Source organism: Plasmodium vinckei (assembly GCF_900681995.1).
Source record: "Plasmodium vinckei vinckei genome assembly, chromosome: PVVCY_01".
Taxonomy (NCBI): domain Eukaryota; phylum Apicomplexa; class Aconoidasida; order Haemosporida; family Plasmodiidae; genus Plasmodium; species Plasmodium vinckei.
In genome coordinates this window covers 35-288,392 of record NC_051293.1, presented here as the reverse complement: position 1 = coordinate 288,392, position 288,358 = coordinate 35, and the positions used below count along the sequence as shown (strand labels likewise).

At 22.9% G+C, this 288,358-nt stretch overlaps 76 protein-coding genes across 76 annotated transcripts in view; 40 read left to right on the top strand and 36 right to left on the bottom strand.

The window, feature by feature from the left end:
• Positions 1-4,502, bottom strand: part of PVVCY_0100760 (conserved Plasmodium protein, unknown function) — a gene marked incomplete at both ends in the record, with an annotated part of 6,267 nt that extends 1,765 nt beyond the window's left edge. The window contains one exon of the mRNA XM_008628461.2: positions 1-4,502. This exon is cut by the window's left edge and continues 1,765 nt beyond it. Coding sequence (XP_008626683.2) covers positions 1-4,502 — 4,502 coding nt within the window.
• Positions 4,503-8,975: 4,473 nt separating this feature from the next.
• Positions 8,976-11,691, top strand: PVVCY_0100750 (spindle assembly abnormal protein 6, putative; the record flags this gene model as incomplete). The annotated part of the gene is made up of 5 exons (XM_008628460.2): positions 8,976-10,902; positions 10,991-11,086; positions 11,177-11,291; positions 11,429-11,475; positions 11,639-11,691. The coding sequence occupies 5 exons, from the start codon at positions 8,976-8,978 to the stop codon at positions 11,689-11,691; spliced, it is 2,238 nt and encodes a 745-aa protein (XP_008626682.2).
• A 320-nt stretch (positions 11,692-12,011) lies between these two features.
• Positions 12,012-13,439, bottom strand: PVVCY_0100740 (para-hydroxybenzoate--polyprenyltransferase, putative; the record flags this gene model as incomplete). The annotated part of the gene is made up of 1 exon (XM_008628459.2): positions 12,012-13,439. One exon carries the CDS (start codon positions 13,437-13,439, stop codon positions 12,012-12,014), a length of 1,428 nt encoding a protein of 475 aa, XP_008626681.2.
• Positions 13,440-14,538: 1,099 nt separating this feature from the next.
• On the top strand, positions 14,539-17,780 carry PVVCY_0100730 (G-protein associated signal transduction protein, putative; the record flags this gene model as incomplete). The annotated part of the gene is made up of 13 exons (XM_008628458.2): positions 14,539-15,123; positions 15,252-15,577; positions 15,665-15,931; positions 16,068-16,175; positions 16,271-16,308; positions 16,414-16,486; positions 16,601-16,690; positions 16,837-16,971; positions 17,109-17,169; positions 17,258-17,314; positions 17,433-17,495; positions 17,580-17,645; positions 17,748-17,780. The coding sequence occupies 13 exons, from the start codon at positions 14,539-14,541 to the stop codon at positions 17,778-17,780; spliced, it is 1,902 nt and encodes a 633-aa protein (XP_008626680.2).
• Positions 17,781-18,268: 488 nt separating this feature from the next.
• On the bottom strand, positions 18,269-19,639 carry PVVCY_0100720 (uroporphyrinogen III decarboxylase, putative; the record flags this gene model as incomplete). Its single annotated transcript, XM_008628457.2, has 2 exons — positions 18,269-19,362; positions 19,471-19,639. 2 exons carry the CDS (start codon positions 19,637-19,639, stop codon positions 18,269-18,271), a joined length of 1,263 nt encoding a protein of 420 aa, XP_008626679.2.
• Positions 19,640-20,641: 1,002 nt separating this feature from the next.
• On the top strand, positions 20,642-21,920 carry PVVCY_0100710 (RING zinc finger protein, putative; the record flags this gene model as incomplete). Its single annotated transcript, XM_008628456.2, has 2 exons — positions 20,642-20,675; positions 20,803-21,920. 2 exons carry the CDS (start codon positions 20,642-20,644, stop codon positions 21,918-21,920), a joined length of 1,152 nt encoding a protein of 383 aa, XP_008626678.2.
• Positions 21,921-22,426: 506 nt separating this feature from the next.
• On the bottom strand, positions 22,427-25,454 carry PVVCY_0100700 (MYND finger protein, putative; the record flags this gene model as incomplete). Its single annotated transcript, XM_008628455.2, has 16 exons — positions 22,427-22,474; positions 22,565-22,621; positions 22,800-22,903; positions 23,003-23,156; positions 23,243-23,305; positions 23,394-23,465; positions 23,594-23,633; positions 23,731-23,780; positions 23,889-23,934; positions 24,054-24,129; positions 24,220-24,358; positions 24,441-24,492; positions 24,602-24,735; positions 24,878-25,042; positions 25,143-25,251; positions 25,375-25,454. The coding sequence occupies 16 exons, from the start codon at positions 25,452-25,454 to the stop codon at positions 22,427-22,429; spliced, it is 1,389 nt and encodes a 462-aa protein (XP_008626677.2).
• An 848-nt stretch (positions 25,455-26,302) lies between these two features.
• PVVCY_0100690 (translation initiation factor IF-2, putative) lies at positions 26,303-29,104 on the bottom strand (the record flags this gene model as incomplete). The annotated part of the gene is made up of 1 exon (XM_008628454.2): positions 26,303-29,104. One exon carries the CDS (start codon positions 29,102-29,104, stop codon positions 26,303-26,305), a length of 2,802 nt encoding a protein of 933 aa, XP_008626676.2.
• Positions 29,105-31,393: 2,289 nt separating this feature from the next.
• Positions 31,394-32,044, top strand: PVVCY_0100680 (glutaredoxin-like protein; the record flags this gene model as incomplete). Its single annotated transcript, XM_008628452.1, has 1 exon — positions 31,394-32,044. The coding sequence occupies one exon, from the start codon at positions 31,394-31,396 to the stop codon at positions 32,042-32,044; it is 651 nt and encodes a 216-aa protein (XP_008626674.1).
• An 887-nt stretch (positions 32,045-32,931) lies between these two features.
• Positions 32,932-37,456, bottom strand: PVVCY_0100670 (coatomer alpha subunit, putative; the record flags this gene model as incomplete). The annotated part of the gene is made up of 4 exons (XM_008628451.1): positions 32,932-32,967; positions 33,092-33,237; positions 33,330-33,471; positions 33,620-37,456. 4 exons carry the CDS (start codon positions 37,454-37,456, stop codon positions 32,932-32,934), a joined length of 4,161 nt encoding a protein of 1,386 aa, XP_008626673.1.
• A 2,619-nt stretch (positions 37,457-40,075) lies between these two features.
• PVVCY_0100660 (conserved Plasmodium protein, unknown function) lies at positions 40,076-45,527 on the top strand (the record flags this gene model as incomplete). The annotated part of the gene is made up of 2 exons (XM_008628450.2): positions 40,076-45,324; positions 45,470-45,527. 2 exons carry the CDS (start codon positions 40,076-40,078, stop codon positions 45,525-45,527), a joined length of 5,307 nt encoding a protein of 1,768 aa, XP_008626672.2.
• A 1,874-nt stretch (positions 45,528-47,401) lies between these two features.
• Positions 47,402-49,788, top strand: PVVCY_0100650 (polypyrimidine tract-binding protein, putative; the record flags this gene model as incomplete). The annotated part of the gene is made up of 5 exons (XM_008628449.1): positions 47,402-48,674; positions 48,763-48,899; positions 49,007-49,264; positions 49,376-49,579; positions 49,702-49,788. The coding sequence occupies 5 exons, from the start codon at positions 47,402-47,404 to the stop codon at positions 49,786-49,788; spliced, it is 1,959 nt and encodes a 652-aa protein (XP_008626671.1).
• A 983-nt stretch (positions 49,789-50,771) lies between these two features.
• Positions 50,772-51,555, top strand: PVVCY_0100640 (conserved Plasmodium protein, unknown function; the record flags this gene model as incomplete). Its single annotated transcript, XM_037634967.1, has 5 exons — positions 50,772-50,824; positions 50,914-50,962; positions 51,066-51,204; positions 51,305-51,366; positions 51,484-51,555. 5 exons carry the CDS (start codon positions 50,772-50,774, stop codon positions 51,553-51,555), a joined length of 375 nt encoding a protein of 124 aa, XP_037490009.1.
• Positions 51,556-53,149: 1,594 nt separating this feature from the next.
• PVVCY_0100630 (ubiquitin-conjugating enzyme E2, putative) lies at positions 53,150-54,194 on the top strand (the record flags this gene model as incomplete). Its single annotated transcript, XM_008628447.1, has 5 exons — positions 53,150-53,226; positions 53,398-53,458; positions 53,554-53,662; positions 53,908-54,033; positions 54,118-54,194. 5 exons carry the CDS (start codon positions 53,150-53,152, stop codon positions 54,192-54,194), a joined length of 450 nt encoding a protein of 149 aa, XP_008626669.1.
• Positions 54,195-55,202: 1,008 nt separating this feature from the next.
• Positions 55,203-57,298, bottom strand: PVVCY_0100620 (RNA-binding protein, putative; the record flags this gene model as incomplete). The annotated part of the gene is made up of 4 exons (XM_008628446.1): positions 55,203-56,312; positions 56,437-56,580; positions 56,722-56,941; positions 57,174-57,298. 4 exons carry the CDS (start codon positions 57,296-57,298, stop codon positions 55,203-55,205), a joined length of 1,599 nt encoding a protein of 532 aa, XP_008626668.1.
• A 2,383-nt stretch (positions 57,299-59,681) lies between these two features.
• PVVCY_0100610 (conserved Plasmodium protein, unknown function) lies at positions 59,682-62,378 on the top strand (the record flags this gene model as incomplete). The annotated part of the gene is made up of 1 exon (XM_008628445.2): positions 59,682-62,378. One exon carries the CDS (start codon positions 59,682-59,684, stop codon positions 62,376-62,378), a length of 2,697 nt encoding a protein of 898 aa, XP_008626667.1.
• Positions 62,379-63,013: 635 nt separating this feature from the next.
• On the bottom strand, positions 63,014-64,491 carry PVVCY_0100600 (long chain polyunsaturated fatty acid elongation enzyme, putative; the record flags this gene model as incomplete). The annotated part of the gene is made up of 5 exons (XM_037634953.1): positions 63,014-63,181; positions 63,283-63,388; positions 63,578-63,742; positions 63,845-63,972; positions 64,192-64,491. The coding sequence occupies 5 exons, from the start codon at positions 64,489-64,491 to the stop codon at positions 63,014-63,016; spliced, it is 867 nt and encodes a 288-aa protein (XP_037490008.1).
• Positions 64,492-67,121: 2,630 nt separating this feature from the next.
• On the top strand, positions 67,122-72,632 carry PVVCY_0100590 (DNA repair protein RAD50, putative; the record flags this gene model as incomplete). The annotated part of the gene is made up of 1 exon (XM_008628443.1): positions 67,122-72,632. The coding sequence occupies one exon, from the start codon at positions 67,122-67,124 to the stop codon at positions 72,630-72,632; it is 5,511 nt and encodes a 1,836-aa protein (XP_008626665.1).
• A 494-nt stretch (positions 72,633-73,126) lies between these two features.
• PVVCY_0100580 (conserved Plasmodium protein, unknown function) lies at positions 73,127-73,900 on the bottom strand (the record flags this gene model as incomplete). The annotated part of the gene is made up of 1 exon (XM_008628442.1): positions 73,127-73,900. The coding sequence occupies one exon, from the start codon at positions 73,898-73,900 to the stop codon at positions 73,127-73,129; it is 774 nt and encodes a 257-aa protein (XP_008626664.1).
• Positions 73,901-75,749: 1,849 nt separating this feature from the next.
• PVVCY_0100570 (nucleoside diphosphate kinase, putative) lies at positions 75,750-81,588 on the top strand (the record flags this gene model as incomplete). The annotated part of the gene is made up of 7 exons (XM_008628441.1): positions 75,750-75,806; positions 75,945-76,019; positions 76,226-76,416; positions 76,519-76,798; positions 76,897-76,945; positions 77,053-77,195; positions 77,308-81,588. 7 exons carry the CDS (start codon positions 75,750-75,752, stop codon positions 81,586-81,588), a joined length of 5,076 nt encoding a protein of 1,691 aa, XP_008626663.1.
• A 531-nt stretch (positions 81,589-82,119) lies between these two features.
• On the top strand, positions 82,120-84,063 carry PVVCY_0100560 (cyclin dependent kinase binding protein, putative; the record flags this gene model as incomplete). Its single annotated transcript, XM_008628440.1, has 2 exons — positions 82,120-83,802; positions 83,983-84,063. The coding sequence occupies 2 exons, from the start codon at positions 82,120-82,122 to the stop codon at positions 84,061-84,063; spliced, it is 1,764 nt and encodes a 587-aa protein (XP_008626662.1).
• A 210-nt stretch (positions 84,064-84,273) lies between these two features.
• On the top strand, positions 84,274-84,747 carry PVVCY_0100550 (calcium-binding protein, putative; the record flags this gene model as incomplete). Its single annotated transcript, XM_008628439.1, has 1 exon — positions 84,274-84,747. The coding sequence occupies one exon, from the start codon at positions 84,274-84,276 to the stop codon at positions 84,745-84,747; it is 474 nt and encodes a 157-aa protein (XP_008626661.1).
• Positions 84,748-85,370: 623 nt separating this feature from the next.
• On the bottom strand, positions 85,371-86,846 carry PVVCY_0100540 (serine/threonine protein kinase, putative; the record flags this gene model as incomplete). The annotated part of the gene is made up of 4 exons (XM_008628438.1): positions 85,371-86,151; positions 86,240-86,311; positions 86,457-86,551; positions 86,733-86,846. 4 exons carry the CDS (start codon positions 86,844-86,846, stop codon positions 85,371-85,373), a joined length of 1,062 nt encoding a protein of 353 aa, XP_008626660.1.
• Positions 86,847-87,694: 848 nt separating this feature from the next.
• On the top strand, positions 87,695-89,046 carry PVVCY_0100530 (conserved Plasmodium protein, unknown function; the record flags this gene model as incomplete). Its single annotated transcript, XM_008628437.2, has 6 exons — positions 87,695-87,871; positions 88,047-88,173; positions 88,266-88,363; positions 88,497-88,624; positions 88,829-88,889; positions 89,002-89,046. The coding sequence occupies 6 exons, from the start codon at positions 87,695-87,697 to the stop codon at positions 89,044-89,046; spliced, it is 636 nt and encodes a 211-aa protein (XP_008626659.2).
• A 992-nt stretch (positions 89,047-90,038) lies between these two features.
• Positions 90,039-92,216, bottom strand: PVVCY_0100520 (RNA-binding protein, putative; the record flags this gene model as incomplete). The annotated part of the gene is made up of 1 exon (XM_008628436.1): positions 90,039-92,216. The coding sequence occupies one exon, from the start codon at positions 92,214-92,216 to the stop codon at positions 90,039-90,041; it is 2,178 nt and encodes a 725-aa protein (XP_008626658.1).
• A 3,267-nt stretch (positions 92,217-95,483) lies between these two features.
• Positions 95,484-96,068, bottom strand: PVVCY_0100510 (50S ribosomal protein L24, putative; the record flags this gene model as incomplete). Its single annotated transcript, XM_008628435.1, has 1 exon — positions 95,484-96,068. One exon carries the CDS (start codon positions 96,066-96,068, stop codon positions 95,484-95,486), a length of 585 nt encoding a protein of 194 aa, XP_008626657.1.
• Positions 96,069-96,727: 659 nt separating this feature from the next.
• On the top strand, positions 96,728-97,361 carry PVVCY_0100500 (conserved Plasmodium protein, unknown function; the record flags this gene model as incomplete). Its single annotated transcript, XM_008628434.1, has 3 exons — positions 96,728-96,778; positions 96,914-97,092; positions 97,304-97,361. The coding sequence occupies 3 exons, from the start codon at positions 96,728-96,730 to the stop codon at positions 97,359-97,361; spliced, it is 288 nt and encodes a 95-aa protein (XP_008626656.1).
• An 825-nt stretch (positions 97,362-98,186) lies between these two features.
• On the top strand, positions 98,187-102,251 carry PVVCY_0100490 (RAP protein, putative; the record flags this gene model as incomplete). Its single annotated transcript, XM_008628433.1, has 1 exon — positions 98,187-102,251. The coding sequence occupies one exon, from the start codon at positions 98,187-98,189 to the stop codon at positions 102,249-102,251; it is 4,065 nt and encodes a 1,354-aa protein (XP_008626655.1).
• A 769-nt stretch (positions 102,252-103,020) lies between these two features.
• Positions 103,021-104,464, top strand: PVVCY_0100480 (glyoxalase I, putative; the record flags this gene model as incomplete). The annotated part of the gene is made up of 6 exons (XM_008628432.1): positions 103,021-103,359; positions 103,442-103,570; positions 103,686-103,784; positions 103,881-103,946; positions 104,074-104,205; positions 104,300-104,464. The coding sequence occupies 6 exons, from the start codon at positions 103,021-103,023 to the stop codon at positions 104,462-104,464; spliced, it is 930 nt and encodes a 309-aa protein (XP_008626654.1).
• A 607-nt stretch (positions 104,465-105,071) lies between these two features.
• Positions 105,072-111,403, bottom strand: PVVCY_0100470 (conserved Plasmodium protein, unknown function; the record flags this gene model as incomplete). The annotated part of the gene is made up of 4 exons (XM_008628431.1): positions 105,072-105,215; positions 105,351-105,424; positions 105,524-105,571; positions 105,688-111,403. The coding sequence occupies 4 exons, from the start codon at positions 111,401-111,403 to the stop codon at positions 105,072-105,074; spliced, it is 5,982 nt and encodes a 1,993-aa protein (XP_008626653.1).
• Positions 111,404-114,146: 2,743 nt separating this feature from the next.
• PVVCY_0100460 (conserved Plasmodium protein, unknown function) lies at positions 114,147-115,179 on the bottom strand (the record flags this gene model as incomplete). The annotated part of the gene is made up of 4 exons (XM_008628430.2): positions 114,147-114,196; positions 114,436-114,501; positions 114,601-114,677; positions 114,791-115,179. 4 exons carry the CDS (start codon positions 115,177-115,179, stop codon positions 114,147-114,149), a joined length of 582 nt encoding a protein of 193 aa, XP_008626652.2.
• A 749-nt stretch (positions 115,180-115,928) lies between these two features.
• On the bottom strand, positions 115,929-117,896 carry PVVCY_0100450 (conserved Plasmodium protein, unknown function; the record flags this gene model as incomplete). Its single annotated transcript, XM_008628429.1, has 1 exon — positions 115,929-117,896. One exon carries the CDS (start codon positions 117,894-117,896, stop codon positions 115,929-115,931), a length of 1,968 nt encoding a protein of 655 aa, XP_008626651.1.
• Positions 117,897-118,678: 782 nt separating this feature from the next.
• Positions 118,679-119,390, bottom strand: PVVCY_0100440 (mitochondrial ribosomal protein L41, putative; the record flags this gene model as incomplete). Its single annotated transcript, XM_008628428.1, has 3 exons — positions 118,679-118,759; positions 118,928-118,992; positions 119,255-119,390. 3 exons carry the CDS (start codon positions 119,388-119,390, stop codon positions 118,679-118,681), a joined length of 282 nt encoding a protein of 93 aa, XP_008626650.1.
• A 3,665-nt stretch (positions 119,391-123,055) lies between these two features.
• Positions 123,056-127,984, top strand: PVVCY_0100430 (transcription factor with AP2 domain(s), putative SPE2-interacting protein, putative; the record flags this gene model as incomplete). Its single annotated transcript, XM_008628427.1, has 1 exon — positions 123,056-127,984. The coding sequence occupies one exon, from the start codon at positions 123,056-123,058 to the stop codon at positions 127,982-127,984; it is 4,929 nt and encodes a 1,642-aa protein (XP_008626649.1).
• Positions 127,985-128,970: 986 nt separating this feature from the next.
• PVVCY_0100420 (conserved Plasmodium protein, unknown function) lies at positions 128,971-133,155 on the top strand (the record flags this gene model as incomplete). The annotated part of the gene is made up of 1 exon (XM_008628426.1): positions 128,971-133,155. The coding sequence occupies one exon, from the start codon at positions 128,971-128,973 to the stop codon at positions 133,153-133,155; it is 4,185 nt and encodes a 1,394-aa protein (XP_008626648.1).
• Positions 133,156-134,424: 1,269 nt separating this feature from the next.
• Positions 134,425-135,507, top strand: PVVCY_0100410 (conserved Plasmodium protein, unknown function; the record flags this gene model as incomplete). Its single annotated transcript, XM_008628425.1, has 1 exon — positions 134,425-135,507. The coding sequence occupies one exon, from the start codon at positions 134,425-134,427 to the stop codon at positions 135,505-135,507; it is 1,083 nt and encodes a 360-aa protein (XP_008626647.1).
• A 762-nt stretch (positions 135,508-136,269) lies between these two features.
• On the top strand, positions 136,270-143,902 carry PVVCY_0100400 (centrosomal protein CEP76, putative; the record flags this gene model as incomplete). Its single annotated transcript, XM_037634759.1, has 20 exons — positions 136,270-136,557; positions 136,693-136,827; positions 136,922-137,061; positions 137,169-137,263; positions 137,380-137,603; positions 137,724-137,975; positions 138,066-138,163; positions 138,247-138,438; positions 138,566-138,917; positions 139,027-139,162; positions 139,288-139,465; positions 139,585-139,656; positions 139,782-139,879; positions 140,010-140,183; positions 140,273-141,002; positions 141,096-142,893; positions 143,021-143,293; positions 143,389-143,479; positions 143,585-143,748; positions 143,840-143,902. 20 exons carry the CDS (start codon positions 136,270-136,272, stop codon positions 143,900-143,902), a joined length of 5,553 nt encoding a protein of 1,850 aa, XP_037490007.1.
• Positions 143,903-143,992: 90 nt separating this feature from the next.
• Positions 143,993-145,417, bottom strand: PVVCY_0100390 (phenylalanine--tRNA ligase, putative; the record flags this gene model as incomplete). Its single annotated transcript, XM_008628423.1, has 1 exon — positions 143,993-145,417. One exon carries the CDS (start codon positions 145,415-145,417, stop codon positions 143,993-143,995), a length of 1,425 nt encoding a protein of 474 aa, XP_008626645.1.
• A 1,724-nt stretch (positions 145,418-147,141) lies between these two features.
• PVVCY_0100380 (conserved Plasmodium protein, unknown function) lies at positions 147,142-153,041 on the top strand (the record flags this gene model as incomplete). The annotated part of the gene is made up of 3 exons (XM_008628422.1): positions 147,142-149,238; positions 149,421-152,807; positions 152,892-153,041. The coding sequence occupies 3 exons, from the start codon at positions 147,142-147,144 to the stop codon at positions 153,039-153,041; spliced, it is 5,634 nt and encodes a 1,877-aa protein (XP_008626644.1).
• Positions 153,042-153,803: 762 nt separating this feature from the next.
• On the bottom strand, positions 153,804-155,126 carry PVVCY_0100370 (cation/H+ antiporter, putative; the record flags this gene model as incomplete). Its single annotated transcript, XM_008628421.1, has 1 exon — positions 153,804-155,126. The coding sequence occupies one exon, from the start codon at positions 155,124-155,126 to the stop codon at positions 153,804-153,806; it is 1,323 nt and encodes a 440-aa protein (XP_008626643.1).
• A 3,159-nt stretch (positions 155,127-158,285) lies between these two features.
• Positions 158,286-160,931, top strand: PVVCY_0100360 (trophozoite exported protein 1, putative; the record flags this gene model as incomplete). Its single annotated transcript, XM_008628420.1, has 1 exon — positions 158,286-160,931. One exon carries the CDS (start codon positions 158,286-158,288, stop codon positions 160,929-160,931), a length of 2,646 nt encoding a protein of 881 aa, XP_008626642.1.
• A 1,263-nt stretch (positions 160,932-162,194) lies between these two features.
• PVVCY_0100350 (dihydroorotate dehydrogenase, putative) lies at positions 162,195-163,736 on the top strand (the record flags this gene model as incomplete). Its single annotated transcript, XM_008628419.1, has 1 exon — positions 162,195-163,736. One exon carries the CDS (start codon positions 162,195-162,197, stop codon positions 163,734-163,736), a length of 1,542 nt encoding a protein of 513 aa, XP_008626641.1.
• Positions 163,737-164,324: 588 nt separating this feature from the next.
• Positions 164,325-165,749, bottom strand: PVVCY_0100340 (mitochondrial chaperone BCS1, putative; the record flags this gene model as incomplete). Its single annotated transcript, XM_008628418.1, has 1 exon — positions 164,325-165,749. One exon carries the CDS (start codon positions 165,747-165,749, stop codon positions 164,325-164,327), a length of 1,425 nt encoding a protein of 474 aa, XP_008626640.1.
• A 2,266-nt stretch (positions 165,750-168,015) lies between these two features.
• PVVCY_0100330 (RNA-binding protein, putative) lies at positions 168,016-169,425 on the top strand (the record flags this gene model as incomplete). Its single annotated transcript, XM_008628417.1, has 1 exon — positions 168,016-169,425. One exon carries the CDS (start codon positions 168,016-168,018, stop codon positions 169,423-169,425), a length of 1,410 nt encoding a protein of 469 aa, XP_008626639.1.
• A 1,204-nt stretch (positions 169,426-170,629) lies between these two features.
• On the bottom strand, positions 170,630-172,114 carry PVVCY_0100320 (conserved Plasmodium protein, unknown function; the record flags this gene model as incomplete). Its single annotated transcript, XM_008628416.1, has 1 exon — positions 170,630-172,114. The coding sequence occupies one exon, from the start codon at positions 172,112-172,114 to the stop codon at positions 170,630-170,632; it is 1,485 nt and encodes a 494-aa protein (XP_008626638.1).
• A 1,837-nt stretch (positions 172,115-173,951) lies between these two features.
• Positions 173,952-175,359, top strand: PVVCY_0100310 (conserved Plasmodium protein, unknown function; the record flags this gene model as incomplete). The annotated part of the gene is made up of 2 exons (XM_008628415.1): positions 173,952-174,835; positions 174,957-175,359. The coding sequence occupies 2 exons, from the start codon at positions 173,952-173,954 to the stop codon at positions 175,357-175,359; spliced, it is 1,287 nt and encodes a 428-aa protein (XP_008626637.1).
• Positions 175,360-175,707: 348 nt separating this feature from the next.
• Positions 175,708-177,717, bottom strand: PVVCY_0100300 (conserved Plasmodium protein, unknown function; the record flags this gene model as incomplete). Its single annotated transcript, XM_008628414.1, has 1 exon — positions 175,708-177,717. One exon carries the CDS (start codon positions 177,715-177,717, stop codon positions 175,708-175,710), a length of 2,010 nt encoding a protein of 669 aa, XP_008626636.1.
• A 672-nt stretch (positions 177,718-178,389) lies between these two features.
• On the top strand, positions 178,390-179,796 carry PVVCY_0100290 (conserved Plasmodium protein, unknown function; the record flags this gene model as incomplete). The annotated part of the gene is made up of 1 exon (XM_008628413.1): positions 178,390-179,796. The coding sequence occupies one exon, from the start codon at positions 178,390-178,392 to the stop codon at positions 179,794-179,796; it is 1,407 nt and encodes a 468-aa protein (XP_008626635.1).
• Positions 179,797-182,274: 2,478 nt separating this feature from the next.
• On the top strand, positions 182,275-186,473 carry PVVCY_0100280 (conserved Plasmodium protein, unknown function; the record flags this gene model as incomplete). Its single annotated transcript, XM_008628412.1, has 5 exons — positions 182,275-184,393; positions 184,582-184,928; positions 185,079-185,342; positions 185,585-186,060; positions 186,284-186,473. 5 exons carry the CDS (start codon positions 182,275-182,277, stop codon positions 186,471-186,473), a joined length of 3,396 nt encoding a protein of 1,131 aa, XP_008626634.1.
• A 405-nt stretch (positions 186,474-186,878) lies between these two features.
• PVVCY_0100270 (geranylgeranyltransferase, putative) lies at positions 186,879-187,991 on the bottom strand (the record flags this gene model as incomplete). The annotated part of the gene is made up of 1 exon (XM_008628411.1): positions 186,879-187,991. One exon carries the CDS (start codon positions 187,989-187,991, stop codon positions 186,879-186,881), a length of 1,113 nt encoding a protein of 370 aa, XP_008626633.1.
• Positions 187,992-188,694: 703 nt separating this feature from the next.
• PVVCY_0100260 (elongation factor G, putative) lies at positions 188,695-191,828 on the top strand (the record flags this gene model as incomplete). The annotated part of the gene is made up of 4 exons (XM_037634472.1): positions 188,695-191,208; positions 191,303-191,390; positions 191,556-191,648; positions 191,749-191,828. 4 exons carry the CDS (start codon positions 188,695-188,697, stop codon positions 191,826-191,828), a joined length of 2,775 nt encoding a protein of 924 aa, XP_037490006.1.
• A 574-nt stretch (positions 191,829-192,402) lies between these two features.
• On the bottom strand, positions 192,403-193,356 carry PVVCY_0100250 (liver merozoite formation protein, putative; the record flags this gene model as incomplete). Its single annotated transcript, XM_008628409.1, has 1 exon — positions 192,403-193,356. One exon carries the CDS (start codon positions 193,354-193,356, stop codon positions 192,403-192,405), a length of 954 nt encoding a protein of 317 aa, XP_008626631.1.
• A 980-nt stretch (positions 193,357-194,336) lies between these two features.
• Positions 194,337-195,580, bottom strand: PVVCY_0100240 (MYND finger protein, putative; the record flags this gene model as incomplete). The annotated part of the gene is made up of 3 exons (XM_037634434.1): positions 194,337-194,441; positions 194,710-194,827; positions 195,018-195,580. The coding sequence occupies 3 exons, from the start codon at positions 195,578-195,580 to the stop codon at positions 194,337-194,339; spliced, it is 786 nt and encodes a 261-aa protein (XP_037490005.1).
• Positions 195,581-196,723: 1,143 nt separating this feature from the next.
• On the bottom strand, positions 196,724-200,730 carry PVVCY_0100230 (ATP-dependent RNA helicase, putative; the record flags this gene model as incomplete). The annotated part of the gene is made up of 2 exons (XM_008628407.1): positions 196,724-196,859; positions 196,979-200,730. The coding sequence occupies 2 exons, from the start codon at positions 200,728-200,730 to the stop codon at positions 196,724-196,726; spliced, it is 3,888 nt and encodes a 1,295-aa protein (XP_008626629.1).
• Positions 200,731-205,224: 4,494 nt separating this feature from the next.
• PVVCY_0100220 (conserved Plasmodium protein, unknown function) lies at positions 205,225-209,340 on the top strand (the record flags this gene model as incomplete). The annotated part of the gene is made up of 1 exon (XM_008628406.1): positions 205,225-209,340. The coding sequence occupies one exon, from the start codon at positions 205,225-205,227 to the stop codon at positions 209,338-209,340; it is 4,116 nt and encodes a 1,371-aa protein (XP_008626628.1).
• Positions 209,341-210,443: 1,103 nt separating this feature from the next.
• Positions 210,444-211,904, bottom strand: PVVCY_0100210 (Plasmodium exported protein, unknown function; the record flags this gene model as incomplete). Its single annotated transcript, XM_008628405.1, has 2 exons — positions 210,444-211,583; positions 211,785-211,904. The coding sequence occupies 2 exons, from the start codon at positions 211,902-211,904 to the stop codon at positions 210,444-210,446; spliced, it is 1,260 nt and encodes a 419-aa protein (XP_008626627.1).
• Positions 211,905-214,019: 2,115 nt separating this feature from the next.
• On the bottom strand, positions 214,020-214,502 carry PVVCY_0100200 (schizont membrane associated cytoadherence protein, putative; the record flags this gene model as incomplete). The annotated part of the gene is made up of 1 exon (XM_008628404.1): positions 214,020-214,502. One exon carries the CDS (start codon positions 214,500-214,502, stop codon positions 214,020-214,022), a length of 483 nt encoding a protein of 160 aa, XP_008626626.1.
• Positions 214,503-215,891: 1,389 nt separating this feature from the next.
• Positions 215,892-217,327, top strand: PVVCY_0100190 (PIR protein CIR protein; the record flags this gene model as incomplete). Its single annotated transcript, XM_008628403.1, has 3 exons — positions 215,892-215,900; positions 216,102-217,073; positions 217,253-217,327. The coding sequence occupies 3 exons, from the start codon at positions 215,892-215,894 to the stop codon at positions 217,325-217,327; spliced, it is 1,056 nt and encodes a 351-aa protein (XP_008626625.1).
• A 1,276-nt stretch (positions 217,328-218,603) lies between these two features.
• PVVCY_0100180 (reticulocyte binding protein, putative) lies at positions 218,604-220,561 on the bottom strand (the record flags this gene model as incomplete). Its single annotated transcript, XM_008628402.2, has 2 exons — positions 218,604-220,405; positions 220,507-220,561. The coding sequence occupies 2 exons, from the start codon at positions 220,559-220,561 to the stop codon at positions 218,604-218,606; spliced, it is 1,857 nt and encodes a 618-aa protein (XP_008626624.2).
• Positions 220,562-223,041: 2,480 nt separating this feature from the next.
• On the bottom strand, positions 223,042-224,379 carry PVVCY_0100170 (lysophospholipase, putative; the record flags this gene model as incomplete). The annotated part of the gene is made up of 1 exon (XM_008628401.2): positions 223,042-224,379. The coding sequence occupies one exon, from the start codon at positions 224,377-224,379 to the stop codon at positions 223,042-223,044; it is 1,338 nt and encodes a 445-aa protein (XP_008626623.2).
• Positions 224,380-227,044: 2,665 nt separating this feature from the next.
• On the bottom strand, positions 227,045-228,238 carry PVVCY_0100160 (Plasmodium exported protein, unknown function; the record flags this gene model as incomplete). The annotated part of the gene is made up of 2 exons (XM_037634238.1): positions 227,045-227,980; positions 228,152-228,238. The coding sequence occupies 2 exons, from the start codon at positions 228,236-228,238 to the stop codon at positions 227,045-227,047; spliced, it is 1,023 nt and encodes a 340-aa protein (XP_037490004.1).
• Positions 228,239-229,594: 1,356 nt separating this feature from the next.
• Positions 229,595-230,783, bottom strand: PVVCY_0100150 (fam-a protein; the record flags this gene model as incomplete). The annotated part of the gene is made up of 5 exons (XM_037634214.1): positions 229,595-229,660; positions 229,852-230,085; positions 230,191-230,300; positions 230,472-230,541; positions 230,625-230,783. The coding sequence occupies 5 exons, from the start codon at positions 230,781-230,783 to the stop codon at positions 229,595-229,597; spliced, it is 639 nt and encodes a 212-aa protein (XP_037490003.1).
• Positions 230,784-232,657: 1,874 nt separating this feature from the next.
• On the top strand, positions 232,658-233,098 carry PVVCY_0100140 (CIR protein, fragment; the record flags this gene model as incomplete). Its single annotated transcript, XM_008628397.1, has 1 exon — positions 232,658-233,098. The coding sequence occupies one exon, from the start codon at positions 232,658-232,660 to the stop codon at positions 233,096-233,098; it is 441 nt and encodes a 146-aa protein (XP_008626619.1).
• A 1,769-nt stretch (positions 233,099-234,867) lies between these two features.
• On the top strand, positions 234,868-235,587 carry PVVCY_0100130 (fam-c protein; the record flags this gene model as incomplete). The annotated part of the gene is made up of 2 exons (XM_008628396.2): positions 234,868-234,948; positions 235,114-235,587. 2 exons carry the CDS (start codon positions 234,868-234,870, stop codon positions 235,585-235,587), a joined length of 555 nt encoding a protein of 184 aa, XP_008626618.2.
• A 1,348-nt stretch (positions 235,588-236,935) lies between these two features.
• On the bottom strand, positions 236,936-237,646 carry PVVCY_0100120 (conserved rodent malaria protein, unknown function; the record flags this gene model as incomplete). The annotated part of the gene is made up of 2 exons (XM_008628395.1): positions 236,936-237,198; positions 237,457-237,646. The coding sequence occupies 2 exons, from the start codon at positions 237,644-237,646 to the stop codon at positions 236,936-236,938; spliced, it is 453 nt and encodes a 150-aa protein (XP_008626617.1).
• A 4,072-nt stretch (positions 237,647-241,718) lies between these two features.
• On the bottom strand, positions 241,719-245,525 carry PVVCY_0100110 (conserved rodent malaria protein, unknown function; the record flags this gene model as incomplete). The annotated part of the gene is made up of 1 exon (XM_008628624.2): positions 241,719-245,525. The coding sequence occupies one exon, from the start codon at positions 245,523-245,525 to the stop codon at positions 241,719-241,721; it is 3,807 nt and encodes a 1,268-aa protein (XP_008626846.2).
• Positions 245,526-251,845: 6,320 nt separating this feature from the next.
• PVVCY_0100100 (fam-b protein) lies at positions 251,846-252,876 on the top strand (the record flags this gene model as incomplete). Its single annotated transcript, XM_037634099.1, has 2 exons — positions 251,846-251,989; positions 252,166-252,876. 2 exons carry the CDS (start codon positions 251,846-251,848, stop codon positions 252,874-252,876), a joined length of 855 nt encoding a protein of 284 aa, XP_037490002.1.
• Positions 252,877-254,896: 2,020 nt separating this feature from the next.
• PVVCY_0100090 (fam-a protein) lies at positions 254,897-256,342 on the bottom strand (the record flags this gene model as incomplete). The annotated part of the gene is made up of 6 exons (XM_008628592.2): positions 254,897-254,920; positions 255,074-255,304; positions 255,398-255,501; positions 255,672-255,741; positions 255,831-256,068; positions 256,212-256,342. The coding sequence occupies 6 exons, from the start codon at positions 256,340-256,342 to the stop codon at positions 254,897-254,899; spliced, it is 798 nt and encodes a 265-aa protein (XP_008626814.2).
• Positions 256,343-261,340: 4,998 nt separating this feature from the next.
• Positions 261,341-263,599, top strand: PVVCY_0100080 (CIR protein PIR protein; the record flags this gene model as incomplete). The annotated part of the gene is made up of 3 exons (XM_037635014.1): positions 261,341-261,400; positions 261,532-263,241; positions 263,324-263,599. The coding sequence occupies 3 exons, from the start codon at positions 261,341-261,343 to the stop codon at positions 263,597-263,599; spliced, it is 2,046 nt and encodes a 681-aa protein (XP_037490001.1).
• A 1,089-nt stretch (positions 263,600-264,688) lies between these two features.
• Positions 264,689-265,591, top strand: PVVCY_0100070 (fam-b protein; the record flags this gene model as incomplete). The annotated part of the gene is made up of 2 exons (XM_008628385.2): positions 264,689-264,757; positions 264,914-265,591. 2 exons carry the CDS (start codon positions 264,689-264,691, stop codon positions 265,589-265,591), a joined length of 747 nt encoding a protein of 248 aa, XP_008626607.2.
• Positions 265,592-266,295: 704 nt separating this feature from the next.
• Positions 266,296-267,964, bottom strand: PVVCY_0100060 (fam-a protein; the record flags this gene model as incomplete). The annotated part of the gene is made up of 6 exons (XM_037634952.1): positions 266,296-266,370; positions 266,527-266,757; positions 266,848-266,951; positions 267,121-267,190; positions 267,285-267,522; positions 267,666-267,964. The coding sequence occupies 6 exons, from the start codon at positions 267,962-267,964 to the stop codon at positions 266,296-266,298; spliced, it is 1,017 nt and encodes a 338-aa protein (XP_037490000.1).
• Positions 267,965-271,802: 3,838 nt separating this feature from the next.
• Positions 271,803-274,175, top strand: PVVCY_0100050 (CIR protein PIR protein; the record flags this gene model as incomplete). Its single annotated transcript, XM_037634921.1, has 3 exons — positions 271,803-271,823; positions 271,933-273,819; positions 273,903-274,175. 3 exons carry the CDS (start codon positions 271,803-271,805, stop codon positions 274,173-274,175), a joined length of 2,181 nt encoding a protein of 726 aa, XP_037489999.1.
• A 2,411-nt stretch (positions 274,176-276,586) lies between these two features.
• Positions 276,587-278,177, top strand: PVVCY_0100040 (PIR protein CIR protein; the record flags this gene model as incomplete). The annotated part of the gene is made up of 2 exons (XM_037634758.1): positions 276,587-276,604; positions 276,735-278,177. The coding sequence occupies 2 exons, from the start codon at positions 276,587-276,589 to the stop codon at positions 278,175-278,177; spliced, it is 1,461 nt and encodes a 486-aa protein (XP_037489998.1).
• Positions 278,178-280,257: 2,080 nt separating this feature from the next.
• Positions 280,258-281,453, top strand: PVVCY_0100030 (PIR protein CIR protein; the record flags this gene model as incomplete). Its single annotated transcript, XM_037634550.1, has 3 exons — positions 280,258-280,290; positions 280,428-281,255; positions 281,361-281,453. The coding sequence occupies 3 exons, from the start codon at positions 280,258-280,260 to the stop codon at positions 281,451-281,453; spliced, it is 954 nt and encodes a 317-aa protein (XP_037489997.1).
• A 1,634-nt stretch (positions 281,454-283,087) lies between these two features.
• PVVCY_0100020 (PIR protein CIR protein) lies at positions 283,088-284,263 on the top strand (the record flags this gene model as incomplete). Its single annotated transcript, XM_037634335.1, has 3 exons — positions 283,088-283,120; positions 283,258-284,073; positions 284,171-284,263. The coding sequence occupies 3 exons, from the start codon at positions 283,088-283,090 to the stop codon at positions 284,261-284,263; spliced, it is 942 nt and encodes a 313-aa protein (XP_037489996.1).
• Positions 284,264-285,221: 958 nt separating this feature from the next.
• PVVCY_0100010 (fam-a protein) lies at positions 285,222-286,725 on the bottom strand (the record flags this gene model as incomplete). The annotated part of the gene is made up of 6 exons (XM_037634098.1): positions 285,222-285,356; positions 285,501-285,722; positions 285,825-285,934; positions 286,052-286,121; positions 286,307-286,427; positions 286,595-286,725. 6 exons carry the CDS (start codon positions 286,723-286,725, stop codon positions 285,222-285,224), a joined length of 789 nt encoding a protein of 262 aa, XP_037489995.1.
• Between the last annotated feature and the right edge of the window lie 1,633 nt (positions 286,726-288,358).

Here is a 288,358-nt window from a genome sequence, read left to right as displayed (position 1 = left end):
TCATTATTATTATCTGTTGATGCAGTAGTAAACTGAGTATTCTCAATATTTATATCATCTATATATTTTTGACTACTTTCAGCATAAAGGGTTTCATTGATTTTTTTTTTTATTTTATATTTTTTAATCAATGAATAAATATTCAAAAGCGGAGAAACATAAAATGTGTTATTTATCTCTAAATAATCATTTGTTTTTTTATTATAAAAAAAGTTCCATATATTATATTTAGCATCATTCCATTTTTCTTCTACACCTTCATCTTTGCAACCATAATTACTCTTGTCAATGTCATCATCAGTTTCCTTATTTGGATAGGAAGTATTAAATATTTTTTTTATTTTTTTAAACAAAATTATATATGCATTATTATTTTCTGTATCAAAATCTATATGATATAAATAGTTAACTAAATTATTTCTCTTATTAATATTATTATCTGTTATATTATTTTCTTCCTTTGGTTTATCATCATTGTCTTTGTTTTCTTCCTGTTTTATTTTATTTATGGAAACCCCGATTAACCGCATATCTTCATTTAGTTCATTTTCTTTCTCACTATTTCCCATTCCATTAAACTCAAATATAGTTCTTATACTTTCTTGTATAAAAAATGGTAACTTATTTATATTTTTGTATTTTAGCTCAATTTTTACATTTCTTTTTTTCTTTTTTTTGTTCGAAATTAAGCTATTCTTGTCTGCTCCAGCCATATCGCTCCTTTCTTCTTTTTCTTTCATTTCTACATTTTCCGCTTCTTCCAATTCTCTCTCGTCTTGGTCATCAAAATCGGAAGACCCTGAATAATAATGATAATAAAAATCGGTGTCTTCAATAAGTTTAAGATGCGGGAAAAGGTCATCAGATTCTTTTTTAAATATTTTGCAATTCTCAGGGGTTTGAAATTTTCGATGCTGAATATGAGTTCGATGTAAATTCGCATTAGGAATATAAAGCTTGTAATATCTATTAAAAGGATCAGACAATAGTAGGTTCTGTAATTTTTTATATCCAAAGTGTAAACTATTTAATTCTTTTTTATATTGAAGAATAAATTGTTGTTTTAATTGGGCAAGTACTAAACCATTTGGTCTATGATCAACTAATAAAGAAATAATATTCATAACTTCTTTTAAAGTTTTACAAATTTCATAATTATAACTTTTTATTTTTGGATATAATTCATCAGCACTTTTTTCACATGCAGATACTGGTAATAAAATACGTTGAGAATATACAAAAATCCCTTTATGTATTGCCAGCTGAACTAAATGTATAATATCTCCTAACCTTTTAAATTTAAATTCATTTATTTTTTCTTTCAATTTAGCAGCAAATGCATATCGACCACCATTAAACATGTAGGACTTCATTTTCTTATTAGATGAAGAACAAAATATACATCTACTCGTTTCTACACAATCATTTTTATCTGCTGTAGCGATGTATGTCGAATTGTTGCCCACTTGATCATTACCAGATGTGGAAGTAGAAGTTGGTTTAGCATCTGTTTCTGGATTTTCCTTAAACTGTAAAATGGGCTTAGATGTATCATCATTTTCTTTGCTATTTTCATCACAAATCAATTGATTTAAATCGGGACTAAAAACAGATTCAAGATCTTTTTCTAACTCTTCTAAACATAATATTTCTGAAATTCCATTTTGTGAATTCATATTTTTATTGGATGGACAATTACAATTTTCATTAGATTCTTCGCTAGATTGATATCTCATCATTTGGATTGCAAATTCATTTAACAACATCCAATCCCTTTTAGTAAATATATTATTCAAAGTATGACTATCAATAAATCCCTTAAAATTTGGAGGTTCTTCATTTAGATATATTACACATCCAATTTCCCCTTTTATTCTTACTTCTATTTTTAGATTACATATTTTTGTTAGTTGTAATAAAATATAAGCTATTTCAGAAGCAGACCAGAAATTATATTTAATATAAATTTTCATTTGATTTGCTACATCCCCTAAATATGCTTTAATACCTTCTTGATATAAAAAAATAACAGATTTATAAAAATAATATTTCAATTTAAATACAAATGCATCTAAATCTAGCGATTCCTTCTTAATTATTAATAGAACCCGTTTTAACCATGTATTCTCTATAAGGGGTTCTATTATATATTTATCATTATAAAATATATTATCTTTTATTAAATCTGTATATGGAAAATCTATTTCATTACTAACATTTAAATTACTATTGTTATTTTCTTTATCCTTCTCTAATTTATCATAATTTATTGTTGTATGTTTTGAATTTTTTAAACGAATTCCAACATTTTCAGAACTATTTTCAACACTAGAAATATCATTAGATTGAGACACTAAATTATTATTACTACTATTATCATTTTGTAAATTCAAATCATTTGGATATACTACCCATGTTAATCCTCCTTTTCTAAAATTCTCTAAAGAATTCATATTTTTAAAAATATAAGAATTTAAAATATCATTTGTTTTTAGCTCAGATATTATTTTACTATTTTCCTCTGACAAATTTATGTCTCTATCAATTATTTCTTTAATCTGTTTAATATAAACATCATCATCAACATTTAGACATGCATTACATAAATTTGTACTATAATGTTTATTTGCATTTTTCTTTTTACTAACATTTCCACTATCATTATTATTTGTCTTATCAATATTATTAATACTATTGTTATTGTTCTTCTTGTTGGCTGTTTCTGTTGCTAGTCCTTCTTCCTTCTTTGTGTTTTTGGAACTATTGTCATTACTATTCTTGTTATTATTTTGGCTCTTTCCTGGTTTATTTTTTTTTGTTTTTTTTTTTAAATTAAAAGATTGATTTAAATTTTCAGCCGATTTTGTACTTGTAGTAATATTAATAAATTTATTGTTCTGATTTTTTATGTTATTTTTTTCCTGTCTATCCTTTCCATCAAAGGATCGAAATAAATTATAATTATTATTCGTCGACCCATAATTATTATAATTGTTAATCATTTTCTTGTATATATCATTATGTTTATATCCTCCATTATTGTTAGAATTATTTATATTTTCATTATATATACTAGTATATCCTGTCCCAACTCCAGAAAAATTCTTCGAGACATTTCCTTTTTGTATTGGAATTGAACTAATGAATCTATTTTCATTATATTTTCTACTTATATAATTTTGTCCCTTATATTTTTTAGAATCCATTTTTATTGTTTCATTTTTTTGGAGTTTGCTATTTATTTGTTGTTTGTGAAGTAAATGAGTCCCATCTTCTTCATTCTCTGAATTTACCATCGTTGGCATTTTATGCATACTACTAATATTATTGGGATCATTATTTGAATAAGCTATATTTTCTTTATTCATATTATTATTCATACTATTATAAATATTATTTTTATAATTTTTTTTCTTTTTAAGATTTTCATAATTTATTTTTCGAAGTTCAGATCCTGATACCATTTGATTTCTACTACTGTAATCATCGTAATTATGCTCTTTATAAATATTTTTTATTTTGGTATTTTTATTATTATTTATATCGTTTTCATTATTTATGTTATTATTATGGACACTAAGGGAAGTACTATAATTATTTTCATACTTACTCAAGCTAGTGCTAGTGCTAGGTCCCTTCTCATTCGTTTCATGATATGTTTTGGCAGTAACACATTCTTTTTTCATTTCTTTGGTTTTATTTATAGAATTATTCTGCATAGTTGAATATATAGCATTTGTAAATATTTCACTCAATGGATTCATGGAACGATATGTCTTTTTATTTATATGTTTATATTTATCAGACGGTCCAATATTAGTATGGGCTTCTTTATTTGTACTATTATTTATGTAACAATTTCTCGAACCATTATTCATGTTAGTGATATTTTTTTCATAAGACGATTTAGCTATCTCTTTTGGTGTTCGGTTTTCTAAATTATTATCAGAATTTCGATTAGGTAATTCACTAACTAGTATACATTGTTTTTTGTTTTTATTTTGGTTTATATTTGTATGATTCATATTTGTATAATTCATATTTTCGTTTTGTTTATTCTCAATTTGATGCCCATTTTGTGCTATTATTATGTCACTGTTAATTATATTTTTATCTTTTTGTGAGATATCATAACAATTTGTTTTATTATTATTATTGTTATATTTATAAGGAATGCCATTTTTATTCTCAATTTCATTTCGTAATAAGTATGATCCTTTCTTACTAGTTTCAAATTCATTTTTTTTATCTAAATTTCCATTATAATTATTATGTACATTAAACTTTTGATAACTATTCCCAATAATTGATGTCCCTTTTTTATTATTAAATTTGTTTGCTGCCATATGCATGTTATCACAGCTATTTATATCAGTATCATTAAATCGAGACAACTTCTTATATTTATTATAATTATCAATTATATATGAGCCTTCATTATTTTCGTTGTATTGTATGAGATATTTATCACATGATTCTTTTTGATTCACTTTGTAATCCATGTCTTTATTCTTTAATCTTGTGTTCTGACAAAAAATTTTTTTTTTTTTTTTATTTCAATATGCAACAATTATATATAAATATATTGCACTAGATATGTATAATATATATATATATATTTTTTTTGTTTATTTTTATTTTTTTACATCGATACAAAAACAATATAAAAATATGAAAAAGGTTGCTTTTATAGCAATGTATATAAATACATAACATATACAATTATATATATGATATGCTAGTGAATTTATAAGAATTTTGCATATACTTATATGCTAATTCATTTAGAATACAAAAAAAAAAATATAAAAATAAGTTAGACGTTACTAAAAACAACTGTATATATCTTGATGATCATTTCCACCAATCGGTGTGTGTTAATTCGGTCTAAAACAATATTACATAAATGTAGTAACAATATAAAACATAAAACATGCGAGATAAAAAATAAAATGATGCAGCATATATATATTCACACATTTATGTATGAAACATAAAATGCTAGCATATATATATATATATGTATAAATGCTAACGGAATGTTGCCAAAATTTTAGCATATAGCGTTTAACAATTATGAAAATATAAATAAGATGTTTATAAAAAATAAAAATGTAAGAGACAACACAAAAACAATTTAATATTCTCTTAAAAATTAAATTATTTAGATAAGCATGTTTATATATAGGTAATATTTTCTCTTTGAATTTTTTTCAGTTTTTTTTTTGCATTATTATTCATTAATATTATATTAAAGTAATGCACACAAATACTCGTTAATAATAGTGAACATAGTAAAAATATATACAACATATAATATGTTCTCGGTTTTTTTTAAATATATGCAAGTATAAATATGTAGCAAAAACATGCTAATTTTTTTATACATATTTATATATGGGTAATAAATAGCTATCTACGAAACAAACAATAGAGTATATAAAATATAAATAAAATAATGACATTAAAATGTTATATGTTATAGTTTTCATTTTTAATACACACTTTAAATTTTATATAAAAAACACGTGAAAAGGAAAAGTCTTACTAAAACAAGACAAAAAAAACGATAAAAAAATATTATGCTTTTTGCACACTTATAAGAATAGATATATATATATAATATTTAGATCTAGTTTTATTTTTATAGTCATTTTTATGAATTTTCTCTTTATTGTATATGAATACACATAAGCAACATGATAAGTAATAAAGGTCTTTTGCTTTTTAATTAAAACGGATTAAATATATGTAAATATGAATAAATAAGCATATATATGTACATTCAGCACAGTATATATATGTATATAAGCATAATTATGTATAAATATATTTATATATGCAGGCGCATATTCACATTTCATTACATTGCAATTTAAAACAATATAAAGTTAATGCATTGAACTGTTTTAATCAGTTCTTTTATATGCATGCTACGATAAATTATTAATATAATATTAGTATTTTCTAATATTATATAGATTTTTTCATTAAAAAAAAAAAAGTTAATATATGAAAATAAGGTCATAAATGCATATATACATATATACCTACACAACTAGCAATTCCAATATGGATAACTAAAAGCCGTGGTCATAATTAACTGGTGTCTAAGTTGATAAAAATATACAAAAAAAATGAATCAACATAGAAAAAAATATACGAAAAAAATAAAAAAGACATAAACATTAAAAGGGTATATATTAAGCCAATGTATCAAGATGCAATATACAAAAAAAAATAATGATAAGCATCAAGATATTAAAAATGGATATATAAATAACATGCATATTTATGTGTATATCTACGTATAAATACTATTAAATAAGTATATGTATGCGTATATGCATGCATAATAAAAGATATATACGTATGGTTATGAAAAATACAAAAAAAAAATAGTATAATAAAATATTTGGGAATAAGAATGCTTATTTCCCAAATTGTATGCAACAAAAATACAAAAACAAGCTAAAGCAACAAATGCAAGTATTACAAATTTTATCAACAAAAGACCACATATTTAATTAACACGAGAAATTAGGACATATATATTATATATATGTAAATTTCCATGGTTGTTAATCATTTCAAGCAATGGAATACGGAAAATGAAACAATAGTATAGTCTTAGTGCAAAATAAGAATACAGATATGTATCTTATTATAATTATACGCACAGGTTTGCATATGTAAAGCTTAGCAAAAATGTACTTATTTCTCGTATACCATATATTATATATGGGTCATGATATATGTTTAAAACAATATAATATTCCGATAAAAGATATGTGTACATAATATTTACATATAACACTAGTAAATAAATAGTCACATGAATTATTTAATAAAAAATAAATAAATGTGTATATAATTAAATGGATAATAAGTAATTTGGGAATATATAATGTAATATAATTAAATGAATTATGTGTGTATTCTCCTTGTATTTGTGTTTCATTTTTATTATATATATATATATATATATTATATATATATTTGTTACAATTGTGTGATCAAAAATAAAAGAATCGGGGCATAAATTATATTTAAATGTAGTTGCATATGTATTTATTCAAGAAAATTAAATCTATATATCCCTTATACACAAATATTGCAAAACTTAAATAATTGCACAAAAAAAAAAATATATGAAATAACTAAAGAAAATATGCATAATATTTTTTTTTTATTCTATATTCATAAATAGCTTTTTATTAAACGTTTTTTTTTTTTTTTCGCATGTTCATATTTTTTATTTTTAGCTATATATTTTTGATTTATTTCATATTTTTTACACACACCACTGAATAAAAAATGGAGAAAACACTCTCTGTTATTTTCTTACCACATAAGCAATATTATATTGTGAGTTATCTCTTATCTGTTATTATAAAGTGGGCAAAATTAAACGGTTATTTTTTCAATTAGCCAATTTTATTCCCTTTAATTTTTTTTATTTAAATAGAATAAAAAAATACACTTTTAAATGACATTGCACATTATAGGTTATTTAGCTAGCCCAAATTTTTAATGCCAATAAAAAAAAATGTGTTAATATAAAAAAATATCCTGCACATACATATACACACCAAATAATAAATCACTTTTTACATTAACAAGGAATATTTTTTTATTTCGATAACCCCTTAAATTTAATATATATAACATAATTTGATTAGCAACCTTTTAATGTGCATAGGATATCATAATGTGTATTATCCATATATATTAGCATATAAACCTTATTAATAACTTTGGCCAATATTACACATATTCTATAATTAATATCGAAAAAGTTATTATATTTTTAAAACCATTAAGAGAAAAAAATAAACTTTAGTACAAAACTTATAATTTTCTTCAATCTTTAAAACGAAAAAAATGTGTATACATAAATATACCCATTTTTAAGGTATTTATTGTATATTTTGGCTTTTTTCCGATTCTTATTCTTTGTACTATGAATATTTTGTTATAAAGAATTTCTACACATATATTAATTTATGTGTGTCTCTCTATATATGAAGGTTATATCCATTTTTCAAGTCAAATATTTTTGAAATCTTATATGCTTTCTAATTAAAATCTTTTTAAAAAAGGAGAAAAAAAAATATATACGTTATATTATATCACATACATCAATATGTATATATATGCAAAATGCACACTTTTATGGCTACTCCTGATTTATATATACGACTAAGACGCAATTTCATATATAATGTGTATATGTGCGTGTTCCAAAGGTACTATATAAGCGTGATACGTTTGTTTGTGAATATTTCTTTTTTTCTCTCTTCAATTTTATATGCTTCCATAGAACGGGATAATTAATTTATTTTTCGTAAATCCAGTTATACACTCTTTCTAATTATTGAAAATTGTAAATACTCATAAAATATACAAAAGTAATACAAAAATAATACAAAAATAACACAAAAATAATACAAAAAATTTGTGTGCAATTTGATGTTCACTCTATAAATATATATTTTTTTTTTATGTACCGACTCATAAGCCCATTGCATGAAACGCAGTTGGCCATGGTATAAATTAATATTTGTTGATATAACTCTTTTAATTTATTGTTAATTTTTTCTCTCATTTTGAAGAGGATAAATTGAACGGTATATAAAGACGCCAAAGTGGTAGCGTAGGCATGTAAACACGCAAATGAGCAAGTACATAAATAAGTAAATATATGCACGCGTAAGTATAGCAAAGCATATGTAATGCATTTTCTCACCAGTTTGAGTGCTGGCATAAACCGTAAGAATGAAGATATCTACATGTGTTGCACTCCAAACTAAACGAAAACTTTTATAAAAAACGTTATTAGCTATATAATTTTAATAAATTTATATATAGAATAAGTTAAATAGTAATTAGAAAAGAAGGCCATATATGCCGATATAATATTCGCGTAAAATAGACGGAATAATGAAAGAGATAATAATAATTTGAGCAAAATAATGAATTCGACGCATAATTATATCGAATACTCTTTTTCAAATGTTGACAATTTGGATATGAACAAATGTGTTGCAAGTAATTGTATAGAAAGTATATACAACTATGGAGACAGTAATGAAAAAAGAGATTGCTTCATAAATAAACCAAAAAATATTATCGACAGTAATAGTAGTAGTGTAATTAAGCCCCTTTATACTGGAAATATAAATGTTGTGGAAATTGATTATGTACAGGGTATGGTGAAAAATAACTATGACGATATAAATGTCGGGGAAAAAAATGGAATAATAAATCGAACTAGAAATTCAGATGATGTATTAACAATTGTTGAATGTAATAAGGGAGGGAATATAAATCAAAGCCGAAATATTTGTCTAAATCAAAATATATCAAATTTAAAATTATGTAATAGTCTAGACATGAGTTATATTTACAATACTTATGATAAAAATGGATTATTATATTGTAAAAAATTAAAATTTCATATAAAAGGAGATACTATTAATGATTATATAACAACTTTAGTTGTAAAAATTAATACTTTAAAAAATAATATGGGAAAACAATATATGAGATTAGAATTAAGTGATGAAAAAAATGAATCTTTTTTTTATTATTTAGATTTGTTTGAAGAAAATTATGAAAATATAAAAAAAGAACAAAAATTAGTTATCAATTTTAATTTATTTCCATTTAAATTTATAGATTTATTAGAAGAATGTGTATTAGAAAATGAACAATGTGATGATATAGAAGATCAGCGTTTAAATGCAGTCTTTATAATCGAAAATAATATAAAGGAGGTTAGTACAAAAGGATATGGACGAGATGGCTATATTTCCAGCTATATTAACAATCATAATGATAATAAATTTAGTGGTAATACATCTAATGAGGGTACATATGAAAAAGGTGTACTGAACCTAGTAGAAATAAATCAGTTCAAAGAATTAACACATCTATCATTAGTTTTAAAAAAAGCAGACAATGAAAATATTATAAAATATTTGTGTAATAATATAAAGTATATAAAAGAATATAGTGATCATGTAATTAAAAAATTAAATGAAGAAATAATTAATAATAATAATAGTTGTATAGAAATAAAAGCGTTAGAAAAAACTATAGAAAATATGGATATGAAAATAAAAAATATCAAATGCAATTTTAATCATACCTTAAATAGTGAAATACAAAATTTAAAAGAAGAACATCAAAAAATTATTGAGAGAAAAGATGAGATGTTTATTCTAGAAAAAAATGAACTAAAAATGGATCTTGAAAGTTTAAAAAAAAAATGTAATGAATATAGTGAGGTTAATAAAAATAATGAAGATAATATAATCCATTTAAATAGTAAAGTAAATAAATTAATAAATGAAATAAAAGATAAAAATGATTATCTATCAAAATTAAAAAAAGAAAAAGAAAGTATAGAATGTGAAAAATGTAAACTTGAAAAAGACAAAAATTATTTTACTATCGAATTAAATAATTTAAAAACAAAATATGAAAAAGAATGTGAAAATAATATATCAAATAATTCAAGTTATGAAAGTATAAAAATAAATAATAACAATCTTGAATTAGAGTTAAAAAAATATAAAGATAGAAATGGAAAATTAGAAAAAGAAATAAATATAGCTATTGATGAAATTAATAAAGGTAATGATATTATTACAAAATTACAAACACAATTAAAAAAAATTAAAGATAAGTTAAAAAATAAAACTACAGAATATAATAATCTTGAAAAAAATCATTCTCAAAATATGATCGAAATAGCTAAAATTCAGGCTCAGCTAGCCGAAACACAAATTAAATTATCAGAAAAAGAAACATCAGAAGATAACCTACGAAGGGAAGTAGACACTTTACAAAGAAAGAATGATGAATTAGTTAAAGATTTAAACATATCTCGTGAAGGTAACCATCTAAATGGATATCCTTCCTCTGGTTCTTACTCTTTTCACTATCATATTTCTTTCTCTCTCTTTTTCAACTTCGTTTTCAGTTAATTTAAGACTAAATAAAGAAGTTGCAAATAATAACCTGGATATATATTCAGTAAAAATGAATAACATCGGTGGGACCCCTACTATTTCGACAGGTACTGCTACCTCACAAATATCTCATTTTCACCAAACTTTATCAATGACATACTTTATTTCATTAATTTATTTCACTTCTAAATACGCAGGCTCAAACTTTCAAGTAGATACAAACCTTCTAGACAAGGACTTATTTACAAAATTAAAAGCAAATTTAAAGAATTCCTCAGGAATGGGTTACACACCAGCATACACTCCGGACAGGTAAAAAAATGCAGTAATGATAATGAACTTATTTTATATCATGCCTATATTATTCTAGCCGTAATAAAAGTACCGCCATACATTGCTAACATTATAATATTGTGATATTATTTTTCACTTATCATATATGCACACAGCAATATAACCAACTTAAATTTAATAACCGGAAAAATCGATGCCCTTGGTAAGTATATTAAAAAAAGAATTAGCTAGCTGTTGTAAAAAATAGTTAATTAAAAAAAAGTATATCAATTAATTAAAGAAGCAAACAAATTAATTTAAAAAAATAGTTAATTATAAAAAAGTACAAATTTATAGAATATTCATTTTTTATGAAAACTTTACAGACATTAATGATAGATATAATAAACCTGTGAAATTCATTCCCCCCGGAATTTAATTTCAAAGTCAATTTTCTCTCTTTTTTTTTTTTTAAATTTACATATATTGTTAGTGTGTTTATTATATTTGCATTGGCTTATCCTCGTTTTATTTCAAAAACATTTTACTTTCCTTCTTTTTCCTCCCTTTTATTTGTTTTTGTTTTAAACTTATTCAAAAATTTGATAATATTATTCAAGCTCGCCAAGTATATACTGAAAATGTTCGGTTTTCTTCGGGCTACTTTCGACTAGCCATTTCGACTGTTGTCTACACACACAAAAGGAATATACATTACTACTTTGGATTTTGCACTTTGCACTATTAAAATAATAATGCTCATTCTGTATTTTTGTTTTCGATTTCAGTTGAGCCCCCTTTATCATTATTCTTTTTCTCTAAAGCTTCAAACATTTTTGCAGTTAAAGAAGCTAGAAAAAATAAGAATAAAATATTTTTCGATTTTTTGAAAAAATTCATACATGTTTCTTTATCATCTAATGATACACCATTAATTAAATAATATAAATAAGCAACATTAAATGTTGTAAATGCATAATAAGAATAATGCATATCAAATAGATATGCTGATATATAAAGTAAATAAATCATATTAATAATTAATATTTTAGAATATTTTATAGTATTTTTATCCCATTTTATAGCTAGCGATTTTAATTTTAATTTAATATCATCTGTTTTATCTTGATGTGCATATATTGTATCATAAATAATTGTCAAATAGCATAATGGAATAAAGCTTATAATTAATGGTCCTATATTTTCTAATATATTTATATTCACACTTGATGTTATAAAAAAACCTAGATTAAATGTAAAAGATAAATATACTTGTGCATAATATGTTATTCTTTTTAATAATGGATATGTCATAATAAAGAAAGAAGAAAATAAACCTGTATATATTGTTTCATTACTAAATTGAAATAGTGTCATAAGCGATAAAGATGAATGTATAAACATGTAAATTAAAGCTTGAGGAGTAGATATTGATCCATCTGCTAATGGACGATTCCTTGTTCTCTCAACATGCTTATCATATTTTTTATCTAAAAAATCGTTAATCATACATCCAATTGTTCTACTATTATATGCTCCAAAAATAAATAAAGAAACATTTTTAATAATATTTTTTATTTCATTTATATTTGTCTCATTGTTTACTAAAAATAGCTTGCTAACATCGTATGTCAATAAATACCCCCACAAAGCTGAATATAATGTCAAATAGGTACCAGTTGGAATATGCATTCGTGAAAAAATAATATAACTATTAATATTTTTTTTAATTATTTCTTTAATCTTGTTTTTATCACTTTTTTTCTCTTCATTATGAGCATTCAAACTTGATGAATAGTGAAATTTCCCTAAATGTAATGACTTCAAATTGGATTCGTTTATTTTACTTGTTAATGCATTTCCAACACTGAGCTTGGTCGCATTGCTGCTAGCATTTTCTATTTTTTTCAAAATATGTTTAGAACAGTTTTGCAAATTTTCATTTTTCTCACTAAGTTCAAATTGTAGAGGATATGCCACCTTATTTTTTATTTTCCCCAATTTTGTAAAAATCTTAATCTGCTTAAAATTGGTTTGAGAGATGGTCTGACTATTCTTTATTCCATTTTTATAACTAGCGAAAAAACAATTGGGCATATAGAAATTTGATTGTTTTTCATTTTGTTTATATCCCTTTATTTGCTTGTCCACGTATTTATAATTACTTAAATTAATATATCGTTTCATTAATATTGTCTTTAAATTTGTGTTACTTATCTGTTGGTGTATGCTGGTGTATGCTTGTGTATTTTATTTTGCTCACTCCTTTTACGAGCCTTCAGAAGAAACGACCCATGGCTTATTGTTATGTTCTAATGTGGAGGTCGATTTTATGAATTTTTTTAAACCCAAGGAAAGTTTACTTTAAATTGTATTAACCATCTAAAATTGGATATCCTGGTAAATACATTTTCTTATGTGATTTTGGAAATACACTTATCGATTTTTCCTATTTAAATCTTCAAAATTAATAAACAAATAATGAAATATAAAAATGTGCATACTTATATTTGCATTTGCAACAATCTTTATAGTGTGGTAATAAAACGGAATAACTTTATTTTTTTTTTTTTACAAAATATATTGTGATTTTCCGTTTTTTTATTAATATTTTCAATATATTTTTACATAAATATTAATATGATATATTTTTAACTTTTTATTTCTTCTATTAAATTGAGGAAAAAATAATTCCCACCATTTCTATGGTATGTGCATAGCTTATATATGCGGGTCAAATAATTCACATAAATCCAGTATAAATTATTTCCTTTTGTTACATCGTTTTTTTTTTTTACATATTTTTTTTTTACATTTTTCTTTGACATTTTGTCATTTTGTTTTATTCTTGCTCTCTTATTTTTATAATTTTTTGTTCAAAATTTGGAATATTTCCATGTTTTATATATTTTTTTTATTTTTATATATTTATTTTATTTTCACTTTCTTTGCAATTCCCTTTCATCAGTCTTATTTTTTTTGCTTACCCTTTTATCACAATTCTTATTTTTTCCATAATTTTTAAATAAGTTAAGGAAAAAAAAATATACAATTTTTTCCGTAATATTTATGAGTTGTGTTTTTTTTTTTTTTTTTTTGAAAACAAATATATAGCTACTAGAAGAAAATCGAGTATCCCTAAACCTTGTAATAAATAATACACATCAATCAGCATGCCGAGATATAAATAAGCATACAAAGGTGATTAAATAATATTTAGCTGTTTTGGGCATTCGTTAATCTATCCCATAATTCACATGTTTTGTTGTTGTTTTTTTTAAAAACAATGAAGTTCGCCGAAAAACTTAAGCACCTAAAGGTGAAATCTTGGGATAACAAATATATTAATTATAAATTTTTAAAAAAACTAATAAAAAAAAAAATAAATCCAGAAATAAAAGCTTTATATGATAGGATTGATAAAAATGATGAACAAATACTTGAAGTTTGTAAACTCGTGAATTTAGACAATTCACTAACTAACCAAAAAGATAAAAAACAAAAAAATGAAGCAGAAAATGAAGAAATAGATTACACATATTTATTTTTTTATGTTTTGCAAAATTATATTAACATGGTTAAAGAACATTATGAAAATGAATACAAATATTTAAATGAAAAAATAGATGAAATTGTATTGTTTTTGGAATCAGATAAAGTCAATTTAAAAGATATGGAAAGTTTAAAAAATAAATGCTTAAATATATATAATCTATTTGATATACTAACAAATTATTTAAATATTAATGTATTGTCTGTATATAAAATTTTAAAAAAAAAAACAAAAAAAGAAAAGCTATCTACTTCTCTAGATCTATATCAAAAATATTGTAACAACCTACATCAAATCAGTCGAGAAGAAAAATTCAACGTAAGAACACACAAGAAGAAAGAAATACATATCCATACCAATTGCATCTCTACATAAATAATGCTACGTATTTCATATGTAGACTGTACATATATTATTTTCCTTTTTTTTTTTTTTACAATTTTTAGGAAAAAATAAAATCCACGTTTTTGTTAATACAAAAAAAAATAGGAGATAATTGTGACAAATTAAATTTTTTAAATTTTAAGATCTATTTAAAAACCAAAATAGAAAATCTTGGTCAATATAGAGGGACCATATTTGTTTTGTGTGCAATCTTAATTACTTTAATAATTAATACAATCATCTTATTATATATTAACATAAATAAAATTAACATTAACGTAATATTATCAATACTACCCATATACAGATTAATATATGTTTTGAATTTTTTCTTTCTATTCATTTTTGGCTCCTTTCTTTTCATGCAAGTATATGGCGTCAATTTTACGTAAGTTACCTTCATTGGAAAAAAAATAAAAAATAAAAAGTAAAAAATAATAATAATAATGTAACACCATTTCTTTCCCCTCAACAGGTATATCCTCGATCTGAACAAAAAAATAGTGGATGAATATTACTACTTAATAAATTATGTCATATTTTTGCTGTTTTTAACAACAGTCTCGTTATTAATATTTTTGTTAGACGTTTTATTTAGTCTTAACATATTTTCTAACATTATAATACATGTTGTTATTTTGTGTATATTATTAGTGTGTACTACCATTTTTCCTTTTAATTTTTATAAATATAAGGAAAATAATTTTTTATTTTCCTCCCTTTTACGTGTCCTTATGAGTGGGTAAGAATAAATACCTGTCCTGTACATATAATTATTACTATTTTGTATGACCAAAATCTACATGTGCTAACTATCAAGATAGCTATCTACATTTCGAGACATTCATTTTTTGTTTTATTCTTTTTTCCATTTTCAGGGTTTTCCTAGTAAATAGTGTAAACCTCCTCGACAATATTATGGGGGATATACTTACAAGTTTATCAAAAACATTTTCAGATGTTCAATATATTTTATGTTTTTTTTTGTAAGGATAAAAAAAAAATTGAAAAAAAAATTGGAAAAAAAAAATAATTTGGGTTAGCTTATATGTACATATTAATTTAATTTTTTTTTTTTTAGGAGTGGAATGGATACTACTGTTCCTGCAAAATGTCCAAGTAAGCTAATCATATAAAAATAATTATTATTAAATATAATAAAAATATTTTTGTGATATTATTTATTTTTACAATTATCTTAATTATTATTTATTTTAATTTCAGTAATCGAGTCTTATATTAATCCTATACTTGTTGGTTTACCATTTTATTTAAGATTTTGTCAATGCTTAATCAGGTAAAAATTATACTAACTCCACATTCATATCTATTTGTACAGACAATCAGCATGAACATTGCAATTATTTTTATTTACACATGCATACTTACATTTTTTGACATTAACATACAGATACCATAATGAAAAGCAGCCGATACACATATATAACATGCTCAAGTATACATCTGGAATTATTATTGTCCTATGTAATTCATTTAATTGGTATGGAAAATAAAAATAATTTATTTTATAGTGAATACTGCACCTCGGCACCGATCCTAAAAAATGGAGTTTCAAATGAGAAACCCTATCCCATATATACATACGTATGCATACATGATTACACAATATTTTCTGTCAATTTTTAGGGAATATTTTGGGGTGGACATATATACAAGCAAAATAATTTTAATTTGTGCTTATGTTATTGGTTCTACATATATGTACATATGGGATGTGTACTGTGATTGGGGACTTTTGAAGGAATACAATTATTTGTTAAGGTAAAAAGTTGAACGATAAATATTGTGAGTCTTTATAATACCATGCCTATATAATTCATTTTAATAAAAAAACAAAAATGAAATTATTCATTTTCTCATATTGGCATGCCCATTATATTTTTTATAAATTTTTATAGGAAAAATGGCAATTTGATGTACCCTCCACAATATTACTACTTTGCAGGGTTTTTTAATTTAGTAAGAAAAAATAAACAAAAAAAAAAATGCTTTACTACCTCAAACTTAAACTTCCATACCTTCTCTACATATTCATTAATCTTTTCAGATTTTCAGACTAACATGGGCTGTTACAATTATGCCTATCAATATATTTCCAAATAAGGTAAATAAAGCAATTAGCTTCAAATTTGCTTTATAGCTATTTTCCCATAATTTATGACTTGTTCATATTATTAAAATAAACAAATAAATATATGCTAACCTTTTTAATCACATTGCAGGAAATAAACTTTTTTTTAATTACATTTTTTCTGATGTTTATTGAAGTTTTAAGGAGATCAATAGTAATAGCCCATTCCTTTTTTTTTTTCATTTACATCCCTATATTTTGAAAATTATTTAATGTATATTGTCTTTTTTGTTTTCAGTGGATATGCTTTCGATTGGAAAATGAGCATGTTACCAACGCGTCACGATATCGAGCTATTTTATGGGTAAGTGCAATAAAGCAATAATAATTGAAAAAATAAAATAAATTGGAAAACAAGCACTAATCCTACATTCCACTTCCATTTTATTTTCACTTTTAACCCCAGGTCCCTAGAATGACAAAAGCAAAGGAGTATTAAAGATCCCCACTTTCATTCAATTAAATTATTACATTTATATATATTCCTTTTACTTTGTTATTATTTTTTTTTTTTTTGTGACGCTATATTTTTATTAAATTATGCTACATTTTAGCTAGTTGGTTATTTGGCTAGCTGGATTTAAAAAATATGTCTACAAACAAATTGAACGTTTCGAAACGTTTATAGTGTTTTATAATTAAACTTATTAAATATGTTTAAAAAATTAATATATATAAAGAATATTTATCATAAAAAAAGAGCAAATTAAAAAATTATAATTACAAATTTAATATTGATAAGACAAATAAAAAAAAGTAGCGATTAAATGGCTAGGTAGCCAAATAGCCAAAAAAAAAATGAAAACCGCTACATTCCCAACCATTACTAGGGTGTACAAAAACAACCGTACACACTTATTTATAATGTGATATTTTTTGGTGAAATGATACAAAAATGTTAAAAGAAAAACATATGTTTTGTGTTATTTATTTCATCGATTTAACTGTTTGAATAAATGCATGAACATTTTCAATTTTCGAATTGGGAAGTATACCATGTCCCAAACTAGCTATATATTTATTTTTGTAAGAAATTTGTTGTATCATTTGTGAGGTATATTTTTTAACAGTTTCTTTATTGTCTAATAGTAATATATGTGGGTCTAAAGCCCCTTGTAAAATAATTTTATTTTTAAATAAATTATAATAATAATTTGAGCCATTATTAATTAGCTGTTTATGAGTAATTGATAATATTTCTATATCAAGGTTTTTAATATCTTCATGAAAATTATCCTTAACAAATAAAATAATATAAGTATTAGGTCTATATACTTTAATAGTTTTAATAATTTTATTTATATAATATAAACTAAATTCTTTAAAGATATTTTTATCAACTATTTCAGCATTACTGTCAAAAATCTGAATTATATTAGCCCCACTATCTATTTGATTTAATAAATGGCTAATACATATATTACATAGAATGTTTAAAATTGTGTGTGTATCTTTACTATTCTCATATATTAATTTTAAACTTTTTTCATAAGGCATTAATTTTGATACATTATTTTTTGTTAAGTATGTAAATAAAGTAAATGGAGAACCACAAAAACCAAGAACAGGTACTGCATTGTTAATTTTTTTTTTTGTCAAATTAATCGAATCATAAACAAAATGTAAATTATTTATTATTTCTTTTAAATTTAAATTTAATTTTGTAAAATCTTCCAAATTATTTATTTCTTTATTAAATATAGGCCCAACATTCTCAACAAATTTTATATCTATACCCATAGCTATAAATATTATTAATATGTCAGAAAAAATAACAACCATATCACATGAAAATCTTTTATATGGCATTATTGTGATATTTGATGATAATTCTGGATTAAAACATAAATCAAAAAAATCATAATTTTTTTTTAGTTCTCTATATTCTGGTAAATATCTTCCTGCTTGTCTCATAATCCAAAAAGGAATTTCTTTTTTTTTTTCTTTATCTTTTTCATCAATTTCGTTGTCTTTGTTTTCGATTACTCTCAATATGAGATCATTTGATGGTCTACCGAATTCTACAAATTGGAAAAACAAAAACGACAATCAATAGTCATGCATATCTACATACTTTTGTAGGCAGACGAGCATATTGCTTTTATGTGGATAACAATTTTTGTGATTACTTTCATATTTAGAACTTTCCGGTCGAATATATATTTCGTCTTTCAAATGGGGTGAAGAAGATGCATTTATTTTTAGCATTTTCAATTTTATTTTTTTTATTTTAAAAAAACATAAAACATTACATAACAAACAAATAAGAAATATAAAGTAAACAATATTTTTTAGCATTATTTTGTTTGGTCATATAATATGGGGAAGCAAAAATGAAGTGTAAATAAAGGTAAGAAATGCTTTAAAAAAAGTTAGCAAAATTAAAAAAATAAACAAAATGAGTGTCGTGGGGAATGACAATAATTTTGTGTAGCATCAATGGAAAGTTAAGTGGTTGTTCTACAAATAAAATCTTATATATGGTTGTGAACTTTTTTAATTTTATTCACATATTGTATGTTATTTGGTGTAAGTCTTTATAGGAATTATTTTTTTTTTTTTTAAAATAAAGACTTTCCTTATTTCTTTAAAAAAAAAAAAGTAGAATTTCATAAAAATTAACATAATAAAGTGTCAATGATTTATTATTATTGATAAGATAATTTGTTTGATATTGCGCAAATTTTAAGTGTATAATAAATGTGTTTGACCGACACACAATTGTTTATGCCCTTCATTTTTGGAACTACATAAATAGAATATAAAAGAAATGAAAAAAAAATAATAAATCAACAAAAGAATTCGCAAAAATAAGTCATACGAAATTTTAAAATAATTTAAAAAATTGCGATGAATGAATGAAAACATAAGGTAATTAAAAAAAAAAAAAAAAAAAAAAAATGAAAATGTGAATTAATTTTTCTATGCAAAATCATATTTCTCATATACATTTTAACATATTATAATTATTCTTAATTCATTGAAAAGTTAAGACCTATTATTGCATATTTTGGAAATAATAAATGCAAGCCTGTTTTATTGCAAGGTATAAATAGCATGACATTATTTTTTTTTATACTTTTTTATTTGACAAAATATATGAAGAAATAACAACTTAAGTATTCTACACTTTATAGCTAACCATAAATTTGTAATTATACATATAGAGAGAAATGTTTTTAGGTATAAAAAAAAATGCATAGATTGTGCTTTTTGATAATGGCCTAAATAATTCTCTTTAATTTAATGTCCTAATTTTATTATTTTGATAGAATAACATAAAACAAGCTAAAATAAAAAATGAACGAATATATCAATGAAGTAAATAACGATGGTAAGAAAAGCTTTTACATTATTGTGCATGTACATGATTAAAAAATGGTTTTATGTTTGTTTGGAAAAATGTGCTTACTACATAAGTAGAGAGATATGCATGACAATTTTTTCTACCCCAATTGCAGATAGCTATATAGAAATGAGTAGCACGGAAGATATCCTATTTCAATACTTTGCTAAGATATTATATTTGTTAATATTTGGTTGTATAGGATGCCTACTATTAATTATAGGTTACTATTTTAAGGTCCCTTGTAAAGAATGTGATTTTATGAATAGGATACTAGTTATATGCATATTCATTAAAAGTATTGGGCATTTAAATTTAAGTCTGGTTCGAATAAAAAGGAGGGAAGAAATTGAAAATTCAGAAGAATTAAAATATATTATAAAGAAATTGTTGAGACTATTTAATTTGTTGACAATTATATTAGTAATATCTTCTTTATATTTATTACACTTTTATAAAAATGTATGTCCAAAAAATACAATATCAATGCAAATAATAAGAACATATTATTATTTTACTATAGCACTTTATTTCTTACCATTATTATTTTATATATGTCTAGGATTATTTTTATCAATCATTATATGCATTATGATATATTTTTCGGTTGATGAGCATGATAGAATTCCAACTCCAAAAAATATAATTAATAAATTGAAAGTTGTCAAATATAAAGATATAGATTATATTCATAAAAAAAACAAAAAAGAAAAAAAAAAAACATTTATTAAAAACCCATCCTTTGAATTAATATTTGACAAAGTAACAAATGCTATTAGGAGTAAAGGAAATACAACCAAACCAAAATCAAATACTCAAACCAGTTTCCCCAATACTATTGATAATAATCTAAGAGAGGGTAACAGCTCTTGTTATTCTGATCCTCACATTCAAGAAGTACTTAAGCCTCTTAAAAATAATCCAAAAAATGATAACAACTTAGATGATATATACAACCAAGACGATCATATTAAATCTACAAATGACGATATACCACCAGATAATAATGAAAATATTAGCAAGGTTGATAAACAAACTAATGATAATGAAGATATGTGTTCTATATGTATGATGGATTATATGGGGAATGATAATATTATGATCATGCCATGTGATAAACGCCATTTTTTTCATTCTAATTGTTTATCAAAATGGCTAAATAAAAGTCAAGTTTGTCCTATTTGTAGAACAAATATTGTTAGTTGTATTAATTCAAAATCAGATATAGTTTAACATGAAATTGCAACCATTTTTTTTTATAAAAATAACAGCTTATCATTATTTTATTGTTTTAAGCGATGTATATAAATTCATTTTTTGTCTTTAATTAAATAAAGGGGGTATGCAAATATTGTTTTTTTTTTTTTAATTTGTTTCAATATTAGTTTATATAATTTTAAAGTGACATAAAATGTGTAAAGATATATCGTTACATATGTACACATTTTTTTGTCATTGTTTTATCGATTTATATTTGTTATTTTTTTCATGTTTTTTTTTATATTTATTCCGTTTTTTGTTTGAATTGTTTTTGAAAAAAAAAAAAATTATAATAAAAATAGCATGTATTTGTGCTTTACCCTCATTATTTGTGAACAAAATATTTTAACATATATTTTTTTTCATTACAACATCCATTTAAAAAAAAAAGTTAAACAATTGTAGACTTAAAAAGTAAACCATATTCTATCAAAAATTATAAGCTATATTTCACTATGTTTTAAAAAATGGAAATAATTTCATGTATAGCTTGAGCAGACTTCTCTATGGCTAAACCAGTCTTTCATCTGAAACACAAAAAAGTATTTTATTAAATTAAGTTTTTTTTTAACACAAATTTGGTGTATATATATGAATGCTATTTTGGCATGCCATACTTGACATTCTTTCGAGCAATAGTATGCTTGTTTGCATTGTGAGCATTGTAGTTCAGCCTAAAAAAAAATATTTTAAATACGTAGGATAAAGGTTTTCCGATTGCTATTTCTCATAATATTCCCTCAAAATATGAAGCTTTTAATTGATAATTATATTGTCTTGGTAATGTAAGCAGTAATATATATATATATATATATATTTATTTATTTATTTATTTATTTATTTTTCCCTTACCATTTCTTTGCAATTGTTGCAAGTGTACTGATTATCGCCAGCCTTTTCTTTCTCATCTTTATTTGTATTAACAGAATTATTTTCTTTCACCTTTTTTTTTGACTCTGAACAAGTGGAAAAAGAAATAGTAAGTTTTGTTCGAATTCATTATGCATAATAAATTTCATTAAAATTATGTACAGTCATAAATTTTTTTTCAATACTTTTATTTTGGTGATCAAATTCATAGACAGAAAGATAAACCTCTGAAATACTTCCTAACACTTCTTTTGAGATTGTAATATTATTTAACATGGATAATACTTGTTTTTTATTTTTTAGTATATCATTTTTTATTTCATCAAATATTTCTGGAACCTAGGAAAAATACAGCCATTTTATTTGTTTTAAAGTGTGTGCATGTACCTGAACATACATACATTTTTGTTCATAAATTTTATTACCACATCAATGATTAGGTAGGAATTTTTATTTTCAGGAAAAACACTTTTTGATATATATAAATGCTAAAAATGTAGTAAAATACAAATTAAGATAATGTCAATATACAAAGGAATATATGTTTTATTATTTATTATAATTTTGTTTATATACCTCTATATATGTATGGAGAGTTTTCATGGGAGGTAGCTGTTCATATAAGTGTTCGTTCATATATTTCCTGAGCTGTTCAGAAAAAAAAAGTATTAATTATACATTACTAAATAAAAATAAATAATTTACAAATGACTGAACAATGTATAGACATATCTACAGATAGACTGATTAAATATTATTTTATTTTTTTAAAACACCTTCAAAATGTTATTCCTTCTATAATTGGTCATTTCATACCTATTAATGAGAGAAAAAATGTAGGGAATTTAAAATTGTATGAATTTTACATAATTTAGTCATTTTCTATAAATTTGAAAACTTAATATATATTTACTTTTCTTGACAAATCCTATTAAGTATTAATGTATACAAAATAATCCACAACTAAAAGGGAACAAATTATTGAATGTCCAAAATCAATAATATTTACAAAAAAAATATATTATTTTATTTATAGACATTTTTTGTAAAAGCATTTCTCAGTAATCATACTTGTTTTTCAACAGTTGCTAATTCGTTATCCTCATTCTTTATCCACCTATATTGAATTATATATTATGTATATATAAATAATATATATTTATATAACATACAATAAGACTGCCTTTTAAAAAAAGACAAAAAAGTATAATTGCAAGGATAGACTAATATTATTACTCATTTTGCTCAAAAATATAATCATCATGCTTCCAAGGTTTTTTCTCAATAAGGGGAATTAATATTAGCAAAATGTCTAAAAAAATATATTTTTTTTATGAACTGTGCATGTATTATATATATTAATATGGAATATAATTATGAACTAGTCATATTTTTATTTTACCATAATCCACAATTTTATTAACAACAGTGTTGTTTAATAAATGGATTCTATCAATAATGTTTCGTAATGTGCTGATTACATTTATGTATATTTTCAGTCTATCGATATTATGTGTTTTATCGTTTTCCTCCTTTAATATCTTCAATTAAAAAAAAATATATATTATGAGCAGTGTCAGAATATATATGTATATTATGAATAATTAGGCACGTTTTAATAACTTCAGATATGGGTAATTCTGTGATTGGTTTGACAAAATAATCATCAGAGCTCCTAAATTAGTAAAAATAGAACATATAATATATATTTTTATAAATAAGACAATAATTTTTTTTTGATATATAGTCTAAAATTTATTATAATTATTTATAAAAAAGTTTACGTCTTAAGGAATGATACTAAATTAGAGTAAATATATGCAAAGAGATTAATTATATATGAGTCTATTTGTTCATATATATGGTCAGAAAGTAAAATTAACTCAAAGGTGTTTAAAACAGCCATTTCATGATAAAGCTGAATAAGATAAAATAAAAAAAATGTACAACCTTATAGTATATGTATATATGCTAAATTTTAATGTAAAGGAATAAAATAATAGGCTTTGTTAAATTAGTTTGCATCACTCTATATATAAATTTTTATTGTCTTAGTATACTGATATGTAATCATAAATATGGTTATGGGAATTTTCTTTATCTATATTATTATTTTTTAATTCATTCATTTTCAGCATTTTTTTATTATTTTTTTTAATTTGTTCTTCGAAATTTAGGAACCGTATAAAATAAGTAGTAATTAATTCTCTGAGTAATACTTCAAACTATAGATAAAAAATAAAGTACCATATAAAATGTAAATCTAGCTAATATACATTTTTTTTTTAATTCATGTTGTGTTAAAATTCTTTTTGCTTTGTCTACCTTTTTCAAAATATGGCTCATCCTATCATCACCGACAACATCTATTAATTCATTATTATTATGTAAGTATACATTAATAAAAACTACATTTTTATGATATTCAAACCATCTTAAAAAATAATAAAAAGAAAAATACATGAAATGTTTTATATAGTAGCTATATGGATTCTCTTCAACTTATCCTAACATTTTTAACCCTCTACTATATGCATTTTTTTTATTTATTTATTACTTGGTAGAAAACATATCCAGCAATTCTACATTCTTTAAATTATTTACATATTCGAAAAATTCTATATCCTTTATGTCCATCTTAAATGTGTATAAATTATTTTATTTTTTTATGTACTTATATACAAAAATAAGCTACTAAATATGACCAAATTTTTTAGCTATACTTAAAAAAAGTGTCTATATAAAATGGAGAGTAAATAATGACTAGTATGAAAACGTAGAAATCGTGTTTAAAACACATGCATATGTATAGTAAAAAGATGAATGGATCTATCTTTGTTTTACTTTTAGAATATATTTATTTTTTCTGACCAATTCATAAAAAAAATGTACTTGTGTACGCTTGTTTGTTCAGAATATTTATGGAGAGGAAAAATAAATTTCCGACATCATTTTATAAATACATGTGTACTAATTAGATAAATTTATTTTATAAATATTATTTAGTTTTTTTTTCAAGGTTTTCTTTGTTTTTTTTAATTTAAACATTAAATTATCCAAAGGTTATATGGATAAAATTAATGTATGAAAATTTTCAAATATTTGCACATATATACATATATAAATATGTATCATTTTTTTTTAAAGAAATAAAACTAAATCATGTAGATATACATGTATTTATGTGCATATAAAAATTTAAAAAAATAGTAAATTTGTATAAAGAAAAATATAAATACCATATTTTTATAATTTCATAAATTGTAATGAATAAGTAAATATGCTTAAGAGCAATTGTAAATATCCACATACTTTTTTCCACTTCTTCATATCTTTATATATTTAATTGATGACTAGAAATGAGTATATTAACAAATTAGTGATATATACCACTTTGTTTATTCTCGTTTAATGTAATTGGCTTGGTAAGTAGTGTCTGCTTGGTTTTGCTCGTGAATTTTTTAAGTGGGATGTTCATAAAAGACCTATAAAATGTTCAGGATCTTTTTAAGCTGCACAACTAAACGCCAGTCGTCCATTGTAAGTTCGTTCCTGAAGTACTGCTTTAAAACATCAATACTTTCTCTTGTAATTTTACTGTATATTTTTTGATTAAAATCAAAATGACGGCCATATGTCACATTTGGTTCTCCAGCTATTTTTACACAAACTTCTTCTCCTTTCTTTGCTTTACTACAACTTTTTTTATTAGATTCAATACTTACAACATTCCCGATTTTTAGATTTTTTTCTGGTATATATAAAGGAGTACCTATTTTTAGAATACCAGCTTCAATTTTAACACCAACAACAATAGGATCTTTTTTATTAAACACACAATCACTTATAATAGATACTTCACAAGGGAAAATAGCATCAGCCATTTTACTTTGTTTTTTTTCATCTTCAATTTTTTTTAAATATGCAGTAAATGCATCAAATAAATGATATATAATATCTTTTTGCATAATTTCTACTCCTAATATTTGTGCTTCTTTTTCTGCTTCTGGATCGATCTTAACATCAAATGCTAAAATAACTGAATATTCAGGTTTTCCTTTTTCTCTCATAATGCTAGCTTTTTTTACATCTTTTTTTTGAACTGTACCTATATTTACTGAAAAAACTGGAATTTTTGAATCATTTAAAAATATAAGTAAAGCTTCTAAAGAACCTAATGTGCTAGCCATAACATATAAACCAACACCAGACTTATCAACATGATTAAAAACATCTGATACATCTGTCATAACTTTTTTTTTATATTCTTCAATCTCGTCATTATTATTAGCTACAAATAATGATGTACCACATAAAACTTCTTCCAAACCATTTGCTGATATTTTAACACCAATACATGCTTTAATAGTTTTGTGATGAATATATTCATTTTTTATTCTTAATTCTTTTAAAGGTTGAGGAGTTAGTAATGCTCTAGCTACAGTAACTATAGGGCCATTCATGCCACATAAAACAAGTGTATCTGATTCTTTTAAAACACCATTAGTTAGTATTACATCTATTGTTGTACCTAACCCTTCAATATTTTTAACTTCTAAAACTGTACATTCTAACTTCTTATTATATTCAATATTTTTTAACATAAAACTTTGAGTTAATTTGACTAAAACCATAATTAGATCTGCTATTCCTTCACCTGTTATTGCACTTGTCGGAACAATAGATACATATTTCCTTGGATTTTTATTCTCCCAATATAATTGGCAATTTAATCCTTGTTCAGACAATTCATTTAGTATAGTTTGTAATCTATTATTAAATTCTTCTTTAACATATTCTTTCTGTTTTTTAAATGTATTATTAAATGGTTCCCAAGCACTTTGCTCCCACATATATAATCTATCTATTTTATTTAATGCAATGACAAAAGGACAATTTCTTTGTTTCAATATTTGAATAGATTCTTTTGTTTGTTGTTCTAATCCATGCATTAAATCAATAACTAAAATTGCTATATCACATAAAGATGATCCTCTTTTTCTTAGATTATAAAATGATTCATGTCCTGGTGTATCAATAATCATAATACCCTTTGATAAACATTTAATTGTACCATCTATTTTTTTTATTTCTTTATCTAATATATCTTTAGGGAAAAATGTTGCTCCAATTTGTTGAGTAATACCTCCTGCTTCATTATCCTGTACATTTGTATGTCTCAATTTGTCTAATAATTTTGTTTTTCCTGTATCTACATGACCAAGAATACAAACAATAGATGATCTATACATGTCTTCTTCATCATCTGTTTTATCATTATCTTTATCTTCATTATGCTCACTATTTTTATTATTTTTTTGTTTTTTTCCTTTTTTATCAGTTGCAGATCCCTTTTTCACAATTTGGTTTTGCTTATTTTCCTTTGATTTTGGGTCAGTATTATTTTTTTCATTTTTTTTCTTATCGTCATCATCCATATTTAGAAAATCTTCCCAATCATCTAAAACAACTTCTTTTTCTTCTTCTTTTTCTGCATTATCACTTTCTTTATCTTTATTTTCTTTTTCTTTAACTTCTTTATTTTTGTCATCAGCATTAGCATTATTTCCACCTCCTGAAGCTTGTTTATTTTTTTTTTTTTTTAATAATAATTTTGCTTTATTTAAATCTAGATTTATAATTTCTGCTTTTACTTTTTCTTTAGGTTCTATTAACATTCCAGATTCTTTTAATGTTTGTAAATATAATTCTCTTTTTTTTTTTTCTTCTTTAGCTTTTGCACTTAATAATTTCCCTTCTTTTTTTAATTGCATTTTTTTTTCTAATCTAGCTAATCTTTTTTTTTCTTTTTCTTCTTCTTCTTTTCGAATTCTTTCTTCCTCTTCTTCCCTTTTTCTTCGTTCTTCTTCTTTTTGTTTTTCTTCATACTCCTTTAAAAGTCTTAATCTTTCAGCAGCTGCTTTTGCTGCAGCTGATATACCAGTCTCTGGTTTTGTTTCTTTATCTTTTTTTTTTTTTTTTTTTTTTTTAGCTTTACTTGCTTCATTATTTTCTCCTTCTTCACCATCTTTTTCTTCACCCTTTGGTTCTTCTTTAACAACTTCAGGTTCTGCTACCCCTGCATCATTTTCTTTTAATTTACTTTGTTCTTTTTTTTGTTTCAACTTTTCTTTTCTTTTTTTGGATTTCGATATTTGTGCATTTTCTTCTTCCCCTTGTTTTCCTTCATTTTCTTGAACTTGATCTTCTCTTTTTTCTTCAATCCCTAATTCTGCTAAAATAGCATCTAAGTCTTCCTTCTTTTTCCCTTTTTTATTTTTACTCATTATTTAAGATTCTCTTTTTCTTCGATAAAGTTTTTCTTATCCTTTTTATAGTCACTACTTTGTGATAATTTAGCAATTGGCTATGAGTTTAACACAGTTGATATAAGTATGTGTATATACATAGGCTTATTATATATATATATTCCTTTTTTTTTTTTTTTATATTCTATATAAAAAATGCCTTTCCTTACGACTGGAATAATTGCTTAAGTTTGTTTTATAGTATAATATAAAATTGGCATGACGAAAAAAAAAAATATTATGTTGTATTTTTTATATGCATATTTATACTATGTTCTGAGCTATGTTCTTTTTTATTTACTCGAAGTTTTTTTTACGTTCTTATAAACTTTCATTGCAAGGCAAACAAAACGAAGAGGTACTATAGCAATGCTGATAAAACATCAGTTTTGTTTATATATATTACAAAGAATGCCAGGGTTTGGATTTTCAAATAATATATGTAATCAGCCTATTATTATAAAATTGCAAAGCCATAAATAAATATATATATACAATCATATAGTTGTATATATATAAATGTAGTTTAAACTTTCGTTGATAATTTATATTCATTATATTGAAGGTTTATAATCACTATTCTTATTCTTATTTTGTCACAATTTTTTATTTCAAAAATCTTATTTTTCTTTTATATATGATATGTAGAAATTTTTATATTTTCTTTGATACTCTTAAATATATAGCTGAATTAATTATCCCTTTTTTAATTTTCTTATTACTTTATAATAAATTTTAAGGAGATAAAATTGTTTAGGTGAAAATATATAAACATTCAATATGCTCTTAAAGTATTAATTTATAAACTTTTTTTTTTTTTTTTTAAATCCGTATTTTTTTTTTATTTTTAAGTCCGTAGTAAAACACCTGTTATTTTACAATACCACTATATTTAATTATTTTTTTATTCTTTTTTTATAGCACATACTTTATTATATACTATGTACAACTATTACGTATTATCATTTAAAATATTTTCCATAAAATATATGTTATACTTTTTTATTTTTGTAACTTCATTGATACTAGCTCATAAAAAATTATTTTCCATTAGCCAATGAAAATTTGCCCAAGATTAAAATGGGTATGTAAATTTTTACAATATTTACTTTTTTTTTCAACTTTTTTCAACTTTTTTAATAAGCCATCTAACGCATGGCAAACTAAATGGGAATAGGCCTAATCAGGTTTTATGGAAATTCATTTGAGAAAATCAAATTAAATGTATGTTATAAAATGGGGAACTTATATATAGTCACAAGGTCAATAGGAAATAACACAAAAAAAAAATAATTAAATATTATAGTGGTATTGTATATGCATTTCATATACACACTAGTAAAACTGTTTTGTTTGATCATAAAAAAAAGTCATTTTAAAAGTCGTTTTTTGCATGCTTGAAAAAGTATATTGTCTCATATTTTTCAGGGTACACCCTTTTTGATATAAAAAAGGAACTTTATTTTTTTTTTATGAATTATTTATATCATTGTATATAAAGCATACTATATTTAAAAGGGGAAAAGAATGTAGAACATAACCAAGCATACATTATTTTATTTCATTTTAATTGTAGAAAAAGTATACCAAATTTAATAGTTGATATATTTGTAAAAAAACCTGTATAGAATGATATTCATGTAAAATGAAAATAAGTAAGACCTAGCTTTATACAAGATTGGTGTTGCCTATCTTAGGTTTTTTCATTACCTTATATATACATATACATATATACCCTTTTCGTATGCACATGTATTATTTGATAAAGTATGTCCTCTTTGAGGTTAGCTTTTTTTAATTTAAAAATTATTACAGTCAGTTTAGAGGAAAATTATGTTAATCGGTCATAAAAAATAACTAATTTTAGTTTAATACCACTAAAAATTTGATACATATATATGTTCATTTTATTTATATATTTTCTTTACATTTTTAAATAAGTAAAAAAAAAATATTTAAGTTTACTAATACCCTTTTTGGTGCATTTATATTGGTATAAAAAATTTGCCTATATATACATACTATTTTGTATGTCATTATTTAGCTGATTATATGAACTAATATTATTTTAAAACACGGAAATTATAAACTTACAACAATTATATATATTTTTTAAAATACTATATACAGACTGATTTATATTTAATTTTAATTACTATTTAAGTTGCAGTACTTTCTATATATAAAACCTGCGCTTTTCTAGCCAATATATATACATATTATATATAATTTTTTTTCTTTATTGTTTTTTTTCTTTTTGTTGACATTATGAACTTTATAACGGAAGCAGAACGAGAGAATTTGGAAAAGTCCGAGGGACTAAAATTATTCTACACAAATTCAAGTCAAAATAAAGAATATGAATCCCACATAAATGTTTTGAAAGAAATAGCTGAAGATTATGAAGAAATAAAAATTTATGTCATTAAAATAGATAGTAATAATAGTAGTTATGGATTTGAATTTTATCAAGATACTAAATTATTAAAAGGTTTTACAAATTGCCATATAGGAACCATAACGACATTTTTAAGAAAATATATGTCATCATGTAGCTATGGAAATGAAGAAATGGAAAATGATAATGAAAATGAAGAAGAAAAAATAAATAAAAAAATTGAAAACTTATTAAAAAGTAATAAAATTATACTCTTTATGAAAGGAAGTAAAACATTTCCACAATGTAAATTTAGTAATGCTGTTGTTTTTATGTTAAATAGCTTAAAAATTAAATATAATACATATGATATTTTACAAGATGAAGATATACGAAGCCAATTAAAAATTTATTCAAATTGGCCTACATATCCACAATTATATATTAATACAGAACTAATAGGTGGCCATGATATTATTAAAAGCATGTATGATACAAATGAATTAAAAGAAATTATCCCCTCAGACTGTTTTGAAGAATAATTGCATAAACATATGTACATATTTTTTTTTTTTCAAACTCTCTTTATATAACTATATGTAATGTTAAATGTGTTTTATAAAAAATGAACATTTTTAACTATCACCTTAAAATATAATTGCAGCATTGGCAAAATAGACCCTGTGAAAGTCCCGCTTTTCACTTTTCTTTATCTTCTTAGAAACACTAATAAAGTTATAAAATATACATTTTATTAATTTCAAAAATAAAAAAAAATATGTTTAAAATAGCTAGCTAACTAACTATCTAGCTTTTTTACAACTTAATTGTACATAAAATTATGAACAGTGCATATTTTTTTATGCGAATAAATAGTTTATTATTTTTCCTTAAAGTTAATATATGTTTTTTGTTGCCTTTTCTTCCTTTTTTATAAATAAATTTAAAGGTCTATTATGTGTAAATGTTCCCATGAAAAGAAGATTTATGCAAAGCATATATATATGTGTTTGTATAAAAATTTGATAGCTATATTTTTTAAAAATAGAGAAAAAGTCTTTATAAAATTATTATAGAAATATATAAGTATTCAGGAAAATACAAAATATGTATATATGTATGCGTGTAAAATACAAGAATAATAAAAAAAATTGGGACATAGCATAGACATAAAAATCAAAAATTAATAATAATTTGTCACAGTTCTTTGCTCAGTTGTGGTTTACAACATACACCATAAATACAAGCATATTCATACATATTTATATGTACTAGACATATGCCAACTGGCTAAATGTGCACTAAGCACAGCTTGTGCTTTGGTATATTTCTATCATATTAAACCTTTAAAAAAAAATTCTCAAAAGCTAATTCAATAATTAACAAAAAAAGGGATAATAATGATAAGAAAAATTATATTAGGACGTCCTTAAATATTTTTATTTAAAAAATCAAATCCAAGAGCCTATCAAATAGAACAAAAAAGGTAAAAAAGGTAAAAAAAATGTAATTGGGAATATTTTACAATAAGAAAATTAAAAAAAAAAAAAAAAAAGATATAGCTAGCTTGCAATTTTGGCTAGTCTTACTTTTATTCCTAATTGCGCAACTACACAATTAGAACACAACTTGGATGCAAAACTTTTTTTTGCAATGGAATGACAAAAGGGGCATGTGACAATTTCCTCATTCGGATTAATTTTAGTGAGACTCATACTACATATTTTTATATTATCTATAAAGGAAAAATTTTAAAAGTTGTATGTGTGTCGACAAAATATATATATTACAAACTGAGTAGTGCACTAAATAAATTGCTTAAATTACTGTAATCATTCGGGTCGTAATCAATATTATATTGTTCTGTGCTCTTCTGTTCACAAACAAGTAATATTTTTTTTGCTTTTGTGATTTCTTCATCAGATCCTTTTATGTTTTCATAATTTCCATTTATTAATCGTTTAGCAAACTGCAATAAAATTGAAAAAAAAAAAATGTCAAATTATAAAGGAAGATTGGTAATGGACATTTTTGCATATAATCCTTTCCAACCAAAATATAAACAAGCAGATGCCAAATATGTGATAGGGATATACAAAATAAAGTAATAGACATACCGAGCCAGCAGTGACATAATTTTGTGCCTTCCAAGCTAAACCCATTCCTCTTCGAAGGACAAGATAAAGATGTGAATTTTGTAAAGAGCAACATGTAAAATATGCCATTAATTCTAAACTTCTTCGTGGATCATCATTAGCAGTAGCATTTCTTTCTTCCTCTAATCTCATAGCAAAAATATAGTTTTTACACATATCAAGATATTCATTTAATTCCTTTTCATTTTCATTTGTATTAACAAAAATCATACTATATAAAATATTTCTGAACAAAGATAAAGCTGATGAAAATTTTCCTTGAGTCACTAATTTATGTGCTTTTTTTACTTGATTAAAAAGAAAATTTTTTGTAATATATGTTGTACTTAAATTATTATTAACATGGTCAGGTAAATTATATTCATTAATATTTATTGGAATTTTTAAAGGAATAAAATTTTGAATAGGTGTTATATATGCATATGTAGAAATATAAACATTTTTTATAATTTGTTTAAATGGTTTCATATCTATAATTCCATATTTTTTTGAAATTAATTTTAAAGCAATTTGAATATTTCCTGCTTTTATATGATCACTAATTTTGCCATTTTTTTTCAAAGATTTTAATATTACATTTTCTCCTCTAACTATTTTTCCACCTTTATTATTATTCAAATTAAATAATGTATTATCATGATTTTCTGGTAAATCGATATTTATATCATCATCATTAACATCGTCTTTCCATATATCATTGTTATCACCAAGACTACTATTTTTATCGTCAAATCTTTGATCTATATGATTATTATAATATTGTGAGTTAGGATCTAGTTGATTTATTCGACTATTACTATGTGGATGGCTCATATGTAAATGATTATGTGTTGGATTTATACCACCTATTTGTTCTGCATATTTCATTTTATCTTTTTGTGCCATTTGATTTTCTTGAGCACTGTAATAATAATTTTTTGTATTCTCCATAACTTTAACGGGCCAGTTATATGAACTATTCCAATTAGGTATATTTTGTTCAGAATTTTTTTCAGAAATTTTTTCAAAACTTTGTTTTTCAACATCTTTAATTTTGATGAGAGGGATTGGGGGGGATAAATAATAAGATTTTGGAGGAAGGTAATTGCAATTTGTAATATCAAATCCAAATTCCTTTTCAGATAAGTTGATAGGAATATTATAAAGGTGAGAGCATAATAAAGCTAAATTACATTGATTTTGTTGTATAAATATATTTATTCTCTGTTCAATATCTCCAATATATAATGAATTTAAAAATGTTGAAATAAAATCTTTACGTATTAATGAAATTGATAACATTTTTTTTAATTTTTCTATGTTGCCACTAAAAAAATATAAAAATGATAATTTGTCATATGCTTTAATTTTTTGTAATGAATATTCTGCTATTTCATAATTTCCTAATAATAATGCATGGGTACTTAAAATATTCCATATATGCTTCTTATCTATTTTTTTGGCAGCTTTTAATGCATTTTCAATATGTCCTAACTGTATAGACATGTTGAAAATTATGTGATTATTATTAACAATTTGAAGAACTAAATTTGCAAATCCTTTTTTCTTAATATATCCAATTAAGTTATAACTAAAATATATACTTTTATTTCCATTATTATTTTCATTTTTATTTTGAGAATTTCTATACATTTCTAGATAGTAATAAGCCATTGCTTCATCATTATTAATTAATGCTAACTTAAACATGTATTCAATATCATTTAATGGCTCGCTAATTACATTATGTTTTCTATTTATATAATAAATTTTATTATTATATACTTTAAATAAGTATACTGGTTCTTCCATATATTTAATCAATCCTCTTTCACCATTTGTTAATAAATATTTTAAATGTGTATGTGTATTATATATAAAAACATTTTTATTTCCACAGCTATCCCAAGTACCTGTTTTTATTCTTATATTTTCATGTACTGTGCATAAATGATTTAAATCTATAGTAGTAATTACTATATTATATTTAAATACAAAAGCTATATATTCCTTAACAATTTCAACAGATATAATAATATCTGTATGATGCATTTCATTTAGTATACTTTTTAAATTTATATCATATAAATATATTTTATTTTCTGAACAAATAATAATTTTATTATTATTTAATGAATATATATGTTCAATTTTGAAAGGTACTTCTATTCTTTTATATAAATTATCATCAGGAAAATTATGTATATTTATTATATATGAACTGGTATTACTCACTCCACTATTAACATTTTTTTTTTCAACAAAAATATATTTATTTCTCGAAAAAAATGTAGCATATAAACAACTTTTATTTTTAATTACATAATTAACTGATTCAGAATTAAATGGTGTATCATTTTCGCTAGCTACTTGAGCCTTTGGTATATTATCCCGTTTAACCCATGATTTCAAAACACCTAATGGAGAATTTGAATAGGCTTGTGGAATAGTATGAGTAGGTTTATTGGGTGCACTATTTATGCCATTACAAATTATTAAGTCGTATGAAAGATTTTCTTCTTCTTTATATAAAAATATGATAGCAATATGGGTAGTACAAAAATTATTAACAAATAATTTGTAATAATTAGATGTCATTGGATTTGTATTTTTTTTTACTGGAAACATATTAATATATTCATTTGTATATATACTATACATAACAATTTGTTTATCTTTACAATAGAAGAGAGAACTATCATTTTTATCGTATGGGCATTTCTCTTTATCAAATTTAAAAATAACCATACCACTATCATGACCAGATGCAATAAAATTAGAATTAGGTTTAAATGCTAAAATCCAAAATCTATCATTTTCTCTTCTAAACGTATGTATACAAACTCTTTTTGTTATATCCCATATACGCATAGTTCTATCTTCACTATTACTTAATAATAAGTCGTCGTTATTTTTATGAAATAATAAACTTGATACATTATTAAAATGCCCTCTTAATGTATCTAATTCCCAGCATTTATTATCATTATATCTCCATAATTTTATTAACTTATCATCTGAACCAGATGCAATAATAGGTAAGTTATGGTGAAATGCACAACAATTTATTCCTTTTTCATGTCCATCTAAAATAAATTTACAAATAGCATCTGAAGCTCCAAACATATTATTATTACTACTTTGTTGATGTAAAGAAGAACCCATTAAATGGGCATTCATTCCATTATCTATATGAACACCCAATAAACTATTTGAAATATCAAGACCATATGGTTTTTCTGAAGCAGACATAATTCCAGATATTCCACCACTACCAGCACTTATACTATTACTAGAATGAATTACATTTTTTTCACGCAACAATTTAATATCCCATACTCTTATTGTTTTATCTAAACTTCCTGATACTATTAAATCATATACTGGGTGAAATTCAGCACACATTACATAGTGGTTATGACCAGTTAGTATGGCTATACATACTCTACTCTGCCAGTTCCAAATACGAATTGTTTGATCATCAGAAGCAGATAATATCCATGGATAATTTAAATGAAATTGTACTGTTCTTATATAATCTAAATGCCCAGTTAAATTAAAAACACATTTTTTTAAATGTATATTCCATACTTTTATTAAATAATCATCTGCACCACTAACAAAAAGAGGTTGAACGGAGTGAAAGCATATTCCTCTTACTGGTCCTTCATGTTCTTCAAACTTATTTATCAATATACCTATTCTATAGTCCCATAATTGTATTACTCCATTATGTAAACCAGCTAATACCAAATCAACCTTTGGATGGAATGATATACTTTTCACACGCTGACTCTTAGTTTCGCATTTTACTAACATTTTTTTGAATTTCCACAATTTGGCTAACAAACTGAGGGGGGGGGGTCAGAAAAATAAAATGCTATATCAATTTTAATAAGTAATAGAAATATACGGAGCTCAACAAATTCTATTTTTATAAATCTAGTAAAACCTTTTCAACTATATTATGGAGGCAACACCAGTAAAAAAAGTGTTATATATAAAATAATACTAATTCAATGATGGACGTGAAAAAAAAAAAAAAAAAAAAACGTCCATTAAATGTGTCACGGAAAGAAAGTAGAAGATAATGTAAAAAAATAACCCAAAAAAATAATGTAAAAAAAGAATGCAAAAAAATTGTATTTATGAAGTAGGCTTACAATATATTTATCAATAAATTTCATACTATATGTATATACCTAAAGTAAACTCCAGGTTTAAGGGTGTATTTTTTTTTTTTTTACAAAAATAGAATATTATATAAAGATATATTTATATAAAACATGAAACAGTGAATAAATAAAAAAAAAAAATTAATATATTTTTAGTGTCATAAAAAAAAACTCTCTATTTTTATATTAAAGCTGAGATCTATTCCTTCGTTCTTTGTGCCTTTTGATGTTTGTTATATTAACAGATATATAAAAATAAATAAAATTGTATAAAATATATAAATAAAATGAATAAATAAAAATATAAAATATATTAACAATGTAAATGGCCGAATAAAATTCTTTTTGCAAAATAGTGAACAAATATAAATAAAAATATTACATAAATAAATAAGCATATATATATATACACATAAAATATAAATAAATATGCACTAGTAACAAAAAAGTATAATATATATTTACAAAAAAATTATTAATTGTTGTCAAATTTTTAACTCAATGATTGTAAAAAAAAAAAACAATACATTAAATATTGTTCTTATATTTTTTTAGTTGAAGAAAATATGTTTAAAAAATGTTAAGTTTGTTAATAATCTAAAACTGTATAGATATATAGTAAGCATACATATATATAAGGTATATACTATGTAGAATGAATTTATTGATAAATCTGGTAGTTATGCTAAAAAAAAAATTTATAGCTATTTTAAAATAAATATAGTTTAACGTATATTGGTGTAGATATTGTCAGACTTTGTCATTTGGTTTATTATTTTATAATTTAAAAAATATAAAAATGTGCAAAAATATATCTACAACAAAAAAAGGGATAATATAAATTATATATTCAATGTAATTTTTTAAGTAGATATATGTAAATTCATAGTAACAAAGCTAAACTATTGTTAGTAGGTATGCATAGCATGTGTACCTATATACATACCTATACGTACTTATACATACCTATACGTACTTATACATGTGCAATGTTATGCAATATATATTGGCTGGGTGCCAACTTTTTTTGTGTGGAAATTTCCAATTTATTTAGTAGAAAACTTATTAACGGTTAATTAGTGAAAGGGTAAAATATTATAATTGTATAAGAAATTATGTATATACCCATTTTATGGAAATATACTATAAAATTATGATGCCATATGTTGAAAAATTATCCTATATTATTTACGTATAAATATTTGCACGCATATAACTATGCCTATATAATATACAGCCTTTGTAGGTATATAAAAAATATCGTTTTTTTTTTTTTTTCAAGGGGGACAAAAAAATGAGCATAAAAATTGTTGCATAATATATATAATTTATATATAATATATTTTTTTTTAATCGTTATTTAATTTTTATAATCCTATACCATTTTTTTTTATTATCCTAATATATTTTTTTTATTTTATAAGAAAATATTTTTAAGTATAACTTTTTAATTAATTTTTTTTTTTCCATAAAAAAATTTATATCATATAAAAAATGTATGCTGCTTGAATGTAAAATAAAAACATATGAAATTTGTTCATAAATATAGAGAGAGAAATTACTTGTTTTTTTTACATTTTTTACATTCTTGTGTTTTAATAAATTGTTCTAATAAAAAAAAAATAAAATGATATCGTTTATTAAATCGACGAAGCCTAATTATTTTTTAGTGGGGAATCAAAATATTATATAGTCATAAATATATACCTTCCTATAGTAAAGTAAAATATGTATATGTAAATATTTATACCTTGATAAGAATGCATAAATTAAGGACTATATATATATTATTCATGAATTAATTAACAATTAAATATTTTCATTATTTTGTATAGAAGACAAATTTTATACACACTAAAAAAAAAGTTCTACGTTTTTAGACTTTTTTTTAATTAAATATTACAACAGCTGGATAATTTATTTCTTTATTATTACTCTGTTTATATTTGTTATTTTTTTATTATTCCTTTTCGTGTACGAGCAAAACTAGCCATACATGTTGAAGGTGGCTTGTTTGTATTTATTATAAAACTCCATATTATTGTGTTATTCATTTTATTAGTTTAAAGTTTAAGATTGTAGTTAATTTTGTTTTTTGTGTTTCAATCTGTTTTAACGATCGAAACCCATGAAAAAATAAACCATACTCTACAAATACCTGTAAAAAACATATGCATGTTAATGTATGTACACAAGTATTTTAGAGAGCTAACTAAAAATTATTTTTCGACGTGAAGTTATCTTTTAAGTTGTTTTTGTGAAAATGGATGTACAAGAAATCGATGAAAAACTCGTGACAAACGGGAATTATGTTAGGCATGCTTTTAACAATCGAAACATAAAAATAAAAGTCATGGATGCTGTGGATAAAATTGAAGATTATACTATTTTTCAAAATGAAGCTAGCCAAAATGGTCAACTAGCCAAAAATAAAAATAATAAATTTTTATCCTTAAATGAAAATTTAATATCAAAAATACGAAGTGAAAGTTCAGATATAATAAAAAAAGAAGGACAAATTTTAGACGTAAATTCTAGAAATGTATGCTACTCATTAAAAAGTGGAAAATTCCGATTAATAAATCAAAATGGAATAAATACTACAAGAATAAAATTATTATATGATAGTGAAGTTTTATATGTCAGCTTTAATCAAGAAAATGGAAATTTATTATTAATTTTAGATACTAAGGGACATTTATATATATACAATATTAATGAATATCTAGTTGAACTAATTTTTTGTTTAAATTTTTCATCTGTTCAAAATGAAAACTCTTATTCTGAACAATTAAAAGAGATATTATCTTTAAATAATGTAGAGGATGAAAATAAAAATTCTGACCATGTTCATAAAGAAGACGAATTAGAAAAAAAAAAAAATATTCCAAAAATAGCTAGCTGGATACCAAAAAATGATAAATTTTTTATTACAGGTCATAATAGCTATTTATGTGTGTGGAATATTAAAAAGTTATTAAACTTTATTACAATAAATAAAACAAATTCAGAAATAAATGTAACAAATGAACTTATTTCAAGTTGTGGATTTAAAATATCATTTGAAAAATTATTTTATAAATATAGCTACTTACATAATGACACATTTTTAGCTAGCACAAACAATCAAGACCAAACTTATAATACATTTTTAAATTCCTATTGTTTTAGCTTAGATGGTAAATATCTACATGCTTTGGTTAATAATTATTATTCCCTAATATGGAAAATTCAAAAAGAAGATCAAAATATTCGCTTTGTTTTGGTTGGTTTTTGTTCTCTACAAGAGCAATTGCTTAACGTCCGAAAGTGTTTAAATTTAAATAAAAGTAAAAATGTTTCCGAAGTAGAAAAATGGAACTCTAAGAATCAAATTAACAAAATAAGCCAACACACAGATAAAGAAAAAGAAGGAGTTTCAGAAAATGTTCTTAACCAAGATAGGGATAGTGAAATATCGTCAGTTCATATAATAAATACATTTATTCAAAATAAAGAAAACGAAGGTAAATTGAGCGAATACTATTTATTAGTATTCCATAATGGATGTTGTATATCTCTTTTTTCTTTTAAAAAGTATAATGATTATTTAAGTATGAAAAATAATAGTACCACTGATGAACAGACGGATATACTAAATGAATTTATAGAGCAAAATATATTTTTCGATAAAAGTATAGCAAATATAGAAAATATAGAACTATTTTTAGATCCCTCTGAATTTTTTGTTTTCTTTAATATATCTTATAATATTTTAAGTAAAAATCAAGAATATTTAAATAAAAGTTTATTATTTGTTATAGAAATATTTAATAAAAAAAGGCTTGATTTTAATATTCATCCTAAATTTGTATTATTGGATGAAGATCAAGCAATTTTACCATTATGCTCTATAAGAATATTAACAATAAAAGAATTTATTAAATTTGCAAAAGTTTTAAATGTTTCAGTATCATCAAATTCTATTAATCTCTTTATTTTTTCTATAACATTTAATACTGCAATAAAAAATATCAATGTTAAATCGTTTTCTGTTCCAATCCCTTTACTAATGGGTGACATATGTGATAATCAAAAGGATCATGACAAAAAAGTGAATTTAGATCGTTCAAAGAGTGATAAAATTAATGAAGATACTGAACGCGATAAATTTAATCAGCTTGATAATCATTCGGTTCTTCCATCCTTTTTGGATTCTTCAGCCAATACTCCCGTTAATAAAACAGATCCTATTCATATTAAAATGGGTTCTAAAAAATCTGCATCTGACATACATGCTAGCGAACTAATTAGAAGTGGAGATGATGATACAGAATTGAGTTTGGAGAATCAAAAAAATGAAACAATTAATATTGATTCCTCATTTTTTGATACAAAGAAAGATGAAATAAATAAATCTGGTGAAGAAAAAATAAAACTTGAATCGGCTGATACAGAAGAAAATCATATAACTCATAATGATTGCACACAAATAAGTAATAACCAATTAAATAAAAATGATAATGAAATAAAATATGATAATGAAATAAAATATGATAACGAAATAAAATATGATAATGAAATAAAATATGATAACGAAATAAAATATGATAATGAAATAAAATATGATAATGAAATAAAATATGATGAAAATTTTATTGATAGCATTATTTCTAAAGTTTCATCAGTTGGGAATAAAATTAATGAAAACACATCAACCGAAATAGAGGTAGATAAAAAAAATGAGACGAATAGCATATTTAATACTTATGAAATGGCAAATAATAAAAAAGATGAAAATTCAAAAAAAAATTGGCTATTCGGTTCAGATTCTGTTGAAATAAATAAAGAAGACAATAAAAATGATACATATTTTAAAGAAACAAAACATATTGTTGATATAATATTTTCTAGTTCTTCAAATAAAAAAGATAAAGTTGATGAGAATGAGCAAGTATTACCATCATGTGAAAATGAAAATATTGAGAAGGAAGATCAAGATGAACTAGCCAATAATAGGAGTCCGATACTTGGCAATAGTAATATAGATATAATCATGTCAACACATGAAGATGTATTGAAACGATTTATGGATTTTAAAGATGATCAAAGTCGAGAAGCAGATGGAAGTGAAATTGAGAAAAATGAAAATGACGAGCAAAACGAACATATCAAATTGGGAAGTCCATTGAATAATGTTCAATTAAAAATGGAAGACCAGGAAATATATTACAAAAAAGAGGAAGAAGAAAAAGACGAAAAAATAGTGTCTGAATCTGAATTAAAGGATAAAAATATAGCTGAACATGATAATGAAAATTTACAAAATGAAACTTTAAAAAAAGAGAAAAACATAAACTCATTTTTTCATAAACTAGGATTTTTTAAAAGCAACCCATCAACCCCGACATCCAAAAAGTTACAGAATGAAAGTGACAATTTTCAAGAGGGAGAAAATGATAATGAGCTGCTGAACGAAAAAATTGAAGAAAAAATTGAAGAAGCCAATTGCGATTTTGAAAACGGTATCAATGATAAGATGCAACATGACGACAGTTATGTAGACATGAAAAAGAATGTAAAAAATAATATACATGATCAATCAAAAGAATTGAATAATTATCCAATTCATATGAATGAAGAGCTTATGAAAAATATCTGTAAAACAATATGCAAACGAATGAGTACTACAATATACAATACTGTCTATGAAGAACTAAATAAAGCATGTCCATTAAAAGATATGAACAAGACAGGTGAAAATGTTGGATATTTTATGGATGAGGGCCGAGATAAAGAATATAATGAAATATGTGCAATGTCAAATAGGTGCAATAAAAAAATAAACGAAATGAAAGAAGAAATTATAAATTTAAAAAATCAAAATAAAAATATGAATATAAAATTAGCATCAATAAATAATAGTATATCTAAAATATATGAAAATATAAAACATTATGGAAATGTTATAAAAAATCCAAAACAACAAAATATACAAGAAATAAAATTAGAAAAAATACAAACAGAAATAACTACATTAAAAAAGTCTGTTAATAATATGGTAAGTAAAAGTTCAGAAAATTTACTGACTTTTCTAGATGATTTTAAAACAAATATAGGTAAAGTCCTACGAGCAAATAATGACAATTTAAGAAAAACTATACAACAAAACTTAGTAGATAATGAAAAAAATGTTCCTAATAATAGTGCATTATATAAAGATTTAATGTATAATAAAGGAATGACAGAATTTTTAAATGATGTTCATCAAAATGCTTTAAAAAAAATAATGCCATCTGTTATATCATCTGAAATCCAAGTCCAATTTTCAAAAAGTATAGTCCCAGGTATGAGGGAAGCATATAATACTGGCTTTCAAGCCATTAAAGAACCTTTAAATGAATTATTATTGGAAAATAGAAAATGGCTAAACAATAAAGTATGTGTAATTGAAAAAGGTGCATATGAAAAGACACAGAAAAACAATGAAGAATGCTTAATCGCTATAAACCATAAAATTGATACATTAGATAAAGAGTTTAAAATGTTTACTTATAGTATTAATGAACAATTAGTATACCTTAATGAAAATATAAAAGTTCTAAATAAAATTGTTATGAATCTAAATAATAAAAAATCCGATAACCATAAAATGATGACATATAATGGAGAAATGGAGGTTGAAAAAAAGGAATACAGAGAAATCGAAGATGATGCATCAAATATAAGTAACGTAAATAATATAAGTAGTATAAAATATGCAAAACAAACATCCAACAATACGTCATATAATAATAAACATGGATCTATAGTAGATTTAAAAAATAGTTATGATATAGACGATGCTGAAGATGAAAAAAAAGAAGATGAAAAACCGAAAAAAATTGAAAAAAAAATGGACACTTCAGATATTATAATAAAGGGAAGAATTAATCAATTATTAACTGAACATGAATATAATCAAGCATTTACATTAGCTTTATCAATAGATATAGAACAAAATACAAATGCTTTTTGGGTATTACAATTATGTCATAGATTTCATGAAAAAATGTTTTTAAATGAATCATTATCTATAAGTCAACCAGCTTTATTAAGTATTTGTAAAATATTATGTGAATCATTAATAAAAACATCTAATTTATCTTTAGAGGAATCAGAATTTCGTCTCAAATGGATTCGTGCATGTATGCAACAATTAGCTTTAAATCATTCCGATCTAATGAAAACAAATGCATTTATATTTATGAAAAATATGCATAACAATATATGCACATTCAGTTATTATGTAGAAAATGAGTTAGCAAAAATGATGGGAATCAATACCAATGATAATGACGAAGATGAAGAAGATAATCGGCTACTAATGAAAAGACATCTCTTTAGAAATAAAATAGTCTTTAATCAGAAGCAAACTGCAAATGATAAAGGAGAAACAAATGGAATGAATTCCCACAATCATTATCAGTACAACAAAAATATGCTCATCGTTTTGCAGGAAGAAATATTCCGCATTAGAAAGTTGCTCAAGCGGTAAGTACACATCAGGCCCTATTAAAAAATATATATATATATATATATATATATATATATGATCATTACTCTATTCTCGTCTACCTTTTTCACTTCCACAATTTGATATGTACATACATTATTTGGTTTATTCTTTTTTATGCAGGATAATAAATAGTCTTGGAAAGAGCAGTGCAGAAATGATGGCAAGCAACCAGCATTAAACCATATTTTGTCTATCCATGCTATACGCTTTTTTAATTCAGTAGCGTTAGCAGGCATTCAAGGAAAGAAAGAAATATATAAACCGTGTTCATTCACCCCTACGCCTATATATTCACACAATATTTATGTAGCATAACATTTATTTTGTTTATGCTGGAAGCATTGAAAAATATCGAAATCCATTTTAATTTTTTAATTTCGCATATTACTTTACTTTTTTTACAACAATTCAGTTATAGATATGCATAATGAAAAAACCACTTTATGAAATGGCATATGCATGTTTATATTAAAAGTTGTTTTGGTTTTCACTAGTTTATAGTTTTAAAAAATTACCAACATCGCATATATATATATATATATATATTATATGGATACAACCCACAAAATTAGCTTAAAATATTTAAATGAATATATTAATTTTATTTGGAATTATAGAAACATTTTTTACAAAACGATAAAATATAGGACGTACCTCATTAAGTAATAAAAATAATTTAAGGAGATTATATCATTTTTTTTTTTCGTTAACAATATTTGTCTGTAAAATATTTTTCCATTTATAAACCAGACTGTTATTCATGTTACATACCCATATAGTATATATCGAGACAAATCGACAAATATACATATAATACATGCATATATTATTTGCCTGTGACGTGTGTGAGTGTATCTCTAATCGCCTGAACAGTGCATAAAAATTATTAGTATTTTCGCTTTTTATTTGTCATATTAAAAAAAAAAATGACAATTTATATATAATAATTTATGAACGTTCATAAAATTATATATTATTTTTATTTTATATTAATTTTATACTTATTATTACCATTTTTTTATATTCAATAAATACATAACTGAATAAGCTATTCATATAATTTCAAATTTGTTCAATAAAAAGAAAACTATACATATAATTAAATTTACATAATAAACTTATATAGAGTATGTACTCATGCATACTACCACCTAGTAATACTATTATACCCCATAAAATAGGTGTGGTGAATAAAGCTTTCAAATTATGACTTAAAAGTAAAAGAGAGAAATTCTACCATTGATACAGTATCCAATACAATAAATACGACTTTAAAAGGTATACATATGTAGTAGCATATGTAATGCATTCCTTATGTTTTATTTATAATACATACAAAAAAAGTAAGTATAATCAAAAATCGTTAGTAAGCATATTGATATAGGATAGGATAGGAGAACTATTAGTAGTGACATTAAAATGTTTGTACATATTTATACGTATAGAAATAAGTAAAATGGGCATTTGAAAAATGCTTACTAAATATAGATGACATTTGCTTTAACTATTATTTAATTAGTCTAAATTAATTTATTTATTATATAAATTGTGAATATTATTATTTGAATTTTTAAATAAAATTGCTATATTTTTTAATATGTTCATTAATTTTTCGTAACCGCTATTATGCATATATATATCACACTGTATATGTAGCAATAGCAAACCTGTTTGTAAAAAATGGATAAATAATAACAATAATTATAATATTATATTTTTATTTTTGACATTTTCATAATTTCCTTTTTTGAATGAAATAATTTGATATGCATAAGAAAAAAATAGGGAAAATAATATAAGAGAAACCCCTTATATATATACATATGCATGATACTACATATATATTATGACAAGTACAGATAAATAAAATTTTTACTTGCATTTCTTTATCATTTTTCACATAAATATATAACATTATTAAGCGCTTTAGTAGTACTTAGAACTTTTAAATAAAAAGTCCATTGATAAATTGGCAACAACAAACGTGAAATATTACAGCTAACACTTTCAAAATATATACATGAATATAGATAGCCAATATTAATCAATAAAATGAATAAGAGAATGCTGCCAAATGGTGAAAACGATAATGACAGCAAATCGGGAGTTAAACGATATATGATGAATCCCGAAGATCAATTAGAAAATAATAATTTACAAAATGAAAACAATAATTATAATTTAAATAATTCAGAAAATGGAATAAAAGAAGAAAACTACATTGGAGGAAATAATCATGATATTTCGAATAACATAAATTGTGATGAAAATAATAATTTAAATTTTATGATAAACAATTCAAATGACCATAATAATTATGCTGGCCTTCTTAATATTGAATCAATTGGTAATAGCAATCCAAATTACAACAACAATAATAATAATAATAATGAATATAATATAAACAGTTTTATTGGAAAACATGGGATGGATAATAATCGAAATGGACATTCATATTATACAAACGAAGGAAAGAAAAGAAAAGGAAGTAGATATGCTATGCCATTTTTAAAGAAAGAAAAAAATAATGTAAATAATATGCTCGTTTTAAAAAATGTACCATCTGATACAGATGAAGAAGATATTAAATCACTTATAAGACCATTTGTAAATAATAAAACTCCTGATATTATATTTAATGAAGAAGGTGTAATAATAAAATTATATGATGATGATTTACAAGAAAATATTTTTAACTATTTTAAGGAACATCCAACTCAAATAAAGGGATCGTTTTTTGAAATAAAATTGACAAAAATAAATGACGATATATCAAGTAAAGGAATTTTAGAAAATCACAAAAATAATAATGGAAATATGAATAGCGGATATGGAAATAATGAGTATAATAATGGCCTTTATGATATGCGTGGGTCAATGGAATATTTCGATAGAGAAAATTCTAAGGATAATTTAAATGGACATGATAAAAGAAATTCTAAATATAATAAAAATGAATGTTCAAAAGTAATTTTAGTATCTGTTGTAAATATGCAATATCCTGTTGATATAGAATTAATTTATTATTTATTTAGTAAATGTGGAGCTGTAGAAAAAATTATTACTATATCAAAAAAAACATCTATTTTTCAAGCCTTAGTACAATTAGAATCAATTGAAGTAGCTAAAGAAGCAATAAAAACATTGCATAATAGAAATATATATGATGGATGTAATACTTTACAAATCCAATATTCATTTTTAAAAGAACTTATAGTTAAAAATAATAATTCACAATCCTGGGATTATACTACATCAAATCCGCAAAGAAATAAAAACAGTTCTTCTTTTCAAAACTCTCATGGTGTCTTGCCAACTCCAACAAGTAAGTATCTATCAGTTTATCCTTGCCATGGTTATATGTAATTTTTTGGATTGGTAGTCATATTCTTTTTTTTTTCATTTGCTTGCAGGAAATATCAAGGAAACAGAATTGTACAAATTGCTAGAAAGAAAATTTAAGATTGTTGACTTTGAAACAAAAAATACATCGAAAACTCCTGTCCTAATTTGCTACAACATCCCTAAGGAGTATACTGACGTAAACAAGGTAAGATAATTCGAATGTCGACCTGTTTATTATTACTGCAATGTTTGTATAAAATATATTTTTACCACATTTATTCACATTTTTTGCTTCTTATTCTTTTTTAATAGCTGTTCAATTTGTTTAGTGTATATGGCTATGTTTCAAGAATTAAAATATTACGCGAGAAGCCAGATTCTGCTCTTATCCAATATTCGAATTATTTGTTTTCCTCATTGGCTCAAGAGTGCTTACAACATGCAAAGATTTGTCAAAATATTTTGGAACTACATTTTTCTAAAATATATGATATAAAAATTTCATATCAGGACAAAAACAGAGACTCTTATAAGGCCAAATTTTTTAGTAACCACGATCAGCGATATGGGGTTAGTTCGTTTTCATAATTTGGCATTCGGTCCATATGCTATCTATGCAGTTGGATTATGCAATTATTTTACATTAATACATTTCCTTACGTTGCTTTACACTTGTTGCAGATGTCTGATCAACTAAAATATGTTAAGGGAGCATGCAAACCCACCAAAACTCTGTTTATATCTAATGTCAGCGAAGAAGTCACAGAGGAATGCATAATAGCTTTATTCAACAAATACGATGAAATCAACAAGTTTAAATCACAGCCTATAAAAGAGGGGAAGAAAAATTTTACGGCGACTATTGAAATGAATTCAGAGGATACGGTATGTTGAAAAGGAAAGCAGCAGAAAAATTGCGAGAAAAAAATACACATAAATATGCTTACACATAAATATGCTTACACATAAATATACATTTTTTTTCAATACCTTTTCCACCTTTTTAGGCAACCAAAGCTCTAATGGATCTTCATAACTTTCAACTGAAAGATCGTTGCATGAAAGTGTCATTTACGAAAACTAAACTGCCATGATTGTAAAAAACAAAATGGTCATGCATGGCAACATATTGACAATCTTCTTTAGCCACTAAAATATCTCATCTCTATTCTTTTTAATATTACAAAAATGTATATATCATTTTTGTATTTTTTTCCTTAATTCTTTTTAAATTGATTTATTTATTAATATAATTAATATAAAGATAACATAAATAGGGAATATGCATCTCCGTGTTTTCTATATACCATTTTAATTTAAAGTATGCATGTGTGTATGTAGGACAGTGCATATACTATTTTGTATCTTTCTACAAGCTATTTCTTTATGCCGTTATACTGTATGTCTTGTTTTTTTTTTACTTTAATTTCTTTTATAAATATATCTTTATTTTCTATGCATGTATTACTACCATTATTAAAATTATTCTATTTAATTATGTATTTTGTTTTAAGACATCTTTTTCTGCAAATCCTATCCTCTTTTAAAATCCTATATTTCAATAAAATAAAAAACTAACTAAAATTCTGATTAAAACATGTCATATTATCTGGCTTTCAACTTTTTATTCTATCATATTTTCCTCTTTTCAAAGTTCTTAAAAATTTTCTAATATTCATAATTTTGTTTTAAATTTTTTGAGCTATATATTTTTCCTTTTTTCGTTTATAGCTATATGTCGTGTTAATTATAGCACTCCTTTTGATAATACATTTTTTTGAATTTATTTAAATTAATTATTTAATTAAGTGACAATTGTTTGTATTGCATATTTATGTAGATTACACACAAATTTTTATAAGCTTATATATGTAAAAATAAGCGTGTGTATGGGTAAAGCATAATAAAAAGTTATATACTCTTTTGCTTTGCTTTGTTTTGTTTTTCACATTTTAATTGTTTATTATTAATGTAATATTAACATTCCTTTTTGTTGTATATAAATATATTTTACAAACTATTTGATTGGCTGCGCCAAAAGTGTTTTTTCCTAATCTCTCCTAACTTTAAGAATATCATGGATTTTACTATTTTTAAAAATGATAAAAATTTATCATTAAATGGAGTAAAGTAAGTATCATAAGAAAATGGTGGAAAATGTGAATAATGTAAAAATAACTGGAATTATTTTAATTAAAAAAAAATTATTTTTGTTTTAGCAAAATAGTTGGTGATGTCTATAAGGACAACTTAGACTACTTGATGAGGGTGAACAAAAAAAATGAAAAAATAAATATGGCTACTACTCACTGTTTTGATAAGTATATATATACATACATATGTGTGTGTGTGTATTTTTTTATTTTTTAAGAAAAATAAGAGTGAATTAGAAAGAAGAGAAACTGATAAATTTAGTTACGAAATTGAAGTATTTTTAAATTCTTTGGATGGAGAAGAAACAAGATTATATGAAGAAAAAGATAAAATAAAGGAGTCATTTCAAACTATTGGTTTGTTTTATATACTATTTTAATTTCAAACTTGTATATGCATAAATTTTTATTTATATACAACATATACATGTATAAATTTGTGGTTTTATTCACAAAGCATTGCAGTTAAAAAATGTGAAGCGATCTATCATTAAAACGGATGAATATGTAGAGAATAAGGTTGTCTCATTATGTTCATTTATTTTGTTTTATTTTTACTTAATTTTTTATTTAATTTTATTAAAAGAATGAAAAATAAAAATTGTTAAAAATCGCACATTTATTATTGCCGTTCAGGTAAAAGGAGTCATGTTAAAAAATTCTCAAAAAATATTTGAAGCTTTTAAAAAGGATATTAATAATTTATAACTTAATATTAAATAAGTTTATAATTACATTATATTTAATTTTATTTTTTTGTTTCTTATTCACATTTTTCACTAATTGCAATTACTTGAGTAGTACTTATGGAAATGGTGGTTTTGTGTGAATTATTTATTTTCCTTTATTTTATTTTTTCGCAAAAAGGATAAACATATTAATAAAAAAAAATATAAAATAAAAAAACATAAAATAAAATATTAAAACAAAAAGACATATTTATTATAGATCATTAAAATGTCTACGTATATGCAGACACTAATTTGTTGTATACCCTTGTTCACATAAAAAATGAATTAAAATATTTAATTATATTATTTAGCCTATTTATATATAGAAATGCCTATTTTAAAAAATGAAAAATATAAAAAAAAGATGAAAATGAAAAATGGAAAAAATATATTTCCATTTTAAGGACCTACATATACCAAGAGGTACACAAATATGTACATATTATAATGTTATATTTGCTTTGAGTATATAAAGTTAAAAACTTAGTATATATCACAAACAAAATCGAAAAAATAAAATATACAAAATGAGGAAACCCTCAAACAATATACTACTAACTGCTAGGTATAACCTAATTAAGTGAAAATTTTGAGAAAGCTGACTAATTATCCTTTTTTTTTTGTTTTAATTTTAAACATGCATAGGTATATATATTATATCATTGTATAAGTTATATAACATACTTTTTTCATATATTAAACTGTTAATTTTATGATTTATAAATTTGATTTTTAATTTATTTTTTTTTTAATTAATTATCATGCATATATAATTTGTTTTGGAAATAATTATTTTCACTTTGTAGCACTTTAATTTTTTTTTTTTTATAAATCCTCATGTTTTTTTTTTTTTATTTTAAAATTTTGATATGTTTATTTAAATAACCTTTAATATTATTAAACTCATTTTATGAATTTTATCTATTTTCAGCTCTTTTATTTTTCTTTGATTAATTTTATATTTACAATATTTTCTCTTAACTTTAAAAATATCACTTTATTTTTTTCATATATATGTTTGTTATATATACTGCATATATAGGCATGTATGCATATGTTTTAAACTTGTATATTTTCAAAAAATAAAATTTATTTCCGGTCTTTTTCAAATATATTAATGCTACTTGTTTCCCATTTTGCATTGTAATATTTAGTCACCTATTTTTTACCATCACTTTCTATTGCTTACCGTTTTGTTACTGAAGAATAAAATATACAGACAATAAAATTAAGATATAAATTTTGTTACTGCTTTAACTCCTAATTCTATGTAAAAATAATTTTAAATATTACTTTATTTTTATTGTAGAAGAGATAGTTTTAAAAAAATATCACCAAAACGCAGTTTAATCAATTTTGTGTGTACAAAAGGAAGTTTTATATGAGTATAACTACATTTCGTATAAAGCCACAAAGACAAATATTAATATACAAAAAAATTTAATTGTAGATTAAAAAAGTATATTATATTTTTTCCATATTTATATATATCAAGACAGTACCCTTTTAGTTTCAACGAAAAAAAAATTATGTTTATTTATTTTTTTTTTTATTAAATATATACATATATAATGGCGAAAAATCGACTTTTAATTGAATCCCGGGAAGCTAAAAAGCAAAATGACCCTGACATTTTTTTGTCACATAGGTTTGTTTATATAAAACCCCAAAAGAATATCATTTTATTTTGTTCTACTTTAACATTATTTTATGTCTGCACACAATTTTGCATATATATCTTCATTTTGTTATGACAATTTAAGCCCCTCTAATTTACCTCATTTTAATCACTTTATTTTTACATAACCTTCTTTTGTAGTGATTACAATTTATACGAATGGGAAGCTGTAATAAGGGGCCCAAAGGACTCACCATATGAGGTAAAAAAAAAAAAAAAAAAATAAAATAAATAAATAAAAAAAAAAATATCCATACTTGGCATATTCATGTTAAAAATGTATATTTAACTGTTTAGGGAGGAAAATGGAAACTAAGTATAAAATGCAAAAACACATACCCAATAGACCCCCCTTTGATAACATTTATAACGAAAGTATTTCATCCTAATGTAAATTTTACAACAGGTAAAGACTTAATAAATATGCATAGGTACCCATTTTGGCTACATACTGTTTGCACACTAATTAAATAGCTAGTTGGGTACATAATTTTTTCATACATATTTATATAGCTAGCTGGTATTATTATTTTTCATACATATTTATATAGCTAGCTGGTATTATTTTTTTTTCACAAATATTTATATAGCTAGTTGATATTATTATATTGCCATTTTACGATATAATTATTTTATTACTTAATTTTTAAGGGGCACTGTGTATGGACATACTAAAAACGAATTGGAGCCCAGCTTGGACAATTCAATCCTTATGTCGTGCTATTCTTTTTCTTTTGAATGAGCCCAATGCTGAAAGCCCATTAAATTGTGACGCAGGTATAATTTTGTTCATATATATATGCCTATCTCTTATATATATGTGTATATTTATTACTACATTTTGAGTTATCTTTTTTTTAGGCAATTTAATACGGTCTGGGGATGTAAAGGGTTTTAAATCCATGGCAAAAATGTATACTAAGGAATATGCATCCTGATAGTGTTTTAGTAATTTGAAGATGGAAAAATAGGAAAAAAAACGTTATATTTTTTTTCCTTATTCATAATATGACGAAAACATTATCAATATGAGTTATTTATTTTTTTAATTATCTCATAAATGCATATGCATATAGCCCATTTTTTTTTGTTATAGTTTTAAGCTATTCATTGATATGTTTTTTTAATAAATTTATTTTTTTTTATTTCTATTTATTGATATTGGATTATGTTAAAATGATTATATTTCATAAATAAAGATTAACTTGTATATATACAATTTTTATAACTCTTTAAATGTGTAATAAGATTGTTTTAGATAAGCTTATTTATTTCTGTGTGCAAGTCTAACTTTGATTGGCTGCTAAACTACAACATAATATGTAGTTAATAATTTTAAGTAAGTTTAAAAAATTAAAATGTTTGCTGAAAGAATATATAAAAGGTATTTTAGGGAACCAAAAAAATTATATTATGTAAAATATAGTATGAACAAAATAGTGGCAATTGTGATTTTTTGTACTAAGACAGTTAAATAAAAATATATATATATATATATTATGAATTTACAACTTTTGAAAAAAATTACATACAAAAGATACAAAATTTTTAACAAAAAAACTTCAATTTTATAAATAAAAAAATAAGAAAATAAAATATATGCATAGACAGATATGTAATTATTTGGTTTACATATTTTTTTTTCTCCTCTTGAAATTTCTATTTCTCATAAATAATAAACATTAAAAAATAGAGAATAAATATCAAGTACTAAAAAAGATAATAATTCCATGCATAGAATTGTATATTTTTCAATTCCCTTTATTTTTAGCATTTACAAAATTGTAGTATTACAACATAATCATGTATATATGTAGGATTTTATTTTTTCTCCTTGGAATTTAAAAGGAGTATAATATACTATATATGCATAATATTTAAGGATAATCATATATGATATCCACAACATATATACAGTATATAGAGAGAGCCAAAAATAAGTTATTTTATCTTCTATCCCGATCTCTACTTCTATCTCTGTCCCTATGTCTATATCGGGATTTTTCTCTTTCTCTATGTCTATATAGCATTTCTCGTCGATATTTTTCTTTCATTCTTTTCCGCATTTCCATTTTTTCAGACTCTTGTATCCACCATGGTTTGTCACTACTCGATTTTCTATGTTTTCTTTTTGAAGAATGTGAAGAATCACTATAAGTATCAGAACTATCATACCCCCCTTTTGAATTTTTTTTTCTTTTTTTTTTATGTCTTTGATTTCGATATTTATGTCTATCAGTATGTTTTTCAGAATCATAAGAACTTGATGAATCACTTTTACTAGAATTTGAACTAGAACTTGAGCTTCGTTTTTTCATTTTCTCTCTTTTTCTACTACTACGTCTTTTATCTATATTCCTTTTTCTTCCCCCCGAACTGCTTCTACTGCTACTTCCACTTTGGGATGAACGTTCATCTGATTCTTCACTATCATGTGAAGAACGTGAATTACTACTATATTTATTATTTTTTTTTCTTTTTTTTTTTATATATTTTTTTCTTTCATCATCACTAGTATCTTCATCAGTTCTTTTATCACTATGTTTTAATCCCTTTTGACTAGTTGCTAAATCCAATTCATTTTTATCTTTTTCTTTGTTTATATTATTTGAAGTACTATCTAACGAATTTGTTAATAATAATTGATTAGCTTGTACAAGATTATTTACTAGCAATAAATTTGGATTATACATAGCACATAACTTAAGTGCTAATTTTTCTTTTAAAGCTAAAACTTTTTCTACTTTTTCATTTACATTACTTTGTTTATTTATTATATTTTGATCACTATTTAATTTTTTACTTAAATTATTATAAATAGATAATTGTGTTTTTAATGAACTATCAGTTTGATTAAGAATACTATATGCATCTTTAATTATTATTTCTTTATCTTCGATCTTTGTCCCACTTAAATTTAATGCAGCTTTTGCATTTTCTTCATTTATAAATTCAACATATGCGGTGTACATATTTATTTGTTCATTATACTGAAACTTGTAGCTTGTGGTTTTTCCGACATGCTTAAAAAATTCCACTACGTCACTCTCATTGTACTGCACAAGTTTGGAAAAGGCATGAATATGTATATGTATATGCATATAAAAATATATTTACTTACATACGGTTCGACAATTGGCTGTATCAACTGTGAAAATGCAAACGCTAGTTTGTACTTACCTTTTCAGGAATATTCTCCATATATATAATTTTAGAAAATACGTCGAATTTTTTATTTTTTTCATTTAATTCATTTTGAAAATCGACAAGTCTTTTTTTTTGATCCGAGACGGCTTGGTTTTGCAGAAGAATATTTTGCAAGTTCTGTATGTCCATTTGCAAGAAAAAAAAAATAGAAGTATGTATGGATATTTTTTATATATAGCTATGAAACATTTACATACATATATATACAAACGTATGTGTAAAAACGTGTATAAAATTGATAAGATAGACTTTTCAAACCTGGTATTGAGAACTGGTGTAATCGGTATTACTCCCATTTTTATCATGCTCGCCAATATTTGCTGTTTCACTAAAAGATTGTGATTGTAAAATGGGTTCAATAACTGTAACAGTCATAGGTAAGTTTAATAAAAGTTCGCCATTTAATCTTGAAGATTTAGTTATACCTTCTGAAGTTTTAAATTCAATTTGACAATATTTTTGGTTTGTTCCAGGGAACCTAAAAAAGGAAAAAAGAAAAGTCAATCATAAACATGTATACTTATGTATGCACATTCCTTTTTTTTTAAACTCCCATCTTTTTATTAATCTATAATTTTAATCATTTTCACTCTCCGTAATGCAAATGTAAAAATGGATAAAAGTCTCGAGCGAGTCATATTTTACTAACAAACACAATGAAGAGTTTAATAAAACTGTACATCCATGTAAACAAATGAAAAGATACTAACTTTTTAAATACAACATTAATTATTTCATCACATTCTTGAAATTTTTCCCTTATATCTTCTTCCGATACATTAGCAGAAAGATTTTTTACATATACAACATTGGCTATACTAAAATTTAAACTCATATTTTAAACGAACTTTATATATAATATAAGTTTCTTTATTTTTCCTTTTTTTTTTTTTCTTTGATATTTTAAATAAATATAACATACATATTTACATATGTAATTATATATCTATAAATCTATGGATTGGAAAAATAAATAAATCATCGCCATAAGTTAACAAATAAAAAAAAAATGAAAAAAAATATTTAAAAATTTTTAAATTAAAAAAATAAATCACGACGCTTTAAGGGGCTCACTAATTTTATACTTTTTTACAAGCGAAGCGTATGAAATAAAAAGAGAAAAGAAAAAAGAAAAGAAAAGAAAAAAAAACAGCTTGCTCGAATATTATTAAGCAAAATAAATGACTGCTCTCCCTGTGTGGATTTAAAATTTGTGTGTTTTTGATGGAGCTGTCATTATGTAGCAATGTTGTGAAAGTTCATTTGATGAATACTTAAAAATTATGAATAAATTGTAGAAAAAAATAAAATACATTTAAATTATTTTAAAAAAGTGTTAAGTAATTAGGAATATACTAACTTAGTAAGATTAATCATTTAAGTGTTTTGCCATATCTCTACAATTTACATATTGTCATATATGTAAATATTGTTGGTAGGTAAAAAAGTTTATCAAATAGTGAAGGAATATGCATATATGGTTAGTTGACTGGCATTTATTTTGTTTTTTTTTTTCAAGTGTAAATTTGTACATATTATAAAGAATGATAAGGCAAATCGGGAAAAGGTATAACAATTATAAGGGTTTTATAAGGGTTATATAAAGGTTATATAAAGGTTTTATAAGGGTTATATAAAGGTTTTATAAAGGTTTTATGAAGAAAAATAAAAGCCTTAATAATTTGATATAGACAAATAAACATATGCATGAGGAATATGTGTTCCCTTTCGATGGCTGTAGAAATATGAGCAATAAACTTTTAAAGACCTTTTATTCAAACCGTATAAAAATAATAAAAATATTAATTCCGTTTTTTTATAAAAAATGTAAATTATTTTTACTAAATAAAACATATTTTATTTCCCTTTGAAATGTCTTTATTTTTAAGCTAAAATATTTTCGAATTTTATTTATTTTTTTTTTTAAATATATTTAGAATGTTTTTATAGAAAGTAACAGAACTTTATATCTATGAAAATGTAGGATATAAAAAAAGTAAATTATGTATCACCGTCGTTTAATTTAAACAACTATAAGTAGTAACTTTTTCCATTTCAAATATTTTCATAATTGTACATATTATTATGCAAAATGTTTAGATATAATTTAAAATATATTTTATGGAACTCCAAATAAATAGTCATCATATGATGGTACCGCAAAAAAAAATACGTATCTAAAAATAGTCAGCAACAAAGAATTATTATACATATGTATATATTATATTGCTTTGTATTCGTGGAAAAATATAACAATAATAAAATAATATATATATATATGCATACAAATTTAATATTTTTTAATATATTTTTATATTTTAATTAGAAAAAATTAGAGGAAATTTTTTTAAAGATATACTTATTACAAATATACTATTTATATGAATTGCATAATTACTGCAAACTATATTTAAAAAAAAATAGTTTTTTTTAAAATTAATATATATAATTTTATTTCTACCATTTTTTATAACATATAATTAATTTTTATAATACTATATATTTAGTTATGTTTCTTTATAAAATTAATTGAAATACTTTGTATACAATATTATAGTGATTATATTATTTTATTTATTTGGAATATTTTTATAAATATTTTTTTCAAATTTGCTTTTTTTTTCGCAATTCTATTGCATATGATTAATTAATGCAATTTCTTATGTTGTTATTTTATTTTTGTTTTATTATTCATTTTTAAGTTTAAATATTATGATTGTAGAATTATTATCATATATGATCAATGAAATTTACAAGAGAAATTATTATATATATAATTTTTTTAAACATATAATTAAAGTAGTAAACAAATAGTGAGTCACATTTATTATATGTATATGTATGCCTTTGTACAGGCATTTAAAGTGTCAATATTTTTTGTGTAGAATAATTATTTATATTCAAAAAATACTTATTATATGTTTGCAAAAATATAAAACATATTTAATTTTATGTTACAAAATAAAAAGACAATAAAAATAAATAAAATTCATAATCCGCTAACACAATTCATTGCGTCCACCGAAGATATATAAAACGAAAAAAAATAGTTTTTCTTTTTTTTTTTGTAATTTTGATACATTAAAAGAGTTGCAATTTGATATCATAAGATAGGGGTAGAAACTAATTCCTCACCATTTTCAAAATTTTCAAAACTTTCAGAATTTTTTTTTGTCAAATTTGTATTTTGCTTTTTTCTGTATTAATGTAGTATAAAAATGGAAACAAATGGGACAGAGGATGAAGTAAAAAATTCCGAAGTTATATGGGAATCGTTATATAACGACTTTGAAGAAATAACAGACACAAATAAAAAACATTTTAATTATATCGAGAATAGTTTGTATAACTTTTGCAAAGGAGTGCATTCCACATCAAAATCGAATTACAATTTAAAAAATCGAACCCCTGATATATATGAAAACAATAATTCTAATACAAAAAATAATGAAAATAATAAATTAGAACAAATTGAAAATTATAATATTAATAATAATGAAGAAAATAATAATCAGCTAGCTAATTTATCAAATGATAATAAACTAGCCATAACACAAAATAATGTTAATAATTTTGATGATATAAAAAAAAAATATAATTCTTATGGTAAAATTTATAATAATGAAAATGATTATTTAAAAAATAATTATGTAGATAATGATAGTGATTATTTAAAAGCAGAGACACATATAAGTTATAACGATGTTATAAATAGTGATAAAACACGAAATTCTGATAATTTAAATGTTTCTCTTTCCCATTTAAACTCAGAATTAAAAAAAAAAACACACACATTAAATGATATGAATAATGCTAGAAAAAATCATACCCTAAATAGTAGTACAAAAAATGTAGTATCATTTATGAGTGAATGTGGAAATACAAAAAAAAATATTAACATTGATGAAATGCGAAAAGATTTTTTTCGAAAAAGAGAAGAAGATTATTCATACTTGTTAAGTAATAAAAAAATTTATGATGACGCAAAAAGTTGTGGAAGTGAAATGTTATATTCATCACGATTTAGTGCATTTGATAATTATAAAAAAAATAATATACTAAATAAATTAAAAAATAATACAAATTTTGATGTAAAAACAGAATATAATTTAAATCTTAATAATAGTGGAAGTAGTGAAAAAAATGTTTCTCTTATAGATATCCGAAATATAGCAAAAAATATGAATATAAATTTAAGTAATTTAAATTCATTGGAAAAATTAGATATGTTATTAAAAAAAAAAAATAATAATTTAGCTAGTAACTATAGTACTGGAAATCCAGATTTATCTTTTTTTTTAAATCATGAAAAAAATAATGATCGATCAAGAAAAGCTTTATCACAATGTGCCAATAATGATTATAAAATGTATTCACATATGCTAGAAAAATTAAGTATGCATTCTGGGAAATATGGTAAAAATGAAAATTCAAAAATAGCCACTATTGAAGATGCTGATCATGAAGCATTAATAAATAGATCAAAAAAATTATTAGAAATAAGTAAAAAATGTTTAAGTGAAAATAAAAATGATGAAAAAAAATATAATACAAATACTTTTAGTGATTTAAATTCAAAAAATATTAATAAAAAAAGTCAAAATTTTATATTATCAAAATTAATTAGAAATTGTCATTCCACTGGTGCTCCTTCTGTCGCTGGTATTTCAGTAGTTAGCGAAAAAACTAATCCTAATCATACTATGAAAAATATAGAATTCGAATTAAATGATAGTAAAAATGAAATAAGTTCTGTTAAACATGGTTCTATACATGGTGGTGGACATACTTATGAATATTCAGGAAAAGATTATATTAATTTTAAAAAAGGAAAAAATATAATATCAAGTGCTAGCCAAATTGATGTATTAAGTCAAGTAGATGATAAAGAAAAAGAAAAAAATGAAAAAGAATATAATAAATGTTTATATAATCTATTTGAAGCTTATGATAAAGAAAAATTAACTGATGTATATGGGGCAGAAAATGATAAAAATGATGATGGAAAAATAAATATTACAAATAATAATGAATCATATATTTCGAGTTTAAAAGGACATAATAAAACAAATATTGAAAATGGATATGATTTAAAAAGCTATGAATTTAATTTAGATTATCAAGATTCTGATGACGATTTAAAAGAAAGTAGTGAAAAAAAAATAAGTGATGAAATAAAAATATTAAAAAATAAATTAATTGAAGGAAGAATTGGTATAATTGATGATAATAATAGTGTTTGCAGTAAAAAAAATATTTCAAGTTCAAATAGTATGATACATTTATATGAACATAATAAAGATAATGGGCTTTATAATGAAAAATTAAAAAAAGGAATTATTGAATGTGGAGATTTAGAACATATATCAGATGAATTCTTTAATAAAAATTATAATGGCAATGATATAAAACTTTTATTTAAAGAAAATATGTTTTTACAAGAATTATGTGAAAAAAGAAAAGTACTTATACAAAAATATAAAAATGAAAAATCCAAATTATGTGTAGAAATGAAAACACTTTTAAGTTTTAATAATAATTTAAATTGTGCACTAAAAGAAAAAGAAGCAGAAATTAATATTTTAAAAAAAGAAAAAGAAGAATTAGAAACTAATTTAATGAAACAATTAGCTAATAATACTAATAATAAATTTGGATTTTTAAAAAATTTTCAATCACAACATAGTACAAGCAAACATGAAAAAGGCACAAGTTTCAATACTTGTAGTAGTAATGAATATAATATGTTATGTGATAAAAATGGTGTACAATCACGTTACACTAATGATAATAATAATTCATCTGTGATTAAAAGTTATGAAGACAAAATTCAAGAACTTTTAATTCAAATTAAAATGTATCAAAAAAAAAATAGCGATTTACAAGAACAATTGAAAATATTTATGAACGAGTAAGGAAAAAAAAGCAAAAAAAAAATGTAAAAAAAAAATGTAAAAAAAAAAAATAATTGGCTAGTCAAAAAAAATAAAATATTGGCTTGTTGTCCAAACCTTATACCACATTCTATTGTGGCACTATTATTTGAATTCCTTTAAATATATGATGATATGCATATATAAACATTAATTATTATCAGAATTAATAATATGCTTATTTTTGTAGCAATTTCCGTTTTTTTTTCCGCAATGTTTTTTATTTTTATGTGCATAAAAAATTTATTTATTATTTTTATAATCTCTTGTGGAGAAATGCAAATGCCCTATCATTTTACATGCCCTTATGATTTTCATATTTCATACCTCACTTATTTTTAATAACACATTGAACAACTGTTTTAATTTGTTTACGGTTTTGACATCACGAAAAAGGATGAAAAAACATTGTATCATATGTATATACATATCTACAACATTTTCAGCATGTGAATGTTGCCATAATTTTAGTTTGGGGTTTAATTGATTTTCTTATAAAAATAATAAGCATATTTTACGAATTTGTTCATAGTTAATTTATAACTTATTTTTAATTTATAAAAAAAATAATGGATGTATATATAAAAAAAGAAAAAAATAATAATAAAAAAAATTTATTATGCAACTTTTGTTTTTGGGCGTATATATGTTTTATATGAAAAATGGAAAAATAAAATTAAAAGGGTAATACAATAGTAGAAGCATAATCCTACTAACCTAATTGGATGGGGGGTTTTATATTTTAAAAAGAAAATACAAAATCCTGGTAAGATCATTGAAACAAACTGATAATAAAAATATAAAAAGAAAAAATGTGATCAATGTAACTCTCTTAGTTTAAGCAAAATAAAAAGTAATGTGATATTTTTTAAGGGGCTTAAATTACTTGTAACATTTGGATATAGGTAACACACGATTTCAAATAAACTGGTATTTTATATTTTAAACTTGCAAAGAAGTAGTAAGCATACATAATGGAATGCACAAATGAGCTGTAGAAAAATTTTGTAAAAAAATAAAGTAACAATATCATGATTGTTGTAATGAGGGTGTTATTTAATTGTGAATATATTTTTTATACACTATAATATATATAGGAATTTATATTATTTTTTGAGGCAAGCATATATTTTAATTTTTTTTTAATATAGCAAGACAATTTTCCAATGTATTGCTCTTACTTAGATACTATTATATAATAGACATCGCCATCATATCCAATGCTTGTGTTTATCCACATAATTAGAAAAATTGAAATATGGTGATAAACATGTAAAAAAGAAAATTGGTTCCAATTTTGTTTAATAGTAATTAATATTGTATCGACAAAATCAAATATTTTATTTCTGTAAATATAATGAAATCGAAAAATTATAAAAAATATGAGGCATATATATAGACATACATATTTAAAGAGGAATGGCGTGTATTCCTTTTTTGCAACTTACAAGTAAAATAGCCAGCACCAAAATGCAATATTTGTTTTTGAAAAATCTACATAATTATAAAATAGTTTAAATCCTCGTTTTCTTGCATTATAAATTGTTAAGACACATATAATAGTGCTTAATAATACCTATAAACAAAATTACGAAAAAATAAATGTGCATATATGTATTTTTGTTTGTGTTATGGATAGTAAGCTACACATATTTATATCAATTGGGATATCTTATTTTTCAGACATGGAAAATAAAAAATTATGCGTAAACAAATGTATCGATAAATGAATGTGTAGGCATATTGTGTCTAAGGTTTAATATTATTGCTAAGAAATATTTTTTGGGGGGTATACTTGTATTAAATTGTATATAGGTACTATCTTTTGAATGGCCGTATTGCTTTGAGAGTTTTTAATTTTTGAGTTTGGTTTTATTTTTGATAGCTTATCAGAATTTTGACGAGTAGCATATAAAGACTTATATATATATGCAATAAAAACAAAAATAATATATGCAAAAAAAACTATAAAAAAGTGTGTTGGATTTATCATGAACCAATCCTTAGTAACTCTTCTTCCCGGCTTTAACGACGCGTTAAAATACTGCAAAATCCTCTCTCCAAGATTATTTAAAAATAATATATTGAATGCCATTTTGGAGGATATGTTATTATATGAATAGATATTATAGGGAAATATATATTATGTGCGTGTGTGTTTACATGTTATAATAAAAAGTAATATTAAAATGTATTTATTTTTTTTTAATTATAAAGTATGTTAATTATTTTGTGTAAAGGTATAATGAATTTTAAGATTCAAATTAGCAAATATAAATGTGTATTTTTTTTGGAAATAAAATAACAAATAAAACATATAAAATTAATAAACTAAAATTGAAAAAAAAGGCAAAAAATACAAAACTTAATACTATATATAAAATACGTATACACATATACACACATAAATAATGCCTATATTATATTTATTGCGTTTTTTTTTAACGGCATGTGTTAGCAATTTATTGTGAGCGTGATAATAATTAAAAATACAAATAAATTCTTAACATAGTGCAGATTATTATATCAAACACATAATTTAATTTTCTTTTGTTAAAATCTATGCATGATTTTTATGAAATAATAATATCAAAAATACGTATTATTTGTGCATTTGCTGCTATATCGGTATCCTATTTAATAATCTACAAGCTTAAGAGAAAAGATACAATATTACAAGCTCAAAAAAAAAATATATTTTTTTGGTGTTACATTTTGGAAACTCATATTTCATATAAATCGTATAATATACAAAAATGTGAAGGAAAATACAAAAAATATATTGATGAATGTCCTAATACACATATATATATTTTTTTGTAGAGTGGCAAATATATCTGATAATAAACTATTATTTTTTGTTTTATTGTCAATTGTAATAAAAGATTTAGTATACCGGTTATATATATATATGTTCTTTACAGTTTAGAGATCTTTTGACACTTATTCCAATGTAATGTATATTTATATATAAATACACATTTTGGATACTCAAATAAGCAAAAATGGATATAATAAAGAAATAAGAGCATATTAAATAGAATTAAAAATTATTATAATGAATCGGAATTAAAAATGCTTAATGTTTTTGAATATATGTATACCATAATTTTATGATTTCCCTATGCAAACGTTGAAAATATACCATTTTACTAAAAATTTATGTGTCTATCCACGATTAAGCAAAGAAGATCCAAACAAATAAACGTTACATTAAGCCAAATTGTTTTGTTTTTCATTTATTTGCTTAGATGGTTCCTTTTTTCATATTATTAAGAATGGTCCTATTTATTGATACGAAATATTCCTATTTCTGCATTTCACCACATTATTTGGTATGCCCACATATTATACATACAATATATAATTAAAAAAAAAAAACATTTTAGCTAGTTGAGTGAAATAAAATTTATATTGCCGTTCATAAAAATATATAATATAGCTAGCTATATTGCATAAATTATGACAATGTAAAATTATGATGTTGTATGATGTGTGAAAATATAGAGAAATGTATGGTATGTAAATATGTTTTTTTTACTTCATTGTTAGTGCTTGTTTTGCTTTAAAACAACGATAGTGTTGTATATTAAATAAAACCTTTTTTTATATTGAAATATTATAATTATAAAATAGGGGAAGGAAAATGCTTATATAATCTATATATTTTTTAATAGTATTATATCTATGCACATATATACACACACACACACATAGCTAAATGTTTATAGCTTTATTATTAATAACATTGTGTCAGTATATATTTTTTTTTTTTTTTTTTTTTTTTTTGCTTTTTTTTGGCTGTATAGAAGAATTTGTTTAAACAATGCATATTCTTTTTAGCGAAATAAATAATATTAAAAAATATCATATATATTATTTGTTATATATTATAAATATATATAAATACACAGAGATGGTGTGATAAGATATATGTAGTCGACTTCATTTTTTTTCTACATTAATTTTTAGTTATTATAAATGTGGAGAACTATAATGATTTTTTTCCTTTTAGATTATTTTTCTTAATTATTTGATTTTTTTTATTGGCACTTTATACATGTTATATATATATTTCACTACATTTGAACGAATTAATTTTTGAATATGATATTTTGAGAACCCCCTCACAAAATAAAATTTTTTAATTTTTGATTTTATAGATTCGTATAATCGCCGTTTTAGTAGGTTTAGTAATAAAATTGAAAAAAAAAAATAATGTAAAAATAATTTTTAAATGTATACATGTGTTTTAAATATTACACAATTATTGTAATTTTATTCTTACATTTCTTTTTAAAAATCGAAATGGAGTCTATGGGGATTATGGCTTCATATTAATACAAAAATGTTTTTGTGTAAATTGTTGGTGAATATATATATGTATATATATTTTTTTTTGTGGTATCGTTGCTCCTTTTATTATATTGGCATGCAAAATAAAATTGTAACTTATTATGGATAGGCATATTCTTTGAAGAGCTCAAACATTATGCCTTTACAATGCAAACTTGTGTAATTGAATAGTGTAATTACGTATAATAAGCATATATGTATATGCAATAAACCGAAGGGATAAACTAATGTAGTTTATAAAAAGAAGAAGAAGCACACATAGATAGTTATATGTATGCAATACCTTTTTCTGATTTGTATTTATTTAGTAAATTGGATTGCATTTATTTTTCATAGTGTGTATTTGTTAATACTATTTTTTTTTACAAAATGACGACACTAGACAAAATAGGAATACAAGGAATAAGAAGTTATTGTGACGAATATGCACAACAACTGGAATTTTCTTCCCCTATTACAATAATATATGGAAATAATGGAAGTGGTAAATCAACTATTATTGAATGTTTGAAAGTAAATTGTACAGGAGACTTTCCGCCAAATGCTGAAAAAGGTAAATCCTTTATACATGATCCCCTAATATCTAACAAAATGAATGTTCGGGGAAAAATTGATTTATTATTAAAAAATTATAATAATAAAAAGATAGGAATATCTAGATCTTTTAGTTTATATTATTCTAAAGATAAGCAAAATAGAATAAAACATACATTTCGATCTTTGGATAATAATATTATAATTAAAAAAGACAAAGGTGATGATATTATAATAACAAATAAATGTGTTGATATAAATTGTCATATACCTAAATTAATGGGTGTATCTAAAGCCCTTTTAGAAAATGTAATTTTATGTCATCATGATGAAAGTTTATGGCCATTTAGTGAATCTACAAAAATAAAAAAAAAATTTGATGAACTTTTTGGGGATGACAATTTTTCTAAAATATTAGAAGAACTTGTAAAATGTAAAAAAAAAATGAATGAAGTGTTAAAAAAAAAAAATTATGAATTAATAAATATTAAAGATTCTTATGAAAAAAAAAAAAATATATTTTTAGAAATCGAAAAAAATCAAACCGAAATAGAAAATGAAAAAATTTTTATACAACAAGAAAAAGAAGAGTTGAAAAAAAAAACAATTTTATTAGATCAATTTAAAAATAAAAATAATATACTATACAAAATTAGTTCAGATATAGATACTTATTTTGTTTTATATGAAAGGCATCAAACAGATATAGAACAATATAAAAATATGAAAGAGATATATGAAGAAAGTTCTAGTGAGCTTGAAAATTTTTCAGATCTTTTTAAAACAGACTTAGCTAAATGTAATGAGTTAATTGAAAAAATAAATGAGGAAATAAAAAAATTAGAGGAGGAAAGTGAAAATTGTCTAAATGCATATGCTTGTGGGAATTTAAAGGAATGTAGTGAAATATCGGATTCAATATTTTGTTTGGAAAAAAAAGAAAAACAACTTTTAGATATGATGAAAAAAATATATGATTTAGATATTTGTATTTCAAACAATTTTAAAAGTAAGCATGTTAAAAATATTCTTTTAAAGGAACATAAAAAAATAACATTGCTCTCGCAAAATAGTTTTGATACATTAAATTTTATTAAAAAGGTTGATGACCCAACAAGCAGAGATGAACTATTGCCAAATAGTGACTGGAATGGAGTTAGTACTTTGGGGAAAGACAGCTCAGGGAATAATAGAAAATGTATAACAAATAGAGGGAGAATGATAAAAAAGGTAGATTTAACTTTTTTAAAGGATCTCGATTTAAAGTCTTATCAATCTGTATTTGAAGAATATAAAGAATTTGAAAAAAGACACAAAAACCGAATTAAAAAAATTTATAATTTTATAAGACAAAAAAGGATTCAAAGTCGTGAAAATCGGATGGAAAAAAATAAAAATAAAAACAATTTAAATATTAAAAAATATCAAGAAAAGTTGATAAAAATAGATAAAAAAATAGATCAAATTGAAAAGTATAAAAAACAATTGATATTATTAAAATCAAATGATAATATTTATGATAAACAATTTAAAAATTTAGAAAAAATGATTCAGCTTAAAAATATATATGATACTATAATATCGAATAGATTTGACGATTGTAATTTATCTAATGATAATAGTATATGTACTTATAAAGAACAAAATGAAAAAAATATAAAAAAAGAAAAATTAAATGAAATAATAAATTTAAAAAATAAATTAAACACAGTATTAAACTATATTACAAATGTTAACTTACTTTGTGAATATTTTTATGGCTTTGAAAAAATTCATAAAAAAATAATTTTTTTTTTCGATCGTCTTTTTTTCTATTACACTCAAATTAGAACTTTTTTAAAATTATGTAATGGACCAAAAAAAAAACAAACCTTATATGATTGTATGCACAATTTAGGGATATTAAGTTATGAGGAAAATGAGTTTGGTTGTAAGTTGGAAAATGACAACTCTCAAAGTTCTATATTTATGTCTAAAACAGATGAAGAAAAAGAGACAGATAAAGTTTTCATTCCTATGATGTATAACAATTTGAATGTAAAAAAGGAAGAAGAAAATTGGTATAACTTTGAAGAAAAAACAGTAAAGTTAGAGAATAAAATCGAAAAAAATACAAAACTAAAAAGTTTGATATCTTTAGAAAATCCATTGGAAAATATATCAGATTGTGTAAATAAAAATGAAGATATATTAGGTGGAAAATTTAGTAAGTTGGAATCGAAAAAAAGAGTAACAACCCATTTTGAGGAAGCTGAATATGGAATGAAAAAAAAGCAACGACAAAGACAAGACAAGTTGATGACACCACAAAAAATGGAAATTGTTGAAAATGGCAAAGCAAGCGAAATGAATTATGGATTAACGACTGAGTGGAGTCGGGACATGGAACTGGTAGAGAGTGCCTTACGTGAATATGAAAAAAAGTATGAGCAAAAAATTGAAGAATTTAATATAGAGATAGAAAAAATAAAAGAAAGGATTATGGCTCGATCCAATGAAACTATAGAGGCAGATAAAGAAATGAAAAATTATTTAGAGAACATAAAAACTTTTAATGAAATGCTAGAAAAGGTGGAAATATCAAATGTAAGCACCTTTTTGAGCACATTTTATCAGACTATTAAAAATATAAAAGAAGCCAAAAGAAATATAAATTGGCTAGTTCGAAAAAGGGAAGAAAAAAATATAAATCTAGAAAAAATAGATAAAACCAATTTATGCAACATATGTAATAATAATTTAGAAGAAAATGAAATGAATCAAATTAAGACAAACTTAAATAATGAAGTGAGGCAAATAGAAAATGAAATAGAGGAGGAAGAAAAAAAGTTAGATAATTTAAAAAGAAATAAAAAAACATATGTTCCCTTACTAAAATATTATTATAATTATATTCAGCCTATAAATAATAAAGTTAATAATTTATCTGAAAATGAAATAAATGAAATAAAAAATGAGGTAGCAAATCTTCAAGAAAGTTTAAACATGTATATAAATAAAATAAATAAGACTAATGAAAAATATAAGACATTACAAACAATTTTAAATATATCTCCTGATCTGATAAATTTAAAAAAACAAATTGTTAAAGATGGAAAACAACTTTTTTTATGTAAAGATAAGATAAAAAATGTATTAAACTTTTTTAAAGATAATACTAACATATTTCTTGAACAAAATGAGTTACACAATTTAAGTGATAATTTTATAAAACTGATGGAAAAAACATATGATGAAGATAATCCAAAAGAAATGACAATTTTAATAACAAAATTAAAGGAGTTTTTTGAAATGTTTATTAAAATAAGTGATAAGAAAGAAGAGTTTATATATGCTAGTAATATTATTGAAAAGGATTATAATAATATTTTATGTTCCTTTTCAATGAATAGCGGATTTTTATTTACCAACAGTGATTATAATGGTTATGCAAGGGATAGTCCCTTTTTTTTTTCTTCTAAGTTTATCAAGTTAGTGACTGTAGAGATAGAAAATGAAATAAAGGAAGAGATTGAAAAAGTTGAAACAGCCAAATCAGATGTAGAAATGGATGGACGTACCAGATTAGGCAATGTGGAACCCGATTTAAACAGTTTTGATGCACTTTCAAATGACGACAAAAGGATTAGTCTTGTAGGAAAACTTCTCTACATAGCAAAACAAAATAAAGCCATCGAAAAATTGTATACCGAATTAATAGGGCATATAAACAAAGAAGAAATAAAAACAGAAGAAGAAATACGTATGTTAAGTAAAATGGAATTTTTAATTAATGATAAAAAAATAAAAGAATTAGAAGATTTTATAAATAAAGAAAATAAAATAAAAGAGTGTATAAAAAAAACCGAAATATTTTTATCTTACTATTTAGAGAAAAAAAAAGAAATAGACAAATTTATAAATTTTAATTATGTATTAATAAAAAAATATAATAAAAAAAATAAGGATATAAAAAAAAAAATAATAAATAATAAATATGGAATACTATTTGAAAATAAAAACTTTTTTCAAAAAAGTTGTATAATCAACATAATTGGTAATCATCTTAAATTAACAAAAAGAGAAAAAGAAAAACAAGAATTTAATTTGAAAAATATTAGAGAACAAATATCTAATAATGAATTAATAAAAAATGAATCTAACGAAATAATGAATAAGATTAAAAAAAAAAAAGAACAAATGTTATGTCTTAAGGAAGAAAAAATAAATATAGAAAAAATGCATCATAATGTAGTTATGAATACTAATTTAAAAAAAATTCATGAACTATTTTTAAAACAGCAAGATCAATTTTTAGGGTCTTTATCAGAATTTCGAGAAAATATCTTGAGGAGAAAAAGAGAAGTAGACATTATAGAGGATGAGATAAGTAAGTCAGAAAATGTAGAGATGGGAATGAAAAAAAAAATAGAAACAGAAAAGAATATAATACAAAATCAGATTAATGAAATCGAGTTTATAATAAAAACATTTCAAATGAATCATCAATCGAATATAGATATTCATAAATTTTTAAGAGACACATTTGATCATCCAATGTATAAAAAAAAATTAGAAAAAATAATAAATATAGAAAAGGAAATATTAAAAAGTAAAATAGAAGAGTGTAAAAAATGTATTACTGATATTCAAATAAAAGAAGGAGAACTTCAAGGAAAGATATGCTTACGAAATGAGTATATAGAAAAATTAAAAAAAGATATAAAATCAGGATCCTATGAAAATATAGATAATGAATATAAAAAAAAATTAATAGAAATATGTGTATATAAAAATGTAATAAAAGATTTATCAAATTTTCATAACAGTTTTGATCAAGCAATTATTAAATTTCATTCTTTAAAAATGCAAGAAATTAATTTATCTATAAAAAATTTATGGAGAAGAGTATATAATAATCCTGATATAGATTATATATATATAAAATCGGATTTAGAAATAGAAAATAATGAAAAAATAAATCAAAGAAGATCTTATAATTATAGAGTTGTTATGGTAAAAGATAATTGTGAATTAGATATGAAGGGTAGATGTTCATCAGGTCAAAAAGTTTTATCTTCAATAATAATTCGTTTAGCTTTAGCAGAATCATTTTCTATTAAATGTGGAATATTAGCATTAGATGAACCTACAACAAATTTAGATAAATCAAACTCTAAAAATCTAGCTAATTTAATTGCTAATATTGTTGATCTAAGAAAAAATAGTTCATCATTTCAACTTATTCTAATTACACATGATACTTATTTTGTAGATGCTTTATCACAATATGGCTTAACAAATTGTTTCTACAAAGTTAGGAAAGACAAAAACGGATACTCTCAAATCGTTAAAGTTGAAAAGTAGCACAAACCTGTGTCTTTATTTTATCTTTTTTTTTTTTTGAAGTTTATATGTTCATATATAACATATATGTAGCTTTGCCTAGCTTTACTAACATGTTTTACTTTTATTATTGCATAAATTAAAAAAAAAACTTGTCTTATTTTTTTAAACACTTACCAATTAAAAGGTATAAAAATGTAGAGAATATAATTTGTATGTAAAGCTCACTATAGTGACGTTTAAAAAGTAGTTAAATGGTTGGGCATCCCAAAATAAAAAAACAAACAAATCAAATACACTTATTGATACATGCACACTATACAATGATGCAAAATAATTCAAAATGGAAAAGTTGAGAAAGTTTCAAACTTTAAGAATATATATGAACATAAATATGCATGTAAAAAAAATGAAAACTTATTGAGTTAATATATTTTTATTTGCTCAATTCACAATGTGAACTATGTTTAATTTTTCAATTTTTTAATTATCAATAATAATTGAACGAGTTTAAACTAATTCAATAAATTTTGTGGATCATATGGGACACCATTTTCTAATCGTTGCTTTGATGTAATTATAGGTTTTATATGTAAACTTACATTATCATATAATTGTCCATTTTCATCTAACCCCGTTGCCTCTAAATTTTTATTTTGTGCTTTTGCTAAACTTTCTAAATATTCATCTACTAAATAATAATTATAATAAGATTTAAATTTCGAGCCTGGTTCTTTATCTTGTGAACATAATTTATTTTCCATATTTTTATTAAAAATAAAATCACAACTTAAATCCATTTTTTTATCAACACTATTATTATTTTCATACTTATTATTTATTGTATTGGGGATATTTTGAGAGACTTTATTTTGATTACTAACCCAATCATCTAAAGCATCTTCAGGCAACGATATTTTTGTACTATTATAATTTTCTACAGGTAATTTTATTTTACAGGTTTCATGATAAACTGGTTGCCATTCTATAGTCTGGTCATAGTCATCTGGACTAGTCTTAACTCCATTATAATTTTTTTCATTTTTAAAAGTATTTTCATTTGATTTAAGTTTGGTTTTTTGAATATCTCTTTCATTTTTTTCATGTTGGCTTGAAAATAATCTTATAATTTTATCCTTAATGCTTGTTCCATTTTTACCCTCATTAATATTCATGCTAGAACGATTTTCAACACTTTTTTGAATAAGACTTTTTGCTCTACTTTTGTATATAATGGGACTTTTAATTTGCTTATTTTCATTTGATGATAGATTGGAAGAGTTATACATTTTATCGACTGTAAAATTAAAAAAAAAACAAAGTATAATGGTTTGGCTTAATTTTAATAAATTAAGAATTGGCTATAGATATATTGAATTGCATTAAAATTATGCTAATTAAATCGGATTTAAAAATAAATAATTAATGAACCGAATAGACAAAAGTTGTTAGAGTAACAAAATTAACAAATAGTAATATACGATGAAAACAAAAAAAAAATATTTTTTTTCTTCGAAAATGAAAAATAGACAAACAACAAAATAGTATTATTACTATGAATATGTATTTATTGTAACATTTAAAATTTTTAAACTATGTGACAGTTATATATATATATTTTGTTTTTAAAGAAATTAATATTATTTCTACTTGTATATATTGAAAAATGTGCATAAATAAAGATTAGTCTATTTATAATGAATATTATTGTGTGAGTATTATATGAATGTTAAGAATAAAATAAGACAAAAATAAGCCAAAAATAAAACAAGTGCACAAAATAAGCACACATTATTTTTTTTTTTAGAAAATTATATTGCTTGTTCATAATTTTTAAGTGGTTTTCGCTATATTTTTTTTTATTTAAAAAAAAAAAAAGCTAGAATTATAGCAAATTAATGTGAAAACATATCTAAAAAAAAAAAATAAAAATAATTAAGCTAGATTTATTTAAAAAGTTATTAACAAAATACTCTCAAATTAGAATTTATAAGAATAAGTATGTTTTAAGCTTGTTTCAAATATGATACTTTTCAGTTGTAATAAATCGGTATATAATGTTTCTATATAAAAAAATTGTGCTTAGGGGGATGTTGATTGTTTTTATGTTTTTCAGACACATTTGAAACCATCGTTTAAGACTCGTTTTTGTACACATTGAAATGTGGCTAGTGAATACCAGTTTATTACACAAAAAATGGATTTCTCCTATGCACACATATGTGTGTATTTACTTTATGAAATATTTATAAAAATTGAAAAAAAAAGAAATTCTTGTATAATTATTCTATTCGTTACAAAAGTATAGGACAAAGTATGTGGGACATTTATAGGGATTTATATAATTATGAGAGAAAAAAAAATAGGCAAACATGCCAATCATATACATTTTTAAAGGCTAGTTAGATATTCATTATTTAATCAGCCATAAATATATAGAAAAATGGATTTTATTTTCTGCAACAATTATCACTATATTTTATTAGTTTATCATTTTTAAAGAAATTTCGGCATAATAAATGTTTAACAAAATGAGGATTGTAATATTTTATGAGGAATGAAAAAAGTGAATTCTCTTATAATGCATAATAGGTAGTATATATTTGCGGATAAAGGATTATATTATATATTCTTAAATATTAATAAATATGCTTTAAATTATATACTAAATAATGTTATTTTAATAAGCGTATATATATTAATGTAGTAAAATATTAAGGTAAAAAATTATTGTCTTTTCCATTTTTAAACGTTTCAAAAGTTTAAGAGAAAAAGGTATATATTTCTATATCTAAAAATTTCGGATATGAAATATTTTAAAATCATATAAATGCAATAGAATCCCTCGCGCAATTTCATGTCCATTTTAGGATGGCGTATTATGCATTTATTAAATCTTTAGTAGTGCCTAAAACATTTCTTGATAGGTTTATTTATTTAATGTATTATCAAAATGGTAGAGAAAAAGGATTAAATATATTATTTATATTTACCATTTATATTGCATATATGTGTGTATATATATGTAATGTGAAATATGGTATTAAAAAAATATATGTATGTCTATATAGTTAGGAGAATCAAATGCGAATAGTACTTTTCTCTTAAAATTTGCATGAACATTCATACTAATTTATAATGACAGAAGAAAAATGTATTTTTATTATTCTCCCTGATGTCACTAATAATTTTAAAGTAAAAAAAAAAAATAGTTATTTCAAGACAAACTTGTATTGGTCGATCCAATGAGAGTAATGCCAATAAAGGGGGCACAATAAGTGCCCATACACATATACATAAATATAAGCCTATATATATTATCATATAATGTAGGATGATGAAGTTATAGAAAAATTAGAGGAAAAAGATTTTATAATATTAAAGAAAAAAAAAGTACACTTAACAAAGGTATAACAAAAATGATAGACATATCTACAATTTAGAAAATGTTCATATTATATTATGCGAAAAAAATTGTATAAACTAAATGAAGTTTGCTCATTTATTTTATGTAATGATATAATAAGTTGTTTTGCCAATCTTAAGGTTTATAAATATGTTATATTAAGCTCAATCTATATATTTACATTTTTTTTTTATTTACTTTTTTAAAGTTTGATGTTAGAGAAATATTTACTTACAAGCCTGAGCAATATAATAGTATAGACGCCTTTTATGAATATATAGAAAGTGGATTGTGTGTTATTTGCTTAGTAGAGAATAAAAATGGAGACACAAGAGCAAAATTAAACCATTTAATAAAGAATAAGTCGATACTCATAAAGGATGAGTCATATTTCGAATGGTTATACATGCATGAACATGTTCATGTGTTAATGTGCATCTGATTATGTACATGTAATTATGTATTTACACAATTTTATTTCCAACTTTATAACATTTACAGCTTAGAATACCAGTGCAATTTACAATACAAAGACATCCCATTTTATTTCAGCAAAAATGAATGGTACTTTATTCGAGACATAAATTATTTTTTTCCTTCCCTCGATAAAACTAATTTAGAGAGAAATTTAATAATAATAAAACCTGATGTTATAGAGCAAAACAAAATAAGCGATGTAATAAATGACATACTGAATTTTAACTTATTAATTGTTTCTGTAAAGAGAGAAACATTATCTATTGAAAAAGCAAAGGAAATTTATGAGCATTCAGTGGATAAGGTATATATTTTAAAAGGACTACTATTTACAACATAGTTATGCATTTGAAGCGGTTCATTTCTTTTGCTTTAATTTTTTTCTTACTTTTTTGATAACAGCCATACTATAGCAGTTTGATAGATTTTATGACTTCCGACAAGGGAATAGGTGGGTCATAAAAAGTGAAAATAAGCAAAGTGTGCATATTCTTACTTACTATTACTTCTTACCATTTCATACTGTTTAAATTATTTATTATTATTGTTTATTGATAGTGTGCCTTGCTGTGGAGGGAACAAACTGTGTAAGCCGTTCTCGAATACTATGTGGGCCATCCTTGTCAATGATGGGTTTTGAAAATATTCCGATTGGATGTCTAAAAAGGAAATATGGTACCGACGAAGTTAGGACCGCAGTGGTAAGTGCATTTAAAAGAGATAAATAAAAAACGTGAATAAATAAAAGTGTTTGATAGTATTTGTTCATTTTTTACAAACATATATATATGACATACTTCCTAATACGATTAGCATCTCCCTGATGAGGATAGAATAGACAAAGAGATAAACATGTTTTTTTCAAAGAGCCAATTTAAAAATGAAAATGCAATTTTAGTAATAAAAAAAAGTGTAATGAAACCTGAGAATTTAACAATACTAAGAATGTATTTAAAGGAATATGGGTTTAATATCTTAGAAGAAAAAATAGTACCTACAAATGAAAACATTTTAAATGAATTACAAAAAGAAGGAATAAATGAAATAATAAATTGGGATAAAGAAAAATTTATGATAATTATAATTTTATCTAGAATAAATTGTATTACTAGTTTATTTTATTTGATGGGTTCAAAAAGTGTAAATGAATCGAAAACAAAAAGACCAAATAGTATTAGAAGTATATTTTGTATAAATAACGATGACATAATATTAGTAAAAAATATAAATAATATAAAAATATTAACAAAAAAATATTTTAATAATGGACAATATAATAATATAATTACAGTAGATCAAATAAATAACTTTTTTTTTTATAAAAATTTTAATTATTTAAAAAATGAAGAAAATAATATAAAGTTGAAAACTATTTTGGTTGAATGTTTTCAAAATTTATGTCAAGAAAAACCAGATCCAAATATTGCAAACTTATGGATAAATCAATGGATAGACAAATACATGAATATAGACATAAGACAGTTTAATGAAAATGTAAAAAATGAGGGTGAACCTTGTGATAATATAAAGCCAAAATGGGGAAAGAAGGAAAAAAAAAATATAAAAAAAAATAAAAATTTTATAATTATACCAAATATAAATGAAGAAAATGAGATAGTAAAATATTTTGAAAAAATAAATTATATCAATTTAAATCTTAATGAGTTATGTAATAAAGAAGAAAAGAATAATTCATTGCTTGGAAAAAAAATTGAGTTTACAAAAAAAAAATATAAAAATTTAACAGTAGAATTAATAAAAAGGATTTTAAAAGAAACTTTAGAAAAAAATAAATCTTACAATAAATATATTTTAACAAACTTTTCCCATATTATTGATTTATCAAAATTAATACAAACTGATATTATTCCTGATTCGTATTGTCTACTTTCAAATTCAGAGAATGCCTTACCTATTAATGAGACTGGTTTAGGGGAGGAAGGAAAAAAAGCTAGCTCAGAAATAGATATCAATAAAAATGATGAGTATAAAAACTTTCTTTTATTTTTGAAAAACAAAGATATGAATGGGATTGGGGAGTTTAATTGTAATTCTATAGGTCACACATTTTTAAATAAAGGTAAAATATTTATATATAGAAATAAAGACAATTATTTTTACGAGTTTAAAAAGAAATTTAAAAATAATATAATAATATTTTTTGGTGTTAAAACGAAGAAGATGCAAAATATGATCAATTTCTTTATTGACAATTATAATTATATTTATATAAATCATTTGTCTTTGTTAAATAGTAAAGATAGATGTACAAAAATGAGAGGAAATAAAGAGAACCATTATGATTCTATAACTGATGACGAACAGGATCTAGATGTAGATGTAGATCCAGATGAAGATGAAGAATTTTCATCTGGTGCTTATTCTCCCGGTTTTTCGTCTCTTATTTATTCAAATATTATTGAAAAAATTATTAGATTGCAAAATAATAATTATAAAAATATTATTTTGTGTAATCCACCAATAAATGAAAAATATATTAATTTAGTTAGACAAAAAACAAACTCAAATATAACATACTTTTATTTTAAGTGTAATATGGATATACATTTTAAAGAGATATATAATAAAGAAAAAAATGATGAACAGTTTGTGGAAGAAATAAATGAAAAACCAAGCTTAGATAATAATTGTAAACTTATACAAAGTCATATATATTATCAAAATAAAATAATTGAAAATTTACAAGATAAACCATATTTTTATAAATTCAATTTAAATGAAAAAGAAAATGATACACCACAAGATTGTAATAAATATTTATATAACATTTTTGATGTTTTAAAAAAAAAAATTATATTAATATGTAATACAACAAATATAGATACAAGTTTTGTTGGATTATATTTACAATATAAATATCCAGACATAATGTTTTGCGACCTAAATAATATAAATGAAACAAATGAAATCACTAACAAAAATAATACAAGAAGAATTATTGATGAAGTATTTCACGATTTTAATAATGAGCATAAAGAATATGAAAATAAATCAGTATTAATAAATATAATAATAAATAAGATGCTTCATGTTTGCTCCCAAATAAATTCTAGTTATTTCATTTTTTCTGGATTTCCTACTAATTTAAAATTAAAAGATTTACAAAAATTGGATTTTTTTTTTGATATAAAATTGTGTATATTTATAGGAAATAATATTTCATATTTGTCATCTTTAGAGTTTTCAAAAAGTGTAAAAGAATCATTTAGTTCGATTTTTTATTACTTTCAAAGTATGGGCACACTCCTAACATTGGATTTGAATGAGAAGTTTAAAACAGATGTAGCTATACCTGTTGAAGCGGATCAAACTAATGCAGACGAGTTAAAAGTGGAGAACTGTCTAGATCAAAATCTGAGAGAAGTGACAGAAGTAAACAATAGATCCAATCCAACGGGTTCATTTTTAGATGCAAATTTTATAAACGTAGAGAGTAAGACCCAACTTAGTGATGATGTAAAGATAGAAATTTTGATGAAAATCGAAAAAAAGATAAAACCAAAATTAATTATTTATAATTGTCCAGATAAATATGATTTAACAAAATATTTGAAAGAAAAAAATAATAATAAAAATAAATTATATCAATACATATTTTATGAAGACATTTTTAAAGATGTACATACATCTATTGTAGAAAATGAATCAGAAGAATATTTATCAAAATTATTAAAACAAAAAAAAGATCAAATAAAAATTGAAGTCTATATAAAATATTTAAAACAAAAATTAAGAAATTCTACTGACTACTTATTTTCTAATATAGTTTTACTTAACCCTCCGAAAGGGGAAGAGAAAGAAGTAGAAGCAGAAGTAGAAGCAGAACCGAATGAATGGAATGGAATAGACGACATTTACAACCTGATTGAACTAAAGAAGATTGTACATTTTATTTATTTCAAAAAAGTTGAGGAATTACAAAAAGGGGAAAAAATAAGTTTATCAATTTTAAATGATTATAAAATATTAAGTCAAGATGGTTTGAAAAATGGAGCAGATACTGTACCTAACGAAATAGCTGAAGTAGATATGGATTTTAAAAACGAAGGAATAAAATTAGGAGACAGTTTAAATTTTCGTAGTTGTATAGAATATAATGAGGATAGAAACGGATTTGAAGATTTGTTAGATGGAGAGGTAACAAAATCAAGTGCAGCAGATCAGGATAATAAACAGGAAAGTGATACAGACCAGGATAATAAAGAGCAAAGTGATACAGACCAAGAAAATAAAGAGCAAAGCGATACAGAAAAAGAGGAAGAAACAAGTGTAATAGATATAAATCATGAAGAAAAAAATGATAAAAATATAAAAAGGCCAAAAGACGATGATGAATGGAAGTGTAACAAAGAGAGTGAAAATAATATAAATTCAATTTTAAGTAAATATCCAAATGTAGAATATAGTTGTATATATTTAAACAGAAATATACCAAATAATTGTGAGAATATATTTTGTCCTAAAATTATTATTTTGTTTATACCTCAAAATATTTATTTACAATTTTATATGTCATTTATGATCTGCTCAGTTTTAAAAAATATAATTTCCATTAATATGAAAAATATATATGATATAAAATATGTGAAGGAAAAAATAAAAAAAGGAATTAGAGAAGGAAGAAAGAAAAATGAAACAAATGAAATTATGAATTTTATAAATATAGAAAAGCAAGGGTTGGAAAACAGCACAATAAACAATCTCAATAATTGTGTAGAAATAAAAACAATGTTTGAAACAATAATTAATAAAATAAAAAATACAGATAATAATATATTATTAACTGGGTTTCCAATTGTTCAAAATAAATATAATATTAGTGATTATTTTTATCAATTAAATTTTTTAAAAGATTTTAAAATCGATGGAATTATTTCTCTTTATTTTGATTCTCTATACTTAGACAATTTAACTAGTCATGGAAATATTTCTCTAAATGAATATACAAAAATGACAGAATTTATTAAAAAGGAATTTACATGTAAACATAAATTATATTTTAAAACTATAAACACCCAAAATGACATAAATAATGTTCTTACAAATATTTCCCAAATGTTTCAATCTCCTTAAGCCCAACTTATTTACCTGGCCAAACCTACTTACATATGCTACATCCCATAAAGTGTTTACATTTTCTCTTTTTCATCTTAAGCATGTATGTGATTTTTATTATTTTTGAAAGAAAAAAATTGTGGCAATAATTACACACACCCAGTAGGCATTTCATAATCTGCCAATTCTATGTGTTATTTTTTTTTTTTTTTTTTTTGAAGCTATGCATAACAATTTTCAAACTTATAAGTGCGTCGAATTTATTACAAATTTATGGTTTGAAAATTTAAGAAAAATGAAACTTTCGATAAATAAAAATAATTTTTTTTGAGCTCTCTAAATAGGGTTAAAAGTTTATTACATTTTTTGTAAACCTTTAATTCTTTATACATTTTTCAAATTAATTTAAAGCTCCACAGTTTTTTTTTCCAACTAAAAGGGAAGGAAAAATAGAGTTTTAAACTATAGCTATGATATGGATATATATGAGAAAGAGGAATGGTTTAGAGGTGTTTAGGTTTTGTAATATTATGATATAGGGATAGCAAAATGAAGGATGGTGATTACTTTAATGTATATGATGAATTTTTTAAAGATGCTTATACATTTTTAAATACAATTATAGAAACCAAAAGGGATAGTATTGATATAAGTAGTAGTAGTGATTCTGATTTAGAGGAAAAAAATAAAATTAAAAAAAAAAAATATATGAGTGAAAATAGTATTAGTAAGGTTTGTGATAAAACTGGTAGTGAAATAAAACAGGAAAATAATAAATATATATACTTTCATTTAAATACATATGATAAGGATAAACATCAAAATGATAATGCTAATAGTCAATATATAAAAAAAAATAAATATATAAATAAAAGGTCTAACAGTAGAATTCCCAGTGGAATACATAATGGGGAAAGTTTTGATAGAAATAATCGAATTCCAAGTAACATAAGGATTGATGTTAGAAATTTTAATAACACTAATAGTACAAGTTTGAGTCAAACTGAATTTGATATGAGACGAAATAAATATACTGATCGTTCAATTATGAATAGAGGAATTCCAAAAATTTTAATGTCTTATAAAAATGACTATAATATATGTTTATCATATAATATGGGACCAGGTAATGTATGGAATGATATAAATGCTACAAGTTATAAAAAACGAAATAATTTATATGGTGAATCTATTAGTGATAATGAACATGGGAATTTTAAGGAAGAATATAGTATACAAAGAAAAGACCATAATAATTTTTTAAATTTTTTATATAAATGGATAGTACCAAATAATACAAAAAAAATAAAAAGTAATGAACTAATTAGTAGCCATAAAAAAAGATTACAAATTAGGCAAAGAGAAAATGAGTATAATAATGGAATTCCTGACTTCTACGAGAACAGAGATGATATGCTTGAAAATGGGAACAACAAAAATGATAATAATTTATCGTCTAATTTGTACTATTTAGATAGCTATGAGTATAACTACAATAATTTAAATCTGGATAAGACCAACTTTTATAATGATAAAAATATTGATAGAGATATATTTGAAGAAAATAAAAAAGGGAAAGAAAAAATAAGTAAAAAAAATACTTTCAATTTTAATAATACAAAAAAAAAGAAAAAAAAAAATAAAGGAATATCATATGAACATTTATTAACACCAAGTAAATATGAATATGATGCTTTTTGTTTATTTAATCCTCGTTTTAAACAAGGAAAGCATCATACTGTTTTATGTCTACAAAGTTACAATGTGTCAATTATTCCATTTGTTCAGCCAAAAAAATTAAAAGAAGAAGTGAATGAATTATTTAGTGAAATAAATCCATGGATACATAAATCATTAACCTTATCTAAATTAAGAAATTTAAAAATCGATTTATTTAATTTAATTAATCATATTCCTGAAATAGATATATCAACTATTTCATGTGCATGGGTTTTTTTTGAACGATTAGTAATGAAGGGTCATGTTCATAAAGGAAATCGAAAATTATATGCAGCTACTTGTCTTATTTTATCTTTAAAATTTTACCAACATGATGATATACATATTTTAGAAAAATTACTTGTATATATTCAAAAATTAGACAAAAAAGAAAACTTAACTCCATCATTAATTTTTTCAGTGGAATTTACTCTTTATAAATTGCTTGACTTTTCTCTTCAACACACATATGAGAATATACGACTACACATACATCAGTATTTGGAAGCGAAGGTAAAGGAAACTAGCAAAAATGACTATTAATAAATTAATTGTGGCTCGCAATAAAATTTGCAATTTCTCACAAATTAATTTACATTTTCACATTTTTTGTGTGCAACATTGTTCATATTTTTGCATATTTTTTTGCATATTTTTTGCATATATTTTTGCATATATTTTTTACCACTTCAGGAGCTCAAGTTCGAGGATGTCTATGGTACCTCCGAAGACACATACTTAGTTCAAATGCCCGATAGTAAAAATGATGAATAATATTTACTCACACATATAGGACTATTTTTTTTCTCTTTTGAGCATAACAAATAATAGAGATTATAAGAGAAGGCAAAATTTTAAAGATTTTATTTTTACTTTTTATAAATAGCTGTTTACAAGTTTTAGGACATATTTTTATTAATAAGTCATATTTTTTTAGTATTTTTTTTTTTTTTTTTGTATTAATATAAAAAATAGCTAGCTAAAATGGATGAAAATATAGACGACAAAAGAAGAGAAAGTAATTACAAATTTTTAAACTCTGATGAAATAAACAATTTAGAATATATTTTTAATAAAATAAAAAAGAATAAAAATGAAAATGTACCAATACAAAATATAGAAAAATTTCTTCTTAAAAGTCATAATGAGCAAATATGTGATGACTTAGTTAGTTATTTTCATTTATATGGTAGTACAGTAACACTAGACGATTTTATAGGGCATTTAAATTGTGATATTAATGAGTTTAAATCAAAAGAAAAAATAAAAAACTTATTTGAAATGCTTGATGAAAATAAAAAGGGATTTATAACATCGAAAGATTTCATTAATGCAGCTAAAGAATTTGACAACGAATTTAAGGAGGATGTATTAAAAAATATATTCAAAATTATAGACTTAAATAATAATAATAAAATAATTTTTGATGAATTTAAAAATGCTATATGGAATATTTAGAGATTATATATTCTCTACTAATTTAATACAGAGCGAAAAGATTAATTTATTTTTTTGTCTTTAACTATTTTTTTGAAAACTTATTCATTTTTTATTACTTCCCAAATCGAATTACCCGTTTATGATTTTTTTTTACCTGCACACGTAATATGCATATATTCGTGTATATGCATTATAGTTTGTGATAATTTTTTCAACAATATTTTAATTGCTATATATTCATTTATCTTATTTTGTGTTTTTTATTTTTCTGTAAAACTAATAACATAACTTAAAACAAAAAAAATATATATATGTATACGAATAAATATATACCAAAACGAATTCATATATGAGGTTTAATTTTTATTCCCCATTATGAGGCTATGAGACGAGGAAAGAATATATTAAAAATTTTAAAGCAGAAAAAGACCATAGTCATAAATATTATGGCCATTTTCTTTATACTTTCCAAAATATATAACATAGTATAATAAAGTAAAACAAATTTATGTTCTTATATATAGGATATACTAAAAAAAGTGAGAGAACTTAAAATGATCTAAATAACAAATAATAGTAAATAAATAAATAAATAAATATTTATATGTGTGTAGATTTTTACCCCCATAAATATTTTTTGTCTATTTATTATGAAACCAAATGGGAGTAAGAAAAGAACCATCTTGCTCATTAAACCCTTTGTGACTTAGTTTGGGGCCTTGTTTTCCTCTGGGTTGTGTAGCATAAGATTTAATACATGGTCTATTTTTATTATGAATAAAAATAAAAGGATGCTGAATTAATTCTTCAGCAGTTGGTCTTTTTTTTGGATTTTTATCTAAACATTGATTTAGAAAGCTTTTAAATTCAGGAGATAATTTATCTATTAAATCTTGTTTAACTTTTTCAGAAAATAATTGACTCCAATGATATTCTTGTATTCTGTTCATAATAACATCTTCTCTTTCTTCATTCGTTGATCCAAAAGGTGGTCTACCAAATTTTAATTCAAAAGCTAAAATACCAAGCGTCCATATATCTGTTTTTTGATCAAATTCTCCAAAGTTTTGTTTTTTTTTTTGATGTCTAGCACATTGTTCAGGAGACCAATAATCATGAGTACCTCTATAATGTGAAATTCCTTTTTTTTTATGTTTAGATCCTATATGTGCAGATAATCCAAAATCAGCAAGTTTACATTTTTCTTCATGATTTACTAAAACATTTTCTGGTTTAAGATCTAAGTGTGCTATTCTTTTATCATGACAAGTTCTTATTGCCCAAATTATTTCGAACAGCATAGTAGCAACTTTTTTTTCTGAAAATGGTCCATGCTCATTTAAGTAGGTAAACAAATCACCATTCGAGCAATACTCCATAACAAAAAACACATGGCTACTTGTGTGGAACCAGGTATACATGCTAAGAAAAGGGCAATGAATAAAATGAAGAAGCTATAACGATAAACATAGCAAACTAATTGATTTGTAAAATATCTTATTTTTATTACCATGCTATATGGGGATGTTTTAAATGAGCTTGGAGTTCAATTTCTTTTCTTAAAAGCGCTTCTTGTGTACTTCTGTCCAAAAAAAAATGAAAAAAAAATTTAGATTTATAAAAACATTTTCAAAGAACCAGACACGAGATAATAACTAGTATATGAATAATTTAAAAGACATACACAACCAACTATATTATTAATTATATAATTTTTTTGTTATTACTTGACTAGGTGTGATTTAGATATACATTTTAAAACACAGATAAAATTTGTTCGTCTTTCACATGCTAAGAATACACTTCCATGTGCCCCATCCCCCTAAAAATGAAATTATCATTTCAAAGAAAAAGTGAAATAAATAAAAGACGAAAATATTATTATGTTATAATAATTCAGCTTACTATTCATTACTTCATGTTACAAATGGATGCAAAGAAATATACATGTACCAACCTCTATGCATGTGCATGTGCATGTTTATTGCTCATTTTTATATTACCAGAAATCCAGCAATGTCAAAATCTTTGAGACTGAAGGTAAAGGAATGTAAACTACTTTTTAAGGCCATGTCTCTGCATGTCGCCTTAATTGGGCTACTAACTGACTCGTTCATTTTTTTTTTTTGAGGGATGTGTGGATATATGTAAATTTATAATAATACATGTGTACGTGTAATTTAACTGTATTCATAAAAAAATATATAACATATAATTCATAATATTATTATTTTTTTATTTTGCTAAATGTATAACTTTATATCTTCTATCATCGTAAAATAACAAATTGCCATTGTGTGTGTTTTTTTTTCGTCGTAAATAAATTTCTAGTAGCGTTTTTCAAAAAATGGATAAATGTTTTGTACAAAAAAAAAAAAATAAAAAAGACTAGCTATATGTATATTCTATTAAATCTATTAAAAATAAGTGCCATTAAAAAGGGAATGCACAATATATACATACGCATATATTTATGTAAGAGAATAAAATAAAAGAAATATAGTATATGTAAATTTGGATTTTTATATTTTATTTTTTTTTTATTACATATAAAATAATTATCTAATTTTTTTGATTTTTTTATCTAATATATATATATTTTGAAAAAGGCAGAAAAAAAATGCGTCAACTGGGACCTGCTAATTATTTCAAATTAAAGGGGAAGAATATATATGGCAAATTAGTATATACATACTATCTTCCTAATATTATTAATATTTTATTTATTTAATTTATATAGCTTATGTTGTGAAAACATGATACCGCTTAGTGAAAAGGAAAAAAATATGTTATATATGATAGGCTTAAAAAGTATGTATTATTTTCATATTTTTTCATTGAATTGCTAATTTTTATTTTTTTCTCCTTTACTTTGTATTTATTAAGTTTACTTTATTTTTCTATTATTTTATACCTGCGTTTTATTTCCTTTATTTACCAATTTAAATGTGTATACACTGTGTAAATGATACCGACACCTGTTTCTAAAAAAATAAGAAGTCGATTGAGCCTGTCCGTTCAGAAAAAACCTCACTTTTTATTTCGGCAAAATTTATTACTCGAAAAAAAAGACAAATGGGAAGCTAAACTAAGGAAAGGGCATCCTGAGTTTGCTACGCAATTTGATATTTTAAATAGGCAGGTAAATATAAAGAACACACTAAACAATATGTAGGGTGTTAGTTTATAAAACGGGCCATACTTACATATATAAATATGCATAAGAAATAGTCAAATTAAAATACACACATATATATTACATGCACAATCTAGCTATATTTAAATATTTATTTTTATTTTTTTTATTAACGAGTCAGGTTACAGGATTTCGAAAATATAAACCCCCTCTCGTGAAAAAAGAGGAAATAAAAAAAAATTATGATATAACGAATTTTCACGAAGTAAAATCAAAATTTCGTTTTGAAATTAACGGGATATTTGAAGGTTAGTTTATGAAGTTTATTTTGTTACATTTATTAATAGTCTTATTTGAGTAGTAGCTATTATTATCGTTGTAATTATTTGAATTATTTCAGATGGCGGATCTGTTTTTTGTGATGAGTTGTACAGGACAGCTAAGCGAATGTTCTTAGTTGGATGGATAAAATGTAGAAAGAGATTTGTCATGGGGCATGTAAGAAATATGCATCATTCATTTCATAGACGATGCTATTTATGAGAATTGTTTTTAAAAACGTTAATATTATATATATCACAATACACACACATAAACTGAATATATATATGTTTATGGACTTTTTCGCTAGTTTCAAGGAGATTCATATTCTATTTCGTACATGAGGCATTGGTTTGATATATATCATTCAGAGTTTAACAAAATTAATAATTTGAAAATATTCGATGAAAACCATGGAATCCCTAAATTTGATTACTAGTAAAAATAAAAACAGATTACATTTTTTTTCCTTGCTTGTTCATACAAATTGAATATATTTTTATAGCTATAATTCTTGTAATACATGCTCAATCTTATATAAGTGAAATTTTATTCCTTTATGCAAATCGTTTTCTTTTCTTTTTTTTTCTTTTATTTATTTCATCAAAAATACTAATATATATTATCATATTTTTTACACAGCAATATTACAATAGTGAAAGATTATAGAAGCCCAGCGAAGAAAAAAATGCACCTCATTCAGGTATAAACAATAAATTACTAATAAAAATCATGGATTTGTGTGTGTAACCCAATTCTATTTGTTTTATAAATTTTCTCATATTTATATTAACATGTTCATTTATTTATTATAGAGCCAAGAATATTTAAAAACAAAAGCATTATTCAACTTAAAATGAAATACTTTCCAAGCCTATTATAAATAGAACAATCAAAATGGTATTATTTTTTAGTCTTTTGCCAAAGGCTTGCTAACTTATTTTATACATAGAATGTCAAACTATATAGACATATAACTATTATATAATGCAACTTATTGAAGTATACTAGATATGTAATTCTTTATTTTATGATAATCGTAAAATTTGTTTTATATTTTTTTTAATAAATCAAAAATGGCTAATAGTTTTTTATGTCTAGCTATTATTTTTTTTTTTTAACTTTGTTATAATTTATTTTTCCTTATTTGTACATGTAAAATACCAAAAAATTATGAACAGATTTTACATAAATAATATAAAAACATGTATGTTCATATTTATTTGTTTTGTTTTTCCATTTCCTTTTTTTTTTTAAGAAATATGTATGCTTTGTTAAATGCATTAAAACTTTTTAAAAGCTTTTTAGCCCTTTTTATATATTAAAAATATGATTATTTAAAAAAAAATGTAGAATTAGTGTTAATTATATACTACAGTAAATTGTAAAATTATATATACAATTTTGTTTTTTTTTATAAAAATACATTTACAAATTAATGTAAAAGAATATTGATAAGACATACAAAAATAAAGGTATATGCACATATATACATGCAAAGTAAGCTAAATTTTAGCAATGGGTTATAAAAAAATTAGCTACCAAATGTGAAATATATTATAATAAAAGCGAATAACAATTGTGCGCATACAAAAAAAAATATATAAATCGGTAATTAGATAAATTATACAATTAATATGAAAAAAAATAAAGTTAAAAGATTTTGATTTTGCAAAAAAGTGATATATGCCAATGCCTCTCTCCATATCTCCATACCTGTTTGCATAAAATTGACAAACTTGCACATTGCCTGCAATATATTTTGATTAGGCATTTTTCCGGATATTGAATGGGGTGAAAAGCAAATGTATGGATGGAGAAAAGTATAAGTATCGTGAAGAGAATGTTAGATCTAAAACCAATCGAATTGAAATATTTTTGCTTGTATCATTAAAATAGCTAAAGAATTTGCTAAAGGGGAACCTGTAAGAGATACATTAAATGTGTAAGAAGAAGAATCATTTGAATCAGTACATACAGATATATTACAACCTGTTTTGTCAGTTATTTCTTCGATTAGTGTTTTTCCATCTTTATTTTGTGAATCAAATGTTTCTAAATATACATCTGGCATATTTAATTCAATAGTATAAGGTTGTTTAACTGACAATATTTTAGGTAGCGAAGTAATAGGTATAGATTTATAAATTTCGTTTAAAAATATGTTTTCAATTTGTTCTTTTGCATCTGTTTTATTTTTTATATTGTTCATATTATTTTTATTATTATCATAACGATAATTAGATGAATTGTTGTCATCATTATTCATGTTATCACCTGAATTATTATTTATAGATGAATTATAGTATCTATTATTATTTCCACCTGAATTATTATTCATCGAACCTCTTACATTATTTTGCATCATTCTTGATGGACCACCTCCACTTCCAAGAATAGAATTATTATTATTTTTTTTCATGTTTGAATTTTTATTATTAGAATAATATAAATCATTTAAGGGAATAAGTAATCCTTCTCTTGCTATAGCAGGATTATCATATTCTTCTAATTTTTGTAAAATTAGAACAGAAGCTAAAATTTTTGATTCTGGTGATCCACTTATTAAAACTAATTTTTCATTTTCACTTTCTTTATTTTTAGCTACTTGAATTTGAGAACCCGATTGTTCAGTAATATATTTAATTATAGAACCTTTTCTACCTATTAAAAAGCTAGCTGCTTTACCAGGAACTAACATACGCATAGAATTATTGATATTTTTTTCTCTTTCTTCCATTTGTTTAACTATTAATTTTAATGCATTATATTTATTTTCTGCAGAACCGGATAATGTTAATATACGATCACAAGTTTTTACATTTTCAATATTATCAGGAGCATCTACAATTACTGCACCTGCTCCGGTTATTGTTCGAATTTCTTTTATATGGCACCCAGCCTTTCCTATAATCCATGCAGTAGTTTCTACATCTAAAACAAAACGAACCACACAAGAACTAGATTCTTTTCCAAACTTATGTAACAAAAGATTTTTTTCGCGTGGTACAGAAAAGTTATCATAATCATCCATATTATGAGTACTGTAATTATCATAATAATTATTATCTTTATTTTTCATAGAATATTTTGGCCCATTATTTCCCATATTATTATTATTATTATAATTCATATTATTATTTCGAGATCCTCTATACTGATTTGTTCCGGAATTCATAGAATGTGTATCGTTATAATGATTTGAAACTCCACTAACACTATTGGCAGTTGAGTTTTCATGAAAAGATGATGGAGCATTTGTAGGAGGTGGACCACATAAACCCATATTACTAGGAGAAGTAAAATTTTTCGAAATTCCAGGAAATTCTGATATTTCTAAAATTCCATTTTCCGCAACTTCTTCTAATAAATCATATATAATACTTATACAATCTATAATTTTTATGATTTTATTTGATTTTATAAAAATAGCTTTATCTTTTATTCCTGGTACATCCTCCTTATGAACATTAATTTCACATGCAGATCTTTCAGATAAAGAAGATATTTTAGAACCCTTTTGACCAATAATAATAGGAATAGATCTAGTAGGTACAATAATAACAATAGATTCTTTTCCATCCTCTTCTTGAAAATCCATAACAGTTTTAGATTTATTTAATATTAATTCTAATGCTTTCTTTTTATTTTCTTTTTTACCAGATATTGTTAATATTTTTTCAGAGGGGGGAGGATAAACAGGTATATCAAATTCTTTTTGGCATTTTATTATAGCACCACATGCTTTTTCAATTTCACGTACATTATTACCTGACTTACCAATGACATAACCAATTGCCCTATTAGGTAATAAAAGGCAATATGGTATTAACATTTCCATGCTACCATCATTTAATTTATTTGGTCCATCACCATTTTCATATTCATCATTCATGCTATCATATGTCATGTTGCTACTATGACTATTATTTCGTTGCCTTTTAAATGAACCTTCATCCTCATTATTATTACTGGCATCCCCACCTTCATCATTTTCCATATTAGAATAAGACCGCTTTTGTTTAATCATGATTGTATAACCGTATAAAATATGTATATATGCAAAGTGATGGTAAATAAAAACTCTTGGTCAATACACAAACAAGCCAACTAGAAAATAAAAGACTCCTCAATATTTTTTCCTTACTTTAATATACAAACACTTTCTTATTCACAAAAATAAGCAATTGTAGAAATCAGAAAAACAGAATAGAAATGCAAATAAAAGTGTGTGTGTGTTATGCATATATATTTTAGTGTAAACCTTTAAACTTTAATATTAGGCCGTATATACAATGTGGTTCCATGAAAATAACATAAAGCCTATAAAATGCTATTAATATAAATCTTATTGCCTGAACGTATTTAAAAAATGGATTTTCATACAAATATAGCTAACATTATTTTTGCATGCCCTTATATAATTTCTTGAAAATATAATATTAATGAATAATAAAAAAAAAAAAAAAAATTGAATTATAGCTAGTTGGAATAATAAAAAAATATGTACTGTTAATAATTATAATCCTATGATTTGCCAATTCTATACTTGTCCTAATATATTTTGAAACTGATATCCTTTTGACTTTTATTCCTCTTTTATTTATTTCATTTATTAATTTTTTTTAAACATATAGATTTTTACAATTCCTTAAGAAGTATTAAAACAACAATTCCCTACTTGTACAAAAACAGTGAATTATTATTATACCTCAAAAAAAATGTAATAAAATATGCATATCCAATTAATATATATAATTTATAATATATTTTATTGCGTAATAATTTTGTTATTCTCCATTCCCGCTATTATGATTTTCTTTATTCCTTGAATGACGAAAAAATAGCATATGCACACATATATATTTGTAATAAATATATATATATACACTATGAGTGCTGTGATATTTTTTTATCCGACCACGAACTAGGAAAGAAATAATGATAAAAAAGGGTATATGCAAAAAATAAAATAAATAAAAATAAATTACATACTGAAGGAACGAGAAGTCCTTATAAGTACGCCTTTACATGCACAGCAATTAAATTAATATGCGCTTTTTAAATGGTATAGAAAAATTTTTATATCTAACAATAGGCCCTCGTATATGAATATGTAATGCATATATAATAGCCACAATAATATGATTTATATTTTAAATACTAAGCCCTCGAATGTTTTAATATATAATGAATGTGCTTATAATCCTTCAAACATATGTTGATACCCTTATTTTGAAACATAAAACAAAGTATATATAAAGTATGTATGCATATATATGTACTAACCTTGAAAAGGTTGTCACAAACTAAGTTTAAAATAAACAATATTAAAAAAGATATAACATAAAATAAATGAGTTGAACAGTTGTCGAATTGCTGAATTCATGAAGAATATTCAAATTAATTTAAAGAGTAAAGGAATGCATAAAATATAGCTAATTTATACAATCATGCATTTTCTTTATTCCTTTTAATATTATCACAAAGAATAGCAATACAGGGTTTTGTATATCATATGTATATAAATAATTAAACATAAAATTTGCAAAACCTTGAATTTTTTCTTTTTATACATAAAAATAATCGCAAAATATACAAGTTAAATGAAAAACATAACGTAAAAAGTAAAAATAAATAAAATAATATATAAATTTTTATATTTATATAAAAAAAATATTATTTTTTAACTATTCCCATATGTATTATAAAAGAAAATTATTTTTAAAAAATATAAAAATATAAAAATTCAATTAAATGGTATAATCACTTGATATGAATTATAAAAATAAAAAATATGCTATTTTATTTTGTTTATATACAATTAAAAATGGAGTGATTAAAAAATAATAAAAATTAATTTGCTATATATATATAAAATAATTCTAAGTACATATGAATAATTTATAGCATTATTAAAATAATTTTATACTAAATATATCATGATCACGTATATATTTTTATGACATTAAAAATGCTAATATAAATTTTTTTTTCCATATATGTTATTTTTAATCGGCGTAAATATTATATATATATATATATATATATACGTATAAAAATATTTGAAAATATTTGAAAAAATATTACGCAAATTATTTCAGCTTTAAAATGCATGTAACGTAATATATAGCAAAAATAATATAATGGCGCAATTAGTAAATTTTCAGTATATTTATAACAAATATATATATAATTAATATTTATATACAAATTAATAAGGACTTGCTTAAGTAATGCATACTAATAATATTAGGCTATAATATTAATAATATATTTGTAAGTATACAAAATAAAATGCCATAAGAAAATTATATAATATATAATAGTGAAAAAAAACGGTTTAATGATGGCATATATTTATGTATAATAACACAAAGTTAAATAAAAAATAAAATCAGTAAAAATTCCACATAAATATTTATAAAAATAAAATTATGACATGTACATGTAAAATTTTATAAAGAGAAAAAACATAAATTGTAACATTTTGAAAAAATAATTTGTTCAAATATAATGTCTTTACAAATAATATATAAATAAAGCTATTATTAAAAGACAATTATTTATTAATATATCTCTATATTTTATTATATAATCTTCACATTATATATTTTTTTTTGAGAAAATTATGCACCAATTATTATATGAACTGGTCATAATATTTTGTGCAAATTGGAAGTTTTTGCATAATATAGAATGTATGTATATTTATTTTTTTCAAAAAAACCGCAATAATTGACAGGTGAAATTGCAAGTCTGGTTAAAGTGTTATAATCTACTACATGTAGAAAATTATTGTCTTTCAAATTAAAGATATATAGTTTTATGAGAATAGCTATTACATATTATTGAAAATAATTTACTGGTCATATTAACCACATGGGTGTGCAAGGGAGACAATTTAAAACTTGCGTTGATTATAAAGAAAAATTTTGTATTTAAAAAATTAAAAGTGAATTATTAATTTAATTTTTATTATACTGTCTCATAATATTTTATATTTATGCCAAAGTAGGAAAACGTTTTTTTTCATATGCTTTATTAATTTTACGATTTTTCTTTCAATAAATTTGTGTCATATTGGAAGGGGGTAATTAAGTTTGTAGCCAATTCAAATTTATTATTAAGGGGTGGTGGCTATTTATTTCTATTGAAATTGTTTTATGTTTGTTCATAATGAAATTGTTAAATATGTTTATGAGCAAATGGACATTACATAATATATTTAAATTATAAGATATACAAAAAAAAAAAAAATAAGAATAAATTAATATGTGAAAGTTGATATTTATAATTATGACAATTCTCTATTGTATTTATTAACAGTTTGCCTTAACATGTTCATAAATTTTACATCAGTTTTGTAATCATATGTTTTTTTTAAAGCTTCCTCTGGGTGTGTGTCTAAGGGATTTTCTTCTGCCTGATCATATTCAGATTCTACTTTTTTATCGATAGGCCATGGTATAACAATTCCAGATTTTTTTGATATTCTTATCATTTTATTGTCGTCAGTATATCTAATTGAAACTTTTGTATTTGTTTTTAAAAAGTTATCTATTAGCTGAACATTTGAATAGTGTATTTTTTTCTCAATATAAACATATTTATTATCAAGAAAAATTTTCCTTAAATTGCATCCTTTTACTTTAATCATATTTCGAAATTTATCACAGCTTAATACTTCACCTATCTTTCCTTTATCTTTTCCTGATATTACTTTTACTTCATCTCCTGGTTTTATTTTCCATACCTTAATAATATTCCTTGGTTTAATAATCTTATGATTTCTTACTTGTGCATATTTTAAAAATAAATTATTTACATTGCTCAATAAGTGACTTAATTGATTTTGGCTTGAAAAAATCGAAGAAAACATTTTTCATATTTGCCTTTTTTTTACAAACATGTGGAAAATGTACCAAAAACAAGGAATAGTAAATCAATAACCACACAATACCAGCATTAAGGTATAGATTAAAAAAAAATGTTTGAACTCAAATATACATCATTTGTATAAAACAGTATTATGGAAACTATTTTTTATGATATTTCTCTTTTTTATAATGTAAAAAATATATTTCTTTTTAATACAAATCAATGTACACTCTTGTGCTTATTTATTTATATAATATTATTTTTGAAAAATATAGTATGCCGTTAAAAAAAATGTGTATATAGTGGGAAAGGAAATTATTTTTAAAACAAATTCAAATTAATTATTACGATAGTTATTACGATCATTATTATGATAATTATTATGATAATTATTATCGTTGTGTGAAGCGAAAAAAAAGAGAAAAATCATTTTTAAAATTAAAAAGAACAGTTTGAATTAGCCTTACAAAAGTTTAATATCCAAGCATACCCAATATGAAAAAATAAGTATTTATAACTTCCAATCTTAATAAAACAAATTTATATATTCATATCCATTTAACTATATGTCCTATAATACACATAATTTTATGTTTAACATTTGAGAAAAATGTTACTATATTGGAATTTTTAAAAAAACCAATTTCATTGTAGAACAAAATGATGAATAAATTGAAAAACTTTCTTTTTATTAAAAACGGGAAATTTTCAGTAATCTTAAATATATGTCAATTTTATATTTTTACCATATATATATATATGATTGTTGTGTGTGCATAATTTGAAAAGAATTGTTAAAAATAGCTATCTAGCTAATTTTTTTTTTTTTTTTTTTTTTTTTTTTAGGACAGCCAAATAAAATTTTTGGCTTTTACGTCGTTTAGTATGCTGGTTTTGATGGTTACAGGGGATGGAATACAAACACCTATGGGTTATGTAAGAAGTGTTAAAAAAGAAATGCAAAACGAAAAAGAGGAAAACATGACAATGGAAGAAAAACTAATAAAGGAGTTGGGATACACAACGTAAGTGAATATAAAAATAGTTGCAAAATGATTTTTTTTTATTTCAAAAATGTCTATATTTTTTTCATGAATTAATGTTGACATTGTTCTTTTATTAGTATATCTTTAAAATTATTTTACTATATGTGTATAATTTTTGCACGCATATATTGCTTGTTTTATTGTTTATTTGTAATAATGCTATTTATATTTTTTTTTGATATTTTCGAAGGTATAATGAATGGAAAAAGGCAGGAATACTTCCATCAGATGAAAATGACAACAAATAAGTGGCAATTTTACAATGTAATTTTAAATAGCCATTTTAATTTTTCCGTATATATTTTATTGGTATTGCTATGTCTTACAAAAGTATGCATAATAATTCAATAAGACTTATCACACATAAATGAATGCTTTATTTTCTTTCGAGATGTTTCTCTCCTCTTATGGGTTATGCCCCTTCCTATATTTTGGAGGTATTTATTTAAAAATGAAGAAAATGGGCAAAACATACAAAATGTATATTTATATATATATTTTTTTATTCATGTGTTTAGAAAAGAATATGTAATAACCTTTAAAAAGTGCGTTAAAAACAGCTGACTAAACTGAAATAAAAATGTTACATAATTTTTTAATGTGTTTAATGTTTGGTTTTTTCTTACAATCCATTTTTTGAGTATATCAAAATTGATGTTTTTCATAATATGTAATATTTTTAGGATAAATTATTTACATTTTTTTTTAACAAACTTTTTAATATTTTTTTTGTATTTTAAAAATTTCAAAATTTTTTGTTAATATAAAAAAAAAAGCATATGAAAAAATGTGTTAATTTGGTTATGCTTTAGTTTTGCCATTTTTGATATTACGGGGAGTCGTTCGGTATATTTAGCTGGAAAATGTATAAAACGGATTTGTTGATTTTTTTTATATTAGATTTTTTATAGTGTATATGTTGTTTTTACAAAATAAAAATATAATCCCATTTTTTTATTTCATAATTTTGATTTTTATAGATTTATTTTTCTACATTTTTATTTTGTTTCATGGGGATAACTATATATAACCTAAAATTGGATAAATGACGTAAATTTTGTTTTTTTTATATCATGTTTATAAAAAAATATAATAATTTTTTTGTAAAAAATGGTGAAAGAATAACAGGCACAATAATATTATGTAATAATTTAAGTTCAATTCGATTTTTTTTTTCTAAGTCTCCTTATAAAAATAAAAAACCTTTGAATATTGATTATATTAATAAAATTCGAAATAATAGTGAAAAAAATGATGAACTAAAATATAATAATATCGAAGGGACGAATGTCTATAATCAAATTAATAAGGAGCATAGTTACAGACACCAATTTAATTGTAATAGAGAAATATATAAAAAATGTGGAGAAGATAATAAAAGAATAACTAAAATATGTGAAGAATTATATGAAAGTATAAAAAAAAAAGAATATAATGATTTTGAAAATAAGTTAGTATATTCGATTTCGCTAGCTGAGAATGCAATAGAAATTTCACAACTAATAAATGTAATTAGTAAATCGAATTTTTTGAAAATCTCTAAAGAGACTAAAGAATATAATAACAACAATATTGATAAGGATAAAATAATATCTTCTTATGTAACTTTAATTGATAAAAGTTTAAAAATATTTGATAATATTCCAATAAGGAGTATAAGCTTAATTTTAAATAGTATGATTAAGCTAGGCATTTTTCACAATAATTTTATTGATCTATTTATTAAAAATATTACAAAAATAGTAAATCAAAGTAATAATATAGACCTGTGTATATTTTTTCATTTTTATGTTAATGCATTAAATCATGTTTTAATTTTAAGAGAAAATATGGAAGATATATTAAAATTATTTCTAGAAAAAATAAATAATGTTAGTTTAGAATTGCAGATAAAAAGTATTTCATCCGTTTTACGGTGTAATAAAAAGTTAGTAAAAAATATATTCTCTCATAATGGCACAAGATTAGAAAGCCAAACAAATAATGGTACTCCCTTTTTGAACAAAGACAATTTGAAAACAATTAATGAAATAAATTTAAAGCTAAAAAATAATTTTTATATAAAAATGAACTATGGAAGTATACAACAATTATGTAACATATTGGAAGATTTAGAATATTTTGATTTAATTGATAATGATACTTATTATGATATTTTAAATATATTAAAATTTCCTAGCAATATTTATAAATTAAAAAATATAGATTTTATAAATATATTAAATAATATAAAAAGTAGAAATAATAAATATAAAGATTTACTTCCTTTGTCTTATTTTTCATTTATTTTTGATATTTTAAAAGAAAAGGATTTTTCAAACTGTTTAACTAGCGATTTAGCAGAATTAATAAAATTAATAAATTATTTTAAAAAAATGTATAATAATCTTAATTTTTGCATGAACAAGTCAGAAAATATATTATATAAAAGAGATTTAGCTGATGTGTTATCAATACCAACACTTATTTATATTTTACATGATTATTCAATAATTAACAAGCGTGATACACTATTAAATTCGTTTACTTTAAAATTGTTTTATAGAATAATGGATTGTGTAAATGAGGAAGTAATAAATAATAGCAATTTTTTAAAAAATGTTGATGAATATTTAGTAAAAGCTCGAACTAGCGAAAGTAACAAATTATTTATTAACAGTGCAGAAGAAAAAAGTGCCACTATGCTCGATTTAAGCACACATTTGTTATTAATAAAATCAGTTGACATACTCATAGATAAAGGTATAATAAAAAATAATGATTATATTTTTTGTAAAAATTTTCTATATTTTAATAATTACAACAAATTCGAACCTTTGAACTATGGCAAGTGTGAGGAAAATGAAAAATGTGAAAAATATATTCATTTTAATTTATATATAATTTCTATATTTGGTAAAATAAAACATGATGATTTTAATTTTTTATTACATTTGATAAAAAATTCATTAATATTATCTGTTTATTTTTCAATAAAAGATATAGTGATTTTATTAAAGGGTTTAAGCAAATGCTCTTATTTGGTTGATAAAATAAATTATTTATTTTTTGAGTCGATATTAAATTATTTGACCTTTTTAATAATTAAAAAAAATGACATGAACTGTTCAGATTTAAATTGGAGTAACAATAATAATAGTAGTAGTACCATCAGGTTATTTGAAAAAGACTTATACTTCAATAAAAGAAATTTTAAAGAGCAAGACATAGTAAGCATAACAAATAATATGTATAGACAAATAGAAAATATAATACAAACAAATTCAGAATATGTTAACAGTTTGGAAATAAGACAAATAAATGAAAATAAGTTGGAATATTTACCTGACTCTAAATTAGATCAATTTGAGAATAAGATGGGATTTCCCATTTATGGAAAAGAAGGCGAGAAAGAAAAAAATAATATTTTTGTGTATAATGAAAAACAAATGTGTTATATAGATTGTTGTTATATATTATATTATATGGATAAGCTAAACTATATAAATTATGATATTATAAAGTTAGTAATAAAAAATATGTATGTAAAAATTAATTATTTAAAAAATGAGCACATACTTAAGACAATAAATGCATTAACTAAAATAAAAAATATTGATAAAGAAGTTTCTTCTTTTAATTATTTTATTAAAAAATTGTTATTTCAATTTTGTTACAATATTGGTGATGCCAATGAAAATTGCAAGAATTATAATGGTGTGCATAAAACCGAAGAAACAATAAAAATGTTTTATATAATCAGTAAATTATATACAAAAAATGAATATAAAAATAGTTTAATAAGAAAATATATTTTAATATTGTTAGAGGAGTTACTTGAAAAAAAAAATTATCCTTGTATAAATAATGCTATCATTATTATGAGAGCTTTTAAAAATATGTACCCATATCGTTATATAAAGCTAGCCAAATATGTCATAAAATGGATTAATGACGAAATTGCAGATTATAAAATTTCTTATATAGACCATAAAATATGCTTAAAAAATAATGAAGAAATTTTTAAGAATGGAAATGATAACTTAATTAATTTTGATTTTTTGAAAACATATTTTTCTGTGTTGCCTATATTAGTTAATCCAACGACAAATATTTATTCTGATATAAATGACGAATATTTATTAACAAGTAAGAAATTATTCTCTATATTGCATGAACAGTTCAGGAAAAATCCGTCCATAAAAAATGATGCTATTTCGGTAATTGTGGATTTTATGAACTTTTCTTTTCATTATATGGATGATTTCTTTTTGGAAAATTATCCTAATTTTATTTTATACATAATTAATGAAAAGGAGACTTTATCAAAAGAACAATTTTGTTTATTTTTGTTAAATTTGAAATATTTATCAAATTGGGGGCTCAAACATGTTAATGACAATATGGGGGGTCAAGAGAAATATACTGAATTATACCACTCGATTGAAAAACGTTTTAACGAGTTTTTGAATAATGATAAAAATAAATCTATGATTGAGATAGTTTATGGAGATAAGACTAATGATGAAAATAATAAATTGAATTACGATTTTAGTTTTAACAAAAAAAGTTTAACATTTTTAGACACAGAAGATAATGATGAGCAAGAAATTATTTCCATGGAATATAACAGTGTTAATATAAATGGCTTGTTTGATATAAAAAAAAACAATTATAATAGTGAGCTTATAAAAAAAAAAAAATCTTATAAGTTTGAAGAAAATAATGAAAGGAGGAAATACAAAAATAGATTAAACGAATTTGAAATTATTTTGAGAAAATATGCATATTGTCAAAATAATGTGCAAGATAAAATTGAAATTGTAAAAAATAAAAAAATATTTTTATTTGATATTAAATATATTGATTTGAAAAAAAATATTATTTTTGATTTTTTGGAGGAACAATATTATTTTAAGGAACCTGATGACTCAACCATAGAATTGTTGCCGCATATAAATTTGCGATTGTTAATTTTAAATAAATTAAATTTTTACATTTTTCTTATGCCTTTTTTTGAATGGGATAGTTATTATGGAAGATTAGAAAAAGCTAAAGCGATTTATCATAAATTATTAAGCATTACAAATAATATTAAATCCTATCCTATACAAACAAATAGGGATAGTGTTTTTTCAACCATTGGTCAGTATAAATGATTTTTCTTACACATTTTTCTCCTACGATTTCACATATATATATGTGTATGTGAATATATAGAGAATGAATAGTAATTTAGGATATATGTATAATTTAATTTTTCAAAATTTTACTAAGAATATAATTTTTTTAATCATAAGGAATATTATGCATGTTCATATTTTTTTTGTTATTCAAAATATTTAGCTGACTTGTTCATATTTTTTTTTTTAAATTCACATTAGATTAGCTTTTTTACTATTTGTGGTATGTACCGCTGTATTTTATTTACCTACTTATTTGTTTGTTTGTTTATTCTTTTATTTTATTTACGTCTGATAAAAAAAAACGAGAAACATCAAATGATAGGAGTTTGGGGTTTCTCTACAAAATTGACCTTCGAAAGGGCGCAAAAAAATAACACTCAAATTGTGAATATTTTTTTGTGCATATACAATGTTATTTTTTTTTATTTTATTGTTATTTATTTTTTATGAAATAGCTAACTAATTTAGATTTATTTTGTTCCATTATTACACTTTTTTTGCGTTTCCTTAATGCACAAATTAAGTTGTTTGAATAATTTTTTTTAAATGTAAAGATTTATTATAATTTTTAAAAATTTTCTTTTTAAGTAAACCTTTCCTCTATCAAACCATGTAATCTGAAAAAAGGAAAAGAGAGAATAATTTGGAATATTTACTATACATTATTATCTTTCTCTCTTTCTCTCTAAATATGTAATATATGCATATGGCTGTTTACAAATTGATGGTGTATGGATAAATAATGAAATTCGATTTGATGAATATCTACTTCCTTTTAGTGTTTTTTTTTTTTTTAAAACAATATGATTTTTTGAATATTTCAAAGAAATATACTTATAATTTTCTTAACGGAAATATTATTAGAAAAAAAGAAAAATACAATTTTAAAAATTTAAAATGTAAAGTTGAAGGTATCGAATATAAAGTTCAGGATGTAGACAATTCAGTAAATTTTTATAATAATGTGTTGGGTTTTCAAGTAGCAGAAAAGGGGGATAATTATGCTAAGCTCATTTTAGGAAATAATGAAGCATATATTAAATTGATAAAAAATGAACAGGACAATTTTATTATAGGAGAGGTGAGAAAAAACATTACGCCCATGCAAATGTGCATTTTTTTTAAACAAATTTCATATCTTTATTTTTTTAATTCGGTTTTAGCATTCATTCCTAGGGTTAGGAATACATTTAAAAGAATTCGATTTAAAAAAAGTTCATAAGTATAAAGGACAGGTTGAGGAAGAATTGGATAAAAGGCCAGTCACTGCTTGCATATTGCCAGATGAAGATGTATAGAAAAAAAATATATATACATTTTATTTTGTTTGCAAATTGTGAATGTGAAATATGATTAAAATTATAAAATTTTTGATATTGGGATAAATAATTTAAATACTTTTTACAGGCCCAAGTGCGACGATTTTGGACAAACTGTTTTATAACAGATCCCGATGGATATGGTATAGAAGTGGTATTACAGGATGAGGTTCCGAAATTAAATAGGGTTCGTAAAGAGAATAATAATAAGAATAATTTATTGTTTTATGTGTTACTTTTTTCATAATTCATAATTTATACCATATTCAATTAAATTTTTTAGATCCGTCTTTATACAACATCGACAAAAGACTCTCAGAAGTTTTACTCCGACATTTTGGGAATGGATGTAAGGACAAAAGGAGAATAAAATAATATACTAATTCCTCAATATTATAACTACTAAATAGATATATATTTATATGGACAAATGTAATTATGAACTATTTTATTATTTTTAATTTTAAACATTTTAGTTAGTGAAAATCCAAAGTCATCTAGAAGAAATATCATACCCTTGGAATATTTATGGTGGTATGAGCTATTATTTTTCGAATGAAAATAATTCAACCATACTTCAATTAGCTTATGCATATGATGAAAACAAAGTAAGAATGGATATTTTAAAATAAAAAAACTTATGAAAAATATTATTTTTATTTACTGGCTTGTACATATAATATCTTTCATATTTCCTTACAGCTACACATGGGAAATTCTTTAGGCAATTTAATTTTGAGCTTCCAAGATTTAAATTCCCTTGAAAAAAAACTAAAGGAAAACGATATAGAAATTGTTAAGTCGAATGGGGAAATTATAGTGAAAGATTTTGATGGGTATAATATTTGTTTAAAGCAGATTACATAATTCAAAATTGGAACAAAAAAATTATTATTATAAATACTTTTATTATATTATTTTTTTTTTAAATAGCTATATGCTAAAAAAAATATGACTTGTTCATGTAAAAATGTGGTTATATGCATAATTATTATGCACATCCTTGAGTGTGTGTAAATATATTTTTTTATTATTAAAACGTTATAATTAAAGAATAAATATGATTTCTTTTCATATAATTTTAAATGGATAGACAATTTGAAATAGTCTCATTAGAGAGTTAAGCATAAGGGATATATAAATGCTAGCAATGAATGTTAGTAATAAATGGTAGTAGTAAACGTTAGTAATGATGGCTATTTGTATAAATAACTAGCCTTTATAGGTTGCACACATTTTTTTATTTGTCATTTTTAAACGATTCGAATATTAGAATAAATTAAAGTCTATTTTAGTTTACTTTAAATGTTATAAGATATTTTATACATGCATAAATATTTATCTATATATTCTTAAAAAAAAAAGATATGAACAAATTGATAAATTTTGATACGTAAATAGAATAAATTACATATAAAATGTTTAAATAAATAAAATAAAAATATATATTAAAAAAAAAAACGAACAATTTGGACTATGTCGTTTTTTTGTTATTTACGCCACTTATTTTGTTTGCATTATTTTTATTATTTATTTTAATAAATTCATTTGAAAACAGTGTGAGTTTTTTTTTATCCTCAACACTGTGCTGAAGGAAGGCATATATTTCTTCTGCTTTCTACAAGAAATAAAAAAAAATACAAAGACATATATATTTGTTATATTTTAAGAAAGGAATTAAGTATATATATATACAAATGATATTTCATGTATGTGTAGTAGAGTGATATGAAAAAATGTGTTGTGGGCGTACTTTGAAGTTTTTCAAAAAGTTTAATAAGGATTCATCGAGTGGTAATTTACACAAACTCGTTAATTGCTTGAGATCTGGAAAGAGAGAAAGATAAAAATGTAAAAAATGTAAAAAATAAAAAAAATACAAATCGTGGAAAATGAAACGAGCAATGTACAGGATGTAAGACATACCGGTTATTTCCTTATGATCTGTATTTGGCTTTTTCTTATTATTTGAATCTGCAATAAGAAATTTAGAAAATAGAATAATATGGATCCGCATTTACATATGCATATATGCATTAAATGGTATGCTTAAATTTATTTTTTATTTTTTTATTTTTTATGGCTCTTACTTTTATTTGCCTTTGGGGCAATTGGGGGGAATTTTGTCTCATTATCATTTGGCTCGGCTTTGTTTTTTGCTTTTTTGGTATTCGTCTTATTATCATTGCTAACATTGTTGTTGTTATTATTTACCTTTGCAGCATTATCACCTTTGGTGGTAGGAGTGCTATTTTTTGTTGTTTGTTTTGTTTTATTTTGTTTGGATCCACTACCGGGTGTTAAATTTGGGAATTCTTGATTGTCAGTATTTTTTTTATTGTTTGGAGTTTGATTAACATCCCATCCTAATTTTTTATTACTTTTATTATTATTTGCATTTTCTTGTTTTTTTTTAGAATTTTCAATTTTAATTTGCATATTTATTTTTTTTTCTTCCCCCTTCATGATATCTACAAGTTTTTCAATTTTTCTTTCTCCTGTTGTACTCCATTTCATTTTTTCAGTTTTCTTTTTCCCTTCTGCATTATTAGGTATATTTACATTTTTATCAGTATTAATATGGGGGTCTATACTCTTTTCTTTTTCTTTATCATTTTTTATTTTTTCTTCGAGCTCATTTTTTGTGGTATCCACCTTTTTATTTCCAGTATCTTCATCCTTATCCGATTTATTTTCATTTTTTTTTATTTTATTTTTTGTTGTTTTTTCTTTGGTAGTATTTGTAGCTTTTTCAATAGCATCTATTTTTTTGTTTGCACTAGATGTTACTGTATTCTTTTTATTTATAACATTTTTTTGATTTTTATTTTTGGTTTGGTTACTTCGTTTTTCTATGTTGGTAGATGTTGAAGTTTGGGGGGCTGATATTGTAGTATCTGGAGAGGTTTGGATTGTTTCATTTTGTTTTTTTTGATCCACATCTAATTGGTCAGGAAGTTTAGTGTTATTAGTTTTAAGGGGACTGGCTTGTTCATTTTCTAATTTTTTTGAGATTTTTTTATATTTAATATTTGAAATATCATTAGTATTATCAGAATGACTAGATATTGAATTTGATTCATTATTTTTTTCAAACATAAAAGTAGTATCATTATCATTATCGATATTTTTATTTTTTTGATTTTCTATTAAATCATTTACTTCTTGAAGTTGTTTTTTTATTTCTTCAATAAGTTGTGGATCTTTTTCTTGTAATAATAATGATTCTATTTCTTTTTTTTGTTTGATAAGAAGGGATTCATATTGATTGTTTGGATAATTTTCTCTTCCTTCATTATTATTCATTTTTAAAGGTGTATCAGGGTTTATATAATCTTGTATGTTATTATTTTGGTTAGTATTTTCATCCTTTTTTATATTTAGATTATATGTACCATGTTGTGCATTGTTATTATTTTTAAATAGATTATTTTTTATATAAATTAATGGAAGAACAAATGGCATAGTCCCTTGTGGAAATAGATCATTAAAATTAAACCACTGCATATTTTGGCTAAATCTTACTGGTAAATCATGTGGGAAATAATTTGAGTACCACCAAAAAAACATAAGTTCAGATGAAAATGGTCCTTGTATATTTCCTGAAGGATCTTTATATTGCCATACATCTCCTTTTATTTTATTAACTTTATTTATTAATTCGATATATCTTGAAACATCAACATTGTTACTATTTAAATTTGTTTGTAAATCATTTGTAGTTACTGTATTGTCATTACTGTGTTTTTCAGAATGTGCTTGTTCATTTGATAGAAGAACAGAATCATTTATTTTATCTTTAGATGCATAATGGGTTCTTATATAATTAATTTGAGGATTTGACATTTTATTATGAGGAATAGAATTATTATCTTTATTTTTGTTTACATTTTCAAAAGGTGTCGAATCAGAACCCATTTCTTCTGCATTAGATGTGATTCTATTGTTATTATCAGTTTGGCTAGCACTTTGAATAGTTGGATCTACTTTTGCAATATTTACATCTGACACATTTTTAGATGCATCTTTACTTTTTTTATTACCAGAGATTCCAATAAAATTCAACCATTTTGATATATTTGATTTATTATTATTTTGTTTTTCATCAATTTCATCTTTTTGTACATTACAATTTTCACCATAGGATGTAGGAATAGAGGATGTATTGTTAGGACTTGCCACATACGATTGAGTTTCTTTTGTTTCAAACTCGTTGGTACTGGCTTTATTATTTGTGTTAGTAATATAGAGAGGATTAGTAACCTGGTTTGAATTATTTTGAATGTTTACTTGTTTATTATTTACTTCCCTTTGTGAATTAATTAAATTAAAATTTTCTAACATTAATTGGGTAATTATTTCTCGTTTTTTATTTTCACTTAAATTGTTGAATACTTTTTCATCTATATTAAGCATTTTCATCATTTTATTTAAGACCAACATGTTATTAATTTTGTTTGCTTGACTCATAGATGTTGTATCGTCTGGATGTGTTTCATCGATAAATGTGGTGTTCTCCCTATTTTTAAGCTTATCAAATATTTGAGAATCAGGAAAATTGTTATGGATCGAAGAGGGTTGTGTGTTTACATTTGTAGGAGTAGATATAGATGCATTATTATATCCTTCATTTATTTCCATGTTTCTAGAAAAGGAATATGGATGAGTACCATGAGAGAAATTGATGTTCGGGGGACGTGATGTATCATTAGGATGGTTATTATTGGGGTAGATAAAATTTTTCTCATTATTTTTATTTTTAATTTTTTGTAATAAACTTTCTTGTGGTATATCTGTAATATTTGAAGCCCTAAATTTTGTCAAATTAAAATTTGAATTATTATTTTGAGGGTTTAAAAGTGTTGATATGTCTGTGTTAGATGTGTTGGTGAGATGGCGGTGAATATTATTTATAGAATCAGTTGAATCACGATGTAAATTATTATTATTGGGGTATATCCTAGATTGAGGTTTCTCCGAAAAGGGTATTTTATCGCCAAATTTCTTGATGCCAGATTGATTTCCATAGGTAGAGGAGGTATCCATTGATTGATGGTAAGGATGAGACAGATTCCATATGCTTCGATGTTGGTTAGTCGATTTATTTAAGTCCTTATGATCTCCCTGTAAATTGTTTTTATTAGTATTATTATATAATTTATTTAGTATATATTCCTTTTTTTCATTAAAATTATTATATCGATTTATATTGTGAAAATTGATAGTATTGTTAATATAATTGATGTTATTTATATCAGTATATAATTTATTAACATTACTATCAGAAAACAAATAATTAGAATTTTTTTTAATATCAAATATTTTATGAAGATTATTAATTTTGTTATTATTACTTGGTTCCCTAGGATTTACATTTTCCAAGGAATTTTTTAATTTCATGTTTTGATTATTATCTTCAGTATTATTTATTTTATCTGTTTCGTTAGAAGATTTATCCTTATCATTTTTGGCTTTTTTTTTTCCTTTTTTTTTTTTTTCATTATTTGTAAGGGTGTTATTATTGTTTGTTGTTGTAGTGGGTTCATCTTTTTTATTTTTACTTTCATCGATTGTGTTAGTTATTTTTGTAGTATCTTCATTTTGTTTTAATAATTTATTTGAAAATTTTTTTAAAAAATCATTATTATTATTTAGATCCGTATTAATTCCTATTCCCCCTACTAATCCAATTGAATTTCCTTTATTGCTATTTAGATCAAACTGTTCATTTAATTTATTCCATATTAAATCATCTGTAGCTTTTTTACTTTTTTCTAGATTTTTTTTTCTGATATTACTCCAATCATCTTCACCAATATTTTTTGAATTTTTTTTATCACTATTTTTTAAATGTCTATTAGTATTGAAATAGGAATTATTTGAAAAATTATTTGTTTGTGATTTTCCAGAATCAAATGTATTTTGTTGTATCATTTGGCTGTTTCGTGTTCCCTTTCGATTATCATTATTTTCACCTAAACTTTTATTACTTGGATTATTATATTCACCTTTTCTTTCTTTATTTATGGATCTATTTTGCATCTGACTAGAATCTGTACCCATTTTTTGATTCATATTACTATTTGTATAGTAAAAATTATTATTCTTTTTATCAAAGTTTGGATCATGAGCATTATTATTTGAAGTGTTTGGATACATTCCATTTATATTATTAGATGAATTATTATAATCAAATTTTCTTTGATTTTGCATTTGGTTGTTATATGTATATTTATTATTTGGATATATAGTTTTTTTATTTAGATGCATATTTAATTTTGTGGGATCATTATTTTTGTTCATAATATTAGTAGATAAATATTCATTTGCATTTTTAGTTTTATTATCTTCATTTATATTAGAATCATTATTAATTGTGTTAATATTATTTCCAAACATTTTATATTTTTTATATTTTGAGTCATCCATTGGTAGATTAGCATTACCATTGTTATTTATATCTCCTTCATTATTAAAATTTGGAGATAAGTATGCATCTAAATTGTTGTATCCGTTTTTATTTAAAATATTTTGACTTTTATTATTATTTGGATTAGTAGATGCAAATTTTGATCCCACATTTTGATAAACTTGTTTCTTTTTATTTCTATCTATTAAATGGTTAACTCCAGTATTTGCATCGGTTCCTATATTTGGAATATCATTTAAATTAGTATTATTGTTTGTAATGTTATATCCAGCATGTGGTGAATTATTATTAAAATTAAAGTCGCTATACATATCTTCTCTTTTATTTATATTTCTATCTTTAATATTGTTCTGTTTGTTATTGTATCGAGAAATATCATTTGTTTGGTAGTTTTCTTCTGAATTATTAGATGCAGACATTTTCATATCGTTGGTAAAATTTTTATTATAATTTTTATTTGAATTTTTTAAATCCATTTTAGAAATAACTTCACTATTATTATTAGTTATTGGTCCATCATTATTATTGCCAGATTTTGCAAATCTCCAAGAGGTAGGCCCAGTGTTTACTCCCCCTCTTTCATTTTTCCTCCATATAAATTTTTTATTATTATTTGCATTATTTGATTCTCTAATATTGTTATTTCCAAATGTATTAGAATTGGCATTATTATTATTGTATGTAAATCCAGCATTTTCATTATTTAAATTATTTTTTTTTATAAAATTATTTTTATTATTTCCTAGATTATCATATATGTTTAGATTATTCATAACATTGTCATTATTATTGGATTGTTGATTTATAGGAGTTGTATTTCCTCCTACTGATTTAAAATCAGTATTTTTATTCAACTTTTGATTTTTTAGTAAATAACTATTTCTTTTATTCATACCATTTATTGCACTGTTAGAATCAAATGATTCATCAAGTTGATTTCTGCTCATAATATTATCTCTATTAAAAAAGTCATTTCTATTTTTATATCTATCAAATTTATTTCTTTCTTTTCCTCTTTCAAATGGACTACCAGGATCACCAAGATCATCACCTTCTTTATTTATATTATATCTATCGAATTTATGATCTTTATCATAATTATCAAAAATTTCTCTACCTATTTCATTATTATTTAGATCTTGAGCCTCACCCAATTCCATTAATTCTTTTCTCCGTTCTTCAATATCTTCCAACTTAAATGCATTACTACATAGAGGTACATCATGGTCTTCTCCTAAATCTTTTTCATTCAGAATAAGTTCTATATAAGCATATATAAATTCATCTTTTGTATATATTAATACATTTTCATCTGTTTTTAAATTATCTGTTGTAGTATAATCGGGTGGATTTTCTACAGTTTCACTATTTTCCATTTTAATAAAATTAATTAATAATAAATAATGATAAATATGTGCATATACTTTTGGCTTAAGAAATAGGGTAGCGTTTGTTATGTACTAGAGTGGTTATTATTTGTAGAAAATGTTGATAGTGTATTTAGCCTAGCTTTGTTCTAGCAAATTTTGATAGTATGTTTAGGCTATTTTTGTCGAGCCACAGTAATTTGTGCTTATTTAAAAGTTTATATAAACAGGTAAGCAGTTCAAATAAATAACAAACTTGCTTATCCCGAATATAAAATTAGAATCGTAGATGTGTATTCGTATGGAGTTACCTATTGATGGATATATACCATGCATAGGTTTTAACAGTTTGTATAAATCAGTAAGTTAATAAAAATAAATATATAATATATTCTGTAAAAATATAATTAGTGTATATATGTAAACTTTGTGTATCTCCTTTATAATATCAATTATTAAGCATAATCATTTTTTGTTTTAATTTCAAGGGCGTGGTTTGAAGAATATAAGCTCTTGCACGTATTATTAAAAATAAAAATAATATAGCAATGAGTAATGAAGTAATGGCAATGATAGTGTGATTGGATTATAATTGACTAATTGGCGTTTCTGTATACCGCTTTATTTTTATATAAATATATGGATTGTAAAACTTCCGTTGTTTTACTTTAAAGTATGTGTTTTTTTTTTAATTTTTAATCATATATAAATATAGTTAATTATAAAAAAAAACAACTTCCTTTAAAGGCCCCTTTAAAAGGTATTTTAAAAGTCATTTTTTTTATATTTATAAGAATATAATAATATATAAATAAATATAAAATTTAATTTGAATGGAAAATATAAAATATGCTGAAAATTTTTATATAAAATAATCCTATTTATTTATAATAAAATAGTATTTATTTTAACTGAAAAAAAAATTATTAATATTTATATATATAATATTATAAATATAGGAAAATAAAAAATTATATTTTATGGATAAATATATAATAATAGTATTTATAAGGCAAACCCAATAATACACAGTATTATTATATAGCAATAATTATAAGGATAAAAAAAAATTAATAGGCTTTAAAATATATAGAGAATTTTTTTGAAAATACGCTAAAAAAAAAATATTTTATTTTCTATATATATTTTAAATAACATATTATTACACTATATAATATTGCTTCCGTTCATTTTAACGCCATTTTAATACTTAACTGAAATAGTGCTTACAAGGAAATAGCACTAAATATGTATTAACATGCTTATAATATATTATATACTTGTAGATAGTGTCATTAAACTTTGTTTTATTATGTATATGCTAAAGGATTTGGGCTTAGTAATATTTTCTACGCATATACATAAGTTTATATATTATATAATAATATTTATAATATATTTATAAAAATTTATAGCCCAAACATAATAAATTTATTCTTATATAAAATGATTGTGCATATATATGTAGAAAATATTAAGTATATATATATAAATTAATTGCCATTTCCAATATACTAAATTTTTCCTATAAACTCAAGAATAAATAATATTAAACAATTTGTAATAGTATATGATAACTTATTTTTATGGATAAATATTTTATATTGCATTGTTTGAAAATATTTGAAAAATTTAAAAGTTATTATTTATAATAAATAGTTTGTATTAATATTGTATATGTACATTCATTACACCTCATACTATGTCAGCAATATACTGCTAGTTTATATATTATTATTTTATATATGTTGGGTATGTTTTTTTTAATAGCTTGAGAAAGCATTTCCTTATTTCCATTTTGGAAGTTTGATTTATTATCACGCTTAACCTTGCAAAAAATAGCACAATATTTTGTAAAAAATAAAAATATATCTATATATATATATTTTTTATTTTTATAATACTATAAAAGATAATAATAGAAAATTTCATATAAATTGAAAAGCCATATTTTTTGTAAATAATTTATTGGCTTCCCATTTCATGAGCACTTTTTATTATGAATTAGTCAGGCGATATAATACGAAAGCATATAAGGTAAAATATAATAACACATTATAATATTAAATACATAATGAATAGGTAAAACATAATAACACATTATAATATTAAATACATAATGAATAGGTAAAATATATAAATAAATGTACAAACTTAATAAGCATATTTTAGTAAAATAACGGATAGTCTACATTTTATAAATATATTTGGAAACCCCTACTGTTGTAAAAATATTGAAAAAAAAAAAAAAAAAAAAAAAATAGCTATACAGCTTAATTTGCACACAAAATAAAATATAATAGGGACTTAATAATTTTCCATATATTTCCTACACACATTTTATGAGTATATATAAAAAGGTATAATATTGCTTTAGTTCAATATAAACATATTTAATATGCTTAATTATGTTTCTTGTTAGTATTTACATATTTTAACATTTTATTATAAGACAATCTATACTATTTAAACATTATTTATATCATATGCTCATGGTAAAAAAATAAAAAAATATTCATTCATTTTATATTCTTTTGAATATATATATAACAAAAAAGGTTGAAAAGGGTTATATAAAATATTTGCGAAAAAAAATATACAAATTTTGTGACAATAAAATGTGAAGGATATATTTGGAAAAGAAATAATATATTAATGTATAATCCCATTAGTGTCTGAATTTAATACAACAAAAAAGTGTTTACTTATTTTTCCATTTTATTTTTGGGCTTCCTTCATATGTTATGAATATTTAATTTTTTAAAAATAGCATTAATTCTTCTATTGATTTGAACTTTTTGTCTGTTAAAATGTATTATATAAAATATTTGGGGAAAAAAAAGTGTAAAATAAATATGTATGCCATAAAATTATAGAGAATGAAAAAATTACTGGTATGGGAATAAACATAAAGGTTTAATAATAGTCGTATGTATATATATGCAACTTGTAACGATATAAAAGCATGAAAATAGCAACTAAGATTGTGATAGTGTATTATTCATTAAATTTTTATTATTTTTTTTTCGAATATTTTTAACCTATGTTCGAGGACATTTGATTAACGGTAACTCTTAGGTTTTCGTATTCATCAATTTTAGCTTTTACTATAATATATGAAATAAAAAAAGGAAAATACAGTTTTTTATTTTGTAAAAATTAATATGGACAAAGAATATGTTTATTTAGAACTCAGTAAATATTACCATATGTCTCTTTATCTTCAGCACTTAAACCATTTATATATTTCCTTTCATTATTTAGTTTGTCTTCTAGAAGCATACTATAAAAAAAAGAGTAATGAAAAATGGTGAGTAAATGATAAATTATAGAAAACATATGTTATGTTTCTTTTTATTATTATTAATGAATTAGAACAATAAGACATGCACATACCTATATGACATGGTTTTGTTTTTTAGTGATATATAATATTTTGATATAGGTGTGTTGAAACCTTGTAGAGAGTCTAATTTCCCTAGTAAATATAAATCTTTGAGAAATTGCTTTTTTTTTTCATTTTGATCATTTATAAATATGTAAATAGGCTTGTTTATATTTTTTTCATTTAGAACATTGTATAGCATTCGAATATGATTTGCTTTTTTTTTAATTTTATTTATTAATTCATTTTTTAAAGTTTCTTTTGAGTTCCCTGTTTTCATATCTTTCAATAAAAGGATATTACCATTTTTATCAACACTGGTTGAACAAGAAAACATACCAGAGTTATTCGATAATAGAATGAACATAAAAAAGGAAATATACAACGATAATATATTCATATTTAACTAAATTTTATAAATAAAAAATTTTATATTTTATTAATAGTGGATAAACAGTTGACACAAATAAATATATAAATTAAATAAAAACCTGAAAAATATTGAAATTCATAAATCAGTAAATTTAATATTAAAATAATGATATATATTTTTTATTTTCCACCCATTGTTAGTATTGTGTGTAGAAAAATTATGCATACACGCAATTATTGTCTAATGTGTGTATATGCCTTTATATATATACATATAAGTATATAGGATTCTTATCAAAATTTGTAATATTGCTTTTATAACATTTTACAATATTGTCTTATATATTTTGCTAATTCAGGTATTCTGCTTATGTGGTTTATTATGATAAACTGTGACCATTTTGAAAATGAGAATCGTTGTTGCCTTTTAACTAAAAATTGTATATATTTTAAGCCCCCCCAAAAAATGTATGCACATTTTAAGATAAATTTATTCCATGTTAATAAAAATAGTTGAAAAAATATTGTTGTGCATGTAAAATTAACAAAAAAAAGGAGGAATATATATATTTTAAAATAATTTTATTCCATGTTAATAAAAATAGTTGAAAAAAATATTGCTGTTCATGCAAAATTCACAAAAAAAAGAAATAAAATAAGAGTAACATTAAATAATGGCAATAACTTAAATAGTACAATGTTTTCATTATTGCTACTTGCGGAGTGTCATTTAAATTTTATTTTGATAAGGTCGTAGATTTAAAAATATGTTTAGTGTTACTCTGTTACAATAATTGAGCCAAGATCAACAAAATATGATTTTCCATTAAATTTGTTGAATATTTTTGCAAAGGGTACATTATGAGCGCCCAACATAATAGCTAATAATTTAACACTAACTGCCTTACGTTGGTGAGGTTTAATAACCCCAACTTCAATTATGGAATTAAATGATATAAGTGATGAATGTATTTTATTTGTAATATTATTGGTTGGGTCTTGTATTTTAATAGTTAAATCAATATCTTCATATGAATTATTATAAAAATTAAAAATAGCTATTAATATAGATGAAAAATTAATTTCTTTAACAAAAGAAACTTCTAAATCGAATAAATTTTGAGAAGGGATTTCTTCTTCTAAGAAATATTGTGACCATATATAATTATTTAATGAATTATCAATACACCATTTTAAAGATAATGAAATAATAGTTTTATCATTATTAATACGAAGTGTTAGTATTTCATTACCATTTTTATATTTTTGTATAATATTATTTTGTTGAGTATATTTATGATGAATGTTATTTCTTTCATCTTCATTACAAGAAAGAACAGGTGAATCAATCATATTTTTATTGTTATATTCTCGTAAGTTTTTTTTTATATTATATTTTGAGTCTATCTTTACACTATTTAATGTGATTGTCTCTACAAAATTTATAATCGGAAAATAAAATGAATAGGTATCTTCAGGAAATAATGAAAATGGGAATATATTATTATCAATATTAATTGATTTTGAAAATAATTCAAAAATTTGTATTTTATGATTTTTCGTAATATTTTCAATTTCCACATATAAATAATGATCTACTATTTTGCATTTTATATTTAATGGTTTAACAACTATAATAGGTTTATGTAAAATTATTTGTTTATAACTTTTGTTATTTTTATTTGAACTTTGCATAAATTCATCATATTTATCTAAAGACATACAAATATTATGTAAATTAACATGTAATGGAAAATTTTTTTCTGTATCGATATAATTATTTTCATTATCATTCTCTTCATCGTCATCACTATCATTATTTGGTTGATTATAATTTTGATCATTGTTATATTCTTCTATAGTGTTTTTATTATTGTTTGATTTTTTTTTTTCTTGTGAAAATCCGGATGTGAATGTAGAAGACCAATTTATATTATTTAATAATGGGGATGGATAATTAAAAATATTTTTTAAATCATTTGCATTTTTTTCAGTTAAAAAATTATTATGTTTTTGTTTTTCGATAATATTATTTTCATTAATTTTTATTTTTAAATTTAATTTTTTGTTAATATATTTTTGAGAAATTGATAAAGGAAATTCTATAAGATATATTATTCCTTCTATATCATAATATGAACTGTTAATAAAAAAGTATATATTATTATTTTTTTCTTCTATTTGGTTTAATTCGATTGAATTAGTATCAATATTGACAAAATTTATATCACCTGATGCATTTTCTTTTATCTCTATATCATTAGTGTGTGGATTGTTAGCCTGATCTAACTCATGTATTTTGTCTTGATTATTATCAGCATCCAATTTGCAATCCGTTTTATTGCAATCAGTTTTATTGCTACCTTTTTCATCTTGTGTTTTTTTTTTAATTATCAACCTCTTACATGCAACCTTAAAATCATCGTTCAAATTATGTTCATGTAATAGTTGGAATTTATGTGCCAAAGTCGATATTTCCGAATTATTTTCATTAAAAGTGATATCAGGATGGATATTTAAATTTTTACAAGTATCAATCCAATTTTTTACATATTTTATATTATTACAAGTTTTATCATTTCTTTGAATTAATATTCCTATATAGAGTAATTCACCAAGTGGCTCTTTGGATATTTCATCATTGGGTTTATTATAAATTTCTTGGCACATATAATTAAAGGCATCTTCGCTATTTTTGTGATTACTACTATTTGATATGATTAGTTTTATGTATGACTCGTTCATATGTGGAATACCTTTTTTTTTTTCACAGCTTTTTATGTGTAGGTTATAGGGTTATATATATATATATATGCGGATGTAATATATTCTCTTTTGAGTTTGAATTTTGTTATTTTTTTGAAAATTTTTGATATATGTTATGCTGCTAAAACTTTTAATATATAAAATTGTTGATTCACATTTTTATACATATACTATTTATTGTTTATAATTTAAAATATGGAAGAATGTGGATAAAGAATATGTTTTATATATTATGCATATATGTTTGCTATATTTGTTTGGTTAGCCTTTCGACCATTTTTTTTTTATTTTACATAGATTTTCCTGCTTTCCACAGTAAATATATTCTTTATTTAAAAAATTTTAAGAAATTGTTTTGAAGCTAGTAGGGATAATTTAAGAAAATAGTGTATAATTGTTTATATATTTATTTGATTTATGAATATGTTTACATATATTTTAGTTTAGTTTAATTAATTTAAAAAATATATACAGGCATATGCAGATAGAGAGGATGGTCAATTTATAAAACAATTTTAAAAAAAAAAAATGTTGGGAAAAAATGTTTGGAAAAAATGTTTGGAAAAAATGTTGGGAAAAAATGTTGGGAAAAAATGTTGGGAAAAAATGTTGGGAAAAAATGTTGGGAAAAAATGTTGGGAAAAAATGTTGGGAAAAAATGTTGGGAAAAAATGTTGGGAAAAAATGTTAGAAAAAATAAAGTTAAAAAATGATTAAAAGGTAATACAAAAACATATTTATAAAGGTGTAACATTTTTTGTTTAATTTAAAATTTTTCTTTGGGGTCCCAATTGTTTTTTCATAACAATTAATGGGGTTTTTCTTGAAACATATGGTTTTAGCTGAAAGAACAGACAAAAAACATTATATAGATAAGTTAAATAAGCATATTTATATAAAATTATTAATTAAATATACATGAACGAAAAGGTGATAACATAATGAGTATATAGATTTTATGAGGTTATGCAAAAGGGTATCAACAAATTATATATATTTTTTCTTATTACATTGCAATCGGTTAAATCTGGGACATGAAAGTTTGGTATGAGCATTTTGTTAATTATAAAAAAACCTACACAATGGGAATAAATATGTTTATATATATATAAATCGTGTATATCACATTTTTGAATATAAAAAGAATGCAAAGATTTTCCACTTATCCATTGTATGCACACCCAATTAATATTATTCTTCCATTAAAATGGGTAGATTTGTAAAAAAAGGGGATGAACAATTTAATGCTATATAAAGTTGCATTTATAAAAAGTAGTAACAACTCATAAATACTAATAAGTACTAGGACCGGAATAAAGTTCCATTTTTTATGATACCTTTTTTAGTATGTCTTCCTAATCCAATAGCTCCAAATCCTTTCTTAAAACCAGCAGGTGCGTATTTGGCTATTAGTGGGCCCTTTCCTTTACTTGGGCCCATTTTGGCTAGCATAGAAACAGCTAGCTTAATCATTTTTGAAAAAAAAATAGCTACTTTTTTTTTTTCTCTTTTTTTATAAATATTTCACACACATTAAATAAGTTTAGTTAATACGGCAAATGTGGGTATAGGAGTATGAACTTGTTCGTTACATACATGAATGCATATATAAGGGAACTGGTGTTATACTATGAAGTTATATATATATGTATATGTATAAATATGTGTGTATTTTGCGAAATAGCTAATATATATTTACACAAACTAATAATTTTTCATATTTTAATACTCTCAAGTATAATGGTGGACGATGATAAAAAATAAAAAAGTAGTTCTACATTTATTTATAACATTGTTGAGGATATATTAAATCATGATTTTAATTATAATGGTAAATCTTAATAATTTTTCTTTTCCTCTTAATATATAGATTATATATTTTTATAGATAGTTTATGTTTATATTATATATATTTAATTGCGGTATATAATTGTGTATCTTCCTTTACTTAATTATGTATTTTATATATTTTGAAAGGAATAGTATAAAAAAAATAGTGATAGTACCGAAATATGCAAATATATAAGTACCAATATAAATGACTTGAAACTGTAAGAGAAAAAATGTAAGAATAAATCATTTTCCATTTTATTGTAGAAAAAAAGTAGTTATACAGAATTTTGATAAAATTTAGGTATAATAACAGAAATGGGATTATATTAATTTTTGTAAATTTGATTATAGTTTGTAGTATATGGTTATTATACTTTGACTTTTTGCTTTTTTAAATTTACTATGTTACAATACATTTTTTAAGAACAAATTAAATACAAAAATGTCATAATAGGTTATATAGCAATAATGAGGAATAAAATAAATATGGAAAATAGTTGAAAGAATTTTTATATAGCATTTGATAGCGTAATGATCTTAGATTGTAAACAATTTATAGTATTAATAATATGGAACATATATATGATATTTTTATAAAAATTAAAAGTATTTTTATATTATTTAGCATTTTTAACTTGAAGTGTAAAAATAAATACTTGGTGGGAAGTGTTAATAATTACACACAATAAATATTGTTATATACGTAAGTATTTATATAGTTGACACCATACCAATTAGTGATTATCCAAGTATTTCATTTTATTTATGTATCATCGAATGAAAAGACATTTTTAGCAACATTCTTAAATTTATTGTATATTTGTTATTAAATTATTTAGGACAATATTAATTTTTTGTCATTTTGGTTATGGTTAATTATTTTACAACTTGATGATTTTTGTATAAACATATTAATGTATATAAAGTAGTGTCATCGTATTTTTATGATATAAAATAATTGAAATTTGAATAAGATATTCTTTAAAATATGATAATATAAAATACCTATTTATATGTTTTTAAGTAAATTGTGAGAATACATATTTTATATGTACATGTCATAAATATAGCTTTTCTATAATTTTTTTTCTGAACAAATTTAGTTATTTTGTTAATATTTTTCTGAACATACATATAATAGCATTTCTTTTAAATGCTTAAAAATTTATAAAATAGTAAATGCTAGTATAAATATGTTATTATATATTTTTTTCTGTATTTGAATGCATTATGTGTGCAATAAAGGAAATATTTTTTTTAAAGATTATTAATATATAAATATAATGTGTGCAAAAAAAAATACATAGAATATCGTATGTATATATATGCCTACTAAATTGTACTTAGATATATTATAGATAGATAAAAAAATATTAGTATAATTTATTCGGTGTGTTTAATATATGTATATAAAAAAAAAAAAAAAAATAATGAGTAGATTATTGCTATTTTTAGGTTATATTTAACAAAATGTATCGTCTTTTTTTTTTTTTTTTTAGTACACATATATATATATTATGGATTCCTTATTTAGTTAATGTGTATTATATTTTTATCTCTTTTCTGTATTTTTTTTATGCATGCATATTTAATTTTTAGTATAGTTTATTAATTTTAATTTAGCTTTCACTTTTCTATCGTAACCTTTGATATAAAATTTCCTTTTTTTTTTGTTAGTTTTATTTTAGACATTGCTTTTTTGTATTTTTTTCTATCACATTAGGTGTATAAATATTTTTCATGTATCCCGAATTATTATGTGTGTTACATTATAAAATTAAAACTTTTTTTTTGTATTTTTGTTTGATAGCAAAACGTGTTTTACTACAAAAAAAAGACACAGTAAATTTCATTATATATTTTGTTTTTTTTTGTTTTAATTTAGTCTAAATATGTATTGCTTAAAAGGTTTGTTCTATTCTTGGTATTTGTATTTTTTGTGTGTCTAATAATAATTTATTTTAAATATATTTGATTTTAGTATTTTTTTTTCGTTTCCTTTTGTTTTATATTTATCATAAAACGTTAGAAAGATGAATGACAATATGATTAGTTAAATGATTTGTACTATTTGATATTTGTTTAATTTGAAAGTATATGTAAATATTATCATATTATATATGTATTGTTAAATAGTATTATGTCTGTATAATACATTTTTATTTTTCACATTTTAGAAATTTGTATATTTTTGTGGATACCTTTTTATTTGTTAATATTATTAATTATACATGTTTTTTTTCAATGATAATATATGAAAAAATATATATTCATTCGTGATATCATAGATATATATTATATATTTTTGTATACATACATATATATTATATATACATATGAATAATTTTAAATTTTTTACATAAGGTTTTGTGAAAATATTTATATTTTCCTCATGATTAATAAATATATTATTAATTCATGGGGTAATGTGTGTGTGTATAATTTTTATTTATATATGAGTATGTATATAATTGGATTCGATAATTTTTTTTTTGCATGTTATGTTAACTTCAAGATGTTTTAGAAATATTTTTATTTATATGCATATGCATATAAGTGAATAGTTATATATACATGTATAATTATTAGTTTCGAAGATTTAATTTGGATGTCTATTTTTAAGGTGAATAAGATATATGATTGTTTTGGTTTATTATTGTTTGTTATAAATTTGTATTGTCATATTTTTCGATTATTATTTCTCTTTATTTTGGCAGCAGATATATTAGCTAGCTATCGAGAGTAGCGTATGGGCATGTCTGTTTTTGTTTATTCGAGTGTTTATCCGTTTGTTGTAGCATTTTTAAGTGCATATAAATTTTCAAGAATAATAATTGTTTGTGTTTGGTTTGTTTGATTCAATTTATTTGAATAAGATAGATTTTTGTGTTTGTTTGTTTGGCTACTATTTTGTATTTGATTTATTTGATTTGTTTTGTTTGTAAAAAAAATTATAAATTCCGAAGTTATTAATATTATTAAAGAGGATTATATTAGACTTATTTATTTCTACTTATGAGTAGTGTAATATTTTATTTAAATTCGTTCCGATAATGAGCATATTTTGCTGTTTCTTATTCTGTTTGATAGTGTTTTAGATTTACGATATTTATTATTTTTAAATTTTGTTTGAAAATTTGTTTTTAAGCCAATTAGGCTATTCCACATGCACATGTCACTATAGATATTTTATTGTAAAAATAAGAGGGAGTTATCCCATTATTTACATAGACATGTATATTTACATTATTTTAGAAGTATAAAATTTGATCTACTTAATAGTTATAAACATTTGAAGAATATAAATGCAAACGTGTAATAAGACTACGAATTGTATTGATAAAATTGATAACCTACTAGTAAATGTACAACATATTGAAAAAAAAGAAACAAAACTTGGACAAGTATTTGTAATTGATATGATAAAAGGTGTGAATGTTGAGACAGATAATATGAAAGAGGAAAAGATGTGTGGAACCAATTCCCTTGTGCCAGTCTCGCCTATTAAAAATGGAATTGATGGAGAAATGAATAATGGTGTATCAGAAGTAAAAATAAATAAAGAACCTGTAATTTTAATAGATAAAATTGAAAGATGTTTAGTAGTTGAATGGTATGAAAATGATATAAGAAGGGAGCAAAGAATATCTTATAAAAAATATGGCAATGATAAAGCTAAATTAAGAGCAAAAGAATTGATAGAGAAATTAAAATCAGGTATAACCTTTGAGCAGTTATATCCAGATAAAGGTCCTCCAATTGTAAAAGTATATGAAAATGTAGGAGACTATAAAGTTTCATTAATTAGAGATCGAATAGAAAGAGAGTGGCGAGTTGAATGGATAGATAATGGGGTTCCTACAAAGGCAAGATGGTCTTGTAAAAAAGTTGGAAATGATGAAGCACAAAAAAGAGCAGATGCATTTGCTCAAAGTATGATAAAAGGAGTTTTCAATCCAATGTTATTACACAAAGCAACTGGTACACGATTTTCAAGATCGGATCGTACTGTTGTTAAAATAAATGTATATATGAAAAAGAATGTAAAACGAAAAAAAAAAACAAAATCAGGTATTGTGAAAGCGGAAAAGAATACAGGAGTTTCAAATGGAACAAGGGAAGGATTAAGAAGGTCGAGAAATAATAACAATGTTACAAATAATGCTAATAATGAATATAGTGGATGTGTTTTAAAAAATGTAAATGAAAATAAAAATAGCAAAAGTAATGATGAGAATAGTGTAAACATTCAAGAGTACAATGGTAGTACTACATATTATATAAACACTGGTGAGGTTATTAAAAACGAAGATGAGAATTCTCAGAAAAAGCGTACTTATACACCTAGAAGTAAAGGTGTAAGAAGTACACGATTAAGAAAGATGTCTAAAATAGATGGTAAGACATCAATTAATGTTGATAGTGGAAATAAAAAAGGAAGACCAAGTACTCAATATAATGAAACAAATATAAATAGATATTCAATTAATAATCAGCAATTTGTAAACAATTTATATGATGAGGGTTTAGAAAAAAATTCTATTGTATGGAATAATAAAAATAATAAAATGAATAGCAATATAAAAGATATTTATTATAATAATATGACAAATATATGTGATACATATCATATAAATAATAATATTCATAATGGTGGATTAGACAGTAATATAGAAAGAGGAGAATATCCTGTACATATTCCATATTTAGATAATTATAATAATTATGGTTTTTTAAATTATAACATTGAAAATTCGATTCAAAATAATTTACAAGGTAATATACAAAATAATCAATATAATGTAAAGCATGATATGAGAGAATTATATCTTTATACAAATTCAAATAATTTCATAAATTGTGGATTAGAAATAAATAATAATTTATATACAATCGGGAACATAAATAAAGATATAAATTTTATTCCTGATTCGAATTTAGAAAATAAAAATTATTATCATATTAATAATAGTGATGTTTGTTTAGGTAATTATAATGATGATCTAATAAATAAAAATAAAAAATATGGTGATAACAATTTTGTAATTATTCCAACTGAAAATTATAATGGTGAAATGATTCAAAATGAAGGTAAAGATTTTACTGTTTTAAATTCAGGAGTATATAGAAAACAGACACCAAATAAAAATGAAATAATTGATGAGAAGGGAATAAGTAATATGAACGTTTTAAGTGTCAATAAAAATGAATTAGCTTGTGTAGAAAGAAATAGTGTAAATAAGAGTGATGAAATAAAAGATAATACAAATGATAGTACGATTTTTCAAAATGAATCAGAGAATAATTCCAGTTGTTCTAAAGGTGATTTACGAACAAGTAAAGGGATTAATAAGAATGAAAATAATATAAATGAGGATTTATTTTATTGTACATCCCATAATGAAAAATTAAATAAGTTTGAATATATTGTTAATAATAATTATGATTTATATGAATCTGATAATGTTAAAAAAAATAATCGAAGAAGAAGTACAATTAGTAATGGATATAATATAAATAATGAAAAAACTGATGAATCTTTAGAAAATACATTTTTTGATAATATAAATAAGTCTAAAACATCTGTTCAGAAAAAGCGGACAAGATATTCAAGTCTAAGTCGTTTAAATACAAATGATCATACAATATGTTCTAATGAAACAATTAATAATAATTATGATATTTCATATACCAACCAAATTAATGAAACTAAAGATACAAATAATTTATATAAATATGTAGGACAAGAAAATTATATGAACAGGTACATAATTAATAGTAACGACTCAAATTTAAGAATGAATGATAAAGATGAAAATAAAAATGTGAGTGAAATTATAGAAGAAGGAAAAATATATCATAGTTATTCTAAAATGAATAATATGGTATCTATTGATGAAAAAGGGAAAATTCAAAATAGTAAGGATGTTAATAATGTTTATTTGAACGATAATAATTTAATTTGTTATGAAAACATGAAATTAAAAAAAATGATTCCTGAGAATACATCTATAGAATTTGTAGAAAATCCAAGAGGATATAGAGTACCATATATTTATCAATATAAAATTTTTTATGAATATTTTGAAATACCATTAAATGCATCTAAAGAATTAGGAATTCAACAATTATATAGTGCACTATTATTTTGTTTACATATAATATCAGTAGGTTGGAATGTTAATAAGAATGAATTTATTGAAAATTATTTAAATGCATTGTCTAATCCATCTTTTAAAAATATAGTAATGAATAATTATATGTCCGATTCTATAATTAATAATATGTATAATGTAGGATATAATTTTCCTAATTCGAATTATAACAAAATAGGATATATAGATGGAATGAATAGTAATTTATTTCCTTACGCATCTATGAATAATACAAATATGTATACTAATAAATATTTGATTAATAATTTAGAAAATGTTAATCTTGAATCAGGTTTGACTAGTAGTTCTGTAATGCCAATATCTACTAGTGCATCTAATATGGATGGAGTTTACATTTTGATGGATAATGTAAATGATTCTGGAATTTTAAGCAATTCGAGCCAAATAAATATTAAAGATGGCAATTGCATGAACAATAGTGCAGATGTTCATAATTTTAATGAAACTAAAAAATTCGAAGAAATAAACAATGCAAGGAATGTAGTAAGTTTAAATAATATGAGGGATTCAAAACAGATGCAAGATATGATATATTTAAATGATATAAATAATTTATATAAAAATCCAATGTTTTATAATATGAATAATGGAGAGTGTGGAATGAATAATTTAGCTAGTCCAAATTTGTCTACTGATATAAGCAGCCAATTATATATGAATCATATTGTTAATAATAATTTAGAAAATATGAACAGTCAGAAAATAATGATTTATCCTAATGATTTGAATAATATAGCAAATAAAAATTATATTAATAATATGAAAAATATTGTTAATATAAATAATATGTATCATACTAACAATTTTAATGATATCAATTCTCCTAACTCAGCATACAAATTAAGAAATCCTCAAGACATACCAAATATGGATAATATTAATAATAGTTTTAATATGAATTATATGAAGGACAATTTAAATAATCCTACGATGATGAATCGAATGAGCATGGTTAATACTATTGATCAGGGTTTGCAAAATATAAATTATGGTGTAGATTTAAATAAAAATTTTAATTACTTAAATAGTGATGACAAAAAAAATATAATTATGAGCAATGATTATGTAATTAATGATGAGCAAATATGTTCAAACGATAGTATGTCTAATGCATATTACAAAACAATAAATAATAATAATTTAATGTATCATAATAATTATCAATTAGATGAATTAAGAGACAATTGCTTTGGTGATTCATCTTTATCTGCTTCTAAAAGAAAAGAAGAGAATGTAGATGCAACTGGAGATTCTATTAATGATAAAAATGATTCTAAAACAGATGCAAAAGAAAATGTAGAGATGACAAATTACAATGATTCTATTAATGATATGAATATAAATGGGAATAATAAAATAAATGTGGGTTCAAAATTATCTAGAACCCATGAATCTAAAGATAATGTAAGTAAGGACAATTTAAATTTAGTAGAAGAGACTATTGGCAATGGTACTGCTCCAAAAAAGACTGACGTTATCAATACAAGTATGCAAGAAAATAATGCATCTGTAAGTAAGCAAAATGAGGATAATGGAAATGATAATAAAGAAAGTTCTTTTGTTATGAATTATAATTTAAAACCATGTATGAATGAAAATAAAAATGAAGAAGCAGAGAATAAGTATGAGACAGACAATAGCAATGAGAGTAGCACAGAATGTCGTAGTAATGTAGTAAAATACAATAATGAGAATGATCAAAATATTATGAACAATAATATGGCTAGTAAAGAGTTAGTAAATAATAATAATATGAATGTTATTAATCAAAATATAGATAAATGTGATGAAATGATTTATAATGGATATATAAAAGATTCTAAAAATAATACAAGTACAGGATCTATATATTTATCACCAGTAAAATTAATTAAAGATTCTTATAATTATGAATTTTATTCAAATACAAAAATGATTGAAAAAATAAGATCTACATCAAATTCCAGTACTATAAATACAGAATACTTATCAAGTAATCATATGAACTCAAGTAGTATGAATAATGGTTGTCCATCGAATAATATAAATCGACAAATCCATAATGTTTTGGAGAAATAAAAAACAAATTTGTATGTGTAGGTATATAAAGTTAGGATTATTTTTTTGTTTTTAAAGAAGGAGGTCGAGAAGGCTTCTTATTTTTATTGTTTTTTTTTGCGTTTTATATTTTTTCTATTTGTTCGTGGATTCATGTACACAAATATTAGTTGTGTCATGAAATCCAACAATTTTGTAAATATTTTTTCACATTTTATTTTTAACTTTTAATAAACTTTTTTGAAAATAAATATATAATTTATAAAAATATAATAACAAAGAAGTATATTATTTTATATTATGAAAATGAAATGTTTTAAACATATATTATGCACAATTTTGATTTCCAAACAGGGATAAACAATATGACTCATATTTTTTGTAGGATACCTGTGTTTATGTTGTGTGATTGTGATTTATCCTTTGAAGTTTGTAACTTAAATTATGGAAAAAATTATAAAAAAAAATTATAAAAAAATATGCATACACATTATTATTTATATGGTACTTTTATTTTTTTATCACCTCTTTACTTTTCAGTACCAATTTATTAAATTTAAAAGGGGTTGATAATTTACTAGCTTTATAATGATATACATATATAATAATTTTTTGAGAAAAACATATTATTTTTGAATAATAGGATGGTGGTAAATAATTATTAATTAATTTTTTTATATTTTTTTTTATTTTTTCTTTGAATTAGATACATAATATGTAGATCATTTTTTATGGCTTTGTTTGGATTACTTATGTTTCATCATTTAAGTATTGAATAATTTTGTAACTTAATTTTAGGGAACCTGTGTAAATATTTTTATTTTATTATAAAAGAAGTTCTTATTGTTTGTTATTCTGTATAAGATGGAGTATTTTCATGTTCTATATTGTGTAAACATATAATTTTTTTTGAGATAAAAAAAGAGAAATAGTTGATTAAAATTTAAGGGAAAGATATATGAAGAAAAGGAAAAAGGGAGTAAGATAAAAAAAAGTGAAATAATGAAATGATGAAAAACAATGTGATTAAAAGAATTTGCAAATGTGAAAATGAGGCTGGTATAATGTGTAGATATTGGAATTCAAAATATTATTATCATAAAATAGTGTTATTAAATAAGCCTTGTGAAATTATATGCTTAGACTATGAAAGAAAAAGAATAACAAATAAAGTTATTTTATCTCATATTAATAATAGTGTGAATGAAACAAAAAAGGAAATAAAAAACATTGATGATGCTAATAAACATGAATTGTTTAGTCTAAATTCTAGAACAAATAAAAGAAATTATAGTAAGGGGATTTCCACGAAAAAAAAAAAATCAAACGAATATATTTGGTACACTTATTCAAAAATAAATCAGGATACTGAAAAAGAAAAAGGTGTATCATTAAATACTGGAACCAAAGCTAAAAACATTTTTCACTTAAATAATATAAGTTGTTTTAATTCAAGTAGTGGGCAAAAAATAAAAATTCGAACATTTACACACACAACTAATATAGTAAAAAATGATAAATTTATAAAAATTTCTAAATTAAACATTATTGAATTGTTAGATTATGTTAATAAAAATTTGGAGAAAAATGATGATACAAAGATATGGGATAATATATTTATTCAAATTGATAAATTAATTTCAAAAAAAAAAAAAAATGAATATAATGAAGAAATAGATTTATTTTTTCAAAAATTAAACAATTTTGATTATTATACAATTTTAAATAATCTTAAGTGTGTGGATGAAAATACAAAAAATGAAATTCTGAAGGGGGCATTTTTTGAATGTTTTGTTTTAAATTTAAGGAAAAGAGATATAACATATTATTATGGGAATGACCCAAAGGTGTCTGATTATAGTTTGACAAATTTTCAGAAAAATGACACACAAAATTCAGAAGAAAAAAATGTTAAATTAATAAAAAAATGGCTGACTTTGTCAGGAAGATTTTCAAATACTAGCGAAAATATGGTCATGTTAAAAGATTATTTAAATAAAATATTTAGACAAAATATTGATAAATTAATTGAAATTGATTATTTTGGAAAAACAACAAAATATTTAGAAAATCAAATGAATAGTAAAACTATGCATTCAATTATATTTACATATAAAAATAAGTTTGAATTAATGAAGCCTTCTGATTTAAGTTTGAGTTTATTTATTTTACAAAAATATTTAATATTAAATTATAATTTATTTAATAAAATTGTTGATTATGTAGTTTGTGATCCTTTAAATAAATTTCAAATACATAAAAATTTTATCAATTTCATCAAAAGTGTTGAGTCTTTTGTTATAGGACAACCTCAAACTTTAGGGAAACCAATTCAAGACAACATTAATTTGTATCATATAGACAATCAAAATAAAAGCGAAAATAATATTGCTTGTACAGAACAATTTCAAAATAATATGAACAATTTTTATAATTCAAGTTTTTTAATTTTTATAAAAAAAATTAGTTTAATTATGCATAATTATAATTTAGAAAATCTTTTGTTTTTATCTGAGTGTATGCAAAATATAATTTTTATGGCAACTACACAAAATCAAATTATGAATATGTTTATAAATAAGTTAAGATATAATATTGATAAATGTATAAATATGGATACTGCTGATAATTATACATTAATACGTATTTATAAAATATATTCTGTATTTTCTTTTGTCCCCGAAATTGAGTTTTCTTATCAATCTTCATTTGATGATCACAAAATAAATCAAAAAGATAGCAATATAAATATTGAGTCGATAAGTGTAAAAAGCGACATTTTTGACGAAGAACAAAAAGACAATATAGTAACTAGCGAATTAGATGAAGAAAAAAAAATTATTAACAAGTCAGAAAAAAATAGTGAAAAAAAAAATATATCAAAAGATAGTGGAGATACGATATTAAATAAAAAAGAAGATATAAATTATTTAAACACATTTATACGTGATTGGGACTTAATTCAAATATACGATAACACAATTAATATAAATAAAGATCTTTTGAATTATAATAAAAATTATGAAATTAATAGAAGAAGTGATTTGCTAAAAAATGTGGTAGCGATAGTTTGCTCAAGAATGGATAAAAATTTAGACGAAATAAAAACAGAATTAAATAAAATAAAGAAAAGTGATTCGAACCGAATAAATATATTATTTCCAGATAAAAAGGATACAATGTTTTCTTTTGTAAAATCGGATATAAATCTAGACCTTTTAATGAGTGAAATAAAAAAAATGAATGATAATAATGTAGACAAGGATATGTATAGAGAAAAGATTAAAAATGATTTACAAAATGAATATTTGATTTTTTATAATATAAAAGTGTTAAGTGATATACTTAAATTTTCACAATATTCTGTAAACACAAATAGGTATACATATGATATAATAAAATGTATAAAAAAAAAACTAGACGAAATAGTAGTTTTATATTCGATTAACAAGAATGAAATGACAGAAAATGAAAAAAGTGGTTGGAATGAAAAAAATAACTCAAAAGGCTTAGGAGAAATATATAAAATTGATAAAGATAAAATATGTAACGAAATAAAAAATATTTCGTTGTTTGATTTGTACAATTTTTATAGTAGTTGTAAAAATTATAGTCCAACTTTTATTTTAAAATTTGTAGATTCATTAATAAAAATAACACCTAAAATTAATATAGTGAATTTGGATAATAATAGTGTTATATCATTTAATGAAAAAGATATTTACAAGACAGAGTATGCAGAATTTTATGAAGAAGTAACAAAAAACAAAAATATAAATAGGATAATTATACCGTTTGTTGTTCCTCTATTACAAACTATTAAAATAATTATTTCCTCAAATTTATTTCTTAAAAATGACAAGTTAAACGAATATATTAATATAATGGCACAGTACTCTTATTTTGTATTATTTTATTATTATTACAATAGTAACAAATATGAGAAAAAAATAGAAAATCATGACGAACTTACTGAGAATAATACACATGAAGAAAAACAGATAATTAATAATTTAAAGACAAATAAGGAACACAGTGAAATAAATGATATTTTTAAAAATAGAGAAAATATTATAGGTAGTCATAAAAATTATAGAAAAAAAACATGCCTTTTTGAAAACCTATATTTAGAAGACATATGGGATATATATACTTGTCTATCTACTTGTTTACATTTTTTAAATAAAACCGAAGAAAAAACATATGGAATACAACACTTAATACATTTAGAAAATCATTTTATAGAAATAATTTCAGAAAAAAAATATATGAAATATTTATCAGATAATTTTATTTTTTATTTATTTAAAACACCTTCTACAAATAAATTAGAAGAAATTTTTGATAATGCAATATCATCACTAAAAATTAATAATTTAAAAAAAAATATAAATAAAAATGATGAGAATATTTCTTCACAAAATGAAAAGGTTTTAAGTTTACCTGCTTCCACAGCTTTTTTTTTATCCAAAATCAAATTAGCTATGCAATGTAATAATATGGATAAACCAGAAAATATTGAAAGAGTTGAAAATTGTAAAAAATTATTTGAAATATTAATTAATGATTACAAAATGTTGGAAAATTGTATTGAAAATATATTTACTTCTCATAATAATCCGGATCAAAACATGAATGTTCATAATAATAGTACGCAAATATTTAGCTGGACAGAAAGGGAAAATAAAAGAAATGGAAAAGAAAATATATTTAATAATTTTTCCAACAAAGGAAAATATAATTATTTGCCATATTTGTTGTCTAATAAAGTTTGTGTAAACAAAAACATTTATTTTAAAACATTAATAAGCGATATGTTTTTTGGTGCTCATCAAATTAAAACATTGTATAATCTTCAAAATACTTTATTAAAAACTGTGAAATATATAGAAACAACACAAATTAACATAAATATAAATTATAAATTAAAAGAAATGCAGCCATTTCATAATAATATATTATCTTATTTACTTGAGCTTTCAAATATAATAAAAAGTTGCTTATATTCAGCATTTTTGTCACAACCATATATTCATAAATCACCAAAAAAATATGTTACAAAAGGATTAGTTAATTATTTTATTAATAATTGCAAACTTTCGAATGATGGTGATATATGTGAAAAAAATAATTCAAAGTTATTTAATGGGGCAAGAAATTATAAGTATATAGCCAACAAATTGGATAGCTAGCTAATTTTTTTTTTTTTACAATTTTACATTTTAGCTAGATTTTTTTAATTAAAAAAAAATTAATTTTTATTTATTGTATCATTTTGTATGTCTATTTGTATGGAATTACTTTTAGAGACAAATGTAGAATTTGTTCATAATGTTTTCTTATAAGTCTTTTGTTATTATAATACTTATTTAAATGATTATATTACTATATTTTTTTGTAATTTTTTTTTGAAGGGATAGAGAAGTGTATGCGGTTATGTATGCAAATGATCTACCCTTATATAAAGCCTTTTTAAATTGTATATATAATATTTCAAACAAATTAAAAAATTACTAACTTCATTTTGATCTACTATTTTAATTGTATAATATTATTCTGTAATATATAGAAAGGTATAGTGTACTTTTTTATGGAATATGCTATTTATTGATAGCTATTCTTTTAATGAATTATTCATGAATTTGAATTATGTAGATATTTTGTGTGCATATTTATATAATATTAATAAATTCAATTTTTAGTAAAAAATATATTGCAAAAAATGAGGATTTTTTTACTATTTTTTGAGAGAGTGCTAGACAGGGCTTATTGAATAGGGTCTGTGTGTTAATACACATATATCTCAATGGAATATGAAAATGCGAAAAAGTAATATAATTATTAATAAGGTATTTTTTTGTGAAATATATTTTCAAAGGTATATTACAAATTTATTGAATAGGAAAATTATTTTATAAATAAAAAAATAATATCGCATATTTGTCTACTATTGAAAAATCGCGGTCTTTTTCTTGGAGATAAAAAATATTGAGAAAATTTATAAAAATTAATATTGTCTGTTTATAGTATTGAAATAATAAGGGTTAGAAAGTTTTATTAATTTGGCTCGTTTTTTCTTTTTTGTTTTAATTTATCAAAAATTATCAGTTAATTTTTTTATATTGTATTAAGGAGAATGAATTAAAAAGGCTAGTAAGAGAAAGGGGGTAATACATGTAGATAAATTTGAATATTTGTAGGTATGATTATTGTATAAAATAAATATTTAAGAAATTTTATTTTTATTAAATATTAAGAAGTTTTATTTCTATTAAATATTAAGAGGTTTTATTTTTATTAAATATTAAGAGGTTTTATTTTTATTAAATATTTGTGTTTACGTTCTATTATACAGTTGTATATGAGGAAGGACATTGTTTTACATATTGAGCTATTTATGTGAATTGCATATATAAACATATGGTCATATTAATTTGTGGTTATTTATATCATTGTAAATAATGGCTGAGGAAAATAATGAGAAAGGAGTTGAAAATGAAGATTCTGATAAGTCTTTAGGAGATATGGGGAAAGAAAATGTAGGATCAGAAAAAACGATAGAAAATGATCAAGGAGTGACTAATGAGTTGTTGCAAAAAAGATTTGAATGTTTAAATAATACTATTGAGAATATGAACATTCATTTTAATAATATATTAAAAGATAATGAAGAAAAATATATATTAGCATTTAATACATATATGTATGATGTTCAAAAAGAGATTCGAATTTTGAAAAAGATAGTCAAGCAAGAAAAAATAAAACAATTAAAAGATGAAAAAGTTAAAAAATTACAAAAAGAGCTTAAATGGTATATCAATGAATGTTTAAGATTAGACACATTTTCTGAATTTTTAAAAAAAGAAGCAGAAAAATGGAAGAGAAATAGTGAGCTTATGAAAAATCACATGATATATTTAGAAGAAAAATTATCAAAAACATATGAAAAATTTATTAAAAAGGGAAGCCTAAAAAAGGAAAAGAAAGAAAATATAAATAACACAACTAGTATGAATCAAAGCTGTAATAAGGGAAGTATTCCTATCAAAGAGGAAGAGAAACCAAAAGAAGAAAATAAATTAAAGCGTAATGAAAAGGAAAATGATAAAATATATAAAGAATTGAATTATAAAATAAAAAATTTAGAAAAAAAATTAAAAAAACAAATAACCTTAAATTGTAGTTTGCAACAAAAACTTACAAAACATTATATTGAGAAATCAAAATACGAGAAATTATTTGTGGATTGTGTTCACCAAATTAAAAAGGACTTAGGAAAATTATCTATGAGTAATGATAAAGAGAAATATATAGACGAAAATTTTTCATCATTAATAAATGAATCTAAATTTAGTTATTTTACTAAAGAAGATAAAAAGAAGTTGTTAATTTCTTTTTTTTCTTCTAATGATTTGATAAATTTAATGAAAAAACAGGTTTTTAGTAAAGAACAGGAATCTTTTAATTTAAAACAAAAAAATAGTTATCCAAGTACAAGAATAACAAATCAAAAACTGTCAGATATATCACCATTTATTTTGTAAATTTCATATATATATATGGATGCACACACTTTGTAAAAATGTACATCAAAATATCATTTAGAAAGATAGGATATCTATAATATGTATGTATATATTTATAGTGTGTGGCTAAATGAATAGATAAATCTTTAGCTATATTTCTCTTAGAATTTTATACTTTCCATTTTTTATTGCCTGTTCATAATTTTAAAATTTTTCCAATTTTTTTCTTAATTTTTTAAATTTTTAATAAAATATAACTTAAAAATAAAGCAAAAAAAAATAATGTGTATATATTGTGGGTGTAAAATAAAATAAAAATAGAATAATTCTGAACTATTCAAAGAATACTATTAAAACACATTTAGGTTAATACTTAAAGGGAATAAGTTGTATACATATATTTACCAATTTCTCAACACCATAAATTGGAACATAATTTATGAGAAAAAATAATAATAAAAAAGAACAAAATATTATAAAGGAGGTTTATTATTCTTTTTTTAATAATTTGTTTATTTTCCATTTTAATATGTTTTCCTCATTTGTACATTTATTGTCTTTATTTTTAACAAAATTTTCAAAATATTTTAGTAAAATATAAAAATCACTTAAAATAAAAATGTTTTATGATAAGAAAAGTGAAAAGAATGGTTTCCTAAATTAAATAAATGGAGATAAGAGAAAAATTTTATGTGAGTATCATATATTGATAACTTTTTAATATTATGTAATATGTTTGATAAATGTGAATAATAATAGTTACCATTTTAATGTAAAAAAATGCATATAATTCAAAAGATAAAAGGAATTATATATGATAATAATGATACAACTAGTGTAAAAGACGAGAAAAAAAATAAAAAAGTTCATGTTAATGAACTAAAGGATGAAATATGGTTATATAAAAATGAGTATAATAAAGAAAATGTAAATGAGGAATATGTCAGGGAAATTGAAGATGATAATGAATATTATGATGATGAAAATGATAAACAACCAAAAGATCATTTTTTAGAAGTTCCGTTATTTGATGAGGATGACTATGGGAAGAGCATAAAAAGGAGAATGGTAAGGTTCTTTCTTTTCTTTACATTTGTTATTCTACTCTTTAGTACTATTGTTTTACATGCTCTTATCATGGGGGTATGGTTGTCTATTTATTTGCTAACCTATTTTGCTTCTTACAAATACATACATATACAGAAGGCTTTCCCAAATAAAAAAGTGAATTCAATCAAAAGATACGAAGAGACAGAAATAAGTGAGGAAACTTTAAGTACCACAGATGAAGAAGAAGAAATAGACGAGCCCTTCTTGGATTTATATGAAGAATTAAAGGTTATCATAAATATAAATAGTGACATTTTATAAAATATTAATTTCTACATATATTATGTCTGGATATATTTACATTTATTTTGTTTACAAACAGAGGGAACAAAAAATAAGGGAGTTTTATAATCCTATGCTAAAGCCACGATTATGGCGTTTAGAATTTTTTATAAAATACATTCATAATTTGGAAAATAATATTCAGAAAAACTTTTATTTAATATCATTTGGAAATACAAAGTACCATTAATATATGTCAATACATTTGTATGATCATTTTGATATACATAGTAAGCACATCTTTATTTATATACACATATTATATGTATTTGTTTTTTCTTTTAAAGGAATGTCAATCTTTATGGAGGAATGCAAAAGGATGTATTATATACTCCAGGGTATTCTATTAAACCCGGAGAAATTCAGCATTTAAAAATTCCATGTAAGGACTATAAAATTATAGATATGGATATAATATTTACAGAATAATAGTTAAAATTTTGAAAAAAAATGTTTATATATATATATAATAAATTCCTTTTTTCTATAACTTTACAGTAACCATTTGGAGTGAAAAAGAATTAAGTATATCTTATGAAGATTTGAAAAAATTTGAAGTTACAATTGAAATGTGGTGTATAAAGGGACTTATATTTAATGAACTTTATGCATCTTCTAAAATAAATTTAAAAGAAATAATTGAAAATGATCCAGATAGTAGTATAGTATTAAAAAGGAAAATTGAAAAGAAGAAAATAACATTTGATGCCCAACGTTTAGGGGTAGCATACATATTCTGTATTTATATTTTGTCTTAAATATGAGATGCTTCTATTTATTATTTTTTTTGTTAATTTTATTATTCATTTATTTAATTTTTGTTTATTTATATCTATCTTAAGATATATATGCAGCTATCGGAAATCTTCGAATTTCATATGGCCTTAGACAGTTGGTGGTTTATAGCAAATTCCGAGATGCCTAGCTATTTAAAGCTATTACCAAAATTTTTAAGATTTAAGTTCCCTTTAAGTGAAGGTGAATGGGTAATTCATAGCTCTAATAAGTCTAGTAATAATTTTTGGCTTTACCCTGGATACTTTTGTTTTATTGGGACATACCGACAATTAGCAAATGCCTTTTTTATTCTTGCAGTAAGATATGCTACATATTTTGCTTACAACTTAATTATTATAATATTGTCATTGTTATATTATTTTATATCTTATTTTGACTTTTTTAAGGTATTATGCTATAATTCTAATTACAAATATAAGCCACCTATTCTATTGGGCTCATGTATAGTATCTCTAAAATCCGTGACAGAATATCCTTTTTTTAAGTAATACATGCAAATCATATTATTTAGAGACGTAATTTTTGGCAGTTTTTATTTATTATTTTGTCTTTTTTGTTTTTTATTAGGGGGACTGTAAAAAAACTAACATTGGAAAAAAGAAAATTTAAACAGGGAGAAATTGTAGGAAATATAAAATGCTTTGTTAATAGTTATGGGATCCAAGAAGATGATACAAACATACAAAGGCCTGTTCAACCATTGAGTGATGTTACATTAGTAAACCAGCTATCTTTAAATGATCACTATTTAGTAATAAGGTTTGTTTGCCTATTTATATGTCTGTCAAAATTGTTTGTATTTTCCTTCATATTTTAATGAAGCATTGGAAATTCACTTTGCCTGACATGTTAATATTGTATTGATTTATTTTTTAATTTTTTTTAGAATAATAAAATGCGAAAATTTAGCTATAAGTAGTTTAGACCTAAACAATATTAATATAAATGTATGGGTAAAATGGGATGGAATAGTTAACAAAACGGATACTGTATCAAAAACAGTGTCTCCTTTTTTTTATCAAAATTTATATTATCCAATACGATTAGTTGACAGAAAAGAATTAACAAATCAAAAATTAATACATAATGTCTTACCTATAGATTTAATTTCAAAAGGAGATATTTGTTTAGAAGTTCACAATAACAATGAAATATATTCATCAATTTTAGGAATTTTCGAATTACCATTTGCGGATATATTTAATTACGGAACACATGATATTAGGGCATTAGCTCAGGTTATTTTATTTATTTAATAGGATTATTTTTATTCCTTTTTTTGGCTAGTTATTTTGTTCTTTTTTCGACTAGCCATTTTTATTTATTTTTTTTCTTCCTTTATTGCAGGATAAGAATGAGGATTCGATACATAATGAAAACAAAAATTACGAGTATTATGATCAAGGATTTGATAATCCAGATGATAATTATGAGGATTATTATTCAAGACAATATAGAACAATTGTTTATAAAAATACATTAGGTAATATATAATGAAATTGGTCTTTAATTATGTATCCCTTTATTGTATGTTCGTTTTGCATGTTGTCTTATTTGGGGTTCTGTGTTTGCATATATATGTATGTATTTTTTTTTTCTTAAATCCAGATTTAATGTATTCTAGAGCCCATTTAAAATCTTTAAATAAGGGAAATGTGCAAACAAAAAGAAAATCGACGATATCAATCGAAGCTTTTGTAATCCCTCCACTTCCAAGTGGATTGGTTTTTTTTAAGGAAAATAAATCTCAAAATTCTTCTATAATATACAAATCTATGTCAAAAAGGTATTTAGAAAGATGGTTAAATTATTGTGTGGTTGTTACTTCATTTATTTAATAGAATGCGTTATATATGCATACTCATTTGTTACCTCCCCATTTTAATATCATTAATTTAATTTTAGATGGGAACAAGACTTTAAGGGATTCAATGATATCTATTTGCAGTGGTTTCCAAAGGCTATCAAAAATAGAAGGTACTGAAAAAAATGAAAAATAGAAAATTGTAAATATATTTTAAGAAGGAAGTTATTTATGTGTATTTATGAAGTATATATGGGCATAATAACATTTTATTTATACAAAATTTTGATTTATTCAGCTTCCCTTGCATAAGCAAAAACGAATTTGACGATAACTACTATCCTCTTTGTAGTTTTGTGACGCCTATCAATTTGCCTGCCCAAGTTTCAACACCAGGTATTTACAATAATTTATTATATTAGTTAAGATATAACTATTTTGGAAAATAAAACAAAAGTTAAATTGGGATTCATATTGTGTTTGTTCTTGATTATTCACGAACTTATTTTTTATTTTATATGAATAGGTCCTTTATTTCACTGGCTAAATAATATTGAGTATATAGAAAATGATGATGAGCCCATCAATTTCACTCCTCCCCATTTTTTCTTGTCTTATAAAAAGGGAACAATACAAGATCATGCCTTGTTACTATGCTGTTGTTTGAAGGGGTTGGAATATGACGCATATGTATGCAAAGGTAATCGATATGGAAAAATGATAAGGAAAAATGATAAATATATGATATGTATGCTTTAAGATCGATTTTATATTTTATTTTTTTTTAAGGTACTATAAATAACGGGAAAACAGATCATTACTGGGTAATGACTAGACACGAAAAAGGATGGGTTTGTTTTTGGGAAGTAACAAATAAGTCTATTATACATTTAAAAAATCGATGGAATAATAATAATTTTTTAAAAAATTTTGATATATTAACAGAAAATAAAATGATTAATAAAATGAATGAAAATGATAATGATAAATATTATAATGGTGAATATTTATCTAATTATATAAAATATGGTTTAGAGGAATTAAAAATTCGTAAAAATCAAATAATACAAGAATATAATATGAAAGAAGAAAACCAATTATATACTATGGACTTATATGGAGAACATCATATGAAGGATGAGGAGGTAAATATTGATGAGGTTTTATATAATGATGAAGAATTTTTTGATAATATATTTAAAGTAAAATATGAAAAAAATAATACATATAATTGTAATAAAGCTATAAAATATGTATTAGAATCATTTTCAAAATATATACCTATTGCCCCAAAACTTGGTTTACTAAATTATGAAAAAACTTTAACATATGTTCCATATTCATCTATAGAAATAATTTTTAATGATCAGCAATTATATGGTAATATGCAAAACCATCATCCTGCATGTATTTTATATGATTTAGAAAATAATTACCATTGGCGTCCCCTTTTAAATCATGAGCCACCACAAATAAAAAGTGAAATAACAATTTCAACTCCATTAAGTGATAAACTTTCGTAAGTTAAAAAAAATGTCTCCATAAATAAGACAATTTATTTTTGTATTTTTTTTATTTACATTGTAATAATATTTTTTTTCCTATTTTTTAGAATAAAATATATGAAGGAACTAGAAGAAGAAATACAGGAAATGATTTTTTTTATTCGAAATGTTGAGGGGTTAGAAACAAATTTTGATCACTCAAAAGAAATAAAATATTTTTTAGAAATGTATATTGATATATGTGAATATAAATTAAATTTAGACAATAACTTTAATCCTAAACCAGAAAACTATGAATGGAAAAATGAAAAAGGAATTGAAAAAAACATGAATAATGATTTAATGGCTGGAAATGTGGAAAATGATATGGGAAATATGAACAATATAAATAGCAATAATAATGGATCGAGAAAAAGCTGGTCTCAATATAAAAATGATTTTTATCCAAATATCGAAGGACAATATATAAATAAAGAAAATATAAATTTTCACAATTCTTATCATCCAGCTAAAAATGTAGAAATAATGAATAGCGAAAAAAAAAAAGATTTATCTAATATTCCTCAAGATTATGTATATGGAATGAATAATGAAATATATAATGATGGAAAGGAAGAATATATAAAAAATTATGTTTTTAATAAGAATAGTACTGATATATTAAATAATTATGATGAAAAAATAAAAAGAAAAAATACAAAACGTTTTAGCAATGCTCCTTTACACTATCAAGACAATGAACAAGACACAAGTTGGTATTTAGATATTCCAAATTATATTTACGATTGTGATAGTATTGAAAAAGGAAGGGATTTAAAAAATTGTAATGATAGTCAGACAGGAGAAGACAAAATACAGGTTGTAATAAATGATGAAAACGATTTTAAGGAAGATGAAATAAAAAAAATGAACAACAATGAATATTGTGTAGAACATAATTGTGAAGAGTCTGAAGAATGGGAAGAAGAAATATACAAAGAAATAAAAGAAAGATATTACTGCTATGATGATAGTGAATGTTCTGACAATAATAGTCATAAAAATATTCCAAGTAAATTTATAAAAAATAATAATAATATACTTAAATTAGAAAAAAAATTAAAAAAATATGAAAAAAATATGAAAAAAGAAATGATTGATATTAAATTGGGTAGTAAAGGGTTGCAAAAAAAAAACAAGAAAAAATTATTTTCCAAATTTTTAGACACACAAGAATATTTGATAAATAAACTGGATAATAACATAAGTAAGACAAATATAAAAAATGAAAATAAGACTAAAACATGTTACAAGAATCTTAGTTGTGAAAAAAATAGTGGTTATAAAAAATCTGAAAAAATGAAATACCCAATCAATGGATATTTTATTATTCCTTCGAAAAATGGCAGTGATGATATATATACTTTTGAGAATGTAAGGAAAAATGAAAAAGTATCTTACAAAAAAAAAAAAGATATATTGAAAGGAGTTAAAAATAATTCGAAAAAATTATATAGAGAAAAAATAAAAATGGACAAGAGTGATAAACAATGTAAGAAAAAAAACAGAACAAATATTTTACATAATATGTGTAAAAAATTGTATAATATTAAATTAATAGATTATAAAAATTTAAATAAAAAATGGGTAATCAAAAAAAAGTATAATAAAATAAGAGTGCGAAAATTTAGGTTAGGAAGACGTATACATATTAGGGGGAAAAGAAAAAACAAATTATTTTGTAAAGATATTTCTTTTTTCATAAATTCAAATATTATCAAAAATGATGTGGAATCACAATTATCACTCGATAAAGAAACAGTAAATTTTACAAAAAATAAAAAATTTGAATATGAAAGTGCTCATCAAATGCACAAAGTTTCAGATATGGAGGGGAAGAATAACCATCAAATTGCGGAAGATCAGGTAAGGAGAGGACAAGCTATATTACATATGTATATTTACTTTTTTTTTGCTTCCTATGGTATAACTGTTTCAGGCACTATTGTCTGTTTATATAAACATTATTATTATTTATTTTTTTTAAATATAGAGTTGGAAAATGGGTACTCAAATAAATCAAAGATATCCTATGGATATGGCAAATGAAGTTAATGATGAAAATATAATAATGAAAAATAAAATAATTCCAAACAATTTTAGTGAACTTTCTATGGGTAAAACATTTGAAAAAAATGAAAATAGTGAAAATAAATCTATGAAAAATACTCCAGAAGTTCCTCCCCCTAAAACATGGTCACGATTAGATGTAACATCAAAATATGCTGCTCATCAAATTTCTCAGTGGAATTGGTACTATGCCTTGGTAAGACAATTTATGTGAAGTGCATACTTTTTTAATAAAAATTTACTATTACATTGTTTGTTATTAATTATTTATTATGTATAATTTATGTGAAGGAGGAGCAATATTTCAATTGGCAATACTACAAATTCCCAGTTCCCCCAAATCATACTTTTGTCGGATTTCCCATTCATTTTTCGACCCCAGGTAAGAATTGAGCAAAGGGGAAATGCCCTCGAATTAATATGTAAAGTTATATACAAATTTTTCATCTTTGTTTCAATTTCTTCTTTAATTTTTTTAACTTAACAGACTTTTCTGAAATAAAATCCTTCTTGTTGAGCTCTAAGCGGTTTGATAATATAATGAAGCTTTCAATAAATAACATTTCATTTGTTATATATTGTAAATCTTATCCTTTAATTGGGGGTGTAATGTCTAATTGGATTTTTTTAGGATGTTTGGTTCCTTGGATGGTAAAAAAAATATAATGAAAATTGTAAACCCTTATGAAGTTGTTTCATTTTGGGGTGTATAATATATATTTTTTTTTTCTAATTTTTCTAGACTGCCCAAGAAAGAGAAACGAATATGAAAAAAAAAATTCATAGAAATCATAATGAAAGATAGGTTTAATTTTGTTTTAAAACATTTTGGAAAAATTGTTACTTTACTTTGTTTCATTGGTCATGTAAAATTATGGACATGTTTTTTTTCCAACTATCGGATGGTAATAAAGCATTCCTTGATTAATGCTTGTATAATTTTATTTTGTGTTTCATTTATATTTTTGTGTGTTAAGTTTTGAAAATGTGATCTATATATTATCCTATAACATAAACTTGTTTGTTTTGTTTTTTGATTAAAATAATGATCAATTTTTATAACTTGTTCAATATTTTCACTATCTATATCTCGACATATTTGAAAAAATAATGCTTCGTCAAAATTATCATTTGCATAAAATGATATATCTTTATGAATAGATGGGAAATTACTAAATGGTATAAATTTTGAAATTTCATTTTCTTTAAACTGATTTATAAATCTATTATCTTGACTCCAAAATAATCGTATATCATTAATACCGTATAATAGCATGGCTAATCTTTCTAGGCCTATTCCAAATGCCCATCCATTATATTTTATTGTTTTTAAAAAGTTATTAATTTTTATTTCGATTTGTTTATTAAGATTATCATTACACAATTTATTTGATATGCTAAGAAGAGATGGTAAAGAAATATCTATATTTTTTTCATTTGAAAATTTGAGAATATCTTTTAATAAATTAGGTTCAAATAAAGAGATTTCTTTTTCTATAATTTGATTTATTTCATTTTCATATAATGAAATTGCGATTACTTCTTTTTTTATTTTTCCACAACCTAAAACCTCGACCCAATTTTTTGAGTCGTCATGATTTTCTTGTATAGTGCACTCATTAGAGTGTAGTGATACAAGTTGTGAATTTGAGACAGTACTATTATGATTATCTAAATTTGTTTTTATGTACAATTCGAAGGAAGGTTCTGTAAAAGGAAAAGAGGTTTGATGATCCCATTGGATTTGAATAGACTTAGAATCAAACAAATGAAAAATTAATTTTTCCAATTTTGATTTCAATTCATATTCTACATCAAAATTATCATGATGTATTAAAAATCCATCTGTTTGATGAAAAATAGGAAAATGTAATTTATCGATTTGATCTCTTCTATATACTGTTCCTGTATATATAACTTGTTTATGATTTGTTCTTAACAGTTCAGGTAAATGTGTAGTCATGTGTGTTCTTTTTAATTTAATTTTGTCATGTTGTAATAATTTATTAGCTAGATAATACTTATAAAAAGGGTTTAATTTTTCATATATATCATAATAATATTTTTGTATATAAGTATAATTTTTTATATAATTTTCATTTAAATAAAATGTATCTTTAAAATTTCGAACAGGATGTTTTAAAGGAACAAATAGATGATCAAAATTATCTTTTATTGATATTTCATTATTTAGATTATCGAATTTTTCAAACTTAAAAAAATTTTCAATCCGTGATTTTACTGTCCTTATTGGATGGTTTAGAATATTGTATAGGGTTTTCCCTTCATTGGTTAAGATAATTTTAGGCAATTTTGTCATTTGCTATTTGCATAAAGTATATGTAGGTACTACTTTTATTTTGTTTTGTATTTCTCTCACTAATAATAAGGAACCTATCCTTACTTGGCTTATAATTGATTTCATAATTTTACCATCGTATTGCAAATATTTAAACATATATTCATATTATATCTATACACTTATTCGTCTTTACATTTAACTGTGTAAGTTTCTATTATATTGTAGAGGATGTGAAAATTAAATTTAAACATTATTTGATGAAATTCATTTTTATTTCCTCACAAATCTCAATGAGTTTCAATTATTTTTTCTTATTTTATTTTTACTTTTTTAATTTCAATTACCATTTATATAGGGAATTAAAAAATGTATAAAATAGGGAATGATATATAAAATGGTGAAATTCGCATTAAATTTGTTATGATAATTATTTTATAAATTAAAAAAAAATATTTAAAATGATAAGATGATTGTAATTGTAGTATATTTTTACGACAATTTTTTTTGTTTCCTTCACTGTGTATATAGTGTTTCACTAATAGGCTTAATCAAGCATATGTAAAGCACAAATATTAATGGGAGATATTTTTTTTTGAGAGATAAAATTTATAGTGAATTGCTCTTCCATCATTTTTAACATTATTAATATTAGGTATTGTTAAAAATGGTGGACTATGAAGATGATTAAAACAATAAAAGGTTTTTACATTTTTTTTTTATATTTATTTGGGTGTGAGCCCAGAAAGAGTAAACAAAATGAATACCCTCATTCATTACCATTCATTTAGTACTGAAAATATTGATGTCTAACATATATTTATTGTTATATTATTTTCATGGGTATTTGGATAAATAAGATGGAAAATGCTAAGCATAAAACGACAATAAAGGATGTAGTGGCAATTACTTGGTCTTGTAATTCATGGATATGTACACATAAATAATATTATATATTTTTTTCTTGGGCTTTTTTATGTGATAAATATAGTTAGTATTATTATGATGGGTAGTATATTTAGTATTGATATGAACTTATTTTAATTTCTACTAATATGAGTAAACCATTTTTCTACTATTATTTTACGTACTTTTCAAAGTGTCCAAAAAGTGAAAAAAAAAAAAATAGGGTTTGTTTGGTTTATTATTAATTTTGGCTTATTTCTACATATATATGTGATTAAAGATTTGGATAATATAAATGTGTATTTCATAAAATAATTTCCACAATAATAATTAAAAAAAAAGTACACACTTAAAGAAAAGTATTTTTATAATATGATAATTGTAGTAATAATTAAATAGGGTAAATTTTCTTTTCTTTTTTTTTAATAAATTTCCTGAAATTATGAATATGTACATACATATATGGATAATATTGAGGGATGAATGGACTCAAATCGAGTACAGCTAAATGAGTCTATCTCCTATCTAGCTTATTATTTATTACTTTGATATTATATATTTTTATAAAGTTTATTAAAAAATAGAAAGATTGGAATAAATGTGTATGTATGCTGGTTAAGTTTTATAATTTTCTTCTGTACTTTTTTTTTTTTTTGTATAAAATAATAATTTTCTTTTTCTTGACTATTTATGAAAAAGGATGTTTAATGATTGGAAATAGTGTATACTAGTTTGTAAAAATGTGAATTATGTAGTTCATGAATATATAACTATTATTAGTTGAGGTATGTACATAAAATATATATGAAAACTTTTCATGCATATGGAATGGGAAGAAAATGGAGAAAGAAGAGTTTTATAGAAAATATGAAGAATACTATGGAGGAGACATAAATGAGATTCCTTATTTATTGGAAGGGAAAGATATATGGTTATATGATTTGTATTTAAGTGTTTTGAAACATGGTGGGTATTCGTGTGTAAGTAGAAATGCGAAATGGTTGAAGATTGGAAAAGAGTTTGGACTTATAAATAAAGAAAAGAATATTAGATTGATAGAAATAAAAAATATTAAAGAGTATTATTTAAATTATCTTAGAGAGTTTGAAAGAATACATGATAATTTAAAAAAAGGGAAAGTATTAACAAAAAAATATCGATGTCGTATTGGAATAAATAATGTTGATGTAAAAAATAAAAAAAAATCAGTAACAAATAGTAATGGAAATAATGTAGGAATATCTTCTAAAGGGAGCAATAATAAAAGGGTTGTCCAAAATAATGGAAAAGGTGATACAAATGTGATAATTGATGATAATCGTTTTATTGGAATGAATAAAGATTCTTTTTTTGTTAAGGGTTCAGGGTTTAGGGTAGAAAACCGTCCATCTATTGGGAAAAAAAAAATGAATATAGAAAATGGAATGTCTAATTTTAATTACTCTACTAATAATAGCCATAATAACAATATGGAGATAAACTGTAAAACAAAAAAAGAAATATATCATGATAGTTATACTAAAGAACGTCGAAAAAGTGAAGGGAAATATAAGAAAGGATACAGAGACAATATATTTAGAAATTACAACAACATTGGAGGAGAAATGAATGAGAGTAATAATTTCATTGATAATGTAAATGATAATAACAATGATATTATTCGAAGGAATGAGATTGGTAAGATTCAAAATAATGAACGAAGAGGTAGATCTAGTAATGATACAAAAATGAGAAAAGGAAAAACAAATAGTAATAAAAAAAGCAATAATAAAGAAATAGATGATCAAATAAGTTGTAGTGAAAATTTTGTGAATATAAATAATATGTCTTGTTATAATTATCCATATAATACGATAAATAATTACTCAAATAACTATTCAAATAGTTACTTAAATAATTATTCAAATAATTTAAATTGTATGAATTATGGTGACAATAGATATATAGGAGATAGCGATTACAACAATAATATATATTCTTCCAATTATAGTAACACTTATATTTTTAATAGTCCTATAAAAAATGAAAATAATATGAATAAATGTGAAAATAATAATTATATAGGAATACCCTATATTAATAATAATTTTGTTGATAGTAACTGTTCTACACTCAAGTTACTGAATGAAAATAATTATAGTGAATATAATGGTTCTCCAATTACTAGCATAGGAAATATGACTTCCCCAGCAAGCATGGGGTATATGAACTATGCATTTATAAATGATAATTCATTTATAGAATATTCGAAAAATAATAATATGATTAATAATTACAACAATTGGAATGGTGGAATTTTAAATAATAATGGTTATGTTGATAATATTGTAAATTACATGAACAATGAAAATTGTGAAAATAATTTAAATGGTTTGAAAAATGGTATGAATACAGTTTATGGGGAAGGAGAAAATATTTTGAATGATATAAGAGGGATAAATAACTATAGATATGATTACGAAAATAATAAAGATATAATTTTGTCTAAAATTGAAAATGATAAATGTATAGATATATATAGATTATTATTGGGATTATATAAAAGAAAAGAAAATGTTGGAGATTTTATATTATGTTTAAATATATTTTATTCTATATCAAAAATGGAAAATATCATTTCAAAAAAACAGATTCATATTGTTATATGGTCACTTTTACATGTGTTAGAGGATATACTTAAAATATTTTATGACGGCTTTAATAGTAAAAAACGATCAGTATATATCTTGATGAATTTTTTTAAAGATTACTTAATAAAAAATGAACCTATTGAAAAAAGAGAAAGATACATAATTTCAAATATGGAAAGTGATAGTAGTCAGTATATTTGGGGTCAAACGCTGAAAGACAATTCTAAAATGGAAAATCCAAAGGAGACCAACATTGAAGACAATAATTATGAATCAGAGATTTATTCTGATTATGACACAGAAAAGGTAAGGGAATAAAAAATGAACATATAGATGTATGTACAATTATGCAAATTTATATAGTAACAAATTTGTGTATATGTCCAGTTTTAACATAAAAGTTTTGGTTTATTTTGCTTTTTCTTAAGTGTGAAACAATATTGTTACATATATTTTGGTGTCTTATTGATTTTTATTATGTTTTGTAGAGAAATGAAAAAGAGTCTAGATCGAATAATATCCAGATTTTATCAAATGTATTATTTTTAAATAATAAAATAGAAATAAGGGAGATGCTCGATTTGCATTTATCTTACTATGAATATTGTGTCGAAAAAAAAAAGAAAATTAAGCAAATGTACGAACTAGGAAATAAATATGCTGAAGAAAAGGATGAGCCCAAAAAAATAAATAAAAAATTTGATGAGCAAAATGAAGTATGTAGTGAAAATATTCGCACCAGTGCAGACTCATCAGCAAGTTCATACTATTGCAGTAGTATTCATAGCACAGACATAGAAAATATGAACATAATTCGAAGAGATAAAAATAGTGGAAATTTTAATTGTAACTATTTTTATAAAGATAAAAAATATGTGGAAAATATTTTAACAAAAAAGAGTTCCGTTGAATTTGTTTTTATCATTTTATATATACTGAATAATATGTTTCAAATTAGTAAATATAATTTATATTTTTTCAATATGCCACCAAATTGTAAGGATAGTAGAGAAAAAGGAAATGAAAATATTTGTAATACAGATAAAAGTAAAAAAACAACCGAAGATATGAACATGCCGAATGATAAAAATGAAATGATCACTATGGTTACAACTTTGAATGAAGAAAATAAAAATATTTTGAAAAAAGAACTGACAAATAAACAAATACCAAAGAATAATTTTTATGATGTAAGTTCATCAGATGAATCATCATCGGTTTGTAGTATGAATCGTTGTATAAATAATGATATAAATTTAGTTGTCTCATTGAAAGTTGAAGGGAATAGTACAGTAGATAATAGTAAAGACATATTGGGTAATAAACATAATAGCAATATTAATGAGTTTGAAAAGGATGAAGATAGTTTGTATAAATCTAGTTATAATAAATGTGATGGCCAAGATAGTGAAAAATTAATTGGTTCCGAAATAAAAGAAGGAAATAATTTAAATAGGAATTTCAAAGAATTAAGTAAAAATGAAAGAGATGAATATGAAGAAGTTATATGGAAAGAAAATAAAACTAGAAAGTCTGAAATAAAAAATAGTGAAATAAACGATGGTTATACAGAAGTTTATGAGGAAAGTCAGTTACCAAATTTGTCACGTGATGATACTGAAAATGGGAGTAAAAATATGTCTGAAAAATGTGCGTTAAAAAATGATCTCACCAATTTGAATAATAACATTGGGGAGAGTATAGACAATTCTAAGGAGACAAAGAAGGTAAATAAAAATAAGAAGGAAGTTAGAGAAATATACAAAAATTTACAAAATGAAATGTATAAGGATGTAGAAAAAATGTTTATTAAAAAAAAACGAAAAGAAACTAAACATAAATTAATACATTATTTTTATTTAAGTAAATTTCTTAGTATATTTGAAACAGTATTTTTAAAAAATTTTGAAAATATAATATATCATGAAAAGGTTATTGAAAATGTATATATTAATATGTTTATTTGTATTGATATAATAAATAAGGAGATGGGTAAAAATATTTCATTAAAATATATTTTTTTTCCATCCCAATATTTAGAAAATATGAACAAAATGAAAATTGTTGCACATTTCTCGTCAGATAACAAATTTTATTTATTTTCAAATCAAGAAAATCGAAAAAATAATAATCCAAAAAAATATGATGAGACAGATAAAGATGAAAATTTTAGGAAAGACAATCAAAATGAAAAAATAAATATAGAGCCAGTTTCTAAATCTATAAATGAAGGTGAAAATGAAGAAGATAGAAAAAATCAGAATGATCTCGATAGTAATAAGAAAGATGAAATTAAAGGAGGGAATGAAAAGAATAAAAAATGGAGTTGTGAAATTCGTTATGTGAAAAATGGTGAAAGTGTAGAAAAAGATAAAGTAAAAATAAATGGAAATGAGAATAAAGAAATGGATGGACATAAATATAAAAAAAAAATGAAAAAATTATTTTTAAAAATATTTCGAAAAAATAATAGAAAATATAATATTTATAAAAAAATAGATGATAAATATTTAAAGGAGCATTATAATTATTTTGAAAGTTTTTGTTGTAAGGAGAAAGAAAAAATGGAAAAAGATATTTTATTAAATTTACATGGGATTACAAAAAATATATTATTAAAAATATATAAAAGAGTTAATAAATATTTAAATATTGCAATTTTATCTTTAAATATATTAGCACATATATTATATTTAATTCCTAAGAAATTATTATATATGTCTATAATACCATGGATATTAAATAATACAATAAATGTAAAATGTTGTTATACTTATGTGAATATACCTTTATGTATTTTAAATTATAATGGGTTTATATTTTTAGAAACATTAATGAAATTAATTATTCAAATGATTCGGAATAATATACTATCAATTAAATCATATATTTTTTCATTTCTTCGTTTGTGTTCTTTTCCGTTATATATTTATATACACTTTGATATCCCATTGTCTCATAATCTTATTGTAACATCTTTGTGTTTAATATATAATTTAATTACTTATGATCCTGATTATTTGGCAACGGGATTGATTATCGAAAAAGAATTTCAGAATGAAGGCTCATCTGTTTTCTTCACCAAAGACATTGAAGTAGGATGTAATAATGAAGCTGATAATAGTGATATTAAAAATGGGGCTAAAAAAAGAATAAATTTTCAGACAGAACATTTTAGCAATAACATGGTTAGTTCATTTGGAAATATGATGAATGGATTGTTTAAAAGTATGAGTGGCTCATCTCGAAATTGTGAATCTACTAATAATGAGGGATCTGTAAAATGCGGATTTAATACAAATAAAAGTTCTGAAAAAGAAAGAAAAAATGAAAAAATGGAAGGGAAAGAAAGTTATGATTATGTTAGTGGAAAAAGAAATGAACTATTAGAGAAAACATTTTTAAAGACACTTTTTTTATTTTTAAAAAAATTTATTTATTTTAAAAGCATTTTGAATTGTGCTAATATAAATGATGTAGAGGAAATGGTGATAGATAGTAAAAGAGTTCAAGACATTTTAAATAATTGGAATTTAAATAATAAAGATGTAAAAATTATGAGCAATGAAAATAATGCTTCTAATATTGAAAAGAAAATACTTTATTTACATGATAATTTAATTATATATGCTAAGGAAAGCAAAACTAACTCAGATACTGTTAAGGATATAAAAACATGTTATAATATAAGAAAACGTTATAAAAACCAGAATAATACAACTAGCAATTATTCATATGAATATATGACATCCAATAATCAAGAAGCACAAAAACTTAGTATTTATGCTCATTCGATAATTTCTATACTTTTGTTTTTATCATCTCATCATAATTTATGGGAATCTTTGTCTCCTCATATTCCGTTGTTAGTTCATGTAAGGCGTGTCTATATATATGCATAGTTTTTATTATTATTATTTTTTTTATTTATTTACTTTTTCATCTTTTTCACATTTTAGATGGCACTGATTCGGACCGACATCAGCTCGTCCTTGTGGGTAATACTAAAAGAATATTACTTTCGAAATTTCATGAGACAAAAAAGGAGTCCCAAAAAATGTAAGAAATATTATAACTCGAAAGTTGTGAGAATAGAAAAAGTAAAGTGATATTGAAATTTTTGGATATATTTTGTTTCCTTATTTTATATTGTGAATTTATTTATATATTTGATGAAATTTGTTATGACTCTTTAAAAAAATAAAATAGTTTTATTGCATTTATTGTTTATGGAGCAAACTATTTTGTGTCATTTTTCATTCATATCCTTATCTTTAACCGAACTTAAACATATAAAAATATTTAGAAAACATATAGTTTATTTATATAAGATAGTATTATAAAGATAAAAATGAGGGTATGAAAAAATAATAACATTATAATAAATGGTGTATTGTATGTATAAGAATAGAGTCATACCGAGTGGCAATTCGAATTTATATAAAAATTAAAATAGTTCATTTGTGTATGTCTAACAATACACTTAGTTTATATGCACAAATTTTATAAACATTTGTAAATAAATATAATATTGTATAAGTAATATATATGAATAAACGATTAAATATATAAAAAAATAAAAAAGAGGTCCAAACTGAGATATTGGCCTTATTTGTAAGAAAATGTATTTGATATAAAAAAAAGAATAAATATTGTTATGGTTATAAAATGCCAAAAAATGGTGCATAAATAAATTTGCACACACACAAAAAAAAGCAATGATATAAAAAATGTAAAAAAACAACATTGATAGAACGAAAAAAATAGAATAGGTGATATTGTTATTTTTTCCATTTCCATGAAAAATGGATGGGATGATATAGTTATTTAAAAAATTTTGATAGTAGTAATTGCATAAATTTTAAATTAATTTATGAAGTGTCGAACCAAAAAACAACACCAACAATAAGGTAAGCAGTAATTAACAAAACCCCTTCTAGCCAATTACTTTCCCCATCTTGTACAATTGCCATTGTAACAATAACTGACATAACTAATATAACACTTGATAAAGGAGAGAAAGCTAAAGTCATAGGTTTATTTAAAATCCATCCAAATAAAACTGTTATTGGGACAACAAAAAGAGCAATTTGAGCTGATGACCCAACAGCTACTCCCATAGTTAAATCCACTTTATTTTTAATTGCAACAGTAACAGCAGTTAAATGTTCTGTAGCATTACCAACAATAGGTAAAAGTATAACTCCAATAAAATTTTCAGAAATATTATAATATCTAACAACCGATTCGACTGTATTAATAAGATATTCAGAATGGATACTTACAAGAAGAGTTATTAAAATTAAAAAAATGGATCCTGTGATTACAGATAATTGTGGTGTTTCTTCAGTCATTTCTTTATCTTGAAATAATGATATATGTGTATATAATTGGAATAATAAAAATAAACAATATGTTATAAATATTAAAACAGCTGTTATTCTTGAAACTTTTAATAATACATCAACATTATTGTTAGTAGTAACTGATGATACTGAAGGTATAGTTATAGCTAAACTTGATAATAATAATAAGGATGTACTACATGTAGCTCCTTTTTCATTAAACTTTTGAACATGATGATATAAACCTCCCGCAAAAAATGACATACCTAAGACTAATAATAAATTTGATAATATACTTCCTAATAATGTGCCTTGAACGACATTAATTAATCCTGCATTTAGTGCTTGAATAGAAAATATCATTTCCATTAAATTTCCAAATGTTGCATTTAGTAATCCCCCAATAATTTCTCCTGTATGTAAAGCTAGATCTTCTGTTACGTTCCCCATTAAAGCTGATAAAGGTATTAATGCCATGAAATTAAAAAAAAATATATAAATATCTGGAGCTCCTAATAAATAACTAAATATACCGATAGGAATAAATAATAAAAGTATATTTAACTTGTTATTTAAAATATGATGTATTGAATTAATGTCTGATTTTCTAGGCATATAAAATGGTTTAGTTTCTTCGAAATCTCGATAATTTCCTAAGTGGGCAATACAATCATTATATGGTTCTTTTCCATTGCATAATAATTGTAAATGTAAATTTTTATTTCCTATTAAATTTGTATCATTTAAACCTCTAGAATTTTGTATATTCCCTGCAGGAAGATTTTTATTTAGTGGCTGCGAAATGGTACGTCTTATATAAGACGTTGCGCGTACTCGTCCCATAACCATTTTGATTAGAACTATTCGGGTTGTATCATATGGTGTAAATAATATATTATGGGTTAATATAAAACCCTATGGAAAACCAAAAGAATATTTTGTGAATAAAAAAGCAAATTTTGAAATATTACACATATATCCAGTTATAATTAGAGGATATATATTTGTGTGTGTGTGTGTGAATATTTATAGTGTAATGCATGTTAGTATTAATTTTTTTTTTCTTTCTCTGGGTATATGTAGCTAAATAAATGGAATTATAGTGTCATGGGGTTAGTACAACAGACATGAGTAATAATACAAATAAAAATATGTGGGCATCATTAGTAATATTTGAAGTAGAAAAAATATACTTTATATTATAAAAGTATTGATATATACATATTTATATAAATAATATATATGATTATTATGTAAGTTTAATGAAATATGTAAGAATAAATATTTTTTATTATGTATAATAAAAATAAATATGGTTGACACTTATTTCTTCGTACAAACATGAATATCATAGGAATAAATACAGGGATACATTTTATATTTAGATTTAAAAAATAGAGAATGAATTAAAAATTATAAAATATTTCATGTCAAAAGAAAAAAAAAATAGATAAATAGCTATAAATATATTTACAGTGATAAAAATGTGCAAAATGTTTTTAATTTGTCGAGTCGTGGAATAATATATACACAAATGTTTTCATAAAAATTTAATTTTCTCAATGTTTTAAATTTATAACTAAAAGATATGAAAATGTATAAAATATAAGAAGTGTAAAAAATATATATATATATATATATATATATTTGGTGAGTATGTCCTAACCAATGTTCACATTTTGTATTACATTTTTCTTCTTTATATTAAGAATGACAATAAACAAAGGTAGTACTAAAATATTTTCAAAAAATATATAAATGGATAAGCACACATGAGTTCTTCAATTTGTATATATACATACTACATACATGTATATATATATTCATATTGTATATTTTTATAATTATGCAAAGTTCCAATTGGTTAGGCAAATAAGGTTTAACTTTATTTTGTGGCAATATATAAAATGTTTGGTTTATAATTTTTAAAAAGGAAATTAAGTTGAAAATATAAAGTTTGCCGTTATAGGGATAGTTTATACTTATTTATTTGTGAATATAATATTTCCCATTTTTGTATATATATATTGGTGTATGTTTCTACAAAATTGATAATATCGTTTTTGTAGGCAATAGTAACAGGTATTTCATTTTTTTTAATTTATTTTAAAAAAAATTGGCTTAATTAAAACGACTTATTTCTTAAGTTCACAAACAAGAGGAGGATGAAATAAATATGCTAGCTTATTATATATATTCCTATATTTTGTGTTGTATAGTTTTTGTTTAATAACAGTTGTATTTATAAGGATTAAATCTTTAAGCTAAAGATTTAATTATTTGTGTGACCGTTATAGATATATTCCTATATTTTGTAATATATACAAAGACAAGAAAAATGGATAGAATAGGGAATAAAAATGTAAGTAATATCTGTTTAATTGTAAATTAACAAAAATAACTTATAAAACACAGAGGATAAAACAGTTATTGGGTTTAAAAAGATAATAAATAAATTTCCTTTTTTTAATTAGCATTTAAATTGTGTACCCCCATATATATCCAACGTAATACCTTTAAAAATAATATATTTATTGTCATAAATATTTAAGAACATATTTATATATTTAAAAGGTGTCTATAATCATAAAAATAGGGGGAAGACATTATACAATGTTAAAAGTATGAGGAAATATATGATAAAATATATTATAAGGATTTATTCTCATAATTAATTTAATTAATATATATTAAAAAATAATCTTAAACTTTTATGATAAGAAAGGTGGCATGTTCTATTATATATTATTGGGTATTATTTTTGTGTGACCATTGTATAGTAGTATAAAATGTGGAAAATGTTTTAAAAGATATATTTATAAGAGTTTTTCATTTATATTGGGGGTACTCTCTCAAAAAGGGTGTTATAAAATAATTATATGATAATATCGATTATATGAAAAGGTATTATAAGGCTAGTACCAAAACTATTGAAAATGGCATAAATAAATGTACATACTTTGCTTTTAAAATAAGTTTAATAAAAATTAGTTTGTTAATAAAAATATTTTCCTTATTAATTTTCATATCACTATCTCGTTTTAAATAATCTTGAATATGATTATTTTGTTCGTAAAAAAAATATATAAATTAAATAATATTATTTAGGCTAAGTAATATTTATTAGCATTTTGACAAAACCATAAATAGTACTTAAATGAGGTATAATTTTATGTTCCCCTGACTATAAATAAATAAGAAGGAATTTCATTTTTAATATCTTCAATCTGTATCATATAATAATCCAGGAAAATGTGATATATTTCCAAAAAAAAATGTTTCATATGGTAAGTGATATTATTTTAGCAATTTAAATTTTATAGGAAATTATTCCATGCATATGTGATATTTATTTTAAAAGTATTTTTTTTTTTTTTTTTTTTTTTGAGGAAAAACTAAAATTTTTTATAACTATACGTGCGTTATATTATTCCTTGATAATATATGAGAAAATATAAAATAGATTGTAAATAAATAATATTATAAATAAGATTTATGATAGTATATATATATAATATATTTTTTTTTTAATTAGTATTATATAATGTGGTTGTTTTTATAAGAATTAATGTTTATGTTATATTAAAATGTTTTAATTTTCTTATGAATTAAGTATTATTATTTTGTTATATTTAAAAAGAAAATGTAATAATATGAAAAAAATATAATTTATATATTTTGATATATATATACAAACATTTTGGTAGCATGCATACGCAATAGTAGTATACATGATTGTTGTATATGTAGCTATATCTCTTTATGTATATATTATATATAGCTGCAAAAAAACTGCAAATATATCATAGTTAAGCTTATTAAACTTTTGAATGGATAAATGTTTCAACCTATCCCATTCATTACATAAAAATAACTCTACAATTGTTTATTTTGATATATATTTTTTTGTTTTTTTTTGATTATAAATCATTTTTCAAGCCCAATGTTTTTTTGTATGGTTCTATAGCTTCATCTATTATATATATTAACAATACTTATATAAAAATAATGAATAGTAAGAAAAGAAATAAATATGATAAACAAAATTATATGCCATTACCACTAGAAAATACTGAAATAATAATTGAAAATATTTATAATTTAAAACATTGTTTGAATTTATATCGAAAGGAATTACAAGAAAAAAACAATTATATCGATAATGCAAATGAAGATTTGAAGTTTTATAAAAATGTTTTAAGAAATATTAATATAGTATGGAAAATATTTAACAGTGATTTATTAAGTATAATAAATAATGATAAAGAAATTGGCATACGTATAAAAGAAGAATACGATAACAAAAATGATGAAGGAAGTGGTGATGAGTATGAAAATAATATGATTGAATCTCCTTATTATAATATAGAAAATTTCCATAATTTATTTTTAAAATATGTAAATAAAAATGATGGAAATGAAAGTGATGAAGAAGAGGACTCTGATTTTTTTAAATCTTTATCAGAAGATGATATAGAAAATATAAAAGCAAAAACGAACAAAATAAATGAACAAGAAAAATTATTTATAAAAAATGAAAAAAATAATGATAAAGAAAAAGGATATACAAATATAAAACGAAAAAGAGATGAAAAAGGAGAAGATAGAGAAAGTTCAGACAACACAAAACAGTTTAATAATAAAGATAATAATTCTAAAACAGTTTTTGAAGACAAGATACGATTTGAATTTTTAGAAAATATTAAAAAAACCTTAAATTTTATAAATAATATTATTTGTTTAAAATCAAATATTAATATTGATTGCAATTTAGAATATATAAGAAAAATAAATTATGAAAAAAATGTTTATTATGAAAAATATAAAGATGAAAAAAAAAAAAGTAATAATGCAAAAAATGAATATAATAATATAAAAATAGAATTAGAAAGATTAGAGAAAAAAAAAGCATCTCTACTTTTTAAGCTATACAATTTAAATATATGTAAAACGATTATTGAGGATGGTAAAGTTGAAAAACCTGAGGATATTATGCAAAATGAAATAAAATTAGAAAACTTTGATGAAGATAAAAATAAAGTAATATGTATTAATTGTGGGTATGAGAATTTATGTGAGAATGGCGTTGTTTTGGGTGAGCCTACTAATGGAATTGTTATGAAAAATGAAAGTAATAATTTATGTACAGCTAAACAACTATCTACACCAGGAGATACAAACATAGGTAATAGCAGTACTACAAATATGAATAGTACAATTGATAATTCAGGGGGAAATGAAAATGATAATATAGCTAATAAAGTGGAGTCTCAAATTTTGTTAAACTTTGAAAATTTAATTACAAAAGAAAAAATAATGCAAAGTGATCCATTTAAAAATCTAATGAAAGAAACAATGAATATTTATAATACATTAAAGGAAAGAGAAAAAGAGATTGTTCTTTTAAAAAAAGAAATATTAAGAATGGAAAATGATAAAGATGAAGAATTTGATAATTTATTAAATGAAACAATACATAATAAAAAAAAATTAGTTAATAAAATAAAAGAGTTAGAAATAGAAATTGTGACATATAAATTAGATAAAGATAAAATTGAAAATAAAATAAATGCTATGAAAAATGAAGTTGATGTATTAAAAAATATTGAAAATAATCAAACCATTCAATTAAAACAAAAAGAAAATGAAATATTAAAAATGAAAAGTAACATTGACACATTAAAAATGTCAGAAAATAATTTGAAAGAAAAAATCGAGATTCTTAAAAAGGAAAAAGATAGCTTATTAAGTTCAGAAGGGTGTATGATAAAAAATGGGAATCCAATTGGTGATGGGTCAAAAAATAAAACAAGTGTTGATATAGATAAATATAATGAGCTTCTTCGTGAAAATGAAAATATGCGAAAAAGTTTAGAAAAAAAAAAAGATGTTGAAGAAGAGTTGATAAACTTAAAAAGTAGTTACGATTCTATGAGTGAAGAAATAGAAGAAATAACAAAAGAATATGAAAAAAAACAAGAACAAGTTGATGAAATGATTTTACAAATAAAAAATAAAGAGATGGAATATTTAAAAAAATATAATAATATGGTAAGTAAAGAATATGCAGAAAATAATTTAAAACAACTCGAAAATAGTTATAAAGAAAAGATTTCTTTAATAAATGATACATATGATAAATATAAAGATTTTTCAAATTTATATTTATCATTATTTTATCATGCTCGAAAAAATGCAGTTATATCAGACAATGCAAAAGAAGAGCAAATGAATATAATTATAAAATTAAAAGAAAAATATGAATTAATTTTTCAAAAAAAAAAAGAATTGTCTGGTATATTAAAAAGTTTATATAGTTGTAATAAAAAATTAATTACACAATGTAATGATTTATATAAAGAAAATAAAAAGCTTCAAAGTACTGTATGCTCGATGGAAAAAAATAAATATAAAAAAGATATGTCCCCAAATAATGATGATAATAATTTACTTATAGAAGAAAATAATGAATTACGAAGAAGATTAATATGTAGTGTTTGTATGGAAAATTTTAGAAATTATATTATTATTAAATGTGGGCATATATATTGTGAAACTTGTATTTTTAATAATCTTAAATCAAGAAATCGAAAATGCCCACAATGTAAAATACCTTTTGATAAAAAGGATTTACAAAAAATGTTTTTAGACTGACCTTTTTAGACTGACCTATGGTCAATTTTATTTCTCACAATGGCACAAACAATACACATGTTGGATATGTGTTATAATATTGTGAAAGCAGAGATATTTTTTTTTAACCTCATTCTTCTATGTGCATAAACACAGTAAATAATTTGTTATTCATAGCAAAAGTTTTATAATATTTATATGACACCCCTTTATAAACATTTTTTATAAAACATTTATAGCCATTTTTTTTAAGACATTTTTTATTCGTTTTTACTTTTTTAATCATTTTCTTGATATTCTCCCTTTTAAATTTTAGTTAAACCGACATATATGTATGTATATGTATATAGGTTCGTGTTTTAACTATATTTTTTATTTTGTTTATTATTTTTTTTTTAATACCCATTTTTTTGGCCCTTTACATTATCATTTGTAAATAGGCAAGTTGTATATTTTTTATACATTATATTTTTTTTTAATTTAAACTATAAATAAAAACAAATTAATGGACAAATTAACTAAGTTTGCACTTTAGTGTGGGCAAACCATAATTTCTCTTTCCGCATATATATGTATGCTTATGTAAAAGATTATTTCTCATATATATATAGAGAGAGAAAATTTTTGTAAATTCATTCTTCGAATTATGTTTTCAATAGCAAAACCTTTAATCGGAGTTGCTGACGTGTTTTAGAATATTGATTGGGATGAAAAAAAAATTTGAAAATAAAAAATTGGGAAAATTTCACAAATATATTTTGTGATTTTTATTAATAATTTATTTTTATGTTTATTTAGGATGACTTATGTTATTAGTTTATCTGCATTGGTTGATAATTTTTAATTGTACGAATATATATATATATATATGTATTTTATTATTATTATTTTTTATTATTATTATTTTCGCACTTTTTTGTGGCCGCATGGAGACTACGTTTTTATGAACGGTGAAATAAATATTCTTTTTTTTTTTTATTATTTTATTAATTTAATAATTTTTATTATTTGGCGATTTGTTTATATAACGAAAAATTTATTGAGATGTTCGATTAATAATTTTATTAAGTATTTGTTTGTTTTTATTTTGATTAAATTTTTTTTTTTTTTGCGAAAGTATAAATAATATTCTCACATTTCTATTCATTGAGAAATAGGTTAAGAGTTTGATGAATGTCAGGGAATATTAAACATGATAAAAAAAAAAATTTAATTAAAAATAATCCCAAAGTAGTTCATAATATATGTAGATATATTAATAGTTAAAAATTAGTACGTCCAAAAATGATTATGAAAAAAGGACTGGAGAGCTACATATCGAGGGGAAATTCAAAGTTGATTGGAAATTTATTAAAAAAATATGGAGCATTAAACAATGAGAATAGTACAACAAGATATAGGAATTATTATACTAGTTTGAATAATATTGCCAAGAAGGATTGTTTAGTATTATATGATAAATGTAGAATAAATGGGTATAATAATAATCGAAAATTTTCAAATATAAATGTTCGAAAATATAGCAGTAGTAGTAATTCAAATCCTGATCCTTTAAATGTAGGATTTTTTGAAGATGAAATGAAAAGATTTGATGAAAGAATGAATAAAGAAAAATCAAAACATAAAAGAGCTTTATTTTTTATATTTAGTAGTATAGTAGGATTATATATGTATTTTGAATCATATAACCCTGAGTTTTTTATGTATGATATACTTTTAGATTTATGTTTAAATTATGTAGATAGTGAATTATGCCATGATATATTTTTATTATTAGGAAAATTTGGTTTATTACCATATGATACAACTAATGATAGTGTATATGCAACATCCGATATAAAAAATTTAAGTTTTATAAACCCTTTTGGAATTGCAGCTGGTTTTGATAAAAATGGTATATGTATAGATAGTATGTTAAAATTAGGGTTTTCATTTATAGAAATCGGTACAATAACACCAAAACCTCAAAAGGGAAACGATAAACCTCGAATTTTTAGAGATGTAGAAAATAAAAGTATAATAAATGCATGTGGATTTAATAATATAGGATGTGATCAAGTTACTCAAAATTTAATTAACTTTCGAAAAAAACAAGAAGAAGATAAACTATTAAGTAAGCACATTGTTGGTGTAAGCCTTGGAAAAAATAAACAAACAGAAAATATTGTGGATGATTTAAAATATTCTATTTATAAAATTGCTAGATATGCAGATTATATTGCAATTAACGTAAGTTCCCCTAATACCCCAGGTTTGAGAGATAATCAAGAATCAAGCAAGTTAAAAAATATTATTTTATTTGTGAAGGATGAGATAAATAGAATAGAGGAAAGAGCCCATAGTCGTGAAAATTTTTGGGCAAATACAACAAAAAAGAAGCCTTTAGTTTTTGTGAAATTGGCTCCAGATCTAGAAAATAGCGAAAAGAAAAAAATCGCTCAAGTTTTATTAGATACTGGAGTAGATGGTATGATTATTTCTAATACTACAATAAATAAAATGAATATAAAAAGTTTCGAAGGTAAAAAAGGAGGAGTTAGTGGAGAAAGATTGAAAGATTTATCAACAGATTTAATATCAGATATGTATATATACACTAATAAACAAATCCCAATTATAGCATCTGGTGGGATATTTACAGGAGAAGATGCGCTGGAAAAAATTGAGGCTGGTGCATCAGTTTGTCAATTATATTCTTGTTTAGTTTTTAACGGAGTAAAATCTGCTATTAAAATTAAAAGAGAATTTAATAATGCGTTGTATCAAAAAGGTTATTACAATTTGAGAGAAGCTATTGGAAAAAAACACAGTAATGGAAAACTTTGAAAGCTTAAAAAAATTTTCATGTGTGTAAAAAGAAACATCATTCATGTACCACATCGTATGTACACTATAGATAATGATACGAGTGTTTTATGGATTATATGATGTGTCACAATTTTTATGTAGTTACGAAAAAAAATGATATTTTTAATTAGTATTTGGTCTATCTGTTTGGCATACTTAATCTGTGCATATTGCGTATGTTTGTATTTTTTAATTTTATATTATTTCATTTTTTTTTATAATGATGGAATAAATTTTTTATTAACTTGAAACGGTAAAAAGATTATGAATATTTGTATATCTATGCTGATGGGTATGTGGAAAAATATACCGATCTTAGAGTTGGGGTTCATAATTATATAAGATGTGCATAAATTGGTTATTCGATTAATAAAAATGGATTTATTTGTGTTGCAGTTATACCATATTATTATTCCGATCCATATACTTAAGCTGAGGCACAACTGGTTTTCTTTTTTACACTATACAAATTCCTATCTTTTGGGTATTTTATCATTGCATATTTGATTATTCATAAATATATGCTTACCGTATGTTTTATTATTAGTGTATGAGTAGGGAAAACATTTAAAGGTCATCTTTTTTTTTGGCATATAATTTGGCCCAATCCTCAGCATTTTTTATGGTCTTATATGGATCATGCTTTGAAAATAAAAAGAAAGATTGTATTTCAGCCATACTTAAATTAAAATTTTGAAAGATTGTAGAAAATTTATCAGCCAAATCATTATGATTGGGGAAAAATCGTAAAAACATATTTTTATATTGATACATGCTTGCATAAGGAATAAATATTTTCATATCAACTCTTCCAGGTCTAATAAGAGTACTAGGGAGTTTTTCAATATTATTAGTTGTCATAAAAATGATTCGTTCTTCTGTTGCTACAACACCATCTAATGCATTTAAAAGACCACTATATGATACACCTAATGTTCTTATAGAATGTGAGTCTGTATTAAATATAGAATTTGAAGATTTTGTTTCTGAATTAGGTTTATTTGTTGTATTGTTAGTAGTAGTATTATCTAGTGCTGAGTTGAGAAAAATAAAATCAATGTCTTCGAGAATTAAAATAGTTTTTGGAGGTACAGTGGCTAGTAGATGTATGAATCGATCATCAGTGAGATAGATATCATTAACATTTATAGTGCAAATATTAAAATCAAAATATCCCGCTAATGCACTGATTAGACTACTTTTTCCACATCCAGGTGGACCATGTAATAAATAGCATCTTCGATATGGTATACCTTTATCAATGTACCACTTGCTTGAATTAAGAAAAGTTTGTATATCACTAATTATATATTCCCGTAAATTTTCAGGTAAAATAACTGAATTGATAGGTCTTTTATTTTTTGGTGCTCCAAAAGGTCTCCATTCATGACCAAAAGTTTTATATAATAATGTTTTTCCTTCTTCTTTTTTATCTATATATATTTTTGCATCTTTTAATAATTCTTGAAATATATATTTAGACCATACAAAAGTACTTAATTTTATATTTTCAAATGGCAATGATCTATTAGTTTCCGAGATCATATTTTTATCTCTACTTCTTTCAATAAATATAAATGTATTATTATATATAAATAAATGATTACCAACACTTGGAAGAAATGAAAATATAGCATTTTTACAATTTTTGTCATTTATTATTTGCGTTTTTAAACTTAAATGTCTACTAATAATTCCCTTTTTTACCATATATTCTAGTATCCAATAATAGGAAGTATCATTTATTGTTATTTCTAGTGATGTAAATAAATTTTTTTTTATAGCACTATACATATAGCTATTTAATCTATTAGCAACAGTGACAAATGCGCCAACAGATATTATACCAACCCCTGCACTGAAATATTCATTTTTTGTTATGTTTTTAAATATCGATCCAAAAAAACCATCCTTTTCATCAAACGTAAATCCTAAACCTGCATTTTTTTCTGCGTTTAATTCGCAGTTTTTGTTCATCACCAGCTTTTGCATTATTTCGGCATGTGGGTAAGCATTTGTGAATACAGTAACATCAATAAATGTTATTTTTAGGGAATAAATTTATATGATCAATTTACACATAGGTAGTTGGGATGTGTTTTTTATGTAGAAAATATGAACTACCTTTTAATGCTCTAATAAATGTGATAAAAATTATTTTTTCAGTGTAATTAAGTCGCTCTTCTATATGATATATTTTTTACCATTGTTTTTATGTTTAATTCTGTATCCTCATTTTTATATGCCAAACTTATTATATATTATCGTAATTATTTATATTAAACTTTTTTTTTTAAATAGAACTAAGCATATTCATACGAATTGAATGTGTTTCAACCATAAAAAAAAGTAAATATAAATATACATGTATAATTTTTGTGCGAATATTTTTTTCTATCGTTCAAAAGTCTCTTACTACTTTATACTGAAGAAAACATAGAGCATTTAATTATGTACATATATATATATATACGTGAATTATTTTTTTTTTGCAATTTTAATAAAATTATTCTGTTTTAGCTGTATTTGAGCGAATAGTACAACAGTAATTATGTTAATGTGTTTAGGTGATTTAATAATTTTTTATTTCATTAAAAAAATGGAAATAGTATAAAGTATGGGGAAAAAGCAACATGCCTATGTTGCGAAATTGGAACAATTATTTACAAACATATGTATATATTTTTTTTCGGTATATAATTAAATGTATTATTTTATAATAGATTTGTAACATTAAAATAGAATTGTGTTTTTTCTTAATAATTACATTGAGGATGATATGAATAAAATGCAATGAAGCATACAAAATTTGATTTTATTTTTTTTATAAAGCTATAGAAATTAATTTGTTTACACTTAACCATTATGTGTATATATTTATGTGAAAATAATATCGGTTTCATGAATATAGCATAGTTATAGAGATCTCTTAATTTTTTCACTTTAAAAAAGAAAGTAAACATTGCTGCATTCAACCAGTAATTTTTATGATATCTTTAATAATTTTAAATATTAATTTGATTGGAAAAATATTATATAGAACGAAATTGGATTTTATTGAAATGTATATTTTTATTATGTCTTTGTGTAATGTTTTTAATATTTCAAATTGAATAAAAGTATAGAGAGAAAAAGGTGTAAAGCCTTTGAGTAAAAACCAAGCAAAACGCACATTTTCTATTTAGTATAATTATGTATGAATGATTATATATATTTTATATTCCCTTTGGAAGAAATGGCTAATTATTATATTAAGAATTTTTTAATATAGTGTAAAACAATTTGGAAATAAAAAAAAGTGTAGTAGTCTTTTGCTATAACATAATTATTCAAGAGTTATATATTTTTAAAAAGTTAATGGACAGATTGAATTTTATACATATTATTTGGCTTTTTTTTCATAAGTTCAATTTATAAATTAAATTGGCCAAAGGTATTTATTTTTCCATTTTTCAACATTCTTCTATGTTCCTCTTTATATTTAGTCTTATTTTTAAAAAAATAAATAAGCGCAAATACAAATAAAAGGGTTTTAAACAAATATAAAAATGGTTTGTTAAATAATTATACAAACATGACAAACAAAACAAAAATAATATATAAAACTGTATGTTAAGGGATGAAAAAATATATTTTTTTGAAATATGATTTTAAGAATAAATCGTTTTTTAAGCATTCCTTTATTATTTTAAAGAATATACACACACTAAAATTAAAAAATAAACAAAATTAAAAAAGTAAAATATATAAGAAACACATAATGAAATGAGATTTTAAAAAAAGAGGGGAAATGGAAAAACATAATGAATAAGTAATAATAAATAGAATGAATTATATTGATAAACTTAAACTGGTAAAAATAATAGGGGAAAAAAGCAGGCTATAATTATGGGGTAATGTTATATATATTTTTTAAAATTTATGCTCATATAAATGAATAAGTAAAATAAGCATATTTCAAAATAAAATATAAATATAAACAAATAATAAGCCTATATTATATGTATATAAAATAATGTGTGGCGAATAAAAAATTTTATAATTACCAGGTTAAAATTGTAAATAATAATTAAATTAAAAATATATTAGTATAGAAAAAAAATTCTTATAAACATACATTTGTGAAAAGAATATATATGTATATATAATTATATGAAAATCCTTCTATTTTTTGTAGCTTGTTTATATATTATTTTTTTGAATTGACCTTTCTCCGTTTTTTAAGTTATTATATAAAAAAAATATTTTTTTAAATAAAATGGAAAATGATAGAATGAATAACCCTCAAGGGCAGAGTGATGTAAACAGAGGGTTTAATAACATGAACTATTACAATAACAATACCAATGGAATGAACAATGGAAATAATATGAATGCGGGATATTATGGTGGGTATGAAGGGCAAAATAATAATTTTAATATGAATACAAATAATACAGGTATGTATATTAATGAAGAAAGTTTTAAGAATAATCAAAATACCAATAATAGTGCGATGCATAATAATTTTAATATGAATAATCCTAACTATAATGGAGGTAATTATAATAACTATAGTAATTATGGCGCCAATTACAACATGGCCAACAATATTAATAGTCCTAGCAGTATGAACGCCCCTAACAATATTAATAGTCCTAGCAATATGAACACCCCTAACAATATGAATAACATGAACAATGCTAACCATAGTGGATATAGCAGCATGGGAAATGTAGCACCAAATTATTATCAGAGTGACCAATATATATTAAATAAAAAAACCGCTAAAATATTGTATATATATAATGTAACAAGTGAATACTCCGATGAGAATTTTATTTATAGCTTATGTTCTATTTATGGTAGTGTTGATACAGTTAGTTATATGAAAGGAAAAAATGTATTTATAGTAAAGTTTGGGTCTGCAGATGATGCATTAAACGGATATAAAAATTTACCAACACATTTTAAAGACTTTCAATATGAGCTTCGTAATGAGTCTAAAAAAATTAGTTATTTTAGTGAAAAGGCTAATAGCCATAAATATGTATCTCCTAATCTTTCTGAAAAAAAATTTTTATCATTAAGCCCAGAAAAACGAGAAAAAATTATGAGCATAAAACAAAAAGAGCTATTAAGAAAGTGTAAGGAAAAATTAAATGAATATATTAACATGTTCAATAACAAAAATATAACAGAAGATGAAAAAAATAAATTACAAGCTTTGATAGAACATTTAAAAGCACGAATACATGCATTGAATAATCAATGTGATAATGCAAATTTAGGAGGAATACAAAATCAGTATTTATCAAACAATTATAATAATACGTATGAAAGTAACAGAAACACTAATAATATAAGCGGAAATGTTAATAATTCAAACATTTCTAATAATATCAACTATAATAATAACATTTATGCGGAAGGTAGTACTACTATTAAAATTAATTCGTTGAATAATATTCAAAATAACGATGACTTAAGTAATTATATAATTCAAAACAATTCTATATTTTTAAATGAACATATTTCATATCTTTCATTATTTACATTTGGTGAAAAATATGCAATAATTAAATATACTAATCAAAATGCAGCAAAAACAGTTCTCAACAATTGCACTATGTGCAATATTAATGCAGAATTTGTTCCCGATGATAATGGCAATCAGCAAGGTAGCTAGAGGATGATGACCCAAAGACGTACATATTTGTACAACATTCCCGACTGGAAATTATTTTTTTTTTCGAAAAATGTCCTATTTTGTATATAATTGCACATATGTGCGATATATTTTAAAGAGGTGAATAAATATATATATGTATTTGCCTTTTTTATTATTTTTTTTTTTGCATGTTTTAGTTTTTTGTTGATGATATTACTTTAACGCAACACAAATAAATATTATTCTCTTTCCAACTTTGCTTTTTTTCAAAGAAAAGGGCATAATAAAATTTTTAAATACATATTATGATTAACACTCGGACAAATAAATTGTACTTTGTGTTTCCATTTTTATGGATTGACAAATTTATTTAAATTATATATTTAATAGTAAATGTGCCGTTGTTTTGAGTTTTAGTGGACACAAAAAGCAGTTTATTTGTCTTATTTGAGCCAGTTTATTTTGGATTTACCTTTTATTATACTCATTTGGAATTTTAATTTTTTACTAGTTATTTTTCGTATTATTTTGTTTATTCATATTATATTTTTTTTTCATGGTTACATGTGTGTGCAAAAGGATAGATATTGTTTAATTATCATATAGTTTGATTGTAAATTTTTTATGAATAAATGGAAATAATCAAATTAATATACATATACAAGATCTTAAAATATATGTATTATATTTTTTCTTTTGATGGGAAGCAATTTAAATAAACTTTTATAATTTTTAAAAAAATATTTACTATGATTAGTAAAAGAAGTTAAATATTTGTCTTATATATAATTAAAATTAAATTGTATGAACAAAATAATGCATCCATGGAAGGGTAACAAACTTGGATGGGTAGAAATATAGTATATTTACAAATATGCATATATTATGCATACACAACTGGTCGGATATGTAGTAACTCAACAAAAAAAGTGATAGTGGTGAATGTATTGCTCGGCCCAAGTGCTATATCAATTAAATAAGAAATAAAAAATTGAAATAGAAAGAAATAAAATAATAAAAACAAAAACAGGGTCGTAGCATCGATAAGCATCATAGCAACATTTGTACAATAAAAAAAATAAAAAAAATGCGAGCAATTTATTATAATATGTCTAAATGATAGTGAGAAAATAAAACATGGAGCAGAGAAACTACATTATATACAATTTTTTTCTTTCTTTGTTTTCTACTTTTTTATTAATATAAAATGTATTTGTGTTTTTCACAAAAATGTGTACATATCATCCAAAGATTTTAAGATGTTGTTTTTATTATTATTTTGCTCGTTTTTTTCAATATTTTTTTTTGTTTTTATTTTTTCTGATTTTTTTTTTTGTTCTGTTTCATAATGAATTCCACTTTCTACAATTTCATGAACGGCATTTTTTTGATTGTTTAAGAAATCTGTATTATGGTTTGTTTCAGTTTCTGTTTCATTTTGAGGAATATATTTAGATAATTGTTCATCGGAGTTATCACCAGAAACGGTAATATTAGTTAATAAGGAGGTTGCATTATTTAATTTGTCAGCTATGGTTTGTTCGTTTTGTTTTTTTGTTAATAATTTTTCAGTTGTTTGAACTATATTATCTAATAGAACTCTATGTCCTTTTATATTTCTTGAAGCATTACTTAAAATGTCATTACTTTTTTTTTTCTTTTTTTTTCTTTTTTTATTTCTTAAATTAGCTCCAAATCCTCCTTTTCCCCCCTTTAATCGAAATAATACATGAATATCAAGAAATTCATCAAAAATATTAATAGTGGATTTATTTTCTTTTATTTTTATAATACATTTTTTTGTACCAAAATTATTATGTTCATTGTTATTAAGATCGATTACTTCCCTTTTACATGATAAGCACATATCATTTATATTGTTTTCTTCATAGTTGTTTAATTTTAATTCGTTTATTTTATTTTGTATATATTTCAGATTTATTGTGTTTAATGGAAATAAACTTTGGCTCTTGAAAAAACTGGAATATTTATTTTTAGTGTTATTCATAATAGTAGCATTAGGGGGTTCACCATTAGAAGATAATAAAGATGAATTAGCTACAGTTGAATTATTTTCATTAATATCTAAATCGGTTTTGAGATAATTTGGATTACTTAAACAATTACATATGGTGTTGTTTTTTTTCAAATTGTTTTCACAAAATAGTTTATTATTTTCAAAAGATTCTTTTTGACCATTTCTTAAGATATTATAAAAAATATCATAATAAGAAATGTCTTTTTGGTTATTATATTTGATGGGTAAATTATTTTTAAAAATATTATCATAAACAATTGTATGTTTTGAAAAATTATCATTATACATATTGAGGGGGTCTGAGGTAGTATTAGCTTGACATGATGATGGATCATTTATCCATGATTTTGTGTTGAAATGGCGTTTTTTATTTTCAATAAAATTTATAAACCTTTCATTTGTATCAATGTTGTTCATTAATAACAATTTTTTTGTTATATCAAATACTAGATAATTTCTTTTCCTTTTTTTTAAGAATATATATTTTCTGTTAATAGCTAATCGAAATCTTTCAACTGGCAAGTTAAATATTAAATTTATAAGTATATAGAAAAACGCATTCGCATTTTTTTCTAATATTTTAATTTCATACTTGCTTAAAAGTTCTTTAATCTTTATTCGTTTATTTATGGTGTTACTCCCCATATGAATTATATAGTTGGACGTCATTTTTTCCAAATAAAAAAATATTTCATTATAGTGTCTGGGATGGTGAATATACCGAAATTGGAGGAGGGATACGCATATATGTATTATAGAATATATACGTCTATTATTATATATGTATTAGATATGCGCACAAATAGACATACATTATATAAGTGAGGATGGTTTAATAAATTTTATTCACGGCTATTTGTTTTATAAGCATATTAAGTATAAGCAAAATAATAAAAAAACATCAATTTAAATATAGATAAATATGAATTTCAACCCACAGTTTATAAAAACACAAACATTAAAAACAAAAATAATAATACATAGCAATAATAGCACAAAAAATTATGTAGCATTATTATGGAATTATATATTAACCACTATACATTCCCCTTCATTATGTTTTAAGCAATAGTGCAGCATCCATAAAAAAAAGGGAATAAAACAAACATGATAATAGATGATATTTGTTGAAAAATATGGGTAATAATATATAAATAATTTCTATATATATTGGGGTAAGATTCGTAAGTTATGCGAAAAAATTAATGAATATGGGATATGTAAAATAAATATAGAAATATAAAATGAAGATAAGAAATAAAAAAGATAAAATTGCAACATCGCACATAAGCAATGTCATACATATAACGAAACAATTCAAATTATTGTATATAATGATATAAATATAATTATTTGTTTACACTAAATGTTTTTATTAATTTTATATTTATATATATCATACATTATGAATTTTTTGCTATGATGATTTATATATTCCTTTATCCACGTGCGCATTTATATAGCTATATGCAATGCTATTATAAATATGTAGGGCATAAATAAACTTTGCCACTTTACAAAAAAAATTTTTAAGTATTAATTTTTTATTATTACTTATTCAAATTTATTTACATATTTGTTTATGCTATCAAATTTAATTTAAAAAATATCAAAAAAAAATGAAAATAAAAAAATAAATGAAATGAAACAGAATAGCAACAAAAATAAAGATAATACAAATAATTATAAAAAAATTCTTAGCTTGCTTAAGGGCCATGTACTAATTTGATATATTTTTTTAACTGTATGAGGGGAATCTTGCTTAAATAATAGTTGTACTATTTTAAGCGAATATAATGTGAACAAAGTATATAATAAAATGTAAAGAAAAAAGGGGAAACATATTTATTTCGTTTTTCATTTTCTGATTTCCTTTATACAGAGTATTAATTTATTTATATATGTTTATTCATTTTGCCCCCTTTTTATGGGTTGACAAAATATGCAACGAAAGAAGTATCAATAAAAAGAGAAAAATAGCATGAGGCACAGAATATCAAAATAAAATAAAAAATTATGTTGGCACATTAAAGAATTTTTAAAATAAAAAATAATGAAATAAAGTAAAAATATTGTGGAAAAACTATTGAATAGTAATAAGGAAGGATGCATATGAAACTAATCATGAACGAGATGTAAAAGGGCTGTATATGATATAGTATATATCTTGTATAATACAGTACATTTTTTTTGTTATTATAATTTTTATTATATATTTTTTTTCATGGGCATGATATAAAGTAAATTATTAAAAGCTATAAAGCATAATTTGATGAATCCTTTTGGCGCAGCATTTAAGCTGATTGTATATGGAAGTAGATAGGGATATATTATATATTTTTTTAAACATGCATTTGAATAACTTTGTAGTTCTTTCTCTTACATGAGAATATATTATATGAAAATATTTTCATGCATCCTTATCCGTACATAGCGTTAGTTTGATAAGGTACATATGCATATGTGTGGCCTTAATATTATTTGATTTTGATAAGGCATATATAGAATGGATAACGTAATAATATCAAATAGTAGCAATGTACACTTTGATAAATCAGAGACAATTGGAAATATGAAACTAAACGATGATGATAATAATAAAATAGCAATCGATGAAATTAATAAGGCCTCCTTATATTATAAAAATGTAAATACAAATACAAAAATCCAAGAAAATACGGAAAACAAAAAAAGTAGTAATAATAATAAAGAACAAAATATTTTAAATACAAATTTTAATAACGATAATCCAAAAGACGTTGAGAATAATGACGGCGAAATAAATCTGAACAAGGATAATAATGATGTGAAAAACAAAGTACCATTAAATAAAAAAAAATCGAATTATAGCGAAGAAAAAAAAAAACAAACAAGTTTACTAAATAATAACAAAAATAATAGTAAGCTAGTAAAATTAAAATCAGATAATGATAATATTGATTTAAAAAAAGGTGAATTTATTAAATATAAAACTAGCATTAAGGCGAATTGTGCAAATAATGTTAAAAGCAAAATCAATAGTGACAACATTGGAAATAATTATTGTAATACAGACGATATTACTGATAAAAAAAAACTGCATTTAAATGGGCAGGCTAGTACACACAATAAAAAAGGGAATAAAGATTTATCTTCTTCAATTAGTAAACATGATGATGTTGAAATAAATAAAGAAGATATTTTATTCCAGTACGAAAAATGTTTAAGTAGGAAACGAAAAGAAAAAAAAAAATTAAAAATGAAATCAAAACTATTTAGAAAAAGTGTTAAATATTCAAAATATTCTGGAGGTGATATGCTAAGCGTAGTTAATCAAATGAGGCTAAATTTGAGGTTCTACCACCGAGAAATGGATGACTTTTTAAGTGTCATATGGAATCTTCAAAATATGTAAGGAAACTGAAATGTTTTGCATGCACAGTGTTATATAAACATGCGAATGATCAAAAAATACATAATATTTGAAAAAAGAATGAAAAATATAATTTTTTATCTATTTTATAATTTTTAGGGTTTTGATAGAGCGGGAAAAATATAGAGAACTAAAAGATATGCTAAAATATACAACAGAAGAAATAGAGAAGGAGAATAACAAATTATATGACGAATTAAATATATACAAACAAAAATATAGCAACTTAAAGAGTGTTATATCAAATATTGGTTATGGGATGTTTTTAAATATTGAAAAACCAGAAGTAAATAACTATAAGCATTCTATTAGAGGTAACAATTCATTTATACAGTCTGAAAAATTATATACCGATGATATCCATGAAGAAAATGATGAATGCGATTATGTTATGATTAATGAGCCAATGAGTAAAGCGAGTGATTGTTATAGTAATTACCATAGCACAAGAGGCGAACGAAATCGTAAAAATTCATCCTTATTAAAATATCTTGACTTTTAAATATCCAAATGTGTATAATATATAGCCCTTGAATGGTTATATATTTCAAAGACGAGCATGCATAATTATATTTTTTGTAACGATATAAAGTAAAATTTGTTAATAAAAATATGCATTTAAATGCTATATTTTTTTTACTTATTTAATTAAAAAAAACAAACATACTAATGGGCACCATTTGCTTATTACATATGGTCATTGTTGGAAACAAAACTATATTGTTTTTTCTTTTTCTTTTTTATGTAAAAATTTATAAAGTATTTCAATTTATATTTTAATATATTTTTTAAGTTTTTTGTATGTTAAAATATTATACATATTTGTATGAACAATAATTACAAAAAAAAATTATAAATATTTCGTGTCAAGAAGCGAATAGAGATATCCTTGTATTTTTTGAAGATAAAAATTTTTATATTTAGATGGCATTGACATTAATGGCTTTATTTCGTTTTCTATTTTCTTAAATATTAGGTTAGCCGCATTAATATCTTGGTTTCCATATAGATCTTTTTTGCTAAATAAATGTAATTCTTTTTTTTTTCTAAAAAAGTAATTAATACTAATATTTAAATTAGTATTTTTACATGTATGATGATCAGTTTTTTTGACGTCTGTAATTTGTTTGGTATTATTTGAGAGTGTGGTATTGTTGTTGTTTTGATCGGTGGGCTTAGTATCGGCATTATAAATTGCTTGGGTACTTTTGCCATTTTCAATTTCGCTACTATTACTACTAGTAACAAAGTTTACGTTATCAATATTAAATTTTTGCTTTAAAAGTTCTTCAAAATTTTCTAAATGGCTATAATGTTTTGTTAATTCATTTTTATCAACTGATTGATCTAAGGTTGGAAAAACAAGTGCCTCGTTATTTTCATCATATTTTTTGTTATATGAAAATAAGAAATTTGAAATATATTTCAAAGATATATTTTTTCCTTTTTTATTTTTAAATTTTTTTAAATAAATATTTTTTGATTTAATTTTTAGTTCGCCATTTAGGAAACGTAAGAATGGGATTGGTCGGCTTTGTCTTTTTTGTTTTTTTATTGAACAATTTATAAATTTTTCATTTTTGTAAAAAAGGAACATATAATTTTTTTTTTTGTTATATATTTTTCTTTTTTTATTAGTACGACCAAGTAATTTGCTACTTGGCGTAGCATGTAAATATCGATGGTTGTATTTATATTTTTTTTTTAAATGTGTATGGTGAGGCATATTATAAACATAATGCATCCATAAAGATGGAATGTGTAGAATTTCTCCTTCATATAGATCTGCTACATAAGCATGTTTTATAATTATCTTTTTAATAATTTGTTCTTTTTTATTTTTGTTTTTTTTTTTTAGTAATATATCAAATATGTTATAAGACGATGATGAATTTATAATGTTAAAATATTTTATGTATTTTGGATGAATTAATAAAATTTTTTTTCTTCCTTTTATCTGAATTAAAAAATTATCAGGTATATCATAGTGTAGCCATATAAAAATATTGGGTTGTCCTATTCTTAAAACAGAAGAGAAGAATTCGAATTTTTCATAAGATGGGTAAATTTCAGGTGGCAAAAAAAAATTATCTTTGATAAATTTATTCATTTTTTTAATATCGGAAACCTCTTTAAATTGATTAATTCCTAGAGACCTATAATAATAGTAGTAGTTTGTATTGTTATCACTACTATTGTTGCATATTTGATGCTTAGAGTTATTATTTATCTTTTGGGTATCGCTCAAAGGGGAATTTGTATTATCTTCTCTTATATTAGGGGTAATAGAAATAGTCGATAGATTTTTGTTTTTACAATTTTTTATAGGATTATCCAGTTTTGGAGGGATGCCAGACATTTTGTCTGTTTCACCTTTGAATGTTAGAGTTATATGCTTTTTATTTCCATGATAATTAACTGAAAATTTTTTTTTTTTTTGATCTTCTTTATGGATTAATTGAATAAAATTTTTTAGGGTTGATAAACTGTAATGGAAATTTTTATTTACACTGTTTAAATATTTCGAGGTGCTTACATGAATACTTACTTTTGTGTCCCCTATGTGGTTAATAATATTATCACTATCAAAAGTTTTTATACAATTTCCTATTTTATTTTTTAAGTTTTTAATAATAATTGGTTCTTTTTTTTTATAATAATTATCATAGAATTCATTATTATATAGTAGACATGTTTTATCTTTTATTTTTTCTAGAGAAATCTTTTTAACCTTTTTTATATTATATTTTTTTATCAGATTTTCAAATTGTTTAGCTGTTTCTACTTCATCTCGACTAATCCTGCCGATTTGTTTATTCATTAGTTTGCAATAATTGTGGAAATTATTATAATCAGTCATTTTGTTTTTGACATAATTTTCCTTCATATAATTTCCTCCATTATAAATTTTTACAAATTGTTTATGGTCTTTAAAAATTTGATTAATGATTTGAATGGAATATTTTTTTATAGTTAAATTTTACAAGTTGTATTTGAGATTGATATGACAAAAATGTGATATCCTATTTATAAAGGAACTAATGTTTTTTAAATCATTTTATTTGCTGATATAGCTGAGTGCTATTCAAACATTTTGCATTCGTTGTTGTTCACAATTTTTTAAATGAATTGATTATATTGTCCCTTTTTTTTTACAATTTTAATGGAATAATTATTTTCTAATTTTGTTTTTTAAATATTTTTTTATTTCTATTGTTTTTTTTCCAAAATTAATGAAATATTTTTAATTTTAAAATTATGATAATTATGGAAATGGAAAAATAAAATATATATGAATATATTGTTACTATATAAAGAATAAAAGTTGTGTTTTATATGGTCAAGTGAAAAAATGTATATTGAAAATTAGGATATGAGCATATATAGATATAGTTCTCGATTTTTTACATTTATTTATCATACTAATATATGTAAAACTAACCTTAAAAATACAGTAATATGCATGCATATATCTCCAATTTTCGAAAGGTAATATAATATTATAAAATTATTTGTAAGGAAAATATTATTAATGAAAAAAAAAAATGAATATATTAACTATTCTTTGCCAATAAAAGGAAACGTGAAATATTATGAGAAGACTTCGAAAAGTGAAATAATAAATAGAAGACATGAAATAGATAAAGAGGGGTATTTTGAAAGTTTTAATCTTTGTATTGATAATAAAACAAAAGGATGCAACCCTTTTATGACACAGAATTATATTATGCACAATAAAGCGAGCATTATAGGCTCTGGTAGAAATAAGAAAAATGATATAACATCATGGAAATCGAAAGTAGAAAATGTTGTTAGTTCATATTTGGTATATGATAATGAAGATTCATTGAATAGGTCCAACAATGTATTGGGGATTTCTCAAGGGGATATTGATTTAGAAGAAAATGAGATGATTAATAAATGTGAAGATAGCATAATAAGTAATGATAAAATAAACAATAAACTAGTTGATATTATAATTTTAAAAAACATTTTAAATATATATTTTTTATTTGATAAAGACAATGAAGGATACATTAATCAAGAATATGCATGTTATGTGATTAAAATGATTTATGAAAATGATAGAAATTTCATGATAAAAAATGTTATATTAAATGCTAATGAAATAAATAAAAAAATGAATAATGTGGGTAGAAAAGAATTTGAAAAAAATGAAGTATTTTTTTGTACAAAACAATTTGCTAGCTTTTTATTAGCTATTTTATTAAAAGTATCAATTTTTCAAAAAAAAGACAATATTATAAAAAAAATATTTTTCATTAATATTATAAAAGAGTTTGTGAATACATGTAATCAAAATGATAGTAATGATTTATTTGGAATGTTTAAATATCCTAGAAACATAATAAGGAAATTTTATGATTATGTGTATTATTTAAAAAATATAAATGATGAAGAAAAAATGAAAAGATCTAGAGTAAAAAAAAAAAATAAACAATTAGAAAACATATGTTTCTTAGATGGAAATTTAGTTAATGCTAGTTTGGATACACATATAAATTATTTCAAAGAACAAACCAAAGAAAAACTTAAAAAAATAAAAATAGATATAGATAAGAAAGAAATGACAGAATGTACATTTTCTCCATCCACTAATAAAAAGCCATTATATTTATTAAAGGAAAAATTACAAGAAAATATTAATAACATATATAGAACAAAAGAAAGTATTAATAAAATATATTCTCCCATAAATACTAAATATGACATAGATAATTCAATTGAAAGAACAGTGTTTTTACCTAATAATTCATCCTTGAAAAACTTAGATTCAAATGCAGATAATGAAAAAGATGAATATAATATAAATACAAAAAATAATGATACCCCATTAGTACAAATAAAATATATAATTCATCAAGGATATAAACCGCCCAACAACATTTCATGGTATGATACATTGCGGAATGGATAGATATGCTATTTAAGTTTTACAATAGTATATTAGCATGCACATTAAATGTATTAATTATGTATGTGCGAAAAATTGTATTTTAAGGGTGCATGTACGATAAGGTATGCATATATTAAAATAAAAAAACTAAATGGCGCATCATATTAGCATTATTAAATTTGGATATGTGAAAAAAAGTGTCTAACAAAGCATTAGGGGCATTGTTTCTTTTCCTAAATGAAATTTTTTTTTGTATTTTTTGTTTTTTTTTGTTTTAGTAGCAATTTATAAATTTGCAAACATATAAACTATTTAATGAAAAATTTATTTTATATTAGTTGTATATTTGTTTATAGTGATATATAGTATAAACATTTATCTTAATCTTTGTTTTTTTTAACTATTCCTTAAATGAATTAAACTAATTTAAGATTTAAAATGAGATATAACGGTGACGCTATTTATGCTTATATAAAAGAGTAAGAAATGACAATGAAATGGTTTCAAATAGTGGATGTAGCGAAATTGTGAAAATCGAAAAAGATATATTTTTATAATAATGAATATATATAAATAGACTATATATTATTACTTTTTGTTGTACAAATTAATATAGCTTTTTGGATTTATTAATATCATACGTGAATAAATAAAAGGTTCTTATGAAACTATAAATGAATACCCTTCTATAAAAAAGTATCTTATAATATGCATAAAAAGTTTGCTTGAATTATTTTTTTTTAATATGGATACACTCATATATGTGTATGCTTGTGCTTTGTTTCGTTCTTAAATTATATAAATGTGTGTAGAAACTTTCTATAAAGTATTTTTAGGTTATATTCCTGAAATGATAAATTATGAATATTGAGAATGTTATACAATTAAAAAAAGAAAAGGAAAACAAATGAGATGGTGAGATAAGAAAGTGATATATTTAACAATAGCATATCGAAATAAGTTTTGGTTATGGTAAGTGTAAAATCTTTACACAACGGGGATATATGGGTATTTTTTAAATTTCATATAAATTAAAAATCTTTGTAAATTTTAAGAAAATTATAATATGGTTATATAAAAAATAAATAATTTAAAATTTGTTTCCCATCACTGTGTAAAAATAAAAAATTATAAACAAAATAGGAAATTATTAATGGATATTATAATACACATAATATATATGTTTTATATGCTTGTTAAAACGAAGGCTACACAGTATACAAATTGTTATAATTTTATTTTCTTTATATAAACGAAGGAATACATATTATAATATATATAATAATACAAACACAAAAGTCATATTTTAATAAATGAATAATTATATGCTCTATCTATATCGATTTTAGTATATACCTTTCAAATTTTTAATGGTATTTTATTTTTTTTTTTAATTCAATATCATGCACATTTATTTCGTTTTTAATACAAAACTGCAGCGGCAATTATTGTAATACAATTATAATATTAGCATAACATTTTTATATGTTTATCTTGAAGTTGATCGTTTTGCATTATATGAAGGGTAAAAAAATATATTATTAATGTTTTTTTTTCTGCTAGATTTTATAATAATTTTTTATACTTCCCATATGCGCCATATTGTTCTTGCTTTCTATGCGTATAAAAAAATGCCTTATTATAATTAAAATATATGCAGTAACTTAAATATTTTATTTACCCGTATATTTCTTTATTTATATATATTTGCCCATGTTTTTATAATTTTACTTTATAATATCCCTTTTATATTATAATAACTGTTTTTGCAATTTTTTGTAAATTGAAATAATAATCACTAATTCGATCACCACGGAGATTATTTTAAAATTAATAAAATTTCGTTTTATTCATACCTTTTTTTTTGATTTATTTTGTAACTTTTATAATTTTTTAATGACACGTAAATATTGAAAACGACGAAAGGAAATGAAAAAAGTGAAAAACAAAGAATAAAAAAGAAAGGAAATTGTATACCTATTTAATGACTTATTGCAACATATGTGCAAATATATAAAAATACATACGAATATATATATTATATACAAGCGGCATTTGTTCCGCGTTTCCACAAACTGATTCCTTATAGTATGTGTATACTATAATTTTGTATAGTAGAAATGCATAGACTACTTTGGGAATTATTAAAATCAAGACTTTATAATTCTTCGTGCGTTCGTAAGGAGTAAACAAGGAAAAAACAAAAAAATGTTTTAACGATATTATCAAAAGAATTTATATTTAGTTGTGACGTAATTATATTGTTTATGATTATTTGTGGTGAAATCAGAATAAAAAAGAGCAAAAAAAGGGAAATAAGCGTCGGCAAACGTGGAAAAAGAAATCGAAGCAATGCATATTATATAATGAAAATATGCGTGTACATATAGGGTTAAATTTAGTTAATAATTATTAGCTATATATTAATTTATGCATATAAATAAATCGTATTTATGTATATAAATTCACGTATGCACGAGTAATTTAGTGGCTGGAAAGATGAACGATTCAAGTAAAGATAGAAAAGACGATATAAATAAAAATATACACTATCAAAACAAAAATGAAGCAAAACCTTTGTATAGTAATAACTCCAATTCTGGAGTGGGGAATACACAAAATAGTTTGATAAACAACAATCAGAATTTTGATGGGGGTAATAATGCCCAAAACAGCTATCAAAATAAAAGTGAAGTTCCATATTTTATGAATACTAATGAAAACTATGTAGAATTATATATTAATAAAGTAAAGGAAATATATTACTTTCATGTATTTTATCATTATTTAAAATTAGGATATCCTGAAAAGGACGCAGCTATTGAATCTAAAAAATATATTTTTATAACATTAAATAGATATTTTTTACTTGTTAAAAATGCGATATTATCATCACCTGAATCTATAAAACAAATTAATAATTGTGTATCATCCAACTTGTTATATTATCAACAACAAACAAATCTACAAGAATTTTTATTGCATCAGCAAGCAAACTTACAAAATGGCAATTTGCAAAAATTAAATTTATATGATCAAATGAATTTAAATAATTTAGGGAATTTAAGCAGTATGGGGATAAGCAATATTAAATTGCCTTTAGCCAATAATGAAAATTTAGCAGATCTATCTAAGATAAGTAATAGCGAACATATACCTGGTCGAAATGATATGGGAGGGAATGCAGCTACTTCTATTAGAGGTGGTAATGCTAACTCTACCAATAATAATAATCGCGGAAATAGTTTCCTTGACAAAAACAATGCATATGGTTATGATTCCAATACTGGTAAAGAAAATAAATCCCTATATAATAATAATTACTATAATTTGAGGGCAGACAAAATTAATAATATGATTGATTCAATTGAAGAGATGAAAAAATTAAATAAAAATATTAATGATAAAAAAAATCTTGGTGATTACAATTTTGGGTTAGAACAAATGAGTAATTATCAAAATAACTTCTCAGGAAGTGGTAGTACTAGCTATATTAATAAAAACGAAAATATAGGTGGTTTCGGTAATAATAATGATGATAAAAAAAAAAAAATAAGTTTTAGCTTAAATAAGTCTAAAAATAAAATATTTCAATCATTTAATAATGCCTATAATGATCCTAATAATAGAAAAAATTTGAGTGATGCAGTGAGTGAAGTAAGTGACTTGAGCGATGAAAATAAAGGTGGCAATACTAGTGTAATTAATAATAGTGGCTTATATGGGTACAATAACATTCAAAATGCAAGTTATAGCCAAAATAATAATAATATCGGAGTAAATAAAGGCGGATTATATAACCTGAAAGGGAATAATAACATGGATGGAAGAAATAAAATGAATTATGATAATTTTTATGGAAATGTAAATAATTATAACTACAATACGAATTATAATAATATCGAAAACAGAAATAACAATTTCCCAACTGGGAATACACTAAAATATGGTGTTAAAGGAGGGGAACACGAAAATAATTATGGTTTTAATAATAAAGGTATAAATAAAAATTTAGAAGCGAATAATAATATGCATGATGCCCAATATAATAATGTATTCTCTATGGATTATGGACCAAATAATGAAAATGTTACAAATGATCTAAGAAGTGGTGGCCTTTATAATATGAATAAGATGAAAAATAGAGGAAATGAAAAAGATAATTTTATGTATGATAATAATAAGTTAAATAAAAATAGTGATTATAGAATGGGGGAAGAAAATTATAATTTTGATAAATCAGGAAATGATTACAATTCAGATAATTACGAATATGATGGTGGCGAAATGGTAAACAATAATGAAAATAATATGAGCGGATATGGGAAATTAGCTAGTAGCAATAACTCAAAACTGACAAACTTAGAATTTTTCCAAAATTCTAGTGAAGTAGCAAATAAACCGGATGGCTTTAGGACTTATATAAACAATTTAAATGAGCATTTTAGAGAACAGTGTAAAAATAAAGAGTTTTCTAAAAGCTTAAAATTTTTCATAAGTAAATTATTTGCATTAAAAAAGAAAAAAATATTAAAATCAACTTTATGGGTAAATAACATTTTGCCAACAAAAGAAGAAGTTATAGCATTGGATGTGCAATTTTACCTAAATAATAAAAGTAGGATTCTTCTGTTGCTTCTCATGCATTTATTTTTATCATATTGCTATCGTTTTTCAATTATTGCATTATTACAAAATAATGTAATTGTTTATGTAGTATAACATGGGTGGTATTGCTCAACTAGTTTATTTCAATTGCCTACATTTAACTTTGGATTTTTTTATCCTACTTTTCAATATTTTTAGGGTCGAAACGAAAAATTGGAAATAACTTAGATATGGATATCGATTTATTAGGAATGAATTTAAATGACAAGAAAATGAAATTAAGCTTAGAAGAAATAGAAAAGAGAGAAAAACGAAAAGAAAGATGCTTTGATATTGGAAAAAGCAAGAAAAAGGAATTAGGAGGAGATAATGCTTTTCACCTTGATATATCTGGAGAAAAGGGAAGTGAAGAATATAGAAATCTTGAAATGCTAATTGACAAATATAATTATTCTAGTTGTTATAAGAATAAAAATTTTGTTGGAGAATGTAAAAATATTCAAAAATTTTTTTTTCGATTAACTTCCCTTCCGGAAACGAAAAATGTAAGAATTGAATTTTATGTATACACATACATATATTTCAAATAATTATATTACACAAAAATATAATAAAAAACACAAATAGCACGTAGTATATTGGACTTTGTGAAATATATATATCTGCATTTTGCAATTTTTTTCCATCTTCTGTAGGTACGAAGTTTCTCCGTTTTAAAGTGCACATATGCATATATTTTATATAAATACAATATTGACAAAAATTATAAATACGTAAATGAGCAATTTAGATCTATGCGACAAGATCTAAATATACAAAATATTTTTCACCATGATGTTATAAATATTTACGAAACAAATATTAGGATATGCATTGTGAATAATGACTTGTTTCAATTTCTACAATGTATTAACAAATTGTTTGAATTGTATCAAAGGCTTAACATAAAAAAATCGAAGGTAAGGATATTTCCATTCTGCGATATAAAATACACAATATATATACGTGCATATATGCATAAGATCGGTTGATGATTATAACATTTTTTGTAAATGTCATTAATCAATTTGTGGTGAATAAATGGATTGTCAGTTGCTTGTAGCTGTGCACGCCAATTTATAATATAAGCTGGATTGTGTATAATTTTCATTAGTAATAGTTAGCACGATTATCATTATTTTTTTTTCTCGGATTTTGACAGGTTGAATTTCTATGCTATAAGCTAATCTATTTAACTCTTCAAAATATGCATCAAGAATTTATTGTCGAATATTTAACTCTAAGTGAAGAAGAGAAAAATCATTCGAATATCCAATTATGTTATTATTTAAATGAATGTATAAAAAACAAAATGTATTTAATTAATATCAATATGATATCACCCTTAAATGAAGAAGAAAATCATGAATACATATATTATAGAGTATTTGTGAATAATCATATATTGGCATATTTACCTACTTTAATGTCAATAAATGAAAATGCTGATTTAAATGTAAATATTGATTCACTTTCCGCATTTGTTAATGAGCATAGTGATCCAAATAGGCTTGAGAATATCCAGAATGATGTTATTATGACAGATAATAATGTAATTAAAATGCCTTATTTGACGAATTATTTAATTGTTTTGTTTTTACCCAAATATAGGCTTTTGGCCCTTATAAATATATGCAAGTAAGTCTATTCAAGGATGTATATTATTTAACATGTTAAAACTTTAATTTTATGGTTTTAAAACATGCATATTCGTTCAGAAAGAGCGGAATATGGAATGTTATAGGTGTATTCTATTTATTTTATTGCAAAAATGCATTGCCTTTACAAAGAGGAATATTCAATTTAATTTTCCCCATTTTGATATATTCATATAATGCTTATTCACCATTTTTTTTTGCAGGACGAGCATAAAGGTAAATATATCAACTTTAACCAAATTGTTAAATTTTGAAAATGATAACGAATGTTTAAATTTTTTAAACGAGGTTAACACAATTATAAATAATAATGAAGTATTAAGCAAATCATCGCTTGTTAATCTTTTGAAATCGCCATTGCTCAAAAATAAATATATAAATCATATAAGATAGCGGAAAAAAAAACATAAAAAATATGTGCATGCACATTCGCATATATAACATTTTTTTTGAAAACAATCTACACCAACGGTTCTGCATTGAGCCATTTGTATATGTAAATGCGTATATATATGTATTGTTTTACTATTATATATTTTTTATTATTTATTATTATTTTTTTTGTCACTTTTGTTGTTAAACAGTAACTTTGATGTTACAAAATATAGTGATATACAAAATTTTCCGAAAAAAATATATACGTATATGTTTGAACTCGAATTAAATTCTAATTTAAATTTAAAAATAAAATTTTTTTGGCACATAATATGTGAGCTAATGTGTATAATACCTATATATAGGAATGTTTATATTAACAAAAAAAAATATAATATGTAGTAATTCTTTTTACAAGAATTCTTATAATGTATCTATTCCGAAACTCGGTAGATTCCTTTTTTTGACTGTATCAACGGGAATAGCATAAACTGGATGCATTTTCTTTAAATTGTATTGCTTTTCTGAATCACCAATATTATCTATCAAACTTAACGCTGCTAATCCAAAAAATGTATGGCATACATCAGGAAGGCAATCAGGGTTGTCACTGATTCCACCACTATTGGTATCTTGACAAAGAAGAATATATTTTTTTAAAGCATTTTTATTAATCCATTTATATTTTTTTAAAATAATTAATGATGAAAAAATCCACCATGAGTAACATGTATCAGTCAATTTTTCAGCTCGTCCATTAAAACCACCATTATTGGTTTGCCTAAGACTTAGCCAATGAGCTACTTTCTCTTCATCAATTAAATATAATTTTTGTATTAATGCCAAAGTTGCAACGCAACAAAAAACGCTAGCTGCATGATATTCATTACCATGTGTCCATGAAAATGAATTCCCACAAATAGAATAATTTGTTAATAAATATGATGATATATTTTCAATAGAAATCAAGTGTATCTTATTTAATATAGTTAAACAACTAACAGCACTATAAACAAAACGTGTATCGACTTCCCCCCAAATATCTCCTTTAACTGATCCATCGGTATTTAATAGACTTAAAATATATTGGGAAGTCATTTCTCGAAGTGTTTGGTTATGCTGAATATTTTTATTTACTTTATGATCAGTATCATTTGAAATATTATTAAACTGAGTACTAACAGAATTTTCACCATTTAAATCTATCTCTCTTTTTTCATCCTTATATATATATTTGTTAACTGTATCAAATGAATAATTTAAAATTAACAGTGATAATATTGCATGATGCGTTGATACAATATGTGAATCATAATTTATATTATTTCCAAATCCACCATCTGTATTTTGGCATTTTAAAATAAAATCAATCAATGCTTCTTTTTTGTCGGTTTCATGGGATAATATTTCACAAGAACAGACGAAATAAAACACCCCACACATCTTAAGGGTTTCATTAAATAGTAGCTCTTCAATATTGGTAACAGTTGTGTATGAATTTAAATATTTAATATGCTTCTCTTCTAAAAAAATCATTTTGGTGAAAATTTATTTTTATGAGTTTCATTATCGTGTTTTTTTGATTGAGGACGTTATAAAAAAGCATAGAAAAACTATTTATAAGCTGGAAATGAAAAATGGGATAATGCTCTACGCAGCATTAATAAATATAGAAATGGAACTAAAGGGAAAAGAAAAAATATTAATGAGGGTATTTAAAATAGAGGTAATGAAGATGAAATAAAGTATCAAATAAAATGAATATTATAATATGCCATAAACTACTACTGTATATTTTTTCATAATAATTCAACTTATTCCTTATTATAAAAGAATTTTGACGTGAATTATTTTTGTGATTCAATTGAGGCTATCTTTATCATCATATTGTTTATGTTATTTATGTGGGTGTTATATTTTTTATTTTGTTTGGTGCTATCTTAGCTGAAATTCGGTATACGGGGAAGCGTGTCACAGGAGAAAAGCATTTAAAAAAATATGCACAGCATCTGAGGTTTTAGCTAGATGGGTAATTTTTTAGTAAAATTTTGCTTGAATAAAAATATTTTCCTCTTCTTTTACATTATAAATAATAATAGATTTATATGTTATATATTTTCTGTATAATTTACGCTCATACATGTATATATAACAATACACAGTGATATAATTTGAATTCCTACAAGTCAAAAAAAACACATAAAAAATAAGTAAAAAATGAAAGGAGGAAAAAACGGAAATGATAAAAATATTCTTATCAAATAGTTATAAAGGTTTGGATAGATTTGTTTTGGTTTTATTTTTGATATTTACTGTTATTAGAGCAAATGGCTTGAATAATAGGAAAAGGTTAAGTCAGTGTAAAAGTATATTTAAACCCAATAGAGAAGGAAAAAATGAAGGAATGAAATTGTTTATTCGAAATAAATATTTTAACAAAAATAATGATCTTATAAGCACACATAGGAGAAAATGTAGCAATATGCATAAGATGAATATTTTTCGATTAAAAATGAGTAGCAATCATTCTTTAAAAAAAAATGTCGATCTAGAAAATTATAGAAACATAGGGATTATTGCACATATTGACGCAGGGAAAACTACAACAACAGAAAGAATATTATATTATACTAATGTAATAAAAAAAATAGGAGAAGTGCATGAAGGTTTATCAACAATGGACTATTTGGACATAGAGAGAGAAAAAGGAATAACCATCAACGCAGCTGTAACTACATGTTATTGGAATGGTAGTGAAAAAAATTTAGGAGATTATCGTATAAATATTATTGATACTCCTGGGCACGTTGATTTTACTGCAGAAGTTGAAAAAAGTTTAAGAGTTTTAGATGGTGGGATAGTAGTTTTTGATAGTAGTGAAGGGGTTGAGTCACAATCTGAGACTGTATGGAAACAAGCAAATAGATATAACATTAGCAGAATAATATTTTTAAATAAATTAGATAAAGTTGGAGCCAACTTTGAATCGTGTATTGAAGAAATTAAAAGGAAATTAAATAAAAAAATCTTGATTTTATATGTCCCCGTTTTTGAGATGAGTAATTTTATAACTACTATTGATATACTAAAAGAAAAAATGATTGTATATAAAAATGCCCATGATTTTTATTTTGAAGATATTCCACAAGAATATTATGGCATTTTTTTAAAATATAAAAATTTATTATATGAGCAGATAGCTGAAAACTTTAATACCTTTTTAGATAATTATTTAAATGATAAAGTTATGAAAGCAGAAGAAGTTGAATATTATATAAGAAAGCTAGTTGTGGAACAAAAGTATAATGTAGTTATTTGTGGATCGTCTTTGAAAAATAAAAATGTCCAAATGCTTCTTGATATGGTTGTAAAATATTTACCTTCTCCTATAGATTGTATACAGAATTATAAGAACCAAATTATATATAAATATGATGTTAATAAAAAAGGTGAGCAAATTGTATTAAATAGCAAAAAAAATGAAAAGGGCATAGGTGAGAAAATGGAAAATGTGAGCATTGGTAATGATGCAGACGATTTGGCTAATAGTGAAACACATAAAAATATTACATCTGGATCTAATGATACAAATGATGAATCTATAAATCAAGGAATAAATCATAAAGCTGATTCCAACACTTTTAATAGTAATGAAAAAAATGCAAAAGAAGAAAAAGATGAGTCAAAGCAAAACGATTTAATTTCAGAAGAATTAAACAAAGAAAATATAAAAGATTATAAAAGAAAGTTTGTAGGGTTAATTTATAAAATTATGAACGATCAACATTTGGGAAATATTAACTATGTTCGTATATATGAAGGGAAATTAAATAAAGGAGATTTTATATATAATAATAGAACTAAAAAAAGTGAAAAAATATCAAAAATTTTTTTTATACATTCCAGTGAAAAATATGAACTTGAAAATGCCTGTGCAGGTGATATTGTCGGAATTGTTGGATTGAAGGATACCCAAATTGGGGATACAGTAAGTAATGTGTTTTTAAGAGCAGAATTGAAAAAGATTAAAGAAATACCTCCGATTATTAGTTTTTATATATACAATAAAAATAAAAATGAATATGAAAAATTAATTAATGCATTAATTAAAATTAAAAAAGAAGACCATTCATTTTTTTTTCATATAAATCCTGATACAAAAGATTTACTGATTAGTGGAGTCGGAGAATTGCACTTACAAATTATAATTAATAAGATTCAAAAAGATTTTAATATACCTATTATATATGGCCAACCACAAATATCGTATAAAGAGACGTTTATTGAAAATGTAGAAGCCCGAGGGAAGTATATTAAACAGTCTGGTGGTAGAGGACAATATGGTGATGTGCATATTAAAATAGAGCCTATGTATAATTATACTGAAGAAGAAGATAAAGAAAATGATGCTATTAATAATGATGACAAAAAAGACCAAAAAGAAGACGATATGGATAATAATTGTATGAATATTGATACATCAGAAGTAAATAATAATATTATTATAAAAAATGAAATTACATGTGGAGCTATCCCTTCTGTATATTTTGATGCAATCAATACAGGAATAAGAGAGCAATGCAATTTAGGTGTATTGTCTAATTCTCCATTAATAAATATTGTTATAAGAATAGTAGATGGTTCATTCCATCCTGTGGATAGTAATGAACATGCATTTAAGTTGGCCGCAGGACTCGCAATTCGAGAGGCTGCAAAAAAAACGACAGTGCGATTATTGGAGCCAATAATGAATGTAAGTGATGCATATGGATATGCAAATATATAGAACATATTTTTATATACGTTTATATATGTTTACTAATCTTAATTTTTCCCTTTGTTTTCAGATAAACGTAACTGTACCAACTGAATATCTTGGAGAAGTTATAAGTGACTTGGTTAAAAAACGAGGAAAAATTCAACACATAGACGAAAGTAAGTTCAAAAGAGCCTTAAAAAAGGATAAATATACTTTGTTAGTGGTATTATTAATTTTCAAATTATTATTTTTATGTTCGAATGTAATCAATATTCTTTTCGTTTCCAATTATAAATACCTTCACTTACATATGGATCTTTATAAATTTACTCCCAAATCAGGTGATGAGCACACCAAGGAAATTTATGCCAGGGTCCCCATGGCATCCATTTTATCATATGTTAGCGACTTAAGGAAAATAACAAAGGGACGAGGTTATAATTTTTGGATATTATACATTTAAAAATATGAATAAAAAATTATGAATAAATTCATAAATCACTATATATATTTTTTATTGTTTCGTTCATATAGGGAATTACACGATGACATTACATACATACTCATTGGTACCCCCCTACATACAGGAGCAGCTTTTGCAAAAGAAGGAATAATAATATATCAAAATTATGCATATATTGATGCATAAACTTATATATTATATACTTTTCCTACCTAAACCTTTTTTGACTAAAATTTTTGGCTATTATTGTAATAATTATTTTTTTTGGTGTTACAAAAAATATTTTTGTGAAAATATTTTTGTAAATTTATAAATGGCAATTTTATTTGTATTAATTATTTGGTGTAAGTTTTCAAAATATTTTTCTAAAAAAATAAATGTGCATAAGTATAAAAAATATGCTTCTCAAAGTGTAGGATGCACAAAAGTATTTAACATATTTTTTAGCATTTTTCATCCATTTTAATTTTCAAAATGTTTACATAATTTGGATTTTATGAATTTATGACACATTTTTAAACTTATAAAAAAATTATTTATTTTTGTTTAATGGCTTAAAATATTTTTAAGTAGACATAATATAAAAACCTTTATTTTAATCGTTGTATATTTGATTGGTTGTATATATAGGCTATGATATTTTGGGGGTTATTATATATGTTAAAATGGGTAAATATGCATAACTTATTTAATTTTTATTAATGATTCATCCATATTTTTGCGAATTATAAAATATTTCCATCATGCTTCTTATATACAGTATCTATGCTATTTAAAATTGCTACATAATTGTCTACGATTTTGAATATCTTGTTTTTATATTCTTCGTTAACATTTTGTATGGAATAATAATATTTGATTTTGTTTATAGTATTTAAGAATATATTATAATAAATTCCATTCGTTTTAAAGTGCAAGAACAGTTTGAATAAGATAGGATTGGAGAACAAATTAAATTTGTCTACTGCGAGAGAATACTGGATCATTTTATTTAGTCTTATGGACTCAAAAAATATATCTTCTAAAATAGCTTTTTTAAATTCCTTATTATTATTGTTAATTTGTTTATAAATTTCTAAATCGATTTTATAAATATTTTCGTCTTTGACGTTGGATTTTAATAGCTCCTCTATATTATCATTGGAGTTAAAAAAATTTTCATACATTAAGATTTGCATATTAAAATACTCTTCAAAATTTTGTCTATTTTCATATATAAATGAGCATATTTGTTTATTTTTGACATTAGAAGTATAAATTTCAATATTTTTAATATAACTATATGATGCTAAGCACGCTTTTAATAATAAAGATATATTAAGTTGTATATCTTTTTCTTTATCAATATCAAAAATGCTCAAATGAGACAATGTATAAATATATTGTTTTAATATATTTGCATTTCTATTATTATCTTCTATGTCACAAGTTTCATTGGCTATAGTTGGCTGTGATGTATTTTGTATAAATAATTTCTGTTTCATAGAAGAGCATCTATTGCCATTTTTGCTAATATTCTCCCCATAATAATGTGTTACGTTTCTATTTATGGGTACCTTATTATTATATCTGATATTAATTCCATTTAATATATCTACAAAGAATGTTTTATTACAAAGGACTGATGGTAATAGTAGAAATGGGAGGGCTAAAGCCGTGTATCTCCAAAGGGCTTTCATTTTGCCTTGAAGGTTTGCAGGAGGACAGATATTTTATGTGTGACTATAAGTAGGTTAATCAAGAAATAACAGAAATGTTATTCTGTAAATCTGTGATGTTACGTTCTGTTTTATGCTAACTTCTTATTTTTTTATAATCTATTATTTGTTAGCTTGTTGATTTAATGATTTTTTTTATTTTTCCATAAACAATAATATTGATTTTCAGTTGCTATGTTAATGTTGTCATTTCATGGATGCTAAACTATAATATGTGTATACCTATTTGCTTTCATTCATTATTATCTTTTGTGTATTTTAATTTTTTATAGCATTTAAAAAAATGGATATTCATACTTTAAGTAGAAATTAAAAAATATATATATATATCTTTGGATTTGTAAACAAAATGCTAGATTAATACATGTGTAAAAAAAAGAAAAAAAAATGTGTACAAGAATAAAATTTGTTCTATTTGATCATTCTGGTATTCTCAGATTAAAATGGAAATATTTGCAACTGTTCACGTCATCAAATAAATTATTATATATATCGGGGAAACGGTTTATATATTGGGGTTGGAATATTTTGTAGATAAGTTACACAAAAGACTTTCTTACAAGCCCTGATAAAAAGAGTAAAAATTTGGGCTTTTTATAATATATCGAAAAAGATAATTAAACTTAAAAAATAAAACAATTTGGATAAGAATGCGTAGGGAATAATATCCTGAATTGCGTTGCATTAAATTATATTTAGTTAATTTAATTAACTTTTTAACATTTTGTTTTATATTAAAAATTAAAAAATGCATATACATTATATGAGCATGATTGTAGTTGAGCACGTAAAAAAGGAGCAACGAATTTTGGTATCCAAAAGTGGTTGCTTTCGTATTATATAAAAAGTAGTCCATTAAAATATAAAAAAATAATATCGATAATATACATATATAATAATTAATTTATATGCTAATTATGCATCGGGTAAAATATGAATTTCTAAGAACAAATTCTTTTATGAAAAACATAATCTTTTCTTTGGCAATCAACTGAGCAGTAATAAACTTTTCTGCATTTTCCGCACCTTTTTAATGATTTTTCCTCCTACAAACATATAAAATAAATAAGTTTATGAAAAATGCAGTGAATTAATAAGAACAAATATCTATGTAGAAATACTTTAAAATTTATAAAATATAATTGCTTCAATAAAAAATAATTTCATTAAAAGCATGTGGTATAGCCCTATTGTGCTATTTTTCAAGGTTTCGAATACTTTTATTTATTAAGACATAAATAATTATCAGACTTATGCAGCACATATTAGAGATATAGATAGAAAGTTATATGGGAATATACCCACAAAACTTACCTTATAGCAATGTTCACATGTAGGAGGTTTTGGAACGGGTGGATTGGTATTTGCAACTCCTTCTTTTTGATCTTTCATTTGTCTTAACAAGTCTTGCATAGCTTGGGCTTGGTTCCATCTACATAGATAATTTTGAAAAACAAAAAAAGCGTGAGAAAATTAAAACTAGTTCATATGATATAATAGTATAAAAATTTGCTTGCATACATTTTTTGGTATCACATCAACAATTTATTATTGTATATATATGTATATCGGTGAATGATGATAAAATCCGATATGATCTACCATAATATATATAATATTACCTGTTTTCAGCCTTTGGAGGATTTTTTAAAAATTCTTCATACTCTTGTATTGTAAAATCACATCTTTTAAAATCTTCATTATCATATGTTTTTGACAAAAATGCATCTCCATATATGTCTGTACTGCATATTCGTGAAGCTCGACTATTATATGGCAATTTTTTAATTCGTCCTATATCATCTATATAGCAATTAATTGCATAGTAATTATTTTGTTCAGTTGGTACCGTCAATGGAATGATTTGATAAGTCTGAGATGACTCTATTGCGGTATTTATTAAATCAGGGGATATTGCATTTAAAGAGTTTTTGCTTTCGTCATTTTCTTCGTTTTCATTTTTTTTATTATTAGTATTTTCTTTTAATTTTTCTTGGATAGTTTCTTTTAATTCATCTTTTCCTTTGTCATCAAAAATTATTCTTCTAAAATATGAGCTTAAGGTACTTTGAAATTTTTCTTCTGCTCCTTTGAATTTTAATTCTTTTATTTCGTCGTTTATATCACTACTTATTAAAACATATTTAAATTCAGAGTGAACACATTTTAATATATCATCTGCCATTTTGTGGGGTGATTGTTTTACAAGGTTATATTTTATTTTTTAAGGAATGGAAAATATAACAGTAATGATGTGGAATCAAAAAAGATCGAATAAAACTGGTATTGTATATTTGAAAGAGGTAAAAAAGGTTATATTTACCTTTCAATAACTAATTATTGATTTTAAAAAAATTCAAATAAATACATCCTAATAGGAATTTTTATCAAATATAAACATGAATAAATGAAAAAATGAACATTTTATTGTAATATTAAAGGATATGCCGCGGTTATTTTATTATAGAAAAAATCCAAATTTTTAAGCCATCATTTCACGTCATATTTATTTTATATGCATATGGTATTATTTTCAATACCCCCGAAAAAATATAAAAAAATCACATGCATAAATATAAAAGAAAAACATTAATTTACAATATGTTTAAAAAATAATAATAATATGGTTAACAAATTGTGATAATATTAGCATCATTATTTTTAAATAGCATAGATAAAAACAGATATATGTGCTTCTTTGTTATTTATATTGTTGTTACCTTTTTTGAAGACACTGCTTTAATCATCTAAATGTTTTTATAAAAAAAACAACTATTACATACATCCAAATTAATGAACCACGATGGTTAAAGGTTGCTTTTGTTGCTCAGTAATGTTGATAAAACCAACATATGTATTTACAGTCTATATATAAACATAATATATGTTATGATTATAATGGGAAAAGTGGTTGAATTGTAATCGAGTGAGGATTTGTATAAAATACGAATTATTTAAGTACTTTAAATGAAGTATCATTAAATATACTATAGGATGCATGAATACACAAACATTTATGTGCGTAAAAATGAGAAATTGTTTTCACAAAATATATATTAGTGATAGATTGATATAAAAAAGTAATAATAAAAACAGAACATGTCGGAAAAATATATTAAAATAGTTTTATTATAAATTGATAATTTCTACAAATTTAACGAATTAGTGAGTTTTTAAAACTGTTAAAGAAAAAACAATATGATTACCAACAGTTAGTGTTATGTTGAATAAACATAAGATATAATAATATATTACAAATAAAAAATATTAAAAAAAAAAAAAAATTATAAAAAAAATAAAAATAAAATAAAGATGTAAATTATATTCATTATAAATAGAGGGACGGTGAAAATGGAATTCCCCGGCGCAACTTTTTTGTAGCGGTGGTTAAGGTTTCACACATATTATCATTATTAATTCCTCTAAATGCACAAATCATTTGTCTTAGCAGTTCATCCAAACGCCTATAAAAATAAAAAAAATGTTTACAAAAATTAGTAAAGAGGTGGTGGTATATATATAATTCCCACATGTATGCATGAATATATATACCGCTAACGAACATATATACACGTGTGCCTACCTTAATGTTCTTATTATTGATCCTTCATATATTTGTGAATCCGCGAGAATATCCATGAAGGAGTGGCCACGAGCCCATAACAAAACAATAGGCATAATGGCTGATTTAAATTTCTCCAAATATTCTTTTACATTTATATTCATTCCACATTGATTCATTTTATTAGCTATTACTGTTGCTGTTTTTGTTATTTGCTGATATCCTTCGATAAGTATAGGATCGTTAATGGTAATTTCTTTACCTGCTGACTCATCATATACAAAACATGATAGGAATGCGCATATATAATCATAAGTGTATTTACTGAAAAAATTCGAAAAAAATAATTCAGATATAACTAATTCATCCACACTTAAAATTGCACTAGCTATTTGTCCTTTCATTGTAACAATATAGTTTTTTTCGTCATTATTATTTTTATTAGTGATATCATTATGGGTGTCACTTTGTGTAAGCAAATTTTCGTTGTTTCCATCAATTTGGTTTTGGTAATTTTCGCTTTCGGAACGATTTGGTTGATCATTTGTTTGATTTTTTTCATGAGTTTTATATGTAATTTCAATATAGTTTAAGCTTTCTAATAAAATGAGCATATTATTTAATTCCTTTTTTAAGACAATAAATCTGCATTGTTCAATACTGTTATCGAGTATGTTTTTTTCAAATTGCAAAGCAACATATTTACTATATAATTGATAATATTTATTTAAATTTTTATTATTTAATAATTTATTTTTATTTAATAAATTTTCATGATAATAAATCTTTTTAACAATTTTAAAAAATGTATCATCTTTAATATTCATTTGATTTGGACTAATAACTGGTATATTCTTTTCGCCTTTTAAGCAGCTTACCATAGTATTATATTTATTTCTAACTTTTTCAATTTCTTCTTCAGAATATTTATCAAATGGCTTTTCTATATTTAAAACAACTGCCGATATTTGATATATGCATTTTATATAAAATGTCATGACTTTCCATTGAGCTTTTAATCTATCATGAGCTGGTAAAAATTCTAAATCCCTTTTTTTGGAATTTTCACCATCATCATCATCATCATTTTGTGGCAATTTTCGTTTTTTGTTTTGAACATAGGGAACTAAGCATTCTACAACTAATATATTTGCATTATTTTTATTATCTTCCATGGAGTTTTTTTTATTAAATTTTGTATCGTTGGAACTATTGGTGTGGTTGGTATCATAGCCAATAATATGATTGCTATTTCTTGTATTACGATTATGTCCTGCACTATTATTCTTATTATTATTGTTATATTTTTCTTCAGTAATTTTCCCTTCAATACAAATACACCAACCCCACTTCAAGTCATCCTCAACAGCATATAGTAACCTGCCCATGGTCAAATATTGAGCTATGTTTTTTTTAGATGTTAATAATGATCTATAATTTTCCCCTAGTTCAACAAGTACATTTCGTGTTGTGTAGTAATTAGATATTTCAGAAAATGTAGTAATATAATTTTTGAGTTCGGGGTTTGAAGCTTCACTATTATTATAATCATTTATTGTTTTGGAATCATTTGGATCGTTATTTTGAAGTAAATTAGGTGTTCCTTCATTTTTTACATTAGTAATTTTTAAAATTGTTTCTACATCGTTTGTCTTAACTTTATTTAATAAATACGCTTTAGTAAACTCTTCCCCATTTTGATCTAAATAAATATTTTTCAATATATTTAAAATTTCTTGACTTTTTTGTTCAACTTTTTTTGATGCAAAGATTTGTTCAAAAAGATTTTTTTTCATTTGATATTGAATAAAAGATCTTTCGATCATAAATTCTGGTGTAATACCTTCGATTCTTAATAAATTTAATATCATATTATAACCTAAATGAAATTGGCTGATTAATCGATTAGCTTCACCTACAAACAATTTTTCAGCATCTTTCCAATGTAATGGGCTATCTAGCATAATAATAACAATCCCTCTATCATCTAATCCTCTTCTTCCAGCTCTTCCCGCCATTTGAATATATTCACCTGATGTTATTAATCTTTTTTCTACCCCATCAAATTTTTTTAATGATGTAAATACGACTGTTTTAGCTGGCATATTTATGCCCATAGAAAATGTTTCAGTACTAAATAAAACTTTTAATAATGATTCTTGAAACATAATTTCTATAATTTCTTTAATTATTGGTAATAATCCCCCATGATGTATACCAATTCCTCTTAACAATAGTGGTAAAATAAACTGCACTTGTGGTAATGCTTTATCGTCATCTGCTAATATTTGAATAGCATTTTCATATAATTCTTTTATGACTTCTTTTTCTGAATCATCAGTTAAATTAACTTTATTTAATGTTGTAGCATTAACTTCGCATTCTTTCTTTGAAAATGCGAAAATAATTAAAGGAGTATAATTACGAGAGTGACACATTTGAACAATTTTTTCAATGTCATATGTATTTTTTCTCATACGTTTATTAAATTTATTATTACCACCACTATGGTTGTTTTCATCTAACGTGCTTTTATCTTTCAGTGCGTTAACCGCCTTTATAAAATTATCTTTTTTAAAATTTTTATTTTCATCACATATTAAAAATACACTTTCACTAGATGTAGGATAAATATAATGTTGAAGAGGCGTAGGCCTATAATCTGTATACACAATATGACATGCTTGGTTTTTAATACTACTAACCCATTCAGCAAATTGTATACCATTTGGTATAGTAGCACTTAAGAAAATAAATCGAACCATTAATGGCAATAATATAATAGTCTCTTCCCATATAACACCTCTATCTCTATCTCTCATATAATGAATTTCATCAAATATGACCCATTTAACTTCTTTCGTTAATGAAGATCCTCGATATAGCATAGATCTCAGAATTTCTGTTGTCATAACTATTATAGATGCTTCTGGATTTATTGATATATCACCTGTAATTAATCCTACATCTTTAAATTCTTCACTCAAATCTCTATATTTTTGATTACTTAGAGCTTTTATAGGACTTGTATAAATTACTCTTTGTTTATCTCTCAATCCTAATGCTATTGCATATTCTGCTATAACTGTTTTCCCAGCAGATGTGTGAGCAGATACCAAAACACTTTCATTTCTTTCTAAGCATTCTATTGATTTTTTTTGAAAAGTATCTAACTCAAATTTATATGTTCTAGCAGGTGTTATAGATTCATTTAATTTATTATGTACATAGCTTTGAGGCCTAACACATTTATGTATGCAATTCACATCGCTACCAAATTCCTCTAAAACTAAAACATCATCATTATTTATTGTCTTGCTATTTTCAATTAGTTTTTCCCGAATAGGTTCTTTATGTGTGTTTGTTTTTATTCCGTTTTTTGTTTGATTATTTTCTTCATTCTTTTTTCTTATTTTATTATTAAAAAAATTATTATTTCCATTTATACTTCCGATCTCATTATATATTTCTTGTTTAATTTGATCTTTTATTTTATTATTACTTTTATGATTGCTTATTATATTGTCAACGTTTATCTTGTAGTCTATTGGGGCATTATATTCGGGACTTTCGTAATTTATTTCCATTTCAATTCCATTTTCATTAATTTCGACTTCTGTTGTGTTGTTATTTGCATAGTCTATATTGTCTTGGCCATTTTGCTCTTCTAGAATAACATTTAGACCGTCGAATCCTTTGCCATTATTTAATAGGTTTTTTTTTGTCTCATCCTCCTCAAAAACATTAAATAAATCATCGATATTTTCAGACATTTTTAATTTATGATGAAAATATGTCCTTATCAGAAACACTATTTTTCTTTATTCTTATAAGCGCATATCCGAAAAATGTGCATACAAACATATAAATGGATAAGCATATATATTATTTACTTATACTTTAATATTTTTTCCATATATTTATTATGTTCTTTTTTTTTCTTCTTCTTCACTTTATTACTTTATTTATTGGTTAATTATTGTATATATATTTCCACGAATTTATTTTATTAATGGTCATTGAAAACAAATTTAAGCATTTCTTTTTTCCCATTCAATAAAAAACATAGCAAAACAAACACGGTCTTTAATCTTGCATAGATGATGAAAAATCGAAACAAATTTTATTTTAAAACATTATTTCTATGAATTGCCATTTTTATTTTTCACAGTATTTTGTTGTTTTTTTTTCAACAATTTGTAAATTAGATGTATTTATTTATTATTTTTTTTAATATAAAATAATTAGCGATACTTTATATGGTATATGCTCTTTTAATATTACAGTCGTTTTTTCAAGTTATACTATAATTAATTACGTGAAAAAAAAGGAGCCATTGATATATATTTTTTTTTTTGTATATAAAATTACAACTATATATGTGACAATAAAATAATAGTCATAATTTTTAAGTAAATATAATTACATATTTTATTAAATATATATTCTGCTTATGTAAAGTAAAAAATAAAAGAAAAAATAAAAAAATAAAATATAGCCTTTTCATATGGTGACGGTTCTTTGAATGGGGGAATAAAGAATTTTTTGTTTCATATATTTTGGCATAAGTATTAAATTGTTAAATTTTATTCCTAAATACAAAACAATTGTATATCATAATTATGGTATATAGATAATATTTGAATAATACGCTTATTAAAACTGGATATAGGTCATTATTTTCGCATTCGCAAGAAAATTTAGGAACTTGGTTGCATATATATAATGTAATTTACATACATATACTTTCCTCAATTTTAATAATTTACTATAAAATAATATTAAAATTAAAAGACTACAATTTTTATTATAATATAATTTTATAAAGTTTTGAATGACTATCTTAAGATTTAAACATATTCTGTATGTTGTATTTATTCAGAGTTACGTGAGTGAAAAAAAAGCAAGTTCATGTGTATGCTTGGAATTTTATAGGACTTATGCATTATAATTATTTTATTTACATGTGTGTTCCCCATGCTAAGGAAAAACACAGGTTATATATAAAATGTTGTAGGAGGCACATATAAATATACAATAAATTGCTATAGTATTTTTTCCTTATTGCAGGCATATTACTAAATTGTATTTGTACATGAAAAAAAATATTATATATATAGCATTTTTTTTAATCGGCGTTACTTAAGTTTATATAATTTTAATATTAAAAAATTTCGTGGTTTGCATATTAATATGTATAAGTTTAAAAATTGAGTATTATATCCATAATTTTGTCTATATACCGTATTTGAAGTTAAAATTAAGAATAAATTACAAGAATGGGCGAAAATTAGATGTATTGAATGTTATAAAAAAATGGATAAATGATCATACGCATGCATCAATCCGCGAATATATATAAATTGTTAATAAAAAAAATGGGATTACAATAAATGTATAAAATTAACTCTATCAGTATACATACAGTTGATGTATTTAGTGGGGTGAAAAACATTAAGTGTATGAACACCCCCCGAAATTTTTTTTTTTTAAAGTTTTAAAAACCTATATTCCTTTGTAAACCATTGTATTACAATATTTTTGTTTATACACTTTAATTTTTTTAAAGATATACTATATGCCATTTATTTTGATATTATTAATAAAATTGTATTTTTTTCAATAAAGCATATGCGACAAATTGTTCATATAATGCTATATAATACATTTATCATTTGAATTTTTTTTATAATAATTATAAATATACTTTTTACTTTTGTTTTGTTTTCTTAGCCTTTTTTTAGTAAATTTTACTTTATAATTTACTTATTCATTTTTATTTCACAAAGCGAGTTTGTTCATTTACATAAATACATTGATGTTATGATTAATATTATTTTATTTATAATATATGAAATATGCATTTTATTTTTGTTAGTCTGGTGATATAGATTAATATGTGTTTTATATTTCTTTCATTTTTTTTGTAGACGTTTTTGTAATAGTGTAAGAATAAGTGTGTTGTGTGATACATAAATTAATTATTTCATGCGATTAAAATTATACATTATGCATTGAAGGTTATTTTCATATATATATATATTTACTTTAATTATATTGTAATAGTTTAATCTCGTTTTGTTAAAAATAAGACGTAGAAAATTCGTTTCAATTTGATTACATAAGAAATATGCGTATCCTTGTATACATAGGCATACCCCAAATAAATGTATATGAATGCATGAATATATATGTAGATATATAGTGTTCGTATATTTTTTATTTTTAATTATACATTAAGAAAAAATTCAAAATTTTTTCCAACATCATTTTATTCCATATCTTTTTACGGGGATACGAAATATTATAGGACATAGAACTTTTGTTGTTTTTATTATTATTATATTATTTTTACTTTTGATGATTCTTTGTATACTACATTATACTTTAAAGGTGTATTCAACACATACAGCCATTTAGATATCAAGGTTCTTACTTATGATAAAAAATATGTACGATTATATAGTTTGATTTTTGTATTATGACAGTGCATGCAACTGTTTGTTTCATACATGCATATACTATATATATATTTTAACATATTCATAGGATTTGTATATTCGTGTATTGTTTGTGTATATGCGCATAAATTTTTTTATTTGTTACAGTATACATAGATGTGTGGAGATTGAACTATTGGTCTTGAAATATATGTACATATGTGTAGAAATATAATATCACGATTGCTTTATAAGCATAATTAAAAAATGATAATAAAATAAAAGGAATGTATATATTTTTTGTAAAATTTTATACAAATATGTATCAAAAAGATATATAAAAAAGCTACGTATAATATATAATAAATATATATTTTTTTTCTTTATAAATATTTTAATTAGCTTTCTTAATGCGCAAGTATGTCTTATTGTGTTTAGGTTTATAGATTTTAAATATAATATATCATTATATTCCTTTGTATTTAATATATAAGACATAAATATTTGTACAATTATATATTTTTTTCTCCTCAGCTTTTATTGGTAATATATAATACTATATACTGTTATTCTTTATATTTATCCACTGTTTATGCATTAAAATTGTTATATATGTATGCACGCATATATTTATATGTGTGTATATTTATAATATTATTCTTTATGATTGTGAATGGATAAATAAGCTAACATTTTTATTTATTCTCACTTCTTCATAAATTAAATATTTTATTCTTTCTTTTTTATTAGTAAATAATATTATGTATTTTTAGTATTTTGATTAGTGTTTGTTGAATGTAGTAAAATGAATATGTACATCTATTTATGTGTAATTATTAATTAATATTTTACATTATTTATAATAGTGTTTCTTTCATATTATCTTATATATTATCTAATTTTAGTATATAACGTTTGATTACATTATATTACGACATATTTCGTCTTTATGTGTGTGTATATCTTAATATGGTTATCATTTCATGAGCATTAAAGTATAGAGTCATATATAATTATTTGCATATATTTTTTTGTGCCAAAAAACCAGAAAGGGAAAATAAAGCAATGCAATTTATATGTAAAATAGGAACTATTTTGTATGTGTATCAATTCATATAGCATATTACATTTATGAGGCATTATCTCAAGGTATCCTCTGATATATTCTTTTTGATTTTTTCACTATATATGTACATTTTCTATTGTACTATATAAATATTTTTTCCATCGTATGCATATCAATACATCTATAGCATATATTTGTATAATCACGTTGCATATACGTATAGATGCTTATATATACATTCATTTTCTATACTTTTGACGCTGTTTTAATTTTGATACTCATTTTTTTGTATAACTTTATTCAAATTTACATATAATTCTAAAAAAAATAGGTAGATACATTGAATATTCCAAAAATATATGTAGCCCCTTCTTGATTATAATAATTAATGTTATTTGAGTTAGTAAATATATACATTTTTTTTTATTTTTTATCATGTATAAAATAAAATATAATTGGAAAAAGGAGGCTCAACTATATTTATTATGTTACTAAAAAGGTTTATGCATGTGTAGTTTATGCCACCACATAACGGCATTATTATATGGTTGTATTGTTATATTATCATTTATGGTTATATGTTTATATTTCATATTTATTTTGTGTGTTATTATTTTTTTGTTTGCCTTCATTTTATATACATATATATAACTTTTTTAATAATTTTTTACACACGTCACAAAGTTTCAGTAATTTGATTTCACAATTTTTTATGTTTATGATCGTGAATTAAAATATAAAGAAAAAGAAAAATAAACAAAATGAGTATCGGTGTTCCTGTAACTAAATCTTTTAACAAGTTGAAAAAGTACCCATACGAAATAAATAAATTTGATAGAAGAGAAACAAATGAATATTTTTATTTGCCAGTTGATTGCCCTCGTATGAAAAAATGTGATGATGCATATTGCCCATTAGCTCATACAAAATTAGAGAAAATATTTCATCCAATAGTTTATAAAACACAAGCTTGTCAAATGGCTAAAGATGGAGCATGTGACTATTTTCAAAAATGCGCTTTTTATCATGATTCAAATGACAAAAATGAAGCTCATCTGAATTGGACTATTTGGGAAAAAAAATGGGACAAATGGAGGAATAATATCGATAGCATTTTAACACAACATAATAAAAATGATAAAGAAATTCGAAGAAAAGTAGAAAGTATATTAAAAATTCGTATGCCGCATTTTAGTTATACCACGAATAAAAATAACTTATTTGTGAATAAAAGTGCAACATTTCACTCTACATGGCCTAGCCTCAATAATAATAATACTGGAATTCCTAACATGGAAAGTGTTGACATAGGAAATATGGGGAATATTGGACAAACTGGAAGCTCAAACATTGGAAGTAACATTATGGGAAGTGGTAATATTGGAAATAACAACAAATTGAGCAATATAAATAACCTTTTATGTAAATCTATGAATTCTGCATTATTTCAATACTCAAGTTCTATATTTAATAATACATGGAGTAAAGGAATAAAGGGGAATAAAAAACATATAAAAAATAATAACGATAATAAAAATAGTAATATGTGGTGGCTTAATCAAATTAATGACATTGAAATTATGAACTTAGACAAAAATATGCATAACATAAATGAAAATAATATAAATAAAAATAGCATTTATTGTGACGAAACTTTAAGTTATAATAGCAACAATGGAACAGAATGTGGAGTAAATTATGATATTTTAGATAATAATGCGTATAAAATTGTTGAATTTTGTTTTACTGATTATGACAATAACAACAATAGTAACAGTAACAATAATACCAATAGCAATAAGAACAAAAATAAATGGAAAGACACCGCAGATGCTTCCAACGGACAGTTGGTGAATTCCTTTTTTTCACAAAGCCCAAAGGGTTTGAGTAATGATATAAATTATTTACAAAATATCAATAATAATAATAATTATAACAATCAAAGAAATAACATTTTTCAGTGTATAAATTATAATAAAACATGCGAATATATACCAAATATATCAGAAGGAATTGATGATAATAAAAATAAAAAATATAATACCTTGGAAACTAATTACAGAGACAATTTTCTAGCAGATATGAATAATTCTAATAAAAATTTTGATTTTATAAATTCCACCTTTTTTTCAAACAGTTCAAATGATATAACTGGGGTAGAAAACTATGTAAACTTTCCTACTATGTTAGAGATCATTGATGATGAAAATAATGCTGTTAGGAATAATGCCTTTTCCACTGGTGATGGAACTACGACTAATAATTATAATAATGAAAATGATGATAATAAAAATAATGAAAATGCGAATGATAATGATAATGACTGTAATGTCAATATTCCTAATACTGCTTCTTATACTGATGGATTTTCTACATTCTACAATAATAATACTAGCATTACTATCGATAATAATATAAAAGGTTTTAATAACCTTGATAATTGCAAAACTTATGATAATTTTAATTTTGATGACACACTTAAAAATAATATAAGCAATTTAACCTTTTCTGGTGAAGATAAAGAACATACAAAAGGGATGAAAATTAAAAAAGACGAAGAAAATACAGGCAGTGGGAATGTGAATGGAAGCATGAAAAACATAGAAAAGGAGTTAGAAGAAAACAATGAAACAGAAGACAAGGAAATAAAAGAGGATGGAGGAGCCAATACAGGTAATAATATAGGATCGGGGAATAACACCAAAGGTGTAAATAAGGCTCTGAAAAAAAACAAAAACAAAAAAGGTGCAATGAATAATGCAACTAGTAATAATAATAGCAGTAGCAATAATACTGAATCTGTGTTTCCTAACAATATTGGAGACGAGGAATCTAAAAATTCAAGCATAATAAACAGCAATGAAGTAAAAACGGATATAAATGATAAAAAGAAAACCCCTAAAAAGGAAAATCGAAACACAAAAAATATTAATAGTGAAAAGGACCAATGTGAAAAAGGTGGAAGCAAAAAGATTCAAAGCTGCGTTAGCAAAATTGGAAGCAATAATGGTAGTGTAAGTGTGAATGAAAATGCCTGCCTAGAAAATGAAAAAAATAAAAGTGTAAAATGTAAAAATAATGAAAATAATAAAAAAGGTGCATACTCAAAAAATGTCAACATTAATGGAGATAAAAATATGAGCAAAGCTGGGAAGAAAAATAGTACTGAGAACTTTGTTAGCAACAACAATGATGATGCTGATAAGAAGAATGTGGGAAAAAATAAAGCAAAAAATATTGAGAAAAATAGATTTGATAATAGGGATAATACAGGGTCTATACAATTAAATAGAAGATATAGTGACGTTTTAGGAGAAAATATAGTAAGCGGAAGCGAATGGAATAATACTATTAAAGGCTTAGATAAAAATAAGGTGAATGATAATTTGATCAATAATAATGGGAAAGCTGATAAAAGAAAAACAAATAACAATAATGCATTTAGTAACAGTATAAATAAAAGAGAGTCCGAAAATGATATAAACAATAATGATAGTATTATAGTAGAGAATTCTGGTTTAAGCTTAATATATAACAGCTATTATAGCGAAAAGGAGTCCAAAAAGGGAAAATTAGAAAATAAAAAAAAAAATATAATCGTCGATATCGAAAATGTGAATAATATAGAAAAGAATAACATTATGGTGAATGAAAAAAGGGATAACAACAGTATTACAGAACGCTGTAAAAACAATACGGATATATTATACTCGAATACGCCAATCAATAATAACCTTTTTAAATATGACCAAAACTTATTGATAAATAGAGGTGATAATAAAAATGAAAATGTAGACAGAAATATGAGCAGCCATATGAAGGAATCATTTTGTGATTATACTAGCAATAATGAAAACAAATATGATGGAAATAGCATTTTAGCAAACATGGATAACACAGAATATATTTTCAATAATGCCAACAATATTGGCATGAATAATATTAAAAATAGTAGTGATAAAAAATATAAGGATAGCAATTATATAAATAGCAAAGATGACTTGTTTGTTTTAAAAACAATAGAGTATAATAAAACGAATAATGAAACAATTGAAGATAATAATAGAGGTGTTTATAACAATTATATAATAAATGACGTTGATAGTTCCATAAATGTAGAAAATAAATCAGCGCATCTTGAAAATATTAATACTGATTCTCCGCATATAAAAGAGAATATAAATAATGTAATGGACAATATCAGCACCAATAATAGTGAGAGAATAAATGATACATTAAATGATGTGTTAAACGGGGCATTAGACAAAACTATGGATAGTATTTTTAAAATTGATACAGCAGCTGGTGATACATATAATGAGTTGTTTAATACGTTAGGAAGTAATAGTAATAACAGTGGGCATAACAACGCACAAAATGACGAAATTAAGGAAAGTACTGCGAATAATGGACAAACTAACGAATCATGCGACTACATAAATAATTTATTAAATATATTTTTATCATGTAATAGCATAAATGAAAACTTTGATATAACAAATCCAGTTAACACCAATTTTTATGAGCATAATAAAAGCGATACAGTAACATTTAATAGTAGTGATAAATATACAGCAGAAAAATATGGAGAGCTTAATAACTCTTCGAATTATTTCAATCTTTTTGGAAATTATAATTTGTATGGAAGCACTTGCTTGCAATGTAAACATTATAAAAATGAAATTAAAAATTTAATATATCAAATAAAAGTTTTAAGGGAAGAAATTATTAAATATAAACAAACTATTATTACATATGGAATAAATGTAAATAAAGACAATACGATTAATCCTTGTAATTATAAATGGGATAATTCAAAAAAATTTAATAGTATATATGAAAAAAATTATATATCTTCGGTTGAAGCAAACGACTAATATAAAAGGCAAATTAAACGTAGACAAATATAAAAAATAAATGAATATGCATATAAAAAAAAGGAATATGTAAAATTGTTATACACTTTTTTATATTTTTTTAAAGTTTGTGAATAACATCGATAACTCTATATTATTATTTTTTTTTCTTTCTCTCCTCATACTTAAAAAATGGGATATGTTCATGCTTAGGTGTATGTATGTATATATATACTTATACATATTATTATGATACAATTTTTGTACATTTTTTGTTAATTTGTGTAATTGTTAAATTGATTAAAGCCTAAAAATAAATCATGCATGTAAATTTTTTATACGTATATTTTACAAGTGAAAAAAAAGCATATTAGGTTCAATTTAATTGTTTGTTATTTTATATTTTTTATGATTAGTTAAATAATATATAATATGCCTAGACTTAGACCTATTTTCTTTATATACATTTACCCTATATTAATTTATATCTATATATTGATTATTCCAAAATATGTATAATATTAACATTTCGTCACAAAAAACCGAGGACGAATTTAATAAGGATTGGATATATACTTTAGCATAAGACGAGCAATTAATGAATCATCAAAGCGAATCTGTAAGTTTGTTTTTCTATACAATATATGTAAAAAAATATATAGGTTAAAAATAAAAACTATTAATATGTAATATTTCACAACTTTATAATTGTGAGGTAAAGTACAAAATTTACGCATACATTTATAGTTAACAGAAAGATAATATATATTTTTTCGGATTCGAAGCAATAAATAAAAAGCTTATATCATTTTAAAATAATAAACATAGACATGAAAATCACGCAAAAGTTAAAAACCCAAACTTTATGCATACAATTAAATTTATATTTTATGAATTATATCTATTAAAGAAATATTGGAAACAAAACAAATAGGAATAATATATGCAATTTTGCGCACATATATAATGTTTTGATTCGAATATATTTATAAAAATATATCATGATATGTGTTTCATATACAGAATATACATCTGGTGAAGATAATAAATTTATTATTAATTGTGTATCTTAAGGATAATTAAAAGCGCTTAATTTTTGTAATTTTCAAATGTTTGTTTTATTTTTAATCTTCTGATATTGGTTTATTTGCTTCGTCAACTATTTTATCTAATTTTTCTTTCATTAAGTGAGCGCTGGCTTCAGCTTTATTTGGATCGATTTCTCCATTTTCATCCAAGCATGATTGTGCTATTGAATTAGCTAGGGATGCAATAACCTTGACTAATTTTACGGGAGAAACAGATTTGGGGTCATGTTGCAATTGTTGAGCAACATTTTGAATATCAGCCATGTTTTCTTGTATAGATTCAGATAAATTAAAATCGTCTATGAGTTCTTCTAACATCTTGTCGACTGTATTAACTTTTTCATCAATCTTTGCCTGTTTTTTGGGGTCATTTTCATCATTAGTCAATGCATTTGCGTTTGCCAAATTTCCGAATCCACCTAAATTTATCATAAAAGGTAATGATGACAAAAATGCATTTTGAATTTCTTCTGGATCAATATTTGAAAAAAGTTGACCTAATGATTCTTCTGCCATTGCTCTATCAACGTCAATATCACCTTCTTCTACTTGATCTTCCTCATTATTATTATTTTTTGGCTTTCTAAAGGGCCTATTTCTTGGTGCATGGGCAACTTCGGCATTATCTTCATCATCATCAAATTCATCGTCAGAATCAACATCATTAGCTCTTGCTCTATGTAATGCATTATTATTTTGTCTTGACTTTCTAAAGAACTTAGGTCTTGCTCCGAGCTCCCTTGATTCATCGCCGGCTTCGAGGTCTCTTGATTCATCGCCAGCTTCGAGGTCGTCGTTATTGTCAATTTCTGGGTCGTCGTTATTGTCAAATTCTGGGTCGTCGTTATTGTCAAATTCGGGGTCAGATTCATATTCGTACTCAAGGGTAGATGGGTGGTCAAAATCCATATCATCATCATCATCATAATCTGAGTCGGATGCAAGACAAGATTCTGGGTCAGAAAAGTAATCATCATCATCTCGTTCAGAACTGACATCATTGTTTTCATCATCTTCGCCCTCAAATTCATCATTATCTTCGAGGTTAGGTTCTAACTCATCTTCGGGGGCGTTGTTGAGATCAAGTTCAAGTTCCTCTGCAGGTTCTGCTAAAAACCTTTTAAGGTCTTTGTTTGTTGAAAATGATACATTGTGGCTGTTTTCATTGTTAGGTGCCTACAAATTTAATATATATAAAATGTGACAATAATATTATTTTTATGGCATAATTAGAAAAAAAAATTATAATATAAATGTAAATATAGGATTATGGGCATATATTGATAATATATTCAACAAGCATATGTAGATTTTTAAAAAATACATATTAATGAAATGCATATATAACTAAAGTATTATCATTTATTTTTTTATTACATAATTAACTATATATGGTAATATTAATATAATAGATAAAATGAATAGCTTCCCAGAAAGTGGAGAGCAGTTTGCCATTCTTCTTCTATTGTTATTTTTTTTTGTTTGGGTTTTCTCCATGTTAATTATTTTTAAATAAATCAGTATTATCAAATTATTATCAAATTATTATTAAAATCTTACTAAATTATTATTAATTTATTGTTGAATTCTTACTAAATTATTATTAATTTATTGTTAAATTATTTATTGTTAAATTATTTATTGTTAAAATATTTTAAAAATTTGTTTAATTAGAAATAATTATTAAAATTAAAAATATATTTTAGTGTTGTTAATAAAACATAATAAATTTTAATAATATAGAATAATTTTATATCTAATAAATAATATATCTGTTTATATAAAGAAGGAAGCTAGTAATAATTGGGTTAAATGCAACGATGCATGCGTATATAAAAAATATAAAACTTTTTAATAATTGTATGATACAATAATATAGCATTAAAGCATATATAATATATACGCGTGCATTATTATTGTAATATTTATTTATTATTTTTTTTTAACATATTTATTAACTTGATAATAATAGAATATATATGGAGTTTATGTATTCTTTAGAATATTCTTCCCGCCAATATAAAATGCACTGCATACATGTATTATAAAAATACGCTATTATTTATATATTTTAACTTATATTTTTATAGAGAATAATATTACATATAAAGATGGTGCTTTCTTAAATATTTATTTAAAAATATTCATCCTAATGAGAGCATTTGCAAAGATTAATATGTTTAATACGGATATATAATCTACTAAAAATATTAAATTTTTAAATCTCATAATTATTGATGGCTGTTGAATTTTTTTTTTATCATAACTAAATTATTACTTATAATTTATTATTAGTTTATATTATTTAATCGCTATAATAAAATTAAATCAAAATTTTATGTTTAATTCTTAATTTTATTACTAGTAGTATAATTAAAAAAAATGAAACTCGAACCATCAATATTAGTTATAGCATAATTTAATATCTATATTCTTACTTAAGCATCCTATTACTAATGTATTTACGTATAAAATTATTAATTGTATTAAATTTGAAATTAATCATGAAATAAAAAATAAAAAATATAACTGGCATTGCAAACTATAGGATTGTGAGTGATTATTATTACTTTAATTTATTTTTTCGACGGTTATAATATTATAAATATATTAAAAAGGACAAAAATGGGTAATATTCTAAAAAAATATACGCTTATTCTATAATTATATATTTTTCATTTTTATATGTTATAATATATTAACCAAACAAATTTGATCTGTAGAATATTGCAGCCCATGGGTATGCAAATTAAATGCTGTTTATTGTGTTTTTAAATAAACAAAGGTTTTAAATTAATAAGAACAAAAAACGGATATAATATATTTATTTGTGTTGTAAGACAATAATTCGACATAACATAATTGTTGAGGGTAAAAAATTTTGCAGTTAAAGCAAAAATATACAGCAAATATATCTTATTATATAATATATTTTATATAATATCTTTGCTTAAAAAAGAAATTATCTTTACCATTTTTTTTAAATATATTTTTATTTTTTTATGTGAATAATAACTTTATCATGGGTTGTATTGTTATTTGGGGGAAGATAAAACTATATAAATAATGAAGGATAGATAATTAATAAAAAAAAATTAATTTTCTATAAATTTGCGTTTTCACTTAAAAAAGTTTATACTTAAAGAGTTGCATTCATAAATGAAAAAATAGTTCACTTCATGCTGCAACCATTCTTGTATTATCCCTATATATTATTTATATTTGTTCATAAAAAAAAATCGTTTAATAATAGTAAAACAATGTATTTAAAATTATGAAGCTCATAAAATGTATATTTATATATGGAATATTTCAAAATATAGCTTATTGTATTTTATCATAAATTTTAATAACAATTAATATATAGATGTATAAAAACATTGTTTCAAGCATATAATAGCTTATTATATCTATAGCACGTATTTATTAGCATTCACAAATAATGAAAGTATACTAATAATGTAAATCATATTGTAACCATTTCTATATTTATAATGTATATTGCGTATTGCTTAGCAATTAAACATGCAACTATACATATTTAACTCATTAATAATAGTAAAAGATGATTATTATTTTTTTAATATATAAGTACGTGTTTGTTACTTTAATTTATATGGAAGTAAAATAAGCGAGTGCAGCAGAAGCAAATATTAAAAATAACATAGCTTTAATTCCTATATCTTCGATAAGAAAAAAGGCCACTGCAGATGATGCCATAATGAGTTTAGCATTATGTCTTAGCTTTACGATGAACGGACTATTATAAAAATCGAAGCCTGCAGGGGAATCGTATGTATTCTTTTGATGGCCTTGAATAGGCTGTGGATAATAATCTGATGCCGTGTTTTGGGTAGTGCGTATGTTTGGAAATGTGGTGCCGTTTTGTGGAATAGTATTTGGTGCATATGTAGGCGCTTTTTTTTTTTTTTGGTGTTGATTGTGATCTTCATCACTGTTATAATAATAATCTGCTAGAAACCTCCCATTTCTTATGTTTAAAAATTTGCCCAATGCTTTGTCATTGTTATCGTATTTATTAATTATAAATTGCAAAAATGTAATAAAAAAAAATAAATGCGCTAAATATTTCATTTTATATTCACAATGTTATAAGTATTATGTGTAATGCTTATTAAAAGAGTTAAGTGTGACACAAAAGATAATAATATTTAGTTTTTTGTAAAAAGCGATTGATTAATAATAAAATACGAATAAGTATATATACCGGATTCATATAAAATGTGTATATTTGCCTATCATATTAAATATTATTTTAAAACTAAAAATTGTTACATATATGCATATATAATGCATTCACAAAAAAAACAATATATATTGAGAATCTATCAAAAATCATTATTTTTAGTATTTAGAGAAAAATAATATATATTAATATTTCTTAATTGTTTAGTTATGTAATTTAAATACTTAATAGCACATTCTTTAAAAAATATTTTGGGCCTTTTGCGCTTCCATTTTTATTCACACACTTTACCGATTCTAAAAAAAATAAATGGGACTTTATTATTATAAAAAATAATCGCCATGGTTCTAAATCTATTTATAATATTTTTTAAAATGGGTTCGTTCAATAATAATGTAACAAATCGACCAATTGAATAAAAAATTAATAAATGACTTAAAACAAATTATCATATAAATATTTTATTGCAATTTTTTTCAAAAAAAATTATATATTTTTACGGCGAATGTAATAATTACAATAAAATCGATTTATATTATATCTAAAATGCGCCTTTTAGAAAATCGAACTTATAGATACATCCTTAGTTTTGATTATATATAATTTGTTATTTTAATATATACATAATAAAAATCGTGACTAATATTTATTTTAAAAGGGTTCCCATAAAAAACAATAACACTGTTTATAATAATTAAAAATATATAATAATGCCTAATGAAAAATAACGATATATTATAGTGTTGTTTTTTCCTTTTAATAAAATATTTATTTACCAAAAAAAATTATTAGTAGTTTATTTTATATATTATATATATATTTATTTATTTATTAATATAACGAATTTAATTAGATAAATGTTTATTTTATGAACGCTTTCTATTAAAAATTCACCTTTTAAGAATAAACTGTAAATTTTATATTTTTTATACTTTTTAAATAATTATACATTAGTAATTAATTTTATCTATATAATTTAATTGTCCCTTTTTCTTTTATTAATAACATTTTATAAATTATACTTATACTATTTTATTTTATTATTTAATAAATTTTTTTTATATCTATAAACTATTATTATAACATCATTATTATTAAAACTTTAATTTGTACTATATAAAAAAAAAAATTAATAACAATATTTTGTGTTAATTACTGAATATTTAACAATAAACTATAATAACTATTTGTTACTAAAATAGTTTATAGTTTAATAACTTAGTAATAACATTTTTTGAGAAATATATACACAATTAAGCAAAGGAATTTATTTATAAATGGTGGAAGTAATACCTATATTGATTTATAAAATAATATGTTTTTTAATTTTTACCCTTTTTTGATTATTATTTGATTCTAAATTTTTATTAATTGTAAACTGAGTTATAGTTATATGTTATATTGTATTATTTATTTTATATACTGCGTCCTATGTAATTTTATGGCTTATATAAAATAAATTACCTTTTTTCTTTTAAACTTTCCAGGAGGAGAATTATGAGTATTTACCTGCATATGAGTTTTACAGCAAACTTAATGAAAATGTAGCCGAAGAAGATAAAGAAAAACCTAATAAATATTGGGAGAGAATAGAGCCAATATTTGAACCGTCCGAACATGTTCGTGATATTGTATATAAATTACAGAGGAATGTAACATTTTTAAATGAAAATCGTGATGACGATAAACTATATGGAAAACATTGTTATGATTTGAATTATTGGCTATACGAGCAAGTGTATAAAAATTTAAATTTGAATGAGAATAACATACATTTTTTTATAACATTAGATATACTTTTAAATAGCTGGGAAAAAATTAATGCTGATCAATTTAATGGCGAAAATGATATATGTCAACCAGACAATACATTAGTAGACATGAACTATTTAAAAGAAATTAAATATTTAGGTGATTATGTTGAAAATTTTAATACTATCAAATCTGCAGCTATAGAAGATACTAATAAAGCCTGTAATGTATATATTGATTATTTAAGATATGCAATTCCAGCTTATTATGAGTGGAACAAATTATGCACACTAGAAGAAGAAAATCTATGTAATAAATACATTCACGATTATGAAAAATACGACCCTAAAGGTGTATTATCTAATTTATCTGTCACTGGACTTGCAGTTGCACAGTTATTTAATAAATGTTATAAGAATATTGTAAATATATTCTTAAGCACAAATAACGGATCTGAACGAACAACAATAAAACTTAGGAATGGATTAGAAACAATATCTTATGGAATTACAGAAAATCAAGGACGATCATTATCTGAGGTTGAAATTCCTATTCAAGAACCAACTGATACGTTTTCTCCTGTAACATATATTCTTAATTCAATATTTAGTACAATTAGTGAGATATATATCAATAATTATAATGATATAATATTATTAATTGTATTGTTTTCTGGAATCCTAATAACCTTTTTCGGAGTATACAAAGTAAAAAAAAACACATTTATACCCCTGTGAAAATAGGGGATATATTATAGGAATATTAGCAGCAACATGCATATACATATATACTTGATTATTTGTGGCTACCAAATAAAAGCATTATGTATGCCTTATCACTTTATTCATTTGTAAATAATTTATTTATTGTTTTATTTCCTTTATAGATTACTAAAATTGTAAAACCCACATCCAATGTAGAAAACAGGAGCCAAAACATGCAGGAAGAATTATCCTTATAACATTTAATATATTAAGAGTACTTATACAAGTTTTTAATTTATTATTATGGTCTTATAATAATAATCGTATTTAATGCCATATCATACTCATCAATCTGAATTTTGCAAACTATTATAAAACTATAAAATAAAGCCAAATCATAATGGTGCGACGGAATTGTAAAGAAACGAAAAATTAAGAGACTATTTATGCTAAAAATGAAGTAAATATGTATAAGTTTTATAAATTTTACGATTTATGCAATAACCTTGGGTTGCCACCTTAGTGAAACTAATTCAAGCATAACCACATATTATCTTTATTTGAATAAGAAAAAATTATTATTAAAAGTGTTTGGTTTCATATAATTATTCATTGATTATTTTATACAATATTTGTAAAATCAATAAATTAATTTGAATTTGGTGTTTTATTTGAGTAGTAACATTTATGTTTTTTTTTTTGATTAATGTGATCTACTCATCATCGAAAGACGTATTAAATATATATAAACTAGACATATTTGTTGCATTTCATGCATGCATATATATATTATATATGTCTTTGTTTTTGTTTTTTTTTGACACATATAGTGTTAATCATATAAACTCATGTAAGTTTTTTTTAAAACAATTAAAAAATATAAAAAAAAATTGTGTTGGTATATGAATAATAGTAAAATCATATTGTTATAAAATTTAAAAAGTAAAAACGGAAATATTAGTAACATGTAAATTGATTTATTTAGGAGTTCGACACATATATTTGGCGTGGAATATAAATGATAAATATATAAATTGGAACATGTTTGTTTTTATAATTTTTTTAACAATATTTATATTTTTCAATTAATATATAGCTTTAATATTTACTTGAATGAAGTTTTTATTTATATCATAAAATATGCTTCATTTGATTAAAAATTCATTACTATTTATATAAAATGCCTATAATATCCAAAAACTATCTTTTGATTACATTTTCATTATATTTTTATAATTTATGGTTATTCACATAGTAATATTTTTTGTACAAATAATTATATGCGAATATTTTGAAAATTGCTTGATACATCTGTTAAGCCTTTAATGCAACATGTATATACGTTGTTTTATACAATTTTATACGAGTTTAAATTAATTTTTTATTACATTTACATGGAACATAAGGGATTTTAAATTATATAAAATCTATAACATTGGTTTGTTATTTTTTGTTATTGATTAAAGAAATGCATAATGTGCAGTTTCATATGGTCAGTAATATCATTTTCTTTAACTATAGATGTATTGGAGTTTAAATGGTTATGGAAGTTTCCAATATAATATGATTTTTTATTAGAATATCTTTATATTCTTTCATATATTGTGAGTTATTAAGTTTATCTGTAAATTTTTTGCATAAATCTTTAATTTTCGTTTCTAAACTAAGAACAGTATTATATTTATCATCTAATATTGCTTTAGTAGCGATTTTTGATGATTTCCATTTTTCAGCCTCGTTTATTGCTTTTGTAAGTTGATTTTGTATTTGATATAAATTCACACGAATAACTAGTTGTTTAATTGTATTTTCAATATGCTGCCTTGTATTGTCTTTTTTATGTATCTCCTCCATTTCTTTAATTAAATTCTTTAACTCTTTCATATGTTTTATTGTATCTGATATTATAACGTTAATTTCAGTATTAGATATTTCTAAAGTTTTATTATTATATTTTGCACTGAAATTAAAACCAAATGCTTGAAAAAATATATCTTCTAATTTATTTAATATAGATATAGGCTTTGTGATTTTGAAATCATATTCATCATTTGGAACTACATGGTTTGTACATGCATCTACTTTTCCAATTAAAATGTGTGGCATAAAATTAATAATATTGTTAAAAGCTTGAGTTGTATTATTGTACACATTTTCCAGATCAATTATGCTTTCATAACTTACATTAAAATCGGCATATGCATTTGCTAACTCTTGTATTTTAGTTATGATGATATTTTTCGAAGAATTATCTGTTTTATAGATATCATATTTTTTATATTGCATTTCTATTCTAATTAAATGAATTTGTGCCCCATTGGACATGATTAAGTAATATTTATATTTCATATATATGTGTTCAATGTAACTTTTAATGAAATTAAGTGTATCTATAACATTTTTTAATTCATCGTGTTTTTTTGCAATCTCTATTACTTTATTAATGGAATTCAGATAATAATTATGTTTCAGAATTGGCGACTTTTTAATTCGATTTAGTTTATTTTCAATTTGTTTTGTAACTATTTCATAATGAGCTACATATTTTTCGTGCATGTAATCAGGAGTTCCCAATTTTTCATGCTTATATACGTCATCAATGTATTTACTCATTTGTGTGATATCTGGAGAAACAGTTTTGAAATTTTCATTTACACAATGAATAAAATCGGTTGTTATTGGTTTTAATTCATTATAATATTCTTCATATAATTTATTTTCATAATTATAAGTGACGTCTTGTAAATGGTTTATTTTCTGTGCTAATCTTTTCCTCTTATTTTCACACGTTCTTTCTATATTTAGGATTTTTTTGTTAACTTGATTATATAAATCCCACATATTTTTTATATGAGTAGGAAAATATTCAAATTGATATAGAAAATTATTCAAAAAAATGGAATAATGTATTAATTTATAATAATAATATAACACCATTTTTTTTTCTCCATTATATATGATATCTATGTTATTTAGTGTCTTATCATCTAATATAAATGCATTCGGACGATCAATAAAAGAAATCGTAGTATTAATTAACTGGTTATCTTTATTTTTGCCATTATTTAAATCGTTTGCATAATATGGAACAGTTTCTGATACGGGATTATTATATGATGAATTATTTGTATTACTAATATCATTTTGATTTATATTTTTACTTTCGGTATCATGAAAATTTTCATATAAAATCGATGGATCGTTTAAATTGGTTTCATTTGTTTGAAGATTTTTTGAGTTTGCATTTAGACTTAAATTATTGCCAAGTAAAAAAGGAGTTGTTTCTGAATCAGTTTTATGTGCATATGACCAGGCATTTCTCGTATATATCATACCTATATAAAAATCGCGAAATACAATTTAAAACACATTTACATCGAAAAAAAAATATAAATAATTTTATGACCAAATATACTACAAATATAATTATTATTACCTGTAGAGATTAATAGAATAATAAATATTGGTTTTAAATATACGCATTCCCCCATATTTTAAATGAAATAAATAAATTTTTTGTTTACAGACAATAGTGCTAATTTTAATTGTATTTCATGAATGAAATTTGATTTTCCAAATTTTATATTATGTGCTTTTTCATTCGAAAAAAATTGTTATATATAAATGAAATATAAATTTATGTTTATATGTGTGTAGATCGAATATTGCATCTACATTATGTTTAGAATTGTTCTAAATTATAGTACAAATATAAAAATCAAATACAAAAAAAAACTTAAATTATTTATATTTAAAAAATAGTAATTCAAAAGCTTAATGTGATATATTTATATTTGATGTAAACATATTATCAAATAAAAAAATTAGTTACCTTATAATTATAATTATCGTAATTTATAAAAAATGAAAAAAAAATGTAAGGGCCAAGGTAGTAGCAAATAAAAATCAAATAAATTGAATTTATGAAAGAAAAAAAAAATTGAATTGAAATTATAGTTGTTCAATTTATAAATATAAGATAAACCACGAATTTTATATGTGCATATCTATAACAAATGGTAACTATAATACACAACAAAAAAAATTAGTTAAACAGCTTTAATACAGTTCAAATAAACTGTATAATCACACATAGAAATTGTTATATAACATCTAAAATAAATATATTATTTTTGAACATAATTTTTTATATATTATTGTTTTATATAAAAATTTTAGAGGATTAATATCTTTAAGGCAGAATCTTAAATAAATAAAATTATGCTTAAAACAAATTTGTTCTGGTTTATTGCAACATGTTGAATATTTTTATTTTAGGAAAGCACAATGAAATTATAATATTGGAATTTTTTTTGAGAAAACATGCATGTTGTTTCTAATTTTTCGCTATATATATTATTACTAAAAGTTAAGGAATTTATTAACATAATATATAACATAAATTTTTTAAAAACGCGTGTTATATGGAATCTTTAAATATAATGTAGGACTTTTCTATATTATTATAATAAAAAAATTTTAAAACACCAAATATATTGAAAAACACATTTTTTACATCTTATAATTTTTAAAATGTGAACATTTCAATATGGCCTATAGGGGCCAAAATTTTAGGTTGGGGATTATGTTTTATGGAATTTTTTACAATTTGATAATACCTATTTGTCTATCCAATTTTATTAAAGCTATTATAATATAATAAAAAACTCTTTAAATATATGTAAGTAAAAATTTAAAAAAATTATTTATATATACCACAATCCCCGAAAACTTTTATTTCTATAATTTAGCATAAAAATGGCTATCAATATTAATATTAAAGGAGGGTCGAAAGCATAAATAAAATATATTTATTAATTATAATACATCTATTCGATTTGTTCTGGTAATTAAATATAATTAAGGTGTAAAGTTATGATTTTATCTTCCAATAATAAGTTGTAGTTAATCACACATAAGAATTCTTAATAAATTGTGAGAGCTGGTTTACTTAATAAATGATAATCATTATATATAATTTTTCTGATGGTGTAGAATATATATGTTTTTGAATTCGTGAAATTGTTATATAATGGTAGTTCAAAACTTACACACACTCCCTTTAATGATAATAAGATTTTTTATAGTTTCATATATTTATATAACAATATATTTTGTTTTGTATTTCATTTTGGAATATTATAAGCAATTGTTCGCAATGTGTATCCTTAAATACATGAATAATGAGTATCCTATTATATACCTATATAAATTTTTTATTAGTGTATAATTAATATGTCATTGGACCTATAAATATCAAACAGCCCAAATATATACTATTGAGGTTAATTTCAAAGGGAAAAAATAATAAAAATTGCAAAATATTTTTATTTTTTCTATTTTTTAGGAACTGTATATATTGGTGGTCTATTCATTTTTTGAAAGCTGTATCCTTTTGTTATAATATATATATGACCCCATATATCGATATTTTAAATGTTATTTTGATGAAAACATATAGATTTCTATATATAACATTTTATATTAAAACAATTGAAAAAGGGGAAATCAACATTAATTTAAATTGGTTCAACACCATTTTATTTTAAGAATGATATTCAAATACTAAATTTTATTCTTCGGTTTGTTGTCCTTAAAATTGTCTTACATATAAAGAAGCATCAAATAAATATAATAATTATTATTTTAATACCATTTTATTAATTATAAGAACATAAAAACTAATTAAAAGTAAAGTTATTATATAATTAGTTTTAATTTGTATGCATTCACAAATTAACATTATATAGCACCTTAAAATTGCAAATAAAATCATTATATACAAATTAAATTTAAAAAAAAATGAAATAACAAAAAACATATATATAATGTAAAAAGATATTATATATTTATTATTATCTTTTCTTGTTTTGACTTAAAAAATTAATTGAAAACGTTACATTTATGTTTATAAAAATACAAAACAATAATCAATATAAGCATTATTAACGCACATTTATATTTAATTTTCTTATTCATCTTCTATTTCGTCTTCACCATTGTTTCTTAAATTACTAATCCAATCAATAATTTTGTTTAAAATTTCTTCATTTCCTGGTTCTATCGTTATAGCATGACCCATATTATCAACAGTATATAATTCTTTTTTTTTAATTTTTACTTTATTATGAAACGGAGCCGTCCCTTTATAACAACAAACATCATCATCTTTTGAATGCATAAATAATATAGGAATATTTTTTGGCATATAATTAATATCACAACGCAATGTGATCGTTGCTTTCATAAGTTCCGATATACATTTAAATTTTACTCCATTATTATTTCGAAATTTATCATATTTACATATATTAGCAACATATTCTGACCTTTTATAGCGTGCTTCTGACGAAAATAGTGTATGAGGCGCGACACGAGACAGAAAATTTGTTATAGGTATATAAAAATACTTAAATGATTTGTTTCCAGAACCAAATGGCGTTTTAAGTCTCATCATACCAGATAAAGTTACGCAACCTTTAATATTTAATTTATCTAAATAATTATAACATCCTTCATCTTTACCACTAACAATAGCATTTATTGTAGCAGATGTACTGGCACAGGAATTATCGGAGCCATAATCAGTAGAATTATTCATATAATACATATCATTGTCAATTTCATTAATATTAGTAGAATTGTTTAATATAGCTTTACCTTTTTTATAGTTATTTGCATCTCCATAATTAATGTTCTTTTCTTTTTCTTTCCCTAATAATTGTAATATTCGTATACCAATACTTCCTCCCATCGAATGCCCCATAATATACATAGGAAGCCTTTTTTTGTTAGTTGGTACTATATCATGATATTCATCACGCGTTTTATCATCATTTGAGATATCATTATTCGTTTGATTATCATTTGAAATTTCATCTTGAATTTTATTCATATATTGTATTACATCATCAACTAGATCATCAAAGCAATTAATATCGCCTCTTATATTTCCCAATGATTGGGATTCGCCATGTCCTTGCAAATCTAATGCATATACTGAATAACCGCTTTGATTAAATTTTTCAATCCAGCTATCTTTATAAATGTAGTAATTATTATTGTCTACTACTAAGCCTTCATTTTTATTTGGCATTTTTAAATTTATTTTCATAAAATTTAATCGAGCATGAACTGTGAATCCATGTATTAGCAATATAATTCCTATAGCATTTTTAACTGTCCACCCATATGTTTTTAAAAGTAAACCATTTTTATTACAGAACCAATCTGTCTTAGGATCTCCATCTAATTTACTTTGTGTATTACTTCTTAATTCATCATTATTTGATTTAATTCTTTCCATCATCAATATTATGGAATATAATAATCCATAATACAACTAAAAAAATATATATTATTTTATAACCAAAATGTATGTATATAGATTATTAACACAAACAAATATACCATACTAAATCGTATTATGGCTTTATACGATTTTATATATGCAAACTTTGCATACAGATTACATTAGTATCAAATAATATTAATAGTATTGCATGTACATTATAATAATATAGCAAATCGTAAATAAATTATAAGAAATAAAAAAAATGTATAATTATAGTCTTTATCATATTTTCGAAGCTTTTTCGAATATTTCATGCAACCAGATGAAATCACAATTGATATAAGATTAATACAAATTATTATATATTGTTTTTTTTCGGTAATATATTTTTTGTTTTATTTAATTTTCTTAATTTCGATAGTTCAAATTTGGTCCAAGAAAAAATATATATCTAAAATATATAATTGCTATATATTATTTTTTTATTAATAAATAATGATTTATATAATGCTTTTACCTAGAAAATAATAATGAGGAAATACAATATGCATAGCATATTTATAAAAGCAACGAAAAAAACGACAATCAAAAAATTTTTTTTTATTTTTATTTCGATCTAATAACAAGTATATTTAAGTTGGTATAAATAAAAAAATATATATATTATTAATATAATTTTTTAATTATAACCAGTATAATATATAATAATTCCATAGAAAGAAATGTTACTAATATATATAATACTTTATAACTGTTAATGATTTATACGTTAATTAAATATTATAGACAATCCATAAAAATATTTACATTTTTTTTTATTTAAAGTAATAAACATTTTATTTACCTCAAAATTATTGTCTACAATTAGTAACATATTGCTAAATTTTGTGATAAAATTTTAACCGTAAACTTTACAAACATATCTAAAAAGTTAATTTTTTCATCTTGTGTGTTTATAATTTATATTATTATCATAATTGAGGCAATATATATACTATTATATTTAGCATGCATTAACAAAATAAAAACGATAAAAAATAACATAACAAAAAAAGAAACAGAATCTATATTTTTAAATACTCTCAAAATATATATAAGATACCGTTTTTAAGGGTTTTATCTTTCGTAATATTTTAAATTATCACAACAAGAAAAAACAAATATGCCTAATACATTTTACTATTTAATATTTGTCTATATATTATAAACCCTAAAAAAGAGTGTGTTATATTTTTTCATAAGAATGTACGTTATATAGAATATCAAAAAAATAAACTTCATAAAAATATATTTGTATTATTGTATAAAATACATTTAATTAGGGTTGAGGAATATTGTTAATTAAGAATGATGATAATTAAATACAAAATAGTAAATGGCATGTTTAATAAATGGTTTTTCTCTATGCTCTTCATTCTTGGTTTATTTTGATTTAATTTGCCATATTTAATAACATTTGGTTGCATGTGAAAGTTTATTAAATATATATAACCAATAAGATAATGCTGATATGTGATTCATACGAGGTGTATTTAAGTAATTATAAAGCATTATTCCTTTGAATGTGAATTTAACATCAATAACTATTTATGATTTACAAAAAATGTTAAATAGTGCTGATATTATGGTGCATAATTTTCATCATACCCCCAAAATCTTTTTTACTTCTATAAATATGATATTATATATGTTTTCAACTCAAATTATTAGCACTTGAAAGAAAGTAAACACTTGTTTGTAATTTATAGGCAGTTAACATATTTTTAATGGCATATTGTTTTGCATAAAAAGTAGCATTATTGTTGTGTACCAACAGTGCGCTAAGAATACATACTTATTGTATTTTTAATATTTTATATGAAAATATGACGTAAATGAATACGCTTTATAATATCCTTATTGTTTATGCTGATAAGGGTGATAAAATACGGTAGACTTAAATAATTATAGAATATGCATTGCTACATTTTCTATTTTTTGTTTAATATTATACAACGCGGTTTCTTCAGTATATTTTGCATTTTGTGTGAACTTCTATATTCTTCATTTTTTTAGTTTTTTAAATAAGCATGGAATTATTAAAATTATAAACGGTCTTAAATTATTTTAATGATTGAATTTAATAGCAAATCTAACATTTTGATTAAACAAGTTTTTACGTTTTAAAAAAAAATACTAAAAACTGTTAAAAATATGGAGCAAAACTATAATTTTTTACTATAATATTTATATATAAGAAATGCATAGGTATTTTTTATTTTTTTTACGTAATTTTAGGAATACCATATAATAGGAAAAATAATATGCATAACATGGGAAATGAAAATTCAAAAAAATAAAAATGTTATATATATAGATTTGTTGTGGTGTGAACACATTTTTAAAACTTGTTATATACTAATATGATTGTTGCATAAACAAGTTTATATATTTTATGAAAAAGTGGGGAGACCCGCGACTTTTTAAAAAAAATTCATCTGTATTGCGTCGTATGCATTGTTTATATACAATATAAGGAGTAAAAGCTTGAACTGTTTGAAAATGTTAAAATTTAACATTAAGGAATGCGCTTCTAATATATATTCTGCATAATTATCAAATACTGAATATTCCATAATAGACAAAAAAATTAGTTACTCTCGAATATAAAAACATTTTAATATATATATTTTTTTTTTGATTAATCGACTGAATCCATATTTAATTCGATCTGGAGCTCCAAAGGTATAAACTGGTATTTTTCGGAGACGTAATTATAGGATTTTACTGCTTTATCCAGGACGTATGCAAGTGATAATACTATGATAGTGACGGATGTTATATAATATACGATTCCTTTTAAATAAGACAACATTACTACTAATGTAACCCCCATTGTTACAGGAATTAGCATTTTAGAGAGAAAAACAATAGTTGAAGCCACTTTGTTAACCCAACTTCCCAGTTTGTATGTTTTATATAATTTTAGGGCGCCACTTAACATGATTTTATCATAAAAATTGTTTATTATTTTAAATAAAAAGGATAACACTGGAATTGGTTTTTTTTTGTGCATGGAACGCCCTATGCTTCTCCCATCGTCTAAAACATATTCACCATTTACAAATTTGCAAGCATTATTGAAATAATTTAATACAAAAAGCAATTTTTCCAAATTGTTAGAAGTAAATAGCAGTTTATTTAATTCGGGATCATCTGAATATTTTAATACAATAATTAAATCGTAAAATCCATTAAAATCCTGTAATTCTACAAGTAATTGTTTAATACTATGATCTTTTTGTAATTCATTAACTACATAATCGACATGGACAAAGCCTTCTAATTTTTTAATGAGGTTTTTGACACTAACACCATATTTGAAGGCTTTTAATTTTGTTTTTATGTTGTATGGATCGTCTTTGTCTTGTGATGATTTTGAGGCTTCGACTAATGCCTTGAACAATCTGTGTTTTTCGTTTTCCTTCTCTATATCAGATTCATTCTGAATAATGCCAGTTTTGTGTGTATTAAATATTTCTGATTGACTCAATTCACCTAATACCCTTGTAGCTCTAAGTGTGAATAGAGTGACGAACTGGCTATTCTTGTCCCGTGAGATTCTCAAAATAGAGGGCTATAAATTAAAAAAGCAATGATAAATTATTGCACAAAAAAGCATTAATAAAAATGATATATAAAATATGGTGAATTGTCTACAAAACATAATTTTTATGTAATCTTTCTAAATAAAAATAGTGCATAAATTTTATAAATATTATATATTAAAAAATATTTTGTATAGTACTTGATTGGAGAAATACGTAATCCATATTAATAAAGTAAATAGAAATATTTTGAATAATGAAAGAAAATCATTTATTTTGGTTACCATATTAAAATGTATACTATATATTATACAAATAAATCAGTAAATATATTGACTATATTTCACATAATGTTAATAAATGATTTTGAATTTGTTTAAGTGTTTTTTTATTTTCTCATTATTATTTTATATATTTGATTTTCTATATTTTGGAAGCAGTAAAATTATATAAATATTAGGTATATTTTATATATACATTTTTTCGAATATACCATAAACATAAAACATTTAATTAACTATTTTTATATTTGAACAACGAATTGGAAAGCAAACGCAATTCTTAAAATATTAAATAGATTAATAGTAATAATTTTATAGAAAAATTAAATAAAAAAATTAAAACATGTTTAATGTTATAGATAATAAAAATTATAACACAAGCAATGCAGGGTATATATATATATATATATATATGTATATGCATAAGAGAGTACTATTTGAATATTGAAGCTATATATATTTAAAACAAACTAATTTTCTATGTAATTAATATGAAAATTCTTTAAAAAAATGTTAAATATATAAAAAATTCCCTTTAGAGGATATCTTTTATAAATATACTAGAGGTAAAATATTGAAGAAAATTTTTTTTTTTTAAATATAGGATGGTCCGCTTAGTTGTAATAATATTTTAAAAAATAATAGTGAATAGCCTAGTCATTATACGAATCATAAATTTGCTTTAAAACAAAATGCATGAAATATTTTATACTAGTATATTTATTATGTGAATATATGTAAAATGCTGTAATGTTGGAGTAAGACGATTATTACATATAAATATAATATTTTTGTTTTTGAAAAATTAAAAAGGGAAAAACGATTAGAAACATCATTACAAATGTTCAAAAAAAATATTTTTTATAGAATAGATATTATAATTCAAAAAAGAAAACATTGGTAAATATATGTACATAAATAAAAGTAACACTATATATGTGTGGACTGGGTTATATTCACATTGAAATTTCATTTTATCCTTTATTTGAATAAATATTATGTATATAATTTTTTTAAAATAATTTCACTAACATTGGTAATTTGAGAATTGATACTCATGTAGGTTATGAGTTGATTTCTCATCTTCATTATGCAAATGATGTAAGCAACACATGTATTTGTGTCACAAATATAAATAAACGTAATGTATTTTATCACATTAAAAAAGCATAGACAAATTATGCATAGACCAAATATTCTTAAAAAAAAAGGAAAAGTTTTTATTATAGAAACGTCAAATAGAAATAATATATAAAAACAAATTTATTTATTAATAACTGTATTTAACGTCAAATTGTTAAAAAACTAATATGCGGGATATAGTTTATTTAATAATAATGAATTATATTAGACAGGAAAGAATTACCAATTTTGTGCTCTGCACAATTTAGTAAAGGAATTTAGGCTATTTGAAACGCTTTCATAAATCTACGAAAAAAATATGGATACACATGTAAAATAAAATCTTCGAAAATTGGGGTAGATGAATATCATATATTATAAATTTACAATTTTATGCAATGACTGTATATTTTGATAAATGTTAAAATTTGTATAATACAAAATAATGTAAATGATGAATGAAATCATTATATTATTAAGACATTTATATTGCTTACAGAGCTGACGCATGTAAAATCAACATGTCCATCTTCTTTTTTAATGAGAAATCCAAATAAGTTAACAAACAATTTTTTTAATTCACCATTTCTAATATCGACTTCAGAATTTACTTCGGTTTTAAATGAATTTGCACTTTCTAAGATAGTGTTTTGATATAATTTTTTATCAGCACGGTTGTGATCGTTTATATTTGCTGATGCATAGACAATTACTGTTGTGTTTTCATCTACCTACAAAGTTATAAAAAAAATATGTGTATTTATATAAATAATGTATAATAATTAATACAAAAAATATTATTTGTATAGGGACGAAGTAAAAAAAGGTTTTCTTACTTCAGCTTTTGGGGCTAAAGCATAAAAATATTTTTGAGATGATCCATAAAGGGTTCTATAACGTTGTTGCACCATTACTAAATTTGGAGTGTATACACGAACAACTTTTCCTAAAAAAAATTATAATTTTATATACATGCAAATTAAAATATCACGAGATTTACCAAAGTTGCATATAAAAACAAAGTAGTATGCGATATTGACAATAAAACAAGAAATAACACGTAGTGATAATTGTATATTAATTGATTAACTGATTGATTAATTATATTTTTATATACCTGTAATAATCCTTCCATCGAGATTTTGGGGACGATTTAAATCACATAGGAACTTTATTATGGTTTTATACTAATGAAAAAATATATATATAATTAATTTTATTATTTTAACTTAATTTTATGACTTGAACATGTCTTCTTATGAATTCATACCCTATTGGGATCAGGGATTTTATTATTTAATTTTTCAACGGTTGTATGGCCTCCATGTTTCTTAACATATGCATTTGTACCATTATTAGAAGTAGAAATTAATTCGTACTCTTCTGTACTTGTAGCATGATACTGTAAATGCATTACAGCTTCGTTCATAAGCTCGGTTTCTTTCCTAATTTCTTCAGGATCGGTACAAAATAAGGAGCTTTCTGGTTCACTCCTTTCCTCCAGATGATTATTGACAGTAATAGAGCTATTTTATATATATTTTTAATTTGTAAAAAAAAAATGTATATATAGATATTATTTTGACGATCAATAGTTAGTTATGGACATATTTGCATGAATATGTATATAACATTATCATAAATACTCATATATCTATATTTATATTGATGTAAATATAATAATATATATTGTAACACTTCTTACGTATGGGTATGTGGATCGGGGCTACTTGCAAGAACTTTATTATTTACATATACAAATATGATTAAAACCCAAAAAAAGATTTTAATGTACTATTTACTCATTTTCGAGTTTGACAAACAAAACATTAAAAAATATATGATAGTGCCACTTTAAAAATTAAAACAAACACGTATAAAATGTGAAGTGTAATCAAAATCAGAACAAAAGAATTTTCTAAGAAAACTATAAAAAATTAATATTTGTTTAAAAATGTAAAAATAATTGATTATACGCTAATTAACGTAATAATTCAATTATTTAATCGATATATAGTTTATCGGATTTATAAATATTATATATTTTTTGTTTTAAAGGCCCCATTATAAGGCATCATAATATCCAAAGCTTTCATAAATAATATTGATCCAAAGGTGCTGATTCTTAATTTCCCTAATACTATAACATCAAAAAACATAATTTTAATTTATTATATTACGAGCATTATTTTTTAATTTTTATAGTTCATTAAACTAAATTTATAAAATATTCCATTATATATAGCGTTATGTATTACAATATATCTTATATTTATGCATGGATCGAAAAAAGCATATATTGTGTGTACCTAATAAAAAATTGATAATATAAAGCATCGGCGTAAACCAAATTATAGATGTATATATTAATTGATAAGTTATTGTGGTAGAGGTAAGCATTACATTAATAATTATATAAAAATAATAGTTATTTCTTCCATTTATTTTTCATATTTTTTTAAATAATGCATTATTTGAGTAAAAAAGTATCTTTTTATTTTTAAAAATTACAAAAATATATATAAGATGGTTATTACATTATGCATATGTCTGATTGCAATTATTTCTTTGTTACTACAATAACAATATATATAACCAATAATAAAATAGCATAACAAATTTTATATTATGAGAAATTCCAATTCTTGTGATATATATTATTAATTTTAATAAAAATTTGCTAAATAATAGTTTTATAATATTATACTAAAATGGCATAATTATATATCGTTAAAGTATTGATGTTTTGTCTTTTTGTAAATTGGTGTGAATTATAAAATATATTTTTATATAGAAAAATAAAAGTATATATATGCGAATATCGAAATATGTTTATTTTTTAACATAATATTTTTTATGTGAGGCTTCCAAAGTTTTATGGGATTTTATATTTTTTGTCTGGAGTCAGTTCTATAATATTTATGTTTTGGATAAGGGTTATATTTTTATTAATTTTTATATATTTTTTCTTAGTGTAAGTTATTTATTGAAACTGATAAATTTTTTAAGGGTAAAATTATAAGAGTTAACAAATTTAATTCTAGCATTAACTTATACCACCAATATTGTCGCAATGGAAAATATAGTAATAATAATGAGCAAATTAGTGCTTTGAGTCGGCATTTATTTATGAAATTAAAAAAAAGTCGTAATCAATATTATGGCTATTTTACAATGTATCTAAGTGATAAATAGTACAAAATAACGATAAATTTACTATAAAGAAATCATATGAAAAGTATTTAGATAAATCTATAGAATATTTTAATTATTACAAATACTGGTTTGAAAGATACTAATCTTATGAACATGTGTGAATTTTATACAGTATTTAATCATATATGTAATACAATTGCAGATTATAAAACAAACAATGCCAAAGGTAATATTTTTTCTCAGAAATCTGGCAATCGTCTTAATAAGCATATATCCCGTTATGAAAATATTTATAAATGCAATCCAAATCTGCATTTATTGGACAAATTAAAAAAAATATATGTTGATTTCAGAGGTTCTGTTATTAAAAAGGAAACTGGTAATAATAATTTATATCAGCAGATTCAAAAACGTGCAACAGAAAATAAGAGAGATTCATATTTTGCGAAAAGTTTTGAAGCATTTTATTTCAATAATTTAAAGTGTAAACCAAAAAATAAAGTAAATATCCCGAGTGATAAAAATAAAACGCAAGAAACTAAAGCAATCATATCAAAGAATACAAACAAATTGGAATATCCATTGTAGTTCTTTTAATACTCCTTGTTTTAGCTATTATGTAAAGGTAAATATAAGAATATTATGAAGTGTATTATTTTTAAAATATTTTCTCACTATAAAATATTATATATTTTTAATAATTGTATGTTAGTATTGTCATTTGGATGGAGAAAGGAATTGAAGAAAAAAGTAAACTATAAAATCTATAAATTTCATTTATAGGGGAAAAAATCACTATTAAACATACACAATCTTATGCAGGTTGATCCTGTACCATTTATTAATTTATTTTTTTTGGTGATTTTTTTGTCTATAAAAGAAAAAAAGACAGTATAGAATGATAAGCTTAATTAACCTACATTTGAACCCAAATTTAAAAAATGTATAAATTTAAAGAATGCTAAATAGTAAATTTGGCTATTAATATAATTAATTTTTATAAATGGGAACCTAGTTAAGGCTCTATTTCATATTTTATAATAAAACATAAAATACATTTTCTATATGATGGAATTCGTGATTATAACTGAATTATAATATTTTTTGTCTTTAATTATTATTTATAAAATCAACACATTTTATTATTTAAATATAAAAAATGTCTTAACATTTTTTAAATAAGCACAACGAAAAAAAAAGTTAATAGCATTAAGTATATTTCATTTTTCAATTTGGAATAAAAATAAATTGGTTCTATATGTCTTATTTTTTGTGATATAATATGTAATTTGATTATTCGGTTGGATTGCATTTGGAAATATTAATATTTTATATTATTTGAATGAAAATAATATATTTGATAGTGTATATTCATAGATATATACATAAATAAAATTATTACATGCCAATCTATTAAAAAAATATTTTTATAAAAAAGTGGTAAATAAAATGTAGAACATTATTAAATAATATTAAACATTTGAGAAGTATATCAAACAGAAGCACATTTAGATGTAAATAACAACTTTTGTTAATTGCTTTTCACATGCCTGCATATATTGATCTACAATATATATGTGTGTATATAATATTTGATTACTACAATTAATGTATACTAATTTGCTTTTAGGAAAACAATAGAAAAATATAAGTCTATAGAGTGTCAAGCATGTTATTAAATGAGGCTTTAAATTATACTAAAATTTGATTTATATAAAAATATGCAAAAAATATATTTTAGATCGAATCTGTTATATAAATTTATTTGTTTATAATTAAAATAATACATTCCGCACGAAAAGGAATTTTTATCTGAAAAAAACATAAATATAAAAATTTTCGCAATTTATATCTATATCTTTGACGGTAGCAGTTTATTAATATTTATATGATGATATATGCATATAAAATGGCGGAATAGTTATTTATATTTTAAATATTAAAAATAATTTTGTTATATATAATATAATGGTTCAAATAAACAAAAAATATACAGAAAAAATTGCTATATATTTTTTTTATCCATTTAAAATAAATTATAATATTTATATTAAAATAAAAATAAAATATTAAATTTTGTTAACCCATAATTACAGGTTTATATATTTGAGATCGTTTAAAACAACAGCAATATATAATTTTATTATAATATACTTCATAAATATCAAATAATTTGTTTATATAAATGAGAATTAAAAAAAATGTATAAGAACATATTTCTAATAATTTAATATTTAATAAAGAACTATTGTTTTACAACAATAATAGATAAAAAGGAAACTGAAAATGAATAAAGGCATATATATGTATTATTTAAAGCATAATGCTTCGAGGAAACCCTTTTTATTAATGAAAACATGAATAAAAATATATATAGCTTAGTTACCGTTGCTTCCTATATCCTTTTGATTATAGCAACACAATCTTTTACAAACAATGTAAGGCAAAAAACATAACAAGTAAAAATATATATCGAAAAGTTATATAGATATACATGTTATACATTAATTTATTTTTATTTCACCTTATATAAAAAACATAATTTACATATTATTATGTATACATTAATAGATACATTTATTAATATGCTTATTGATATGCAGGGCGATTTAAATAAATATGTCAAGAAAAATAAAAGCGTGCATAATGAATATGAAATAAACAATATAAATGTAAATAATAATGAAAATTTTAGATATAGAAGTCTTTCAGAACATAATACAGAAAATGATTACAATTACGGTTCTAATATGGTTGAAGAAATTTCACGTAATACAAGTTCCGTGGATTGTGATTTGTTCGATTGTTATAATTGTTTGAACTGTTTTAATTGGTTAGGTTATTTTAAATGCTTTAGCATATTTAAAAGGGATAAAAAAACTAGCAAACCTTCAAATAGCAATGAATCTATTCCTAAAGTAACATTACTGGTGACAAATATTCCGCATGAATTTCCTGTGCAAAATCAAAAACATCACGATTTTTTATTAAAATTAAAAAAAAAATTCGAGAACCACCCTTCAAATAAAAAAAAAAAAAAAAAAAAAAAATATTTAAAATTAAAACAAAGTGAATAATCTTCATATAATAATTATATTCAAATGATATCGAACTAAAAACCGAACAAAGCAATTCTTTAATTATCACTTAAACCACAATCTTTAGCATATGACACCTCTAGAAAAATGAATTATCCTGGATTTTTCTACATTTACGAGCTCATATTTTAAGCTTATAACTTTTTTATGTAATTATTAAAATAATTGTAATATATTTTTATTATGCATTCGAGTAAAATGCTAACATATACGTTTATATGAATTTTTTCGTTATCTATACTTATTTATAGTATAGAATTTGTGAAAAATGTTTCGAAAATAATTAATAATTGAAATACGATTTATCCGTTTGATATGATCATAGTATTTATTATTTGTATACCCATAATTTTATATTATATGCATATGTTTATGTTTTATATAATGAAAGTAAAATTTGTTAATATCTCATCTTTTGAAGTTTATTAATAGAATAATATTATAAACAATTTCATAAGTGCATTGAATTTGTTTGAGTCAATAGATTGTGATAATATATATATATATATATATACATGAATGCATATTTTACTCCATTGTATTTATGTTTTTTATTCATAGTTTTCCTTCACCATTGTTTTTTGTATGCATAGCTTAAACAACATTTTTTTTGTAACGTTAGAACAAAATATTAACATATAACATTTATAAATTCGCTTAAATTAAATTAAATACTCTTTATACATATATTATTTTTACTAGCGTACTATTTAAGGAGTGAGCTAGTTAAATGATAAAATGTTTTTATTTATACCTAAAAAGAAAACTATTTTAACAATCAATAATTTAAGTTATAACAATGGTAGAATTGTTCTTAAAAATAATTAAAATAAAAATGATTAAGTGTGTATATAAGTAACAAAAGCAATGACATGAAATATATAGGCTCGATTTACATCGTATCCAATACAAATACAGTTTATTCATTTTTCTAATTATACGAACAAAATTATTATTTCTTAAAAAATATAATTTTCACATGCCCATACATCCTTGTTTATAAAAAAGTTAAATCTTTCAACCACGCTATTGTACTATTTTATCGCCTTATAAAAATTTAATAAACATAAATAAATGCATTGGAATATTATGAAAATACCATAAAATAAATACAATGTGTTAAAATATATTTAAAAATGGCACTAATTTCCTATTATTACAAAAAAATGAATCCATAAGATATGCATCCATTTTTATTAATATATTTTTATGCTTTGTCTTTTCTATAAAATAGTCTGTCTATGTAATAGAAATATATGAATATGATTCATATTATTTCAGTTTGAAGCTGTATAGGGGATATATTTTTTTACATTTTAAATAAATATTACGACTTTTGATTCTTATTATCTACTGCGTTGTCTATTAATTGGGAAATATGAGAATTCGGACTTGAAATACTGCTTGCAAAATATCCTCTAATAATGGCTAAAATATTCAAAGTAACTAATGTGAATATACCAAAGGTGAGAGCTTTATGCATTTTTAATATCTTATGGAACCCTTTGATTACTTCCTTTTCGTTTTCATTAACTGAATGCATTAATGCTTTATTAATTTTATAATTTTCATAAAATTCTTCATTATTTTCTTTAAGGATATCATCGATTAATAAATCATATAAAGGTTTAAAAAAAAATATAGTGTATGTATTTGTCGGTATAAAAAGGCATATTAAAAACAATTTAAATATTCTTATATAATAAAACAAGAGTAATATGGACGGTGAAATAAAATATTATGACAAACATTTACATCGGATACAAATTTTTGTATTTACAAAATTTTGGATAATTTATATATAGGGATAATAGACATATTTATATAAATGTTTAATATAAAAAATACCTGTATCATCCTCATCAGTTCTTTGCATATGCTTATTGCCTTTGTTATAGTTTTTTTGGTATCTCTTTTTGATCATACTTGGGTCATTTCCACCATTTTTTGCATTGGTGCCCCTATTTCCTTGAACAGTAGCACAATAAGCTATTATTATATATATGAAAACAAACAAGCTGTATAATTTTTTATTCATTTTGAATATTTTAATGGTTAAAAAGACTATTAAAGTATTTTAAATATTAAATGTCTTTTCAAGATTAAAACCACGGGAATATTCCTTTAAAATTTTTATTTATTAGCTTATATATATGATAAATGAATATAATACTATGATAAAATAATAAAAATACAACGGGTAATATTTATATAGAAAATGTTTTATTACAATTTTGTTATAAAAAATATTTTTTATGTGTGCGTTATAAAAATTAAATATAATCATTTAATGCCAAATATACAAATTATTAATACGTTGTTAACTAATTTGCATATTTTGGCTAATGGCCAAAATCAGAAAAATGGTGTAAAATCATTACAATATTAGATATATGCTTTCCATAATAATTTATTGTACACATAATTTCATGATGGCGGAGCAGCAAGTATTTTAGATGATCAATGCATGCAAAATGTGCATCCACATAAATCCTCTTATGTAAGAGTGTTACTATTGTATGTGTGTTAGCCATTTAACCTATATAACATTTCCATTATATACACTTTTATTATTTATTAATGTTGTTGTTTGGTGCTTTATTTTTGTTTTATAATATGTAAACCAATTTGAATTTATTTATGAATTATCGATTCGAATTTAGTGGTTTGGATTCATGGTTTTGTTTTGATTTAATTTTTTATTGATGGCAATATTTATAGGCTTATGTAAGTTCATTAAACATAACCAAGAAGTATATTATTAAAATAAAAACACACATTTAGTATAACCATTATTTTTAACCTTTATATGGAATCTAAGATGTGGCACACAAAGGGAATAGACATTAATATGAGAGATACCGCATAAATTATAATGCATTTTTTGCAATGTTAACATCAATTAAACATGTTTAAAGTTAATATTAATACTTGATTTGTTAATATTAAATATGATTAGCCATATATAAGAACTTTTATTGCGCTATATTATAACTGCTTGTTTATTTTAAAATTATGGTCATTATATTTGTGATTATATTGAATTATATACCTCAGAATATGCTATATTATAAATGCCTATTTATTTAAAGACAATTATTATTATATTTGAATTATATTAGATTATATATACAACAATATATATTTATTTAGTTTATTTGATTAACACGATTATTTTTCTTTAATATAACTTTATGTGTGGCATATCACAACTTATCGATTCATTTTTATGAATAACGTTGTTATCTTTCATTTTTTATTTCGTAATTTATAAAAAAAATTCAAACGTACCAGGGTTTATCACACACAAAAGTGAGCATTTTATTTTCCTGTAACTATGCGAATTTTTACTTTTACATCGTTTTATGCATATTGAATTACTGAAAAACATAGATCAATATCATTGTTGTATTTTTAGATTTGTACATATATATCTATATATCATTTGTATACATATGTTGTGTGTAATTTTTAAGAAACCCTTAAGTCAAAAGGTGATGAACTTTGGACAGAACAAATAATATATATGTTTCCTCCTTTTTTAACATAATATATATGTTAATGCTATGTTATAGTTTAAATGATATATATAATATAAAGTTAAGAGAAAAAGTTAAGTTTTTTTTATAATGATAATTAAAAATATATAAATAAAATTTAAGATAAAAAGTGTTGTAAAAACTGTTATATAAATAAATAAAATTAAATTAAGTTGCATAAAATGCTAAAAAATATATGTAGTATATCCATATATATATCCGTGCCTATGGATGTATTCAATTGCCAAGTTCTTATAACCATTAAGTGCCTTAATATTTTTTGTCAGTTATTATTCCATATTACTATGGTATTGTTTCCAAAATAGAGTTATTTATATGCCCAACGATATTGATTCAAGGCATGTCCAATTAGGATTTTTTTATTATTTTAATATGTATATTATTTTTTATATTTTTTTTATTATTATTTTAACATGTATATTATTTTTTTTAATTATGTATATATATATTATATGTTTTTTTAATTTTAAGATTAAATATGTATATGTATATGTAATATTTTTTTTCCCTAATTGACATGACTCTCATCATCATACAGAAACCGTGTTTGAATGTTTCTATTTATCGTGTTTATGCGTCTTTATTCCATTCGCCCAATCTCACACCTGGATTATTTTTTTCCCAACATATTCCTCATATTCCTTTTTTACCTTGTCTGTTGTTTCCTCAACCACTTTTTTTTGTATACTGTTATTTCTTCATCCACTTTTTTATGTATACTATTATTTCTTTATCCACTTTTTTTTGTATACTGTTATTTCTTCAACCACTTTTTTTTGTATACTATTATTTCTTCATCCACTTTTTTATGTATACTATTATTTCTTCATCCACTTTTTTATGTATACTATTATTTCTTCATCCACTTTTTTATGTATACTATTATTTCTTCATCCACTTTTTTATGTATACTATTATTTCTTCATCCACTTTTTTATGTATACTATTATTTCTTTTTTATAATATCTTTTTTGTGGAGTTATTTTTTTTTATGCTATTTTTTTCTTTATTATTTCTTTTTTTTTTTAGCGACCTATCAGAATTTTTGATTCTGCTACAAGAAACTTATCTTTAGTATCTTTTGAGCTATTTGCATTATCAATAAAAATGGAATTTATTAGATCATTTAGTATAGTATTTTGTTTGGTTGACACTAATTTTTTCACAGTCTTATGCTCATAAGTAGGTATACATTGCTTTGTTGTGAAACTTGGGTTGGTATTGATTAAACGAATACTCATTGTACTCACCTCAGCATTGCATTTGCTATCCAAAAAAGAAAGTTTCTCCATACAAGAATAGGACCCAAGTGATAGGTTGTTTGTAATCTATTGCTAAAGCAACATTGCTACATTTCTTAGAAATTACTACATCCTCAGATGGGGTACACTGCTCAGAATATGTTTTAGGGTCTTTGCAATTATATAGATTGATAGAAGCATTATAAATATTCGCTAGCTTAGACATAGACAAATGTAATACACAAATTCAAATGTAATATACATATTCAAATGTAATACACATATTCAAATGTAATACACAAATTCAAATGTAATACACATATTCAAATGTAATACACAAATTCAAATGTAATATACAAATTCAAATGTAATACACATATTCAAATGTAATACACATATTCAAATGTAATACACAAATTCAAATGTAATACACAAATTCAAATGTAATACACATATTCAAATGTAATACACAAATTCAAATGTAATACACAAATTCAAATGTAATACACAAATTCAAATGTAATACACAAATTCAAATGTAATACACAAATTCAAATGTAATACACAAATTCAAATGTAATACATATTTATTTTATTTTGTATATTTTGGAATGCATTATCAACATATGAACATAGATTAGAAGTTTTAGCTAGCTTAATTAGTGACGAGTCATCAACAAATGTAAATGTAATAAACAAGTGTAAATGCAATACACGACATTAATATGTTAGATGTTAGTTTAAATGCAACCTAAATTTGTTATAATTGCAAATACCGTTCAAACCATATTCTTTCACAGGACTCCCTTCTGTGTATAATAATTTCTAGAAACATATCAATATTACTCAACAATAGATGTTAAAACAACGTCAACTTGGGATCGTTCTTCTTAATATGGATCCCTTTGCTGTTTTCGGATGCGTTACATGCGTCATTAGTGAAATGAGTAATCATTGTAATCAATACTTTTCCCTTTCTCCACTCCTTAGCAACAATACTTCTTATAAATCAAAGTGTGCCTAATATCAGTGAACCTTTTAAAATGCTATAGATGTCTTAAGGAATTCCTTTCGAAAGATAATTCAAATAGCTTATATGTTGCATTAGATTATTTAATATATTATCTAATACATTTTTTCCAGATTCCGTATCTGATTTCTTACTTTTTATTGAAAATTATACAATTAAGTAATTCCATATTTTCCGATTTAGCATTTGTATTATTCTCCACAAAATTTTGTACAATATTTAGTTTATATTGATAGATATTAGTCCTTTTTTTCATTTGTGAACCCTAATGGTATTATTTTAATTCTGAGAATCTTTATCCAATGCATTTTTGTTTTTTTTGCTTTTTTTTGGCGTTGGCTCTGGTGGCGTATAGTATAGTGTTGGTGGGTAATAATGTGGTGGTTCCGGACTACTAGGTGGTGATGATGGTTTATTATATGGTGGTGTTGGCATATAGACAATTTCTACTTCTCTGATGCTTGATTTTGGTGGTGTATATTTATATTTATATTTTTCTAGAATTTGGGCAGTTTTTGCTGGGTCGAGGTTTTTTCGCACTTCTATCATATCTCGTATAAGATCTATTAATTCTTCGTCGTCTAAATCTGGTGTGTTATTTGACATATTTTCACATGTTTCATCCCTTTCTTTATCCCACATCCAAAATTTTTTAGCACTTTCTTGGTCCATTTTCCAAAAATTTAAATCGTCTTTCTTATCCCAATTCCAAAATTCTTTGGTTTCCTCATTATCCCAATCCCAATATTCTGTAAGTACCTTACAATTATACTCTTTGGCTTTAGGGGCTTCTACTATGGGTCTTCTCGTCAAATTTGGATTTATAATTTCGTTTTCTTTTTGTTTTTGAAATTCATGTGATTGGTTTTCGATATTTCTCTGTGTATGTTCCGATATTAAGCAGGAAGTATGCTTCTCTAATATGTCATTATGATACGATTGGCCATTTTCGTTAGAATCGCTTACATCAGGGGATTTTTCTGGCGTCCTTTGGTTTATCATGGCATTTTTATTTACATTTCTATTCAATATTTTCTTTGTATATTTTTTTGGTGGTGTATATTTCTCATTAAGTCCCCGTTTTCTTGAATTTGAAGAATTCAAATTATTATTTTCATTTATTTTTATATTTTGATGTGTCTCATGGATAGGGGCATATATTTCTCTATTGGGGCATGTATCATTAACTGAGTTCGTGTACCTATTTGTGGCATTATTATTAGTTATATTATTCATATTATCCCATTTCATTGGATTACATTTAATTTCGTATTTAATTGGAATATTTTGTTTACCCTGTCTTTCTATTACATGATTAATATTTTTATTTTGCCCAAAAGACCTAAGTATGTTATTGTTTTCATTAATTAAATCGGGAACGTTAATATGATTATTTTTGTGGGGTAAATTAGGTATTATTGTTACTTTATCGTGAAATCGAACCCTTTTTTTATTACTTTCTTTTGGTACATGATTGTAATCCTTGTTTTGACCATAAGACATAAGTCTACAGTTTTTTTTAATTATAGAACCATATATTTTAGCACGTTGTGTGTCTTTAAGTATTTTCTGCTTTCTTTCTTCTTCATGGTGAGCAGCTTGGTCATTATTTTTTTCTATTACATTATTAATGTTCATATAATTATTGGAGTATTTAAATTTCTTAATACTTTCTGGTGACGATTCATCAAATATAATATTTTTTTTTCTTTTACGTGAATCATTCTTTACTTCTTTAATCATTTGTTTATCTGTTTTGTCTACTGTATTATTATTAATTTTCTTTGTATTTAAATTATCTTTTGTGATTTCAAATGGGTTCTTATGTTTTACAGATGTATCTATATTATTATTCTCAGTATTGGGTACCCCAAATAATTTACTAGCAATAATAGGTTCATCAGGATTAAAAAAGCTTGATGGGAAAAAGGAACTAGTAAATTTATTATTTTTTGGCTCTATAGCTGAACTTTCTTTAATTTCATCTTTCTTATTAATATCAAAAGACCCCCAAAAAATATTTGAATAATCTGGTTCTTCCTCTGAGCTCTCGTCGTTTGCTTTAAATGTGTTTTCAAAATTTTCATTGCTATAAGATGTTGATGGTAATGCTTCTTCATAAAATTCAAGTAATTCACGACGCTCTTTTTGTGTTAAATTATTCACATGGTCTTTTTTTGTATTAGAATTAGTATTTTCTATAATTTTATCGCTCTTGGTCATTTTTACAGGTGTCTCTTCCTCTGGTCTTTCATCATCAAATTTTTTTGTATTACTATCTTTTTTTAATTTATAGCTTTCATAAAATAATTTTCCATCGCTATAATGGTATCTTAATTCAGATTTGTCGCCGAAATCATTTCCATTATAATGTTCATTTTGTAAATATTCTTCATCACTACTCTCAAATGCTTTAGATGTAATTAATTCTTTTGTAACTTCTTTCTCACTAACAATTTTATCCTCACTAACAATTTCATCCTCACTAACTATTTCATCCTCACTAACTATTTCATCCTCATTAACAATTTCATCCTCACTAACAATTTCATTCTCATTAACAAATTCATCCTCGCTAACTATTTCATCCTCACTAACTATTTCATCCTCACTAAAATCCTCTTTCTCTAAGTATTTGTAATAAAAATTTTCTTTTTGATGTGTTTCCAAAGATATGCTTTTTCCTGATACCGTACTACTTCCCAATGTTGTTGTTTGATTAGATAACTTAAATGAGTATCCTGCACCTTTTTCCTTCAGTTCTTTTAAATTTCCAACCTGTGTAAATTTATTATTATTATCACTATTATAATAACTCGACGATGATTGATTTTTTAATGTAATTTTCCCTCTTTTAAAACAACGCGATGAACTACCAGAGCTTTTATATGAGCAATTTGATTTATTATCAACATCACTTTCTTCAGGAAGCTTAACCAAATTTGAAACGTTTTTCGTCAACTTTCTTTTTTTTTCTAATTCCATACATTCCTTGCTATTTACTATGTAATCTTCTGAATTAAATGATAGATCACACGATTTTTTTGAAAATATATTTTGTTCTATTTCATCTAAAGCACTATTTAATTCTAATTGTTCTTCTTTAACAGTTGTAACATCCAATGGTTTTCTATTCATTAAATCAATCATTTCAGAAATGTTTAGATCGGTAAAAATTGTGTACATATGCTTCTTTGTTGATATGTCATTAGATTCGATGTTTACGCAGTCATCGTTTCCTATACATTTTTGCTTTTCAATAGATCGTTTTTCGCACTTAACCAATAAAGGGTTAATGCCGTTTTTTTCTATTCCATTTTCTAGAGCATATATAATATTTTTGTCCGATACAATATAAGTATTCCCTAATTTTTGATCGTGTGAAAGTACAATATTTCCCATATGTGATAAATTATAAGAATGCATATCTTTTTCATTGTTAATATACAAACCATCTAAGGGCTCATTTTTTGATAATTTACTGATATCATTATTTTTAATATTCTCAGCAATGCTAAAATTTGGAACTGGTGCCGCAGGTATAATCTGTTTAGTTCTACTATAGTCTTTTGCTATTTTTCCATTGGTCAATTTGTTCATTTTGGAATCTTGTCCTATGCCACAAATAGAATTGTGCATAATGCCATTTCCCCTTTCATTAATTCCATCAACAATTTCATTGGCATTTTTCCCCAATACAAGATATTTTTGTACAAGACTTTTACATACGTAACATTTTTCATAATTGTGCTTTTTATGCTTTCTTGAGCACCTTTTAACTCGATTACGTGAATGATAATATTCTTTCAATATATGAGATTCTCCACCTTCAATACTTTGACGAAGCTTATCATACTTCTTTCCTTTGTTTCTATAGTATTTTTCCTTAGCAGCATAATACAGTGATCTTTCCTTAATACGATTTTTGACATGGGCTTGTAAATTGTGAGAAACTTTTGCGGCACCGGCTTTTCCATTCTTTCTATTTTTTAAGGATATATATAGATTTACCTTAATTTTGGGTCTAATAACACATGCATTTTTTGCAAGTGGTACACCACTGCTAATCATCGATGATGATTCCATTTAAATAAACAATCACGGTAAACTCGTCCCCTCGAGTGCTATCGTATATTTTTTAAGTGGTTAATAAATAATTAAATATGTCTCATAAGCATATGCTTATAATAAATTATTATGAAAAAATAAATAATTGTTAGACAATTATTTTGTGAAGCGTAAATGTTGCAACACAATGTCAAAAAAATATAAACAGTTAAACTTATATATGGAATATTATAAAATGTGTATGCATAGTATGCTATACAAAATTATATGGGGGTATATAATGTAAAAAATAGGTGTATTATGCTCTATTTTATGAATAAAATTAATTTTAGTTTATTTTATAAACAATATGGTAACTAAAACAATTAAATTGTTATTTAGTATAGCACAAGCTTTAGAGTATAAAGGTATAATAATGTAGAACGTAATATATAGTCGATATATGTGAAAACCAAATGGTTATACGTGTAATATATGTATTATGTACATAACATAATATAGAATGGGGTAAACGCATGAATACTTAAATTCCAGTCAAAAAATTTTGGTGAATTTAAGCCATACAATGAAGGTTTTTTTGAAAATATTTCAAAATTTTTAAACCAAATAAAAAAGTTAATGTAAAAAATGTTGGTGTAAAACATATATAATATTTTTTGTTTTTATAAGTATGTTTTTTTAATACTTTTGTGTAAGTATTTTTATTACGCATTTTTTGGGGGTTTGGGTGTAAATTAGTATAAATTAGTATTAATTATATAATCTTTAAGATATAAGTAAATATCATAAAATAAATATAATTTTTTTAATTTTATATAAATTTTAATTTAAATAATTAAAAAAATAATTTAAATATATTTTAAATATATTTTTGATATTATTTTTTTAATATTATTTATGAATACAATAATTTGAGAATTATTTTTTGTGTTTAAGACTAGCTTTTTTCCAACTTTTAACAAAAATTTAGTTATTTTTTTTATTTTTAGTTAATTTTTTTTTGGTATTCTGGTGAGCTTATTAATTTTTTTAATGTCTTTATGGGGCCATTATGGGGTTCAATCTGTATTCTCACATAAATACTGGTATGCTCGAAGATATTTTGATTTATTCTTTTTGCATGATATACACTTATAACATATGTATATTTGTCATTTAATTATTTACATTTATTTATAATATTATTTTGGTGATTACACTTTAATATTATAAAAAAAATTCATAAAATTTTCCTTTTATAGTGGTATTGCGTACTTCACAAAAAAAAAAAATATATCCAAATATTGATATGCGCATAAAATTTCGTGGATACATAGTTATCTACCGTGCTATTGATGTTCTCAACATGCTTTATATTTCTACATGCAGTATTAATTAAATACATGGATGCAAATTACGCAACCTCAGCGATGTTCTCATAGAATATGGGATGCATATAAATTGGCGATTAAATATGTATCCTCAACAAAATAAAATATTCCTTCTATAAGCTGCTTGTTAAATAAACACTTATACTTGAAATTTTATTGAAACTTGTATAATATTTTGTTTTTTTTATTATTTTTGAATATATGCATGTATTATATATTAAATAATTCTCTGGATTTACATAAGTGTTTTTATTTATATTATCACTTATGTATATATCGTCATTTATATTTATATAAGGATTTTTATATATATTAGTATTGGAACTTATATGGGCATTCGGATTTATATAGGAATTTTTACCTATATTAGTATTGGTACATATATGGGCATTCGGATTTATATAGGAATTTTTATTTATATTTGGGGTTTTACTATGTTTGCAATTTTATTTACGCTAATATTATAAGCATACTTACATTTTTTCACGTATGCTTCTTTTTTTAAGGGAATTATCGTCGGTATTCCATTTAAGAAACAAGTTATTCTCATTCATACTTTAATTTTCGTTCATTCTTCGTATGTTCCAAATGTATTTATTTGGTGCAGATAAAAAATTATTTATGCCAACTGCTTCCTTAAAGCTTGCTTTTTTTTTATAAATATATTATATATTGAGCATTTTTCGAATTGTTATACATTTTATATTTATATTTCACAAAAAATAATAATGAGAAGGACCATGGGTTATTAATTTTACTAACTTGTGTAATTTTACTATTTATTACAGCATGTTTATCGAAATATAAGATTGGAATAATATTTCTCTTCCTATATAATTTTGCTTAAATAGAAATACAATTATATATAAAATATATGGAACTTTTTCCTTTTACTGTTATTTTTTATTATGCAAATGTAATTTCTTCTTATTTATTAATATAATAATTTACTTATTATTACTTTCCCTTTGCAATTTATTACAATACGATTGGGTGTTTTCAAAGTAAGTATCTTGAAACAGTGAATTTCTTTCGATAATAAACCTTCAAAAATAGGATGATTAATCAAAATGCTAATTGCAATGATAATATTACTATTTATACAACCATTAAATAAGCTTTTATGATATTCGATTTTATCAATTTTGTCATATAAAAGTGTTTCTTCGCCAAGTAGCAAACATTTTTAATTTATTTTAAAATCATTATGGCATATTGCCCTTGATTTTCAATGTGTATATTTACATTTTATATTTTACTAAAGAATGAGAAAAACTGGATTGTTTTCTTTTTCGTTTTTTGTTATTTCGAATTATTTTCGTTGTGAAGTGCCTGCATCTTCCGAAATGAAATTATGCAAATTTTATTGAGTCTAATTTGTTTTTTAAAATTGTATTTGCTTGAAACGCAAAATATGGGTACACACATAGGTTTCCCTTACTAGTTAACATATATGAAATAACGCATAACAAGACTATATTTTTATACACCCCAATTTTTTATATTATTTTTGGGATGCTCCCGTTCTTATGTGTGTGAGGGGTTTAAAGTGTGGATTTTGTTTTTACATATCCTATAATTGATATATGTATTTTTTTATGAATGGGTATGTACTGACAAATGTGATACACATATATACACATATATTAAAAAATATATTATACATAAGCACGTTGACTATTTTATCTTTCATTATATATTCATAAGTTGGGGAGTGACACAAATAGTTGTTATTTATTTATAAACAAATAAAGGAGGGATTATTAGATATATATGGGAATGAAAACCTCATAAGTATAAAAGCGATCATATTCACTATGAGTCATATTAAGAGGTATAATAAAAGAAGGGGAATGCAAATCAAAGTTCAATTTTGCATAACAAAAAAAAAATATATATGCTTATTCTGTATGCTTATTAATTGCTTTTACATAAATGCAATATAAATGTTTTTAATTTGTGAAAGTTCATATTATATTTTCTTTAATTGATGAATATAAAAAAGAAAGAATTTAATTTGGTATAATCAAATGCATTGATTGTTAAAAAAATTATAGTAAATAAATGAATATATATCAAACGAAGTCAAATAAAAATACATATATAAATTAAAAGTATAGTATAGTGATATTTTAACCATATTTTGCTATTTTTTGCTTATATTTTTATTTTATTACTTAAACATCACTACAAAAAATATGTATAAGTATCAATTATAAAAATTAATCCTTTATCCTGATTTTAATTATCTTTTTTAATTTTAAAAGCTATATAGAATTCATATTTTTATTTACTATAAATATGTAATGAAATAAATAAAAAGCGGTTTTGAATAATATATAAAATATTGCCACATATGCAGTTTAGCAAAGAGGACCAAAATAGTATGTGTATGTTTTGTACATATCCATATTAAGACATACCCAATGGATGTACACATAAAAAACAAATAAAAGTGATTTAATTTGTATTTTATAAAGAAGAATATTTAAGTTATTTAAAGATGTTATATATTTTTTATTTATTTCTTAAAAACGCAATAAAATTATGTAGCGTATTAATAAACAATAATATGTTACAACATATGTAAACTATTCGCGGGTATGCTTACACATTATTCAAATTCCTACCAAGTAAAATATTTTGTGTATAGTTATTTACGAATTGGCATTGTGACATCATTTATTATTATAAAGAAATAATAAAATTTCAATAATTTAGTATATTAAGATACATTATATGTTATATGCCATCAATACTGTCGTATTCTTTTAAAATCACGAAAGAGGTTTATATAATAAATAACCTCATATTACTGATGTTTTAAACTTTGAGAATTACAAAAAAATTCCATGAAATAAATACTACATATATGAGCCCAATGTATCTAATACTGAAATTCCATTTTACAAAAAAACAAAACCTTTAAAAAATTTTTTTTTCGGGGAGTAGTTTTATTGCATAAAGGCCACAAAACATGTGAATAGGCCATCCTTTTTTGCTTAACTGAGAAATACTAACGATATTATGAAAAGCTTCATTTAAATATGATTAAATATTCACAATATATATAAGTTGTTTCTGCTAAGAAAACTAACATATTTATACTTTTTAATTTGGGTGTGTACTTAAGTTTTTTATGGGTGAATATTTTTTCATTAAACATATGTATTTTTACAAAAATTTTGTAAAATCATCAGAAACCATAAAAACAAATTTCCGTTGTATTATACTTTGTCATATATTACATATGTCATCATATATGGTCAATATAATTTACTAAGCTTTAATATTGTTTTACTTTTATATTATATTCTTTAAAATATAATTATAATGACATTATTTTTATTTGGTATTCCACTTTTCGTTTAACACACTACTACATATTTTTACCAATTAACAAACAAATACCTTTTGTGTATGGGTAGCCATTTATATGCATCATTGCATATATATATATATATATGCATGATCGCGTTATTAGCATTGGGACTTAAAGATATTAAATTTAATAAAATTAACTTTGAAATGTAATAAGTTATATTGCATACAAAAATTATAATTAAAAAAGCATTAACCTGAACACAATATATAGCATGCTTCTCCATATGCTATTTTTAATATGGTTTGTTTTATATGTGTATATTATAGGCATTTACCTAATGTTAATAAAAAATGTTATAATCATACAAATTATTTATTTTTTATATAAACTTTTAATGTCCTTCCCACATTTGGCAGGTTATTTTTTCATTGTTCATACTTAGGATATTTTGTATCATTTTGTTATTATAAGGAAATTGTAAAATGCCAAAACACAATTTATGTAACTTATTGAGGATATTGTTAAAAATATGTTTTTTATTTGATTATTAATGCAGAAAAGCCCGTTGCATAATCAGGCAATAAACTTAAAGGTTTATTCTTTTTCTCGGGGTGTTGGGTTATATCTTTATTTAATTTTTTATAATTTGATCACATTTATTGGTTTTTGAATACTAATTAAATATATGTACCATCCCGTATGTTTAATCTCGCGATGAAGTTCAAAGTCTAAATATGCAGCAAAAAAGGGGTACTTCCATTAATATGAAAGGGGCCGCGTAGCAGTTTTTCATAAGTTACAATATATACAATTGAGTATGAATGCCGGTTTAATATGATTAAAATCAAATATTTATATTGCATATATTAATACATATATTTACTATATAACAATTGTCTATTATATAAGACTTGTCAACCCAGTGTTATATTGAATCATGAATAGCACAATATGTAATGAGTTTCTTATTTGATTAAAGGTTTTATTTAATAAAACTTATAATTGTATCACAATTATTTTAATTTAAATTATATTACCCCAACAGAATTGTAATAATAGCATTATATATGAGGCTGAATGCTAATTATAATATGATTCATTTGAAACTATAGTAAATTAGAAACCATTAAATGTGATAATAGCGATGCTTTCTTAATACTTTCATTATATGTTTACACTTGTTCATATATAAAATATATGTATCTAATATTTTATTATTTTAATTGTCATTTATTAATTTAATCGTGTGTAAACAATAATAGAAAAATATAAGTTTATAAATATACAACCGTATCAATAAATATACCAATATATTATAAATTATATTAAAAAACAGTTTGTATAACAAATTTCAAAAAAATAAATTTTAGGGAAATTATTATATACATATATTTTTTTATAACTAAAATATTAAAAATATTGTATTTTTAGGGAAAATTTATATTTAATTGAAAAAAATATAATATTTTTATCCATAAATACTTTTAATGAATATAACGAAATTTTTTGCAACGGTGACATAAATTAATTCTATTGAAAATGAAAAAAATTAGTAAATGAAATAAATATCATAGTTTTATATATATATATTTATTTATTTATTCAAAAATAGTAAGATTTATTAGTTTTTTTTTCTAAAATTTATGAATAAATATGAAGCTATCATTATTATTTCGAACTACTTATATTACTTCATTTATTTAATAGATAATGTTGAAATGAAAATCAGAATTTTAAAATATGCGTCTTTTTCAATTATTATTTGTTTTTTTGAATATGCCAAAAATGTAAGCTATATACTATTTTCTTTTATTATTAATAATGTTTTATTATAGTTTTCGTGTATATTTTGTCTTGCATTGACCTTATATTATTGTTTCATGTATTGGTAAGAAACTTATGTTAATTTAAAGAAACAATTAAAATTAATTATATATATTATAAATATTTCATTTATTTGCAGGAATTACACTTTATAAACGAGGCAAACAAATGCCTTGAAAGGAATATAATAAATTTTAAAAATAATAGAATATTAGGAGATAGCGACAATCAATTCGATTTAAATAATTATTATCAATCAACCGTGAGTCTTATAAATCAATTTAGTGACTGTAGCGATGATGACGAAGAAATAACAAACCTTCTAAATATCATAGATTCACATATAAGGAAACGCAAAGAAAGTAATACATTACCCAATTTAAATAATATAAATGGGAGAACGAAAAAATTATTTTATAAAGTTCAAAAAGAATTAGAAGAAGCACAAAAAGAGCTTGATAATATGAGGAATGGTGAATTAGAAATACATCCGACACAAGATAAAAGAATAATAAACAAATATGAAAATAGTTCAATATCAGAACAAGAATACATTAAACAATTGAAAAATTATGAAAATGTTTTGGAAACTGAACACAATCATTTTGAATATATATATAATAAAATTACATCAGCTAATGGCTATAAGAGATTCAAAATTGATAAAGATATAATTAAATTATCGGGGAAAACAATTAAGAAGACAGTTTTGTATGCAGCAGGCTTTTTAATAATAGTATCAACAGGAGGGACGGTACTATTATTACTACTTGTACCGTATTTATATTCCATAATTAAGAACATACGAAAAATCGTTAAATTGGAAATAAAAAGAAAAGCCTATCATTAATATTAAAATAACTACTCTTTATTATTATGTTTTATTATACTTGTTTCGATGATTAAAAATAATATATTTAATATTTTATGGCATAAAAATTATACTTTTATGTTCTATAGAATAATGAAATTTGATTTAATTGTTTTTTTTGTTATTATACATTTTTTAATTTAATATATATTCATGTTATATAATGAATTTATCTTTGTTTAATGTTTGTCAAAAACTCATGTATCCTTATATTTATGCATATATATTATATATTAATGAACTTTGAACTTACTCATTTTTAGTTAATATTTGTAATTATTTTAAATAAACTTAATTTAAACAAATTTATTAATAAAATTATAAGCTATATTGGAGATTTGGGTTCAGATTTAGAGTGTGTTTGGGGGAATTCATATTTGGGGTAAGGGCCCTATACTATGGGTTATAGTTTTGTTCTATGAAATCTATGTTTTGGGTTAAATATATTTTTTATTATTTTGATTTAAATACAACATTTCAGCCAAACTAAATAGTAATCATATATATGAGGATATAAATTATAATTAGACTCAATTGGGATAATTGTCTACAATATAATATACCTTCAGGGTAATGGGCATATTTTTAATATTAATTAAGCATATTACCAATATATAATAAGTAATCATAAAATATTGGTCGATATTCGACAATACAACGATATCTATAAAATGCATTTTATGCATCTAACATTTTTAGTAATATATGAAGCATACACTATAGATATAAAATAGTAAAATATTCTACAAATAACGAATATTGAAATATTATTTAATGTGAAATCTTATGTAATAAATATCATTTTTATCGAAAAGGTACATAATAATATATTTTATTTGAACTAATAATATTTATATTAGGTTATATATATACAAACATATGCAAGCATATCCTATACCATTTATTAATTTATTTTTTTTGTTAAATTTTTTTGTCTATAAAATAAAATTCGATTTTTTGGAATTATAAATTTAATTAACTTATATTTTTTGTAAAATAACCAAAGTTCAGATGTTTATGGTACTATATTTAAAGTAAATGTTAATATGTAACAATAATAATAAATAAATTTGTTTATTGATATAAATGATTATGCTCAATGAGATAAATAAAATATTATTTTTATGTAATAGTTGAATATAAAATTATAATTTTTTATTTTCATAATATATATAAAGATTGCATTTTCAAGGATTATTAATGTCTGATTATTATTTTTTTTCCAAAACTCTATTAATAACAGTATTTAATAATATATAAAGACTTTTTAAAAAATATTTTTATTATAAATGAATTATTTATTATTGAAAAAATGCTACAATTTTTCTAAAATGTAAAATATGCATTTTAAATTCCTATTATATGCCACATACAATTGTTTTCTATAAATATTCAATAAAAATTATATACAAATATTTGTTTTATTGAATGAATAATAAATCAATACCATAAAATATATCATTGTTACATATATGTTAAGGATCCAATTTGAAATATGCGATTTTATATTTTAAAAAACTGGATAAATGGAGAAAGAGTTAAAGACACAATTTAAGAGTCAAAAAACGAAAGATGAAAACGAACCATTAATAGCTTATTTAGATGGCATAAATTGATATAATTAATACATGTCTTATTTGGAAGTAATTAATTTTCAATGAACGTTATTTTGTTTGAAAGAATAGCTAAAATCACAGAAATAGTAAAAGACAAACACAACTTATCGATTTTGAGTACAAAAAGTGAATTATCATAATAATATGAAAATATGGCATAAATAAATACTTTTTATAAATTATAATACTTACGATTGTAGTTTTCATGAATTAATACATATAGATACATCTTAATATTAAACGACATAAACAAATTATATACACAAAACATTATTATAATGAAAATAAATCGTATTATTAACATAAATCTTCTAATTTTATGGTTCTTAAAAATATATATGAAGGAAAAAATAATCTAAAGCTTTTCCAATAATGCATTTTTGTTAAAAGGAAGAATGTCCCTGAATCTAAGAAAAAAAACATAAATGGATAAATATGTAAAACGTTAAAAATTTTCAAAATATAGCATATATTATAAATATGTATATTTCGTTAAAACGGTATTTTTTTAACAATTGTGAAATAAATTATTATATTATTAAAATTGGTATATCGCTTACAGATTCGATATAGGTGATTTCAAGATTATCGCCTTTTTTTTCAATGATGTATCCAGCTAAGTTCACATATATTCTTACATAGTTTTTATCTGTAATATCATTTTTAGGTTGTAAGAAAATTTTGTATAAACCTGCAAAATCTAATATTGGGTTGTTATATTCTATATTGGCATGGTTCCTATCATTTACATTTGCTGAAGTCATGATAATTATAGTTTTGTCCTTTGATATCTACAAAATTAATAAAAATATATTGCATAAATTATTGTAAATAATATGAGAAATACGATTTATAATGAAACAGAAAAGGAAAGGTTTCCTTACTTCAGTCTTTGAAACGAAAGCATAAAAATACTTCTGATAGCCTTTAGAATCTTTTTCGCAAATTTGGCGAATAAACATTAAATTTGGATTGTACACTTGGAGAACTATTCAAAAAAAAAATAATTTTGCATTATGTAAAATAAAATATTATGAATTTGAAGATATGAAAAACAATAAATAGTATCATATAACAATAGCAACAATAAATCATGAAATGTCGAATAAGTAGTAACGGTATTATGCCAATTTGACTAATTGATTATGTTTTGTATACTTTTAGCAGCGCCTTTATTGTAAATATTGGGGGCATTGGGATTCCATATCCTGTTTATTATGGCATTATACTAATGGAAACAAAGAGAAATATATGTATATAAATTATAATAATTTTTTAATTTGGCTAATATATTTAACATTGTTCATTAATTGATACCTGACTGGAATCATAAATATTTAAATGAGCTTTTATAATATTTGTCTCGTCGTCAAATTTTTTTATATAATAAGATATACTATCAGTAGGATTTTGTAAATATGGTTCATAACCATCTTTGGTTGTAGCATAGTATTCTAAATATTTTACAGCATCGTTCATAATATTGCCCACTTTTATAGCTTTTTCAGGGAATTTACATAATAAGTGTTTGTTTTTTTCATATATTTCTTCTGAACTGTCATTGAGAAAAATGAACATATTTTTAATGTATACAAAAATAAAGTTATTGTATTTATATTATAACATTTTTGTACAAATGGATATTTAATATGGTCATAATGAAATATGTAATATGTATATATTGTTGCATTTTCTTACGTAGCATAAGGACTTAATGGTTGATCTTTTATATCTTCTCCTGGAGCAGGTTCAGCTGCAAGGGCTCCATTATTTGCATATGCGAAAATGCTTAAAATAAATAAAGCGGTTTGAATATAAAATTTATTCATTTTGAACTTTAAAAAGAAAATATTAAAATTTATATTAGTATTTTTTTTAATTAAAAATTAATAGCTCGAAAAATAGCATAAATATTATTAAAGTAGAAGCAAATAATTTTATCCAATAAAGTATAAAAAAGAAATATTTATTTTAAAAAAATACAAATTATTATTTAAATAGCAAAATTTATTATTTTATCATATTTATAAGTTTAATATATTTTTTATTTAAATAATTTAATCATAAAACGGCGTCAATAGAAGAAGATTTCATAAATAATGAATATCAAAATTTTTATGATTTATAATTTCATTAATATTATAATATTTAAAATAAATAATTTTGATTATATTATATAAACGATATTTTTAATATATAACATTATGAATACGTAAGTTTTATATTTTTATAATTGATTAAACTCAATTTAAAATTTATAAAACGTCTCATTGCATGTGGAATCACATATATATATTTTATTTATATGTAACAGAAAAAAATTGTTGTTTTTACCTATAGAAAATAAATAATTTAAAATAAAAACATGCAAAAATAAATTTAGATTAAATCTATTGTACAAACTTATTTTCTTATAATTAAAATAATGCATTCTGTACAAGTATTGATTGTTATTTGAAAAAAACATAAATATAATTTTTCGAAATTGTATATCTATATCTCTGATGATAGTAGTTATTATATATTTATATGATGAGACATACATATAAATTAGTGCATTATTTTATTTATATTTTAAATATTAAAATTAATTTTGTTATATTAAATATAACTGTTTAGTTAAACAAAAATATTCAGAACAAATATATACATTTTTATGTATTTATAATAAATTGTTATATATATTTTGTATGCATTTAAAATAAACTATATTATTTATTTTTTTTATTATTTATATTAAAGTAAAAATAAAATATTAAACATTGTTAACTTATAATTGCAGGATTATATTTTTTTGGATGGTTTAAAATAGCAGTAGCATACAATTCTATTATAATATACTTTCATAAATATCAAATAATTTGTTTATATTAATCAAACTTATACAAATTGTATAAGAGAATATTGCTAATAATTTAATATTAAATAATATCATTATTATTTTACAACAATAATATATAAAAAGGAAGATAAAAAGAATAAATCATATATTATTTAAAGTGTATTGCTTTGTGGAAAAACTTTTTATAAATAAAAAAACGAATAAAAGGATATTTAGTTTAGTTTGTATCGTTTTGTATGTCATTTTGGCTGTATCAATAGATTGCTCGGAACAGAAAGTTGCCAAAACAAAATATAAACTAGTATATAGAAAATTATATAATAGTGTTTATTTACATGCTGTTGCATATATATTATTATATTTATTTCTAGAATGATCGATTTAAGACATCTGACTTAAGAAGTAGAATAATTCGTGCTATCAAAAAAATAAAGAGAAGTAGCAAAAAAAATGTTATAGAATCTCAACGAGAAACCCAATTAAATAATAACAATAACAAGGATTATAATGATGATAAAGATGAATTTTATTATTACAAACATATCAGAAATAAAAAGGGCAAGCGAAAACCATGTTGTTGTGGTTTGATTACTTATTATGGTTAGATATATGATTAGGCTCTCCATTTCTATATTTATGTATTAATATTTTAAGTTTATGGCTGAGTGTATAAATGTAATAATAAATACAATTTATAATAAATACATTGCTAATAGAAAACTAATACATTTACTTGCATGAAATATATTTTGGCTTATTTACATTATTGTTTATAATTTGTGAAAAAATATTCCGAAAATAATTAATAATTGAAATAAGATTGATTCATTTGCTATAATCATAGTATTTATTATTTGCATGCGGATAACTGTATATTATATACATATGTTTATATTTTATATGCATATTTAATGTATATTCTGTCTTATAACTTATGTTTTCTTTATTATTTTATATAAAATTTGGCTTTAAATACTCAAATTTGAGTGCGACGCTGTAGATTCATTTTATTAATATATTTTGGGGTATTACTTTGTAAATGCCAACCTAGAATTTTGTTCTCTTTTTTGTAATACTACAAAATAATAATTAACTTTATAAGTATCACCTTGCAACATTTAAGAACTCATTAAGTAAAATATAAAAATATATCTCGTTAATTGAAGAATAATAAAAAAGTGTGAATTTATAGAAAATATTATTATATGTTATATGTACAATTAGCCAAAATATTTTAAGTTATTCACAAATATTTATTGTTTATATAAAAATGATTAAAAAAGTAGAAATAAATAATGAAACATAAAGTTGTAAAATCAATAAATATATATAATTAATTTTTTTTCGATTCTAATATTCTTGATACCGAGGTGTTTATGTTTTATGGGGCAAGGTTATGCATTATGGGTTATTGTTTTGTTCACTGTATCTGTGTTTTGAGCTAGGATTCTGAGTATATTATAATATAATTTTTTATAGTTTGATAATATTTGGGGTTTGTAAATGTTGATAAAATATATTTACCATTCCCATATGTTTATTCTCGAGATAATGTCTAAATATGGACCAAAAAAGGGGGCATATCCATTAATATGAAAGGGATCGAATAATATATTTTACATAAGTTACAATACCTTCATCGAATTCGATCGTATATATTACATGTGGCAATATTATAACTTCACATTTTATAATTTATTTCTAATTTTTGGCTAGCTATATATAAGAACCCTTATTATATATTATACAAGACGTGTTAACCAATAGCTATGTTGAACCATGAGTAACATAGTATGTTTCTTTATTTGTATCACTATTATTTCGATTTAAATTATATTATACCAAATAAACTGTAATAATAAAACTCATTTGGAACATTTATCTGCATTATAATATACCTTCAGGTTAATATGCATATGTTTAATATTATTTAAACATAATACTAATATATAATAGGTAATCATAAAATATGGATTCATTAAATATCGATCGAGATTCGACAATGCAGCATTATCTATAAAAGGCATTTATGCATCTAACATTTTTAATAATACAATAAAATTATATTATAAATATATGTATAATATTTTATTAAATTTTAACAATATATAATATTTTCGCTTTATCTTATTACTTTACATTTTATTAAAATTAATTAGTATTAATAGAAGTTTATTTATACACTTTAATTTATTTACCATACAGCATAATAACATATTACTCACTATTAATTTTTAAAATTTATATTTTTGAGGTATAAATATATTATATTTAGAATAGTTAAAAAATAAAATATAAAATATTAATAAAACTTGATATATATTTTGTTCTAATAATTTTTATGATAATTAAAAAAATTAGGTATATAGAAATAGGGTTATTATTATATGCTTATACATATAATATAGTAAATATTCTACAAATAATATTGAAATATTATTTTTTATTGTAAAAAATTCATATAATTAAATATTAATTTTATCGAAAAAGCACATAATAATTAATTTTATTTGAACAATAATATTTATACTAGGCTATTATATATGCACAAACTTATAAATTTATATTTTAAATATAGTAGTATGACGAAATAATATATGCTCTAAAATGTTTCACTTTAAAACAATGAAGCAAAGAAAACTATTAATTGGTTTAAAGTATTTCTCTTGAGTGCATTAATTACTTCATTGTAGTGTACAGTGGTATATTAGTAGCAGTAATAGTAACAATAATGGATTAGTATGCTACTAAATATGAACAATATATTATGTTTATTTGATGCACTATATGGGTATAAATTAGTTAAATATGCTCTTAAAGGTATGATAAGATTATAATTGTATGCATAATAAATCAAATAAAATACTACATTTTGTTGCTAAGTATATTTTATTATGGTGCTATGACATTAAAGTTATCAATTAATATAATAATAATTCCATAATGCTCGTTATAAATGCATCTATTTTATTATATAAACAAATAACGTTTTATTATAAAAAATATAACACATAATATATGTTTAGATTATAAGTATAAATGTGTACTTAAAATGGTAGATCATATTATATTGATTCTCAAATTAATTAATTATTCTAACCAAAATATTAATAGAATTTTAAAATTAAGTTATACGAAAACAATTATATTTATTTTCTTTATTGCTTAAAATACATTTATTATCATTTATATATTAAATAGATAATAAGAATGAAAAGAATAATATACATTTTATATATAATAACTATTACCCAAAAACTAATTTATATTCATATTCATTTTAATTGTAATAGCTCAATCAATATATTTGTATATTATTCTTTTTTAATTTTAAAAATTAGATACTATATACACTCAAAACTATTGATTAAGATAAATAATCATATTATATTTCATTTATTTAGAAAAGGAAATAATATTAAATTTAAATACAAATAGTGTTTTATACTTGTTAGAAATTATATAAAAAAGTGTAATATTTCAAATTGAATAATAACACATATCAATACATGACATTCAAATAATGAGATACAAATACATTTTTAACAATTATAGTAATAATACATTTTTAATTCTTTATATATTTATAATAATATAAATTGGTTATGCTTTTACTATAAATCAAGAAAATGGATAGTTCTCTAATGTAATAACGTATAATAATTAGAAAATGTGTTTTATTTAAACTTATTAAAATGTTACACAAAATAATACAATGAAGCCATTACAAATATTATTAAGAATAGCGATATTTCGCATATGATAAAAATGTTTCGAACAAATCACAAAATAAGGATACTTATCTAAATTGTAGTAAAAGTGAATATATGTTTTATTTTATTATATTGTTGTATATTAATTTTAAATTAATATTATTATTGAGAAAAATGCTAATAGTGTGTTTAACTACTGAAAAATTCACATATCAAGGCAAATAATTGGATAAATTTTTTGGCGTAGTATATAAGTTTTATGTAAAAACAATATGATGCCAATCTACAATTTAAAAACGAACTTACAATCCTATGGACAAACACTAAAAATGGTAAATAACTTTATTTTAAAATAAAACATATCTATCCTTAATTTTACTATGTTTAATTTACATTTAAATAATATTAAATTTTATTTGAATAAATTTTGAATTAATGCATATTTTTATAAATATTTTCTTAGTGTAAGATACTTCTCAAAGGTGATAGTTATTTTAAAGGTAAAGATGTCGATACGACGAAAATTAACAAAGAAATACCCATCAAAAGTTATTGCTATAATGATGATTGTAAAACAAATGGAGAACGTATTAATGCTTTGACCGTATATATATATATGGAATTCAAAAAATCAATAAGACAAACTGATTATAATACGTATGATGAATGCTTATTGATGTGGATAAGTAATATATTATTTAGGATACACGACAAAAGCAACCCCAAAAAGGTTAAAACACGTTATATTGATACTATTACTTTAAATAGTGCTTATGAGAAATATTTAAAGGATCATAAAGTAAAATTGAAGTATTGGGAATTTTTTGATAGTATAAAGGATTTGAAAGAAGCTAATCTTAGGTATATGGCCGAATTTTATAAATTACTTAATAGAATATGTAAAACAATTGGAGATTATAAAAATAACGGTGCTGGAAGTAATAATCTTTCTAAATATTCTAAAAATTGCCTTACTCAATATAGAAGCCTTTATTTAAGCATTTCTGAATGCGACTCATATCTTCGTTTATTGAATAAATTAAAAGGTATATATGATGATTTTAGAGTTTCTGCTATTAAGGAAAATAGTTCAAACAATAATTTAGAAACTAATTTAAAAAAACTTACAAAACCAAATGAAGAAGAGATGAACGCGGTGAGAAGTTTTAAACAATATAAAATCCCTAAAAAAAAATGTTATTCCCAAAAAAAAAAAACGGACCCACCAAGACCCCAAGCATCAAGCCAAGCAGCGGGCTCTGAAAATAAAGGGAATGTGGAGGGCACTACACAAAGCGTGCAAAAAAATGGACCCAATACATCAAAAGGTATAGATTCTGGAACAGGAAACACTAAAGATAATGCAAATATTGAAGAAAGTGGAAAAAAAGGTTCAAATAGTGTCACAACAAAACAAATTGCAGATTCTAAATCAGGAATCCCAAGTGACGGAACAGGAAATGAAAATTCCAACAAAGGAGGTGCAGCTCTTGGAACAGGAGGGCCAGGCAATGAAACAGATGGTGGACAAAGTAGTGTACAAAATGGTCAAGAAAGTTCAGGTGGTGGAACAAAAGATACAAAGAGTGTACAAGGTGATGTACCAGATGGTCAAATATCTAATGGTACCCAAGGAGGTGAAAATACAAGTCAAGAAGGTACAAGTGATGGATCAGGTAGTGACACAGGTAATCAAGGAGGAGATACAGGTGATGATAAAGGAAGTACAGATAATAATCCATTAAATGGAGGTGGTGAACAAGGTGGGCAAGATGATCAAAAAAGTCAAGATGGATCAAGAGATTCAGAATCTGGACCAGGTAGTGAACAAAATCCCACACCTAATGGCTCACCAACGCCTCAAAAACATACATCTCAAACTCCATCAGGAACGCCACACATTTCATCACCGTCGCCAGATCCTAAGGAACAAACTACCCCATTTCAATCGTCTCAGGGCACGTCTGGAAACCAAAATTCTGATCGAACCAATCAAGAAGGACCTAAAAAACCAGTGACAAGTCCAGTGGTTAAGAAAGAAAATATAGGAACCGAATTAAAAGGAAATGTAATAACAGAAATAGGTGGTGAATATGTATTAAAAAAATACAAAAAAATTGGATTGTCAATTATAGTTATTCTAATACCAATTACTTTAACTATTCTGCACAAGGTAAATAAAAGAAAATTATGATGTGTACTATTTTTAAAGTATTTCCTCATAAAACATTATATTTTTTCATAATTTATGTTAGTATTTGTCATCTGGATGGAGAAAAGAATTAAAGAAAAAAACAAACATGAAAAAGGTTATAAATTCAATTGGAGGAAAAAAACAAATACAAATAATTATAAAATCATCTAATCAAAAAAAGAATACTAAAAAATCTATAAATTCCGTTTATGGGGAAAAATCTCCATCATTAAATATATACAAGATTATGCAGGCTGATCCTGTACCATTTATTAATTTATTTTTTTTGCTGATTTTTTTTGTTTATAAAAGAAAGCGCGATTTCATAGAATTATAAATTTAATTAACTTATATTTGAAGTCGAATTCAAAAAATGCTAAATAGTAAATTTGTCTATTAATATAATTAATTTTTATAAAAGGGATCCAGGTTAAGGCTCCATTTCATATTTTATAATAAAACATAAAATAAATTTTCTATATGATGGAATTCTCTATTATAACAGGGTTATAATATTCCGTCTTCAATTATTATTTATAAAAGTTAAAATATTTTATTGTTTAAATAAAAAAGGCGTATTAACATTTGTTAAAGAATATGATGAAAAAAAAAATAATACCATTAAATATATTTCTTTTTTCGATTTGGAATAAAATGAATTTGTATCCTTTTCAATAAATTGGTTATATATGTATTATTTTTTTTTATTTAATATGCAATTTGATTTTGTTTGAATTAAATTTGAAAACATGAATATGCTATGCAATTTTAATAGAAATAATAAACATGATGTTGTATATTCTGAGATATATTTATAAATAAAATTATTACATACCAGTCGGTGAAAAAAAAATTTGCAAAAAAGCGGTAAATAGAATATAATAAATTAAAAACCATTTAAATGTAAATAACAACGACGATTTTTTTATGTTTTCATTATATGTTTGTATTTATTCATATAAAAAAAATATATGTATCTAATATATTATTATTTAATTGACACTTATTAATTTGTTCGTATGTAAACAATAATAGAAAAATATAAGTTTATAAATATACAACTTACAACCGTATCATTAAATATACCAATCTATTATAAATTATATTAAAAAACAGTTTGTATAACAAATTTCAAAAAAAAATTTTTATAGAAAAATTATTATATACATATATTTTTTTTACAATTAAAATATTAAAAATGTTGTATTTTTAGAGAAAAATTAATATTTACATATATAAATACTTTTAATAAATATAGCGAAATTTATTACAACAGCTACATTAATTAATTTTATAGAAAATGGAAAATTAATAAATGTCATAGTTTTTTATAAATATATTCATTTATTCATATATTTTAGAACAAAAAATTAATGAATATGGATCTACCATCATTATTTCGTTTATTTAATAAATAAAATTAAAAATGATAATCAAAATTTTAAAATATGTTTTGTTTTCAATTATTACTTGCTCTTTTGAATATGCCAAAAAAGTAAGTTACATACTATTTTATTATATTTTCCGTATCTATTTGTTTTACATTAACCTTATATTATTGTTTCATGTATCGGTAAAAAGTTTATGCTATGTTAAAGACACAATTAAAACTAATAATATATATATTAATGAATATTTCATTTGTTTGCAGGAATTATACCATATAAATGAGACAAGCATATACATTGAAAGGAATATAATAAATTTTAAAAATAATAGGATATTAGGAGATACAGACAACCAATTCGATTTAAATAATTTTTATGAGTCAACCTTGAGTCTTGCAAATCAATTTAATGACTACAATGATGATGACGAAGATATAATATATCTTCGAAATATTGTAGATTCACATGTAAAGAAGTATAAAGAAAGTAATACAACAGCCAATTTAAATAATTTAGATGGGAAAACGAAAAAATTAATTCATAAAATTCAAAAAGAATTAAATGAAGCAAAAAAAGAGCTCGATAATGAAAGGAATGGCGAATTATCAATACAACCGATACAAGATAAAAGAGTAATAAAAAAAAGTGAAAATATTTTTAAGATTGATGAAGATAAAATTAACGATAAATATAAAAAAATTACATTAAGTAATTGTTATAAGAAATTAAAAAAAATTTCAAAGTCTAAAAAATCAAAAAAAAATATAATTATAAAGATGATGTTGTTGACTGCAACACTTTCTGTGATAATATCATTAGCAATGACGGGGCAGACAATCTTATTTGCAATTTTTGTGGCTTTCATACTTATTATTATCGGAGAGGATGATCGGCTTCATGAATTACAAAGAATATTAAAAAACAATCGTTATTGTACTTGATTAAATGGTTAAAAATAATATATTTAATATTTTATCCCATGTAAGATTACATTTTGCACTTTATAGAATAATGAAATTTGATTTAATTGTTTGTTTTGTTATTATATATTTTTTAATTTAATATACAATCACGTTGTATAATTAATTTATCTTTGTTTATTGTTTGTTAAAAACTCATTTATCTTATTTCGATCTATATACTACATATTAATGGATCTGGAATTTACTCATTTTTAGTTAATACTTATAATTATTTTAAAAAACTTAATTTAAATGTATTTATTAATAAAATTATAAGCTATATTGGGGGATAGGGTTTAGATTTATTAATTTGTTTACGATTTTATAATATTTATTTGTCTATAAATGCTGATCAAATATATTTACAATTCTTATATGTTTAATCTCGAGATGGTGTCTATGTTTGTAAAAAAATGAGCAGTAAGCATTAAATGAAAGGAATACCATAAATAAAAAATCTTCATAAATAATAACAGTTATATTTGTAGCATCGACAAAATGAATCCATGCAGATGCATCCTAATATTAAAAGACAAACAAATAACATACAAAAAAAAGCATTCTTAAAACAAAAAAAAACCTTATTATGGTAATTTAAAGCAACATTATGTATGGAAATAAATCGTTTTATTAAATAAATTTTCTAATATTACAGTTCTGAAAAATCAATATGAAATATAAATTTATATACGAATATGATAGCACTTATAACATGATCCACAAAAGCAATTGGGTTTAATCAAAGAGTGTCCATCAATCTAAGAAGAAAAACATAAATTGGTAAATATATAAAATGTTTAAATTTTTTGCAAATTATAATATATATTATAAATATGCACATTTATTTAAAACAATATTTTTTTAACAATTGTTTAAATAAGTTATTATGTTATTAAAATTTGTATATCGCTTACAGATCCGATATAGGTGACATTAGCCATGCCTTTGTAATCTTGAATGTAATATCCAGCTAGGTTAACAAACGTTTTTTTTAATTTTCCTTTTCTAATATCTTTTTCAGAATTAATGTCAGTTTTGAATGAATTTGCTTTTTTTACGATTGTGTTTTCGTATTTTTTTTTGGAAGGGTTGTGATCATTTATATCTGCTGATACATAGGCAATTATAGTTGTAATTTCTGATATCTACAAAATTAATAAAAATATATTGGATGAACTATTGTGAATAATATGAAGAATATGGTTTTTTGGGGGACGAAAAAAAAATTTCCTTACTTGAACCTTTGTAGCTAAAGCATAAAAGTATTTCTGAGGGGATCCACATTTTTTTTTGTAACGTTGTTGTATTATTACTAAATTTGGGTTGTACACACGAGCAACTTTTAAAAAAATAATAATTTTGCATTATGTAAATTAAAATATTATGAATTTGAAGATATGGAAAACAATAAATAATATCATATAACAATGGGAGCAATAAATCATGAAATGCTGAATAAATAGTAACAATAATATGTTAAGTTGAATAATTATTTATGTTTTGTATACTTTTAACATCGCCATTATTGAAAGGACTGGGATGATTGGGATCCCATATCTCGTTTATTGTATCATTATACTAATGGAAACATAGAGAAATATATGTATAAAATTATAATCATTTTTTAATTTTGATTGAGTTTATAAAATTAATATTGTTCTTTTGTAGATACCTTATCGGGATCATAAAGTATATAATTAATTCTTTCAATATTTGTATAGTTTTTAAGTTTTTTTTTATATAAATTCACATCAGGATTATTGTAATTTGTATATGTTTTATAACCATTCATGCGTGAAGCATGAGATTCTAAATGTTTTACAGCTTCGTTCATAACTTCTTCCGCTTCTTTAGTTTCTTCTGGGTTGGTACATAATAGGTGCTTGTTTTTTTCATATATTTCTTCTGAACTATCATTGATAAAAATGGACATATTTTTAATGTTTACAAAAATAAATTTATTGTATTTATATTATAACATTGTTGTACAAATGGATATTTAATATGGTCATAATGAAATATGTAATATGCATATATTGTTGCATTTTCTTACGTAAAATAATGACGGTTTGATTTGGGTGTTGTAGATTTATTGGGAACTTTTCGGGGAACTTTTTGGGGAACTCTTGGGGGAACTTTTTGGGGAACATTTTGGGGAACTTTTTGGGGAACTTTTTGGGGAACTTTTTGGGGAACTTTTTGGGGAACTTTTTGGGGAACTCTTGGGGGAACTTTTTGGGGAACATTTTGGGGAACTTTTTTTGGAGCAGGATCAGATGCAATGGTTTCATTATTTCCATATGCAAAAATGCTTAAAATAAATAAAGCGGTTTGAATATAAAATTTATTCATTTTGAACTTTAAAAAGAAAATATTAGAATTTATATTAGTATTTTTTTTAATTAAAAATTAATAGCTCGAAAAATACCATAAATATAATTAAAATTAAAGCAAATAATTTTCTCCAATAAAGCATAAAAAACAAATATTTATTTTAAAAAAATACAAATTATTATTTAAATAGCAAATTTTATTATTTTATCAGATTTATAACTTTAATATATTTTTTATTTAAATAATTTAATCATAAAACGGCGTCAATAGAAGAAGATTTCATAAATAATGAATATCAAAAATTTTATGATTTATAATTTCATTAATATTATAATATTTAAAATAAATAATTTTGATTATATTATATAAACGATATTTTTAATATATAACATTATGAATACGTAAGTTTTATATTTTTATAATTGATTAAACTCAATTTAAAATTTATAAAACGTCTTATTGCATGTGGAATCACATATAAATATTTTATTTATATGTAATAGAAAAAAACTGTCGTTTTTACATATAGAAAATCAATAATTATAAATAAAAATATAAAAGCAAGAAAATAATATAAAATACATATATGCTTTATTAATAATTATATTAAATCGTTGTTTTGACATTTTTTTCTATTTGTTTTACAAAATTTCATCGAGAATACATCGTTTTTAATACAAAGGATGTCTATTATATTTTTAAATATAAAAATAATTTAATTTAATTTGAGGAATGCAGCTAATTTTATGCTACTAATATTATTATAATAACAGTATTTTTTACTTCATCATAATAATAGTATGATAAAATATATATGATGATAAATCGCGTTTTCTGTATTTTTTTTATGCTTTTAATACAAATTTTACTAAATACCATTTTTCTATCAAAATTGCTAATTTTATAAAAATTATTTATTGGTGGTAATATTGATATCCATATTTTTTTTATAAATTAACACAAATTATAAATTGCTTTTAATAGCGAAACAAAGTATATATAAAATTAAAAAAATACAAATAAATAAAATATAAAAATAAAATAATGAAATATAAGTTGTAAAATCAAGAAATATATATATATACATACATAAAATTAATTAATTTTTTTATTTTAATTTTCTCGATATCGAGGTGCTCAAGTATTATGGGTCAAGGTTATGCATAATGGGTTATTGTTTCGTTCACTGTATCTGCGTTTTGAGTTAGGATTCGGAGTATATTATAATATAATTTTTTATAGTTTGATAATATTTTGTGTCTGTAAATATTGAAAAAATATATTTACCATTCCCGTATGTTTAATCTTGAAATGATGTCTAAATATGCACTCCCAAAGGGATATAGCCATTAATATGAAAGGGGTCGAATAATGTATTTTCCGCGTGTTATAATACTTTCATCGAATTCGTTTGTATATATTAAACGTGGCAATATTGTAACTTCACATTTTATAATTTATTTCTAATTTTGTCTAACTATATATAAGAACCCTTATTATATATTATATAAGGCGTGTTAACCCATAGCTATGTTGAACCATGAGTAACACAGTATGTTTCTTTATTTGTATCACTATTATTTTGATTTAAATTATATTATACCAAATAAACTGTAATAATAAAACTCATTTGGAACATTTATCTGCATTATAATATACTTTCAGGTTAATTGGTATATGTTTAATATTATTTAAACATAATACTAATATATAATAGGTAATCATAAAATATAGATTCATTAAATATCGATCGAGATTCGACAATGCAACATTATCTATAAAAGGCATTTTATGCATCTAACATTTTTAATAATACAATAAAATTATATTATAGATATATGTATAATATTTTATTAAATTTTAACAATATATAATATTTTCGCTTTATCTTATTACTTTACATTTTATTAAAATTAATTAGTATTAATAAAATTTTATTTATACAATTTAATTTATTTACTACACGGCATAATAACATATTAGTAACTATTAATTTTTTAATTTTATAGTTTTGAGGTGTAAATATATTATATTTAAAATAGTTAAAAAATAAAATATAAAATATTAATAAAATTTGATATATATTTTGTTCTAATAATTTTTATGATAATTAAAAAAATTAGGTTATAGAAATAGGGTTATTATTATATGCTTATACATATAAGATAGTAAATATTCTACAAATAATATTGAAATATTATTTTTTATTGTAAAAAATTCATATAATTAAATATTAATTTTATCGAAAAAGCACATAATAATTAATTTTATTTGAACAATAATATTTATACTAGGCAATTATATATGCACAAACTTATAAATTTATATTTTAAATATAGTGCTATTACGAAATAAGATATGCCATAAAATGTTGCAATTTAAAACAATGAAGCAAGGAAAATTAGTAATTGGTTTAAAGTATTTCTCTTGAGTGCATTAATTATTTCGTTGTAGTGTACAGCGGTATATTAGTAGCAATAATAGTAACAATAATGGATTAGTATGCTACTAAATATGAACAATATATTATGTTTATTTGATGCACTATATGGGTATAAATTAGTTAAATATGCTCTTAAAGGTATGATAAGATTAAAATTGTATGCATAATAAATCAAATAAAACACTACATTTTGTTGCTAAGTATATTTTATCATGGTGCTATGACATTAAAGTTATCAATCAATATAATAATTCCATAATGCTCGTTAAAAATACAGCTATTTCGTTATATAAATAAATAAAGTTTTATTATAAAATATATAACACATAATATATGTTTAGATTATAAGTATAAATGTGTACTTAAAATGGTAGATCATATTATATTGATTCTCAAATTAATTAATTATTCTAACCAAAGTATTAATAGAATTTTAAAATTAAGTTATACGAAAACAATTATATTTATTTTCTTTATTGCTTAAAATACATTTATTAATCATTTATATATTAAATAGATAATAAGAATGAAAAGAATAATATACATTTTATATATAATAACTATTACCCCCAAACTAATTTATATTCGGGATTCATTTTAATTGTAATAGCTCAATCAATATATTTGTATATTATGTTTTTTTAATTTTAGAAATTAGATACTATATACATTCAAAACTATTCATTAATTATGTTATATATATAAAGAAATGCTAATGCATAAGCAAAGTTATTACATATTCTAAAGTGAATTATTAATTAAGATAATTAAACGTATTATATTTATTTAATTAGAAAAAAGAATATTATTAAATTTAAACACAAATTGTTTTTATATTTATTAGAAATTATATAAAAAAGTGTAATATTTCACGTTGAACAATAGCATATATCAATACATGCCATTCAAATAATGAGATACAAATACATTTTTAACAATTATAGTAATAACACATTTTTAATTCTTTATATATTTATAATAATATAAAATTGGTTATGTTTTTACTATAAATCAAGAAAATGCATAGTTCTATATGTAGAAGCGTATAATAATTCGAAAATGTGTTTTATTTAAACTTATTAAAATGTTACACAAAATAATACAATGAAGCTATTACAAATATTATTAAGAATAGCGATATTTCGCATATGATAAAAATGTTTCGAACAAATCACAAAATAAGGATACTTATCTAAATTGTAGTAAAAGTGAATATATGTTTTATTTTATTATATTGTTGTATATTAATTTTAAATTAATATTATTATTGAGAAAAATGCTAAAGCGCGTTTAACTATTTAAAATTTCACATATAAAGACAAATAATTGCATAAAATTTTGGGTGTAGTATATAAGTTTTATGTAAAAACAATATGATGCCAATTTACAGTTTAAAAACAAAATTCCATTACAATGAGCAAGAACAAACAATTGGTAAATAACCTTATTTTAAAATAAAACATATTTATCCTTAATTTTATTATGTTTAAATTATATTTGATAAATTTTGAATTAATTTATATTTTTATAAATATTTTCTTAGTGTAAGTTACTTCTCGAAGGTGATAATTATTTTAAAGATGAAAATGTCGATACGGAGGAAATTAAAAAAAACGCAAAAATCAAAGGATATTGTAGTAGCAATGGTTGTAAAACAAATGAAGCTCATATTAATGCTGTGTTCAAATATATAATTATGAATTTCAAAGAATCAATAAGAAGAGCCCAAAAGTATAATGATTATGATGAATATTTATTGATGTGGATAAGTGATAAATTGCTTAAGATACACAAAAAAGAAAAAGGCAAAAATATTGAAAGAGGCCGTATGGATGCTTTTACTTTAAATCAGGCTTATAAAGAATATTTAGAGAAACATAAAGGAATATTGGATTATTGGGTTCTTTTAGATGCGAATCAGGGTTTGAAAGAAGCTAACCTTAAGTATATGAGCGAATTTTATAAATTACTTAATATAATATGTAAAATGATTACAGATTATAATAACGGTACCAAAAATAAGAAAGTTCTTAAATATCCTGCCGATTGCAGTTTTCAATATAAAACCCTTTATATGAACATTTCGGAATGCAAATCATATCTTGATTTATTGAATAAATTAAAAGGTATATATGATGATTTTAGTTCTAATATTAAGAAAAATAATTCAAACAATGATTTAGCAACTAAACTTAAAAAACTTATACCAAAAGATGGAAAAGAGATGAAGGCGGTGAGAGGTTTTAAAACATATGACTTCAGTACTGAACAATGTAAATTCCCCATAAAAAAAAAAAAAATAGTCTCATCAAAAAAAGCGGAACCACCAGGACCCCAAGCATCAAGTCAAGGACCGGGCTCTGAAAATAAAGGGAATATGGAGGGAACTAAACAAAGCGGGCAAAAAAATGGAAGCGATATATCAGCAGGTACAGATGCTGGAACAGGAGATCCAGGTAGTGCATCAGGTGGGGGGCAAGATAGTAAAGTAGGAGATTCAGGCAGTGGAACAGAGGGTACAAGTGGTGATGCAAGAAATCCAAATAGTGAAAACGAAAAAAAGAATGGCGGAGCCAAAGAACCCGGCGATCCAAGTGGTGGGAAAGGTAGTCAAGTAAATGGAGATGATAGAGGAAATAGTGAACCAGGTGGCGCAGATACTGAAAAAAGTGGAGCAGAAAGTGGATCCGCTGATAAAGTTAGTGAAACAGGAGATCCCAGTAAGGGAAAAGGTGATTTAAAAGGTGGAACAGGTGATGTATCAGGTGGTGAACAAATTGATCAAGGAAGTTCAGATGGTGGAACAAAAGATACAAAGAGTGTACAAGGTGGTCAAATATCTAATGATAACCAAGGAGGTGCAAATACCAGTCAACAAGGTACAAGTGGTGGATCAGATCATGGTACAGGTAATCAAGGAGCTTCAAGCCATCAAGGAGGAGATACAGGTGATGATAAAGGAAGCCAAGAAGGATCAGACGGTGATAAAGGAAGTACAGATAATAATCCATTAAATGGAGGTGGTGAACAAGGTGGGCAAGATGATCAAAAAAGTCAAGATGGATCAAGAGATTCAGAATCTGGACCAGGTAGTGAACAAAATCCCACACCTAATGATCCATCACCCCCAAAAAAAGATTCACCTCAAACTCCAAAAGCTCCACAAACTTCACAAAATCCTAAGGAGCAAACTAACCCAGTTCAATCGTCTCAGGATCCATCTGGAAATAAAAATTCTGATAAAACCGATCAACAAGAAGCTCAAAAGCCAGTATCCAATCCAGTGACTAAACAAGAAAATCCAGGAACCGAATTAAAAGGAAATGGAATAACAGGAATAGATGATGGATATGTATTAAAAAAATACAAAAAAATTGTAATTTCAATTATAGTTATTCTAATACCCATTACTTTAACAATTCTGTACAAGGTAAATAAAAGAAAATTATGATGTGTACTATTTTTAAAATATTTCTTCATAAAACACTATATATTTTTCATAATTTATGTTAGTATTTGTCATTTGGGCGGAGAAAGGAATTGAAGAAAAAAACAAACATGAAAAAGGTTATAAATTCAATTGGAGGAAAAAAACAAATACAAATAATTATAAAATCATCTAGTCGAAAAAAACAGACTAAAAAATCTATAAATTCCGTTCATAGGAAAAAACCTTCATTATTAAATATATACAAGATTATGCAGGATGATCCTGTACCATTTATTAATTTATTTTTTTTATTAATTTTTTTTGTCTATAAAAGAAAACGAGACACCATAGAATGATAAATTTAATTAACTTATATTTAAAATCGAATTAAAAAATGTATAAAATTAAAGAATGCTAAATAGTAAATTTGTCTATTAATATAAAGAAGTATTATATATATATGATACAGATCAAGAGTTTGTTTCTTATTTTATAATAAAACATAAAATAAATTTTCTATATGATGAAATTCTCTATTATAACCGAGTTATAATATTTCTTTGTCTTTAATTATTATTTATAAAAGTCAAAATATTGTATTGTTTCAATATAAAAGGTGTATTTCCACCTGCTAAATTAATACGACAAAATAAAGCGTTACTTATTAAGCGTACTTCATTTTTTGGTTTCATATAATAATAAATTGGTATTTTTTTCAATATATTGGTTCTATATGGTTATTTTTCGATTTACTATTGTAATTTGATTATTTTTTTGGAATACCTTTGCCAATATTAATATTTTATACTATTTACCAGAAATAATAAACATGATGTTGTATATTCTGAGATATATTATATATTAATGAATTTGGAATTTACTTATTTTTAATTAATATTTATAATTGTTTTAAATAAACTTAAATTAAACACATTTTTTAATAAAATTATAAGCTGCATCGAGGGGTTAGGGTCAGGTATAGAACTGTGTTTTGAATTAGGATTCGTCGTATACTATAATTTAATTTTTTATAATTTGATAATATATTTTGTCTGGAACTATTTATTAAATATGCGTACCGTCCATATATGTTTAATCTCGAAATGAATCCCAAATATGCAACGAAAAAAGGAACATAGGTATTAATATGAAAGGGTCGCATAACAAATTCTCCATATGTTATAATACTTTCATCGCATTCGTTCGTATATATTAAATGCGGTAAAAATATATCTCCACATTTTATATTTATTGGGGATTTTTGGCTAACTATATATAAGAATCCTTATTATATAAGGGATACTAGCCCATATCTATATTGAATTATGAATAACACAATGTTTCTTTATTCGATGAAACATATTATTTGTGGCATTATTATTATGATTTAAATTATATTATACCAACTGAACTGTAATAATAAAACTATATATGTAGCAATATATTATAATTAGCCTTATTTTGAATATTCGTCTATATTACAACATATATTCAGATTAACATATGAGTTTTTAACATTAATTATACAAACTATCCAATATGCAATTAAAATATAGTGTTATTACGAAATAATATATACGTTCTAAAATGTTATATTTTAAAACAATGAAACAATGAAAATTAGTAATTGGTTTAAAGTAATTCTCCTGAGTGCATTAATTATCCCATTGTAGTATACAGTGGTATACCAATAACAATAATGGATTAGTATGTTACTAAATAAGAAAAATATATTATGTTTATTCGATACACTATATGGATATAAATTCATTATATATATTCTTAAAGGTATACTAAAATTAAAATAGTATGCATAAAACATCAAATGAAATATTATAACAATTATTTAAGCAAGCTTTAATGCGGCAATATTAGAATCAACAGAACCAAGCAATATAACATTAATTTTATTAATAATTTTAAAGTTTCCATTAAAAATGCAAATATTAAATAAATAAATTTATATTATAAAATATAATATATAATATATAATATATGTTTAGGTTATAAGTGTAAATGTGTACTTAAAATGGTAATCCGTGTTATATTGGATCCTCAATTAATTCATTATTCCAACCAAAACATGAATACAATTTAAAAATTAATATATTAAATTATATTTATTTGCTTTAATGTTTAAAAAATATTTTTTAATTATTTATATGCTAAATAAATAATAAGGATTAAAAGAATAATATGGACTTTATATATACTAACTATGATCCTAAAACTAATTTATATTCATGATTCATTTTAATTGTAGTAGCTCAATTAATTTAATTTGTGTGTTACACTTTTTTAATTTTCCAAATTAGATAAGATGTGACTTGAAATTATTCATTATTATATTTATATATAAAGAAATGTTAGCACATAAGCAAAGTTATTACATATTATAGCGTATAATAATTAGAGAATGTGTTTTATTTAAAGATATTGAAATGTCAAACAAAATTATACAATGAAGCTATTCCAAATATTATTAAGAATAGCGATATTTCACATATGATAAAAATGTTTCAAAAAAATCGCAAAATAAGCATACTTACCTGAATTGCAACAAAAGTTAATATAAGTTTTATTTAAATATATTATTGTATATTATTTTAAACTATTATTATTAAGAAAAATGCTAATAGTGCGTTTAACTACTGGCAATTTCACATATAAAGACAAATAATTGCATAAATTTTTTGGTGTAGTATATAAGTTTTATGTAAAAATAATATGATGTCAATCTACAGTTAAAAAACAAAATTCCATTAAAATGGATCACAAACTAATGGTAAATAACCTTATTTTAAAATAAAACATATTTATCCTTAATTTTATTATGTTTAAATTATATTCAAATCATATTAAATTTTATTTGAATAAATTTTGAATTAATGTATATTTTTATAAATATTTCTTAGTGTAAATATCTTAATATAGCTGATAGTTATTTTAAAGCTAAAAATGCCGATACGACGAAAATTAACAAAGACTCAACCATCAAATATTATTGCTATAATGGTGTTTGTAAAACAAATGAAGATGGCATTAATGCTTTGATCGCATATATAATTATGAATTTCAAAAGTTCAATAAAAGATGAAGAGTATAATAAATATGATGAATATTTATTGATGTGGCTAAGTGATAAATTATTTGAGATACACAACAAAAGCGAAGACAAAGACAACGAAATTACTTTAAATCAGGCTTACGATACATATTTAAAGAATCATAAAGTAAAATTTAATTATTGGAATATTTTTTTTAGTAGAAATGATTTGAAAGAAGCTAATCTTAAGTATATGAGCAAATTTTATATATTACTTAATAAAATATGTAAAACAATTACATATTATGAAAAAAACCCTGACGAAATTGCGAACCTTATTACGAATTCTACCGAATGTTCTAATCAATATATATCCATTTATAATAATATTCCTAAATGCCAATCATATCTTTATTTATTGAATAAATTAAAAGGTATATATGATGATTTTAGAAATGATGCTATTATGAGAAATTATTCAAACAATGATTTAGAAACTAATCTTAAAAAATTTACAAAACCAGATGGAGGAGAGATGGACGGGAAGAAAGGTTTTATATCATATAAATTCAGTGATTCAAAATGCAAATCCCTGGATAAAAAAATTACAATGTCAAAACCAACGGACCCACCAGGATTACCATCTTCTTCGGAAGAAATACAACCGCCACAACCTTTAAAGCAACTAAAAGATAACCAACGTGAAACATCACAGCCATATCTATCAAAACAAGAATTAAAAAATGACCAAACAATCTCAGATATACCACCAGAAGGTGTATCAGGTAGTGAACAAGATAATTCAGATAGTGCTCCAGTAGGAAAAGAAAATCAAAGTACGCCAAGGGAACCTTTTAATACTGGATCATTCATTTTTAGGAACTCATTAAAAGGCATAGACCAATTAAATAATGGTTTAAAATTTTATGAGAAAAAAAAAGAGCAACTTACAAACGCCAAGGATACTATTAAGAATTTGTATAATACATCTGTATCTAATGTAAAAAAATTTTTCGAAAAATTTAGTGATTTTTTTAATGACATTATTGATAATGTAAGTAAAGATTATAAAAAAGTAGAAAACCCTCCTGATTCAGGTGATAATCAATCTGGATCAGACGGGACAGGGGATACCCCACCCACACCTAATGGTCCATCATCTCCCAAAAAAAATTCAGAACAAACTTCATCAGAAAATTCACCAAGTTCTACAGAAGAAAAAAAACAACTCAATCGTCTCAGGACACGTCTGAAAACCAAGATTCTGATCAAAACAATCAAGGATCTGAAAAACCGGGGGAAGATCAAGTGATTATACCACCAAATACTGGAGGTGGAATAAAAGGAAATGGAACAATAGGAATAGGTGATATATTTATATTCAAAGAATTCAAAAAAATTGGAATTCCAATTATAGTTATTATAATATCCATTACTTTAGCTATTATGTACAAGGTAAATAAAAGAAAATTATGAAATGTACGATTTTTAAAATATTTCCTCACTGTAAAATATTATTCATTTTTTATAATTTTATGTTAGTTTTTGGTATTTGAACGTAGAAAGAAATTAAAAAGAAAAAAAATGAAAAAAGTTACAAATTTGTTTGGTGTAAATAAAACGACATGAACAGTTATAAACTTAAGTGATAGAAGAAAGAAGATGCAAATAATTATAAAATCATATAGTCGAAAAAAACAGACTAAAAAATTTATAAATTCCGTCTATGGGGAAAAAGTCCATTATTAAATATATACAAACTTATACAGGCAGATCCTATGCCATTTATTAATTTATTTTTTTTGTTAATTTTTTTGTCTATAAAAGAAAATCCGATTTTTTGGAATTATAAATTTAATTAATAACTTTTATTTTGGAGTTCAGATTCTATGAAACCGATTTAAAAACTTTATGTAAGTATTAAAAATGATAAATATGTAAATTTGTTTATTACTATTATTATATGTAGATAAAATCATAATTATAATTTAAAAAATATTTATATAATTATAATTCGAAAAATATATTATAATATGTATAAATGTGATGTTGTTATAATGGTTCATTCAATTTCAGTTATAAATTTATTTATATAATTATAGGAATGAAAACATTATTAAAATAATGAATGAATAAAAAATATATTTTTTATAAAATTACTTATTATTTAAAAAATTAATAATAAAATCTGGAAAAAATATAAACAATGACACTATAAATTCTTGTCATAGTGCATATAATTGTTTTTTATATATATTAAGTAAAAATCAATATAAAAATATAATGGCACTTTCTAACATAAATGAATGTTTGTTTTATTGATTGAATAATAAATCAACAGCATATAATAGTGCATTACAAATGTACCAATGTTACTTATATTGTTAATGGTAATTTTTGGGACACACAGCTTTATATTTTAAAAAACTGAACACATAAAAAAAAAGTTAAAGACCAAATTAATTTTAAATATCTGTTTATTATTCCATATTAGCATGTGTTATATGATCTGTTCTTAGTGAATTGCAACTTTTTAAATTTAAAATAGCATGTTTTATCTTAGGGTTTTTAATAAATTACTTGGATCATATACATTGATAACTATAGAAATAAAATATATATGATAAGCATGAATAATTATGAGCATTTAACGAATATTTATTTAAATTTATGCATTAAAAGATCAAATATATTTTATTTTGTCCTCTAAAGCGCAATATAACAATCTAATTACACATTTTTTTTATTATGCTTTAAAATTTACATCAATACTTATTTCTGTTATGTGTTTAATATTTACTATGTATTATTTTAAAGATAATATGTATTTAAAGAATTATTTGAGCTTATAAATAGCTCAATTGTATGGGTTCAGTGCTAATTGCTGTTTAAACCCTAGAAAAGATGCTCAAAATATATTATAAGATAACCCAATAAAATATATTTCTAAATTGAAGTATATAGGATTAAAAGTAAAGTTATTGAACATATTAAAATCGGCCATGAATTTATCTATATTAAATAAAAATAATATAAATTTATACAACTTGAATAGAAAATGGAGCATGTAACTTAATTTAAAAATACTATAATTTTAGAAAAATCTATATTATAAGAAACAACTATATAAAACTGTAATATATCGTATTAAATAACTATTTTTATATTATTAAGGATTATAATAATAATAGCATTTTTTGTATAAATGGATCATATATACATATGGCAAAAATATATTAAGCAACTTTCCATTTAAGGTAATTTAGATAATTGCCATAAAATAAGTATAGCATGTATAACGAAATGTAATTGCTATGAAAAGAACTTAAATAGATACAACAAATAATTACATAATATATATAAATATTATTATCCCTCATAATCCCCAAATTATGGCAGAGTCAAGTGATAATCTTAAGGATGTGGTATACAATTTTTTAAATAAAATATTTTCTTCATATATGTTTTATATGTTGTATCGCTCATAAATTATATTAATTTTCATTTGATTAGTATTTATATTAATACGTTTTTTTGTTTAATTCATAAAATATATTTGTAGTATAAAGATATTTTTACGATAAATGACTATTTTTATGTGACGGATAAAGGTCATTTTAGAGTTGATACAAAATACGTAGAATTAATCGACGAATATTGTCATTACGAGAATAATTCAGGAAATTACAAATGTGATGATTATTTTCTATGGGCTAGCTGTAGTTTTATTTATTTGCTAAAAAATTTTAAGAAGTATGGTTTAGAATATGATAAATTTGCCGAATACGCTATTTTATGGTTAAGTTATAAACTAAATACAGTGCAAGATAAATGTGATATGAATTTAAATAATTTTTATACTAATCATATAGAAAAAAATGAGTATTATAATAATATAATAAAAGATGATGATACTACGACTTATATGAAAATTATAGATAAAATAAAAGATTTGATGGATATTAAAGAAATATCTAAATTTAATGATCCATTTAGTATATTATTTTATTTGTATAATGCATTTCATGATGAACATGTGAATTGCACAAACCTTTCGAAAAAAGCTAATCAATTTGCTCAATATTTTGAAACAGTCAATAATGATTCTAATAATATAAAAGACAGTCCATTTAGTCAAATATTGTCTACATTATCAAATGATTATAACAATTTAAAAAATAATTATGGTAATAGTAAATGCCCCGATTTTAAATCACGTCCAGAATTAACCCCCAAAAAAATTCCTGTAAGAAATTCTGGAATAGATTCTGGACAAACATTGGGACAGACTCCTGAAGGTACATCATCAAGTCCATCGATATTAAACACAGTAATTCCAGGTTTATCAACATTTTTTGTAATACCAGTTTTCTTGGGAGTTGCTTATAAGGTAAATAATAAGGAATTAAAAACTATAATATTTAAATTATATTTTTGTGATCCCTTATATGCGTTTATCAAAAAATATATAATAATTTTCCCATTTTTATATTAGTATTCATTATTTGGAATTGATAAACTATTTCAAAGACAATATATAAAAAAAAAATTAAAAAAAATAAAGAAAAAAATGAAACATAATATATGATTCGAAGAGTAGTGATAATTCCAGAAATCGTAATAATGATTGATATATGTTAAGAATATGTCTATTTGGAAACAAGTCATTTTTGACGATATTTTTGGATCATAATTTTTGTGTCTATAAGAATAATTAAATAATATAATTAATAAAATATAAAATTAATATGCATATTATTGCATTTTTGTATTGTTTTTGTATAATTTGTATATGATTTTGTGTAGTGGGTCAGGGTTAAGATAGTGTTTGTGGAACCCATAAATGGGTTAAGGTTAAGTACCACAATACATTTTATTTGTATAATTTTTAATAATTTGACAATATTTATTAGTTTAACAAATTGTTTTATATATATATATAAGACAAATTATAACAATTGAATTTCATATTAATATAACTTAATGGTAAATGAGGTGAATTATGTATTTATTGTTAATTTGTGGTTAATGGTTTATGGGGCAATCGATAAAATGTCGGAATCGATATAGACAAATGATTTCAGAGCATCGATTTGATTTTATAAAATAACGTCGATTTAAATACTTTAATATTTATTATGAGAAATTGTGGGGAAAATGGAAGTAAAGAATAAACATAAAAACATTTGTAAATTTAGTTGATAAGGAAATGGAATTAATTAATATAGAGAATGCTATTCAGTCGACCCCGTCCATTTATTAATTTATTTTTTTAATTATAAAAGGGAAAACATTATTTATATGATAAATTTGGGGATATACGGCTTTATATTTTAAAAAACTGGATCGATCGAAAAGGGTTAAAAATTCAAAACATGTTAAATATCTTTTTATTATTCTATATTAGCACGTGTTATATTATCAGTTCTTAGTAAATTGCAACTTTTTAAATTTAAAATAACATTATTTTATCTTAAGATTTTTAATAAATTATTTGGGTCATATACATTGATTGGTATAATAATAAAATATATAAGATAAATAAGCAATGCATAACATTTAGCGAATATTATATACATAAAAAGAGCAAATATACTTTATTTTGTCCTCTCACAGCACAATATAACAATCTAATTACACATATTTTTTTATCATGCTTTAAAATTTGCATCAATAGTTATTTGTGTTATATGTTTAATATTTACTAAGTATTATTTTAAAAATAATCTTCATTCAAGGACTTATTTAACCTTATAAATAGCTCATAAATATGGGTTCAGTGCTAATTGTTATTTTAAAGCGTAGAAAGATGCTCAAAATATATTATAAAGTAACCCAATAAAATATATTTCTAAATTGAAGTATATGAAGTAAAAATAATATAAATTTATGTAATTTGAATAGAAGATGGAGCATGTAACTTAATTTAAAAATACTATAATTTTAGAAACAACTATATAAAACTGTAATATGTCGTATTAAATAACTATTTATATATTTTTAAGGATTATAGTAATAATAGCATTTTTTGTATAAATGTATCATATATACATGTGGAAAAAGTATATTAAGAACTCTCCATTTAAGGTAATTTCGATAATTGCCATAAAATAAGTATATCATGTCTAACGAAATATAATTGGTATCCAAAGAGCTTAAATAGATACAACAAATATTTACGTAATATATATAAATATTATTATCCGTCACAATCTCCAAATTATGGCACAGCCAAGTTATGATCTTAAGAAAGTGGTATACAATTTTTTAAATAAAATATTATCTTCGCATGTGTTTTATATGGTATATCGTCCATAAATTATATTAATTTTCATTTAATTAGCATTTATATTAATACGTTTTTTTGTTTAATTCATAAAATATATTTGTAGTATAAAGAAATTTTTACGATCAGTAACTATTGTGTGGAGAGTAAAGGTCAATTAACAGTTAATTCAAATCACAAATCAATCCACGATTATTGTAATTCCTGGAGGAACTCAGGAAAAGGTAATTGTGATTGTTATTTTCAATTGGCTAGTTGTGGTTTTATTTATTTGCTAGAAAATTTAAAGAAGTATGGTTTAGACGATGATAAACTTGCCGAATATGCTATTTTATGGTTAAGTTATAAACTAAATACAGCGCCAGAAAATTGTGACATGAATTTAAATAATTTTTATACTAAATATATAGAAACAAATAACCATTATAATAATATAATAAATGGTGATGATAATATGAATTATAAGAAAATTATAGATAAAATAAAAGTTTTGATAGATATTAAAGAAATATCTAAATTTAATGATATATTTTATACATTATTTTTCTCCTATTTTGTAATTGATTATAATGATTTCAAATGCGAAAACTATTTGGAATTTGCTAATAAATTTGTTCAATATTTTCAAAAACTCAATAATGATTCTAATAATATAAAAGACAGTTTATTTAGTCAAATATTGTCTACATTATCAAATGATTATGATAATTTAAAAAATATATATGGTAATAAATCTTGCAAAATTTCATCTATTCCAAAATTAAACCCCAAAAGTCCTGTAGAAAATTCTGGAAAAGGTGATAAACAAATATTGGGGGAGACTTCTGAATCTACATCATCAAGTTTGTCGATATTAAAGACAGTAATTCCAGGTTTATCGACATTTTTTGTAATACCAGTTTTCTTGGGAGTTGCTTATAAGGTAAATAATAAGGAATTAAAAAGTATAATATTTAATTTATATTTTTGTGATCCCTTATATGAAAAAATACATAATAATTTTCCCATTTTTATATTAGTATTCATTATTTGGAATTGATAAATTATTTCAAAGACAATATATAAGAAACAAATTAAAAAAAACAAAGAAGAAAATGGAACTTAATATATGATTCGAAGATTAACGATTATTCCAGGAACAATAATAATGATTGATATATGTTAAGAATATGTCTATTTGGAAACAAGAAAATTTTGACCATAATTTTGGATCATAATTTTTGTGTCTATAAGAATAATTGAATAATATAATCAATAAAATATATAATTAATATGCATATTATTGCATTTTTGTATTGTTTTTGTATTGTTTTGTATTGTTTTTGTATTGTTTTGTATTGTTTTTGTATTGTTTTTGTATTGTTTTGTATTGTTTTTGTATTGTTTTTGTATTGTTTTGTATTGTTTTTGTATTGTTTTTGTATAATTTTTATATGATTTTATGTAGTGGGTCAGGGTCAAGATAGTGTTAGTGGAACCCATAAATGGGTTAAAGTTAAGTACCACATTACATTTTATTTGTATAATTTTTAATAATTTGATAATATTTATTAGTTTAACGAATTGTTTTAAATATATATAAGAAATAAATTATTAAAAATGATCGAATTTGTAGATTTTAATATATTTATATTGTATTGATTATTTGGGTTCTGTAAAGACTTTCAAAGACAAACCTTAAGGACCAAAATATAAATAATAAAGAAAAAAGTAAATTATATGTTAATTTGAGTATTTCGATTGATATATAATTAATTATTAACAAATTTAAAGTTTTATGATAATAATAAAACAATAAAACTACGAAACATAAATTTTGATTGGTAAAAAAAGTGATCGAAGTAATATAAAGGGCAATCACACAAAAAATATAATTGAATTATAGCATTAATTATTTGATTTTGTCACGAAATTAAAGATATTTAATATATTTTAATACAAAAAGAACGATAAATTATATACTAAACAATCATTTTAAAACAATCAAAATGTTGTGATGGTAATTTAAATAGGGATTCCATATAAAGGTAAATTAATTATATCAATATATGGATTCCAATATTAAAGTGTTTAAACACCTTTACGTGGAGGATAATCGAATTCATTAGATATAATGCGTTCTGATAACTTTAGGATTTTTGTATATTCATGATCTCTCTGTCTTTTATTGTGGGCATACTCGGTAGAATTGCCATTATCATAGATCTACGAAAAAAAATGGATATATAAAATATGTCAATATTTTGTGTATAAATATGATAAAATATATGATTTATAGAGGAACTCATATTTAGATAGATGTTAAAATGAGAAAAAATGATTATGTTAATATTTTTTTTGGTTTCTTACAGCGTTGATATAAGTAACATGAATTTTATCATCTTCGGTTCTTTTAATTACAAATTCGGCTATGTTGTCAGCTAATTTGGTTAATGCTTCCTCAGGATCAATTCCAGTTTCGATTGATTTTGTATTTTTTATTATTTCTTTCAAATCAGTTTCATGATTGATTTCACCTATATAATTTAGAGTTCTTGTAGGACAAACAATTACGAATGTGTCATTTGTTTGCTACAAAGTTAATGAATAAAAAAATATATGTATTGTGTAAATTGATATATAATAATATGAATAATAGAATTTTTAGAAAAATAATGGAAAAAAGGTGGTTACTTTAATTCCTGCACCTAAAGCATATCTTTTTTGAGAGTTTACATGGTTTCCATCTATGTTAAGTTTTTCAAACAAGATTAAATATTTGGAGTATAAACGAGCACCATTTCCTAAAAAATGATTATTTTGAAGATATAAGTGAAATATTATGAATATAAGAAAATATTAATGAAAATGTGTAAATATTGATAAGGACATATTAAATTTATTGATTATTTTTTATGTACCATTAATAAATTTGAGACTCGATTTGTGTTTATCATTGTAATCCCAGAGATTCTTTACTATATCATAATACTAATGAAAAAAAACATATGGATATATATAATGATTATTTAATTTTATGTTATTTTTATATGTTAAATATTGTTTGGCACTAGATACCTTAGAGGCAGAGGAATAGTAAGATGAAGCCTTCCAATATCGATATTTCCAATTTTCTTAGAATATATAGTTTTGTTTTCATTTTCTGTAGAATTAACCGAATAACTGTTTGTATTCTCAGCAAGTTTTAGTAAAAGTGGTAACGCCTCTTTTGCATGATCTATTGCTGCAAAAGTTTCATACATGTCTTTACATTCCTTGTCTTTGTATTCTTGATATCTTCCATTTATAATATTATTGGTGAAAGTGAGATTATTTTTAATGCGCAAAAAATGAAAGAAATGAATTTACAAATGGAATTTTGAATATTTAGTGATTATAGAGGCATGGGTTTGACGAATATGGATATTTATATTATATGTTTATATTTTTTCATTTTTTCATACACTGTTTTTTGGCGGAGGGAGTTGGAGTTCTTAGCACCATTTGCAGAAGATCCGATTCCAAATGCTACATTTTGTATGTATCCTGCGATATTTAAAAGTGCCAAAGCAATCTTAATGTATCTTTTATTCATTTTTGGATTTGATAAGTATTAATTTAAAAGTTTAAAAACATGTTATATAAGTAGATTCAAAATAAAAGCAAACGAATATGCAAGGAATATATAAAAAATTAATAATTATACAAAAAAAATAAAAAAATAAATTTATATAATTATTTAAACAGTATATTTTTTATTTAAATGAATTCATTGCCAGGGACGAGAAATAACGTACAAAAATTATAGAGTTTGAAAAATATTTTGTTTTGAATTTTTCTAATACAATAATATTTTATATGTTACGTGTTGTTCAGGGTTTATTGTAATTTAATTTGTTTATAATTTGATCATATATATTGGTCTGAAAATGTTGATTAAATATATGTGGCACCTTCGTATGTTTAATTACAAAATTATGTCTAAATATGCACCCCAAAAAGGGGGGGATATCCATTAATATGAAAGGGTCACATCAAATATTTCCCATATGTTATAATATTTTCATATAATCTGTTCATATATATTAAATGTGGAAATATTATAACTTTATATTTTATATTGCATTGCTAATTTCTGGCTAACTATATATAAGAATCCTTATTATTTATTATATAGACTTGTTAGCCAAAAGCTATATCGAATCATGAATAACACAATATGTTTATTTATTTGACGAAACATATTATTTGTGTCACTGTCATTTTGATTTAAGTTGCAATATTCCAACCAAATTATATAGTAATCTTATATATGAAGCTACATTATATAATCAGGTTCATTTGGAACATTTATCTACATTATAATACAACTTCAGGTTAATATGTGATTTTAAGATTAATTAAGCATATTACAACATATAATAGGTAATCATAAATATAGATTCACAAAATATCGATCGAGATTCGACAATACAACATATCTATAAAAGATGTTTTATGCATCTAACATTTTTAGTAATGCATAAAAAATACACTATAGATATATGTATAATAAATTTATAAATTGTAAATATATATATTACTCGATTTTTTCATTTCAATATTTTGCATTTACGTTAAAGTTATAATTTATATTGATATAAATTATCTATTCTTATATAAGTATAAAAATATATTCCATATAATTAAATCTTAAACAAACCATGATATATAAAGAGATTTTTAAAATATATTGTTCTATTTCACCCATATTAATTATTTAATATATAAAGAATTGCTAATTCTTATTTAAAATTATAAAAAAGACTGAAAGTAGTTATTATCATCCCATTTGTTTTTAAATTAGGACTTTTATAATGTTAACGTAACTAATGGTTGATAATTATAAAGTTTTAAAACAAACAACATGGGTTACTATTTTAGATTCATATTGACACATATAACCTAAAATATATTACGTATTAAATATTTTATAATATCATATCAATTAGTTTATAATGTAAACATATTATTTTTAACGAGCATTATGGAATTATTAATATTATATTGAATGACAACATTAATACCATAGCACCATATTAAAGAATACATAGCCAAAAATTGTAATAATTAATTTGATCTTACATTCATATAATATTAATTTTATCATACCTTTAAGAATATATATAATGAATTTATACCCATATAGAGTATCAAATAAATATGACATATTTGTTCGTATTTAATAA